The following is a 288,358-nucleotide window of genomic DNA, read 5'->3' on the forward strand; positions in this document are numbered from 1 at the left end:
CCTTTGCTTTGATAAATCATCCCGTTCCCCTGTTGACTGGCCTTTCAATCCGTACATAAAGAAGAGTCAATAAGGTTCATTCGTTTTGTTCTTTGAATCTCTTCAGAATAACACTGCTGAAAGAACTTTGAGAGAAACACTTCAAAGACATACATATCATTAAAAAATGCAAAGGTCTCTTAATAGTCTTTGATTAGTATGCTAAAGCTAATTTATTCTTTTTTCAGTTTATAGGAGTGGTGAAAATTATACTTGCTACTTGTTAAAACGTTATGCTTCTCAAGATGTTTTTCCTCACAAACTAAAACTGAGAAGAAAAACTAACTCTTGCCTAATGAAGTCAGTCATTTTCCATTGATGCAAATGCCAACTGAAGCTGGTAAAAGCTGGTAAAAGATATCTCTAGATACCATTTATAATGGTGGCAATCTAAACTCTGGCTTGTGCATCAGGTCAAAATTAAATTTTGTTTATACGTCTATCTTATTAACAGTTGGGTTTTTAACAAGTCACGAGGTCCTTGTGGCTTTGATCAGAGTTTAAATTTTCGTAAAATGTAACTCTAACATTGTTATAATGTGTACAGACCACCATCTGTACAGTACATGGTTTTGTGGCATTTACTGTGAGATTTTTTTGTTAATTTTTTCCTGGTCTTGCAGCTCTACTGATTTGTAGAAAAAACTATCGTGTGAAACAATGAAAGAGTAACATTGATTCATATCCTGTATAACGCAGGGCAGGCACATCACAGCCAACTGAGATGCAATAACGGAACAGATGGGAATTGCAGATAGGAAGCAAACAAATATGACCTGTACGGCAAAAGTAACAAAGAAAAGAACAGTGGTGCCAGAAGAAAGCACATTTGTGAATGTTTAATGTTCTGATGTGACCACGTGGCAGTATGCCTTCCTAGTGCTGCTGCTTTGTGATCAGAGATTACTTCTTTGTCACATTACCTCCCTTTCCTCTTGAGGCAGGGATGTTTGGCGGTCAAAATCATCAGCTGTGACATATGCTTTCCCTGCTTTGCAGCACACACAGATTTTTAATGGCTGCTGCTCAAGATACCAATGCTGTGAAAGTGTTGGCATTGAGTCCTGATCTCTATATATGATATCTCTATATATGATATCTACAGGCTCCCTGGACTCAGTGATTGAGTACCTGGTTTCTAGCAAAGGCGCAAAAATTGCCCAATCTTCGCCAGGTCTTCTTGACTCAGAGCTTACCAGTGCCAGTCCCAGAGGCATCCATCTGGACAAGAAACCATTAAAATCTGGACTCTGAATGTGAGAATCCTTGTAGTTCTCAAGCACAATGTTTTCCTCTCCTGTATTTCACTTTCAGCGGAATTCGTGTGGTGGACAGCTCAGGCCCCGGGCACTCCAGAGGATTATTGGGCTGGTTAACATAATATATAAATACCCTGACAATCACAAAGGGAGTCCCTGGTTTCAAGGAGCTGCAGCTTGTTTGGTATTGATGGTATACAGGGATTATGTGAAAGTGTGAGGATTTTGCATATTCAGTAATACTCATGTTAGTCAATAGCATCCCAAAGCCAGTCTAAATCTTGCCAGCTCAGTTTTTCACTACAAGATGTTGAGCCCAGCAGCTGGAGGCCAGACTGATTAGGATTTGCATGGAGGATGACTCTGGTATGTTTGAACATTGCTATATATTGCAATCACACTCCATTGACAAAAATCATTTTACCTTGCAGTTGTTGAATACTGCTGCCCTGATATGTTCATTTGTTTGTGGTGGACATAAATGATGTTGCTATTTTTATAATGATCAGGTCCTCTGGATAACTATTCAGTATGTGATGTAAAGATATAAGTTAACAACATCAGTAACTCATGCATATGCTCAATTCCCTGTTGTCTGGTCTCTCTCCATCTGCTGCTTGTTCCATGTTCTAGAGCAATCTGACTGGAAAACACTGCGCAACAATTCATGCTTTTCACTCCTAACTGGTTTACATGCCTGTGATGCCACCCTTTTCATAATATACATACATAATAGCCTGTCCTATCCTAGTGTGCCACATCACTTAATTTTGTTAATTTTAGTTGAAACATTGTCCTTTGCATTGGAACTCTTTAGACAGTTTTTTTCAGAGCAGTGTGCAGACAGCAACAAGTATGAGCTTTTTTGGAATTTGTTTCTTGGTTGCTGAAAAGGGCATAACCAGGGGCCTTTATTATGAAGCAAGTTCAATATACCCAGGATATCTTTTTGTTATCTTGTTCACTAAGCCTAAGTGAAGTTCAACACGTAGTCAATGCCAAACACAACACAGCAGCTACCAAAGGCAGGAAGGACAGGTATCAAAAAATGACAGACTGTTCAACTTATCCTACTGCTTCCATCATTAGGGCATGAGTAGATCTGAATATAATTACATTTGTGTACTCCATTAAAGTAATGCTGATGTATTATTATGACAATTTATATGATAGTTTCAGCCTTATGTTTTTCAGTTGCAACCCCAGTGGTGTCAAATGGACTAGGACGCAATTAAAAAAAATGAATCTAAAAACATTCAAAGTGGTAAGAAGGCTTTCTTATGTACTAGGTTTTAGTGCTTCAGTCAGTCTCTGTTGTAGTATGATAACGGTATACAGAAACACAATGCACAGTGAAATGACTCAGGTTATCTCTATCACCCACAGCATACATAAAAGTACCCCTGGCAAAGTAATGTCAGGCAATGCATACAACCCTGAAACCCAAGGTTAAACCTGAAGTTATCTCGCTAACCTTAAATCTTGCTTCGTAGTGCAGGCCATAGGGTACTTTCAGACTATTTTGGATTTTCTTGGCCAAGACCTGGGTGGGGTACCATAAGTTTATACTTGTGCTGATACAGTACCTTGGTTTTGGAACTGATATTAAAATGATATTTTGCTTGAGATGTTACTGTATGATATAAACATGTTTCTCTACAAAACCTTTTATTGCTTTCATTCATAACAAAAGAAAACAACATTTGCAAATGTTAAATGTTGTCTGAACACCAGCAGCCGTACAAGAACTTTGCTTTACATTTGGCAAACTGGATTTAAATCAAACTGATTAAAGAATAAGTAAAAAGTATTGAAGGTTAATGCCCAGCCCTACCTTAAACTGCAGTGCTGATTAAACATGATGCGTGATGCATCATAATTAACCTTCACATTCATTCTTATCACCAGAAAGGGTGACTCTGCAAAATGTTTCAATCGTGATTGGAATGCCTTATTTATGGTAGTGTATTTTAATTCTTTGATTTAATTCAATAAAGTGCTTTGCAGCTGGGGAGGTTATATCATTGTGCGTAATTGCAAGTTTGTGTTTGGATATACCTTTTTTTTTAAACATTAGATGTTATCCAGTGTAAGTTAAAGAACATTATTATCTACTGGCCTGACATGACTCAGTGACTTAATCCATTAATTATCTTTACATATGCTGGTTGTATATCCTCTTTTGGATATAGTACCTTTAATTAAACAAATGAACCCCTCAGTTGTAAATGTTGGCCTGAGTGCAAATGTGAGCTCAGTTTGCTTCAGTAACTGCCAGAATCCATTTCTTTCAAAGTTTGTAACACCCACTACTGTCCAGAGAAATCATCCGCTAACTCCAAACACTGTGGGACAGAAGAGCCAATCAAATAACAGCAGTAGTCTTATAGAATCGTTGAGAAGGCCAAAAATATAGATCACAAGATTCTATTTTATTTTTTCCACTGTATCATCGTTGTATACACATCATTTTAGTGATCCCATCTACCTTTAAAATGTGTCAAATACATGTCTAAAGCACTTTAACGCATCCCACACAGTGTGTGTGTGTGAGGTCAGAGGTGCATAAAAAGAGGACAGTTACTTATGCATCACAGTATGAGATCACGCTGAGCCATCCAAAACCATTTCAGTCAAATTCAACAGGAGTTTTCTGGGGTCAGCGATGACTGTGCTTTTGGACAGTTTGTTTCTTATCAAATGATGAAACACAGATAGAAAAATAAGCTGATGTGACAATAATATTTCAGCACATTTAGAAACTGAAGGCACATTTTCAGTGCAGTAGATGAAACCAAGTAAGTAAAAGCTACAATGCAATATAGCAAGAACTTTACATAATTATCTCACAAATGTCCACAAAATTACTTCATAATATCACACAGTTATTAGCTTCAGGGGGCATGAAGCATTTTCTTTAGCCTCTAGGCCTAGCAGAATATTAAATATCTACGGCTGAAAAGTCAATTGTTTTTGATCGAAAACACAGTTTGAATAAGTGGGATTTTTTTAATTGCAAGCTGCAGTTTTATTTATAACTTACATAAACAGTGTCTTAACAAGTTGTAGTTAAATCTTTTAGTCTGCGATCTGAAATTTTGACAACTGACAAATCCACTCAGCTGTAGCTATTTAACGCTGATTGTTTACTTTGGCTAAACAGAGCTCGACTGTACCATTTAAGCTCAACTAGAAATGGACATCCCACTCAGTGTAATTTTGAAAAAAGACACTCTCCTTTTTCTTTTTGCAGTTCTTAGTTCTGAGTGTTGCACTGATGTAATTATCCAGGTGATCGTCACGCATATATATCTTTCACGCATACAACACAGTACAGAAATGGTTCTGTATTTACTTTGATTGGTCTTTAATTTGTCTAGAGTAGCTCTGCTAATATGTTGTCATGTTTGCGTGTGTATTTCTGAATTTATTCACACAAAATTGCAAACATCTGTTTGTCAGAAGACAGATGATTCTCCTACTGCTGCCAGATTGCTACCGCCCACAAATTAGTCACTCATCTATGACTTGTTAAAATCCATTAACTCCATGAAAGAAGTTTGAAGCATGAGAGAAGCTTCTGAAAAACTGATCACTGGAGTACTTGTTAAGGAAAAAAAAGAAATTTCTACAGAGACACCAAAAAAGTACATATTCTTAATAGTCTCATGGCACATTGATAGCAGTGACCTAATTACTATAGACCTCATTAATACGCACTCTAACTGAATGGGATCTTAGCTCCGACTCAGTATTTTAATTAGTAATCTATTCAGTGAAGTCAGTCATGTTTTGCTGCTTGATTTTCCAATGTAATGTAATGTCAGCATGTGAATGTCTAAACTTAAAACAAATTTCAAAGGTAAAGACTAGCAAGTTTGTGCCCAGTAGCACATTAGTGGAGAATGATGTTGCCAAGTTGTAGCACAGAATTTCTCAGTGAAGGTTATTAATTAAGATGCACAGCTGTTCGTCTTGTCTTCTTCAAATGTACTTCATATATACATACATTAGTTATTACAGATGAATGCCGGAGATAGAATTTAAGAATTAATCAAAATACTTTTTTTTTTCTTTTCAAAAAAGAAGTAACAAATGAACCAGTGCACAGAGCTTGGTGCTCGTTGACATGCTCTTTTTAAGCACTTAATAACAAGTTAATGATAATGTTTCCAACCTAGAAACATGTATAATTTACAGGTTACATCATAAATGTACAGCAGTTATAGTGGGAATTCTAATTTTGTAGGTTTGCTTGCCCTGACTTAATCAAAACTATAATTATCAGTTCCCACTGCATTTAAAAAAAAAAAAAAAAAAAAAAAAAACACCACATTGCTGGAGGCCTGTTGCTACAGGTAGACCGTGAAATGGAGTACACAAAGTCCAGCTTGGATAATAGATGCACAAGTTTGAAAGATTATCTCTCACTGCATAGTGGGTTATAAAATGATGAGACAGAATTTTAGAGGATTGTACAACTTTGGCAAGTACATTTTAGCATGATGATCGTTTCATTCTGTCTAGACAACTGTGATGTTAAAGAGTAGAGTTACATGATTTATACATGAATGTGAAAATGTACCACCTTGCATGTTGTGGTAAAAGCAGGTCACCATTTGTTAACTTTAGGTGTATTTTTTTGTTTTGTTGTTTTTGTCTTGTTTTTTGTCAGAGCAATTTCAAGAATTTTCTCACTGATATTTTTATTCATATTTCTTACTGGTACTGATCCTCCTTGAGTGAAGTGCTTATTTCAGGAAATGCCTCTCAGCTTTTAATACATGGACATTTTAAAGGTTGTGTGTTTGTTTTCAGTGGGGAAAAATGTAGTTAGCCAGGCAAATATTTAAAACAAAATGTGAGACCAATGATTTCACATTAAATGCAACCTCAGCAGCACATAATCTACAGAGTAGATTCAATTGCTTTTAGCTAATTAAAGAAATTGATCATAACTGCTGGAAAACTTGGACTAGCAAGAGCAAATGCAATTTAAAAAGATGTTGAATCCTGAATGTATCAAAAAGTAATTATATTTTAATTATATATTGTATAATGAGGAACTAGTTGGTTCTCTATGTGGCTGACATATTTTGTGAAATGGTGTTTGGTGTTTCAAGCTGCAAAATGGCACTGAAATAGATGCAAACAATATTATTTGATACACAAAGCTGCTTGCACCTACAGTTGCAACATTTAATTGATTAGTTGACTGACAGAAAATTATCAATGTCAGTCAATTGGCTAGTTTTAGCCAAATTTTTAACATTTTTTCTCAAATAAGAGGATTGGATTGTTTTTCTTTGTCATACATGATAGTAAAATGGGTGGATTTTGGACTAATGGTTAGACAAAACAAGACATTTGAAGATGTCACCTTAATCTGTAGGAAATTGTAACATAATTGGCATTTTAATTGACAGGGAAAATAATCATTACTTGTAGGCCTACTTGCATCGCTCTCTGACACTCAAACTTTTTAAGATGTTATTTGGCACCTGAAATTCTCTTTTTTTTTCTTGGTGTTAGTGACACCTAGATCACTTATACCTAAAAACAGCTCTGGATAAATGTACACAATAACATAACAATCTCCTTCAGAACATTTCCTTTTAGAAACCTGTGTTGGCTGGATTTGTGGCAGGTGATCCATGCCACAGGGGGACCGATGCTCTTGGGGACATTCTTTGGCAGGAGGAGACAAGTTAGATTTTCTTGGCAGATTGGTTAAAGGAAAAGACGATTGGAGCTGCCACAGCTACATTGATGTGGAGAAGGAATCGATGGTCTGCTTTGATTGGACACTGAAGATAAACATCTCACATGCATCAGAGTCACTTAGGAATCTGCAGGAAAGGAATTCCATTAGGTTTTCTTTGCTCACAAAGCCTCACACCAGTGTGTCTTTCTTTTCCGAGTATTCGTGGGTTAGAGAAAAAAAATAATCATGCTCAAGTTACTCTTCAGGGTTATAGATGCACACAAAAAAGACAGTGATATCCAAGTCATTGAGAGTTTTCACTGAATAAATAGCTTTTATTCAAGCGTGAGTGACTTGCACGTCTCAGCAAAAGCCCTACATCCTGACGTAACCCTCACTTATTCAGATTCCTTCCTTTTCATTTGGTCAGCAGCGAGACATCCACTAGTTGATGGTGACTAGACTTTGTGACACTGAAAAACTGGCATATCGAGAGCAGTTTCTATGGGAACAACTTTCATGGCACTTCATGAGCTGAAAGATAATCTGTGGAAACAGAATCAAAATGTAAATCTTAGAAAGAAATTAATCAAATTTAAATCATATTTTCTGTACCGGGACCTTGCCCTATGCGCATGGCTGACCTGATAAATTGTGAAGCAACAGGTTTTGATTTGCATCCTTGATGAATAATTTTGTATGCCATTATGAGCTCCACACAGACAGGGAATTACATTCTGCAGAGATCTCAATGGCTGATGACATGTATAGAGGGCTGTTAATTATTTTGTAAATTGGCTCACTATTTACATGTAAATATGCACATTTCTAAGTGGCAATTGTAAAAGTGCATCTCTTAATGTGAGCTCATGCACAAAGGCTCATGATTAGATCATTGTTATAGATGTCATAGATGCCTTCTTAGAAGAGCCTTTTCACTTAATGTGTTGAGTGCTCTGTTTGCTGTTCTCTACAGCTTGAATATAAGCACAAACACCATTATGAGCTCATCTTATTTTCAGCATTGTGGGTAATGTGGGCACCAGCTGAGGCTTGTTTTCATGTTTTTTGACAGCGAGTGTATTTGTATTCAGCTCAAGGGCTTTATTTATGAATTTTGTTCTTTTTAGGTTTTTCTGCTCATTATTTCAGATTGGGAAACAGTGTTGAGATAATGGGGGAAAAAGACCATCTTGAAAGCAATTTCAAATGAAATGTCAGTCTGATCGGAAATGCAACCCTCTCTGTATTCTTAATCCATTAATGAGAAAATAAGTATTTTGTATTCGACTATTAATAATTTCACATTTAGACACTGAACAGAGCTCTATGATTATGTAATGTTTACATTTCTGTTTTCATTTCTGTTTATTTTTCAGCCAAACAAACAGAAATAAACAAGTTATGCGGAGGTGTGTTGTGCAGCTTTGGAGGAATATTTAAAACCCAATTTACAGTCAAAGCGCACATTCACATGTGTGTTAAAGCCATGATAACATTAATTATTCTGAGCATATGTGCTATAGATTGTTGCATTTAGCACAGAATCAAGAATAAATGGCAAGACATAAAAATTCTGCTATGTTTTCTATTTGTAGGGTATAAACTGAAGCACACCATGGAGTCAGTATAACAATAATGCAAAGAGAGAGGGGAACATCCAGGTAGGAAAAAATAAGGACCCCAGTCATAATAAGAGAGGAACTTTTCAGTATGTAAGCTGAAAGGTCCTGTCACTTGTATTCAGTTTTATGCTCTGTATTTTTTTCATGAAGCATTCAGACAAAGATTTCTGAACCAGGATGAAAACTGTTGATGGGGAGTGGGAGGAAGAGCCTGAGGCTGCTTCGTGGTGTGGATGCTGATGAACTGATGTAGTACTTTGCTAATGAGATCTAAGCTGTCTCCTTTGTCTGGCTTTGTCCATATGAAGGGACATCTGCTCTGCCGAGGGCACCATGCCAGCAGTCTCGCAGTGTACAAACTGGTCAGTAGGTGTGTATGTGTGAGAGAATATGAGGAAGATGACACAGACCTACAACGTTCTCACCTGACATCCTGCGTTTCTCTGCTTGAGCTGGAGGGAACAGAACTTGAGAAGGAGGTTGAAACTCGTAAAGATGCTGAGGGATTCAAGACCGTTTCAACACCTTTATAAATAGTGCAGGGGGGCCGGAGCACAGACGTTTGGCAGGTCGCCCTCGTCAGTGTGCTGTGACAGAACTCTCTGCAGGCTTTTTATGAACTATGTGCAATTACTTAATTAGTGAGTTCATTGAGTGTAGCATAACGGCATGCCAAATGACTTTTTTGGGGCCAAGCAAAGATCATTTAAAAATACCAGATTTAAGCTGTCAGGAGTCAAAAACCAGATTTACTTCTCTTGAACTTAAACTAGTTACATGTGGCTAAAAACTGTTGTAATAATTGTGACAAAAATACAGGCAGCGCAGTCTGCCAAAGCTGCAGTAATGCTAGGTGAGCAGGAACGATAAGATTAGAGAGAGCAGTTCTGTTCAGACAGGCAGAGCTTTGAGATGCTAACTGGATTTACAGTAGAGCCAAAGAACACCTGTAACCATGGTAACTGTACACATGGTTGCGACAGCTGTAGCCTCAAAATGCATTTAAGACAATTAAAAATGTCTGACAAAAATTATATTTATATTATTTTGATTAATCGCAATTTCCTTTTTTCAAATTGCTTGTTTTGTCTGACCAGCAGTCCAAAATCCAGAGAAATTACTGTCTATTTACAATTAAATACTTAGAAAATCTGCAAATATTCATATTTTAAAAAGAGTGAACCAGTAAATTTTAGCATCTTTGCCTAAAAATGACTCTAAAAACTAATCAGTTATCCCTGTTGCAGGTTTATTTTCAGCTAATGATTAATCTCTCGGTGACATGCATGTTCTACTGCTGACAGTTTCTCACTATTCCACTGATCAACAGTTGGTAGCAGTAATGTTGTAAGACAAATAGTAATACACCTGCAAATGTGTCCTCCTGTTTGGCAAACATGGACAAAAACAACTCTGCAAACAACATATGCAAATAACTTTTTTTTTAACATATATAAGACACTCGCATTCATTGCATTTTGTTGAGAATCATTGAATGAAAACTCATCTGTGTTTACTGACGTGATTATTACACAGAATCAAATAGTTTAACAAACATACATTTTTCAGCCTCCTCATTCATTTTTGATCAATTACAAGTGTGTTCTTGTCTTTGCGTGATCACAAAGGTTTTGCTTTGCTAACTGAGGAACCAAAGGCAGTTTCTTAATGGTGAATATCCTTGAATGAAAATTCTCACTGTGTGAGGCCTTACCAGAGATCCTGTTAGAGTATATTGTTATTGACTGTGGCCTGTGGAATGTTGGGCGGCTCCTCTTCAATGGCTGTGCAAATTTGCTGGATATCAGCAGGAATAGGAACACACTGTCCTACACACAGACCAGAGCATCCCAAACATGGTCAGTGGGTGACATGTCTGGCATTAACATGCTGCAACCTGAGGCCATGGTGGCGAATGAATGGCATGACAATTGGCCACAGGATCTCATGGCAGTATCTTTATGCATTCAAATTGCCATCAATAAAATGCAACCTGTCTTTGTTGAGTATAGCATATGCCTGCCCATACCATAACCCCACCACCACCACCATGTGGCACTCTATTCCCAACATTACGATGTTAGCAAACCACTTGACCACACAACACCATATATGCTATCTGCCATCTGCCTGGTACGGTGAAAACTGAGGTTCATCTGTGAAGTGGCTGACACCATCAAGGGTGAGCATTTGCCCACTCAAGTTGGTTACGTCAACAAACTGCAATCAGATCTGGTGAGGACGAGGGGACAGTTTGTGGTCTTTGGTCGTGAGGGCGGTTGGATGTACTGCAAAATTCTCAGGAACAACATTGGAGACGACTCATGGTAGTGAAATGAACATACATTTCAGCATGCCAATTGTACTTTCCTGAAAACACGCAACATCTGTGGGATTGTGTTGTGCAATAAAACTGCACATTGTAGAGCAGCTTTTTATTGTGACCGGCTCAAGAAACACCTGTGCAATAATCATGCTGCGTAATCAGCATCTTGATATGCCACACCTGCCAGGTGGATGGATTATCTTGGCAAAGACATGCTCACTAACACAGATTTAAACTAATTTGTGAGCAAAGTTTTAGAGGAAGAATCCTTTTACAAGTCTTAGATCTTTTATTTCAACCTGCAAAACATGGGAGCAAAAACAAAAGTGTTGCATTAATATTTTGGTTCATTATATACAAAAAAAGGGAAGATTTTTGAAAAAACAATTCTTTATTTTATTACGATAGAATATGTATAAATGGTAGGGTGAAATAAATTTTTCTTTTTTTGTCTTTGTTGCTTGTAGAAGTGAGTTTCAATTATTAAGCAGCCATTTAAACAAGCAAACTGACTTTGTGATGATAATCTTGGTTTGACCCTCGTAATTCGCCTTAAATCCTCTTTGAGTTCAATGACCAGAGCAGCTACTGAAGCTTGCAGCAGTTTAGTTCTGCCCTGCTGCCACAAGTTGCGTGCTGCTAAGGAACCGATGCCACTCGAAATTGAGGCACAACACTCCCCCACCCACTCCATCAGCGACAACACAAACACACGCACATACACACAGCTCTTCAACGCTGGTCTTCCTTGTAGAGTACAGGCTGACTCACCCAAACTGTCAGCATGAACTTCAAAAGCAGACGACTTGAACTGGGGACAGCAAGAGTGAAGGACTTCATGTGAAAGTTGTTGTGTGTATTCTGTGAGTGTGCGTGTGTTACATATGTCTTTGCTTGTCTTTGTAAGGGAAGGGTGAGTCCATGTCTGCGTTCTGTGATTTAACTCTCTCCAGAAGTACATTTTGGTTCCATTCTTCGAACAGACTGACCACATCTGACACACTTTTGACGTTAATATTCAAGCTACACAGTTGACTTCCTATGGCTGTTACTCATCCAGCATCTACAGACAACAGTTTGCACTACAGGGCCTAACAGCAAAACCCAGAGCGTACCAATTATTTGTTGAACTTCTATCTCCCAAACACAATTCATCAGATGGGATAAAGACGCTACCAGACAAATATTGTTTCTGACTTCATGTAATAAATATTTAGATTTTTTCCTGGCCTTGTCAAGTCCCATTTGGCACTATTTCTATCATGCTTTCTTTAAGAGGACTCTTAAAGCAAACATCAGCCCAAATGGGAGAGAGGCTTGTTTGATACTGATTCTCAAATCGTCTGCAGATGAAGCTGCACGTTGAGAAGATAATCAGACAGACTGACACTCAGAAACAAAGGGAGCAGCTGTTTCGCAATGATACAGTGTCCTTGATGAGCAAATTCTTGACTCTGTTTACAAGCACATGAGAAACCAGGCTAGTGGGGGTGGAGGAATGATTTAATCACGATATCAGAATACTTCTACTTGCTCTGCCTGAACTGTGGTATCTCTAAAACTTGCACTTAGAAGCTGCTCAGGTCTACCATATATTTGAACTGAGAATGGCATTATTTTAACTCTATTAGTGACTTTGCTGTATTTATTTATTTTTTTTATAATGGAGAATTTAGACTGATGCTGCAGTGACAGTGTATACATCTGGTGGAAACTATATTAAGTACACCTACACACATGAATTCTTCACCTGCAAAGCTTATGATTTTTGTGTATGATTAAAGTTGTAATTATAGTTGGTGATTTACTTGACTGCAGCTGTGGAAACTGATTTATTTATACTTGTAAAAGTTGTCATTTTCTGTTAGTGGGTGTTCAGAAAGAAAACAGTACTACAATTAAAAAAGAAAAAAATAAGATTAATACAGAATCTGTATTAGTGGGTGTTTCAGGTACTAGTGAGAAAGGACAATATGATCCAAGGAAGGAAGTCACATCTGTGGCACACATCTGTTAGTTTGAGGGCTTAATAGATGCCAAAGCACTGGACAGCAGTTTGTAATACAGAGACAGGATTTTACAACTCTGGAAAGTTATCATGGCAGCAATTATTTTATTGACCTAGTGAAGTATTGGTTAGTAAAATGGTTAGTACATGTACTCATATAGTCACAAGGTCCCTGGTTTGATTCCAGATGGGAACCTTTGCATACCCCCCTCTCACCCCATGCTTCCTGTCTGTCCTTGTTATTACTTTCAGTAAAGGCTAAAATCTGTCATAAGTAATCAAATGAAACAACATAAGTTTGTTTGCAGTTACAAAGTAATCTACCTGGAACTGGATGATGTTGCATTGCATTGGAGCTAAAGTTGACTTTAAATTTAAATTTAACTTCGGCTGATCCTACGTGCCCATTGAAATTGATGACCACTTTTTTCATGCTTTTTAATACTTTTTGTCTGAACCCAGCCTCACTGTCACTTTTCATTTTTTAATGGACAAGAATGCACAACTACGTGTAGTACTATTTTTTTAATCCCATTACACTGCTGCCACGGCAATCTCTGTCATGCACTTGAGCACTAAAACCCCAATACAGACCCGGTTAAGGATACACATGGCCAAGGTTTCTCCAGCAGAAAGCAGCTGTGTTAACCAGCATTTTTCCAAACCCTCACCCTCATAATCTTTCTTGTCATGCATGACATTTAAACATTTTACTGCAGAATGCTCACAATAAACTGATTACTGACATATAGATGCATGTAAACACACTTACTGTGATGAATATTCTTGAAAGTTGAGAACAGATGTTGAGCAAAAGCAGGAGGACAAATACACTGGATTCATACGTTATAAATAGAATATCTTTGACAGAAACATTAGTTAAAATGAGATGACTCAGCGTTTGACAAATGTCTCCTTGTGCGACATCATCAGTCACTGCACTTTTTGAGTGAATCATTCAGCAAAACAGTCCACATTTCAACTAGTCATTTAGTCTAATATTGAGTCCTACAGTCTTATCATCTTAAAACAACTCAGCCAGTGGAACATAATATCATTGTAACAGTTTCAAATACAAATACAATTGTATGGAGTTTTTAGAATCTAGGGTCATTCTTTTGATACCAGTGCAGACATTTTATTTATTTAACAGCCAGGCAATATTTTGTTTTATCGTTTGAGAAACACTGAAAAGGGAGACTGGAGATGACTTTGACAAGTGTTTTTTTTCCTGAAGTCTAGTCAGTGGTTGCATCTTTTTCTCCTCTGAGCTGTGGACGTCTGAGGCTGTTTACGTCTGTTTACTCTGTGCCCAGTGTGTTGGCTGCCTCTCAGTGAACAGCAGCTGGTTCATAAACCTGCACACAGCTGTGGAATTGCTGTCCAGGCTGATGTGAAACAGAAACAAATGTGTACAATATTTGACAGCCAACTGTGATTCAGTTAGCATAGCCTGAAAAATGTATTGTTTTAAAGTTTGAAACAAAAATAAGCTTACGTTTTTATTCTCGGTGCTGCCCAAGGTTGTGAAAGTTTATGATCTTGTGTAACATATCCTTAACAGTTTTCTCTCTGCTGTTCAGTATTAACATATCTGTCCATCTCATTCCACTTCTTTTTGCAGAGAAATTAAACAAGGTGTAAAATAAGCAACCTTAATTTTAGTTGCCACAGATTTATAAGTGGAAATGCCAACTCTGTCCTGTAAAATAAATGAATAAACAAATAAAAAGAAATATTTTCTGCAGTAGAGCTAGAAGTTAAACTTTGCATGGGAAGCACTGTCATCATCAGATCTTTCTGGATTAAACAAGCAAGTGGAACAAATTGGATTGGAGTGTCAACAGTATCAGGCAGTCCCCAAATACTTTTATCACAAAAAGCCACTGCACTTAGAGAAACTGAGATGACATTTGCTAGATTCACTTAGTTACCAGAAAAATAAAACAAAGTCTAGTCGACAAAGGGATAAGGACTTAAGTTTTTTTTTTTTTTCATAAATGATTGTCTATTTGACAAGTTTTTGTTATGTTTGAGTAAATCGTGCTTTTGAATGTGGATTTAGAGCAGCAGAAGATTAGTCAGTGTAACAAATTACAGAAAGCTTTTGACCTTACAAATTACTGAGAATAATTTATTCTGAACAAATTCCCATTAGGATTTAAGGGATTTATGGTATTTGGAGTTGAGTGTTTGTGCCTCTGACTCTCCACTTTGAGTGAAGAATGACTGTGTTGTAGCACACAGTTATCACCCCAATTTTCACCAGTGTTATTTTTCTAACTTAAATAAAGTGTACATCCAAAATTAAATTGAATAAATGGCTTTAATTTCCATTAATTTCTAATATAAATTCTGAGGATTACTCTAAAGCAATGGTAGTGAATTTAGTAAATGTTTAAGCCAAATGATCAAGTAAATACTTCTTGACATAACTGACACTCCGGTTCACTTGTCTCAAGAGTCCAGTTTCTGAAAATTCTTATTCTTAACCTCTTCTTTTTAAACATTTATAAATCTGCTGCTCAAAACTGATTTCCAGTTTCACTAAGTGCTTTACATCTCAAAAAGAGTTTGCAGCCATGGTGTGAGGCTGTATTTATCGGCTCTGCAGTGCTTTGACCTAAATGTTAACGTCAGCATGCTAATATGCCTGCAATGACAGTGCTAACATGGTGATGTTTATCAGATATAATGTTTAGCATGTTAGCCTGCTAACATTTGGCAATTAACACTAAACACAAAGTACAGCTGAGGCTGATGTAATTGTTTCAGTTTTGTAAGTATTTGATCATAAACCAAAATGTTTGACAAATATCTTTTTTCTCTTTTTTCTAGAGTAAAGTAAAATGGTTGTAAATAAAAAGTTATTTACAAGTCATACTTTGGGGCACATTAATATCTAAACAAAATCCTAACAGCCCATCCAGTTATTGTTGGTAACCTAAACTTCCAATCCATCTCGTAAACATGGAGATATTTTTCTGTATAAGTAAAAACCATCTAATGTTGGTGCTAGATGAAAAGTCAAGGGATTACCACAGTCAGTAGTCTTCATCCTCTGAGCACCATGAATGTCTGTACAAAAGTTCATGGCAATCCATCCAATAGTTGTTGAGACCAACAAACCGTCAGATATTGCCATCCCTAGTGCAGCTAAAAAGCATAAGAACACCTCTGTATCCATAGTTCCTGCTGTCTAGAGCAAAGATACATCCATTTTGTGGATTACATGTCATGTTCTCTTCATGTTGTTGGCAACCATCTCCAGTATAGTTCTGCTCATCTGAGAGCAGAATACAAACCTTTGAACATTTTGCTGGTGTTCGAAACAGTCAGTCCAAACAAATCAAACTCACAAAACCATATTTTCTCACGTACTGCCTGGATGCATCTTTATCTAAATCATGAACAATAATACACAGTTATAATAATATATATAAAATGTAACTTCAAATTCATACTCTAACTGCAGGCAGACCTGAAAATGTTAGGTTCAGGTTTACACTTGTTTGTCTATGTTTGTTACTCTCTGAAATGTGATAAATAACAACATAATGTGTGGCTGGATTTTTGACAAAAAATATCTGAAACAGATGGTCAAACTGGCTAGATTTTTGCAATTTTCAACTGGAAAATTGCTTTAATGTCTTCTTTTGTAACTGCTCTCTGTGCCATATTCATAATTCATTTCATAAATTCAGTGAAGATAGCAAGTTCAGAAAGATTGGGTAAACAGAAAGATAATGCAGTGTGGAGAGGCGGTAAGACAATGAGAAAGAGAGGCAGAGAGTAAACTGTCATTGGTCTCCGCATCCATTCTGTCTGGCAGAGCTGTATAAACATTGACTTTAAGAGTAAATTCACTGTTATTTATTTATTTTCAATTTTCTCTCCACTAGCATGACTGTGTCAAAAAGCTTTTTATTACATTATGCACAAAGTTAATATTTTCACCTGTGTTTGTCTATCAAAGCTTTATACCTGTTAGTTTCTATGTCTGAGAGAAAGCTTTTTAAAATCAAATGTAATCTCCATGGAATGTCAGCCAGTCGGTCAAAAGCATTTAAAATGAACTGGACAGATAATGTGAACTGTATTGGGATACTTTTCGTTTGGGCAAAGACACCACTGAGGTAAAAGTAATTTAATTTTTTTTTCTTTTTTTCTTCATATCTCAGTTACTTAATGACCAATTTACAGTGTTTAAGTTAAAAAAAGATAGTTGTAATAGAAGTAGTTTCAGGTAAAAAAAAAAAAAAAAAAAAAAAAAAAAAAGTTTTTTCAGTGTTTGATGATAAACAAGGCAAAAACGTGCCCAAACAAAAACAAATGGACAAAACAGGAGCAAACAAAGAATGCATCTTATCACTTTGACAACACATATATGGCATTTGGAAAACGAGCAAATTAAAGTCCACTTTCACCAATTTGACAACACGTGAACAAAACTGAGTTGCTACACAAAGAGCATCCGATTCTAAAAACTAATGAAGATAGTAGCATATAGTAGGTGCTTCTCCAGTAATAACTGAAACATGCAATCACATTGTTAAAATGGTCCACCTGTTGTACTGCTCATCACGCTATTTCATTCTCCTCTTGTATAACAGTTCAGATGATTTTCACAAGTTTTGTGGTATACTGTACCATATTTATCCTGCCTATTGTAGATATTTGCTTTTAACAGCTAGTAATTAAGTAAGTCTAACAGCCTTTTAGTTTTGTTGCATTTATGCTTGATGATTGTGTAAGTTCGCTGAATGGTTCTGCTCTAGAAGTTATACTTAGTGACCCAACATCAACTTAGTATGTAACAGGATGAGCTCACTACTTTGAAATGCATGTAGCCTGAGGCCGCAGTAAATGGGACACACAAAGGCCAGAGACTTGGCCCCAGTCTGTCCTTAGCACAGGTTCAAAGGAAACGGAAAACTAACCCAGACAGCCTTTTACAAAGAACTGGGACTTCTCATCAGCGCAGCAACCCTGTCTTGTTTCTGTAGCTCAAACCAACTCATTTATACATTTTTCTAAAGTGTGCTGCTGTTGTTGGGGAGAATACTCTCCTTAAAAAAGCACAAATATAAACCTTTTCTTGTCAAGCATGCTTTAGCTAGATAACAATAGGTTGGCTCTGGGTGCTTGAGAGGGTCCATATCTAAAAATGGCAGGTTGCGTCATTGAAATGCTCTATTGCAACAGAAAAGCAGTACAGACATGCAACAAACATCTGCAAACATTTTAGAATAAACTTGAAATCAAATCTTTCTTCAAATGGTGATCTGTCAACTACTTTAAAACTGACAAAAAATGAGTTGAGTTAATGCATGATGATGTTTGACAGGCCAAATGAAGACGCTCATGCACATGATCAGCCTTCAAAACACTGCATTTTCCAGCTGTCTAGTTAAAGTGAATATGCGCATGGAAATTGTCGTCTGGATACTCTAAATCCCCACAACAGAGCTAGACAACCAGTGCAACAGTGTGCAATAATGAATGCGCTGCCAGTGTACATCAGTGTTTTTGAATGGGTTTCCTGCGATTTTAGCGCCTCTTTATTTTTTTTCCCACCCTTTTTTCTCCATGCTTATTTTCACCAGCTGTGCTCACTGAAAAATTATGATATTAAAGAGTTACATATGGAAATATACACCAAAAATAATCCCTCGGTCTGACTGAAGGTGGAGATTAGGGCTGCAACTACCATTTATTTTAATCTACTAATTATTTGTTAAATGTAAGAAAATGTGAAAAGTTCCCACTATAATTTCAGAGATGTGATGTCTTTAGATTGTTTTGTCTGATAGTCAAAAAAATAAAAAAAACCCAAATATTCAATTAATGATATAAAACCAAGACAAATAGCAAATCTTCACATATCAGAACCTGCAGTCTGAGAATTAGTGATGGTTAATCAGTTGCCAAAATAGCTGCAGATAAATTTCCTATCAACTTAGCGACTAATAGGTCGCAGCTCTATCAGAGATTAAAATTCACTCTCCAACATGACAGCTGCAGCAGAATAGAGTCACTGATTGTAACAGTACAATATGGAAGACTGTGTGTGATGAATAATATTAAGACAGCAGAGTGATGGATCTCTGAGGTCTGTTTCTTTATTTTGACCAGATGGTTAAACAAGATGCCTCCCCAAAAAATCCCAAAATAAGCAACAGTCTCCATCACACACTTAGATATCCTCCAGTGTATTTTTATTATTTTATTGGATGTATCATTATTTATTTTTTTCACTTTTGGACAGTTATTTCTACTGCTTCCTCTCCACAAGAGACGGAGGCTTTAGAAATCTTATCATCATTAAACTGGCCAGCTACAGGAGCTGTAGTATGCAGGGACTTAGACTGTGTGGGTGCACAACAACCTGTTGGCAAACTGAGATTTCTCCCAAGCTTAGGAGGAAAAAAAAAAATCTCTAAATACAAACATTGAACACAAAACTAGCCAGAGAGAAAGAGGCATTTTAGGCATATTTGAAGAGACAGGAATAGTGATAGAGAAAACAGATGGAAAGAAATAGAGAAATATTGAGATTCTGCCGGCTCCCCGAGTTATGTCTGGTATTCAGTGAGAGAAAGAGCCTCTGCAGCGCAGGGCATAAAACTTTCATAGCTCTGTCGGGATGCTGTGTTTCTCCTGGATTATTTATCAAATAGTGAGAAGTTGTTTATCACGCAGCTAATACGGCTCTGCTCAGGTAGGAGCCCAGCAACTTCACATATATTGGGTCTCATAATAAATATTAATCTGTTTTCTAGCAACATGAAGGGAGAAAAATGGATGTGCCACATTCATTTGACCTAAGCGTAGATGCTACACAGCTCAACTACAGAGCTCTTCCTGTGATTGTGTTTGGAAAAACATATGTGGCATAAATGATTTAATGAGGATATTATTAAGGATGGATATAGTACAGTGTTGGTATTCACCTGAGCTGGAAGACAACAGTCGCTACAAAAAGAACTAAAGAATCAAGTAAAACAGTACATGGCTGCCAAAACAACAGACAGTCCCACAGAAACAAGAGACCTCCTGTTTTCAAAAGCATTTTCTGTTGAGGTAGGTCATCATTAATTGGCCCCTTTGAGCTCTTAGGGGATTGTTTTGGCTTCACAACAAAGTCGTTATCTCATCCTAATTAGTCCCATTATAAGCCATGCAAAGGTCACTGATGGCTGTATGATGTAGAGAGGGTGAGGTATCAGAGCCCCCTGCAGTACTGACCTACCATGGGCTGCTTTGCTATTTGGCATGCCATACACTACAAGAATAATAATACAATGTCATCAGTAATTTTGTTGGCTAAAAATATAACTGATAGCAGTTTGAACAAGTACTTGGCTTTTTGCTATAGTTCATAAACCCAATAATAAAACTACTGAAGGTAGTGGTTATACTACCTCATACTGAAATCTGTCGGTTGAAGTTGCAGCCTTTTAAAGCCGTAGACAACAGCCCCACGTAAGCAATTCATGAAAAAAAATACGAATAGTACCTCACAATAACAAGTCACATTGTGGTTGGTTCAGACAAGGACCTTGCCAATGCCCTGATCAACTTTAGCTGTAATCCTGTTGTATATGTACAAATATATATAAAACATATACTAAAACCCTTCACATAAGCTCATGTAAAATACAAAAGACAAAAGTGACAGCTAACTATAAAATCTGAACGGCATTCAGCACCTCCGTTCAACTGACTTCAACTAGTCTCCTGTTGACACAGCAGAGTAGTTTATGTAAAGAATAAGATTATTATTTCTCTATTATTTTATCAGCAAATCTCAAATTATTGATCATATCAACAAGTACACATCCTAATATACACATCCTCTGTAGTACAGATCTCAGTTTTAGTTTTAAAAGTATTAACGACAGTAATTGTGCTATATTTAATTATGCTCCGTGACCTCTGCCTGACATGAACCTATTAATTTGATTAATTAATAGTTTGGTTTATTGAACGACAGCAGTTAAAACACCCATGAGTTTAACAGAGTTTCAGATTGCTTCTCATGTTTGACCGACAGTCCAAAATACAAAGATATTCACTTAACTATAAGATTTTTGAAAAAAAATAAAAAAAAAAAAAAATCCTTAAAAATTGGAGGGGAAAAAAAACTTGAGATCTAATTATTTCATCCTCCATTTCAGAGTACAATGCCAATGTCATCAATATGTTGGCCACTGCAGCAGTGGCTGTAAATATGTTCTCAATCTGCTTCTCACTATCAACAGTAATCCAACATGAAAACAAATGTTTGATTTTGTTTATTTCATGAGAAATTTCTGTATTTTGATTTTTGTCCTTACTTTTCTTTGAGACATTGGAATCAAAATGTAACAACAGCTGCTGTTATTGCATGTATAGACTTGTAGAGAACAAGGATTTGAAACAAAGTTTTCATGGGCTTTTATTTGTTTTTGGAGAACAGAGGAAGTCTGTGAGGAATAATCTGCAGTATCTCAGGCTTTGGCTGCACAGACAGTACTTGTTAGCAGGATAAATTCATGTTAGTTTTGGTCTCTTTGGGGGATTTGTTCATAATAATTAAAGGATAGAAATGCATAGTGTACATCTGCTAATGCTGCTAATGCTGCTAATGCTGCTAAATACTGCGTACTGGCCAGTGGCTGCAGCTGCACTGCAAGCTCAAACACATAAACACCAACCTTCAACAATGCACATGATTTAAGTTGATTAATCGACAGTGGAATTTGAGTCTGCTGCATTGGTCAGCAAAATAAGTAATGTCATATGTACAGATAACCACAGTTCTGTCCCTTTATTCCCACTTGGGGAATATTTTTCTTACTCTTAGATGACTTTCTGACCAGGCTGGTGAAGCTGTTTTTATACCGAGACGTTATGCCAAAGTGAAATATATTTCCCTCAATAGCAAAGGGCAGTCTTCCGCATTTGAGAAAACACTTTTCACATTCTTTACTCAGTATTAATGGGAAGAAATAGTTTTTCAAAGTTTGGATATTTTTATGCAGGTAGTCAGATCAAAAAGCATTTACTGTGGGTGGACCACCAAATAGTTTAACAAGGAGTGAAAAATACATAATTTAACAGTAAAGCACTTATGCAGCTTTACCAATATGAAATAACATTGTGTAGCACCTGTACTCTCACAGCAGAGGCCCGTTTCCTTCATGAAAAATTCAACATTTTTTAAGCCACTTTGTTTCTTATTATAATGCTGGGAATGAAGTTTTATTTTTGACATTGTTTAAAGTTTGGCTTTCTTTTAGTTTCAAAGGTGCACAGCATAAATGTCCCTTATCTCCCACTTTAGTGCACAGTAAAGTTGTATTTTATCCTAATTTATTTTACCATTACTTTGCAGTTTGTTTTTGTCTTATGAAGGGAATGGTTGACTAATTAACTCTGCTCATGAACATTAGATGAATTACAATGCAATTTAATAGACATTCATGGTGCCCAGAGGGTGAATCCTACTTATTTTGGTGATCCCCTAACCCTCCCTCTAAGTGCCACTGTGTGGCCCATTGTGTGGTTGTGGGCACTTTGCCTCACACAACTTTTCTCAATATTAACTGTTTGGAATGATCTGGTTTTCTCCATTAATTGGTCATAATCTGATCTTCATCTAAGTCAAAAGTTCAAACAAACACAATGTGCTTAAGCTACTAACACAGAAACATTTTTAATCTTATCTCTTTATTGAACACATCCATTAAACATTCACATTGCTGGTGGAAAAAGTTGGTGTGCCCTTGAATTTGATAACTTGTCGAATCTCCTTTGGCAGCAATAACTCAAACAAGCTCTTCCAGTAGCTGTGGATCAATCCTGCGCAATGTTCAAGAGGAAATTTGGACCATTCTTCCAACAGAACTGCTTCAGCTCAGACATATTCTTAGAGTGTCTGGTGTGAATAGCTCTCTTGCACTCTAACCCAACAGATATGCTGTAGAATAAGTCTGGGCTCTGACTGGACCACTCCAAAAAGTGAATTTTCTTTGAAATAATTTTGTAGTAGATGTTCGGGGTCATTCTGCTGCATTACCAAACTTTTACCAAGTTTCAGTTGGTGGACAGCCACCTTAACATTATCCTGTAGAATACTTCCTGGCCCAGAGGCTGAAAATCATGATGCTCCTTCCACTGTACTTCACCCCTGAGCTGATGGGTTCATGTTGGCATGCAGTGCCCTTTTACACCTATGTAGTGCTGTGTGTTCTTCCCAAACAATTCAACCGTTGTTTCATCAGCCCACAAAACATTTTCCCAGTAGTATTGTGGAGTGCCATGCTTGAAAGAACAGCTTGCCTGCGTGCCTTGACACCAAGTACACAGTGATGTTTTTTTTGTGGAGAGCAGCAGCTTCCTCAGTGGTGTCCTGCTATGGACACCCTGCTCCATATACTGCGATGTATGGTAAACTCATGAAGAGAGATGTTAACCAGCTCCAGTGATTCCTTTAAGCCTTTAGCTGTTTTTGTTGGATTTTTTTTAACCTTAATGATCATTCATTGTTTTATGTTTTACTAAGTCCTAACTCCACTTAGATTTTGTTAATGTCATTAGCCAAGGGCTTTGCATACTTTCTCTGACCTACACTGTAATTGTTTGAATGAAATCAACACAGATAGGAACAACATAATTGTTTGTGTGTTAATAGTTAACATAGATTGTGTTTGTTAATGAATCTAACAGATTAACAGAAGTGCCTTACAAAGGTTCGAAGTAGTTCATTAGTACAAGAGAAGAAAGCTGTTTTTACTGCTGTTTATTAAAAAAAACAACAACATCTAAACGTCTAAAACAACTCAACAGTTTACAGCCTTGGAGGTTTGGAAGAATATTTTCCCCACAGATAACTGGCTAGATATAAAACTATAGTCACATTAAGATCTTTTTTAGTTTCATTCAGATTCTGCTAATTTTAGAGGAGGAGTGAAAGAAAAGAAGATGCAAGATTTTAGGAGCATATGAGTGTATGTAGATAACTTTGCATATATATGAAATATGAAGATTTTTTTTATCATAAGTTACTGTCAGGAGCATATTAAAAAATATATATAGATAAATAAAACAAACTTTTGCTTTTTTATAATGCACTGATGCACTGAGCTCTAAACAGCATATTGTGTGGTGTGTCCACAGGTCTTGCTGAATCATCTAACTTTATACATGTATATTTATAGTACTTAGTAACCAGGAATTTAATAATATCCAGTTATGCCCATCTAAGAAACTGTGTCCTGTTTATAGTTATGGCACAGTTAAGTGGTGGATTTCTTTATACAAGAAAGGAGGACTGGCTTTGGCTTTTTCTGTGGCTTATGTCACATTTGTAGGAAAACATTTGTACTAGTGGCCCATCGCTGGCACCAAGTGTAGGTACTGTGAGAATATACTGGATTTTGTCTGAGGAAAAAGGAAAAGTTTGACATCTTGGGAAATGCGGCCAAGACACAGTTTGGCACATAACCCTTCATCAAACTACAAACTGTAATTTTTACACTTTGTTTTTTGTATGTGTTAAACAAACATTATTCAGCATGATTGTTAGTTAGCTTTATAGGTGGTAAGCATCTTTTCTTGCATATTTCCAATCTTTATGCTACACTAAGTTAGATGGCTGCTGTGACTCGGCAAAGAAAGCAAATAAGCTTATTTTCCAAAATGTTGAACTGTACCTTTAAAAACATGCACTTGAGTAAATTTATGCCTCCTAATTAAAGCTTCCCATCTGCTATTCACATACTTTAAGGAGTGAATTATTGGATTGTCTATAGATGGCTTTGTAGGTAACAGATGGGCCTTAAAAAAATCTCTTCATTACCAAAGAGGTACTCTGTCATGAAAAAGGGCTGAGAGATCACATTTAAAATAATTTAAACTGCACAAAAGATCATGACGCATCTATTTATTATGGGCAATTCTGAACAATGTTATATAGAACTGTGCTATTTGGTCTCAGATAAAGAAAAGCTAAGAATTTACTCTTATGCAGTAGTACTAAATAGTACTAAGTATGTACTAAATATGGACACAATTCAAGTAAATGTCACTAAAATCTAAAGTTTTGAGGGCAAAAAAGGCGAAGAGCTTCCCTCTGGACACGAAGGCGAAAGCCCTGCGTGCAGTTTAAGGTATGATGGCTCAATGAATGGATAATAAGGCTGCAGAGGCAGTCTGGACAGACGGTCAGTGATCTCCCCGCAGGGAGAATAGAAGTTATTTTACAGCAGATTGCCTCACACTGCCCACACGAGCTAATTATACAGACTATTCATGCGAGTCATGTATGGCAGCATTGTATAATTACAAAGTCTCTGTTCCTGTGATAATGTGCAATGTGAAAAACTGATGGAGAATTTGGTTTTACATGTAATATGAGCCCATTACGTGATTTTCTTCCATGCCCATCGCGTTATCTGTATTTCTACATTACGATATTTTACTTACACATCTATTCACTTCATTTTGCATTACGCAGTGTTTAAAAATGGTCTTTTAAATGAACTCTTCAAAAATCTCTTCAGATGAAAGTAATCTCAGTAGCTCTAGATTTTTTTTTTTCAAAGCGTGCGAAGTGAGGCAGAGCTTCTGTGTGTGCTGTATCTGATGTGGAGGTGAAAAAGGCCATGTCATAAGATGAGTCTTGACATAGAGTGGTGGCAGTGGACTGTTTGTGTTAGGCAAAAACAGGAAGAACGTCCCTGACAGGACTCGGCTCTCAGAACAAGGTCAGTGGTTCCTTTGAGCGCAGCCATAGAGACTCTACAGCTCTGCTCAGCACCACGTCCAAGACTGGCAGGCAGGACCGCCAGACAGGAAAGGTGATGAGGGCAAATCAACAATCTCAACACATATATGAGCACAGACAGATCTCCTAGCTTGAGCATACTGAAGTGTGTGCACACACTCAGACTTTGAGGGAAGCAATTTTAAAGTCCTTACTATCTTTTTGAAGTTTTCAACTTAAGGAGGACAGTGCAGTCAAGTGGAGCCACCTTAGTTATTTGAAAACTTGGATGAACACTCTCCTGCCATCGCATGAGCCATGCCAGGTGCCGTACCAGTCAACACAGTTGACAGCGTGTGCAGTGAGATGTCCTTGTTTCTACAGTTTTTTTTTTTTTGTTTCCTTCTGGTAAAACACTTTGCCTTCACGTGAAAATAAGCAGACGGTAACTCAGTGTGTAGTAGGGGAGGCAGATGTCAGTCATCATCCTCATCAGACTAGCAGCAGGGGTCAGTGGCTGCAACGACCGTAATGAAAAATTTGTGAACAGAAATTCCATCCTGACAGATACATTTCTGACTCATGCTGTCATGGTACTTGTTTCCCTGATGATAGTTGTGAAAAGGTTTACTTCTTGAACTCGTGACAGTCTCTTCTCACCTTGCAGATGCAGCCTATTATCCTGACATGCTGGTGTTTTCCCAGCAAACACTTTCTCTCAAAACTTCATGTCAGAAAACAATAGTAAATTGTTATCTGCAGCAGTCACTGATAAGAGCATCAGCTTATTGTGTCTGTGTAGTGCAATTTATGTTGCACTAAGTATTATTTTCACTATTGATTGATCTGTTATTTTCTTACATGAAATGTTTAACAAAGTATAACAAAAGAGCTGTGTAAAATATCTGTCACAATATCCTGGATCACAAGGTGACATCAATACATGTCTTGTTCTGTCTAATGAACAGTCCAACATCAAAAAACATTGAATTTACTATAATGTTGGACCAAGAAAAGTAGGGAACTCTCTCAACTGAAATCATGGACCCATGAATTTTTGCTCAAAAGAAGATGCTGATTATTTTTTCCTCTTGATCACTGCAGCGTGACTAAGCACCTATTTCTTAAAATTCATGATATATCTTGAGAACCACCACAGTAGAACATAATTTCAACTGTACAGATTTGTTACTAATTGCTTCATTTTAAATTCATTTTTCAGCAGAAGATAATTGCATTTTTTTATATTTTGTTATAATACTATATTGTTGCCTTATATTTTCTACTTAGTTTTAAGCCAGATGAGTCAGCAGCTACACCCAATATCAGTAAAGCCCCTGAAGACCAGCCAAATTATTTTTCTGTTCCTTTATTCCTCTCTTTCTCTGTTCATTCTGAGTCCTTTGTGATCCGTGGGTGCAACATAACCTTATTGCAGCAAGCATTTAATTACGATTTGTTGTTCTCTTTAAGTGCTTTGAACAACATTATGTCTATAGACAGGGCTCCTACAGTTAACCTCAGTTATCAGAGAGGTAAGCCCATGTTGGACCTCTATGAGAGGAGAGGATTAAGTCTAGACACAATCAACAAAGACACACAGATGGTGAAGAGGCCTCACAGGATCTCCATGGGTTAGCTGAGGTAAATGAATTGCATTAATAAGTGTAGCCACTAGCCAGCATCTTAGGTTAGGGTTGGATGAGGCATCTGACAACAAAATGTATGTAAACTTTGTACTGGGCTTACAAAGTTCTAATAAAGCAATGCAAAAATAAAATGTGTGAAAGTCCAGCATGAAAAATCGTACTTCAGTAACAGTCACCAAATAAATCTGATGGGTCATGAGATGATTAATGGGAGAGGAAAAAAGAAAAACTGAAGTTCTTACAGTTTCCTACAATACTACCCCACTCCATAGTTTCTGAATTGAACACTAAAGATTAAATTACCATTTTTTTCTTATTGTTTCTGTGTTACAGTTATGGACGCAAACCTGAGGAGCAAGCAAACACGAGGCAAAGTGGTCTCTACGTTCCAAGTGGCCGTGCATAGGAGCCTCACCTGATGGGACTGTCACTCGCAACTATCATGGAACAGGGATTTGTGAGATAAAGGTATGTTACACTTCATTTTGAACAAGCTAAAAAACATGTTTGACTTATAAATTCATAATTACACTCTAATGCAAAGAGAGAGAGAGAGAGAGCATTCAAACAGTGGAAAGATATTGGCATGCGTACTCGTTTACATGGTTAGTTGATTTTTGTGGGTTTTTGTGGGTTCTCAGCTGACTTATGGAAATCCAGCCAGGCCTCTGTACGATCTGTGTGTCTTTGATGATTGTCTCTTGGCAGTGTTTTTCGGTCAGCTGCCTCTTGCATTTCCCTCTTTATTACTAATAATTTTTGATACTTGATAAATTGATTGATTTGAACAATCAAAAATGAGACAAACCACAGGCATTTTGACAGCTTGTGGTAGCGCTATGTCCTCCTCTTCTTGAGTTTGGTAGACTAGATGCCTCGCGGCACATTGCTGCCTCTCACAGGTTGTCATCAGATTGCAGTTCGGAGCGTTGCCATGACAAATTCAAGGACTGCTTTCACAGTTGTTAATGGTCTGTGGGATTCAGCAAGCTCTTCTTTGCGACAGTTTTTATGCCCAGGTTCTTGTATCCCAATGGGTACCCTCACATCAATGTCCCTCTGCAGCCTTTTGTGTCTGCCCTATCAGCTGCCTCATTCCCTTTTATCCCCACATGGTCTGGCACCCATAGAAACCTCACTGAGGCTCCAACCTGTTCAGTCCAGTGCCATCAGGTCTGAGGCTGAATCTGAACATATGACAACTCAGCTTCACCTCCTCAGTTCACTGTAATTCCCAAATTATAGTGATTCATTCTGTTGTAAAAACTGAAACCCTCACAGACATTTGTATTTTATAATTTTCAAATCTAGATCATAGAAGGCAAATCCAGCTTTTCCAGTTTTGGGGTCTTGCTCCATCTATATATACTTGGATATAATATTCTCATTCTTTAACATTTCCCTTACATTTCACTATACTGTGAACAAACATAACTCAGCACGGTAATGTGCAAGCAGGACATTGGGTGCAAACGACCTGGGCTGTGGCATAATGGCCACTGGTTGCTCCATTATCACAACATGCAACAGTGCGTTGCATTTCGCATGTTTTTTTGGCTGCACCAACACAGTCATCCCTCCCCACCTGCCCCACTAGCCGGCTCCCTGCAACTTCTCCTCTTCTCCAAAATGAAATTCAAGTTGTGGGGTGGACACAGTGGACATGATCCAGCGTGAATCACAGATGGTGCTTGGTGCACTTTCAGTTTCTGCCTGTTACAGGCGCAGTCTCATGACTTTTTGATCATAGCTTGTAAACCATGTTTTCTTGCAGTAAGCATGGTTCAAAAAATCTTCCAGCAACAGAAACTAATTAGGGAAATGGAGGGAAAATGTGACAAACTACTAATAATGCTTCCAAATGTTGGTTTAAAAAGAAAAAAAAAAAGTCAGGAAAAATAGTCTGTCTTTTTATTGCAAATGGTAATTTAAATATTTAGAATATCAACTAATCAATTCAGACCTTTTTTTTAAAATAAAGCATAAAAAACTGATATATGAAAAAATTAATGGACTAATTGCAGTGCTGGAAAGTGTGAGATACACATTTCAGGCTTTCATTTCCTTCCTTGTCTGTTCCAAAATACCATTTTAGGAGTGATCTCAGAGTCACAGACACACACTGACAGCATGACACTGATATTCTAAATATGTTTTCAAGCACACGTCTGTTTTTGTATTATACTTTTTATTTTTTTCATATGAAACAAATCAATTCTTCCAATGTCTTTGAAGTGTGAAATGTTTTTTTTTTATCATGAATTCTCACAGTACATTCATTTAATGTTAATCTGAAAGAAAACATCTTTGAACTTGGCACTTAGAAAACAACCACAAAGAATTGTCACCTTTATTCATTTAGAACAAAATTTACAAAGCCATTCAAACAGTCATTTTTTTAATACTTTTATGTTTTTTAAACTCAACTGTTGAGAATATTCAAAATACACTTTTTAATGTTGCTTCTCTCTCTCTTTGTACTTACAAATATGTACATTAAAGTCTCAGTGTCTTGTCATGTGTCATCCCACTGACTCTTCATCACTGGTAATAAAAATCCATTTTTTAGTGTTTTATTTATACCTCTTCACACTGTTAGCACTCTGTTCAGCTCTCCACTATTCTGTTTGAGCTTGAGTGTCTGTGAATGTTCAGCGTGCTCAGATGGATGTCCCGTGGCTGGGCTCGCTGGCTTCTGGGATGGGTCCTCCTGGCACTGGTTGGTAGGACATTGGCATGGGTGTCTTGACTGGACTCTGCCGGAAGAGCCCCCCGTTGGGTGCCCTGTGTTTGCAGCGGATAGAGGGCATGGTGGCACTGCTGAGGGGCAGGGGCAAGGTCCTGCCAGCGGCTGCGCCCAGTGTCCTTCCTGCCCCATGACCCTCCTGGAGGAAGGTGGTCACAGAGAGTGGCGGCGGCCCCCGATGGGCTGGGTAGTCTCGAACAGACAGGGCCTCCAGGGATTGGCTGGGCTGCATGCTGCCAATGTCCAGGGCAGAGATCTCGATAGACTGACCCGGCAGCTGCTTGTGAGCCAAGTCCTCGTCCAGGAGGCTGTTCAAACGCTGGTGGACCTGTTCCAGGTTCACCTCTTTGTCCTAAAGATAGAAAGAAAGGCCGAGCCACAGACAGTATGTGTGGAATAAAAGAAGCCATGAGAAAGGATGGTAGATAGAGGTTTTAATGGAAGGGAGAGCATTAATGGAATTAAGAACGAGATGGATAAAGAATAAAAGTGAAAATGAATATGCAGTGAAAGGGGTTAAGAGGTGAAAGGAAAGATTGGAATGGGGATAGAGAATGAAAGAAGATAGAAAAAGACAGGTTACAATGGTTATTTTATCATCACCATCATGACCATTTATCTTCAGAACGTGCAATGCTGTGTACTGTATAATTCAGCTGAGAGAAAGTCTGACACATATCTAGTAATGTTCATGTGAGTTTAAGGGATGCTGAAATAACACACTGACTTATTTCTGCTTCATTCAGGAAAACCTCGATATATAAATTAATAATGTACTAGATTTTTTTTTCAAGCAACTGACATAAAAAGAGACATTGCCTTTAAACACTAAATCTTAAATATGAGGTTGTAAAAAGGTAATGTCTCCACTTCTGAAATGAAGTTAAATGAAGATGTCTCTTCATGCATAAGTGTTAAAATTTTCTCCATAATTAGGTGACCACACATCTGCAGGAGGTGACTCTTGCATGAAGAGCATCAGCTGTTAACAAGACAGGCTCCAATGGACACACAAATCCAATGACTCAGACTTTGTGACAATAAAATTCAAATGAAGACAAAGTAGTTAATGTCAGTTAATTGAAGTAATCTGAATTATTCTTTTTTTTTTCCCCAACAGGCATCAATGAGGCACACAGATACGTGAGAGGAGAGGGAGAGGCCAAATGAAGAGCATCTGATTGTATATCAGACCCACATTTTCTGACAAATGTTACCATGCTCGCTTTTGGCTGCACCCTGCTCTCCACACAGCAATATTTTATCAACATGCACCGATTTAAGTCAAGGCACATTGAAGACAGAAAAAAAAAACGAAAAAGGACAAAACAGGAGAGACCATGGGGTGAGATGACAGATGAAGCAACTACAATCTACCCCTGCCCAGCCCCATGCCCCACCCCTTCGCCCTGACACAGCCAATGACCATCCAGCACGGTAAGCCAGGCCTCTCCTGACCTGTGTCAAGAGCCTTGGCCTCCTCCCAGTCTCTCTCTCTGTCTGGCCATATGTCCCGCCTCCCTTCTGCTGAAGTGCTTGTTATGTCATTATATGTCAATGGACCAGAAACCCTTTCCAGACCATAATCCTTAGTCACCTGGTAGAGATCATAGACAACAACGCATAACCAAAACGGTCCCCTGTGAATCCGGACATTGACATATAATTACAATTAGTTACTAGTTAGGCAATAAAAGGAATAGTTCAGCATTTTTGGAAAATACTCTTATTTGCTTTCTCACAGAGAATTAGAAGGAACATCTATACCACTTTCATGAGTATAAATGCATATTTCCCCTGTTTCCAGTCTTTATGTCGAGCTAAGCGAACTATCTCCTGGCTGTGGTTTCTCATTCAACAGACAGAAATTCGAGTGGTCTCAATCTTGTCATCGAACTCTCAACAAGAAAGCAAATAAGGATGTTTCCCAAAAAGTGATACTGTTCCTTTATATGGCTGATCTACTTACAATAGGATAACAGTAGGATTTTGTTTGAAATGGCTGTCATAATGTCCACATACTATATGGCTGTGCTGTCATGGTTTCACTTAAGCTTTTAAGCAATTAAGCAATTTAAAGTGACACTCCACCCACATCTTTTAAATATTAAACACTCAATACCTGCAGGCTTGAAAGGTAGGTGTAGAAAGTGAAACAGTGTGACAAACAGCAGCTGTGATCACCTTTGCTTCATGACTACTGAGCAGTCTCAAATAATTCTCAATTTTTAGATTAAACATACTGAGCAAAAGAAAAAAAAAATCAGTCTCAAATATTAGAAAATGGTGAAAATGGCAGTCAAAATGTCCCAGAGCCTAAGAGGATGACTTCAAATTGGCTTCTTTAGTCTGTCAAAAATGCTAAAGATATTCAAGTTGATGTAAAACTGGGAAAAGCATCACATTTGAGAAGCAGGAACCTGTTTGGCATTCACTCTTTATCAATGAGCAGACTAAGCTGTAGTGTTTTGACAAATTTCTGTTTAGCTTTTTTGTTTTGTAAACCTGCCACTGTTGAATTAAACAGTACAAACTATAACTATGACTCTTTCACAGTCGAATTTTGAGCCTGAAAAAGGTAAGTGTTTGATGCTCAAGAGAGGGTGGAAAATTGCTTAAAAGCATGTTTGCAAACGTAATTGCAATGAAGCACAGAACCACAATTATACTCAAACGACACATCTAGCATGTCTTGTGTTCTATAAATAATGAGACGTGATGTTTGTTGTGAATCTCACATGACAGCAATATGTGGTTATTATGAGAGCAGCTGTACACAAAGACTGAAATAGAAATCCGCAGCAGTAACTCAAACTCTTGTCTGCACCAAAAACCAGCATTGGTGGAGTTCGATTTACTGTGACTGTTTTTTTTTTTTTTTCAGGACAGGACTGGGTGTTAAATGGGTGTCCTAAGCTAGTGGTTCATATTGGATTGTTGGACTTTCAAGTCCAACAGGCAGGTCAAGGCTCAGATTTTTTTTTTACTATCTGCTGTTGCTCACACTTTAGTTTAGGGATCCATGTCAAGCCTTAGTTGTCTGGACGCCTCATGCAAAGGGGCTGCCCAGTCGACAGCAGCAAGATGAAGTCAGAGCTCTAAAGCATTAAGACTTGAATGGATTAGCTAAAGAGAGCTATTGTACAACTGAAGCACTTATCGACTCAGGAGTACAATTTCAGTATGTGGTTTTGAAATTGCAATTCAACATTATGTTTACTGTTATCATTCCAGCTGCGGTTCTCTCACATGAGCATCAGTGACTGTGATTGTTTCAGTAAGAGAGAGAATCACAGTAAGTGTGTTTGCGAGAGAAGCCTCAGAGAAGTCCCTAATAAAGCACCCCAACCTCTCTCCCAACATGAGAAGGAATGAGTAGATTGATCACATGATGTCTGGACTATCATCCAGGGCACACCTATTATAACTGGGTGTACTGCAGCTCTACTAAATCAGGGCTGGCGTCAGTGCCTGCTGGATCCATAAAGTAGAGTGTGGCAGTGGCATCTCTGGGCAGGACCGGGGGGCCCGGGGGTCTGGGTCTCGACCGGGGTCTTGGAGGGGCAGGGGGACCCGTGGTGGCCACCATGGCCCGGTTCTGGGTTAGCAGGCTTGGGCCTGGGCCCTGGCCCGACGAGTTGTCAGTGGTCACCTCTTTGGGCTGCTCTCTCCTGCAGTGGTTGCTGTTCCACCAGGTCTCCAGAGCAGCCACCAGGAGGGCCAGCAGCAGCCCGGCAGCCAGGATGCAGAATACGCCGGCAAAGCTGTGGAGGCGCAACGCCCGTCCCTCTGGCTGGGCGTCTGTGTGACTCTGCAGGTCACAGCGGCCTTTCTTTGGCCACCATTTCTGCTTCAGGATGTCGAGGTCACCTTTTTCCTGAAGCTCCAAAATCCTGTGGAGGAGAAAGACGTGAGTAGTTCTTTTACACACAGTGGTTGCACAATATCAAATGATAACACCACAGGACATTGAACAAAGCCATCAATAGCATTGATTCAGATTACGTTAAATGCCGGATAATCAAATTACAAAGAAAGTGGAGCAGAGAATGGAAAATTAAATAATTTTCATAGACAAACATGAAGGAAAATTGGAAAATCAATGTAAGATTGCTCTGGATTACTTTAATTACACAATAATACTGCGCAGATAATGACATAAAACTAATAAAAAACATAGTTAATGTACTGCATTAGCATTGATTGTAGCTCATTTAAGACCTTTAGTGGGTAAATGCTGTTAACCACTTCAGCTTGCATAGCAGCAGAGTGTAAGATGTGTCGCTGATGCAGAGTTGAAACAATTTATAAATGCTAACAAGAGCTAAAAGACCTGTTCTATGTAAACAAGGCAAAGAAAAACAATCACAACAAGATTAATTGGTTTCATATCAAACTGTATAAGCGTGGAAACACAAATGATCAAATACTACAGTCAGCCCATTAGTTGGTGTACAGAGAGCTGAGAGGAATGGATGGATGTTCTGGTGGAGAATGATGACGGCTGAGTACAAACAGAGGCGAGACAGTGAATCTGTCCCATCGGAGCGGTTAGCTTTCTGCACGATCATTATTCAACCTCCTCAACAGTGACTGGCACATTCATTCAGAGCAAAAAGCCACACGCAGGCGTATGTACACACAGCTGCCAAAGCTTTTGACATTAAATCATTTATACGCATTTACACTCATGAAACATCACAAACCCCAGACACCTTCAAATATACCAACATTTCTTTTCCTACAAGTGATGTATTTAAGATCTCTCACCAAAGCACAGGGTGTATTTTACAGATTGATCAATCCTCCAATTTCAGATGGTGTTTGTTCTGAATTTATATTTTACATGGAGGATAAAAAATTGTCTTCTGATTTGAAATTCACTAATACCACTCTTGTAAGACTATACTGAAACGATTTCTGTTTTGTGTCTGCTGAAAAACAGATGAACGAAAAACAATTGGCAAATAGTGTAGACTGAGAATATAAAATATGTGCTTCTCAGTTTCAACAAAGTAATTACTGAGATCTGGAAACACAATCAACTCGCTAAAAATAAGTCCAGCAAGGAAAAAAAAAAACAATGAGCATTCAGTCACACATTGTAAACAAACCTTCTGGTTAGTTAAACTTATTTTGAAGAGAATAGAGAGAAAATGGTAAAATTATTACCCAAACTGTTATTTGGAAACATCCATCACAGAGTAAAACCTTATTTTCTGGTTTGACTTTGACCTACTGTTCTTGCGCTAATTGTGTGCACTCACTGTTTACCTGTGTTACCTTCAGATAAAATGGTTTGATTATCTAACAACCTTTCTGATAATCAGGCTGCTTGTATTTTATGCCCAGTTGGACCTATTTCTAGCAATGTTGCTGTGTGTCCACATCTCAGTAATTATTTACTTTGTACAATGTTACCAGAACTAACAGAATTGATGCCTGGAGCTATGTTTTATATGCCTTAAATTTCCTTTCAAAAATTTACTGGTTAGTTGATACCAACACAAGGAAGTATCAGCTGGTACCATTACTCTTGTAGCTAATATGACATGCATGTGTATATATACATACTTCTGAGAGAAGAGGTCTCTGTAAGGACTGCCATGCTGCAGGGCCATGCCATAGCCTCTGGTGCTCATGCTGTTTCCTGCTACAGTCAGTGAGCAGTCGTCATCTGTCAGAGCTGCGTACTCCACCACCGCCATGTCCCACAGAAAGGCATATGACTCTCGCTTTACCTGGAGATTTTCCCATGATACAGACACAAAAAAACAGACATATGATAGCTACATGAAGACATGTTTGAAGCAGAGTGACAATAGGTTAGCTTTAAGAACAAATTTTGCCATCCAGACAAGCAGTAAGTCTTCACTATACTAACTAGGTACAGAACACAAAGAAAAACAAAACAATTCTGTTAAAGACACACACTGTGACCTTAAAGAAATATACAGGTAAAAATTCTGTTTCTCTGTTGTATGTATTTTTTTTCCCCATTGATTTTATGGTTAAATCTGCTCATTTGTTAACATCTCTCTGGACATATCCCACCCTAGCATCCTGTTGTAAGCATCTACAGTACATGTTGAATTACAGAGTGAAGACATCATCAGCATGCAATTTTTCTGTGACTATTATTCATCAGGTTTAGGAAAGGAATGACTTTTTTCCTTTGCATTTTTACACCTAGAACCCATGTGCCTGTGTTTCTGGGAGAGTGGCACAGACTTCCTATAGTGAAAGAGCAATGAGCGTAACAAACAAGGCTCAGTCAGCATGCAAGATATTTGCACAGAAATTAGTATAAACATTTTGACCACTCATTAAACATAAATGGCAAGCACAACATTAGATTCCTTTACAGACATGATGAAAATAGTTGAATCCCTGTGTTTTCTAGTGTTGCATTGCTCTGCATGTAGTATATTTTCAGAGGCACAATCAGGTGCTGTAGCCTCGAGTGTGTGACTGTGGAGAGTAACAGCTGAATATCTGTGTGAAATCCTTCTGGATTTTGTGTGTGTACACATACTTTGGCTTTTTTCTCCTCCACAGTAAGACTATGCTCTCAACAAATATAGCTAAGCAGCCTTTTCGCCTCACATCTCATTAGGACTACTAAGTCAGAATGGGCAACATGCTGTAGCGATAAAGAACAATGTAGTTACCCAATAACTGAATAAACACATTTGTTTACAGTTGAAACTGAGAGGTTTTCCACTGATGTATGCATACAGCTGCTCAAATAATAAAGAAAGCTTTTAAAAAGTATATGTCTAGCCTCTACTGTCATTTGTTTAATTATGGATTATTCTTCAATCTGCTCTCTCTACATTTGTCTGTGTAGTTGTGTGTGTGCTTGTGTTTGTTAGTATTTAAGGAAGATGAAGAGAAGAGAATGCATTAAAAGTTAATTTAGCAGCACACACTGAGTTTGTGAGGATAATTATAAACCCACAATTCACTAAATTGGAAAAATAATTTTACTTGCATGCCTCTGTCAGTCACTGAGGGAAATTACTGAACTAAGCGTTTGTTCCTACCTGGTTGTGTGACAGGAAAAGGCTACAGTTGATCATCATTAACACGGACCTTATATTTCATAGTATTTATTTCTCTCTGAGCTGAAGATATAATTATAATATACATATAATTCATTTAGAAGTATTTGCAGTTTCTGGAGGAAAAAGCTGTTTTTATGGAGCTGAAATGAAGTGATGTGCTAGTTACACAGTTAGTTAAATCTGACTAAATACAGAATAGGCTGTGTTAGCTAAATGTTGTAAAAGAATATATAATTTTGTTTTGTTTCCCTGACAATAGCTAATTGAAAAGAAGCCTACAGAAATCTATCCATCAGGTGACATGTGTGTAAAGGGCTCTAACAATTAATGAAGACCAAAATAAATACTCACCTTTTTGATTCCCTCTGATGGGCTGGACACAGAGTTATCAAAGCCATTGTTCTTGTTGATGGTCTTCCAGAGCTCAGCGAATGTGCTGTCCTGCTCCAGAGGGTTGGTGCCTTTAGGCCCGGAAATACTCGTACACAGCCGACTCCCTCACTGTCCCGTAAACCAGATCCACCTGTTTGGACAGGTCCTGGAACGACCTGCAGTGAGGATCACATTAACAAATTAGTTCACCAGATTTGACAGAAAACTGAAACAGGAGACATAACAAGAGATTCCAACAGAAAATGATTTTCTTTGACACAGCTTTTACAGGAGAACATTAATGTGATTGTCAGCAGGAAATATGACTATTGTGTATTTAAGTAAAGTGTAAATTTATACAGTTGTGAGCTAATAGTAAAGATGCAGGTTTAAGTGAATAATCCACTTTCTGTGTGTTTATAATAACTAATATATAAGTCTTATGTACACACTGTTATTTTCTTGCACGAAATCCTTTGTTAAACAATCTGTTTGAGGGTATATCAGACTCCAGTCTGTGTTTCATAAAATTTTACTTCCTGTGCCTTTAATTTTACAATATTATAATATGTTTTATGATACAATAAAGAGTGTGTTCACATGCATGGCCTGTTGTACACTCTTGCTGCCAACAAAGCTGCTATGCTTTCAATATGTCTATGAAAGAGCTTTTAAAATCACAACCGTGTCTTATTTCTCTACAAACATGATGCAAGAAATCACTGACTTTAGAAACACTCCTCTCCACTTTCATTCTTTACCCCATTTCAGCCCCTTGGCTTGTATCCTTCATATACAGATTTTTTTCCTCTGTTTAAAATTCAAGCTTTAACTCTCTCCTGGTTCATGCCATCCAATCAGTAAGCCTAAAACTACCACCTCCCTCTCTTATGCACATTGGAGCAAATCACTAATCAGTGAGCTCTTTATCAACCAAATTAGCTGCACCTGTAGTGTGCTGCCTGCTGCCTATGATGTCGATGCCAACACTTTCCTCGACCACCACTTTCCCCAGCATCATGACTGCAATCAAAATAATGATGACCAGGTTGGGAGGTTAATTTTCTGACTGATCCCTAACATTGGGCATTAACCCCTAATAGAGTTTGCACCAAACGCCAATCTACTTTTTATAAATAATACTTGATATCTGAAAACCAGTCTCTCCTGATTGAAATGCCTATTATGCAGATGCTGTGTGGGCAATAATAAATGAGGCTCCTTGCAGCAGCTGCATTTTATTGCCAATTTTGTACAGCATCATATTTGCTAAATGCCAATGTCCTTGTAATTAGAGTTTGCTTCCAATGTAATTTGAATGGCAGTCTACCCAGAAAATTACCTCCTTCCTCAACTTGTGGGTTGATATGTTTGACATGCTGCCCTGTGCATTGACTAAATTTCTTTACAAAATCAACACACAAGAGAGGCACCAGAATGTTTACATAACTGAGACTGTCTTGTCCCCAATTTCCTAAAAAGTGAGCAGATCGAATAGCTTATCTCAAGATGATGTAGTTGGGACTAATTCAACCATTTAATTAGAAGCCTATATGGTGTAGCAGTGGTTGTTGGAGGGAAAAAGCAAGCAAGACAGAAACAACTGATTAGATATTTCATGGTCTCCGGCTTATTCTGTCAGATTAAACTACAAGCTTTACTGCACCGAGTAAAATGTTCAGCTTTAACTGCTTACTTTTATGTAACTACACAAGCATTGTGACCTATAGTGCACTGTGGAAGCTATAGATTTGAGATAAATCAACACCATAAACATTTAGATGCATAAGCTGGAGTAAATGGAATAACTAAAAGAGGTGAAAAACCCTGTATTGTAAGAAAGAATATGAAATACAATAGGCAGATGGCACATTTTCACAAATCAAAGATACAATAATCACTCACAAATTATATTATCAGGCAATGAGTGTTTGAAGTAGACACTGTTTATGTATTAAGGACATCTGTCATGAGCTTTTCCTTGTTTGGCTTTTCTCTCCAAGCAATGCAACATACACTTTGATTCACGATCAATACAGAGAGGTCCAACCCAGCCCTCTGTTCATTAGCTATAATGGCTGAACAAAGATTGAAAGAAGCACACAGCACCAAGCACACACACAAACCACTTTTCTCTCTCTTTCTCTGTCAGTATCATGCACTAAAGATGTGCTACATTTAAGGAATAGTCTTCTCTTATGTGTGCATAATTTCCTCTAAGGTGTTCCAGTTGGAATCAAAGTCACTAAGATGCTGGCTGTGTAATTGGCCATGGTTATATTTAACCTTATAAATGTAAAGTTAAACGTAGCAGTGGCAATTAAAACAAAATTAAAAACAAAACTAAGAAAGTTCAATCAAAGCTTAATAAGTATTAATCCATGTGATATCTGATATGTGACACGTGAAGTTAAAGGAACTAATATCACTTCCTCTCTTTTTATTTCTCTCACTCTAAAGGAACAAATAGTTTTGCATCGCAGTGTGGTATGAAACTATTTCACCTCTGTGTCCCAAGGTGCAGGCATTTTGGAAAGGCTTATTTACAGAGTGTGTTCAAAGAAAATTTGTAAGATACAAATGTCGCTTAAGTAACCATTGTATGTCAAAGTTTATAATTGTTCCCATTAAGCCAAATTAACCTATCCTGCAGGAACACATTTAGAAACACACCCACACACAAGCAAACATGTAAGCACACATACTGAATGTGTGCACACATTCATACTATGAAAGCAATGTATATAATGTCTTTTGGCACTTAGCTGCTGCTCTTTGGCAGTATATCGCTGTGTTGAATAGACTTGGAGAAGCCAGAAAGTTGATTTCTCCAAGAACCATAAAACATTTTGACTTTTGATTTTTTACAACTGAAAGGAACTGGACTGCATCTCATCTATCAGATCTATCTGGTTTTAAAATTCAAGTCATATCTGATAGAAACTTTCCAAGGTTTGGACATTGGATTTATGCTGGAGGACAAACTGCTAATGCTTTTATGAGACACATTTCAAGATCATGGAAGAAATTTTCAGATTAACACATTTGGAGTCAGTAGGGCTTCGGTCACCAGGTTTAATTAAGACCTTGGTTATCATCTTGGTGTCATCTGCATAGACATAACATTTATAGATGATTGCCTGGTAGAGTACAAGGGTATGAAAATGGGGCAAGAAATAGAAAGAAGCTGATATTTAGCTATGAGTGAAAATAATGCAAAGGCAGTGAGTTGGCTCTCAATGAAATAAAGTCTGCGTGCCAAGTAAATCAGGTCTTTAAGGGCATAATTTGTGTTCATGGGTCTAGGGTTATAAAAACTAACCATTTATTCATTTAAAAAAGATTTAGGACAATTATGGGCTAATCCAGAGTTGTTTACCCTGTGATTTATGAAGTAAATTGCATCTCTGTTTTGGTTTTTTATAAACATTAATTTCACAATAGAAAATCAATCATTGGTGTGCCAGAGTGATGCACACTTTTATAATGGTTAATGGTAGGACCCAACTCACTGTGTTTTAAGTTTTACTGAAAAATCAAGGAGGCAGGTAAAGAACCACAAGCAAGCTTAAAAAGAATCGAGAGAAAAAAAAAAAAAAAAAAAAAACATCACTCCCCCACCCCCTCCACCCCAGACAGATGTGACTCTGAACAAACTAATTTAGTTTCAGTTTGTTAGGAAAATGTTATCAAATCCTTCCTTCAACCTGTCCTCAGTATGTCCATGCCATTTTTTCCCTGGTCTCTGTCTTATTTGAGAAGTTCAACTGGATATTTCTATGCCTATTAGCAAACCATAGCCAGGATCACAAAAGATGCACAAATGTGTTCACAGCAAGTTTTACATTTAGAATGGTATTTACTCACTCAGATTATGCAATTGGGAAATGGAGCAGCAGAGTTAATTTGAATACACTGCTGCTAAGTAAGACCTGATGCTGGGCAAATTTAGAAGTGTCTTATGTACAGAATGTCAGGAAAGCAATGAAATACAAAAGAAAGACTTTTTCCTGCCTAAGCTCAAAATGCTGGTTTAAGAAACCAATTAGGATTGCAATGATTTGTTCCCCTTCTTGTACCACAGAAAACTCTGTGTAGGCTATGAAAACAAATAAACTTTGTATTTCAAGGTAATTTAGTTCTGCACTCTTCTCACATTTTCCTCAAAACAAAAAGTGTTTACTTTGAAAGTTTATCACCTCCAGAAAATATTTATCTTTAAGCAATGTACATTACAGTATGTCTCAGGGATTACTGCTTAAAATATGTTCAGATTTTCTGCACAATTAATTTAGATTAGCCAGGAGATGAATCCCACACAGGGTATGTTAAGTTATATAAAGCCACAGACATGTTCAGCATGTATTTTGATTGTTCCAACTTAAAATTTAGACACTGTGTATTTTGCTATACCCTCTAACTCCTACTCCAGCCTAACTCCAATAATTTGTTGATCTCATTCCCTAAACTGGACCAAGTGTACTACAAGAGTGATGTAATGTTCCAGTAATTGCCAATCCAAACCTACACAAACACAAATGTACACACATAAGCAGACAAGATCTCCTCACAGGTGAGCTGCGTGCTGCTTAGCATTCGCTCCCTCTCCTCGCATGTCCACATGTGGCTATTTGTTCAACAGAAGACAGACCCAATGTAATCAAATGCCTCTCTGCCCATTCTTTGGGGAGAGTCAGCACACCAAATTGGATTCACTGACAAATAACATTTGGACGGAGGACAGGCTAGTTGTTAGGGAGCGGGTCAAAAATTACAGAAAAGCAGTCAGACCAAACACTGTAGTGCGGCTGATGAAAGATGCACACAGACAAACCCTTAGCCTGAGCTACAGCACTTGTTCCTGTGCTTAAAATATTGAAAATATACTGCATGCTACTTCAGGAAAACACTCCACACTGTGTACAGCATAACAACTGCCTTCATGTGTTTTCGCTAAATAAACACCTTACTATATTGCACCACGAGAGACACACATGCATACATTAAAAGTGGACCCACAAAATAATTACATGAAAACATGCAAAAGCTTTACATCAAAGTCTGTTTTCTGGTGTTGGGCAGTACAACTGTAGACATGAAAAAAGCTGTAGAAAACCTTTTGTGGCTCAAAATTTGATAAATTTCCTCAAGTTGCATCACTTGAGGCGGCATTGGTTTAGCTGAGGACTACAAGTCTGACTATAAACATAATCTGGGGGTGTAGAGTTAGAAAGAAGTGAGCACACCAGACCTCTGTAGCCCACTCCTCACGTCTACTTAAGGCTTGCCAAGGCTACATTAGCTGCTACTGGTATAATACAACCAAATCTCCTGAACTCTCCTGAGTTCAAACAAAAAAAAGTTAAAAGAAGGTATTGTGTCTTACCTGACAGCATTGTCCATGCGTGACACTGTGAGGTAGGCAGCCAGGTTTGCTGTGTAGGAAGAACACACAATGAGGGTGAAGAGCCACCAGCTGCCCATGACGATGCGCAGAGCCACTGATCCCAGGATAGAGTCGCTGCCTGTGGAGATGCAGATATAAACACATAGGTATAAAAACTGCACACAGAGGCACACACCAAACATCATCTTCACAATGTACTGTACAGCATCACATTACCCACCCCCACACAGGATCTTAGTGGAACTTAGTGTAAATACCAAAAAAAAAAACAATACAAACTGCCATCCCAGCAACACATTTTTTGGTGTGCAATACATGTGATGTAGAAGTGGGTTGTGGGTGAGTTGTAATGCTGCCAAAATGTGTAGGAATGGTTGATTATTATTATCAGGGTGTTGGGGTCAGCCTGATTTTATTGTTTCAATTAGCTATTATATTATGAGAAAGCCAAGAAAATAGAGGCTTTTTTTTTCTTAATACCTTATGTTCTGGGACTTTCCTGTATTTCAAAAAGGCTTTTCAGAGATTGGTGTCTGTTTCTATGAGAAAGAGACACCAACATTTTTTTGTGTCTGTCTGGTAAGCAAATTGATTATTCTGGTACAATATAGTCACCATTTATCATTAAAAGATACATGGCCGGTGTCATCCCCTCATGTTTATAACAATGACAATGTTTCCTTCACCTCTGCTTTTCTCTTGGATTGAACATTTGTCTTTGGAAATAAAATTATTAATAATTATTTAGTAATTATTCTAAAAAAAATTAAATGGAATGGTAAACATGGGTGAGTTAACTAGTAAAAAGTGATTCATTTAATCACACACCACTGGTGTTAAAGCTGCTACAAGTTGTAATTTCTCACTTAGGAGATAATACTCATATTTGCATGTAACACTGGAGCAGTCGACTGTATGCATATAATGATTTTGTGTAATTACAGTGCATTTTCATCACCAAGAGCTTAGTGTATTCAAAACCATCTACCCTGAAATGTTTCTTGCTCACATTTACATTTCTATTCTCTATACTTATCATCAATATTCATTCTTCCTCCATTTTTTAAATGTTCTTTCCTTCATATCTTTACTCCTTTGCTTCCCCTTGTTTTGTTTCAGGGGAAAAGACTGGTTCGTCACATTAGTTTTGTTATCTTCACTTTTTCTCTGTCATACTGGCTCTCTAGCCAAATATCCAAAAACAGCTTATGAGGTGCATGAGAAAAATGTCAGCACGCATTCTGATTTTGAAGAGTAAAGCCACAGAAATGTCATCTGAAAGATTCAGGAGTGTGAAATGTAATGAAAACATATTTGTCTGAAGGTGTCACAATCAACACAGCTGCACCCTCAGGACAGCATTGGAAAAAAAAAACTGAAGACCTTGTCAGATGCATAGCGCTCCAGTATCAGTCACTTTTATTACATATGGCTTTGACTGATTTCTTAAGGTCATCAAATGTGAAATGTGCATCTTGAAATTTTGCTGCAAAGATCCACTGTGGAGCAGTCCCTTTCATCTTTGGAATAAATTGATTAAACCTTCTAATCATAAGGAAAATGTTTTATTTTCAAAAGTTTTCCTAGACAGTTTCAGATTATGTGCTACCTCTCCCTGACCTCTGTATAGAACAAAAGAAGGGCAGTCCCTGTTTGACAAAGACAGTGAGGAAAGTTGGCAGCATCTGTGGGTGGATAGCTTCATCTGCACTGAACATACAACAAAACCCAGCCAAGTGTTGGCATATCATTATGAAATCATAGGGGGAATACGGTTGCCAAGTTTATGCTCGCCGACAATGGCGCACTATGCATCAGCAGTCAGATCCTATCAAAGTGACCTATGTCATCTCAAGAAAAAAATGCAATCCACTTGACTGGAACAAAAAGTGGCAACATTGGAACACAAGCCAGAGAAGAGGAGAAATGAGGAAAGGCAGAGAATAGACACAGAATTTAGCTTCTCTTGAAATATAGTGGGTGTTGGGTTAAAAAAGGCTCATGGGCAGTGTGCCAGACTTTGATAGATGCAGTTCAGGCTTTAACATCAGTTGCTGAAGTAGTCATTTATCCAAACCGGACATACCTGGATCTCCACCAGGCCTAAAGATGGGATGTTCTCCTTGACAAGGGCACCTTTAGAAAATGCTAGGGTGGGCGCTGTGCCTCAAACTGACTCACTACTGAATCAGCATTTGTTGTACCCTGACATCCACATGCACATTTTAATTGATTGGACTTGTTTTTATTTTAATCTTCTGTCCTTAATCCCTTGAAGTAGTTTTCACTGTTTTTATTTCTCTTGTGTTCTGTTTAGATTTGGGGTTTCCTATTTAAGAATTGGCTGGTGCTTGGTGATGTGCCATTGAAGGCCAAGTGCAGGCAGATTTTCATTCATTCAATAATGGTACTGACTATCAATTAAAACACACCTTCAAACAGAGAAGTGTTTACTAGAAAGTTTGTTTCTAGTACTAGATGTCTTGTCCATCCAGTATATGGTAGATACATAACTTATAAGGACATGACTGTCCTTGCATGTTGCTGTGGCCAGACTAAAACTATATCACCCACCTTGTTGCACAAAAGCACCATAGACAATCCAGATGGCACTTTGAAGTGAGGTGGAGACAGAAGGTGGCGGATGGCCTCCTGCACTGTTCTGGCAGCGCACTGCCTGGATACGTCTGAGCAGGAAGATCATGATGCCCACTACAGGGATGGCTGCGGCAATGCACGCCCACACTGCCAGGTCAAATGGTGCCAGTAAAGAGAAAATGTTGATCTTCTCCTCTGACTTGCGCATCAGGATTCCCACGGAATAGTCCAGATAGCGTTTGCTGAAATCTACCACACTCTCGCGCTCAGGGGTGATGGTGATGGCTGATATGGCCAAGTCAGCTCGCTGTGGATGGAGAGTCACATGTTCCCATTTTAGTAACTTAATAACATTTCTGGTTATATTGTTATAGTGACATATATAGGTTATAGTGACAGACAATGAAAGAGAATCTAGCATATTTGACATGAACTGGTTTATGTTTTCTCACCATTTAAGTGGCGAGGTTGGTTTGTGAGTCTGTGACAACATTATGAAAACTTGTGGCTGAATTCAAACACCCCCGAGAGAAATAAACTTAATTTTGAGGATTCTGACCTTTGGCCTTGTATCACCATCATGCTAACCCTCCAGTTTTCAAATGAGCTTCCAAAAAACACTATGCCTTTTTATTTTCTGTCTTTTGCTCTAGAAAAACACTATCTAAGTGTTTCTGACATATCTCCAAAGGTAATGGAAGGAAATTTGGTATACATATTTCAATACCATCAGAAAGAAACCTATTAGTTTTGATAACACAAGAAGTTCACATTTTCAACTATATCTCTCGACTCTGTGCACCTTCATGTTCTCAGCAGGAAGAAAACCATTTGATTTTCTAACATAATCATCTTTATTATTAGACCGTATTTTCTTTGCCTTACATAACTAGTCTATCATCTACCCAGTGCATTGTTGACTTTGAAGCTAATAACCAGGGAGATCATTAAGCTTTTGTGGAGGTTTGAAGTATTTTCTTGCTAACCTTGGCAGTAAGTCTGTATCATATTCACCCTGCATGATCTTGCCATTTTATACTAGAAAATATGGTAATCAAGCATCAATAAATGTAATGGTCCATCTGAAGTAACATAATGAATGTGTTTTATTTAGTGTCGAGTCAGTTTCTCCAGTTCTCCAGTTCCAAAAAAAAAAAAATAAAAAAAAAAAATCAGTAATCATACTGGGACACTTGTGTTTAAAACACATTGTTCACTCTGTCATTGTTAATTGACATAGCTCCATATGATAGACAATAGTATACAGATTGTAGGGTGTGAATGCATGTGACTTACAGTAATAAAAATCTTAAATTCTCAACAGAAACATTAATTTAATAGCCTTTATGATGTATGCTTTTGCATAAAGTATGTAATTCTGAATAGAAATTTCTATCATTTAATCAGCAGCTATGTAATGTAAAACATGTAAACCTCAACATTTATCATAAAGGAGCAAAAATCCCATTATCATTATCATCACCATAACGTCCTTTGTCAAGTTTTCCAACTTTATCAGTTTACAAAAAGGCAAAAAACTGAAATCAGACCTAATTCTATTAATCTGTGATGTCATCCACTGGAGAAAATGGCTTTGCAGACAGAAGCTGCTGGCCAGACAATGTTTTTCAGATCTTTTCCACTTTACTGACCCTTATAATTGGGCTCCCATTTCAAAACAAGAAAATGTGGCTTGACTCCCAGAAAGACGATTTGGAGTGAAATCTGGACACTGATTGAGAGAAAAAGAAAACGCACTTACCTTGCCAATGAGTTCTCCAATCATGCCATTCCAGGATCCATTAGGGAGTGCTGAGCCGTACTTCCCATCTCCGACTTGGTAGATGTCATACTTGAAGCCCAGTATCTTAGCAAGGGCATCCAAGACATCAATCGAGAAACCCTTGTACCTCTTGGGTTGGCCGAGAATATTTTCTGCCACCATCACAAAAGGTTCTTCCTGTTTGAATCAATATAGTACAACTGGTTAAAGGAGTTTTAGAGAAATGTGTCACTGACATAATGATAATGCTGAGAAACGTGAATGTGCACAAGATCTATCCTAAAAACTCAGGAAAAAGAGTAGAGTATGTGTGTATTTAATCACAGGACATGTCATTTATCAAGATGCACCATAATCTCCTTGGGGCCAGATTGGCGACTGAAGCGAGGACACATTCAGTCATCTTAAGAACTTTGGGGTGACACCTTTATGAAGAGCTTCGAAGGTGATCTAAGTTAAACTTCATCTTAATAAAATAGTTTCCTCAGCAACTGTTGACCTGTAACACATGGCGCCATGGCAACTGCTATGGTTCATCAACGTGGAAATTGCCATTTTAAATTTATTGCACTCAACCATGGTTCTACTTTATGGGTTGAAAGTGTCAGGGCAGAATTAAATGGGTGGAGGAGGAATAAAAAACAGCTGAAGAAGACAGGGAGAGAGGGACAGAGAAGAGAAGGGGGGTGTTAAAGTGGGCAGGGGGAAATGACTTGATTAAGTGACACTGCCAGGAGAGCTGAGCAGAACTTATGTGAATAAATATGGTGCAGGTAAATCATGTGTGAAAAAGGGGAAAAACAGAGAGAAGGGGGAGGAGAAGAGTGAGATGGAGAGGAGGAGTGAAGAGATTTTGCTGCTGGAATTGGTGAAGTTAGTTCAGGAAAAGCTGCTGCAATGTAGGATTGATTTTCTGATGATCTAGATCCAGAGGATAAGATTAAAAAGAGAACCTAATATTTCCTTTTACAAGAGATAAAATGTGAAATATGATCAAACAGTGTAACGTAAATTTTAAGAGGTACAATTCTCCATGATCCTGTGTTGTTCTTGTTCCACATCCACCTGACATAACAGCTCTCTGAACCTGACAGAACCTAGGATCTTCACTGGGCTTTAGTATAGTAGAAGAACAACAAGAAGAACCAGGTGTTTCTTTAAGACAGTACTATTAGAGACATGACTTTATTTATTGATTCCCATGTTTTTTTAAGTATACTTGATCGTATTTTAAGTAGAAGTTTCTCTGTTGCATATTGTGCTTGCTTTTACATGTTAATATGCTCTTACTGTTATCTGCAGGAAATGTTGAGTCATTAACAGCAGCTTATCATTGGAAAAAACAAGGCAAACTAATATTAATGACAGTGAACTGATCAGTGCGTGAAAAACGTCATAGTGGAGTCACAGTATTATGTTTGATTGTATTTCACAGAGAAACTGTGGCTTAATCCGTGGGTGTAAAGAACAACCTCATAAATGTGTTTGCCTCTATACTGTGGTGTTTGTTTTCTTACTCTGATATTTGCCTACGCAGGTCAAGTGCTAATAGATTCAGTGTACTCCCACAACTTACCAGTAGTGTTACAATCTTGAGCGTCACTCCCTGCATACCGCTCTCTATCCGATTCTCCTTTAGGCTACCATTCAAACCACGAGTGGAATCCCAAGATGCCAGCTAATAGGAGACAGAAATATCAGATGTATGAGATAAAGAACTATAAAAGGGGGAAAAAACAGTGAAGGACTTTGAGAGACAGAGGTTACAAACCGCTTCTTAATATGTATATCAAAAATAGAGATAAAGTCTAGGTCTAAATGAATATTGTGCAGCAGGATAACAACATTAGTGAGCCACAAGTGAAGTAATCATCCTATTTGACTCAGTTTATGGTGATAATCAGCACTGAGGGCCACTGTCTGCATTTGACAACATCTGAGCTGGTTTCCAACTCAGCAACCTCCAGCCATTAGTATGCCATTAAGACCCTCCATTCAGCCTCTGCCACTGAATGTTGCAAAGTACTTTGTGAGCACTTTACATTATCCTTTCCCTGTAATCATACAGATGGAGCTGGTGATGAGGATGATGAAGATGACAAAGAGATGGAAGAGAAATGGTTTTATTTTAAACATTTATGACTAAGAAAACGTCATGCTCATTATGTGAAAACTGTAAAATAAAACTTCATCTCACACAGAAAATGTAGATGTTACACATCAATTTGTTCCTAGACTCTAAACCACCCCTCATCTTTAAAACTCTCATTCCACATTGTTGACGTTTTGAGCTGTGTCTCAGGTTGCAAGCTGATGTTTGTTAAATTCTTAACCAGTGCTGCTAGCTGGACAAGGATTCTCAAGGATCTGACTCATCATTTGGAGTGGTCTTTGAGATTTGAGCTGACAGAACACGAATGGTGGCCCAAGGACAAACAAGAGGCCTTTCTGGTCTCAGCACACCTCAGTCTCCAGCACATGTGCCCCCATGGCAGAAGCCACATTCAGATACCTTTCCCACAGAAACAGATTGTAATCCACAACAAAACAGTAGGCTTTCGAAGGTATGCCATTTTGTAAAATTTCTCAATTTGAAATGTCCACATAATTTTATGCATATTTTGTTTTTGTTGTAGTCTTTCATTTTGGCTCATTGGGTCTTCTTAATCTCTTCTGATTAACATTTTATCACTTGCTACCTGTCATTTCTATTAGTTTCAGTTCACTAAATATAACACCATACATTTTAAAACACTCATTTATTAAATGCTTTTGAAGCTTTATGAGGCTATTTGTAAAAATGTTTTTTGTGTGAAACTCTCACACTGTATGTTATTGCTGTCATGCTGTCACAGCTTGAATTCAAACTGGTGCAGGAGAAATAGCACATTTCTCATTCTGGCACATTTACTGTACATCCTGCTGAATCCTAATAGGCAGCTTATATGACTCACTTTCATCAGTGAGGGGAGGTTTATACAAAATGCTGAAAGACTGCTGGCCCTCGAGAAGATGGCTCTGGACATTCCGTTCAATATTAAATAGAAAAAGGTACCAGAGATCAAAACCGTGAAGAGGAGCAGAGATATGTTTAAGTTTCAGTTTTCATCACAAGTCCTGCACTTAACTTTGAACTCTAGCTTCATGAAATATTGAGGATCCTTTACTCTTGATTGGACATAGGCAGTTGAGTTCAGGCCTGGAAATATCAGAAAAGAAAACTGAATGTATTGTCCTGATGTTTAAAACAACACCGCCCCCCCACCCCCACCCCCCAAAAAAAGTATTTTTATGTTCCATTTGGCTACAGTTGAGATTGATGAGAAACACAAAAGGAACAAGCATAAATCTCTGTCACTGACATCATTTGCAAAACCAAACTTGAAATTACAAATGATTATACAACAATTACTGCAGATACACGAGGCAGCAACGAAAGCTTTCAACTGTGAATGGAATAGAAGCTTGTGTGGCAATAAAAGAGGCTTGTAAATACTTAAGAATATTTCATTATCACTTAAATCCGTTGTTTTTCACAAACCAACTGCTGAGCATGTGATCCTCCAAATACTCAGTCTCAAGAGTTACTGCATCGCTATGTATAGCTTCACTGCAGACTGATGTGAATCGTGTTTATAACCTGCCAGCTTGTGTGGGTGTATATAAACAGTTTTCTCCCCATGCAGGATGTCACTCATGAAATGTGCCTCCTAAGGGTCTTTATGTAAGCACTGTTTGGATGTCAATGATATGGAGATCAGTTGTTCATGGGGCTGTTCATTGTAAAGATAATATAGATTTATGTAGTATGTATTTCCTTGCCTTTGTGCACCAAAAAGCAGAGCTGTTGCTGCACTGCACTTTGTTCAGAAAAATGCAAAATGAGGTTGTTGATATGATAAATCTTGAGTCCTGTGTGGTTAATGAGGGCAATTCTGTGGGCAAGTACTGCACAATCTAATTGTAATAGCTTGTCTATTTGTTCATCTGTGTATCCAGATTTTTGGGACTGTGTCCAGCCCGTGTGTTTGTGTGTGTGCTTGGGTGTGTTTGGGGCAAAATGTCAGTCTGCATTGCCTGCTTCACAGGGGGCTATTTTCCCCATGAGCAGGTTTGTCCTCAATAAAAAAACACTGAGCAATATCTGCTCTGTAAACTGAAGAACACTAAAGAGGAACTTCACAGAGCTTTGCACATCAACACGCCACTGCGAAGGTCACAAACAATATATACAGTAAAGTCATGCCACGTGCACTCAACTGGATACACTGTGGTTTTTGATTACCAGCTCTGAAAATGTCATTTGTGGATGAATAATTCCTGTAATATCAAATGTAAAGACATTAAAAAGGGAACTTCTGCTAACAAATAAGGGAAACATGCAATGTGAGGTTTTCAAGGACGTGACAGTGAAACAGGATACATGTATCTACTGAGAAAGGATGCATTATATAAAAATATGCTTAACGATACATGAAAGAAAAAGTGATTTTTGTTGCTTGATGCTAAATCTCTTCAAAAAAAGGCTTTTCTAGCTTCTTACCTGCTTCTTTTCTTTGAAGTGTCAGCCATTGAGGATTTAAGTTTTAGATAGTCTTCCTATAAATATGCATAGCAATCAGTCACCAAGAGTGTACCTACTGTAAGAGAGATCAAAACATTGTGTTGTTTCCTTCCATGTCTCCAATACAATGGAGAATATTGAGCTAATGAAATTTTGCAATATCCTGTTTAAAAAGTCACAACAATAACAGGCCTGCTATTCTGCTAATGGTTATGATGCTTTATACTTTAAAATAATCATCTGTAATGGGGCTTAGTAAATGCCAATGACCATTTGAAAACTACATAGGGATGGAGGGCAAATAGCTCTGGATTCATAGCGGCCCACAATGGTCTCAATTACAGTATCTCCCAAAAATCATACAGAGCACTCAAGAACAATTTAAACTGCATCATTACAGACATGGAACTAGTTTGACCTAGCTGCAGCTACTTTGCTTCTCCTTTTCCTTTGCTAGTTCAGTCCATCAGGTTCTTACATATTGACAAGCCCATCATGCTACCAAGCCTGTTATTGACTCACACAGCTTTGTGCCGTATTGTAACTGCCTGTCTTATTTACTGCTTACGTCTTGTGTCAAGTGTGTCTCTGCATGTGTCCCAGAACCCACTGTTTTTACTAAATGTGCTGTATACATTCCTTTAATAAATATGTATGTGTTGCTATACATCCATGCAATGATATTGTGTCTGTACAACCGCGTGCAGCACATGTTTATTTTTTATGTTGCACTTTGTGTCCTCAATCCCAGAGGAAAAGCCAGAAATTGTGCCAGCGGTGTTATCTCTGATCACCAGGAACACAGCGAAAAATAAGCTGGCTGTTTAAATTAGTCAAGACAGGAGACATCTTATCTGTCCTGATGTGCTAGAAATGAGCTGGGCAGACATGGCACTGGTCTATTTCTCTATCCTCTGTTAAGCAACATGAAGCAGGATTTACTTTATACCACTAAGTTAGTCACACTAGAAGAATAAAAACCTGAAGAATTTGGATGAAGAGGAAAAGAAATGAGCAAAAGGGAAAAGACACAAGCTTTTGCTTTTTTCCTGCGTTCCTTCATTCCTGCGTTTATTCATTGTACATGTATGTATCATTTTAAATACAGTGTGGTACTTTGAAGAAAAGACTAAGCTTGATATCTGTATCATTCGCCAGATCAGTGCGGTACACAACCAGGCAGAGTTATCCTCTATCCTCACGTCTGTTTTAGAGTAAGTTGTTGTGTTGCTTCCAAAAGGCTGCATGCATGAGATGAAGAAAGACATATTTCAACAAAAAAATATGTGTAGGCTCAATGCATACAGTGAAGGCTTCAAAAATACTGTTTTGCAATCTAAACATGAACATATGAAAGTGAGAAAGACTCAAACTCGCCAGCTCTTCATAAAAAAATTAATTACTGATTCATTTTCAACTCATCATATCCACTTATGAACTTGTGAAGTGAGAGCAACAAAGAGCAGATACTGTAGGTGATGGTGTGCATTTAAATGAACTCAGTGGCTGCAAGGTTGGTAAGGTTTGTTCAATATTGTTTTCATGATGGATTGGAGCACATGAGAGAGAATAAATTAAGGGATGTGGAGAAATATCATCCACTTTTCATCCAATTACTTGGGACTCTCAAAAGGATTTACTTTTGCCAGCATGGAAGTCGGAACAACCATAAGTAGGTATTGCCAGTTTAATGCTTTCCCTTTACTCTTGTGAGAAAAAGCAATTTGCACACATTTACAGTTCAACATATTAAAGTATTACCACGTTACAAAAATTCTAGTGTTGCTGTGTTGCTTTAGCGCTATGTGGCGAAATCACTTGACTGGTCTAATATTGTATTCTACACTTCTAATTTGGACATGGTTAAAGGAGCTTTAAGTAATTTGTTAATTTTGTTGATTGTGGACTGAGGATTTCAGTATCAACAGGTGTCTGGCACTGCTTACAGTGGCTTCTGATTTGATTATATAATATAAAAATCTAATTGGCACTTTAGAGATGGGTAATTATGTAATGGGGGGGAAACATCCAACAAAAATAATTAGAGTAAATTTTTAAATATCATTAAATTTGTAAAATACAGTAATTATCATGTTGCCATCTTGTTTTCTGTTTTGTTTCTGAAATGCTAGTTTCTGGTTCAAAGTGTTGGTCTTTATCGTCTTACAGGTGAAAATCCAGGCAGGTAGGGGAGTTTTCAAAACACTGCAGGGGCCAGAGAGTGAGTTTCTGAAAGCTAGACATCTCAGTACCTGACAAATTAATCATTGGATCAACAGCGCGATCAGCCCTCTGCAGATCTATTGTTGGCAAGAGAGAAGAGTCCTTTAGAGACTATTTGATGCCATCTCTGCTGCATGAGCCAGTGAGAAATAGGGTTGACGAGAAGAATGAATACATCAGCTATGAAAGACTGTGATTTTGTAAACAGCCCTACAAATAATGATGGCCAATAAGAAAATGCTGTCCCACCCAGCACTAGTTTCAAGAGTTGTGTCAATTGTGACCAAGTGTCAGCATACTTGGCTCTATTCCAGCACTGAACAACCAAATGTTTGGCTAGATTTGGCTAGGTTTTGGAGGGTATGGACTTTGTCTGATTTAGGATAAGAATTGGCTCCACTTGGGGAATCTTTTGACTAGTGCTGGAAACCAGAATTAGATGGTTGCACTTGCTCTGATTCTGGTGCATTATTCTATAAATCTGCCAGATTTAGGCTGCTGATGACAAAGCCATTTTGACTGCCTGGGAGGAAATGGAAAGATGAATAATGAGCAGCAAAAATCCCAGAGTCATTTAAATTTAAAACATTGTACTGGCAGGGCATGATTGCTGACTGAGTCACCACAACAGTAACAAAAATCCTTTCACTTTTAAATCTGAGGCTGTTTTTCCACTTCTTCTATTTCTTGGCCTAATGGCATAGTCACATGTCTCAGGCAACCATCCTATATATTATTTCCAGGACAGGCCAGGCTATTTAGAGATGCATATGGCATGTGAGTGGTACTGTTCGCTACATTTGATACCTTTACGAAAAAAAATATTTTGATGCACTTTGTGACCAGAAGATTGAATGAGGAGAATTTGGGGCTGCCCCCCCACAGAGACTTTTAACAATATAAGCAGACATACAGTATTAGGGTAATATTTTTTCACTGTAAAATAGTACAAGTGTCATAATACAATAATGTCAGCACTGTTACTGTGGACATGTTTAGTAGTAATTACTGCATGATGCATGCAAGATGCTTGGCAAGAGGAACAATTTCATTGAAATGAATTGAATTTTCTCTATGAAGAGCTTCATGTAAACTGGAAGTCATTAGCAATATCTGCTTAGAGACGAGCTGACACATCAATAAGAGCAAACTGGGAAACCAAAACAACAACAACAGCATCGATCACTCTGCAGCATTGGTGGATGGTGGAGAAAACTCACAGTAGCCATCCAGGAAATAGTATTTCAGTCTTCATTACAGTTTCTAACCAGAAAGACGCCTCATCTAAGAGCCATCAGGCTGGGGAGAAAATGGACTGAATGCAGATAAATGATGATGGAGAGGGAGGAAAGCAGGGCTGAAAAATGAGGAGAAAGATCTAGGGAAGAAGAGAAGAAGTGAGCAGAGAGAAGAGGATGGGAAGGATGGGTGATGAGATGAGAGGAAAAGATAAAAGAAAGAGGAGAGGAGAAAGACAAAATAAGGATGGCTCTGAGGGGTGGATGTGGGTAGAGGGGTGGAGCAGGACATGCATTCACAATTTGACTTCACTTGAAGAAACACACAGAAACATGACATTGGGGTACATGTCATGTACTACGACATGTAATGGTGCAGCATTTCTTGATAGTACACACCAGTCTGACACAACAAAGGGCAAAGAACATGCTGAATGTATAAATAAACATTCTATTATAGAGAAACGGGGAGGAGAGGTACATGAATTTCTGTGTTATTTCTCCCACTAAATGGTTCTGCCAAGTAGTGGGCAGACACACAGACAGACGTGCCAGGTAATGAACAACAGCAGTGAATACATTTGGCATCCCATTATCTGGCCTTGCTGTCCCCTTTTGCCTCTAATGATTTTGAGATACAAGCGCCCACATGTTAGTGCGATCCCTGGCCTCTGTTTGCCTGGCTGCATGCTGTTAGTGTCTCAGGTCCAAAACAGCGTGTACAATACATGTGTGTGTAAATGCACTGAGGGCCTCCACTGTTTGTGTGTACCATGCTGGGTATGTCTGACTCTGCTGGGGGATATGAATGTTTGTATGTTTGTGTGTGTGTGTGTGTGTGTGTGTGTGTGTGTGTGTGTGTGTGTGTGTGTGTAAACACATGACACTACTGTCCTCCTAGCTAATGCTAATGGCCACATTATGATGAATTGGCTTCATGATTTCAGTTAGGCTGAGTGGTGATTAAATCTTCATTACTGCTTCTGGTCAGTCCTGCTCTACATAGATTGCCAAGAAACTCAATTTCTCTTCATTCTGCAAGAAGTCCCTGACTGAATCAGGACATCCACAGCGACAAACAAATTACAGCTTGGAGAGGAGTACACAAATAATGCTCTCAATCTCTCACTTCAGCTCTACAACACTGAAAGATCAGACTGGTTTCTCAGCAAAGAGTTGACGGTCAGCTCATGCAGCCTGCTCATTATTAGTAAAACATGAAAAATGTCTGGGTGGAACTCATAACCACAGATAAACATGCAGATGCAAAGAGGAAGTAGTGTGTTTTATTTTTGCTATAACGAACCCTAATATAGAGATTCACAATGTTTGTGTGTACAGTTAGTAGAGAGAAGCACACATCTGATCTATCAGTGTCAGATGACATCTTACAAGCCAACACAAGTGAGGTGGTTAAATGAAAGATCAAAACAGAGAGATCTGGTTAATGAAGGAGCTCCAGTAGAGGGCACCCTCATACTTGACACCTCAGTGACAAATGCTACACCCTGTGACCACGGTTCTCAGGGATCAGAATACAACTGATTTTCTATTCTACCAGTGAGTTAATTGCATTCATCTGGTATTTAAGGGTGAAAAAAGAAAAAAAAACAGCTCAGGATTAAGACTGAGAACCAGGGATCTACAGAAAAATAGCACGAGGAAGAAACAATAAACAGTTTGAAGCCTTCTGTACAGTATTTGTCCCTATCACGCACTCCACTGGTCCCCTAGGATTTCTAAACTCTGATCCCCATGGACAGGTGTAATGCAGGTCTTTGTTCCTTCTTGCTAGTAAATGAGCCATAGCTGGTATGTACTATATCTATATGATAAAAGGGATGGGAAATGAACTATTAGAGAGGAACAAAAACCTGCAGGACACCAGTTCTCAAGGACTGGAATTGAGTACCTAAACTTGAGAGGTTTGCAGGAGGGCTTGAGATAATGAGAAACAACTTAATTTCACTTTTATTTCTTTCCTGATGTAGTGAGTGGTCACATCAAGACAATGTCTACAAAAAGCTATTTTCATCAGAGGTTTCACAGTACCTGCTGTTCAACACCTACAGGATGGACAGTTATGCAAGTCCATGCAAAGCTTCTAAAATGGGTTTCTATACAGATGCAATAACTGAGTGGTCTGTGGTCTAAGGCATATAATACATAAGTGGAACACAGTGACTGCACTGTGAAATGAGAAAATTGGGCACCCTGCTGCTGTGTAATACATTACACTAGTACATAGCAAATATGTGGTTATTATATCTGATAGGTATTACACATGACAGATCTACTAACCTATTGTATTTATAATATATAATACATTGGTATGTATGACAAACTGAAAGGAGAAAATAAAATGCTATTACAAAAAAAATAGATTCAAGCATAAATTATTGTATTGCTGTATTGTGTTCATCTGTATGCAACTCTATAAAACTTGTCCTAAAACATCAAACATAAAACATGGTAGTTAATGTCCCATGAGGTGTCCTTAATATAAAACACTCTGAACTCACCCGTTTCACATCTTTCCCAAATGTCTCGCTGTAGCTGGTTCCAAGAATCTCAAACTGAACATGAGAATTGGAGCCTTCAGCACGGAAGTCCATCAGTCCTGTCAATCCACTGATCCGACCCTGTCGCAACAACAAGCAGACAATGCTTACTGTCTGTTTCTATTTACTTTCTGTTTCTGATCTTTATGTGTAGGAAAGAAAAAACAAAGCCTGCAGGCATTAATTAGTACATACATCCTTTTCACATTATATTATTTATTATAATTTACAAATTAAGTGTTTGCATTGATTTAATTAACCTTCCTATAATGATTATTTATAAAGCCTAATATATATATATAAGTGTATTTCAACTAATAAACCGTGAGGTTAGGCTGGACTGCATTTTACTGGATTGTGACATTTTGCACCGTGTTTTCTCAATATAATCATCAATGACAGAATACAGCAGAAGCTATCATTCATGATTTCTTACAAAATAGCAAATGCGAAAGCAGCAGCTTTTTTAAGCAAGAAAAAAAAAAGGTCATTTCAAACTCAAGTACCTTTTGGATGGTGTCTAGCATAGACCATCCTCCATTCCATGGCTTGGTGGACTTCCTCATGCAGTTAAGGCTGGCCATACTGTGCCACTTCCTGTCCTCCAGTTTCCTATAGAAGGCGTTGGCCAGCATCAAAACACTATCATACAGGTAGAGGTTGGACACCTGTTGGCGGGAGGGGGGAGAGACAGACAGTTTTAAATAATGCATTCTTGGATTTTGTTGGTAGTTTGTGTTGTGCAATACCTAACACTATGAGAACACAGCTGTTGTTGAATACAACAGAGAAAACAAACTTTTTAGGGGTCAGAGAAATATTGCACAGTTCCATGGTGAAAGTAGTTACACAAAGGCAGTTGTCTTTCAGTCTGGTTTTAGTCTTTGAGGCTGGATGGTGAAAAAAAAAGTTCTCAGTAGGGAATAAAAGCTTGTCTCCTCACTTGAAGAGAGAAAGAATGGAAAGCATGGGGACAACTGGAGAGCAGTATTCTTTTGTCCAACACTGTCATGGCTGCCTTTTGGTGCTGAGATGAAAACCCATTTTTTTAAATAATTTTCTACAATAACAGTGAAGACTGACACATTGAAGTCAGCAGCAACTTTGCTCTGACTTTCCAAATGTGTTTGCACATGAGGTTGATGTGCTAAACAATCATGAGAGCGCACTGATGGTATGTGAAATGATATGCATGTTACAACACTGGCAAAAAGCAAAGATAATTATAGACGGCTGTGATGTGAGATAAAATCAAGAGCAAGAGAAAACAAAAATTGTTCCAATTCAATTGTTTCAATCATTGTCCTTCTAATGAATTTCAGAGCTGCCATCAGCTCAACTGTCTCCCTCCAACTGCAGTGCACCCTGTCAGGAATCATGTCTATTGCCTCCTGTCTTGGTGTGACAGTGGATCTGATGGGTCCTCTGGGTCAAATCAAGTCAAATCCTCCCACAGAAGAAGATCCATGGAAGCAATACTGGCTGCCACTCCAGGCAGTCAGTTCATGACATGTTTGGACTTCAGTCCACGCCTCTCAGTGGTAAGTCATCATGCAAGTCAAGTTCACTTGCCTCAAGGTCACTCACTCAGACGCTATGTTGAGGTGATTTCTGAGGTTACACCACAGCCGAGGGGTTGTGAGAAGGATTAGTGCAGGAAAGCGCTGCAATCTCCTCAGTGTTTAACTATTCTGATGAATGCTTTAACTGCCATTACCCGATATTTAACCCTCTTTCATGTGAATTATTGAGGACTGTGGGTGCACACACCACATGGTTTTGCCATCTGTCCGGAGTATGGATAAGAAGGAATGTGAACATTTCAATAGTGCTACAGGGAACACAGCCATTGCACTCCAGATGGATTGAGCAAAGAAAAAATGCAAGAGGTGTAAGGAGGCGCTCTTAACTCTTAACATAAAGTAATAAGTGGCAAGGTGAGAGAGGCCACTGCAAAGACCCAAAGAAGGGCATGATGTTCTGTTAGAGAGATAACAAAGCTGTGTTGGTGCTGAAGGGCATGTCTCTTTCATTGACCCTCATTGTGAATTTACCTTAGATTGAGTTTCTGGTTAACTAATCCTTAATACAAATCACAGATAACGCATAGCATACAGGGATTTCCACTTTGGAAGCCTTTATTAGGCAAACTTTTACTGACTTTAAAATAATTTTTACTCTGTTCTGCCATTTATTCCCTAGTCAGACTGAGCTGTAGTCATTTATATTCATGGGCATTCATGTCCCTCATAATTAGCTTATCGAGGAAGTTTATTCTATATTCAGTTGCATACATAATCAGTCAATATTTGTATTCATGTGTCACCCAGCAGATGTTCGTCTATAGGGTCTTGAATGCATACTGTTCATAACCCCTTTCAGCACTTGTACTGTACACAAAACAAAAACAGACCACACCATGTTTGTTTTATAGTTCTGTCCCTCTGGTTGATAACAAGTGTCCTGTCTGTCGGTTGCCGGAAACAGTGGATGAAACATGCTGGTTGTTTCTAAAGCACCAAGTCACAGTCCCATAAATACTTGGAGCAAAAGGGATAGAATATAAGAAAGAAAAAAAACACAACCTTGCCACTAGTCAAATACTCAATACAGCCTCATCCATCATACTGCGTCCATGTTGCGCATTCACCCTCCTTAAAGCTTAAAGCTCAGAATCTCCACTGAAAGTAGATTATTTTGGTGAATCTATGATTAAACATAACAGGCTTTTCCATAGACACTGGAGGCTTTGGAGTGATTTAAGAATTCTCTTTGGAAATTTTGACACTTTTTCCTGATTTTTGTCAAAAAAATAATGTCACCATTGGACTCCATTGTGAGTGACTGAATTCAACCTGATTACAGCAACAACACATGCCTTTCACAGCTGCCTTTCATGCCTACAGTGAGTGACTGTTTGGTGGAGTATTATTTCAAATTGTGATATACTTTGAATTACAAATCAAATATGGCACAGAAAGGTGGAACAAACATGTTTTTTTTAAAGTAGGGAAACTTCTAGTTTTTTTTTTTTGGGTTGGCTTGGGATGAAATGTAATGTGAAGTATTTAAGAAGTTATATTCATATCTGACAAATATCTTCCCACTGCAAAGGTATTTTTAGTGTCTTATAAGTACAGATATGCTGAGCACTTGTATATGCATGACATTGTAAATCACTAACATCTTTCAAAGGTGTTTGATCCTCTTCATTTGCGTGTCCACTTAAAGGACTGAGGGATTGAGAGAGGGATTTTTTTTTTTTACATTTTAGCTGTGTGTGTGTATGTGTGTGTTTTTAATGAATTACTACAATTACTTCAATGAAAATTATCTGGCGCACATATCCCATGATTGCCAATCACCATGAGTATTTTGTTGCGTATCTTCATTCAGTCCATTTAAAAGAATTCTTAAGATTTTCTATGAATAAACTAAGGGGACTGCGCAGCAATGAAGGACCAACACTTTAAGCAGCTTTTTACCTCCAGGGACTGCAGATAGCCTTCCTGGGGGTCACAGAGCAGGGAGGAGATGCGATGATTGTTCCTCATGCAGCGAACGTTGGTGTCTCTCCACAATGGGAAGATCTGACGAATGATGGTCATCCGCCCCAGAGAGCTGTGAACCAGCTCCATGATGTCGGCATCACTCACCTCCTGTGAATGAAGACGACAGGAGGAGTTTAGTTTAACAAGCTTTTGCCTTTATTCTCAGTATAAAGTGTAGACACACTTTTTCTTCTTTTTGTTTTTTATCAGACTGGGATTTTTGAGCAGTGAGGAATCGTGACACAAACCATGAATGTGCAGTTTTTGAGGAGCAGTTTTCTGAGTGGAAATTTGGATATGAAACTAAACCTCTGAGGGGTTTGCATTGGCTGTGCCAGCTTCTTTAGCAATTAAAATATCAGATGACACACTGGGGGGCTATGGAGCAATCAGTTAGGAGGAAAAGTGAGGTAAAGTGAGGATATTTCTAACAAGTAAAATGGGGTTAAATTGTGCTGTGTGCTCAACTTCACTTTATGAATCCTATTTTTATGTTGCAATTAAACCCAGTGTGCATTAACAGTAATCATCCAAAGCTTAATTCACATGATTTCTGTCCCAGCATTGGATTGTTTAATGACTTTAATCAACTACATTTTTACACCAAAAGACAAAAACAGAAAATAAATAACAATAATAAATTGTCATTTTTATATTTCAAATTTTAAGCTAGAATTTATCCTTAGAAACTTGTCTGTTTTGTTATTCATATTACATTGACAAATCAATGAACATTTCAAGTATATCCTTCAGTATAATAGTGCAGGTGACCCTTGGTCCTCTCAAGTGGGGCGATGCATGTGTGGAGGGTCACTGGAGATCTACCCTGTGAAGGGTCAGATCAATATTCATGAGACAGTGAGCTGGCTGCTGGTCTCCAGAGTAGGACGATGGTCAATGCAGAGGCAGACAGTGAGTCTCTTCGGAAACGTTGGGTTCATATACTATCTGACAATAAAGCTGTGAGGTTGCTATCAGGTCAAAACTTAAGCAGCTCTGGGCTGATATAATCCTTCACCACACACGCCTGAATCCATGCTCTCTATCTGTTTTCCTAATCAGACATTCTGATCTTTCCCTTTTTGCATCGACCTTTCTGTTGTTACTGCTGATCTCAGTGCTCTGTGGTCACTGCTAATTTCTCCTCTATGTGGCCTCTGTGCCTTTCTCCTTTAGTCCTAATGTGGTTTTCAGTCTTTTATTATCTTGCCATCATTCCTACTTAGTCTTTCTTTGTATGTTTACCTTATTTCAAGTCACCAGTCAATCTTGTTTTTTCCCCCACATTGTATGTCCAAAACAGGCTTTAACCCTCTTTGGTTTATCTGCCTTTTTCTCATGCACATTTCTCATGTCATATACTTTTCTTCTTCAGTTCATCTTCTTTATTGTGAGCAAACTGAATTGAAAAGACACATCCTTTTTTCAAGAGCCAGTATGCCCAGATCTTTCATCTATGTTCAATGTGAGAAAAACACTCCTCAGGTGATTCTGGCTCATCTAGCTTTATCCTCTGACTCTTTTTCTGACTTTTTGTAGTCAGTCAGGTGGAAAGGATGAATATTCATGAGTTGCCGTGACACATTAATCAGATGAATTATGCCGCATGGTTCACGGAGCCGAACCCTCACGTCCAAACTAATAACTTCCAGTGCCACCCAGCCCAAGTGTTCTGTCACCATCATGGATGACATTTGTGTCATAACCTGACCTAGCAGTGACACTGACCAATGGGACATGGCTGAGGAAATGCATGCCTTTTAACTTCTCTTTGAGGAGAAAGTACAGACCATTAAGTCACAATTTGGACACCACTATGATATATTTCATTTGCACAATAGACAAGCAAAAATGATCATTAGCTTGTTTATTAGTACAGAGAGAATAGAAGGCATTACTGTTCATCCATGTGGATTTTAAAAGCAATAGAGAAACATTATTAATGGAAATGTTGTACTGTATGTGATTATGATTGTAGGTCACATCACAATATTGTTACTAGTAAAGTATATAACACAACAAGCTGCTTTTAGAATCTACAGTTATCATGCAATCTGTTCAGGTGTTAAGCACCTTTGGAGGAAACCCACTCAAATTTCCGAAAAAGTGAATACAGCATGGCCATGTTTCAATGACAGCTGATGACCAAAATACATTAATCAAATCAAGTTCAGCTGACAGATAGGCTAAATTATCCTCTTTGTGCTGCTCAGTCAAATGTTATTAATCTTTCACTAGAAATAAATAAAAAATGTACCCATAATCACGACAGCGATTTAATTAGAAGGTTCTTTTTGAAGCTGCAGGCAACTAAATTGAGAAGTAATGCTGAGTCAGGGAAGAAGAACAAAGCACTGTGCCTGTGATGTTAATATGAGTTGTTCTCGCCTACAAACATGTTATATACATGTCTTTTTTATGTGCTTTCAGTGCATTGTTAAGAAAAAGATAATTACTTAGGCAGACAATAACCTCAAGATTACTTAATCACTTCACCTGTTGTCTGGCGATAGAACCAAATAACTGTTGTCCTATTGAGGGTAATGGATGGGATGCGCTGGAGGGGAAATCAAACATCGAATAACACAGAGCACAGTCTTTGCTGAATTGTGTCATCTGAGGTGTAATTTTCAGTGGATCAAGGCTTGTAAATTATGCCAAACTGAAGGGTTTCACAGGTAAATCAGTGCCATGTTCTGTTCAGACAGCTCTGTTGTGTTGAAAAATGATCATTAAGTGCTGCACACAGAATCTGCATATGATGAAGAGAGTAGATGATGAGGATATATTTACTTGTTTTTCACAGAGTGGGCACAAATATGCTGCATCATTCATATCAAAAATCATATAATACATTATGAGACACTGCTGCTATATTGTATATTAAACATTCAAAGTACAGCTATCACCTGGTACTATTACAGGTACCTATGCTAATGATGATGAAGCTAAGATTTTATTGGGCTTTGTTAATAATGCTCTCAGGCACTGCTAGTAAAATAAACTTGTGATTTTGTGATGTGATTTTGAAGCTCTACTGTGTTACTTCTCTGGGAGATCAAAGTATTTCCTTTCTAAAAAAAATGTATTAAATATAAAATGGTGGGCACATCACTGTCATATATGGACAAACCATAAGAGCACAGTGTTTGAATTTGAAACAGGCTGAAAATGCATTCACTAGTGGAACAAGAGGGTCACGTACCCATGGGAGTGACCAAGGTCATTTTTTTTGGTGAAAATAATTTATTAATACATTAAAACTGTTCCATTCAGCTATCTTTGTATATTTTCATGGACATAACAACTCCACAATTTAAAATATGTTAAGAAAAAGCAATAGTCCAGCTGCTCACAGTTCATGATTGCCTGAGAAAATAAAGAACTTAAATGAAACAAAAAAAAAAAAAAATTTAAAAATATGTTAAGAAAAAGCAATAGTCCAGCTGCTCACAGTTCAATGATTGCCTGAGAAAATAAAAGAACTTTAAATGAAACTGAAAACAAAAAAAACAAATGAACAGCATTTAATGAAATAACCCAATGCCTTTAAATGACTGTAACTGTAACCGCTGTAACATTTAGATAAGGTGGTTAGTGAAGGGAGTCGTCTGTCTGGGGGTCCTTTAGATTTATGACCATGGCGATGGACGTCTCCTGTGGTCACCATTTGTGGGTTAGTACATCATTTTTTGACATGTGAATTGGGTTTCTGGATGGATACTCTTCATTTTTAATGGAATAAAGGACCATAACAGCAAATCCAGGGTTTTCATAAATGAAATGTAGTACACTACCTCGAATAAGCAATAAGCTAACTGAAAAATTTCTTTATCTTGTATGTGGTCTCTTCAGTAATCCACCTTCCTGTCCTACAATCTGCTGCGGTGGAGGCTGCATGAGTAGAGTGGGGTCTGCGTCTCAGTTGCTTGATGGGCAGTTACCCAAGACATCAGTCATATCATGACTGTCCTCCTCGACTCTGTCTGTCACAGCAGGCACAGCCACCTAATCCATCAAACATTCTGAGGTGTCACCGTCCTGCTTTTGAAGGGGAAAAAAACAAAAAAAACAACAACAAATCCTCACAGGATGCGCAATCCATCTGCGTCCACTAGACAATGTCAGATGCAGACAACCTTCTGTGTGCTAGCAGCTGCAGCACCCTGGTTTGGTGGGTGGTTTAGGGAGACGCACGCCTGCCTGTCACCCCGGCATCCTTCTGCTCACATCAAGTTCTGCTGTGCTTCTTTACACTCCAATTTCAAAGCTCTTCTGCATTTTCTAAAGATTATTTTGGTCATTTATGTGTTGAATAAGTTTAATACCCTGAGGGCTCATGAACTGTGTGCCATTCAAACCCACTCTTTTGGTTTTAAAATGCACTAGTGTCAGTCTCAAACTAAAAATGTTTGCAAATGAAGAGAAGCTATGTTGAGAGAAAAGTTTACACTCAAACTTTATTTTAACATGGATTTTACACAGGACACATGTGGCACATTGTGCATTGCACATTGTGCAGTGTTAAGTGACATCACTTGAGTCATTTCAGCTTGAGCTTGGATTTGTAAATTTATGGTGTGGGGATGTCAAGTTTGGAAAAACATGGGCATATACCAGTCAGGGAAGGTCTAATGAAAAATTCTATTGAGCTGCATTATGGGAAAAAAATAAGGGACTTAAGGTCAGGATGTCTCAGTCTTTTCAATCTACTTCAATTTTCTTCCTTTTAATCTGTCTCTAGCAAGTCCCCCATGGAGTCTATCCATATGTGATTGACAACCTTTAACCTACTGATGTCTTGTTAAATCTTCAAGATACTGCATGAGGTAAGTGTAATCCTTAGGACACTCCTGAATAAAAAGTGTTATCAGGACGTAATATCAGTTTCATTTTTCCTTGTTTTTCTGTAAGCCCATTTATTGTTTTTCAACTTGTGATCATACTCACTCATCATCATCATTTTCTGTCTCCATCCATCTCTTTGTGTTCTCTTATCACCTTTCTGGCTTGACAACTACATTCATTGAGCCACATGTTGCTGCTGGTATCAGCTTAGCATAACTGCTTGTCGTGAGTGAAATGTGAGATCTCGCTTTCACCATGAGGGGTGTAAAGGCTGGCAGGAGCCTGGGGAGCTGATGGGGCGGGCGGATGGGCGAAAGAGAGCCTCAAGATCACCCGGTTAAAATGAACGTCGTAACTCAGTCATGATCAGGCAAGTGTATAGGAGCAACTGCCCGCAGGCATGCTGCAAATCTACAAATCCAACAATCTCATTCTAATAATCACTATGCTTATCTCTTTTCAAACGTATTTGAATGAATTACAAAACCTTGTGCGCACTCTCAGTGCCATCAGCAATGTTAGGAGCAGAAACCAAATCAGACTAGTGGGAACAAAGTAGATTTGCACCTTCCTTAAAATCTACTTCCCCTTTGGAGATAAGAAAGAAATGTAGATAAATCATTTCCAGTTAGATACATGCCTGAGTTCAATGTACATGGTAAATCTTATTGTTGGTAAAAGCATAAGAATTTACAAGGCTCTATGAGAAAACAGGATTTAAGAAGATGGTGGACCAGATTGGTGCTGTGAGATTTCATGTTATTTTCTTTTGTACATGAGAAGAGCCCTGGAGACCAATATCTGTGGTGACAAAAAATAGGTCGGCATGAGTTGTAATTGAACTTCCTTGTTAGCCCTTTCAACATGTCTGTGTTATTCTGGTGATTGTCAGCTTCATGGGCAGTTTATCTTGTATCATGAAATGAAAGGCTGAAATAGAGAGAGAGGGAAAAAATGGACAAACAAAAATTGCTGGGAGAGAGAAAAATGGGGATGAAATGATTACATATTTGACAGTGACAGACAGAAAGAGAATGGGGATATATTTCATAGTTCACAGATAAAAACTGGTGTATTCTTCCCCTTCAAATGTGTACCAGGGAGAGATAACTCCACAGTAATCCACATCACATCAACCATTAAGAGAGTGCCATAGACATTAACATGCCATCAGTTCATACTTTCCCAGAGTCTGACGCAATTAAAGCTAATGTCTTAGTGGAGCTCTGTGGTAATTGAATGAGAGGCATGCATGAGTTTGTATGTGAATACTGCTTCAAATTAAGCATTGCATTCTCTATCTTATCATCTTGTTTGACACACAAAAAAGGACTTTTTGGAGACATATCAGTAAAATATTATGACTTGTGTTGCCATAGGTAGAAAAAGTTTGAAAGAACTCAAGGTCTCATTAGCTGCAGAAAATCAATACTTCAGGTGTGTGTATACTGAAACGCATTGTGAAGATGATTTAAAAAACACATGATCGTTATTTTATGAAAACTCATTATAGTCTAAAATTAGGTGATTATGCTGCCAGATAGCAGACAGTTTTCAACATACTGAGCCTCATTAACTTCTGTAAATCAATATGTAAGCCACTGAAATATACTGAAATGCTGCATGGTGAATTCCTAACTAAAACGTAAATGACAACTATTTAGTATTTGTTGGTTAAAGTCTAATGTGTGCTTTGGCCAGTACGTGTCGTCAACCTCAGAATCAAGAGTAATTTTGACTGTAGAAAATTCTGCACTTCCCCCAGTAACACAGTATCTTAATAATTCTATGGGTGTTGCCTAAACAAAATAGCTATCTAGGGAACATTCATTGATCTTGCTCTATGGATCATGGATCAATATGCATCATGTTTTGGATGGTGAGCACAGGTTCAGATGTTCATATAAGTGAGGAGTTGATATTTCATTAAAGTACATGGACATTGATGTACTGTATGTGTGTGTGGTAGTTAGATTGCTTCTATTAGGCACAGCAATGTTAATATTCGAGGTGAATCAACTGGGAGCAACCTTTTATTCTTTCATCCACTGCTTTTAGTAGTGGGCCAATCCTATGACTCCCCCTTATCTCCAAATCACTTTGAATCAATGGAAATGCAGTGCTGATGCACTATAGCTAAAGACAGGGTCCACTGTTCTCTATTCAAAAAGTGCACCTGAATTTTGTGCTGTTACAGCCACTTTAGAAGACCATTTAGGTCAATGTCAGACATACAGAGTACTGGTACAGAGGAGGAAAAGACAAACTGACATCAAGAGTTAAAGGCAGGGCAATTATACAATATCAAATAAAGGTCCATTCCCTTAGGCAGCCAACATAAAATAAAAACAAATTATGTGCTACTAATCTAATTGAATATGAAAGTGTACAGAGTGACAGTCATAGGTTTTCATGTGTCTGTGCGTGTCTTGGCAGCATATGAGACTCTGTGTTGACAGAGGCAAACTAACAATGAGGTCTAAATTCACTCAGGTGCAAGGCGCATAAGTGTGTTTGTTTTTGGCCTCACCTCATTGGCATAGACCCAGTGACTGTCCTTGGATGCCAGGTTGGTTTCCACAGCCTGAAATGATAAATAAGAAGAGGAAGAAAGAGAAGACAAATTAGATCATTTCACCTTGTGAGTACTTCATTGAGCTCTTACAATAGTGCGTGTCAGTACTTAGGTACCTCTGGAGCTTGACTTGTAAATCAAGACATCCTAAAGCATGGAGAGGGTGAAGACAGAACAAAATTAAATAAAAATAATGCCTGGAGTATACTGCATTAACCAGCCATTATAAAAATAATGCTATGTTGAGCAAAAAAAATCTTTAATGGGTTGATCAAATGACATATAAGGTCTGAAGTGAGGTGTTAAGACTTTAAAACTGGCCAACAGTTTCTGCTATCATTGCTGTCAAAATTAGTTACCTTTTCTAAATTAAATAGGGTCACTAAATTTGTCTACTCTCTGTGACTTCATTTTTATATTATGTTATTAATAATATTTTAGTGGTCAAATATTAATGGCTCTCTTGTGAACATGTTGATTTTAGTCAGAAATTGAATGGAATCATCTGCATACAAGGGCACAACTCTTAGAGTAATGAAGTGAAGCTGCTTGAAGTAAGCATAAACTACAGAGAGAGCATTTTCCCAAAGAACATCACGTTTCTCTATTTCAATTCGAAAAATCAGGTTTCTCATGATGCTTAAGAATTCAACTACTGAAGTGTATGTGAATAATACTAAATGACCTAAAACCTCTCAGCACATGTGAAAATAACCCCAGTTGGAATTACCGTAAACCGTCCATCTCATTATTGAGTTCCTCCACCTGTCACACCACTGCACACATTTGACATCATGCTTAACATCTCTGCTGCAAATTGCTATCATTAGTATCTAAATGAATCCCTTGCACACTGATATACAACATATAACCAATGGAACCCTGCTGAGCTTTTTACTCAACAACACCATGCTCACCAATAATTGCCCGTGCACAGCACCAGAAACTAATCGATACTCTAACCTTGGAAGAGTCATGATTTGATTTTAATGCGCCTCTCATTTCCAGATTGTTCTCATCTAGTTGCATAAGAACCAATGCTAGAGCAATATTTACCACCATGGTTGCAATGCCACATACAGAAAATTAAAGAGCAAGGCCATATGCCTGCAAAATTCATCCTGAAATTAGGATTGATAGGCCAACATTATCAACGAATGCTATGAAAGACCAGACAGATGCTACGCTTAATGAGTATAGATTTATGTAGAACAAGAGCATGTCATGTTATGAGGACTGCCTTCACCAAAGAAAGTTGATCAGTGCTTCTGATCTGTTTAAAAGACAAAATGGTAAATTTCAGTCTTGCTTAAGGAGCATGTTGGTTACTGGGGAAACCGTTCAGCTGTCTTACGTCATATTTAGAAGGTTGGGTCAGTATGCAAAAAAACTATCACATTTAAAATTTATTGATAAAGAAACAACTCACATTTAGTATACAGTAAAGTACTTTTCCACTCTAATAATCAGAATGTACATGGTCCATATGATCCACTGAGCACACCAACCTACTAAAATGAAAAATGTAGTTTATGCTGTGATTCCATCAGGGATTGGGCCATTAACTGTATGCACTGACACTTAACATTGATATTTATGTAATATAGGCATCATACTGTAAATGACTTTCAAATATGTTTAAGGTAGGGAAGAAAGAAAATATTACACTACCGTGTTGCACAACCTTCAGGCACAACATAACACTTGAGGGCCCATGCATGTGGGTGTGTTTGTGTGTGTCTATTGTGCGTGCATGTGCATTTGTTTGCAGGTGTGGAAGAAAGCAAGATTTAGAGAAAAATGAAGACTAACGCTAAAGGTAGAGCCATAGGGACCACTTTAGGCAAAAGGAGAGCAAAAGAAAGGCAGAAGCAGACAGATCAAAGTCAACTGTAGTCTCCTCAGCTTGTGTACATGTAAGGGTTTAAAAAAAAAAACTCTGAACAGCATCATGTTAGTGAAATGAAAATGTTCTTAATAAATGCAATTAGATGGAAACATTATTTGCTCAATGTTTCACCACTTCAGTTGTAGTTTTCATTTTTTAATGCTCTGTGTAAAAAATGTAATTCTTTTACAGATGGTGCAAGGACGGTTTGCTTTGACAAGAGAAATAACTTGAAACATTCTTTCATCAGTTAAACAGGGCATGTGAAGCTATGAACTCACAGGCACAACAATTCACTGTAAACCTTGAAGTTTATATAATCTCCATGATGGAAAAATATCAGAAGAATATGTCCTCATGTGAGTAATCCATTAATTCAACTTATGATAATGTCTCTCTGGTCTGAAACGAAATCAATGAGAAGTATTGTCTGCCTTGAAGAGCAACCTTGACATTCAAGAGAGACGACAGCTCCTTGAACTGCATTCATTGTTCCAGACAAAATCTGTCAGATGCCATAATAATAAAAACAAAGTCAAGGACTGCAGTGTGGGTTAGTTAATGTGTACCAGCTGGGATGCAGTGTTTCGTTGAAGCCTTGGGCACAACAGAACCCACCACTTGAGAGGTTCAGCACCAGTTCACAGCACAACCAAACACTGACAACTTTAGACACTCTAGAGATAAAGCCTTGTTAAGCTAAATGCTGTTTGTGAGCTGCTGTTTAACCTTGCTGCTGTATGAATGTGACAAACACGTAATTGCTGATATACTGAAGTATTTGAGAGCTGCTATGATGGACTGAAAGCTCTGATGTATTTATAGGTGATCACCGTGAGGTAACTCGTTGTTAGTCATCTTGGCCATTTTCTCCAACATCAATTTAAGAAGGTAGAGGTGAGGATGATTACTGTTTTGAACTTCATGAGAATGTGACATATATACTGTACATAATGGAACACTAAACTTACACTTAACAATTATAGCTTGTTTTGTTTCATCTCTATAAGTGGCCCACACTTCATATATTTCTAGTTTCAAAATATGAAACAAGATTTTAATTGCAAAGAGCCTGGATACCTACTGCGCTTACAGTGCTTAAGGAAGTTGCTCTTTAGGATTCAAAACTTGCAGCTCTTAAACACAAAAGCCCTGTGTGGCTCAGTAACAATTCCTACATTATTTTACCTAATCAGCCCTTCCCTAATCGCACATAGTCCTATTTCAGTTGAACTAAGCAAGGGTTTTCCCCTTTGCTTCAAATTTATCACACCAAAGCCTAAAAATCCATCTGAGACCTTAAATGTTATCAACATCCAGGCAGAGTAATTTCGCCTTTGTGTGTTTTCTTTCTTTCCATTCATTACAGGAGATGATGTAACAGCAAAACTCTGGAGAGAAATGTGGTTTTGGAGAAGGAGGCATAGACAAAGAGTCTGGAGTGACATCTGAGGAATATTCTATGCTGTTGATACAGCCGCAGCCTGGCGACAGTAAGATCGCTAATCAGAGAGGCAAAGTACCTCAGGCATGTTCTTATACAGTAGCGATGCCACAAAGGCAGCCAGAGAATGCCAACTCCAATTTAAAACTGTGACAGCCGAGAAGGGATTGAGAGGAATTGTGGTTAGACGGATGTGAAAATAGGTGGGGGGAGGTTTGGGCAGGCCTCAGACGACTGGGGATGAATCTCCTGAATGTGAAAAGATAAAAGAGCTCAGTGTAAACTCATTCAGTACAATTATTTGTTACAGTACAAAATGGTGTTTTTAACATTTGAATGCAAAGCCAGTTTGGATTATACACTCAGTTGCCAGTTTATTAGGTACACCTAGATAAAACTGATGCAATGCGTTACAACATTCCTGCAATATGTCCTTAGATATAATGTTTAGTTTCTGGTGAAACTGTTTTAAGAGGTGTTGATTTAACTTTATGATCATTTTGGTGGCTGCAGTCTATGGTGTTGTTTAACTGTTTTGTGTTAAACTGAAATTTTTTTCTAGTATTTTGTCCACCCAATTTATTTCAATAAAGGTAATGAGGACAGGCTAAAAGGCATGGACACCTCTCTGCATCTACATAGCTATCCAAACCAGTTATTAAGACTTAATGTACAACAAACATAAATCTGGCATAAAATGATATAATTACAACCCACACACAATTGTAATACATTATCTGCTTTACTAGTCTACAAGATGTTCACCTTTAAACACAAGATGACAGCATGGAAACAACATGCATAAACATAGCTTTCCGTATTTAAGCATCTTCCACCCACTGTATCTTGAATATGCAGCAATTTTGCAGATTTACGAGACAGTTGAGAAATGGTTTGCCGCTCTCATTAAAGCAAAAATAATGAAAACATTGCTGATCATTAAAATAATTGTATTTGCTGTGATTAGAAACTAATCAGGAGCTTTAACTACATCAAAAGTGCCATCTATTTCATTAACCTGCAGCTCGTTTTTATTATAAAGCCATTGTAAAATTGCTTAAAGAGCTCTTGCTTAATCAGTGAGTGAATAAAACAGCAGTAAGAATACAAGTTAAGCCAAGCTGCTTGAATTGCTAATTACAATTATTGTTTATGATGATTACTGTAGCTGTTTGCTTCTATCGTTACATCACAACTATTGTATGAGTTCCAACTCTGATGTTTTTACTTAAACTGAACTAAAACTTGTCTCTGCAAATTTAGGATGAATCTAGCACCCCCCGCAAAAAAGATAAAATGCCTTGTTTATGGTGGACATTGTGTAATGATCACAGTTTTCTCATTTGCTCACATTACAGTGTACGGATCCTGCAAGTGAAGCAAATCCCCACCCTGCAGTTTAAAGTTTAGATAATGATCTAAATTCAATGTGTTTTCCAAACAAGGATCTATAGTATCACCATGTGGAAAGAGTCAACACCTCCCCTCCCAGCTGAAAAAAAATACAAATTTATTTGCCTACTCAGTCTGTTTGCTGCTGAAAGATAGCTGGTCACAATTTGGTTGTACAAGACAGTGCTTCTGATGGTTACAGTTTTTGATTGCCTTAAGATCATGAATGATATGCAAGATTTGGTCATTAAAAATGTATCACAAGTTTTATTCTATCAATCTTAGTCACTCAGTGTATCTATATGAATCTCTACCTATCTACCTACACATCTATCTGAATCTATATCTGCTACAGGTGAAAAGATTAATGGATCTTTAAACATTGACATACCTGCTAAAGGACACAACATTGTCACACAAAAAAGAAATGTCAGGCTACAATGTAAAATACTACCTGAAATCTTTACATTGAATTTTGCATTTGTATAATAAAATATGCTGGTGGCTCTTCAAACATCTAAACTTGGCTGGCTCCTCCTGGTACCTGAGGTCATATGCATGCTAATTTACAAAGTCATGTGCCCAAGTAGCATTGTTGAAAATACTAAATTCAGTGGGATGACACTGACCCTGGAACTCAAAACAATCATCAGAATTTCAGAGCTGAAACTGAACTGGCTTAAAAGTTAACTTGCATAACTGCCAGTGCTTACTATTGTTTGTCTAGAGGGGAATCACTTTCTGGGGAACTTCTGATTCAGTATCTAAATAACAATCAAGGAAATAACTGATTTATTGGAGTCAGGCATCAGATTGGTACACCACAGTGTATCGCATAGTTAGGTAGCTCATCTCCCTCCTTTTAGGGTTAGCAATTTTAGGGTTAGGACATCTATCCATCCATCCATCCATCAATCACATATAGTATAGTATGTTCATGCACTGATTGTAGTCAGTATTGTCTCTAAAATGCTCTCACAATGCAGTGGTGGCTTTGTTTACCCCCATCCCTCTCTCACACACACTATGCTCCCTTGCTTACTCTTGCCCAGTGTGCATGTTCAGTGACAAGAGATGTGTTCCTATTTGAGCCACCATAGTTTTGAGGTCAGGTCTGGGTGCATGGCAACCAAAGGCTTCTGTTAGCTTGAAGTGGGTGCCTTTCATGGAGTCTCAGTATTTGGTTATAATTTGAAGAGGGTGGAACAATGAAAAGGTTTTGGTCACTGTCACACCTTCTGTGTTCTTTCGGTGTAAGGATCTCACAAAGAAGCCAGGAAGGAGTAATGAGGTCTGTCATAAAAGATTCACAATAGTCCCTCTGAACCCAGCCTTGCCACTGTTGCTGTGGAAACACACTTTGAGACCACTTAATCTGCTCCATCGGCACAGTATGGAATACAAAGGTGCTGACTGCCCTCAGTATACCCTTAGACTGGTGCCGACATACAAGTAGGCCTATCTTTTAGGCAGATGCATAATATTGAAATTTAGTCCGTATATATATATATATATATATATATATATATATATATATATATATAAAGTCTGGATTCATCGCCAACATCTCACTATGGACTAATACTTGATGCTCAAAAGATAGAGTAACTGATGAAACCAGGAGAAATGTCAGTCGGGATACTGATCTGTAGTCCTTAGTGATAATCCAACACCTGAACAAATCTCTTCTGACCTGTCACTGTCAGTATTCAAGACCAGGTGGCCCTCCCAAGAAGAAGGCACACGTGTGATGCATTAAAAACAAATCATGACTCCCATCTGCCATGGCACTAAGGCTGCTAGCTTCTCTCTGCGTGCACTGTGCTTCCCACAGGCTTATGCTATAGCTATGAGTGGAATAACTAATGTTCCCACTAGGAGACTCAACAGTTGGCACATTAACCTCATTAAATGACCTAAAATTAGCTGAACCTTAGCACTGTACCCATGGCAGCAATACAGTGTTCCTATGTACTGTTTATTATATGTAAATGCACATTTAAGCAGCTATGTTCTGTAGTGATTAGAAATGGTTTTGTAATTGTACAATTTATTGAAAAATACCAAAAAAATAGCTTGAATCACAACTTTTGGGACAACATGTAAAATCCTTGAGTTTGGACAGAGATAGGCTGCAAACAAACATTTGGGCATAAATGATGAAAACACCAGTAATGAGCTATAGTCTTGGATTTATTAAGGTTTACCTAATTATCAAAACTATATTTGTGTTACCAAATTGCTTAAGCTAGAGGAGGGGCATCAATATCACTTTTTTTTCTGAAAGCAACTAGATGTCTTAGTAGCACATGCTACTATCATTTCTGTATTGTTGGAATTTCAAAGTATGAAGTGGCCACTCTTTAACTGTCCCTCTGCCATACTCCTGCTGCTGTATGTATTGTCAGCTGTGATGTTGTGAGGGGGATTTCTGACAGTCACTAACAGGATTAAAACTAGGTGTGACATTTTATGAATACCACAGCAGGCTGAAGAACCTCCCGAGCGCAGGCATTCAGTAAAGTTGTAAGAAACTTCAGGATGAGGGCTTTCAGGCGGTTGTTACTTTGTACAGCAGAATGGATATGGCCCTAGCATGTATTCAACCCACCACACTATAAACATTTTGAGACAGTCTTGTGATGAGAGGGGGCAGAATGAACAAATGAATTTGAACTGGATACTGGTTTCTCTGATGCCTTTAATAATTTCCTCTCTAAACCAATTCCATGAAAAATTCATATTATTCAAAGCTTTACCTTCTTTGCCTACATATCATAAGCCTACATGTGATTGTTATTATTACTCAAATTGTTTTTGCCTCTTTTGTATACTGCAGCCAACAACTGTCAAAATACAAGTCTTTAAGACTACAAGACATCAAATTGACAAAAACTTGTCATGCTCTTGTCACAGAAAACACAAAATGGATCTGCCTGACTTAAACACTATGATTAATGAAAAATCTCCTGTAAAGACAAATTGACTGAATGATAAGGATTTAGCCCATAGTTTATGTTCAAAATCAGACATTTTTGCCAGGTTGTCGCATTTACGAATAGCTACATTGCCAAGACAAAAATCATATATTCTAAAAAGAGTAAGTGTGTGACATTGTGAGCAAGCCTTACTTTGAACAAAATTTCAAACTTAGTTAGCATTTTAGCAAGACACCAAAACACACTTCTTAAACAATATATCTTAGCAGAAGATGGATTACTTTTTCTGCAGGGTGCCCTTGGGGAAGCACTGAACATAAACTAAACCCCTGCACCTGGGGGAAATTTATGTTGTGGATCTTTGATGATATTTGCAATTGAATTTTTACTGCACAGCTGATGGATGTAATAACCCAGGATAATTACCAGAGAAGAAACTGATTACCTCACCAAAACTTATTTTATTCATCTGTGACTACAGTTACAACACAAGGACAAGTAGATATATCGTCAATGTGCTGTGAAAAGTAACACACTGTAAGACACAACCCCATTTAGAATTTACATAAAACAAGGTGGATATTTTAACTCAGCGTGAAAAGAGAGGACAACACAACACGGAACATTTATTTTCCAGAAAACAAACCTGTAAGTATACGCTGCATGAGGACTGCATTTTTGGCAACATGCAGATATGAAACCTCCCTGACATATTTTTGTTAAAATTTTCATTGACTTTCCACATGACTGGAGCAGATCTTTGTTGCTCTTTGGCATTATTAGTCAAGAATGATCAAGACTGAAGAGATAGACACCACAAATCTAGGGAATGAACTGGCAGATAACCCAGAACAAGGATGCCCGGGCAAGACCTGTAAGTTCCAACACTCAAAATGAGGTTGACAAGCAAAATCCTATAAAATTGAAAATCTCTAATTCATGGGACTGGATCCAAGCAAAGACAATAGCTAAGCGAGAGAATAAATGCAACTGAATAATGCATGCCACCATTACCTAACATCAGTGGAGTGATTTCAGGTGAGGGAAATACAATGATTGTTTTCCATAAAAGCACTTCGTACCATTCAAAGGCCATTAGCTTCGAATAATGAATCACATAACTTTCCTTTCACACTGAACTTCACACCCGAAAAGCACATCTTAAGAGAGAGGTAAGTGATTTTTATTTGGAAACATATGAATAATTAAACTGTCCCTTTAGCCAGTGTTGCATTCAGGGGAGGATAGGAAGCTCTGTACAAAAAAGCAGCTCAAACAGAAATCTCTCCTCTTTTATTCAAACTTCTTAAAACAGTTCTGTGTAGTGGGTCTGCAGTAAATAGAAGCGAATGACACTTTGTTCCACATAAAAGCTGATTAGTTGGAAGCTTGCTCCATTTTGTATAGCCAAAAATAAACCGCTTTGATTACATGCTAAATCGTTGCACAAGGTTCCTTGTGAAGCATTACACTAGTTACAGAGCCCTCTCTCTCAAGACCACTATAATCACTACAACACTGTTCTTACAATACACCCACTCACAAGACCTTATATGACATTCATCTCAACATCCCTGCATGTATATGTCCCTACTCAACATCCTCTCATGTGGTGTGGACTTGTTCCTCAAATTGCCTCTGAGGAAGCACTGCATACCAGGTAAGAACACCCAGACACATTCACAGACAAAGAAAGACACACACTGCTGTAATCTCTGCTCGAGGGTACGTGATCATGCTCTCACACTGTTGAAACCGCCTCAAAGTCACTACCCACAGAAGGCTATCAGGAGAGGAGAATGAAAACAAAGGTGAAGTAAGAAACCTGGGAGGAAAAAAATCACAGGATACGATCAGAAGAATTGTGTCAGGCAAGATTCTATGGCATCCACATCTTCATCCACACCTCTTATTGTTGTTTAAGTACTTATATACTAATATTACTAAAACTTTTATTCAAACTTTTTTTTTTTTTAAATGCTGGGTGATCTGTCCACCTAATTACAGCAACATGCCTTAGGGATAGCACTGCAATTTCTTCAAAGGACAAAGTTGAAATGGTTCTAAAAACAGCGTTTTAAATGTGCAGTTGATATGCACGTTTTGGACACATAGATAAAAATAAATGGATTGTTTAGTAATATTTCTGGAATAATCAACTCCTCCCCAGTAACAGTTACTGTTAAAGTTACTATGCGTTATTACTGTTATATTACCTTCTCAGTGTACTGCTAATGCAATTGCTGATCTGACAATTCAGCCTTCATCAGAAATTGTCCTGAAGCATAGCTATAATTGTATTATTTACAGTCAGTGAACTTTTTATTAGGAATTCCTGAATTCCATGCAATTCAGTTCCAATCAGCCAGTCATGTGGTGGCAGATAGAAACATCTTGCTGATGAGAGAGGGGAGAGGAGAATGGGCAGACTGGCTGGAGTCGACAGAAAGGCTGCGGTAACTCAGATAACCACTTTACTACTCAAAATGCACAACACGTCAAACCCTGACGTGGATGGGCTACAACAGCAGAAGACCCCGCTGGGTTCCACTCCTGTCAGCCTGAGGCTCTGAGGCTGCAGTGGGCACAGGCACACCAAAACTGGAGAGCTGAAGACTGGAAAGAAAAAAAAAAAAAACTCAAAAAACACATAGCCTGGTCTGATGAATCTTGTTTTCTGCTGAGGCATGCAGATGGTAGGGTCAGAATCTGGCATCAACAACATGAATCCATGGACCCAACCTGCCCTGTCCAAGCTGGTGGTGGTGGTGATGGTGATGTAATGGTGTGGGGAATGTTTTCTTGGCACATTTTGGGCTGCTAAATACCAGTCAATCATTGTTTGAATGCCAAAGCCTATCTGAGTATTGTTGCTGACCATGTACATCACTTTATGGTCACAATTTACTATCTTCTAATGGCTAATTCCAGCATGATAATGCTCCATGTCATAAAGCAAAAGTTGTCTCAAACTGGTTTCATGAACATAACAATGGCTTCAGTGTACTTCAGTGGCCTCCACAGATCTGAATCAAAAGAAGACCTTTGGGATGTGGTAAAGCAGGAGATTGGCAGCATGAATTTCTTAGGTACAGTTAAGCAAGGCAGTTCTAGTAGTGCTCAGTGGCTGGTGGTATGAGATTGTAGGTGTACTGGACGGCTACCTGTTGTACTACAGTTGTGTGAGTAAGAGGCAAGGAGCTCCTGAAAAAGATCATTCAAGCTCAAACCTCATCTAAGTAAAGGTGGAAAAAAAAGCCAGATGTCCATTGAATAAAAGGTGCATTGAAACACTTTGATTTGTGACAGTCATTCTTCCAATATAAAAGCTCCCACTGCCTCTATTCTTCAGCAGAGTAAACAGGGATATTTTGAAGTGAAAAGCCTGAGAACACAGGCTGAGAGTAAAAAGAAAAGATAACAATATAAGATCAGAGCCCATAACAAATGACAAATAGGTACATCAGGTATTTGTTGTTAATGTTCTGTTTTCTCCTAAAAACCATCATAGATAGAGCTCTTTTATTAATTACTGCAGTGAGCCTGATGGGTCTGTATTGATGCTGCTTCCCTCTTATTTTGAGAAATCGAGGACTTCTTCATGCTACTGGGTATTACAGGTCAGAGTTAATAGACTTGCTCTATGCACCAAACTCCGCCTGATTAGGCACAAGTAAGCAAGATAAGTGGGTAGACAAATAAGAAATAGGGAAAGAGGGAGCATGAAAGGTAACTGTGGGAGGTTAGCTGGGCCAAAGATGAACATGAATCTCATCCTAATTATTTCTGCACAGGATGAGACATGTCTTCTCAGAACACCATGGGAAAGAAGAGGTGTTATGAAGAGTGGGAGTGTGAAAGTTTAAGTTTTGACAGAATGCTAATTCCAAACAGCACTGACAGCCAGGGAGGCTGCAGAGAAAAGGAGAGGAGGAGGTGGTGGCACTTTTCCAACTACATCTCCTAAGAATGTTGAGAGACATTGTTATGAGATATATTATTTGTCTTCTGAAATGTTTTTATTTGGTACCGTTTGCTTAATCGGCATTGTGTGTACAACAATGGGCTGAGGAGAGCATGTATACTGGTATGTATACTTGATCAGGGGCACAAGTAGTTTTATAGAGGCTTTATAGTCATTTAATTCTCAGTAAACACCACTCTGGAACAATTAGAGTCTGGATAGGCTGCAGTTGAACACACAATAAATTAGGCAAATGTGCTGTAAATAAAGCATTTATGCATGCTTTTTTGTGTTACCCCAAGACCACTGCGGTTGCATCAAAGATACAAAGAGAGTTTTTCTCTGAGCAGAGGTTTACGTTGCTTGGAAGGAATCTAATTTGCCAGCGTGCTCTGCTAGTGGCCTCAAGTAATAGTTACGCTGCTTTATAGCTGGCACAAGCTTTTCAATACACCTGAGAAGCACTTTAATTTAATCTGTCTCATCAAGATCAATAAATGTGTCTGAACTATGACTCTTTGGGACATATTGCCCATTAATAGGCCACAATGATTTTAGAGTGACCATTTTCTACAACCTCCTATACACAGTTTGGTGCTCTGGTATAGTGGAAATCAACTCTAATCAAGCCAGAGAGCCACAGCACTGCCAAAATGTGTGAAAGCGAAGCTCTTGCGTACATTAACAGAAGCCTAAAAGGCCATGATATGAAAATATATTTTTCACTAATGCAACCCTTTCCATACAGTGTGGAGCGAAATGCACATGCAGTGCTGTGAGGAAAGAAAAAAATATGGGAGGGTGGGTGGAGAGGGGTTCCCAAAGCTGAGGAGAAGGCGGAGTTGTGGGAGAGGATAGAGGGTGCATGATCAAAGCCTATATTTTGAAATCACTTACTTCTCCATTAGTTTGATTAATGGGGCCAGCCTCACAATCAGACAGAGGCAAGGGGCTTGAAAAATGATGCAATTACTGCTTTTTGAATAGAGGGCTGAAAAGGCCTGTTTGAAAGAAGGATCTGGAGGAGATTCTACAGGGCATCGTGGACAGCAGGCAACCTCCTCTTCATCCATCTATCCCCCCGCCACACACTCTGAAGCCTCATAGCACTACTATAACCCTTCCCCTCTGAGATGTCTCTCATCAGGCTTAGAGGCATGCTTCACTGGCCCTCTCTAAGCTGGGGGAGCATATTATAAATTGTGATTAATATGTATCTGCTCTATCTTTCAGTGTTAGTGCCGCATTGTGTTTTAATGCTCCACTCCATTCCCTCGATGTATTATTTCTTCATTTAATTTTGTTTTTGTTGGCAACGTGTATTTTAGCATTTATCCTAAAACAGTTCAAAAATGGTGCTCATCAAGCAATATGAAAAAAAAATCTCTAAACCTCTTGAGTGATCAGCTTTAATAGAAAAGTCTCAAGTGCCAGTTAAGATGCTTAATGAAACACCATGACAGTTATCTCTTCAGCTTTGAAATCATGTCCACTTTATTTGGGTAGAAATAATTACAAATAATGCACGCAGCAAAGGAAACTATGATATTCTCTTTTCATATGGTATCTACAGTGGGCTGGACCTGTGTTACATAAGATCAACAGAAGACAGGCTAAACTGTCTTAATAAACTGTGGGTGTTAAAGCCAGTGTAGGTTGTAAATTTAACAGAAAGGTACAAACCTGGTCAGTACAATGATTACTTGGACAGACTTTTCATCTGGACATGAACCTAGATGAACTTTACAATGGATATCACTGGGACAATAACAACCTCACTGTCCAGTTCTAGTTACTTTATGAGACACGGTGCGTGGGAGGCAGTCAACAGGACGCTAAGCAACAAATTGCCCAGTTAGATTCAAGTGTGCTAATGAGCTCCACCATTGAACTGCCAAGAGAATGTGAGGAGGAGATAAAGAATAAAATGAATAGAAGGAAAGAAAGAAAGACACACAAAGAAAGAAGACCACGTACGGAAGAATTCATACTTGTCAGCTGAATGCAGCAGGTACATGACAACTCTTCCAGAGAGCGTAAAGGGCAAAAAAAAACTACTTTTATTCTGCAGTTTTCTAAATGCCAGCCAGTACATGTAGTTTTGGATAATAACTACTTTTTGCCACCTCTCTGTTGTAACTATGATTGCATTTTGTGCTCTGTGGGGGTGTCCTGATTATGACTGTAATGAGACTGCAAATGTCTATTCTCCAGCAAGTCTCAGAGACCTCTGAACTCTTTGGTTTCTTTATCTGCTTGGGGGAAAAAAATCACAGCCTCAGTCACAATACCCATGGCCAAATATAGCACCAGAGAGACCTGTCCTGGTTATGCCAGTGTGTGAGCTTATGTACAAAAATGTTTATTAGGAGTTGAGGAACATGGAGATAGGAAAAAAGTGAGAACGCTTGAGGAAAACCTGTAGGGATCACCCTTGGGAGAAAACTCAACAAGAGTTTTTAGGGGCAGGTAGATAGAACCAAAAGCAAAACAAAGTTGATTCACAGTTTTATGTAATACATTTCTAACAAGGTCCAAATTTTAATTTGACAATTTTCTAAATATTTCTGCTCTAAACTATGTTTAAATTAAATACGAGATCACGGGTAAGTGTTGGCACAGTGAATCAAACAACATCCTTGGCAGAGTGTGAAATTGGAGCTCAAAATATGTCCCTCTGTGCTCATTTACACATTAGCATTTACAGTGATTCTCTCAAGAGTGCTCTTCGCGTTTGGATTTTTACACACCAAAATCAGTTAAGGATTTCATTCAACGCTCCCTATGCAAAGTAAATCCGCTAATGCAATTGTAGAAGCACTCACAGCCCCATGAAACTCCCACAGGCTTGTGGGATAAACTCTTCTCAGAACAGCAGGTTTCAGCTCTGAGGTGTTGATAACCTGTTTCACAAAGAATAGCTTCAATGAATAATAGGGACAGAATCCATAATATGCATAATTATGGATATGTGTGAATCTTTATTCTTTTGTGAGTTGTTGGAATTTAATTGTCAATTAGATGACCTGTTACTATACACTGCTCACTGTGAATTCTGTCTCTAGATGGACTAAATAAGAATCGCTTCGTGTTTATTTGTGAACTTCTCCATAACCAAAAAACCAGAGGCAAACAAACAAATGAGAAACAGCTGCAATGTAAAGCTGTTCTGGTAATTTCCCAGTGACATCAAACTGACTGATACATGAGAAACATACTGAAAAATACATATGTAAAATAATTTTTGGAAAATCTCACTTTTATGAACTGTATATTCTTCTGGGAGCAGATTATAGTCCCTTACTGAATAACGCCACCTGAATATCTTCAGCTTCAGTAGTCATGCATAATGCGATCATCTGCTGCTGGTTTATTGGAGGTTCCCAGCAACAGCCAGAAAAAGAAAAACAGGGATGCAGACATTGTCAATTATGCCCGAAAGTTATATAACACACTATCTATAGATATCATGCAGCCTGCTTACAAAATATTTTTAAAAGAAAGCTAAAAATGTATCTCTTCACTTTAGGCTATGACTATGACTTTCCTAATAAAGGCCTGAAATTCTTAATGCATCCCACTTCACACTTATGCACTGCTGCACGTCTTTCACTTCTTTTAAAAGATTTTATTTTACTTGATTCTATACATTCTATTTTTAAAACTTTAGTATCATTATTATTATTAGTAGTATTAAAAAGGAGATACAGTATATGGCCATATCTCTCAAATGTGGGTGTTAACACAGACCTGTGAATGAGACATCAAAGGAACTGCTGAATATGCATGTGCACATGTTGAACACTGACTCATACATATTTGTCTAAGAGCAAAATGAGGGAAGGAAATGTGAGCAAGTAAAACAGGTAAGGAAAGGCTAAAAGGACACCTGAACTTGCATTCAGGTATTTATATTCTTTCCACCGGGGCTGTGCTTTAATTGAACATTTTCTCCAGAGCTTTTGGACTGTGATAGGCTGTGTGCTGGGTACCAATACAGTACTTGTTTTCCAAGTGGTTGGCTTTGCAATTACCCTTATAACTCTTACTGTATTTGGAGTCTGCCACTTGGGAACTGGGCAATAATCCTGAGCCCACAGCAACAATTTCACAGAGACAGAACTTTCCGACAATATTGTAGGGTTTTGGTATAATTGCATCTCATATTTTGCTGCGGGGAGACAAATGTACAGGGTGATAAAGCTATTAACGTATACAGACAAAGTAACTGTGTTTTGCCTACTCCAATTTAACTATATGAACTACACAAGTGTTTCACAAAAACTTAGAACTGGTTCAAATTGCCTCTACACAAAAAGCAATAATTATTAGACATATTAGAGTTCACTTAACACGTTCTAACCAGCTGGACTTTGTGCTCCACTCCTACTGATGGCTGACTTACTGAAACAAAACGAAAACAACAGGCTTTGAGGGAGCAACTCTGCTGTTCTGCTTCTGATACTTAGCTACAACTCTAGAGGTCACCAGATAAATGAGATAGACTTTACCGGGTGCCTTTTATGAGATTAACCGTTTTCCCTCCTGAAGAAATAAAAACTGCCCAAGAGGTTTACTGTTTCAATAATGCTAAGCATGACTCATAATCACAAACATCAATCAAAGTTTATTACCCTCTGTCAAGACAAGAATGTGTTTTGGGTGCTGCCTCTGAAATACATAATCTGAGAGGGGTTTTTGTTCTAACACACCTGACTGTATTAAATATTTCCTTTTCTTTCTGAGCAGAGGCATAAAGGACAAGTTTAGAGTGATCACAGAGGCAAGGGAAGCTACTGACTCTGGGGAAGAAGTGCCAGTATTGTTGTTTTCATCACCTTCTTCCTCCTCCTCATCATCATGATGATTATCACCTTCAGTACTACCACCATCATCATCAGTAACACAATGCTCCAAGTTATTTACCCTTTGAAGGCCCTTTCTACATTTTAAAAAGTCCCCTGACATTGATTAATGTGAAGGGATGAGCCATCATCTCAAATACACCACAGTTTTAATTCTCCAGCATTACTTATGAAAAGGCAAATTATTTATGAAAAGCTCTTTAACTTCAGCAGATGATTCATACTGGTGCAAGTAATAACAATCCATCAAGTAAAGAGCTTGCCAACTGCCCCGGTTTCAATTTTAATACCAGAGTTTGGATATACAACTATTTCTCCTGATCACCCTGCTCTCCCATGAAATATGTACCTGAAGAGGTGGTTTTATTTAGTTTTTGCTTGAATTAAGTACTTTGCTACAAAATGCTGTGCTGTTGCAGGTAACCTATTGTACGCATAGGCAGACACATCCTGAATATTTCAAACTCACAGTCACAGAGTGTTCCTGAGTTTCTCACAAGCTCCTGGGAGGTACCATTAATTGATCATGGACAGAGAGGAGAGCCATCTATTATTTACCTGTCAAATTGTCGCATTTATTCATCATGCAAAACAATTAATGTTTTCTCTGTGTGCACTACAGTTTCTCCATGCTCCATGGTAATAAAACTCGGCTTATTATGGATAAAAATCACATGGAGTTGCTGAATTCAGTCACAGCCAACTAAATTGTTTTGCCTCAAGCCAGGGATGGGATTGGAAATTATTTGTTGGAGTATACAAAGGCTAATAAATGACACACAACAACACATCTGCTACTAATATTTGGCTCTATTATTATGTACTGTACAAGTTATAGTGACTATTTCCATGTTACTAAATTAATGCAGGAGGGGGAAAAAGATGGTCTTAACAGTGTATGAATCTATATCATAATGTATCTGTCTATAACACAGACAGAGAGATGACAGAACAAACAGAGAATATTAAAGAACTAAACAAGTTTGCAGAGTGAGAAATGGAGACATAGACAAAAGTATACAGTGCAATAAGAGAGGAGACAAAAGAGATGAGGGTTTGGGGGGGGTTGCAAGGGCAGAAAGATAAAGTGCCCATGTAGAGAGAAACATGAAACCATTAAGATGGGGAAAAATACAAAGAGGAAAAGAGGGAATGTCCTGTAACTGGGACAGAGGGGAAAAGAGAGACAAAGAGAGAGAGAAGAGGAGAGAACAGAGGGCAGAAGAGGATGAGATGTGGGACAATGATAGATCGTTTTCTGGCAGGCTCAATTTGTCATGCTGTTATTGGGAGGAAAATGGAATAGAGGAGCAGCAGTGAGGGTCAGAGGGAGAGGACAGGGGTCCAGAGGTGGGAGCGCTAAGCCAGGAGGGAGCAACGGCAGTGGACGGTAAGCGAGATAAACTCCACAGACCTCTTCACCTCTGGCCTTCAACAAATGATCACTGGAGTTACAGCGCTCTGATGACTCCATCCCACTAAACGGTGTCCTACTGTATACTGGTGGACTAGTTGCCATTTAAACGTGATTTTGGAATATGCATACTGTATGTGTGTGTGTGTATTTTTGACAATGTACTTTAATGGATGTGGGCAAATTTAAAGCTCAACCTGCAGTTTGCTGGTGTGTATCGGATTATGTATTTTGCTCATATTTGGTTATTTAAAGATACACTTGATTTATGAAAGGGGGAATCCGTGGATTTTATACATCATGTTCAGTTTACTAGTCACAGGGAGGAGCACTCAGTCTGTGAAAACAGTAGTATAATGTGCTCTGTGACTCTAGTGGAGCTTTGTAAAGTCTGAGAGAATAACCTTGATGATGTAACCAAAGTTGGGCTTCGAAAGCCAAATTTAGAACAGAGAGCCTTTGTTACAAACAGGGGATGTGGAGTTTGAAAGACATGGCCATTTATGAGACAGGGATAGTATAACAAAATATGCTGATAAGCTGAATTATTCTAAGTGTAGGATCCAGTCTGGCCCATGCTAAGACAAAGTCATGATGTCTTGACCTTTGCTGCACAGATTTTGAACATTATTTTTATAATCCATTTCTCAGAAGTCAACCCAACTTTATGGAGTTGCAATACCTAATTCCTAGAGTACCCCCTTCAAACAGCTGGTTTAATGTTTCAACACCAATTAGCACCCTTAAATCCCCAAATTTCTTCCTAGCTTACTGTTGACAGTTGCGTTTCAAGACATCAACATAGCCCACAGTTGAATTCTTATTTTGCAGTTTGAGTTTTTGGTTTGATTCCTCATACAGTATCCTGTGTGTGCACTACAGTTTTCAGCTCATTATAGAGAAAATTCTGGAAAATTTGGGGGCACTTTTGGGAACAACAAAAAAATCAGGGAGTGTTGCTTGTATTGGCATACATGCATTGCATTTGGAGTTTCTGGCTGAGGCTAATTTCTACTGTCCTTGGTCAGCTGACAAATAAAATATATTGCAGCTTTACATAGCCTGGGAATTAAATTCATATACTAAAAATATGCAAATAAAATAGTTAATACATATATAGAAATCCCATGATGTGAGAACTTAATAGTAAAACTTTATAAATAAATGTAGAACTGTTTTTTTTATTAACTGTTTTAGACTCTATATTTGAACACTGTATGAAAACTATCATGTTCTGAACCTAAAATATGCTGAAAATGTGTTTTAATTATAACTGGGGACATCTTCTCCATCAATCAAAGTGGATACTTTCTCTGAAGAATAATGCAGTAAACAAGATCAAATTCTCAGACTGTATCCACTGTCTGTTTATCCAGTACAGATTATCTTGATAAAAAATGGGTTCTCATAATGTGTCCTCTGTTTAAAACTTTACCTGCACTCCCCCGCTATGTACTGGCCATCTCTACCTTGTTGCTTTGTTTGTCACATCTAGAAATTCTTCCAGCATCCCCTTCCAAATGATGCTACTTGACCAGTAACACACTGTGGCCTTCATTTGTATTCTGCTTCCCAGTCTAATTAAATCTTCTGGGTGGCTGCAAGTGTGTTTTTCTATCATGTTTTTTTTTTTCTTCTTTTTTTTTTTTTTTTTTAAATCAGGCTGAGAAGTACTTTTGGAGCTTTTTAATTATACCTGGCCTCACTCATTAGCACTAAGGGAGGGGGTGTAGACAGAACTGGCAGTGATGGATTTAGGGAAGGAATGAGGGGTGAGGCAGTGAAGGCGTGCATGTATTTGAGCATCCTTCTGTGTGTGTGCATGAATGCAAAGGCTGTTGTTTGTGCCAGCACTATGCTCCCCTGCACCAACACCATGCTCTCCGTGTCAGGTTAATGAGTCATGCTGGGATAAACACTTCCAGGTCATGCCCGGCTTTATTTTGTCTGAGGGAGCGGTGAAGTCCAGGTGCCAAGACACAACTGTGCTGCATGCTGGAATATTTAGAAAAATGTGTGAGAGGAAAAAAAAAACAGACTAGGTAAAATGAGTGCAGCTACAAGGCTTTACTGATAATCATTATTTTTGATATTATATCATATCTTATTAAGTTGTGTGTCACCATAAAAGAAGAAATACTGTCAAAAAGTGGAGCAGCAATAAAAATGGGGGGGGAAATTGGAAAAAGTAAGCAAAAGAAAAAAGTACTGGGCACAGGAAATGAAGACAGTCTAGACACAGGGGATAATAGCTCTTACTGCTGAGAGGTGCTGCAGGTGGAAAGTGGTTTAGGATCTTTTCCACCATTTGATAACAAGTTAAAGTGCTGCAAATAATAAGAAGGAATAACATTTAGATTGAAATATGGCAGATAAGTCTAAATAACTAATTTTAAAATTCTGACACTTTTTGTATGCCTGCAGTCTATTATTTGGACACTTTTAAAAATCATACGTGCACCCTGTCATCATTACATTAAAATACTTCTTTTTCTTTCATAAAGTTCTCAACCTGTGACATTGTGACTTTGACAAAATCAACTGGAAGGACACAGAAATGTTGCAAAATGAAAGCTTAATGGCTTTCATGCAAGAAAGATGTGGGTAAAAGTGTGTGAGTCATGTATGTTTGTGTATGTGTACATGTGTGTGTGCGGTGCCCCACAAGCTGTCATGTCAATTGCACTGAGTTCCCCGAGCAAGGAAAGCCATCATCACTGTCTTTTTCCAAAGCACCCCATAATACCATGTCAACTCAGGCTGCTTTTAAATCACCGTCCACAAGCACTTGTGACAATAAGACAGAGGAGTCCTTGGCATCAAAACACAATTCCCAGCAAGGGTGAATGTGTTTATTACATCTCACACTCAAGTGTCATGGGGGTCCATTTTTAATCAGTGATTCATGTTCTCAAGCCTTCACAAGTGTATCTGTTTCCAACACCACAACCTCATATGCCATGCAGTCAAAAGGGTTCACAGACATGTTCTGGAAGCCCTTCAAGAGAGATTTGCTGAACTCTTGCTGACGTTATCCTGGGACAGGGCAAGCAAAATGATGCTTCTTGCCACAAGTTTGCTGAAAGAGTCCAGCTCCAGATATTTTGCTTAATTTGGCATTTATATCTCCTCCTTCCCTCTGAAATAAATATTTGGATGTTGAACAAAATGTTCCACTTGGCAGAGAAAAGAAGAAAATACAGTAATCCATTTTGAATCCTTTGGTAGTTCACGGGGAGCCCTGCTGAAACTAATGTCTGCTTTAAAAACGGTTCTCATTCAGGATGGAAAACCAAATATACAGTAAAAAGTAAAAAGTACAGTTTCATCATATAGTGACAGATTCATGATATCTGTGTTTCAATCTGGGGTTTTGTGACAAAGCTGAGGAATGATAATATTTACTCTCAAAGACAGGAGGTCTATAACACAGTATATCCCCCACTGTTGAGACAGCAGTCCTGACAATTTTTTATTCCTGCGTAAACAGAACTCAAAAATAAGCAGGACATTCTGCACCAAAACTGTCTGCAAATGTCACAGTCCATTATATGAAAGAATTTACCAGGAAAACATTGTCGAAATAGTGTAAAGAGTATGACTAATAACAGGGGTAATAATGAGGGTCCATTAGAAACACTTGAATGGCCTTCGCAAATTCAGATTACGATCATTCTGAGATTTTCTGGGCAATTTTGAAAATGTCACCAGATGATCTTGTAGTGAATTCTAAAGTAGACTTCTCATTCTGGTTTAAGGAGAGAGATGGTAACCAAGGTACAATATAGTCTACGCTGATTTGTTTTAGAAAAACAAACTGCACCTTCCTCCAGCTGTATTCATTTCACCTGTCACTGTGGCAGAAAGGTATGATAAACTTTTGAACATGTTTTCATCTTTCCCACATTAGATGTGCAACCTGGGAAGAATTCACACTTTCATAAGCTGCAGATTAAAATGTTTACAGCTGTCAAAATCCATTCCTTAATTAGTTCTGAACAAGAAAGTCATCTTTTCCCACCGGTTTTAAAATCCTCCTCTCTTTTGTGGGTACTGTCTGTTGGCTACCACACTCAGGTCCGATCTCTCAGCTCTCATCTCTTTTGTCTCTCTTCACTGCTATCTCTTCCATTAGATTCCACCCATTACTGTTTCATACAGAGGTGCTTTATAATGTTGGAGGAGCCCCTTCTAGCTCCCCATCTCTTTCTCATCTATGACCTTTCCTCCCTACATCCATCTCCCAATCCTCTGCTTCTTTATCTGCTTTTATATCCCTTTCAGTTGTGCTCTCTCTCTCTCTCTCTCTGTGTGTGTGTGTGTGTGTGTTCCTGTCTTCCTCTCTTTACCCTCCTGCCACCCTGTGCAGCATCTCTTTCTCCCCCTCGCTTTCCCTGGAAGCAGGCAGCAGTGCTTGTCACTCTTGTAGTTTGGTGTCGCCGCCGCACAGGAGGCAGGCCTCACCCAGCCTCTGCGCTCCATCTATCAACTGGCCTGCAGAGCTGGCACGCCAACTGACACCACCCATTCTGTTTCCCCTCACATCAACACCTTTAGGAGGACACCTTCCTGCAAGCATAGCAAGAGGAGATGAAACAGAGACTAAGGAAGTATTTCACTTACATTACAAAAGCTGATGCTGACTAAAATACCCCCAGGCCTATGAGACTTAATCCATAACTGTAACTTAAAAATGCTTGTATGCATGCATTACTAATAATAGTACACTCTAAATATATACTTGTATTATATATTTAATTTAATTTAATTTAATTTAGTCTTACCATTAAGACATACGATTCATTTTCAGAATTCACATTCAGTACAGGTATTCCAAATAGCTTAAAACGTTTTAATCAGCGTTGGTGAAAATGAAATACTATCTCCAAAAGCCAGAACCCAGAGAGCCAAAAATCTAATTTGGGATTCTCCAAGATATATAGCTCAGAGCTGCACCGATGACAATTAATTGGAGAGTGACTTTGGTAACTCATAAAACGTGTCAATTTTTTCTACCCAAATGTGCATCGTTTTATGTTAGTGATTTAGCAAATGCTCACTAATACAACCCAAGGACACAGGAATGGGACAGCTGAAAGCTTAAAATGCCACTTTATGGACGTCTAAAGGGCTCGCGTGACTCATGTGAAGTTCCCCTATCATGAAGGGAGCAGAGAGTAGTTGGGTGTCAGGAACGAGGCGGCACAGAAGCTGACAGAAGACGCTACATCCTCTCATGGCCAAAGTGAACAAGAGACGAGATGGCAACTGTCTGGACAGGGAGAAAACACGAGCTCTGAAATTTCAGCATAAAACCGCAGACACTGTCAGTGACATATGCATCTTGTGCAAAGTATGAGAAATGACTGTAGCCTGAGAGTAGACTGGAAAAGTGACAACTGACTTGTGACAGAATATGTTAGTCTGGGAAGCAGAGCATCATCAGAGTAGGGGAGAACAGAACAGAATATGTGACTTAGGATGACTTTTGGTAATACACGTATGTCCTTTATTACTGTTCAGGTGAATTAAGAAGTTGAATGAAAGTTATGAATATGGTCTAGCTATATTAGTCCTATGATGAGCTGTCTGCCTGACAAAGGTGACTCTTTTTCATCTGCCCAGTGCACTTTGGGAAATTTTTCCCTCTCAACCGTCTGACCTTGTAGAGAAATAAGTAGGCGTGGACAGATTACCAGAAATTGGAGATCTGCACGCACACATGTAAAAGACGCCCTGCACACACAGGAGCAAGATACCCAGACTGAAAGAGATGTGGCTGAGTCATCTGTGGTGGTTTTGTGTCTTTGTGGTCTTTTGCAGCTCTAAATCATTTTGTGTATATGTTTTTGCACCTCTTTTGATTGATTTGCATCTCTTTGCATTTATTTTGCATCTCTTTGTAGTTGTATCATGTCTCTCTGTAGTGGTTTTGTGTCTCTTTGTTGTTGTTTTATGTCTCTTCATTGTTGTTTTGTGTCAGCCTGTAGTCATTTTCCTCACTCTTTGTGCTTAGTTTGCATCTATTTGTAGTCATTTTGCATCTCTTTCTTGTTGTTTTTCATCTCTTTGCAGGTCGTTTTGTGTCTCTTTGTAGATTTGTTCAGTAATCCATCCACGTAAGTAAGTATCGAATATGAATAAGTGTAGAGTAGAACAAACAAAAAAAGAAAATAGTGGAGCTGAACAAACTATGAAATGCACAGCTGACAAATTCAGAAGAGAGCAGGAAACAGAGCAAGTCTCTGGTGAACAGCATCACTAACCTGCTACAGCAAATCGACCTCACATAATTTCAGTAACAATACTTAACACTGCCTTGATGCATTTTGTCATGCCTTGCACAAATCGTTTGAGACAACCAATACCATTAATCCCAGTAATTAACCACATTTATTAACATTGATATTATCATTAAGAAAAAAAAAATTGTCGTCTGTGATGAATTTTTGATCTGGCTTTCTGTCAACTTGTTGTCACCATGGCAACTTTACTTTTTTTATTTTTTCTTTTGTGCAGAAACAGTTCAGACTGTTCAGACTACTTAACTCCCCAAAGCATCATCATCATTCTCCATTCAGAAATTAGCATATTTACATTTTCTCCCCAGTATCTCTGGTGGGGGAGCAGGGACGCTCTGTGGCAACAGTAACCAAGGTATTAATAAAGCTTTGATGAATTAACAAATCTCCACCACTTCTAATGTATTAACATATTCACAGAAGCATTTGGGAGCTGTGTTGAATGTGAGGGTGTGCTTATTTCTTAGTCACCAAGATACCCCATGTTAATTGTACAAGGGATGATAAAGAATATAATTGATAAGATTAAATGCAATCTTATGAGAAGAAAAGATATCTACAGCAGTCTCTGTGTGTGTATGTGTGTGCATGTACTACGACTGGAGTACTGGAAAAGATCAAAGCAGTATGTCATTAATGAAACTTGAAAGGCTTGGTGTACTCACAACCTGTCACTGATTTATTTGTCTACAAGTACTTCACTCTTACACTAACAGTAGGGCATTTAAAAGAGGCTAATTGGAATGCATGCAAGATTTTGAGTTACTCTTTTGTGTGGTATATTATAGAAAGGTTAAATGAGTCCGTGCAGAACATTTGAGACATGCATTGATGAACAGAAGGCCATTGAAATTAAAACCTAAAGAAAAAGAACCATATCCAGAGTTTTCCCTTCCATTATAACATGCAACTTGTAAGCAAATGAACAGAAAACTATTCTGGGGAGAAATGATACTGTATTGAAATAAGGTTTTAAAAAGTGGGGGTCATCTTGTATGTGAGGATGAAACAATTACATGTTCATTACATCAGATAATCTTTCTGAGTGGGAAGAGTGTTGCATTATGGGTTGTTTGTAGCTTTAATGTGTCTAGGCTAGCAAGTGTTTTCAAGTCTTATAGTGAGTCCTTCAGAATTAAGTCAATTGTTTGCTTAGCACTATTTAACCTGAAGGAGATTATAAAGGCTGGTGTAACATGTTTTGCTGCCATAGAAGAAAAAAAAAAACCATGACAAAAAGAAGTCCTAGTATCTCCTGACATCTTTACTCTAGAAATGAACCAAGGAGAAAATCTGTCAAACAGCCAAGAATTACAGCTGTCATAGAGGATGTGCTCACAAAGACACTGTCAGAGAAAATGATTTTGAGAGAGGAATGAGACTGAGAGAGGAATCAGCTCACGACAGTAACTCCTTCAGCTCGCTTGCAGCTACACCCATTGAGAAAGTGACCTGCCTACAGATGTTTGACTGAGCAGAAATTTTGGTAAGTAGCCAAACGCTGTCAGATGTCTATAGATGTCTATGGATAATAAAATTGCAGTTCAAATCCATTCACTATAAGCCTTGTTTTACCAGTCGTATTCTGTCTGGCGCACAGTGTGATCCCTCACAAAAAACAAATTTTTCTCCATAATGCCTGAACGTACTGTGAAAAACAACAACTTGTGTTGTTTATAAATATTGTCAGTATATTATATAGTAAATAAGGGGACTAGAAATCTATTGTGGACAGGACTGCATTACATACAGCGCAGTCCTGCCACATGTCTCAGAAGGATTCTCTCTTATCCTCCAGTGGTCTTTAAATACGAGCTCCAAATGCAATAAAAAGACAAAATATGGACATATATTTTATATTCTTTTTGTAAAGCATTTCAATCCATCATCATGATGTTTTAGTTCCCTCCATCTATACTCTAGCAATGACTCATCTTCACTAAGTGAGATGGATAAGTATCCTTATTGTGGCTTATAGAAATGTCATATCTCAGACCTTAAGTTTAGTCTTTCTTTCATGAGAAGTGACATTAAAGGAAATGTGAAAAAGATTTTCCAACAAGAGAAAATGCCCTCAAAGTGCCCAGGAGAAATCAAAATGAAAAAAGACCAAAATCAAACATTGGGCTCAATAAATTGCTTCTTTAAAGCAGCAATTAAGAAGATGCAAGTAAAGCTTAAAAAGAGAAATGCTATGGCTGTTAACTCTAAATAGACATTTAAAATATTTTACATTACATTTATCATATGATAACCTATTTTGCAATTATCTGAACTGCCTTCTACCATATATATATATTCAAGTGGAATTTCTGTACAAATTCAGGCTCCTTCGGCTGATTTGAATAAAGTTAAATTTCTGAATATTACTTTCATCAAATGCTGACACATCACAGACACTTCACGGTGTTAATTATTATAATATAAAATTCTACATTCTGTATTGTGTTGTGAAAATCTTCAATATTTCATCACTGTTTCACTGTCCTTGCCATGAACTCCAGTGTGTTACGCTGATTTTAACTACTAAAATTATGATATGAAAGGAGCAAACAGAGGAAAAGGATAGTAACAGCTTCCAAGTCAGAACAGCATGAGCTAAGAGAGATGCAAATCCTCTGTGGCTCCACATAGTTGACTTTGACTTTGCTGAACTTTGCCTGGGGTTATATGCAATGCTGCTGATCAGAACAGTAAACAAACTCCCTTCACTAGCAGTGCAGTGAAGACTGAATGAATTACTGTAGAAAAAAAATTATACATTATATACATACACATTATATATATATATATATATATATATATGTGTGTGTGTGTGTGTGTGTGTGTGTGTGTGTGTGTGTGTGTAACATCTGATGCAGAATATTGGCACCTGAAATGTGGTTTTCTTTGGGCCAACTCAATATTGAAGGCAAAACACATCTCAGTCTGATCTCTGCCATCTGCTTTGGGTTTTGTCAGAACTCCACACGGGTGTAGGCAGGCAGTTGCATCTTGTTTCATCAGTTTTAACAAGGGAAGGGTCACTAGTGTGGAAGTGGCAAGTTTCCAATGAGAACTAAACAATTTATCTCCTTTTCCTAAATTATTTTGTCATGTTTTTCATTTACTACAGTTGAGACAATGAAATGTTTGATCAGATTAAGGGTGCCAGGAGATGTGTTTCTATACGTGTGTCATCATCTTTATTGAATAAACGCTTGTTTTCTGTCTGTCTTTGTGAGTGTCTGTCTGCCTGTGTTGCTGATCCTGAAGAAAAGTCTCAACAAGGTAGCCTACCTGGTGGATGAACACCTGTGCACCACGGGGGCTCATGAGCAGCACAGCCCGCCGTAAAGTGTCCCGATACCGGTTGAGCTCCTCAGTGCGCATGGTGTTGAAGAGGTCAGTAAAGACACGGCTGACATTGCGGTCCACCCTCTGCAAGGAAACATCCAGACCCAGCCGAGAAGCCTGGTCCATAAAGGTTTGCAAACCACGGATATCTGAAGGAGGAGAAACAAGGACAGGGAATTGGTGGCGGGAGGGAGTGAGGTGGGATGGAAGACACAAACAGACAGACGCAGAGTAAAAATAACACTTTAGGCAGGTGCTATGTTAGACAGAACTTAAATTTAAACAGAATTGCAGGTAAACAACCTGTACTTTCAACACCTGCACATGCACTCTGTATTTTCAGGCTTCATTCCAAGGGCTTCAAGGCAGGTTTCGTTCTTTGCTCCTGATCTAAAGCATGACAAAACACAACAAGCACTCCTGTCTCTCTGTTTCCTGGGGTTTACAGGATATGAAACTGCAGACAGGTGTTGCTGTCCCTGGAGATCCATGTGTGTGTGTGTTCGCTACAGAGGAAACCACTTAAAAGAAGCCTGCGCAGCACACACAAATCAAAGGTGATGTGCAGCAGAGGGCTCACAATGAGCACACCAATCCCAGCAGTGACAGGAGGAGCAGCAGCCCAGCATGTGCCAAGTCATGCCGCATTGTTGAAGAGAGGTTAGGCAAAATCACTAGGGCCAGACCTCTTTCTGCATCCATAATGGATGGGTGTGTGTGTGTGTGTGTGTGTTGTGTGGATGGGTTTTCCCCTGTTGCAATGCTGGAGATTTGATGAGTCATCGAGTGCTCTAGTGCTTTACCAAAGAGAAAAGACAATAGACAGAGGCAGAGAGAGGCTCGAACATACATATAGTTGCCACATAGTTTTTAGCTGCTCGGGGGCCAAAACTGGAAATCAGGCTAATAGGAAAGCTCTTAACCTGGTATGAGCACTGAAGCAACATATGGGTACATCGCCCCTGTTTCTATGACTACAACTTGGGGCAAACTGAAGTAGCAATATGACTAAGTGCCATCTGAAGCAAATCATAAAGAATTAGATGCGATATTCGATTTTTCCTGCCATTGTTGTATTACAATTTATTCCTCAGGTAATATAAATACACACAGTTGCCGCTGGATTCTCTTCAGAATAAAAATGTTCAAAGGGCAGAACAAAACATGAAATTAAATCATTCATCATTCTGAAGCGTCGCCAGACTCTTACTGCAACTCTCTCCTTTTCAGACACACACTCTCACATACCCCTTTATTTCTGTCTCTAAATTGAAATGGTTATCCTTGGTGATGTTACTTAGAATACAATGGACAAAAGCTCAGCCTCTGAGTAATCCCTCCTTTTGTTGGAGCACAAACACAATTTATAAGTTAATCACGGTTCTCCTCTGTCCCACGACTGGACCATTGCAATTAATTTTGGCTACAGTATTTTCTATATACAGCATTCAGCTGCAGTAACATTTGGGAATATTGACTCTACTAAACATAGAATCTGATTCAATATTTTTTCTGTTCCTCAGTGTGAGCTCTCTGTATTACACGGAACCCACAGAATTTAAAAGGGTAAATCTTCAGTAAATCTGTGGCATCTCTGCAAACAAATGACTAACTCTCACACAAAAATTAACAAGTTGTGGTGCTGAAGACTATTATTTTTAATCTCATCTAGTTCAGATTGGATCAACACAGCAAGAGATCTGGGGAACTGGCCAAAAAAGGCAAACAATTCTTAGCAGAAACATAATGTAGCTGTTGGATGAAAACCTTGTATCTCTCAAAAGGGAAATAGAGGAAATATACAACAAACAAACAAGACTTTTAAATCCCATGAAGATCCAAGGGAAAGCTACCATGCGATAACTACTCTAAGACTCCGATAGAAACACTGGACTTCAAAGCCGGCGTTCCAAACCCGTAGCAGGCTTTGCCACGGGGCAACCGTGTCAGCCATGGACAGGGCTGCAGAAAAGAGGATTAACGTGGAATTAAAGGTCTGATTTCTGGACATGTTTACCCAAGCGTCATTTCTGAACACAAATCTGCCTCTGAAAGTTTTAGATATCAAAACTTAACCCTTCTCTGAATGAGTATCCTGTTCACTCACTATTCTCTCATATGTCTTTCTGTCCCTTACCTATCTTCTGCTCAACAGTATGTATCTGTTTGAGAGGACAAGAAAGATAGATCAAGGGAGACTGAGAATACCCCATGAAGTTGCTCTTACATCCTTTTCTATCTTACTTGAGTTGTAACTAAAGTGGGACTCCCTCTCGGATTGGAGCAATGCAGAAATGAGCATATCATGATCAAAGGGCTCAGAGGTTTTTTACTGAGCTGTCAAGCTGTGTTGCAATCCAAGCGGAAAAGCCTGAGAAATGGCTACACTACCAGCCTGTGTTTACTCAAAATTGAGATGAGTCTGTTAAAGCAATTACTGTTATTCTTGCAACAATAACATCAGTTAATTATATGCAATACATTTTTTTTTTCATTTTGCCAATGTATCAGGCGTTGAGTGTGCTATGCACTTGCACAAGAGCAATTAGAGAAACACAGAGAGAAAGCAGAAAGAGAGGAATTACTGCTTCCGTTTCAATCCCCCACCCTTTTTACTGACAGCACATCTCTACTCTATGGTAAGTATTTTATGTGTAATTCTATTAAGCTCTGAATAAAAAGAAAACAAAATATATCAAAAATATCTTACAGCATGGTTATGAGATCCATACATTATATCCAGCAGAAAATCCGTCAGTCATGATCTCTGCTCTATCTTATATCCATTCAGTTGCAGATGAAGTGGGCCACATTCTTCTCTGTTGCTAATTTCTTTCCACCAAAAAATCCTAGTTTCTTTGTAAAAAGGAGATTTGTTCAAACTAATTTTTACTTGGACACTGGCCATATGCATCCAAAAGTTTGTTCCCCACTGCAAGAAGGCAGTGATAAATCCAATTAACACCAAATGAGGACCTTGTGGCAACAATGCAAAGCTTAGAAAATGTTTCTCGTAACAAAAGAGTTCAGAGGAAGGAGGTAAAGAGATAAATTAGTCAGTGCTTATGCTACCAGCCCCTCAAAGTAACAAAACAAAAGTTGAACAGTTGAACCACTGAGGGTTCCTGCTGGAAATAGTGTTTATAAAATTTAATTTTCAGTCGGATTTTTGCATTTTTGGTAATGTTTTTTGTTTGTTTGTTTGTTTGTTTTTTAACCCATTTTTATTAGCTAAAATAAACACCAGGTTTTAACTGAAAAATGCAAAAAACATAAGCTCTGTCCAAAAGTGACATAACATACTCTGGAAGCAGAGTAGCAGCATTTTAGAGGACATGAGAAAACATCTATGGGCTAAAGCAGAGAGAGAAAATGACTCATTCAATCAATGATCAGAGAATGCAAACATACAAATTTTTTTCTGTACATGTTGATCGCATTTAGTCGCTCTGATCTGTGAGCAAAACACAGGTTTGCTGCTTTGGTGCATGTAATAGGAATGTGTGCACATCCATGGTCTTTGTTAGCCTGTATGCATTTACATCATATATTAAGAACTGGGTTGTAGAGATAAATAAAACCAAACACCTTGCAGAAGAGAAACACAAGGTGAAGAAAAACTTATTATGTTTTTACACGTGTAACAATCCATGACAGTGTGTGAAAAATAGTCTGTCACAGCATTGATTGAACAGCTTCTAGTATTATGAAAGGCAGGTCCAGACTGGTAGGTCATTGGGACAGGGCCAGCTGATTGATGCCAACGGTCAGAGGTAAAATTCTAAATGAGACACATAAGTCAAAGGGGAAAAAAAGTAGCTACATTCACTCAGATCAGTACCTACAGTGCCCCTGCTTTTAACCCCAAAGAACCTCTTAAATAAAAAAAGACAATTCTAGAGTTCGGAGAGAGCATGTAAAGACGAGACATGCCCTCAATGGTGACCCCTCTAAATGCTGCAGAATTTACACTGGCAAATAAGGGACAAGGTCAGTGTTGAATAAAATAAACATGCTAGCTTGTAGCACATCAAGGTGAGCGCCATACTTGTCCAAGCTGATTACGAAAACAAGAAACAAAAAACCCTGTCTGGGTCTAACTGTATTATTTACACTGATTGAGTATTTTAATAGGAACACCCATACACCTGTTTATTTGTGCAAGAATCCAGTCAGCCAGTCATGTGGCAGCAGGACAATGCATACAACAATGCAGATAAAGGCCAAGAGCTTCAGTTGATGTTCACATCAAACATCAGAAACTGGAAAATATGTGATCTTAGTGACTTTGACTGCTTGATTGTTGGTGCCAGACGGGCTGGTTTGAGTATTTCTGAAACTGCTCACCTCCTGGGATGCACAGCATTCTCTAGAGAGTGGTGCAAGAAACAAAAAACATTCAGTGAGCTGCATTTCTGCGGATGAAAATGCCTTGTTGATGGGAGAGGTCAGAGAAGGGTGGGCAGACTGGTTGGAGCTGACAGAATGGCTGTGGTAACTCAGATAACCACTCTTTCCAACTGTGGTGAGGAGAGAGGCATCTCAGAATGCACAACACGTCCAACCTTGAGGCAGATGGACTGCAACAGCAAAAAACCAGGTTCCACTCCTGTCAGCCAAGAACAGAAATCTGAGGCTGCAGTGAGCACAGGCTCACCAAAACTGGACAGATGAAGACTGGAAAAACGTAGCCTGGTCTGATGAATCTGGATTTCTGCTGAGGAATGCAGATGGTAGGGTCAGAATCTGGTCCTCTATGGCCTTCCCAGTCAGCAGATCTGAATCTAATAGAACACCTTTGGGATGTGGTAGAACGGGAGATCTGTAGCATGAATGTGCAGCTGACAAGTCTGCAGACATTAAGTGATGCAGTGAGTGTATATTTTGGCTAAGTAGTGACAGTCACTGACCTTACCTGGAGTTTTTATTGAGGTAAAATTTCACTGTTGCACATCTTTACAAATAAGGATTTGTGTTTTTCTGCTTTAGGAAGAAGGGTAAATTATTTTCTGAACATTTACTATAATTTATATGAACATAAAATCACTACAAAGCCCCAAAGTTTTGTCCTCAGCATTGTTTGGAGATAGAAATCTATTATCATTTAACTGTAGTCCATTCACATAGCAAGTTTTAGAAAGCAGCTTTTTACTATTACACTTATGGTAGGCATGAATATATCCCATCACTTTTTCTTTTGTTGGTCAAAGACCATAAAAACTGAAGGAAAGCACTGTCAACAAAATGGTTCCAATATAAGCAGTCTGGCCCGAATGTGCAGAGCAGGCTGGGCTGAATTATTATCTCAGTCTGGGCCCGGTAAGTGGTCTCAAAGATACTGTACAGTGATTGCATATTTGGCTTGCAAGTTTTAGTATGAGAGGGGAATAAAATTAATTGCCCTACTCAAGTTTGGCTCGCATGCTTTTGGGATGATACAATACTGTGTGTTTAGAGGGAGGCCAGTTAGGCCAGAATGCAACAATTGGAATGATAAAAATGTAATAATAATAATAATAATTTAAAAAAGCAATAAACTAGAGTCAGGTATCAATAAAAACAGAAAAATTTGCCCTGCACAAGTCTGTGGGTTTAAAATGACAGGAAAGAATTACAGGATTTTTTTGTTTCTCTTTCTTTTTTTTAAAATGAGGTCAGGTTTAGGGTTGAAATAATCTGTTGATATTCAGAAAACTGCCCCAAGACATTTAGTTAAACTTCTATGTCTATGCAAATCAGGTCTTACCAATTATTTTTCTCTCTTAGAGAAAGGTAAAGTACTTCTGTGTGGTCATGCAGGATTTATTCCTTAATTTCTAACTGGTAGTCAAGCTTTGTTAGCAAGGAGAATAATGGTGCAACATCCATATACAATATCAGCTCATTTCCTATGTCCTATAATTTTCTACTATCACGGTGATTAACATTTTCTCAATGGTTCCCAGAACCAACAAAAAAACCTGTTCCGGAATCCTTGACTGGTGTGCATATAATGTATGTACTTCATGAAACAGCTGACAATATTTTTACCATTTCTTTCTCTATTTTACTTTGTCTTTAATCTTGTCTCTGTCTCTGTTCTTATGGAACCCAATTAACTGAAGGTCACCTGTATATGCACTCCCTGTGAAATCCCTGACAAATCAGTTGGCATTGTTACAGACCTTATGGCCTAAACGTAGCATTAACAGAGATGAAATAAAATAACACAATAAAAGGTGTATGAAAGCATATGTCCTGTACACAGGAGCATCCTTGCTGCTCTCAAAAGACTCGCCTCATTTTCTCAGAACTGTCACTTACCCCAGCCCTCACAATACATTATAGACTAGCTACCAACACTGCAGGAGATATCCTTTGTGTTTGTCTACGTTCAGACTCTGCCTGTGTTATAAATGCACTTTCTACATCAGGAACCACCCCCTACTTGGGACCAAAAGCAGCTTAATCAATCTCGCACCTAATCCCAGCCTAATTCTCTCCTCCTCTAACAGAGAGCCAGTCACTACAGGGAGGCCAGAGACAGATGTAGCTGTTCCACAGTCATTACTAAGGGCAGGTTAACTCAGACAGACCTGCCAAGGAGCCTACCGATGTTCAAGAAAATCGACCCTTCTTTAAGATTTCCTATAATCACGCCTCGGTCGCCTTTTATGCTTCCCTCGTTATGATAAAATGACAAGGCAATTTTACAGGAGCTTTTGTTTGCAGATGGTCTACCCACTGTTCATCCTCCCCCACAGAATCGATACCTGGCTTCCTTTTACATACACAGTATTGTGTGGTACAGTGTAAGCACACCTTCAACAGCATTTACAAAGACATAACATATTACAAACCTTTTAAACAAGAGTCATCCTAGCAGCTTTTCTGAAGCTGTAGCTGATTAGAATTCATCCTGAGGGGGACATGAAAATATGTACAAATTCTATAGCCATTCACAACTTGTTGAGATATTTGACTCTGAACCACAAATGTAAAGCTCATGGTGGTGCTAATGGAAAAGGTAAGGATTGCCAAAGTCATTAGGATTTATCCTCTGGGAACTATTAATGACCACCAAATTTCATGGCAATCCAACCAATTTCTGTGGAGATATTTCAGTCTGGACCAAAGGCCAACATTGCCATCCTTGGGGCTGTCATTAAAAATCATTTATGTTAGCAGTGCTAGAACAGAACAAATAATTCTGGTAAAAATTGGTTCAAACACAAGCTGATTGGTTTAGGGCTGAGTTTTAGTAAAATTTCAAATTCAGAGGTGACTCTCATCTCGTATTCAAGGTCTTTTCAGTAGCTTACAGTCTGGGCTGCACAGACAGCCATGTTGTGTTAGATTTAAAACCAAGCATGGCATGACTGACTTATTCAATTTGCCACCATTCTGCTGAAAGGCGCCTATTTAAAGACATGGTCTGTTTAAACAACAGGCAGAGAAGAGAGCATGAACCCAAGTTATGTCTGGTCATGGTCAAATGTGAAAAGAAATGGAATAAAACCACAATTTTTTGATTCAGCGCAGGAACTCAACCCACAACTAAGGATTCAGTCAATGTAATTTAAATGCAGCCAAAAGACAACAATGAACAGTTGTTTGCGCATCAAAGTTTCATTTGATTTCTGAGAACTCTGGTCGGTCTTCTGAAGAATGCCCACAATGCACAAGGGGCTCCACGGTCCTTGACGGCAAAGCGAGAGTTTGTTTTCAGTGGGAGATGTGAACTTTTATGGTCTTGACATGCTGGATCTATTTTGTCCTTTTCAAATAAAAAAGCTGAGGCATTAAACTACCCTTCAGCGCGGTCAGAGAGCAAATCAGCAACAGTGGGATTGTTTGAAAGAAGAAAAACTGTACTGGCAATGAAAAGAGAAAAAAAACTGTAACTGATGAGAAAGAAAGACAATGAAAGGAAGACAAAGAAAGAACAAAAGAAAGTAGAAAACAAGCAATTAAACATAAAGAAAAATGCTGAATCTTAGAAGGCTTAAAGGGTCTTTTGGTTAGCAATGTGCTGTTATAGGATTATCGTGTAATTTAGCTTTTTCTCATTTGCCTGAAGGCACAAAAGGCAAGAGCACATAAGGATGTTTTGCAGTTGTAATAAAATGTTGTCCTGCTCCCTATAGAGCTACGGTACCATAAGAATGTCATTTCTGTTACTTGTGAAAGAAATTATGGAACACGCTCTTTCACAACAGAGAATCAAATTATGTGCTGAAAATGTACAATGACAAATGGAACCAGAAGAGGTGAAGTTGTTTACATAATGTGCTTTTTATGCAGCTGATGCATTGGTGGAGACTGGAATGAATTGGCTTCCCTGACACACTTCATTACACAGAGCTACACTTTGCCCCTGAGGTCAGGGAAGCCAGCTGTTTAAGCTGTAATGAAACACAAAGCTCACCCTCCACCACCTGCAGAGCCTGGTGTTGCTCTCAAAATCCAAAAACTAAGGATTGAAGAAATATGATAGATCATAAAAATAATTGTCTAGATGAGTTTAATAAAGATAATGATGTTTTGGAAATGTCTTTGTGCATCGTGCTACAGTGCAACATCTGCTTTTACAGACTAATACAGCTTGAGCAAACTGATAACACAGTAACCCAGGAAAACATAGCCACACATCCGTCACACAAAGTTCACTCCCACTTCACATGTTCAATAAAGATGACCTTGGAATACGTATAATGCTGTTAAGTAATCCTTGAAAAAATGTCCTTTTTCAACATGTTCATTCAAACAGCCTGTTCATTTTGGTATGTGTGCTGAATATCTGATTTAAAAAAATATAACTGAACAATCTCTGAAAGGATCAGAAACTTGCACCTTTCTGCAGCCAGTTATATTTTACATTACACTAGATGGATACTATTTACACAGACTGAATGCTCTAATGCTCTTGAGCCTTGCCATAGTCACAGTCAATCAGCAAATCTGATTAAGACTAAAGAAAAAAGACATCCCTTGGCAATGCTGATTCTACAACCCAAGATATTATTATAAGTTCTATTTATTGGTTAAATAATATCTCACCGTCTGACTAACAGAGCATCAGCCAATGAGTCATGTGTTTTATTCCCACATGCTGCATATGTGAATCACAGCACTTGATCTCAGTGCATCATACAGCCATGCTCTTACAATGTTAAAAAAAAAAAAAAAAACATAATAACATAGTCATATCAACAGAATGATAATATATTAGAGGTACTGAAATAACAAGTTTTCTGCTCTGGTTGATAACTCAGGCTGACAGTTAAATATCCCATACTGTAGACTTCAAAGAATATAAATGATTTGCATGCCATCAAATGTTATCAAATTTGAGCTTGAGAGCTTGAGGTCTCTGTATTTTCAGTTGCACTGGTCCTACAAAGCAGCTTACTTTATCTTCATTTGTTTATTTGCTTAAAGCACTTGAACCGACTCACACAGTATGGTGGGCGATCAGCTCAGTACTTTTAGCCTTTCAACTTTCTGGATGAAACCTGTGCTGAAACGATCAGGCCATAAATAGATTAGTTAACAGAAAATTAATCTTCAACCATTTTTATGAGCAAATAATTGTTTGTCAATGTCAGATATTTCCTCTCATAACACTGGGACTGTTGGTTGTATTAAGTGAGTACTTAAAATACATCAAATAGGACTTAAGGAAATCTTGAGGGCTTTTTTTTTCCTATTGCCCACACAAGTGAGCATAAGAAAACAATCATCATATCAACTAATAATGGAAATAATCTTTAGTTTTGGTCCTGGCAAACCTTTAACGTTCTGCACTACAGTCATTGGAGATGGCTCAAGACTATGAAAAATATCACAAGAAGATCTTTCCTGGTGGAAGGGACGTCACTTTCTGCCCTTTTCATGCTAAACATAGAGCTGAAGAGAGAACACAGGAAGGCTTTGGCAAGATCACGCTGAGAACCTGATCTGAGCTCCCACACTGTGAGTAAAGTTACATAATTTAATTTCCCCTATTTGATTATCACTGATCTGACGTGTTGGAAGCATTTTGATGTTCAAAACCTCTCTATGCTTATGAATTTTTTTATGAATTTTTCTCTGTGATAGGAGATGATGGGAGACGCAGGACCAAAGATGAGTACACTGTAAAAATGTTACAGGAGTGGAATCAATCTTTTGTCATTAACTAAAAGTAAATGTTAAGTTCAGTAATTAAACTTAGAATGTCTAGTTTTTATTTTCAGACCACTTTCAAATCTAAATGTAGTGGCTGTAACTAGAAGTTTTTCATGTCAAATGAGGAAGTGCTGAGAAAATGTCAAAGGAGAGCAAATCTGTCTGTAATGACTGTAAGACTGTTGAATAAAATAATTAACTGTGTAGAGTTTCTAAACAGTTAGCAATGCAATTCACCTAGAAAATATGAATGGAGAAATACCTAATCTGGTATTTTTTGAGAGTATTTAGAAACAAAGAAAATCTGTAACAAATATTTCACTTTTTTATGTACCTGGAGCTATTGGTCTTGCACTCCAGAAATCCACAAATTGTTAACCACGTGATTATCCATTATTGATTTTCCTCAAAGTAGTTCACCTTGGGAAAATGCCTTTGTTTTTAACTGGCTAAGTAATTAAATGGACTTAAGAAACAATGCTTCCAGCTTTTCTGCTAACAAAAAAAGAGCAATGGACCAGATGTTGTCTATTTAAATACACAATTTTTCACTCTTTGTTCCCCAGGTTTTGATTAGGTTGCATGATAATGGACAAATAATATGTTGGAGTAAGAGACTAACATTTTCTATCTTAAATATAGCTCAACACAGTTTGGATGTGGTTCTGGGAACTAGCAGCAGATGCCAGGCAACATCACAGGTGTAGTGGTTAATATTGTAGCAGAAAATTAGCTGTTTTGTCCAAAACTGATTAACAAACATCTGGCAGTATTCTGAAGCCTGAAGTTTTTATAGCAACATTAAAGTAAACTCAAAGTGCTTTATATAATGCATAAAACTTAAAACAGGGAAAGGAGTAGAAGACACTTGAAGCACAAATTAAAACAATGTAAATAAGAACCTCTTAAAGATTATAGTTTTTTCTAAATCGTGTGTGGTCATCAATTTTCAAACTCTTTGTTATTGCTATTTATTTATTCATTCAATTTTAATCTGATGTTATCGTTTAGATGAATTGGGTACTTAAATTTGAACTATTTGTATGCTTCTGCCAGGAAAGTTTCCTCAACTTAGAGAGGGGAGCTTAACTTAATATGAGAAGATTCATTTTGTGTCAGAAGGCCCTTTATGACTACAGTCCTTTTATTTCTGTCCTTTAACAAGTCCATGTTCAAGTCTAACAATTCATACTGGAGTGTTTTTCCATTTCTTTTGATTAGACTTCTCCTGTAGACTGTGTGAATGTGCTCTCTCTGTACCCGACTGACATCTCCCTGCTGTTGACTCTATGACACGTTAAGGTTGAGAATCTTTATGATTCTTTAGGTGGATAGATTTTTGTTACTTGAGAAAATCCACATAATATTTTCCAATATCATCAACAATCAACCAGACTAAGTGAGCGCACCAGTGAGGGTGTTTTTGGTATCAACTAAAATATGTTGGTTAAATCAAGTCTCGGAAATTCCAAAAGCTAGAATCCAGTGTCAGATATTCAGTCTTTATTCTTTGATCAGGTCAATCAAAATCGTTGCAAATTCTGAAGTGTTTTTGTTTAGAAAATGTTCTTGTATTGCTGCTTGTGTTTTGACAACATCTATGAATTCAGAAATTTGGTGCCTTTTCTTGAATAAAAAAGTGGGTTTTGTAGAAAAACATGTTTATTTTTATTTGTAAATGTCGAGAATGAATATCCTTTTGGAAATTAATGTATTGCATCTCCACTAGCTTTGAAAATTTTCACACAATTACCCCCAGCAATCCGGGAAAGTAAATACAACTCATACAAATCAGCACAAGTTTGAGAAAATATACACTGACTACATTTATTATAGATAATGTGTTAAATTACTCATTATCTCACACACACACACACACAATCTGAGTAAAACTGAATGAACTCCTGCAGCTGTTTCACCCTACTCACATGTGTGAAGCATAAATTCAACATTCACTCAGTGCCAACCCAGATTTGCAGACAGTACTCTTCTCTCTAGGCGGTGGTGTGGGTCACTGCAGTACTGCTTCAAGGCAGGCACCATGGGTATTTTGACTGTTCTGTGATGAGGATCCTAATTAGCCGCTACATTCTTTAATTAAACAAGTGCAGAGTTAAACAGTGTAACACAAGCACAAATGTCAATGGTGCAGACTTTGTAGCACCTAATTTAGCAGAGTTACTAAAGGCTGTTTTGTGAGAACTAGTATTCCCATCCATTATTTCTCACCAATGCTGACTTTTTAAACTGATCCTTCATGCGTTGGACATGGGTTCACTCTTAACAGGACTTGCAATTGAAGGCCATAATGCACTGTGCTGGTGTGAGAAGTTATACATTAAGAGTTGCTGATAGGATATGATTCAGTGAACAGAACTGTGTTGCACTGGGGAAAAACAGCTTGGAAAATCCTTAAAATGCAGATGAATGAATAGATAACAAGACAGGCAGTCGGACAGTTTTCTAGTCAAAAAGGAAGATGAATAGATAGCAAGACAGTTAGTCAGACAAACACCTAGAGAGGAAAAAAAGAAAGATTTGGCAAGGTAGATAATAAGACAGACTGACAGACAGCTGTACATTCACATGGAGAATTTAAAAAAAAGTGGGTTGGAAGACTGTAATGGGGGTTGTGGGTAGCCGTATTCCCTTGAGGGCTTACTTTACTATACTCTATATCAACTGTAGCTTCCGATGTACTGAAAAAAGTAAAACAGATTTACACTCCCTCCTAGATTGCACTCTTCCAAGTAGTAAAAAGATTAGCCAGCAGTGGCAAAGTATCATCTGAAGAACGCCAATGCAGCAATATAGTCTATTCATCTTTCTGCCCTTGTACTACTTTGCCAGTCACTACCTCGATCCACAGTCCTTTGCCTCTGCCAAATGTGGGTCAAGAGAGGTCTAGTCCACAGGGGCATCATGGTGAGAAAAAATGAAACAGAAAAGGAGAACATCTGAGGATAAATAAAGTACTGCTGGGACACACCCTGATTCACTATAGTGCCACAAATGAGCCAATTAGGCTCAGACTTGTCTCTTCGTGAGGGTTCTACTGATGGTGAATGCAGCAAAGAGATCTTGTTTTTCCCTACAATTTCTACTAAACTTTGATTTATTTTTTAGCAGTGTGTATATACAGTATGTGTGTGTTTGTGTGTGTGAGTCTGCGTGGGAGTGGTGATGTTCTTTCATCTCAGTTCCAACTCAATGTATTCTTTTCAGCATATGAATTCCTGGTGTTAATATGGCTTTGCTTCAGTGGCAGCCTGATCTCACCATGACACTGGAGATAGTTTTGGCACATTTACATGTAAATGAAAGAGCTGAGATCATCTCACATACAAATGTCATGTTTATGGGACACATTTAGCCATCAGGTGCTCTCATTCGCCCTGACTCACCGTAGTCGCTCTCGTAAAAGATGATAAACTTCTGCCAGTGCAGCTCGGAGACGAGGGTGAGCAGGACATCATTGATTCGAACAGGTGGACGGGCAGCCAACGTGTAGCTCTCTCCGTCCGGGCTGGGGTTGAGCTGGCAGGCGGTGCGGGGTGAACCGTCCCCGTTTCTCTGAATGAAGAGATGGGGGATGTGCATTGCATCTGTCAAGGACTGCAGGGCACTTGCGGCTGCACAGCCCGTGGACGTGACCAGAGCGAGGATCCCCTGGTTCATCAGCTCGCATGCTGGATGGAAGAAAGAAAAAAAAGAGAGATAAAGTAGATGAAGGGAAAGGAGTAAAGGAAAGAATGCAGGTTTGGTAGGGAATGTGGGTGGTTACAAGAGGGAGGAAGATAGGAAGAGGGAGATAAGAATCAATGACACAGAAATATATAAAGGGATACAATAGCAAGACAGAAATGAGAAAAAAGCAAATATGTGGAGAAAAATGGGTTCAGGGAAAGGGAAAAGGAGGTAAAACATGGATAGAAATGCTTTAAAAGTCAATCCAAACTATAATCAATTCCAACAAGATTTTCATTTCAAAAATCATTTTTTCAGGTTTTAAGAGCTCTGCACATTATTCAAGAAAGTGTTCAACTGGGCTTAAGAATTCAAGATGGTTCTTTGTGTACACTACTTAGGATTACATCTGAGCTTCTGCAGTTGAGAACAGATCACGGAAAAGAGGGGCTTGGTGCATAAGTTGTATTATAATGTGAAGATGAGAGATTCAGTGGGGGGCATCCTCTAATCCTTGTCCCTAGACAAAAATGAGACAGCTGATTAAAGCAAAAACGCTTGCTAAAGGTAACAGTCACTTGAAAACAGCAGATGAATCAGAGTGCTGCAGGAGTCAGTGTGGTGCTTTGAAAAAATAAAAAAAAAAACACACAGAACAGAGGTAGCGACTGAGTGGGAGGGATGTGTCACAAATAAAAATCAAGAATATTCTAGCTGCATACAGAGGGTTAGATGATGATACCTCCCATGAGTCTAAACCAAATACCATCCCCCACACCCTTCACTCTTTCATGTACCCATGGTGGAAATCTGCAGAGCAGCACAGATTAAGACCGCAGACACATGCTTGTAGTGTCTGTGTTGGGTCTTAACGTTCCTACATTTTTATTTACACGTGTAATTTGAGCAAAATCTGTTTTAGATCCTCTTAAGGTAGGTCAGCATGTCTGATGAGACAAAATGCCAAATGTCTTTTAAAGATGAAAATGCCATCTTTGACGTTATTAATACATCTGACATTGATGTAAAAGGCTGTTCTGTCTAAGTGGTGGTAAATATTTAACGACAGTGGGAGGACTTGAGGTTCCAGTGATCTGGACTATGAGGCATTCATTATTTTGCCGTTCAAATGATCTGACAGTTGATCAGAAACCTAAAAAGATGACTCTTTTAACCACAATGACAATATCTATAGTGTATAATAAAGATAGCTGACTTTATACTATAGTATACGACATATTTTAACAAATTTATTTGCAGCATAATTTCCTAGTGCTATGGTAAAGTTAGGTGTAATGTAAAGGTGAAACAGTTCATAAGCTTTTTTTAAGACTTGGTTTTTAAGTGCTTTGAAACATTCATCTGCAGCAAAGAGATAGTAATCCTAATTTCACACTGATAGGTTTAACACACAGACTTAAACTAAATGGGCACCGAATCAGGAACGTTTCGCAAGATAGAGGATATATTTTGAACAAATATTGCTCTTTCTAAACCACAACTTCTCATGCTCTCTTCTCATGTTTCTTAAAGCAAAATACATAATTGCTGACCCTATCACTCTTGACCTAATATATTTGCATCCTCTCTTAGGTTACACAATGCAAGCCACAGAAATAGGCAATTTGCAGGAAAGAGAAAGTGATGTGAATCCAAATGCAAAACAGTTTAAATGAAGAATATCATATTCACGTTTAATTTTAAGCTCCATCTCTGTTGCGAGCTGCATAATCATCTATTACAAGGATGCGGGTCTGCAGTCTAATTTTGCATGTGACATGAGACCGGCTTCAACAAATGCTTCCTTTAAAATTCCAGTCACTATTTCTCACACAGCAGGGATCTTATAATTTCAGCATAAATAGCTGAGCATATTGTACAAAACAGCAATTAAATGTTCTCTTGCTGCATTTCATAATACCACCTAATTATATAATCTACTTCAGTGTCAATGCAGAATTTAGCACAAAGCGACAGCACTGCACTCAAAGACCATACTATATCATGGAAACCCTTGATACCCTTGAACATTATAAGAAGCACAAGGACATGTGCAGGTAAGATACCTTGAAGTTAAATCCAATGTGATACCAAAATAGGTGTGAGGGTGGATGTGAAGGGAAAAGGAGGGTGGATGTGAAGGGAAGGCATCAGGGATGAGGCAAAAGGTCTGAGAGGGAGGGAGTGAGAAAGGTGAGAAAAGTAAGGGCATGGGGGAGAGAGAGAGAGAGAGTTGTTCTATGAACGCAGGCATACTGGAAAAAGCTGGTATATGCACGTGTATGTGTGTCTGAGGATGTATGGCAGAGGGGGGAGGACTATTAATGTGACAAATGACGATTTCATCTGCTGACTGCAAGCACCGGACTACATTAAGGCACTGTAAATCATGAGTATAGGGGCAACTAAATAACATAGTGAGGAGCAGGGAAAGTAGGAATGTCAGACAGTTGAGGCAGAGGGAGATGCACTGTAGCTGTTCTAGTTGAAGCAGAAAAAGGAAGAAAGTGCATGAGGGAATGAGAAGCAATGAGGAAAAGAGTGCAAAGAGAAGGAGAGGGATTATTTGTAGCTTTTTACATGAATGCCCAAGAGTGCAAGAAAGACAACGTGCTTCTCCAAAGACAGAAGTGTGACCATTTGTGTGTGTGTGTGTGTGTGTGTGTGTGTGTGTGTGTGTGTGGTGTGTGTATGTATGTATGAGGGACAGAAAGGCAAGACTTATGTAGAGGCCAACGTGCAGTAGGGCACTTGGCAAATATTCTGTAGTGCAGCATCAAATGCTAATGTTCTGCTCAGTAGGAAGCCATGTGATTGGCAGAAATACAAATCCGGAGCATGCTTTAACACTGATACAATGTCTAAATGTGTCAGGTGGCAACAATAAACACTGTACTGTGCTATGCACTGAAAACAGAAACAGTCTGTTCCTTGGAGCTGGTTCCCTGTTAACAAGTTTTCTCATACGCAACCTCACTATAAACTTTGCAGGGCTGGGTTTAGTGTGATTGCTGCCTGATTTCAGTTTTAAAGATACTGTGTGATCTATTTTAAACAAATTACATTGGAGCTTAAACAAAGTCAATTAGTCTATCAACAGAAAATTAATCAGCAACACATTTGATAATTGATTAATCAGAAAATGGCAAAGATTCTTTGGCTTAAACTTCTAAAATGTGCAGATTTGGTGATTTTTTGTGTTTTATATTATTTTAAAAGGAATCATTTTGTGGTTTTGGACTATTCATAGGACTATTCATAGACTAAACACATAATTGAGGAATCGAAAAATAATTCAACAGATTAATCGATAATGAATATAATCAGTAGTTACAGTATTTGTACAGTTCTTAAAATATATTAGGATCAAATTGATTGTGAAAGGATTGTCTGTCTTTATTATGTACCTGTAGTGTTTTTCATCACATTTATTGTTTTTTCCTTGTTCCGTTGCAAGAAACTCCAAAATGTTTACCTTAATTTGTGCTGAGAGAAGAGTGGCCCATACAGAAGCTTCTTTTTTTTTCCTTTCTAAAATATGTAGCCCCTACTCCCCGTCTCTCAGCCACTTTTAGTAGACTGCGGCTTAAGTGCAACTGCAGCCATTTTGGCTTCCTAATGGACACCCCGGGCCTATTATACACCAGACAGTCCACTGACAGGAGGGAGGAGGGCTCCACAGTCATTGGCAAGGATGATAATGGTGGAATAATGACTCTTAAATGTTCTCCCTGAAGTGGACAGGGGCCATCACTCATTTCCTGCTAGCTATCTGACATCTAGTGTCAGCATGTAACAGCAGTCTTATAGATACACCTTACAGGAATAGCTTCCTTTTCCTTTTCTAAAACCACAGATTTATTATCTCTCTATCTATTTAAAATCAATAAATGTATAGGCTGTGTCTATGGAAATGGATCAATGGAAAGATTTTAATTGTCAACACATCTGCTGTAATTGAAAGGGGTTATAATGGGAAGATGCAAACAGCTGCTTTCTTTAGAAACAGATTTATAGAATCTATCAAACGCATTGTGGAAAAGCAGCCATTTTCCACTGAGTAATGCTATGGTTGATCTATGCTGAGATCAGTGGTGGTGAATTAATTTTGAAACATGTCTAATGAACAGAAACATCACTGAGATCATGCATTTTTGTTAATCAGTCAGCAAATTCAGTGGCCAAATCAGCAAAGGGGCTGGGAGAGTGTAAGCAGTGTTTTTCATGCCTCCATATTCATAACTCAAACCATTAGAAAGGACATCTGCCATGCAGATTAGGTCTGATCAACAAAAGCACACAGTATTTTTCCACACAAGTCGTCGCCTCATCAGACCAGCTCAATTATGCGTGTGTGGTGTGGGGGAAATTATCATCAAGACACCAGGCTGAAGGAAGACATCACAACATCTTGCCACACAATCTGTTTTTTCATGAAAAAGGGATGTCAACACTTTCTTGCCCTCATTTGACCAATGTAATATGAAGGAATAAGATGGACCACCACACCACTGTAGTAGTGAATGCTGCCCAAATTGGTCCTGTCTCTGTGATTTCACAGTCTAAATAAGACAGTCTCATTTGGTTTGCTCTGACTCAGAGCACAATCGGGGGATTCAAAAGAGGAGGAGGGTCACCACTGGGATAAATTCTACATCATTGTCAACAACACTCTACCTTGCAGTGACAAAAGTGTAACTCTGGTCTAATTGAGACAGTTTGCAATATGTAATGATGGGGATTACATATTGAGACAGTTTGCAATATGTAATGATGGGGATTTCTGTTAATCAGTGCAGTTTCAAAGGCAGACAAATCTTGATTATTATTATTTTTTTAGTCTGACTGTACACAATACTATTCAATCTAAATCTGGAATTATGAGATAAGGAAGATGTTAAACCTCATCTTGTAAATTAGAGGTGATCAAACAAAAGGGTGTGGGGAAACCAATCACTGATTCAATATCTGATTTTAATCTTTCCCTCAAAGGTACTATTGCAAAGTGAATATTGGATATACTGTTGAATATTACTTAAACATTTCCAATGTTGGCACCAAGAAAAAAATCTGCTGGATCATATTCCTCCTCTTTTCAGCACAAGGTGATGTGATCAAGATACCAAACTGCTAAAATAGTCATTGTTTTTCAGTACTCAGCAGGGAAAAAATGGCAGATAGTGCAGTTTTTTTAATATATCTGTTTTAGCTGGTGGAAAATTCATAAGAGCTTTAAATGATCCATATCATGCTCAGCTAAGAGGAGGCTGGACGTTGTGTCATTTCCTCATTGTGAATGGGCCCTTCCACTCTCCTTTTGGCAGCTTCCCACGACATAATAGCTCTTCACCACACCGACGAGAGAAACGGGAGAGATCAGTATTATACGGCAGCTGGACCGCAGCTTAGTTCAACATTTGAGAGTACAGCAACATTGCACCTCCAGTAAAAATGAATCGTCTCTCCATCGCTCTCTTTCATTCACTCCCTCAATCATGTCTTGCTCTCACCTTTTGGGAAGAATAACATCCTGTGGCCCTCTCCCCATGCCTGCACTCCTGCTGTCAGACTAAGATAAGGGTAAATATCCTTGTCAATACTATTGATGCTAAGACTGCCCATGTCATCTGAACTGTGATGGAGGATTTCACTGCTGTAAATTATACTTTCCAGACAACTGACAGATAGAAATAGACTGATTACAGTAGTTACTGTTTCTGCACAGGGAGTGGATGCAATAACAACAGGACCTATACAGTGCAGTGCAACCTAGTGCACTAGCCCAGCAGTAAATAAATAAGTACATATGTCAAGCTTGAATGTTCAATTTCTGTTTTGTCCACAGGGGTGGTCAGAACCACCTCACAATATATTGCAATTCAATACAACACCAACACAGCCTACAGTCTCCGAGGTTAGCTGGGTTGGTCAGTCTTCCAAAGTCTTGATAAAAAATGTAATCATATAAGCTACACAGAGGTTGTATTCAGTGCAGGTGTTTCAGATTAAAATGATATTACAGACCCTACTAGGCCAGTAACATCTTACTGGCTTGTTAAGATTCTGACCCGGTAATAGCAACAGCACTTGTTCAAGTCCAGCTGTGGACATTTGCAGGATGTTACACGCACACACACTGGATATATCCAACACAATCAAAATAATGATCATGATAGTAACACATCAGTATCTCTATTCAGCAATCTCAAGTCAAATCGATTTCCTCTCCTAGAGGAAGAACTCAAATCCAGTGCCTCTTGACTCTCAGCAAAGATACTTATTATTGACTTGAGCGCTTTATGAATTTCTGAGATAACAGACATGGCTCCAGCAAATTGTGAATAATCAACTGTGGTGGCGACAGTGTTGCAGAACAAATGTGAGGCAGAGTTTGTAGGTGTTTTAAACCATGCCGCACTAAATTGTGTTTTTTGTAACAGGTGCATTTTATTTTATCGGACCATTATGTGTCCATACAGGAGTATTCACCTGCACAACCAATTTCAAAACTAGGGTCTTTTTTTTAAACTCCTCTCTCAAATAATATACTGTAATAGCATAAATTCTCTCTACATGTATAAAAGAGCCCATTACAGACATTCATAATGTTATCTGACCTGCACCATGGACACAGTGGCCTTAGAAGCTCACAAAGGTACTGGCTGCTGCTTTGCTCTGTGTAAAATCTAATGAACCATTGTATACAACGGTCATATACAGTGAAAGCTTTGTAGCTTTCAAAAGCATAGACAGTGTTTTGTGGTTTTCCATCACTCTTTTTGTCTGAGGCGTTGTGTTATGGCTGCTGCTTTGTGTTCTTTGCTGCAGAAGGTGCAATCAATCAAAAAGAAATACATGATATATTGAACATCAAAATGGTTTGTGGATTGACGATGAGACCTAGTTGGTTCTGTAGTGCTTTCATGTCTCGTCTTTCTGGGCCCCTATGTTAAATATACTTTTGAGAACCGGTTCTTATTGTTTCTGACATCGGAGCTGACAAAAGAAGATAGCTGCTGTGCCCTGTGAAATTTATGCTTGGGGATATTTTTCGACTGCTGGTACCCGAGGGATGTGACAGAATAAAGGCCAGCGGTCTAAATCTCTGCAGCCTGGGAGAATAACATGACCTAATGCAACACAATCTACTCTTTATACAGTCAGTAAACAAGGTAAAAATAAATAAATAAATAAACAAACAAACAAACAAAAACATAAGAGAACTGTTGGCCTGTGGGAAGACACACCCAAAGCACGGAGAAAGTGCTGAGTCACTGACTGCTATTCTGACACTGAAATTGATGCCACCAGACAATGATATAAACAACAACACCAACATGTGATACAACTAACTGCCATGTCTTCTGGCATTATTTTCAACTGCTGAGCAATTGGTAGTGACTTAACACTTTTTCCCTGGAGCACTGAGATTTTGGTGTGCTTCACAGAGCAGACATGAGCAGAGAGTCTCAGCCTGTAACATAAAAAATTACAGTCTTACATGTAAGATCGTCCTCATGTCTCTGTTTAAACAAGAAGACAAATGTCACTCTGGAATAGCACTTTTATTAAGCCATTTCAATGAATTTCCACCACTCATATGTTTCCTTGTTATCCCTCCACTCCCTCTTTCCTTTTCTGGAGTGAATCCGACTCTGTGTCACTTGCTCTCTCATCAACTTAGCACAGCCACTGTTCCTTCCAGGGATAATTTGGTCAGTCTAATGTGCATAACATAGTCCTTTGCATATGCAATGATGTGTGTGTTTGTTTTTGTTTTTTCCTGTTCCTTTTTTTTTTCTTGAACGAGGCTGATTAGCCCTTTCACAACTGACAATCAACAGTGCCTGTTGGGAAAAATTGCTCCTTTGGCAGCATTATGCTGAGTGTTGAAACAGGTGACTATGATGCCTAGTTTTTATATGGCGTGTTTTGGTTTAGTGATGATTGATTTGGATGGTGTTATCGCGAGAGAGTGGCTAGAATTGTCACAGGATTATCATGACTCACTCACCACTGGGACAGGGACAGGCTGGGTGTTTGCTTGTCTGCTGGAATTAGGAAACATCTCACGCTCTCTCTTGGTAATGTGTCATTTGCTCTGATATCATCTCTTTCTTTGTCTCTCTTTGTCTGTAGTCTTCTGGTCTCTTTCTCTTTCTGCCTATCTACATATCTTAGTCTGTCTTTTCTTTCTCATCTGATCCCTCTGTGCTTGCCACTCACTTGTCCTCCTCATCTCAGTCTGTATGTTCCTTATCAAAACATGCCCTTGTCTTTCTTAGCCCATCTGCATCTCGAGCAATACCTCATAAAGGCAAGATAAATAATGAATTACCATGAGTTCAGTCAGGGATACGCTCTTCCTTTGTGCTACAGCTGTAGCATATGAGAACACAACATTGAAAGATTAGATAAAATAGCTTTAATGATCTTTTATAAAGTGTTGTTCCTTCCACAAGCTGATTTTGAAAAAACACACACACACACACACACACACACACACACACACACACAATTCAACAACAGTGGTCGAATCATCTGACAGCTCTGCAGAGGACTAATAATGAAACCAAGTCTCAGGAAAAAACAGGAAATCTAAAGGTTGCATAAAAAGTTATAAAAGAGCAAGCTTAGGCATTTTCTGTGAAAATCAGAGCCAAATGGAAATTGTAATATGGAGTCACTGTTAATTCCCAACTATCCTGCCCAGCCCTGACAGCACTAACATGTGGTTTATGTGATAGCAGTGCAAAGAGGTTGAGTTTGAGGCTCAGGAGTATAACCTCTTTAAGTGCCTGAGTGATTTATAGTTTTCCTGACATCTCACAGATACAGTTTTTAAGTTCTTTTGAAAAATCCTGAGTTCAGTTTAGGAGTTGACTCAATCTGTCTGTAGAAGCTAATGTTTTGGTAGCAATAGTGCACCTAGCAGCTGCTACACTGAGATGTGGGTTTTGCACATCTTTGGGAAGACGTGACTTACTGGTCTTGGGATGTAAAGAGGAGGCTGCCTCTAGCAGAGCGGGACCACTGGTTGTTGGTTTAAAGTGGATAGAAGGTAACACACTGCAAAGATTTACAACTCACTTGTACTTAAGTGAGAGAGTGTCACATGACAAATACTGGCCGGTGCAATTTGTCTTGCAATTGTTTGGGTTTATGTTTTGGCAGCAGTGTGCACAGTTACCATAGCAGCCTAAGGCCACGTTAATATCATAGACTGTATGAGTTTAGTCTACAATTTGCAAAAGAAATGTTAGATAATTTGAAGGCAGATGATGATATATTACGCTGGAACTTTGTTGAGAGGAGGAAAAGAGATATACAGCATAATACATCATGTTATGCTAAGCACAAGATAAAACCATACAGCACTACAAACAACGCCAACATAAAACAACAGGGACCAGGAATGTTGCTTGCTAGGCAGAAAAAGTAAAAGGGTGTCTGGTAATGTTTTAACAATCTGCACCACTGCGACTTTCTGTACATCAGTCACCCATCTCACAAGCAGCAGTTCAGTGGCTTTTCTGAAGTGACCAGGCTTCTCCCCTGCACTGCCAGACTGTGGCCTCACACACAAAAAAAAAAAAAAAAAAACCACAACGTGTGCGACACATACGACAGTCTTTGTATTTTTAATGTCCCATTGGCATGTTGGAGGACATTTTCTCCACTTAAGTTTAAATTTAAGCTTTAGCCACTTCACTGTAGAGGAACAGTGTCAGCTACTTAGAAAGCACCAGTGCTATCCTTCAGTGCAATTACATTGCATGCACTATTGCAGTGGCTTACAGGAGGCTAGCAATGGTCATTCACTGCATTACTGGAAATCAGCCTGTAGCCTAAACAGTATGTTGGCTGTAATACTACAAACACTAACCAGCCCCACTGAGGCTTATGTTGGCACACAAGATCACAGCCACCTGTTCCCACAGCTTGAACAAAGCCTGGCATGTTCATATGCAAGCTTGATAGCAGATACCTATTTTACAGAGTAACTCATTTAGATCCAACACTACCATTAACTGACTCATAGTGAGGAACAGCCTTCTTCAAAGTGTTACATCAGCTTGATAGGTTAAGATTATTGTGTTGCTGAGCTAAGCAATATGACCTGTGTAATGTAGCTTCTGACACTGGAGTTCAAGTGTTTAGATAAAGCATCCACATGTAACATGTAGATGTGCTCTGTTATTTCAGCCTCGCCAAGGTTAGAGACATTAGTTGTGTGTTCTCAAAGGAATTGTTTCAGCCTTACTGACAATCCCTTTGAGAACCATAGTCTGCAACTGTGCAGCCACAGTAACCTTACCATTTTAGTTTGCCAGCCCATGCAACTGAGTTGCTCTGGTTTTCAGAAAACCTAACAAATGTAAAATACTGAATAATACTGAATAATGTCTTATCTGTTGAGTAGGTTGGCATAAGGAACCACTTACCACCATAAGAAACAGCCAGTTATTTAAACACTTTAAATAACTGGCTAATTTACTCACAACACAAGACAATCAAAATTGTAAAACGAACCCTCTCTGATTGGTCAAAAAGAAAAAATAAATAAATAAAAAATATGTAAAAACAAGGTGGGCATATTTTACATCTTTAAAATATATCATCACCTTTAAATAAATATGCAGTAAATCTATAAAACAAAGAACCTGAGGAGGTGTCTTCATCCATCTGATTTGAAATGCACAGGCTATGATGCTGGCAGCTACTGTGACCAATGAGTGTGATTAAGTGTCAGCCTTTACAATATGAATCTGCTCAATTGATCATCATTTTTATTTTGTCTTAGTGAGTGCTGTAAACTCTGCAAGCAGTTGCCACATTTTAAAAGAGGTAAACCTTAATGAGATTTCAATTAACACTGGTATGGTCTTTAGATGAGGTAATGGTGTGGGCAAAAGTAAACAAACAGCAGTGAGGTGGATGGAGGACTATTTATTTAAGTAACTAATAAGTAATGTTTTTCTCTTAGGGGGGGTCAGCTTATACAACTCATTTGGAATAATTTAAGCGCACTGGCTAGTTAATCAATGATGCAAAGTTTTTCTCTCCCTCACTCTGGAAAGAATTGCAATCTGTATTCACTTACTGTTGTCAGTAATGGTTTTAATTCAAAGCACCAGAATCTTGCAGGTTTCAATAAATTTCTGTAATTTTCTGAAATTTACATGCAGTGGTTGTAGAAAAAAAAAAGATTTTATATAAGATCAACAGTCAGCAGCTTATCCATCATCTATTTAGTTTTCTCAGAGCATACTCTGTAATTAGGAATGCCTGTCTTTAACTTGTCAATAACCAGAATCTATCTTAAATGTGAAAAGTATTTATAAATCTAAATGGTTTTGTTGCAGTATTGTACAAGTAATTGAATTTTGTTCTGTAACACGATATGAAAGCAGATAATGTGCGGTTTTTCTTCTCACTGTTTAACAAACATTAGGCTTTTTATGGTAAAAGGCTGCTACGCTTTTACTGTCATCTTGCACATATTACTTTAACCCACTAAATAATGAGCCTGTGCTTTCATGAGCCATATCAACAGATAAAGCCCTAATAAATGAACACAATTTTGGTTGACAATTGAAAATGTATCATTTAGACCAATTCTCCATCACATAAAGGTGATTGTTCTTTCTTTTGAAGAAGAACTGACTTTTCCCAAGCGATCTGCTCCCCTCCTTAACGTTAGCGCTGTCCTGTTGAAAAACAAATTAGCTCATTATCCTTGGAAGGCTGGGCACATAGGAGCAGCATGCGTGACAAGCCAAGCCTTTGGATGTGCCAAGCTGAAAATGTCAACATACTACCTTGAGAGTGCACATTAAACTCAGACGGTAATGGCTGTCACAAGACAGATCCCCATTATCAAGTCCATTAAGGCACCACACTCCTTCCCAGAAAAAAAAGGAAAAAAAAAAAAAAACCCTAACAAGCAACAGGATTTTTAAGTCCGGAATGAGCATCTGTAGATAAATGCCAAGGTGACACACGTGCAACGTGTTGCCAGCAACACACAACACACTGGAGGAGATGTGAGCCAAAATATACTTTTGTAAATAGGTCTAGTGTACATCGGACTTCTTGATTGGTTAGAAGGGCAATTTTAGACAGGGACATCTCTGCACTGCTGCCAGACTGTTTGATGAGCCTGGGTCAGAGAAGCCTTTGACAGCATCGCTCCCCATTAAGATAAATTTTGGAGCATATTTCAATTAAAGCTTTTTGAAAAAATGTTGTTTTAACCGGTAATAGATCTAATCTTACTGGTAGGATCTGTGTCTTGAGCCTAATCTGCAAAAACTTCAAAGAAAGTAGATAAGCCTGCTAATTGAAGTATAGATGTTTTATCTAGCAAATGATTTATTTGCCAAAGGTCAACGAATTTGTTAGTTGTGCATTATTTTTTTGGTCATCATTTCACTAATGCCATGATGAAATTGGAACATTGCAGGCACCAAAACTAGTTAAAATCATGAAGAAAAGTTACCTTCAGAAATAGCCCAGGCAACTATTTGTTTGACTGCAGGAGTTCTTATTGTTTCACATTCTAAATAGCAAACCACTGATCATTTCATGAATTAGGATCCAATTTCCTCATCATCAGCCCTTCTCTTTGTACTGTTGTGTTCTGCGCTCTAGTTTTTATCAATTTCCTCTTTTGGGAGATGAGTAGTCAGCAGAGAAAGAACAAAATGTGGAAGAGAAGTCCCTCATGCATGAAATGAAAGAGAGCTTTGCCTTCCTGTAGGGGCTGACACTGACTTATCTATACAGGTAAAAGCCTGCATTCACTCCAGTCACTTATTGTATTTTGCCACTCCAGGTTAGATGGGCTTCCAAAACACAGATCTTCAACATTTGTCCTCTTCAACTTTACAAGGGTGTGCATACTGTCAAGTCTATAACATGTGGGTGGCTCCCTGGCAACCACTTGACAACCGTTTCCCTGGTAACAGGCCCATTCCTGATGATAACCATATCTGTACGCTCGTAGTTATGTGCGTTTGCCTGCATGTGTGCAGTGATGGGGGGTGGTAGCGGGGGTAGTACATTAACTTTAACAAAACCACAAAACACCAAGATCAATATTTCCATACTATTTTTTTATGTCATGAGCTGCACAAGAGAATTACGGGAACTGTTGTTCAATGCTGCACATGAGAAAGAGTTCAACTGCACTGAGATCTGATGATTGCAAAGCTTACACCATGCAAGTTTACATAATTTTAATACCTTTTATACTATAGGGTGACACATCTGCATTTGTTGCTTCTTCATTCATTAATTCATTCTTTTTTCTTTGACCTCCCAGTATGTACAGTTTCATTTGCTACAAAGGTTTTGATATCCTCTGCACTCGGCACATAGGGCAGAACATAGTGTCAAGCACTAGTTCGTAGTTGATATCTCAGTGTTATAAATGCAGTCCTTTGAACAGAGATGACTGATGAGCTCAAATGGGATCTCCATTCTGGAGCTTTATAAAATGGTATCATTCTTGAGCTTTGACAACAGATCAATAGGTCTGACAATATAACATATAAACTGACATTGCTTTTACTGCAGAACTTATTCTGTATTTACTCATTATATTTGGAAGGTTGTATATGTAGTAAATATTAACATTGACTCAGTTGAAAAGTGAATATGAACAGTAACTAAGTGTCAACGCTGGATAAGCTGTAAGAAAGCCATATTGCACTTATTATTTATGATATCAGTGTGCTTGGGTCCTGTTTGTCTTAGTCGCTGTTAAATCTTGTTATGGTGCCGCAACAGCAAAATAATCTCCAAGGGTATCAATAAAGTGCCATTTAATCCGAGATTAACCTTAAAGTACTACGTGTATCTCCAGGTATGGCTTAAAGGGAAACAATGCCACATATTTTTCAGCGTGCCAATTCAACATGCGGCACGGAAGACACACAGGCCAGGCCATCTGCTTGTAGATACTGAGGTAAATGTAAGCAGACAGAGAATCTAGTGGAAATATGATTTAGTTTATGTAGTCCCTAAGTAAGCTGTCATCCCCCATAATGCATGAAGGGAGCTGGCAAAAGTGGGTCTATTACCATGTTGATAACATCAATTTGAAGTGTCAGTATGGGGTGAGCTAATACCCAGTCCTGCAAGGCTGCTCGATCGTCTCCTCAGCCACAGGATTTCTGCTTTGATTAAAATCAGAAACGAGCTATTCTTCCATACACCGGTCATTACACTACCTCATACAGCAATTAGATTTCTTTAATACTCCCCCAGGTGCTGTGACTTTTGCGATATGAGACAAAGTGTTTGCTGGTAGAAATGTCACAAGTAGCGTTTCTGGTGGCTTAGTTCTGGTGACTGGTTTAAGGTTAGCAACCAACTGTAGCCATGATGGCTGCTTTAAAAGTGACATCTGATATTTACAATGATCTCTTAGTCTAAATTATATCTCTGTGACTCTGATGTGTTAAGCATGGTGTCCTGTCTGTAAAACCCATATGACCAGAGCTCCTAAAAAACTCTTAATAAGTTTGCAACTTCTTGGCTGCGACATGTACAATTTGATCATCTCACGCTTTGGCGCCCTCCAGTGGTGGAATAAAAAACACTGAGGCAGACAGCAATACATGCTGATAGTCCTCAAGGGACTCCTACAATATTGTCCATTAAGATGAGTGAGGAGAATGTAATGTTATGAGCTTACTATGAGCTGTTTAACTGCTAAATATATTACAAAGACATTTGCTAGCAGCAGACTGAGGGAGGCACCACTAGGACCAAAACCAGGGAAGAGCATATTTTATATTTCAATGTTAGGTGACCTTTGAGAGAAACTACTCCTGAAGATTCTTCAAATTTCCAATGCCATTTGATCAATCGTTTTTCCATGCACTAATACTTGGAGACTTCAGGTCTTTGAAAGTTCTAGATTTTGTATTTGTTCAGCACCTCCGAAATCCAGTTTCAAGTTGACATTGTTCCCATTTGGGAAGGCCATTGATGGGGAGACTACATGAGTCCACATTAGCATTAAACTCTCCCATTAACTCTTTGGGAAGACCTGTGGGGTTGACAGTGACAGGGACCATGGTACACAATGACACCCTGAGCAGAAAATAGGGGATAAGTCCTTCATTAAATGGTTAAGTTAGGAGAGGTTAACTGTCCAACATGAGCATTAAGGTGAACCCAGATAAACACTGAGGGGTATGTAATAGGGGCATATTGACATAGGTAACAATGTTGTACTGCTAAATTCTAATAACTGATAATTTATGTACCATGTTATGTTTGTAATAATCAGCTTGCTGCTCCCATGTAGTATAATTTTGTTCTGTATTTGGGATGAGACACAGGTGGCTTACTGCTGAATCACTCTCCTCTGTACTGTGCTCCAGTGATCACCAATCTAAATGACCCAACAGACCTGGGCTGCCATCTGTTTGAGGACTTCTGAAGTCTTGTCTCAGTCTCTCTGATCTCATAATGTTCTACGTGTGATGTTTCTAAACCCCAGTCCTTTTGTCTGTTTGCCTGTATCCCCAACTTTCCTCTGTCTCGTGTGCATTTCTCCCACTCATTTATTCCTGTTCCGATTTGATCTCTCTACTGCCGCATGTATTTGCCCTGCTTCAACAGTTTCTACCCACAATGCAATGTAGCAGATAAGTCATTGCTAATTAGCTCTGCAAACATACTTGTCTTCGAAAACTAGCAAAGCTTTTCACAGCTAAATGCTATCCACTGCTACATCTGCTGTCCCTCATATAGGGTCTGTATCACCTGCCAGCACACAACAGTATCATTATAGTGCTCAAGGTGCTAACTGAGAATTAATCAAGGTCTCTAGTCAGCCTCATGATTCTCTGCCTGCATATAATTAAATGTATGCAGACAGTACCAGAGAGACTCTCTAAATCTACATACGGAGAAGCACTGAGTAGCAGTGAATAATTCACTGTCCCTGCAGGAATCCACTCTTTTACATTTCTCAAGGCTTACCTTATTGGCCCCACTGTAAGACATACCTTTGAGACAAGCACCCCATTTGCATCAACTAATTTTGAATTAAGACTATTGATATACTATAAGATATGAGGCAATGAGTAAAGAAAGGTAAGCTGATATCACATCTTTTATATGAACACTGGAAAATAAAATTAAAACAAAACAAATACTATTACAAGCTAATTTGACTTTTAAATACAGTTATTTAAATAAAATACAGTAAGCATGAGTGTACCAGAAGATAAGGGGTATATCTCTCTTGGTTCTGTGTCCATTCAGACCTCCCACACACTCACTACTTCAGCTCTAACCAGACAGCTGTGTTTGCTTTGCAACTGTCTATCCTTTCTTTTATTCCTATCTTAACCTAATTTCTCAATGCCCCTCTCTCTCTCACTCTCTCTTGTAGTTCTACTGCTCACAACATCTCTTACTTATGCTCTCTTTGTCTATACTTAACTCTCTGGTCCTTGGCCTCATCTCCAACTCCATTTTGCTCCTTGGTTTTCTCTCTCTGTCTCTTTCTTTCTCTCGCTCTCTGTCTGTCTCTCTCTCTTTCTCTCCCTCTATCTCAAATGAAAGCAACAAGCAGGCGAGCACTCCATTTGGCTTTGTGGTTGTTTAGCCCTGAGGTCTAAGCGAGAGCAGAGTGAACCGAGCAGAGCAAGATCAGCTACACCTGTCCGTTTTCATGGGAGTTGACACCTCTTCAAGCTCTTGCTATGTATAATCAGATAAATAAAAACTACATTGTTAAAGGAATAGTTTGACATCTCAAGAAACAGATTCATACCACTCTCATGTCTGTCTCTCAAATGACAAGCAAGCTTAACATAGAGAATGGAGGCAGAGGGAACAGCTATCTTATGGAGCACTTTACGTCTTGTTTGTTAAATTTGTACCAAAATCAAAGTGTAAAATTGGTTTTAAGTTGTGTTTCATGGGAGGTTACCTGCAGGACAATTTCTTTGCCAGGTGAAGTGACTTCCTGGAGTCTCTGCTTCTGATGACAAAACTCCAGATTTATCCTTGGACAGATTGAAGTTAACTGTCTTTCAGTCTTTTTAGTCTTTACGCTAAACTAAGCTGAGCTATTCATAACCTGGCTTCACAACTGAAGGGCACATAATAGAGTGCTGTTGGTTTTCTCAACTACTACTACAACTCTAACTCTGCAGGAAGGCAAAGAAGTAAATTTCCCAAAATGTTAAATTATTAATTATTAGTTTGCATGTTCTCCCTGTGCCTGCATGGGTTCTCTCAGGGTACTCTAGGTTCCTACCACAGTCCTAAGACATGCAGGTTAGGTTAACTGGTGACTCTAAATTGCCCATAGGTGTGAATGTGAGTGTGAATGGTTGTTGTAACTATGTTGTCCCTGTTGCTTCCCAACACAATGTAACATTTGATATTGAAAATAAGATCTGATCCACAAATGTGTCATCCTTGCTGGTGAAGCTGCTTTGGCATGAATGACACTGCACTGTATATGCACATATGTATGCTTTCATAGAGAGGAACATTTTAGCACTGTCTTTAAATGGGCCCTATGTTGCTAATTGGCCAACCCTACACTCCTGCTCTACTAAGAACCTCCTGCAGGTAGTGTGCAGACCTTGACAAGGAACCTGCCTCTGCTACTTAAACCCTACAGTAAATGCCTTATTTTCCACATGGCAGTGTCAAACTCCCAACGGTATACTGTACTGCATCAGCAGGTAAGGCATTTCATCCATTCATTAAACTCTCAATAGACTTGAGTACGAAGAGTACAACCCCAGGGACTTAATTTTTTCCCACAATATCACCAGTGTAAAAAATTTAAGGTAATACTGCACAAATTTTATGAATAACTGATATTTCTCAGCTTTCAACTTGGCCACTGCTGCATTTGAAAAGGGATAAAACAATGCATTAGATCTTGATGCAATGGTGGGAGGTGACAGAGTGGGTTAGAAAGGGTCTGATGACACACCGAGCAAGATCTGGGCACTATCGGGAGCATTCATAGATGGAGAATGATTGACTAGACCTGTCAGCAATCACACCCAAACTGCCTGCTTCCATCCAGAGCCCTTCTTGCTGAGCACCTGATGGTGTCCCTCTCAACCATGACTGATGAGTGAAAATTAAAGCTCTCTTTGATGGAGGGACAGCTTTCTTATATCACCACTACAGGCCATCTGCTTAAAGGATAAAGAGTGAAAAGCCAGCTCTGAAGTTCTGATACCTGATGGCATTACCTGTCCAGAAAATTTAGAAGAAAAAATATAGCTAAATATCACTAAGAGAGATCTACCTTCTTGGGCCTATTATCCATTTAAAAGTTTATTGCATTTTATGTCTACCAATATTTATTTAACACATTTATTGTGTAGGAAATAAAAAACAAATTAAATGCTTTCCAGGATAACAATAGTGAATCACAAGCAAAATACAAACAAGCAACCCTCAGGCCCCATCCCTTTCTCTAACAGTCAAGTTATTTTTACCAGACTCTCCTGGGTTTTCACAAACATTTTAAAAGATCAGAATATTTTTTTTTAAATGAAAAGATAAAAAACAGAATATTTGTGCTCTTATAAAATGTTTGTGTATACACAGTGTAGTGCTCTGATCCGGCATCACCCACAATACCTCTAAATTTATTAAAGTGCAGACAAAAGTTATGTTTTTCACCCTGTGCCTGCTTCTTTTGTTTTCAAGCATTCAAGTCATGTTGCATCTTTTCTGCACTGCAACACGGAGGCCTTCTGAGATTTACGTTTAGGATTATTCCAATTCTCCCTCATCTGTTGCCTCGGGTTTCATTTTACATCTTCTTAAATCATATTTTGCCTACCTGTTCCAAACTGGTGATCGCTCTAGGCTTTCTTCTGATGGGCTCAGAATCAGATCTTTTGTCAAATGCCAGAGTGGTTAAAAAAAAAAAAAAAAAAAAAAAAAAAAAAGGAATGTCTAAATCCATATAAAAAAAATACTTTTGATTTGACGTGCTGTCAGGAAATACTCATGCATGTCTAGTCTTCATTTAATGGCACACATCAGCTGCCTTTATCGGGCTCATATCTGTTTCATTCACTGCCACTTCGGTTCATTCACTATCAGTGAGGAGATCAGGCGTTTAATGTGTGTAGAACTTGGCTATCTTATCCTGTTGAGTCCCATGGGCCTATTTGCTGGCTCATGCTGCCAGGAACTGGATCTGTCAAATGGCTGTCCCCGTAGGGTAATAGCAGAGCTCTGCATTTTGTTAAATCGATCCTGGGAGACGCATAAAGAAAGAACGAGAGTAAGAGAGCAAGGACGAGAGGGAGAGCAATAATACCACACCAGGAAGCTAGTTAGAGGGTGTTGCTGAGGAGCAAGCAGACAGGTTTGGGCTGACAGGCAGAGATAAAAAAAAAATAAGATGACGGATACTGGAAATGAGACTGAAGTAGCGAGGGAGATCTCCTTGTACAACAGATGGCTGGTAGGTGAAAGGAAAAGATGAAATGATGTGATGAAGGATGTGGGAAAAAAGAGAAATGGAATAAGCTGAATGTGAAAGAAAAATGAGGAGTGAGTGCTGCTTTTCTGAGCAGTGGTTGGGAAGACAGCAGCAGCCAGCCCATTAATATGAAGCATGTGTGATTTACCTCTGACCGACCCCTGACTCCTTTTCAACCCACACGTACAGACTACCAAGGAACATGCTAGCAATGGGAGGATGCTAATGCGTGCATGTGCAAGAGAGGGAGAAAAAAACCTAAGACTAAGCCATGGTAAAAGAGTTAGAGATGCAGAGGAGGAAGGAATGGACAGAAAACGTCTAGAAAACAAGAAAGACTCTGCAGAGGGGCGGCAGATGGAGGGGTGGGAGGTGACGAGAGAAAGATAGAGAGAACTGAAATCGTATGCATTTCTGCAGCCGGGCAGCCGGATGGCAGTCTGCACGGACGGCCATACATCCTCATTAGGGACCCTGCTGCTGCCCCAAACATACAGTACATCAGCAGAACTACACACAGGACGTTGGAAGGAGTCACTATGGCAGCCTATTTGCTGGCAGCCTAAGTGCATTGCAAGTGGGCAAAACACAAGAATAAATCTAAAAATAAAGCCGTGTCTGCCAGGATATGTTCAAACTAAAATAAAAAAATACACAGCTTCTTGGCCAACTCCTGTAATAATCTCAAAATGTAGAGAAGCAGAAGTGCTTAACATACAAGAGTACAACTTCACATGTCTTGCACACATTGCTCAAAAATCGGAAATGTCCAGATTTTGAGTCATAAATTATAATTTCATGACAGTTATAGGAAATGCCAATTCTATTTGCATAGAAAGGGGATTTTCTATCATAGACATCGTCCTCTCCTGTCTCCTTAACTCATTCACACACACACACACGAACCCACATAAATACACAAACACACACACAGGTGCACACAAACACACACAGAGGGCAGAAGTGCCTGACAGCAGGTTTGTGGTTACTCAAGTGATGGAAGACAGACCGGCGACCTGACAAGGACAGACAACGACATCTCTCTTCTTCCCTCTAGTCCCGAGGGCATTGATAAGAGCAGACATTTTAATTTGCTAGGTCAAAACAAATGCTTCAAGACTCTGCTGGCAAGCCCAGGAAAACCTAATGGGCTCTTGAGCACCGCACTGGCAGAAGGAACGCAGACACCCATTCATAGTACATCAATCTGCTGTAGTTTCTTATAGTCATCATTTTCTAATGGGTCCTGGGCCAAAAAACTTTAATGAACTAAAACAGAAAATGTACCATATAATTAGTGTATCACTATGATGTAGTGTGTACCATTTACAGGGGGCTGCTGTATTACACTCAGTGAAGATTAAGGATTAAAAGAATAGTTTAACGTTTTGGAAAATGCACTTATTTGCTCTCTTGCTGAGAGTAGATGAGAAGATCAATATCACTCTCATAGCTGTCCATTAAATATGAAGCTACAGCCAGGAGACAGTTAGCTTAGCTTAGCATAATGACTCACAGCAGGAGGAGAAAACTGGTCTGGCTCTATTTAAAGGTTAAAAAAAAAGCTAAACTGCACCTCTTAAATTCACTAACTGATGCACTATATCTTATTTTATCTCTCCAAAAACTGAAATCATGTTCCAACTTGCAACTCCACATAGAACAACTTGTCGATTTTACAATTTTGTATTTGCACCTTGACAACTGAATGGGGCAGATTAACTGTTTTCCCATTTCCTGTCTTTACTCAAAGCTACGATAACCATCTCCTTGCTCTAGCCTCTAGATCTTCTCAACTAACTCTCGGCAGAAAAGCAAATAAGTGTATTTGCAAAAATGTCTAACTAGTTCTTTAAATGCATGTCTATGCAAAAAAAAAAAAAAAAAAAAAACAGAAATACACATACAGTAGGTTACACAGTCAGTTGTCAGATTTGTAAAAGAGTACATATTTTTCATTTTAAGTGAGTGCTAACAAGAACATGAGAGTTATTCCCCGGTGCCACAATTATCCATGACTCAATATTGACGACTTGTGACAATCCATACACATTCATGCCCCACACACTCATGTGCCTGTTCATCCCTACATCCATATCCCTCACAATCCTCCCACCCAAACAACTGCATTACATAATTACACCAGTATAATAACCTGCCAATGTAAGCTTGAAAATTGATGATTTAAGTTAATGGTTAAATCTTAAGGTCATAGTTTGTGGCAGTGTTGCCCTGGACCAACTGTGAGGTAATCCTTATCCTTGTATGTAGAAGAGGAGACCGTCTAATGAAAATGTACATCAGCACCATGGGCCAGAAAATCAGCAAAGACTTCCAGACTTAGTTTTATTCTGTTCTGGCAATGTCCTTAAACAGCATGAAAGCAGCCATTGTGTCAATAAAAAGAGTCGTTACACACCACTATACAGTGATGCTCATAACAGCCACAGTAACTGGCTCATCACAAACAAATGGACCTAATTGATCCTCTGATATTTGAAAATCCTGTGTGATTAGGATAACAAGATGTAAACTATATTTACTAGAATGAGAAAAGCATGGCAATCAAACTCATAGTGTTCACCTACATGTGCTATCATCACAAAACTCCCCAGACCTACTATAGTAGCACCACCCGGTTAAACATGATGCACTGAAAAGATTAAAACTCCAAATACAATGTCACCTAAAATTTTTCATGTTGTCTTTTTAAAATACTACACTGAATCACACTTACCTCAGCTGAATAATATGTGTCCCCTGGTGATCTGAATAATCTCTTACAGAACACCTACAAAACTATTTTCGTACTGTCCGCCTGCTGGAAATGAGCAATGGCCCTTGTGTAAGCGATTCAGAAAGCCAAAATGTTCACCACAAATGCCCCTGCAGTGATCTCCCAAATGGTACTGTTCTAATACAAGTTTAAGTCTCATGAAAGTGTGTGTACACCCCTGGTCAGTATCACTAAAATTTTAAATGATTCAAAGCAGTACCACCTTACAATAATTGTATTATTTTTTAAAGATTAAACATAAGGGTATCTGTGTGTATAATATGTAGATGTAATAATATAAGTTGATAGTGTACTTAAAAACAAGCGAGAGCATCAGTAAGCTACTGAGCATAGACAGAAACACAGTTGCAGCAATGGTTGCGAGCTTTAAGAAGAGGCATACTACCAAAATTATTACTATTTATGCCACCTTGCATAAAAAAACAAAATAAAATGAATAGACAAACAAACAAACAGTTGGGTAAATGCCTCTGACTTAGCACAAGGATTATATTTCAAAATTTGTGTTTCACTGAATGCTCAGTGAGGGGGACAGTGCATGGTCAACCTCAAAAGACACTGTCCAAGAATAAAACTATTGCTCACAAAATGGCACAAAACTGCAAGATAAAACTTTGTCAAAGGACATGAAAATAGGCCTGATGAATACTGACAGCACATTCTTTGGTCAGATGAAACCAAAATAAATTAGTCCAGATCAGATGGGATCTAGGGTGTTTACCCTGGTGTCTGGTGTCTACCAGAGTGACTGCATAGTGCTGACAATGAAACATAGACATTTATAGATGGCACTATGAATGAAAGTTTGTATACCCAAATACTGAATGAAAAGATGGCTCCTCATCTTAAGAAGCTTGGCAGGAGAGGAATTTTCCAACATGTCAATGATCCCAAACACACTGTAAAACTTGAAACCTGACTTGAAACCAGTACAACACCCTTAGAGGATTTTAAAGTGAAAGATAGCGCAACAAAAGCCCTCCAGCAAATAGCAGCTGGAATAAAACCATTTGTGAAGACTGGCAGAAAGTCTCTCCACACATTTGTGGAAGACCAGTATCACCCATGCCCAGGAGGGTCAAATCTGTTGTCAAAAATAAGGTGGACATTATATATATATATATATATGTTCCAGTTGCTTCTTTAATATGGACCTTTCATTATATTTTATTTAGATTCATTTCAGATTTTCATATGAATTGGCTTCCTTCTTCTTAGGCTAGGCTATTAAATGGACAGAATTTGTAATTACATAACATTTTAGTGATACTGGCCTTGAGTGTACTCAGTTTCGTTGTATACTGCATGTAGGGATTAACTGAAACCTTGAGTTTTCACATTAAAATGCTGAAAATGTTCATACAGGAGCTTTGAAATATGTCCTTTAACAGCCAAAACCTGCTAAACCATGTGCTTTGTGACAGGAAATACACCGACTGGCAACTGTGATATGACGTTGTCTTCTTGATGACAAGTTCATTTATTTCAGAACTCATGCCAGAGTAACTGTGCCGTAAATAGCTTTTCACTTGATCAGAAGTGCTCAAACTTCCCAGAGTACACAACAGCAGTGGATTTCCGCATCATGCTGTCGGCAGGGTTCGCTCTCACTATGCCAAGTAAAAATATTTTCTCTGTGCACAGTATTTCGGTGGTGGCGGAGGGGGGTTGTGGTTATTACCCCTGAGTTGCTTCAACATATTTTCCAGCATGAGCAGACTCTGCACCACACAGTGCACAAGATGACAGAAAATGCTGGATGTAAAGTGAGTCGAGCACAAAAAAAAAATCTCTTTAATTCTCAGGTGGACATAAATTAAGCGGTAAAGGCAATATTAAACAAGGAAGCAAATCTGCAAACAACAAACAGAATCAACAAGGTGGTGTTAGAAAACCTGCTCACTGTTAACAAGAAATACAGAACACCATAAGCCAAACATAGGATTTGTCTGCAGGAAATCTGACTCACAAAGCTATTTTTCACTTTCATATTGAATTTTTTTTTTCTATACTACAATTCCAGAAAGATCAGCTCCACAGATGAGCTCACAGTCATTCTATAAAGAAATGTGAAAATAAGTTCCAGCAATACCGAAGAAGAAAGGGTAAATCAGATTGTAATGTACCACATGACCATTGAGACATCTGTAGATCTGCAGAGGGAGTTCTTGTTTTATTTCAAGATGATGTAAATATTTCGATGGAGTAAAGTAGGGCAGCAAGACGTCCTGATGTTGATTCAGAGGTATTAAGGAGTCAATATGGAGCATTCTTTGATGCCTGGCCTGGCTGGTGAGAATCTTCAGTAATGAGCAAGTTCAAGGTTTTTGGTTCTCTCATCACTGAGCTTTAAAAACCTTGCTTGGCTCAGGCTGACAAGTCATGGAGGTGCAGAGAAAGGTAAGATCTCAATGTGTCATTTTCAGAAATAAAAAGGAGAAAGACAGGAAAATCTGAACTGATAACACCCAAACACAAAGCCTCATCAAAGGATCAGTGTCAATAAAACCTGCAGAGGTTACTCTCTTTTATTCTTCTCTTTTTTACTTTTACTCCTTTTATTCTTTGTTTTCCCACATTTTCCACATATTTTTGCACCTATTTCTTGCAGATGACAAATGTCAGCAGCCTGGATTGTCACGTGAAATTTTAAAAAAAGTTTCTGAGCCATTTAAATTGTTTTGCAAATTGATCCTCATCAAACCCTCAAACAGCTAACAACCAGTGATCCCAGTCCAGCAGACATAACTCAGAGATAATGATGGAGCTAAGAACATTTTAATCATTTTCAAATCCATTTCAAGTGGTTTTAATTGACAGGGAGTTATTGACAGAACTGTTCAGTGACAAGCTCCATTATCTTAATGTGTATTATTCTCTTCAATAATTTCAGCTTGACACAAAATCTACTGCTTTAAGCCTGTGTGTGTGTGTGTTAGCGGTTTGGCTAGAGGGCAAATATCTAACTGAGCAGTGCCATGTTTATATTTGTTAGCTCGTTTGAGTATTTCAGTATGCACAGTATGCTTGCCCACATGTTTTGTGTACTGGTATGCTCTGTGTGCAAATATCTGTGTTTGATTCCTCTTGATCTTGCAAAATCTACATTTGATCCCTCACTCATGTTCATCCTTTCTGTAAAAGCTGGCATGTAAACGGAAAAGATAGGCATTTATACTTTTTGAATGCATGATCTCGCAAGATGTATGGATTAGTTTTATTTTGACAGTGAATAACTTTTTTCAGCAACTGTTTGTGGAGTTTCTGTTGGAAAGCAACAATCCCTCTGTAGTGATGGATGTGAGTAATGCAAAAACAAGCTCCACCTGTTCCATCAATCCATCCATCCACACACAGGGAGGTGGACAGATAAGCAACACAAAAGAAATGTTCACTTTCACCCTGATGGACTGGCAGCAGCAAGACCCACACCACTGTAATTCAGCTGGTGGTTACAGGATTGGACTGATGGCTGGCTGAGTGGACCAAGAAAATGAACCCATGTTCTCTTTAAGTAATCTCAAAGCAAAGCCAAGACTGTTGCCTGGAAGAAGCACTGGATACAAGCTCATTCAGAGGAGTTTACATACTGAATAGGAATTAACAAGGAAATAGCTCATTCACTTTGTGACATTTTACATCTTACATTCATGCATGACAAGATCTGTTAGATGTTCTGAATCACCTATTATCTGTTCAAGTGAAGAAAGATAACCAAGTTATATAATCTGAGTAAAGTAATGTGCCGGTGATGAAACAGCCTTGCCACTATACACAATGGAGGAGAGACCTGCCAATGTTTCTACATAATTCTGCACAAAATACAGATTTTATAAAGGCATAGTAGAAGTCATAAAATGATTATGACTTTCTAAAATTAGATTAGATTATGATGGCATTTACATATAATGTGACTGCATAAAACTATCACTTCATTCTGTGGGGAGACCTCCATCCTACTAGCACACAATGGCCTCCATAGAAAAGACTCCTTGGGAACATCAGTGTCAAACATAGAGGTAAAATTGGCAAAGGCTTGAACCCCTCCCCCCCAGCCTCCCCACACACACACACACACACACACACACACACACACACACACTCATGCAGTAACACACACAAGAAAAGCACACATATTCTCAAACGGATCAACACACAAATGGCTCCTTGTCCTGGAGTTGGGGAGAAGACCGAACCAGATATTGGCAATGACCACAGGCCTCGTTAACAAAGCCAAAACAAAATGCTGCACTAATCCCAATTAGGCTTCTGTAATGAGGGGAGCCTGCACACAAGGAGGAAGTGCCAGGACGCATCCCCAAAACTCAATTACACAGCCATCCAGGCAAGGAAAGCAATGACAGAGCCCAGTAATGTGTGTATATGTAAATTTTTGTGTGTGTGTGAATGCGTGCAAGTGCACAGATACGGCTCTAACTATAAAGCCACAACAGTGGACACAGAGTGGGGAAGCAAAGGGATTGTGTGGGTGCAGAAGGGGCTAACTCCAAAAGAACACACACTGAGCAAGGCTTAATTCAAAGTCAGTGTTGTTCTTTAAGAGAGCTAGAGACTTCACACATGAAGTGCCTTAGCAGCTGCAGGCGGAAGCCATTTGAAATAACCAACAAGTGAGAACAAACTTTGTTACTGAGCTGACACATGAGGTTATCTGACACACAGGAGTCAGCTGCAGGTCAGGTAAACAGTCACAACAACTTCTAAGAGAAAGTGTAAAAGTAGCAACAGTAACAAAAGTTTCAAAAATAAGAATTTCCTCCCCTTAATGTTAATAAGTGTGTATCAACAAGAGAAAAAGTAACAGCATCATCTTTTGCAGGAAGTGCCCACTCATATAATTAATATCAACAGGTTTGACTCAGAGAATTTGTGGAGTTTGAGTGAAAATACACCACCAGCAGACACTTTTCTCACAGACTCGGCTGTGTGCACTTGGAAATTAGATCTTTAAAAGTGCAGAAGCTGCTCTAATTGAAGCGCTACATTCTAATAATAATGTCAGAGGTATCTAAGTTGAGTTAATTAAAGCATTAAGGAAAAAATGTTACAGAAGCTGAAATGAGTATGAGAATGTCCCATTTGGCAAGATGGACTCAATAGGCTATTTTCTTTTTTCTCAAGCAGACTCATGGACATTCAGTAATTTCTGCATGCAGCAAGACTCAAAGTGTGGAAAGCCATTCACGCTTTCATTAGGCAGTGTTACTCTGGGACCAAGTTATTATGAATATTCTCTGGGCTATAAGAAGGCCCTAGCCAAGTAGAATGAAGTGAGGTTATTTCATTTCAATACAATTACAGTCTGATCAGATCACACAGTTACAGAATACCTGCGGGCAGGAGCCATATTCACATGCCATACTGATTTAGTAAAAGATTGAAATTGATTTCTCTACTCTTTTTGCACAAAGTTTGTGATTCTCTAAAGTTTTATGACTCCTGCGTGTCTCACTTTCTCTCTTTGGGTGTGTCTTGGTAGAAAATGTGCAACATTACGACCTGCTTATTATGCTTTAATATTTTTGTACTGACAATTGATAAAATGTTTCATTAAAATTATATCTCTTAAATTGTATAGGAGGGGATAATTTGTGGCCTAATACCTGTCAATTTGGCTTGAAGATGACAGGTAAAATGGCATATGGCATGGTGATTGCATTCTAACTCACCAGATTAATAGACCGTGACACGTGTGTGTATGAGTGTGTATAGGGGGGGAAGGAGGTAGGGTGCCTCCTGTAAAGGTCACTCAGTCCCCGATTAGACACATCAGCAGGCTATTAGCAGCAAGGGAACTGCCACTGTCTTTCTCCAATCAATGAAAAGGATGCCATGTAAAAGGACACCTACCACTTCTATGAGTCTATACCATTAAACCCCCCAACATCCACCACCACCATCCCTCCCTAACAAATGGGTCTGAGCGTCTTAGCAGTGAAGGAAATAACATTCAGAATACAGGAAGAATTAATCTCCAAGGTTTTATCAGAATATTGCAATTTACGAGATGGACAAAAAAAATATGTATAATGAATAAGATGTCTGGAGGTTGAATTGGATAATGGATTGGAATGCTATCACAGGGTATAAAAAGGTGGTGTTTGGAGGAAAATTCATACTTGGAAGTCAATTCTGTGCATGCACAAGTTTGTGAATGTGTGCCATTTTCCTCTTAATTCTCTTATCATTTAATGTTTTGGGCAAACTTAGCCCTGAATGTTCAAGCCTACTGCCACCATTGAAACACCTCAAGAATGCCTCACCTTCCAAATCCCTTCACACATGCATGCGCAGCCATAATTGAATTCCTCCTATTTTTCAGAGTAATCGGCATGAGGCCCTCACCTCTGGCTATTTTCATGTTCGTGTCGCTGCCATTCAAAGTTTGAATGACAATGGCATTCTGATGAGGTGCCTTTATGACTATCCCCATAACCAGCACCACACTCACATACATACACACACCCATGCATACATACACATGTTGAATTGCACTGCATTTCTTTCTAAGAGGACAAATCTTTTATCTGTCAACAATTCCTCTCATCTCTTGATGACTTCATTTGAATAATGCCCTCAAGGAGAGATAGTAGCAAGAACATTAAGAAATGTCCAATGTGTTAATGCATGTCGCCTTCAGGAGGCATTACAAGTCTCCCTCTCTTGTCAACACATATGTAAGACAAATGGATTAAGAGACCTGGGAATCTGTAATAGTAAATTGATAACTGAAATAATCTGGTGATCAGTCCACAAAGAAAGACATCCTTGGCTCCGGACGGACAAAACAGAAATGTAGTACAAAAGATGAGAGCGTTATCCTCTGCATATCCTCGAATGAGAGCCGTCCAGGAAATATTTGAGTAACACTAAAAACTAGACAGGCTGATTGGACTGGTGCACTTAACAGGGATTAATCCGAACAGGACTTAACAGGGATGGCATGGTTTTGTAACCTGGTATAAACTCAAGTATTTCTGTCATTTTCAATAGTAATTTCAACATTACACAATGAAAGAAAACCTCCAATAGACTGTCAAATATCAGACACTGTATTATCCCAAGATACCCCTCCACCAGCAGGATTACAGTAATTGAAAACAGCAAAAAGTGTGTTCGCATTTGCATCCATTTTTGTATGGCTAAAAAGGATTAGTGGTGAGGGTTTACAAACTATATTGCAAGAACTAATAGTATGATTAGAAATTTTTTTTTCTTGTTCACTGAACAGGTCAAGTGGGGACTAAACTAATGTAGGGAGTGTAGTAATAAAACCCCAGTCTTTTATCTTGTCCATTTCCTAATCCTTTCATTTACGTCACTCTAGCTTTGTTTCACATTTGCCTCTTTTTCTCATGGTACTCCTCCTGTGAGCCTCCATCCCGCTCTCTATCTGACCCTCACTGTGGGTCTTCCCATCTCTTTCTTACAGGGCCTAATTTCATCAGCATGGGAATGTGGGACACACAGACTCCTTTTCATCTCCACCTCGTAAAAATGTGCAACAAGGAGCTGGAAGCTGATAGCCAATCTAAGAACAACAGACAATTAATCTCCCCTTTTTCCATTTTCATCTCCACTCTCTCTTTCTCTACTCTCCTCCTCTTTCTCTCTGTCAACCCCCTGCACCTTCTACACCCAGTTATCCAGGCCAATAAGGAAACAGGAGCCTGGTGGTTATCTGCAATTCCAATTACAAAGACACAATAATTAGAAGAGAATCGGAGGTCTACCAGTCACAACAGACATCAAGTCGTTCCAATGACTCCATTTTAATTAGTCTCCAGCACTTGAAAAGAAGTGATTCATAAGCCTATTTTTCTGTCATTGAATTGAGAGAAATAAAAATCTGCCTTTTTCATTTTTTTATAAACTGCACAAACATGCTGACAGACTTCTATCATTGATACAAATCCTCTGCAACTGTCCTCTCAGACATAAAGTAAATCCACTGCCTCTGATGCTGAGGTTACCAGGGATAGACCCCTTCATTAATCCAAAGCTAATCAACACACTAAAATAAAAATCTAATTATTCTTACACATGTGGAGACTTTTGGCAAATACTTTTGAAATATGAGGTGGAAAACATGATAAATGAATGTATAATCCCTCGGGCTGTTCATGCTGGAAAGCATGTATTTTTATTACTTTCACTGCTCAATGATATTACCCTTGGAGCTTATTTTATGTTATGTTATTATCAAACTGAATGACTGGTCACATACACTCATTCTAGTCATGCACATCATTAGGAACACCATACTAATTATTGGCAGTTCTTCCCTTTGCTCTCAAAAAAGCCTCAGTTCAGCATCCTAAAAGTTGACAAGTAGGTGCATAAGTTGGAAAGACTCCAGGTCAAGTTGCATTTTGTGAGTCAACTCACGGCACTCTTTTATTTATTCATTTTTTTTAGCAACCTCACAGTACTCAGAGAAATGCAGCAAAAAAAGTGTGGCAGGCTACAAACTTTAAAAACAGAGTCTTCAGCTGTGAGGGAAGTAGAGACGGGTGATGGAATCAGAGGGTATGGCCTTGTTACACACAACAAGGCAACTAATCTCCTGGCCTTCTGTGTGTAATATTTTTGGCTCAACAGTCAGAAAGTTGATATGATATCTGACATAGACATCAGTAATCATTATTACAAAAGTTTAATATTCTAGGGGCCAGAGCAGTCATTAAAATTGCTGAATTGTACATCAGCAATCATTTGCAGCTGTCAGACTTTAAGTCTCCTCAACAATCAAACATTTAAATGGCTACACTCTGCAGCAAGCTTTGAGTCATCAGCATGAGTTTGATGTACTCTTTCCGAACTGACGAGTGACATTCAGCCTGCCTCAGCAGGAGAACTCAAACACCAAGGCGGCTGGACACTAAAATAAGTCCTTGTTTCTCCTCCAGTCTCAAAAACTATGAATATCGAGTCACTCTTAATTATGCATTTTGCTGGTTTGTCATCAACTTGCTACCAGCTGACTCCACCACTGGCTAGAAATCTGCATTATCTTGGCTTGTCCTATTATTTATGTCAAGGCTGAGAGGTGAAAACTAAGCCACGGATTTGAGTGCAAAAAAATGGAGTGTGTGTGAACTGCAGATCCTCTGTAAAAATGCCATGCTTATAGCTGAGCCAAGCTGGCTTAGTGCTTTCAACGGGTGATCGCATTTCTACTGTTTCCAAGGGAGGCCTCGGCATTAGAAAGTGCTTACTCACCACAGAGGAGACTGGACCGTGTTGTGACGCCAACACAGGGCTTGTCGAATTCAAAATTAACAGCCCCAGAGAAAAACTGTGCGTTTGTATAAACTGAGGCTATTCAAAATCAATTACCTGATGGATAATGGAAATAGAAACGCGGCTTCAGAAGTGACCTGCAAAAGGACACTATCCATCCTTGGTGTAGCTACTGTAAAGGTAAAGGTCAGAGTCAAATGGGAGGAGGATCGAAACAAACTACATCCATTACATATTGAGCAGACTACTATGTATCTTCTTATCAACCACAGCAGGACAGACAAGAAGAAGGGCAAACCTGCTGAAACCCATTATGGAGGGTACACTATCAATGTCACTTAACACTTTCTACTGAACCCTGCCCACTTTAGTGGGAGTGAATGATGGTTGAGCACTCAGCAATCTTAATTAGTAAAATATTAAAGGCCTCTCATAGGCACTTTAAGTTTGATTGATGGTATGGACCTGTCCTACCTATTGTGATGTCACAACAGTGACCTGCCCCCGTTGACCCACTGAGAGGAGAAATGAAGGGGATAATCAGATGGCCTGTGGTCAGATTTTAGAGATGACGCAAGATTGGTGAAGGGTTGTCTCATGACACTCCAACCAACAAGGAAGCATGAGACCATAATGTGGTATTATGTTGACCTCACTTTCAAAGATACAAAGGTGAGCAAGTGACATCAACTAATATCACCATGTTGTTTCACCTCTTTTATCTTTGTGGTAATATTATTACCTTTTGACCCCATTACCCTGTCCTGCATGGATAGACACATCTTTGTTTTTCCTCCCTCCGTTCAATCTCTATTTTTATTTCCGTCTCTCTTCCTTCCCTCTCTGTCTGCACTGAGTTGATGGGTTGACCTTGAGCTGATTGGGCAAGATTGATTGCTGCTCAGATGAAAGAAAAGGAAGAGACATAAAATGAAAGCAAGACCAGAGACCCAAGAATTAAAGTAGGAGGACACTTGACTGCCTGTACGCCCTCTTTCCATGCCTCTGAAGATGATGGCCACCTAGCCTGCTAGACAGTAGTAATTATTCCTTCTTTCAGTTTCTACTGAAGTACACAATGAGGTCTTTAAACTGACACCACCTATCCCACGTAACTCCTTGCAACTTCCAGACATCTTTACACAGCTGTATATTTATTTATATTTTTCTATCCCACTCCCCTTACCTGCTACATGTTAATAATGTTCCTCTCTAGATTATATCTCATTTATGTACAAAGATGAACACGGTCACAAGTGCACAAGCAAAACTAACTGTCTTTAGCTGCTGAATAACTGATATTTGCTCACTTAGTGAGTCCCCTTTAGTGGTGTGCCTGATTGATTGTGTGTGTCCTTTAAATGTGTCTATCAAAGACAAAAACAGCAGTGCTGCACTCCAAAGGATGCACCAACCATTGTCAGGTATTCTCTTTGCAGTGTCTTTCACTAACACTCTCTACTGGAAGAAGCACTACACTTGTGATAAGAGAATGTGCAGTAGTTGAGTGAGAAAAAACACCTGAGGCTTGTCTGTAATGTTTTATGGAAAATGCATAACTTCTGTGCTTTCACATCAGTGCTGCGCTCCTCCACACTGTTGAAGCTTTGAGCCAACTGAGGAGCCATTAGGGCTGTACTGTACTCTGAGACTGTGTTTACTGGGCAAACAGACAAAATATCACGTATCTCTGTTGACAAAGGGGAGAAAACCATTGTGTAACAGGACTGAGCAACACAAGAGCTGAATCCTGAATACAAACACTATTCAGAGAAAATCCCTATACAATAACGTAATCTAATACAACATCACCACAAACTATAGACTCAAATGTTACTATAGAACTGACCTGCAGGCCTGCCTCCCACATGTTACACTTATATGATAGTATTCCGTGCAACATATAGTGCAACATTCAGCCTCAGTGCAGAAAGTAAAGAGTATTCACATAGTGCAAATAAGGTCTTAGAGGTGATGGATTGTTGTGTAAACACTGGATGGCTGTTGGTTGTATAAACATTTGCCATTAACATTTCTTCTCAGTCATGTTCAAATCTCAGGTGAGTCACTATTATTTACTGATAGTTCACTGATGACATGAATATAGGTAAAGTCATTGTCACTTATAAATGACATTAAAATTCCCTGAGGAAGTAGTGTAGTTTGAGAGAAGGATTTGAGTTTTAGTAAGATTTCTTTTAAGAAAACTTGATGTGGATTCTGCATCTTAACATCAAAAGGATTCTCCTAATATTTTATTTCTACCTAATGTTAAATTCAATGTAGGTATCCCAGAAAAGCTACAGAAGTCATATCAATAACACTGTTTTCCAAAGCTGAAACAATTGCATTGAAAATAAAGATGTTTCTCAGGGCAGACAACAGCTACACTAACATCAAATAAAAAGGAGGATTTTTATAGTCCTCTCAGTAGTTGGAAAAAGGTGAGTTGGGTCTTAAAACTTTTATTTTCTTATTATAACAGCAGACCTTGGGCACTTCACCACTTTGAACACAGATGAATGTGTCCTTTATTTTGCCTGACAGACTCTTTCTCTGAGCACTACGTACTGCTTTGAGATAAGAATCAAAAAGGACTAGAAGACAAAAGCCTTTTACCAATGACCGTTACTTGAGAATATAAGATACTTTTATCCATAAAAATGAGAGAATTTTTCAATAATTAAGAATAATTTTTATGAATTATTCTTTCTTTACTGACATGGACAACCAAGCCACAGTAAAATGTTGAAAAGACAAAAGGAGAAAGAAAGGAACGAAAGAAAGCTTATAAAGTGTAATTTGACATTTGAAAGCAAAATGAAACTTTTTAAATTATGCTTGAATGAAAACACACACAAATTAAATGTGTACTGTTATTAAGGAAAGTTTATCTGAAGGGTTAAGGATGGGCCTGAAATGGGTTGGGGCACAAAGAAACTTTGTAGACACCAGTCTAACTCAGTGACAGCATAATGTACAGTTCCAGTCATCAGTCCCTTATATTCTTGGTCCTAATTTACAGAATTAGGGTGTCACTATTGTTAGAGTGTCATTATTGTACTGTCAAACCAATTAGCATAGAAAAAATGCAAATTTCCTAATGAAAATGTAAAATGGGAATTCCTTTCATACCTTAGCAGCAACTTGATCCACTCTAATTTAAGTCAAGTGTTGCTTCAATAATTCTGACAAATGCAATGGAAACTATGGCAACTAATTTATAATATGGAAATATTTTACACCACTAATACAAATAACTGCATGCAACACAGCTAGCGGATAAAGGCACAAACAATATGACCAACCAAGAGACACCCAGGATGGAACATTCATCATGTCCCTTTCCGTCCACCCCCAAGTTTCATGGTCTTCCTGTGTGATTGATAGTCAGCATAACTGTGACTAACACGTTGTCCGACTTAATTAGCAAAGATGAACAGCCGCGTGTTGAAGCAGTGTCAACCTTGTTTGTGAAAAAAAACCTGTGTGTGGAGGGCTGCCCACCAGAAGCAATGAAGAGTAAAACCGTAGCACCTTGCCAACACAGGTTAGTGTTCACTGCACAGTGTGAAAGACAAGGAAAAGTTAAGCTATTCTGTGCATTCAAACGGGAAAGAATTTCTTAATGTGCAAGTTTGTACTCAAGATCACTACAAATGGCAAAGTTACATCTTCAGTCACTTCACCCAACAGTCACCTTGATGTCTCACAATCCTCTTGTCTAGTTTTTTAATGTCACCGCACCCCAAGTTTTCCTCTAATCATTCTATTAAAAATTCAAAGAATGACCCAACGGGGGTCTGACCAAAGAATACCATCTCTTGATCTAATTTCTCACTTCTCCAAAAATCACACAGCATTACAAGCTCATAACTGTTTCAGAGTTGAAAAATTGAGCCATGGCTTCAGACTTAAATAATAATAATTCACTGCAGCACCATTGTGCTGTTGACCCATACAGTCAGAAATAGCAAACATTTTCACACCTAAGTGGCAGCAAAGTGGAATCACTTTTCAAACTGACCTTATGCACCCTCTGTTGAGCAGCCCACTCCAGTTAGAGAGAGAACTGCTACTACATATGTCAGTAAATCATCCTCACATTTGGAACAATCCAAATAATGCCCTGTGATGAACCAGTGGTCTGTCCACGTTGTTTTCTTTGTCCTGCCCAATGCATTCTGGGATAGGCTGTGCCTTCAATGTGAATGCCCCCATCCTCTGTTGTACTCTCCTGTGTTTCTGTGAACTTGCTGGTCATCCTGTAATTTGTCGTGGACTGTTGTGATGTCAGCACAGGTAGGTACTGCCATTCTCTTTTGTCTGGTTCAGCTAATTGTCTATGTCTGTTACAGACCACATCCTGTAACTGTGCAATGACTAAAATATCATCTGGATGGGTTCCATTATGAGGAACACAATGGATATTTTACACCCCACTACCCACTGTTAATTCTGTCCAAATCAAGCTTTACTGTAGTGGAAGGACTGCACAGGACTCTGGATTCCTGATACAACAGAGTGACTCAAAAAGAACCCTATGACTGATCCAACAAGAGCAACATCAACCTCGCTCAGAAACCTAGATGCAGGCAGGCATGCCCTTTGCATCTGGGTGAACCCTGTTGCTAAGCTGCACAGAGCACTTACTAAACAATGTGTTGCCAATTTTTTGTGGGTTCAAGACCTGTGTGAAGGTTAGGTAGAGGTAACAGCAGGGCAAGAGCACTGTGAACCCTGGCAATGGGAAATGACACAGTATTAGCTCTGGAACCTAGCTCTTTTATAAGATGCAGTGCTTCTACTTGCAAGTTGTAAAAAGTCAGTGAGAGGTGCCAGGCTCTTATGAAAATAAGATTTTCCACCTAGCTACTAAAAGCTGGAGTTTCTCACATTGAATGCTTAATAGAACTGCACATTACTTAGGTGAATAAACTTCACTTTACAGCCGTACAGAAAGCTACCACTGACAATCAACAGATAAATGATGCCTGGACAATGCAACCCCTGAGTATACATGACACAGTCAAACCTTAGGCCACAGACGATGATGATGACTGATTTTGAAATTGTTGTGTCAGTCCTGTGGTCACATCTTTAGCATATGCAAGTGGAAAGAAAGAGGCTGAGCTGTCAGCTGCTCCCAATCTGTTTGTGTTTGATGTAATTTATCAGGAAGTTTGGGTGATGAAGCTGCAAGGTATCATACTCAAAACTTTCACCATTGCAGCAGCAAGAATCTGTGTCCTTAAGGTGGTCAGTGCTTGTCATGGCATCAAATCAAAAACCTGCCGCTGGACACCATTAGTAAGAAAGACTGTCAAGTTGACAAGGGAGACTTTCTGAGCTTCACTGTCAGGGATATCTTAGCCAGTGGAGTTACCAGTGGCCTAGAAAAATAGTCTGAAAGTTAAAGAAAAAAGTATTCAGTGACTCAGCAGGGGAAGGCAGGGCACCACTCAGACTTCTCTCATTCAGGGGAAGGAAGGTAGTGCTGGAAGAATCAGGAGGGTGAGAGGCCATCTCCCTGACAGGTCACCATAGCAGTCAGGAAGTGACAAAGCACTAAGAATAGAGGAGAATGGGCCTGTGCATTTGGAAACTCTTGATATTGTTCTGCTGTTGTGACTGACACATCTCTTCAATGCCACTGCCCTCGAATAGCCCAACAGGGGTGGTGGTACCCATTTAAAAAAGATGAAGCTTCAGGGTGTGTTGAGGTCTCACACAATTCAGGCTCCTTGAGGAAAGCCAATGACAAGGTGCTGAAAAGGAGGCAACAGTTGACTGTCGCATTTCACATCCAGAGTAACAAAACACTGGGAGGAAGAAAAGTGACCAAGACTATCCAAAGTGAAGAAAAGATGTCTCCACCCCAACCAAAGACTGTTGTCTAAAGACATTGTCAGTAGTGGGAATAAGCAGTGGCAAAGTTCTAAAAATGTTTGAGGAGAAGGAAATTAATAACCTTACAAGAAATTGGTTGATGGTTTTCAGTCTCTGTGTTACTTTTGCCATCACTGATTATACTGAATTGTTTGAAGTGAAATCTTTGTTACTGTGAGACTGCGGTGAGAGAAAATTAGTAGACATGGGAATAATGCTGCAGTTATTTTCATCAATGTTTCAGCCTCAATAACAAAAATCACCCTCTACAAACTTGATTGATTGTTTCAGACTGATTGTTTTTCAAATGATAGATTTTCCCACCAGCATTCCCATACAGCAGTTATTCATGCTTTTCATTACACAAAAGAAGAAAAGCTTATGAGGACACAGAAAACACAGTTTAACTAATCTAAATGAGTCTGGATTAAAAAGATCAGAACAAAGTGAGCTGTGTGCAATGAGGGTAAAGTGATGCAGAAAATCTCCCATAAACATTGTCAACAACTTGAAAACAGCTCATATTGAGAAATGTGACACAAATTGAACTGCTGGACCTGCAGACCCATGATAAAGACATTTTAATTCACACAGGCAAGCAATCCTGCATATCTGGAAGGGAGGCTGAGTGAGCTTTAAGAAGAGTACTCTGTTTTCTTGTTTTATTGCCATAATCTACATGTCAGGCACATACTGCACATCAGAGAGAACCCCACAGCATTTCAAAGAATGAGCTGTATTGTTAGGCTCAGCCTCTCCGGATATCAAAGTACTCTTATGGAGGATGAGGGAAGTTGGCTTACATCAAAGTTACATGAGGTGGCATCAAGTGTTGAGAATCAAAAAAGTCACTGATGCAATCACTGATGGGGCGGGGGCAGCTAAAGACATCATGGACCTCACAAAAGTCACAGTCAGACTAGAACGTTCTCAGTCCTCAGTTCTCAGTCCTTAGTAACCCTGGGGGTGGGGTGTGGGGGAGTGGTGGAGGCTACAGCTCTCAAAAGGAACCTGTGCTTCACTCTAGCTCTATTATTATTATTATTATTATCAGTAGTAGTAGTGTTAGTAGTAGTAGCAGTAGATGTAGATTCATAGCAGAATTCTCTCTTTTTTTCTTTTTAACCACATGCAGAAGGCCCCTTTTGTTTTCTTTTGTTTTGTTTGTGTAAACAAGGCTAGTGGCCTGTCATTAATATGAGTTATCATCTGTGGCCCTTGGGAGCAGTGCTCCATGTTTGTGGCATCACACTGACATCTGGCAACTTAACTTTGCTCAGTTGACAGCATGTATTGTTAATGTGGTGATTTAGTTTGAGATACAAAAAAGGGCACTTTGATGTCAACACTCACAAAAGCACTGACAAAGGGATGACAACAAAAACAGCAATTACAGAGAAATGTGCTTAAAGCCACCAATTTACAGACATGATAGACAGTAAATAAACATACAGACCCAACAAAAACACAAATTTACTTCCACCAACCAACTACGCCAGCATGAATTTGGCTTTATTCTTAGCCCAGAGATAGTGAGCCACAAGGCAGGCAACTTGCACCTGCCAAACTCATTGCAGTCTGGTCCAGCAATGAGGCCTTTCTTATAAACAACGGTCTACCACCATTAACAAGATATCCAGCCAGGCAAAAAGGATAACAAGCTGCATGGCAGAAGACTGATCACACATACATCTTGTGTGTGAAAAGACCCTTACTTGCCTGGGTCAACAGCCATTTCTGTATTCTGCACCGTCTTTCAAAGCAAAAAGTTGTAAAATGAGTTGGTTACGTATTTTGTAAACAACACAAGCATAATGAGGAGCCACTGAAAAGTGAAAATGGTCTCTCCTGTTTGTGCGCGCACACACACACACACCTAGCTGTCAGTTGGGTCCAGCAAGCCTTGCAATGGCAGGGCCAGATCATACTGCGCTGATGGACCCTCTTACTTTTTAAATGAGATCAGGGCTCTCGCGTAGAGAGGGGCAGTGGTAGGCTGCTTTAAAAGCCGTCACCCTGGACTACCCAGCGGCTTGGGTAAACAAGAAAGCACACATCCACAGACTCATATATGTATACACACCAACAATAGCTAGCTGCCAGACACTCATTAAACCATCAACACCTCCTGAAGTCAACTCATCCGGTGGGTGAGATGGCAGCAAGCTAGCAACACCCCCTTCTCCATGCCTCATTTACCTCAACAGGACAGGTGTCAACCAGCAAAATAGGGCACCATGAATATTTACATGCAAGCTACTTCTGCAGCTAGGAACGTAGTCTGAATGATCATTAGTTTAGATTTATTTGCCTATATATTTCTCTATCTGTGTATAAAAAGATCCTTAATATTATAGAAAAAAAGTAATAATTAAATAAGTAATAATTAAAATGCCCTCTACAAAACATAAAAGAGCTCAACAGAATAACCTCTAAGAAGTACAATCTGGGCAAATGACAAGAGATAATAGGTAAACAGATAAAGATTTCTGTTTCATGAAAAATACACAATTCTCTGACCTAATAGCAACCCACACCAGAACAGATAATCCTCTTTTCCAATACCAATGGCTTTTTCTTCATTTATTTTTCTTTTCACTCTATTTGTTGTGTTCATAATTGAAAGAGGCCATTTTAAGATAAAGCGGAAATCCATTACGTGCTCTCACTCTCTCCTCTGACCTGTGAAAACAGTTTGGTTTTGTCTCATGAGGTGAGGGTGAAAAATTAATCATTAAAGCATCTGACAACCTCTGCCACAGGTGGCTGTCACACCAAGGAGCTGCAGTTAGACTTGGCCCAAACCCAAACCAGGGCAAAATAACTGGACAGACCTATGACTCCCTATGACCAAAGCACCGCAATAAGGCCACCAGAGGCTGCAGGCTCTGCAATCATATAATATGTCCTCCACAAAGCCAAACAGAAAACTCTGGGAAATATGCTGCTGTCTCCACAATACAAACTCAGAAGAGGTAAAATCTGATGCCAGCTCATGGATGGAAATGAAATCAGGATGTACAAATTAGGAATCAAACCTATGTAGCACTGAAGTGTGTAATAGAAATTATACTGAAAAGATAACATTGGTTATACCCTTGCAACATTTAGTAAACTTTTGTGGCAAAATAAAACTAAATAATGTATATTCTATATTCAAGCTGTTTATGGCCAATTCGATTTCTAATTTATTGTTATTGGATAAAATATTTTAATAACATTAAGTTTTACTCAGCACAGTTGGTGTTTTCATTAAATCTGACATTTAGAAAAACAGAAATTGAGAAATAAGGCAAGAGTGTGACAGAGAGAGTAAGAAACAGAGTGAGAGGTCAATTACATGCATGACATGCAGAATCAAAACGGCTCAATCTAAAATGCTTTTCCTCTGCTTCATTTCCCCCTAGATCTGTATAGATTGAGTGAACATATTGGTAGGTCATTGACTAACACATCTGTTTATATTAACATTTGCCAATATGTCAAAGCAACAACTGTGTAAATAACCATGGATGAGCTGTGAGCTTTCACACTCCAGTTAGGTAGTAGTAGAAGTTGACAGTGTGAGATATGTCAATCAAAGGTTTTTAGAGTCAGTGGTGGGTAAGTGGGTCTGCATATTTCTGGCATCTCAGTCCTTTTCATTACAAATCAAGGTGCATTAGGTCTTCAGTTATTTTGTGGAATAACAAGACGCTTGATCAGGAACCATTTTGTCTTTTGGTCCCTCTTCCTATCTTTCTTTTTTGCACTATGTTTTGATTTAGTAAATTAAAGGTCAGGAGCTTCAGCTAATGTTCACATTAAACATTAGAATGGAGGTAAAGAATATAGATTTTTTTGTGCCAAAAGGACTGATTCAGGTATTTCTGAAACTGCTCATCTCCTGGGACAAACAACAATCTCTAGAGTTTACTCAGAGTGGTGTGAGAAACTAAAATCATCCAGTAAGCAGCAGTTCTGCGGAAACACCTGGTTGGTGAGGGAGCTCAGAGGAGAATGGGCAGACTGACAGAAAGAGCTGACAGAAAAGCTGGACTAATTCATAAAACCACCTTGTACAACTGTGGTGACCAGAAAAGCATCTCAGAATGCCCAATACGTCCAACCTTAAGGCCTATGAGCCAGGAGCAGAAATCTGAGGCTGCATTGGGCTGAGGCTCACCGAAACTGGACAATGGACTGGAAAAAACGTAGCCTGGTCTGACGAATCTCAAGTTCTGCTGAGGCATGCAGATGTTAAGGTCAGCATGAATCCCAGGACCCAACCTGCCTTGTGTCAACAGTCAAGGCTGGTGGACTGCTTTCTTGGCACACTTTGGGCCCCAATCAATCACTGATTGATTGCCACAGCATATGTGGGTACTGTTGCTGACCATGTGCTTCCCTTTATAGTTACAGTTTACTCAAACCCAAACTGGATTCATGAACATGCTAGTGAGTTCAGCTTACTTCAGTGGCCTCCCCAGTCACCAAATCTGGATCTAACAGAACTAATTTAGAATGTGGTAGAAAGGAGGACTGGCAGCATCAATGTGCAACTAACAAATCTGAAGAAATTATGTGATGAAATGGATCTAGCCAATGTGTAAGGAAAGCAGTTTTTAAAAATTGCTATTTGAGACTGTAACTTTTGCCCAAGACAAAAAGGGAAAGGAAGTCACTCAGCACATATCACAAACTGTAACTGCAACCAATTAAAAAATAATAATATAAGGCAAAAATGAAAACACAAAAGCTATTTGCCATAGTTGAAAATGTTGTCCTTAGTCTGCTACTGAATGTTCAACAGGTTTTCCATTTGCACTCATCCTAACTGAAAATGCCACTTAGGGAATTAAAAGCAGAGCCAAATCACTCCTGTTTCACACCATTCAGGTATTTTTCACAAATCAGAATAAAAAGCATAAAAGCATCACAGTTTGTTGGCTGACTTTTTTTATGTACTGGCTGATTCAAAGAAACAGCAGGCGCCCACTCAACCTTTCATAAATGCCCTGCCACTGTTGCTTAAATACATCTCAGGCATCTCTCAGCGGTGGAGCGGTTGACGATGTGCAGAAAGTTATCATTCAGCTCTAAGATTAAGATTTAAGTTTGAATATAAGTTTAGAGAATGAGGTGGAAGGAGTTTGTGAAAGAGAGGGATCATGTTCTCACAACACTTGCTCTTATGAACAACCAGACATGCACAAGTTCATCACCAAGGTCTGAGTCTAAACTACTAACTACTGCTTCACAGTTCAGTGCCTCGGCCAACCAATCAAGTTGCAGTTTGCATCCATGGCTGTCTTGACTCATATAATATACTGCATGCAATGAAGACTTTTGTTCAAAATATAATTATAAAAGTATGGTATTACCATCACATTAATCAAACTCAAAAATTAAAATTGCTGTGGTCAGACCCTTTGTCTCCTCTTAGCAACAATTGAGAAATTTTAGACATGATTTCAATTTATCTCAGGTATTCTGAAAAGCAAGGTATTGTGGAGCCAAATAGTGAAAACTTTCATAAAATCATCCATGCTGACACAAAAACTGATTTCCATAATAATCCATGAGGCCCGAACAGCCAGGGCTATGTCTTCTTGCATGAGATTACTTATGATCTTAGCTAGCAGCCTTGCTTGGCATAATCCATGAACATGGAATTTCACCATAGTGTAGTTCTGGGTTTATATACAATGGGAAAACAAAGCAGTTAAGAGAATTTCTTCTTTCTTTTGCTCTGGATGTTGGTGTTGAACTGTTGAACTTGGTGTTGACAAAGTGTGCATTCAGCTTGTGTTTGTGGGTCTGTGCATGAGTGGATGTGTGTATGATTCTATTTGTGTTTGTGTGCATACTTATGTGTAAGTCTGTATGCACATGTATATGTATAAGAGAGATTGAGCAGAACAGAGAACATGGCTGCTCAAAGCCCCTTGAGCTCAGTCACAGAGACAGAATACTGATAGAGAAATCCACAGTCTTCACACTCCACTAGCTCCTATCTCTCCATTTGCCACCACCCCACCCACCCCCAAAACTCCCTCCACATCGTTGTCTTGCTCTGGACTCTAGACCTGATCTATCCTTTTCTATTTCAGACGTTCTCTATCATTTTTAGATTTGATTCATGCACACTCCAAGTGCTTAGCTCCCCCATTCCATGTTTCCCTCCCTGGTCAATACACCCCCACCTCCACCCCCCCAGTAAATAGTATTTTATCTAATCCCTCTGATTCTTCTACCCTCCATACTACCATGTCTGCCCCATCTCCGTCACTCACCTCATTTCCTTCCTACCCACTATCGCTAAATGCTTGTTAGCTTAAGCAAGACTCAGGAGTCCCTCTAGCTTTGCCGTCTCAATTAAGAGTCCACAGCTCATTCAGTGAGCCCTTAATCCATGGCGAGAAGAAACATGAACACTCTTCCCCCTGAATATGTTCCTCTTAATATGGGCTCAAACTTTGCCTCCACTGGGTGAATTGCTGCTGTGTGATCAAGTGAAAAACAGCAACTTCTTCACAAATTTGTGGAAAGAGTCTATGGATTAGTCTGTAGTCTATGCATCAGATAAGATATTCTGTGGACCTTATTTATTTATCTATTCATTTTTGCCTACTCATTTGGTTCTAACTGAACCACATGATGTGTACTCAAAAACCAAGAAAAGACAGACAGCTGCCTGCTTTACCACAGTGGGTAAACCCAAGGCAGCCATCCAACATTCACTCATGCTGGTGTGTTTCAAACCTCTATAAGGTACAGAGGCATCTGTTTTCCAATCCCCTCCTGGTCCCAAGGCTGTGCATCTCATTATAAACAGAGAAACAACCAACACTGCTTTTTAGCCATTCAAAAAATGTAATTATGTGCACATATGGGCAGAGCCTTGAGCCTCCCGGTGTCGTGGCTTAGTGTGGGATTATGACAAAGTGGGCCAATGTGATTCCATTCAGCATTCAAAGCCATATTAGCAGGGAAGACAACAGTGCTGTTGTGATGAGTGAGCGGATTTTTTCAGGCCAGCGGGAGGCAAAGGTCCAAAAGCATGTACTGTGATGTCTTCTTCTGCAGCAGGACTGGCAAACTGATGCTTTCTTTCAGACCAAGTACACTACATTTTTGTACTGAGAGTGTGAGTTTGTGTAGAAAGCATTAAAAACTTGTCTTACCTGGTGTAGAGGAATGGCAGCATTCATTTGGAACCAGGAGTGAAAGAGAAACAGATGGGAGAAGGAGAGAAAGAGAGAAAGATAGGGAGAGAAAACAGAGACACACAGTTAGTCATGCACGGTACCAAATCCATTTAGGAGTGAGTTAAAACCGTAATTGGCAAGGTGACATCTATCAATGTCATTGTTCCCACGTCCATATTTGAACAGTCATTAATCATAGAGTCTGGACTGATGTGGGCCATAATGGCACATGCTAGTCCCAGGCCTTGATTATAATTGGCATGGACACCTAGTTGGAACTCAAAAAACCTTAGAGTAATCTCATCCTGCCAGACAACTTTTGTGAAAACCTTTACTTAACCAATCACTTCAGGGCCAAGACTTTCCAAAGCTATAGCTGTGATTTTCATTTATGTTGGCTTAGAGGTAATTCTGTGTTTTCAGCTAAAACAAGAGTAATTCTTCCAGTGATTTCTGCACAAGTCTGTTGTACTTGCCATGTAACTTCCTTGCACAGAAAGGCCAGATGAATATTTCAGGATCGTAATTTCCTATTTACCATGCAAAGGACCTATGTTGAATATTGCATATTTACTCATAAAAGGGCCAAGAAACGTAAACCTCAGTGGTGTCTGCCCACGATTAGACAACTACTATTCAGCATAAATTTTACTAGGGCAGACAGTGGAGATATCCTTAAAGAAATCTGAATCCTATGAGCTAAAATGCTTGGGGCTTATTGTCTCGGAAAATTAACTTTATAGAATGATAAGCCAGGAGATTTACAGGGGCTTTTTAAACTGATTTTACACAGCCTTGCAGTTCTAATTTCAGATGGGAGCTGAGGAGCCTTTGTAATTTCAGGGCCAAGCTTTTAAAACATCAGAGCTTTAGAACAATTTTTGTCTGCTGTCCATACAGTATTTAAAACCTGTCTATGTGTATATGTGTGACAAACCTGTTATTGTACATGCCATCAACCAAATAAATTAATTATAATTACACAATTACTCCAAATATTCCACCTGAAGTACAATGAAGTGGGAAAAAATACCAGTTTTATTTGTTAAACAGTCTTTATCCACCTCTCCCACTCATCTACTATAAAAAGAACAAATGGCCAGTGAATTTCCTCTAGCCTTGTACACAATCAAGGATTATGACGACCAAGAAAAGCTTGTGTTGCATATGGAATTAGTTAAAAACTTTTCAAATTTAATTGTGGGCCATTTTTGTACTTAACTAACTATAACTGACATTATATTAGACTGAAGAAGTTTTCCGAATGATTTCGCTAGAAACACTGAAAATTATTTTGTGATGAGGCATATGGAAAACTACAACTAAAAATTAAAGCTGCAAGCAGCATTGAACAGGCCCTTGGACCCTGCACCTGTTGAGGGACCTGCGGCCGAGGTCGTACGACACAGTTCTGCAACTGAGTGACTGCCAGACACAGAAGGAATGAGTCAGAAGTCCCTTACTGCCCCCATCAGGTGGCACTATGACTATACCTGAATACTGGCATGTAGATGTGTTCAGGCCATGACACGCAGATTTAACAGAGCATGCGGGAGTTACAACAGCTTCCTGTTTAATGGCGAAGCATTGAAATTCGCCATGGCGACACAGCAAGGGCATCCCATGAAGACAGCAACCACCTACATTGGCATGTAGATGTGTTCAGGCCATGACACAGCCAAAACATCAAGTTTCATGCCCTTTCATGAAAATCAAAATTTTCACAATAAGACAACATTAAGTCCTTAAGGCTTTCCTGACCAAGTCTAAAGTGGATCACGTCAACCTACTAGTAACAGGACGTCAAAGTCTAAAACATGTAATTTCCTGTGTCCAGTAGGTAGCGATATAACTTTTTGTGAACATTGACATGTGGGTGTGTACATGTCGGGAGCCTTACATGTTACATCATGCCTCCGAATTTCGTTCACCTCGGACAAACTAAGCCAAATGGCAAAGGGGTTTTAAGTATGTCCAAGGGGGCGCTATGGAGCCATTTTATGGAGCCAATGAACGAGACCTCTATCAGATGTCAATTTTCGCCAGGTCTTGATTTATTGAATCTGCAGATACTGTGAACAGTTAGTGTAGCCTGGGCTGGAAGCCTGAGCTTGAGCGGTGAAACAAATGGGGAGTTGGAAGATTAGTAAAAATGCAGCAAACACAGAGTCAGATTTCTGTACAATGCATTAAAGCACAGTGTAAATTTGTGTTACAACTTTTCTACATAATGATCCCTCAAATTAATATGCATGAAGGTGAACGGAGGCCTTCACTGATTACTTACAAGTTTCTAGAGATGTCAGGTAAATGGTATTTAAACACCTGTTTAATAAATGACACGTAGGCTTGTGTCTTCAGGCACAGAATCCATCTGGAGTGAGGCACACATCACAGTAAATCTGACAGCCTCAGCTGGTAGAACCCCTGTTCACTATTTACAACAGGGATTTGCCTAACTTAAGAGTATACGTGTAAATAACAAACTCCTCTCATCCTAAGTGTAGCCTTTATTTTAAACATCAAGTGATGCATCTTACTCACCTCTGTTTTTCCGTCATACATTGTCTGCACTTTAATAAAAGGAATACACCAGAGTTTTTTGCCATATCTTAGTAGTAAGACGAATGAGTAGTACAAAAGCCTGTATCACAAAAGTACTAAAACAGAGCAATTATAAAAAATGACAGCACATCTCTCCTCTGTAACAACAGGTAACTACAAACAATGTGAAAGAAGGGAAATAGAGACATGTCTTCCAACAGTTTTGCATTATAATGCCAGTCACTCATTTATGGTATTTTTCCCATTTGGGCAGGTGGCATAGAGTAGGACTGTGTGAGCTTGGGGTTTGAGTGTTTTTGGTCAAAACAAAACAGTGACCTGAGAGCAGCTGAGAGTTGCAAAGAGCTGCTAAGTGAGGTACTGATTCTCAGTTGGATCAGTAGTATATGCAGCTCTTTCACATTACCATCAATGGAAAGATGAAAAATATCACCAATGCTCCTTTAAGCTACTGACTCTCTTTGAAGCTACTATATTAATGAGTGTGCTGTTAGTGTTGGGTGTGTTCATTGTAGACACTGGTGGAAAGTCAAATTTCCTTCTTTGGATGATAAAAAAATGGCCTTAACTGGATTCTTTCTCCTTTCTCTGTTTCTTTTTCATTCCTTCCCTCAGAGTGGTGATAAGATGCTCTGCCTATTTGCACCAGACTATTCTGTTTGCTCTTATCAGCAAGTCTGATCACCCTGCTTTTAAAATGGGAGGCCTGAGAGTAAATGCTCCTTGCTCTGTTCTCTCTTCACTTGCCCTGTCATTGCAGTGTTCAATTAGGCCCTGTGGGCCCCTGATCCAGCCCCTTTTAGCCTTCTCTCTAGGCCCTTCTAAACACCTTGACTGTGACCTTCCCTATTGGCTGTCTAGCCTGAGGAAATGAAGCAACACACACCCACACACACAGGTGCACATGCACGCACTTCTAAATGCATACCTGATTAATCACAATTACCATGCAATTATGTGCTAATAACCGGTGAGCATCTGTGTTTATGTGTGAGTGTAAGCTTATGCAGTGAGCTAGCTGTGTGTGGTTCCTAGTGCCTGTCAGCATTTCAGTCTGTTTGTGTTCTGTAACTGCTCCAACCTCTGAAACCCTCTCTGCAACCTTTCTCAGTGTGATCATTACTGCAAAAACCTCAATCGCTCTACACTGGTTTAAACAGGGCAGAGGCACTTGTCAAGATCTTTCAAAAAGCCCTGCAGAGTAAAGCAAACTTATCACACAACATAAGATGGCATGCACAATGTCCGATTTAGGTTGAAATCTGAAATACAGGGTAAATTAACTAAACATATTAACAGTCCTACATTATATGACTAAAGGCAATATAGTAAATGCTACATTTAAACCTTGTGAACCATATTTAGCAAAAATGTTCACACTGCTAGGATACTAGGCACACTATTTCTATTAGGACTGTGTATGGACACAGTAGTTTTTGGATAAAGCAAGTGATCATAGTCAGAATCAATCAATGCAGTGTGCTCATTTAAATGGATAGCACGGGGCCACGGGGGAGCAAAACATCACCCAAGGACAGCTATTATTAGATGTTTATAATTGTGGGCTGCTTGTTCATCTGTGGTGCCTCCTTCATCATAATCAAAGTGACACAAACTCAACAACACAGAAAAAAGGATACCTAAGCCTACAGTGACACTGCTACTTGACAATACTGTCTACACTGAATGCAGCCACACTCAAATAAAAAGGCGTATAATGGTACGTCGAAGTCAGAATATTTTCTCCTCTCTTGCCTTTCTCTACAGGTGCTAGCAGCAATAAAGCCACAAAATCCCCTCTAGACATCCACTAATTTAAGCCACAAGAGGATGGTCATGTATCATAGTTGATGGTGAGATGTGTGGGAAATGGATAAGATGCTGTTGAGCCAGAGCTGGTGGGGACACAATCACTGTGATGTAGCAGGATACTTTGTCCAGCTGATAGGATTTGTAGGTTTCAGAGGTAGGAGACATTTGTTGAGGGGTTAGAAAATACATTAAATAAGAATCATGGCAGACTGTACACTAATACAGTGCAGTCTGCAAGTATTAGGCTCTATTAATTTGGCTCTATGCTCCACATTTGATTTTTTAATGACCCCGCTGGGTATGGATAAAGTTATTGAATTTAACTGAAATTAAAAAATGAGTGTGAGGTTAAAGTGCTGACTTTCAGCTTAAGTCTTGAAGTAACTGGCATTCACAGGCACATATTGTTTGTACATGCTGTTTACTGTGTCCCACTAATCTGATGCTACAAAGAGTAAGAAACAATCTCAAGGTATCTGGGTTGTACAGATACAACGAAGGACTTCGTGGAGGTCATTTTCAGAGAAGATATGCAGAATTCTGTAAGCAGTAGCCAGGCTTTGGTAAATGTTTGCCTGCCTATCCTGGTTAGCATTTTAGTGGTTTAATTATGTTCCTTTTGCTCCTCTCAGTGAGATCCATACACCATACAGGCTAGCAGACTTGGCATTCAGGGGGGAAAAAGCATCAAGTCAAGATATTCAAAAGGCAAATCCAATCACAATGCCCCACAGCATTACTTCACATCACTAGCTGCCAGAAAAGCCTTGCAGGAAAATGCAATTTCAACTACGAAGTTGGGACACTGCCTGGGCACAAATGTCTTCAACAGGTCTGGAAACAAAAACAGTATTCTAGTAGAATGAGAAGGAAGTCAGTACAAATAGGAGCATGGATGTTCTATTTTGGAAGGTGAACTGTGAAACACAAATGCAAAGGGCAACCCATTTAAAATGTACTTAGTGTTAAGGTCAAAAGGGAAATACCACCTTCAAATATTCACAGGGACATGACACTTATTTCCCTAAACTGACTTTAAACTTTGCATCCAGGTACTTATTTTCTGCAAAGACAAAAAGAGCTAAAACATCAGCAATAATAATGGGTTTAAAATAAATATCAAAAATATAAATATAAACAGATATGGAGAGTATGTAGTGTATTCTAAACTGATACAAGTGCCATCAGAATCACTGGAATGTGCTTACGTGCATGCAGTCATCTGGTTGTTATGTGTAATCACCTGAAAAAGTTTTCAGATGATTGCAAGCAGGAAATTGTTGAAGGAAAACTGCAATGCTATTTTCATTTAATACACTTACATACAGATTTGTAATAAGTTCTTTCAAGAAATGACAGTGTGTGTGAATGTGTTTGTGAGTGTGTTTGATCTGAAGCAATACATTAAGGCAGCTGCGCATACCTCGTGTATAACTGTCAATCATCTTTCCATTGTCTTTCAGTTCCTTAAACTGCAGCCTACTGTGGACATGTATCAAGCAGGTCATTTTCTGCCTTATTACTGCTACGCAAAGGAGAGTCTAATAAATCCCCAGAAGAGTCTAACCTCATTAAGCTTTAAAAAAAAAAAAAAAGAGAAGGAGAAGAAGAAAGAGCAGACCAGTGGGATTCACACTGCATAGCCTATGGAGGGGACACTGCATTGTGCAATAATAATAATTATTGAATGCTTATTGTAGGAACAAGAATGGCATTATGAGAATAACAGAATCTGTCCTGAGTGTTTTTTTGCATTTAATGAATAGATTTACTGTCAACAACATGACTCACTGTTATTCATTTAGCCTTGTACTGGTCTATGACAGACAATGGGCACTTACTCATTAACGTAAAACAGCTCTGGGACTGATTAAATGTCAATATAAAATATTCTATGACAAATAATCATACTTACATAAAATATACAAATGGCAGTAGCAGACAAGACAAAATGTCAAGGACAAACAACCCTATCAAACCCACTTCTGTTGAGCATCCTCTAGTATGAATACTGTAATGAATTGAACTTCACTCATCTTTCACTCATCTGCAAGTGGTGCAACATGCAGAGTCTCAAAGAGAGAATTTCCCTCTGGTTCTGAGGAACTGAGAAGAAAGATTCACATGGAAACACTTGTTGATGTGACCTGACAATTTATAGCTGTGTCAGCAGGGGCTTCAGCTCTGTTCCTCACCGGCATGCTAAATGTTATTGAAGCTGCAAATCTATATAGGGCATGGGTGACAGCAGGGTAGCTGAGTTAAACATGACTGAAAGCTAACAAACTTTTACTATAGTGCAGTAGAAATGGGGGATTTTAGTGGTGCTGGAATTAGTTTTACAATCAAGAAAACTTCAGTAAGACCATTGTGAATGAATGATTATGGACTCTTGTCTCTATGGGGTGCCCAGAGTATTAATTGAGCATTTGGTAAAGATTAATCAAGAAGCACAATTACACCCTAGAGGAGTATTAGAGCAAGACTTATTCAATTACAGTAACAAGTCAGTCATTATTTGTAGACTTTGTCTTTCCCTATAGAAATTAACTATTTACAAATCACCCTAGCTCAAAGCTGCAGTTATTGGCTACATATACACGTGCACAGTGGTTTGATTCTGCAGTTCAGGCATTAGTCTGACAAAGCAGTTTAGACTCCCACAGCAGTGGAGGACACAGTGCAGGACTGTGATTACACTCACTGTGCTTCAGTGTGGTAAAATCTAAATGCTACATGTTATGAAAAAAGATTGTATCACTCAGGTCAAGTTTACTGCCTGTTTTATTATAGCTTCTGATGAGTGGAAGGTCATCTCTGTTGAGATCTCATAAATGAAAATGTGTTTGTTTTTTTTTCTATCTTGTGTTGAAAGCAATTTACAAGATATTTTCCAGATTTATTACTACATTCAAAGAGTGTGCTTGAGTGTTCTTTATTTTTGGTTTGCATTGTTTTTTTTTTTTTTTTTTGTTTGTTTGTTTTTGGTTGTATTTTTACTTTGCGTAGGTCATTGATTTCATGTGGGCATTGGTCATTGAGTCTGTGCCTTCCATTCTCCTTTTCATTTCCCTTTGAATAGTACCTTGTGTTTGAAGTGAATGAACCTGGCAATGATGGGTCAGGGTGATTTGTTCAAACATGATCCAAGACTGTGAATCGAGCTGGAAAATGATCTGGTTGACAGTGTCCAGTGGGAGTTTGAGTTAGCTTTTTATAAAGTCTTTGATCCATGTCTTGGGGCTGTCAGACTGGTGCTCAGGGACCAGATAAGATGAGACTGTCCTGTGGGCTTATTGTTTGAATGTCTAATATGGATCCTTTCATGGTTTTATTTGGCTCCAATGGAGTTGTTGGGCTTGAGCAGATTCCATTTTATTGTGCCAATTGACAAGAATTGATAAATGACTGACAAATGCCAGGGGTCTGACAATGTGGGTACACCATAAACTATTTGTGCCTGTAAATGATACCTTCTTTTATGTATGCTGGTCAGTGTGCAATTATATATTTGTGATCTCTTCCAGTATGTGTTCGTAATCTGTTCTGAGTGGTTGGCTAATTGTTCGGTCTTCAGATAATAGTATAGGGTCTCTAAATTAGAACATAGTACATTAGAACAAGTCATATCAAACTGGGAAAAATGCAAAAAAGTAAAATAATTGTACATGTATCTTGGCTGGAATGAATGCAATCAAACTACTTCATGTTACTATGATTATGCTTCTTCAGTTTTGAGGTTAATCACATTATCACAATCAGTGTGGTGGTTATGTGAGCTCTGCCCTACTCATATTAATACCTTAATCAAATTATGATTGAAATTATGATGTGAACAATGAGCAAACATGGCCACTGAAAGCATAACAAGATGAGATGATGTGTAGTGTATGTACAGCAGTCTACCAACGGTGCACTTTCTTCACTGTCAAGGTTGAGGAACAACATGAGTATGCATTTAACCTTTTCAAGCATTTGACAAAATGCAGTTAGAGGCAAACTAGCTCTTTTTAAATGATCGATCACCATAAAATGTGCCTTTAAAAGGGCAAGAGGCTAAAGTTACAAGTTGTTTTCTTACTGCCGCCACACACTCTGGCACATTAATGTCAACCCTACCATATGTCAACTTTTAAAGTGAACAATATTGTCTGAATTAGTATTTACTAAGAAGTATGAGAAGCTCCATTTACAATGTCTAAGTCACTCTGTACTCAATAATCTGGAGGAGGAAACAAGAGGTCATGCACTGAACCAAACATCTGGATACATGTAGTCAAAAGCAACGACTGGAAGGAATAAATGTGACAGAACATATAGCCGACATTTAAAATTTCACACAGCTCATTATTTTAAAGCTGGCTTGCCTCTTATGTTGCCAGCTTTAGTAATATTGCCGCTGTGTGCCAACAGCCATTTGAGATGCCAATAATGTTTAACACTACCACTGTCAAACTAGAGACCTCTGACTCTCAAAAAGCTGTTCCTTGCTCCAGGCAAGATCACAGCACTCACGAAGCCTACTCTTCACTTCTCCGTAACAACTGATGAACTCATTGTACAGAAAGTTCCCTTCAGTCCACTGTTATTTATTCAGTACTGTGACAAAACTGAATAACCTAATATGCATAATGCATGGGTGATTTCCTTTACCATTTGTTCTAAAGCAACTCCCAGCTGTGTGTGTGTGTGTATATATATATATATATATATATATATATAATTTTTTAAATAAAACACAGCTAAATATGAAATACCAGATCTACCTTTGAAAACATACTACACAGAAAGCAGTACTTTAGAATGTGCTAGTGTTTAATGGAGAGAGGTTGAGTCTGGTGGTAACTGTCTGTGCAGGTCAGGCTGAGGCTGTTCGAGTCACACTCTGCCTGAATGTTTCTGAGGAGATGGACACACGGACATCACATCTTTGTTTTTTTGTTTTTTTTTTAACCTGAGGAGCAACCTCAGCTGAAGCACTAGGACAGAAGCCAACACTCACTGCAGTCACTGTGCTGACTCAGCCCATACAGTACAAGCACATAGCCACTGTTGTCTGTTTCAAAAGTGTTGTGCCTGTGTTGCTGGGGGTTTTTGCATTGTGTTGTTTAATGATGCTGTTGTCATCACTGCGAATCAGGTCATCAAGCATAAGGGGAAACGCCCCAGACGCTGTGTTAAAATGCTAAAGATTCAGTAATAACAGCCACGAGGCAGTGCTTTGATCACATTTGCTAACTTCTGGTTAAAGCCCCAATAGGGCAATTGTAGTCGAACGAAGATTGAATTTGGAGTAAGCACAATAAAATCAATTGACCTGGCTAAGCGATCATTCAGCAGCTTCAGCATTTAAAGTCAGATATATATATATATATTCAGATAATATATATATATTATATATACTAATATAACTAATATAACAACTATTTTCTCAATTAATTCATTCATTATTTTGTCTATAAAATGTTAAAAAACTGTGGAAATCACAAAGCCCAAGGTGTCACCGTAAATTGTCTTGTTTTGTCCAGCCAACAGTCTAAAATCAAAACATTCAGTTTATTACAACATGAGACCAAGATAAGCAATTCAAATTTTAGGAATTATCAATGTTTTTGTTATTTGTGTTTGAAAAATGACTTAAAAAAATTAAAATAGTTGCAGATTAATTTTCTTTCTTTCAGCTAATCAGTTAATCAAATAATCATTGCAGCTCTGCTCATTAAATCTGAAACGTTGGACAAAGACTAAGTTTGAAACCCAGGACTTCATCAGTGTGAATGCTACCACTGAGCCACCTGGCTCAGCAAAACACATGTAAATCCTTTAAAAGACACACATCAAAGCAAACACCTCCACAATCCTCTCACTAACTATGATGTGCTTTTGAGATGCTGCTCCAGGTTATCAATAACTAGTAATACTGCTGTGATTATTCTCTTCAACAAAGACCTTGGTGGACAACAACAGCACTGTTCATCAGCTATTTAAACAGCCCTTCACTGCAGTGTCATGGGGTTGAATGTGTTTTTTTTTTTTTTTTATTTTACTGTAAATGGATTCTACACAGCAGGAGGCACAGTGTAAGGGAAAACTCTGTGAGTAGTGTGACAGGGAGGGCTGTTTTGAAGTTGGTTTTCTTGCTCTCATAATCCACCTACTCAAACCCCTCTGGAAGGAGGTAAAGCTCTGTGCTGAAGAAACACAGCTGTTTGAAGCCTGACAGCCAAAGAGAAACACCACAGTGCAAAGATGAGCATATTTGGAATACTAAAATTACATTTAAAATGGTGCATTTACTCTACCGCCTCAATGTCATTCACAATAATAGTCAAGTAAATAGTAGCAACCTGCATGACAGTTAAAGTTATAGTATATCCAAGTACAAATGAAGTAACCATGAATGTCACTCCAGTGTTGCACCCTGTGAAGTCTTCTCACTGTTCATCAGGAACAGATTCCCATGGGTTTACTATACAGTGTTTCATATATGCAGCTCTTCAAATAGCAATGGCTGATGAACAGAGTTAATTAGCAAGCGGCAGGATGGCTCTGGGGTTTATGTAATATTACACCCACTCCGTCAGGCCAGATTAGCCCATAACAGAGGGGAAAAGGGCATGAACAAGCAAATGAACAAGGGAAATAAAGGAACAGATTCCTTCCAGTTTGGCCGATTGCCAAGAATTGACATAGCCCATGTAGAAATCCTAGCAAACCTACTAGATTTAATTCTCATGAACATCTGTCTATACAGAATTTTTTTAAAAAAAGACTAATCTTTTGTACATGTGAGTGCTTTGCTGCAGTTCAGTACTGATTTGCTGCCTAAATGAATATATTCAGCAGCTACTTTTGAAACATCTGCAGGGCATTTAGCAATCACAGGGAGAACCATGACTTTAGACCTTGAGTTGAGCGCCACCCACTGTGATGGGGCATTAAAGAGGAACCTCAACCCTCGACTGACCCCATACACACAAGGGAGTCAGACTGACCTTGGAATACATATAAAACTCAAATGCATGCACACACACACTCATACAGGTAATGCAGATTCAGTGGCTCCATTCCAGTCAGTGAGCATGGCTCAGCAACGACATGCACCTTTATACTCTAAAGAGAGACTGCAAAGGAAGGATAAGAGGAAATGATGATTTGACCTTCAATGGACACTTACTAAGATAACTCAAAAGGAAAACTGTTTCTATTCTAGGCTGTCTCAGAGAAAGAAGTATAAAGCATCAACAGTGATAAAAACTGATGAGCAAAGACAAAAATCATTTCCCGTTATGTGTGGTAATGCAAAGTGTAAACACAAACAGCACCCATTATAATTGGAATGTGACCAGATGCAGCTTACATTGCAACTGACTCTCAACCAGGTGTAAATAAAATCTCCACTGTGCATTTGTATTTCCAAAAGCAATTAACTAATAACATCATGCACTGCAGGAAACATAGCAGCTGTAAAGCTGGCTAATACAAAGACTGCAAAAATGAGCTGTCACTGTTTGATGCTTCCTTGATGAGTTGTAAAACGATTACCCTTTTCATGTCAAATGAAAAACGCTGTAAATTCAGGCTCTTCAGTGTCATGTCTAATGACCACATGTTGTTGCTTAGAATACCATCTCCCTACTTTCAGCGTACTTTGTATTGTGTGTGCAAAAACATGATCTGATCACAGTGAGAACATGACAAGAATGTGCATAATACCAGATGTAACTATAATATTCATCATAAGATTTGTCATAATCATAGAACTGCATGTTACCAACAGGTTTAACTCTTAATTGTTAGACATATATACCAGAGTAAAAGATAACTTCACAGAAAATAATCAGCTGGAGAACAACTCATTATGATTACTGTACTGAGAGATCGATGTAAAGTCAAAAATAGGGAGAAACAACACTCAAGAGTCAAAATGCCAGTATAAATATGTTTGCATATTTATAATGTGTCTCTGAGATGACAAGATGGCTGTATCTGCACCGCCAGACAACTGTGAAATCTTTTTCAATTTCCATCTATTTTTCTGCCAGCTTTCTTTAGCTACTGACGCCTATGCCACAATGTCTTTTTTTCTCGTCATCCTTTATTTGGAGATCCTTGATCAAACAGGTTCTTTAATCAAAGTGTTATCGGACTGTTACTCAAGGGTTTGTGTCTCACCTGGGACAGGAATGGAGTTTCCCCAAGGCAGGTAAGGTCTTTGTGGGCTGTCCAGAGCAACCAGAGCCCACTGTGAACAAGCTGTGCAGTCCTTTCATGAAGTCTATCAAAAAATAGGTTGGAAAGCAAAATGACACTGCTTTTATGTGAGGCAAATGAAAACAAATGCAATTACGTTGCTTCAGATGTGCCTGGCAATGATGTTTTGTAAATCTGGCCATAAACCCATATACTGAGTTAAGCATTCAAAAGGACGTGAAGAGAGGTGAGAGGAGGTCTAGTGATAAGTGGTACCTGCTCCACATCATCTTCCCTGTGTCTGTCTCTTGCCTTTCTCAGTCTTTCTCCACTCAGGCATTTCTTCCTCACAGTTCACCACCTACTAAAGAAAAATGGGTGCAGGGACATAAATGGGACCCAGGTGCTCCTCATCGTTTTATAGACGTTTCACTTCACCTCTTCCCACCACTCAGCTCACTTGCGCCTGCTTCCCACATACTGATTGACAGCACATGCTGGAATGGTATGATACTGCCTGCTTGATAGCTTCATGATTCTCACACTTTTAATTCTATTATTTTTCTCCCTGACTTGTACAATAACTTAGACAAAGGAAGAAGGGTTAAAAACAACCTCATTTAAATAATCCTATAGTAGAGAAAGGACACATTTACATAACCACAAGCTGGATTCCACTCGAGGCACTGGATGCCGTGACTGCATCTTTGGATTTGTATCCATCTCTTAAAATGGGCTGTAGAAATCACACTCTTTTCTCGAAAATAAGTACCAGAAGTGAGTCTGCTTCCTTTAGAAATACAAGGATTCACTGTATCCTAAAATGATTCAAAGCATGGTGGCTTTAAGTAAAATTAAATCTTAAGTACATTCTATTATATTTCTATTACTGTTTGGATATGCCGACCCAATGTGTATCCTTCCTTACAGCAACATTCCTCTGCAAAGGCTTTTGACTTATGCTGCCTTCATGTGCAGAGCCCTCAGTATCACAGCCTGATCAAAGCAGTGACTAACCCTCAATGAGACAAGGCCGGAAGATCTCCAGATAGATGAATAGATTAGCATCATTAATGGCAGTGACACAGGGATTTAATTGTGGCTCTTGTATTCTGGCTAGCATGATCCCCAGGCTATCTCTCAGTGGTGAAGCGCAGCCGACTCCAGCAGTCACAAAAAGGCAGGGCTGAGTGATTGGCTGAGATGTTAATTTCATAGAGCTATATCCATGGCTACACTTCCATTTCATTTGGAGAGATTATGCTTGTTCATCTAGTTGCGTCCACTTGACAAGCAAGCTAATTATCAGTGGCTGGGACTTAACCAAAGATCGCCGGATTACTCATGCAGCAAAAAACTGAAGGAGCTTTGTTGTGTATCTTAAGAAGCAAAGAAAAAATAGGAGGTAAAGCACTGTGAACCAGAATGATGAATGATAATGGCTTCACTGGTATTTGGTACTGATGCTTGGAACAGTGTAAAACATGTCGCCAATTCTGAATAATGGTTATGATGGTATCACCTTGCCGAGAAAGTTACTTCTTATAGACTTAAAAAGACACATTGCAACGTTTAAATGTAGACCACAGACCACAGCTTGGCAAAGATAACAGTGTCTCTGCACTGTGCACATATAAATGAAATGAAACAACACTCTTAACTGAAAACCAAAATTACTTCATCATTTTCTCTAAACAGTGGTGTATCTTTGCTCAAATTTGAGTCAAGTGTGAGACAATCAAGGATTGGATGTCATGCGTAGAGGTGGCTCTGTTGGTTGAGTGACTTCTATTATGCCAAACAAACTTAATCGATGGCAGAGAAGTATCTCAGAGAATATGAAGGTTTATTCAATAATACTGAGTGCTATAAAACAAGATCACCAAATAAGCTTTGTGATAGAACTGTGGCTCTCATGACTGCTTCTACTTTAACCTCTTCCTTTCTTTCTTTTTCTTCACTGGACTATCAAATTCCCACAGATGTGAGAGCAGAAGATCAAGCAAAAGAAAGCATCAGAGATAAGAGGAGAAAATGCCACATGACAGCACAAGGGAGGCCTATTTAATTTGCCCGGACCAAAGCATGACCAAAGCTGGAGAACACTATGAATAAATAACATGCATTATTTCACATGGATCTGCTTTGACTTTCACTGTTTTTGTTAACTTTGTCATTTTCCTGCTCTCTCCATTCGCAGCGCCACGCCTGCACAAATGGGAGCCTCTGAAATGAGTCCAGAGTGCCGGCATGTTCCTCCTCCCCTTTGTCTGTGCTGTAAAGAATGTCCCCTCACTGCTGCTGTGTAAATGTCCCCTGCTCAGCTGATGGATCTCCGCAAGGTGGATTCAACAGCAGGGACTGATTGAATTTCCCACCATTAGATTAATCTCAAGCAGACACATGGAGCCACCTGCACTGACACATAAATATGCATGTATGCATCCACGAGTATGAACATAATCACATACACACAAATACATGTAAGCGAAAAGAAAAGAAAGATTAACAGATGCACTTATATACAGCACATGCACATAAATAGACTCATGTAATGTCTCAATCCAGGTGTTTTGTTTCATTGCCAGACTACATTGTAAGGTTCCTTTTGTATTAGCCAGTTTAAAAGACTGTCAATCATGTAGAATAAAGTACTACAAAACATTCTGCCCCGTCACTTGACCTTGGACACATTTGAGCTCACACAGTATGCAGTCCATGTACACGGTGAATATCCTACCTGAACAAAGAAAGCTCAGCAGCCACGCCTGAAATAATTTTAATAATAAAGTCTAATGCTAGACACTATTCATATTCAAACAATCCCCCTCTTCAAACCTAATTACCTATTTATTACGACCACAATGCAACAATATCACAATAAGACTTGACGGCTATGATTATTTCTCCTGGCGTAATTGTATTTTGCTCCTAATTATCACTTTTAATGTGAAAATGTCCACTTTTTCCATTAGAGCACACTGTTATGGTCCTCGGGTGGCAGTTAAGCTGCAAAACAAAACTTAAGATGGAGTGGTAGGCAATGTCTATGTGGAGACAATTATCTCCTTATATTCAATTCAAGCAGAGAGGATTTAGGTTTGATATTTCTGCAAGTCATGTTAGGAAAAATTACCATAATCATCTCATTTAAAATGATGTATTAGGTTTGTCAAGGCAACAGTATGCCTCTGCAAACTGTTTATGATGGATTTTTTAAAACACTGGGAGCCCATGACCTCTATTAAATAAAGCAAACTTGCAGAGACGGGAATAGCTGGTGGCAAATACATCAGTGACTTTAAAGTTAAAGGCATTAATAGCAATTAAAGAAGAGTAAATAATATTACACAGATGCTTATCTCTAGATTTCTGCTGCAGTCTGTAATTGTTGTGATATTACTAATACTGACTTTATGGTTAACTGAGCCATCATGCCAATTTAAACTGGAAATTATGAGTCATTATCATGGTAGGGTCAAATCAATTCAATTCAATTTTATTTAAACAGCACCAAATTGGGTTTGCTTTTGTTTTTACAGAATTATAGCAGTATGTCTCAGCTAAAAGTTCTAACATTATTCTTCATGATTATCATGGACTTTGAACCGTGACCTCAGTTTTTCAGGATGAATTTATCTTTTCTAATAATTGTGTCTGGGCTCTCAGTGCCACTGCTGCTGGACAGATGTTTGTAGATAGGTTTAAGATACTTAGGAAGACCTTATTTGTTCCTTGTACATATGTTTATGTTCCGGGGAAGGAGGAATGACTCTCTTTGGAACAGCTGGTTCCCCACACATCTGTTTGTGCTCAGACAAGGGTGTCATTTTCACAATCTTACTGACTGTCAAAGCACTCTTTGCAGTAGTTAGTTAAACTTTTTAAATTTTCAATGTGAAAGGTTGCTTGAATGTGTTAGTCTATGAGGTCTTTGGATATTTATGTCTTTATCATTTTATTTTTAAGTGTCATTTGGATCACATTTAAAAGCTTTACAGAAAATATGCTTTATAATGAAAATAAACAATCAGATTATTAAATTCGATTATGGCTACAAGTCACTTTCCAAGTTACTGTTAGTCTTTGCTTTGTGTTTGGCTACCATTAGGTAGATGTGAGGTATGATGAATTCTTCAATGATGAAAAGCTAGGTGTTAAAGTTAACCTGGACAACAGAAATCCAAAAGGAACTCTTTATTTCAAAAAGAAAAATCAAATCAGAGAACAGCTAGCTCTATGTTCTGATGATATTTAAGATTTGCTTATGAGCAATGCTGGAAAAGAAAAGCCTGATTTCTACAAGCACTCATAAAAATTATTATCATACTGTGTGCTGTTTACAAGCAACAGCTAATAAACAAGAACTATCCTTTTTCTGTTTGAGTGTGACCATTTGGGCTCCATAGTTTTAATTCAGGTTTAGTCAAAAGCTTAGAAGTAGATATAATTTATTCTAAACTACATACAGTGCCTGGTCCTTATTCATAGGAGGCTAGAACAGAGTAAAACAGCAGTAAAATGTAAGTACTTGGCAGTAATGTGGAGGCTTTAACATGGTAAGACAGATGGTCAGCAGTCAGTACATAGTACATAAAATTGCAGGGAAATATGTACAAAGATTAAAGATTTACAACCATGAATCCACCCACAGCTCATCACTCTTCCAGAGAAAGACTGAGACTAATTTCCCAAACATGCATGGGTATTAAAACCACCACCTTGTGTAGTAGGCATGAATTAAAATTAATATGTAGAAGTATCTGTCTGTAATCATTCAATTGAATTAGAATTTTATTCTCTCATCAACACAAAATTTTAGCCAATTGTGATTATCTACTGAAACATCATAATTAAAATATGGGACTGTAATGCAATTTTGGGTCAGGTTTTGTTTACTAAACCACACCATGCTCTCTCAGCACCCTGTTATATTACCTTGCAGCTACTTACCCCATAGTTTGGCGATAAATAATGCATTATATTGTGTTACTAAAAGTGAACTTATGTTATATCAAGATTTCTTAGATTAAGATTTGACGGTTTCTTTCAGGTTCTTTCAAGGTAAGACAGCTGTATCTCCACTGAGGATGACAAGAACAGAAAAATAATACAAACAATACTGTGGATAAACCTTAGTCTGAAAGCGATGGCCCAGTTTCATAAGTACGCAGGCTGGAGACAGATGAAATAAAAGCCTCGAGAATGCTTTTTTAATTTCCAAATAAATACTACTGAAATGGTCGAAACTTTATCATTCTGAAAATGTAACTGGTGCTTTCATGGAGTGAAAAACACAGTAGCTCACTAAAAACACAAGCAGGATTACATATAACATATGCAGATCATTTTTTCTTAGAAAACATCATCAGTAGCATGGCTTTCATTGCCACTAACGTGAACTTTAAACAATTTGACCTCCTCCTTACATTTAAAGCTCTTACGGCAATAGGTTCTTCTTACACTTCATCATTTATTAAAAAAAACTAGAGACCAGTGAGAAGGATTTTAACTCCTAACATATGACAGTGTGTTTTGTTAATGCCCTGCAATTATGAAACATGCTCCAATTATCTTCCAGGTCACCTTCACAGTTTGTAAGATTACTCTTTACTCACAGGTTGTTATGCCATTAAAAAATCCAAAAGTAGACATATTAACAGACTCGCAGCAATGTCTTAATGAGGTTCCTGCAGGCAGCCCTGACAGCCCTACTTGCACTGCTTGTTTATTCACGTCAAATGTCTGTTGTCAGCCATGTTTAACAGATAATTATTTGTTTATCTACTTATTTCTTATTTTACTATATAAATAGGCATGGCAATGATGACACAAGGAAAATCCGCGCAATAGTGCTGCAATAATATATTGTAAGAGAAATATATTAAACACACAAATAGCCACCTCTAACATTACCAACTTATTTTCATTAACATTCTATCATCTACTTGACCCCTAAGGTCATTTTGCCATAATGGAAGGTGGATTGTCTGATACATTCACTCAATGTATGATCAAAAGACGAATAACAGAGAAGCCCCTGACAGGATGCTAACTTTAGACTTCAGCATATGGTTAGCTACTCTATCCTGGAGCAGCTTTTATATTATAGAGGAATTACCCTCACAGGACAGATCATAATCATTGGCAGCCCAGCATCAACGTTAGGGTAATTTCTTCTCCGTTTCTCTACAGCTATACTGTAGGTGACGCAGCATTTTGGACACTGAGGTCATTGAGGTGCTGCTGTTTTCTGCCTTAACACCAGATGGCAAGCCCTGTCTCACCTCTTCCTTCTCCTCCATGCTCATTTTTCTCAGTTCTTCCATGGACGGTAGTCAATGCTATTCTTGCTGAGAGAGATATCGCCTACTGCCAAAGATGGCACAGCGAGGCCTCCCGTCAAGTCAAATAAATGCAGATGCATTTATGAGATGCAAGCTTCTGTTTACTGCAATAATTTCCCTCAGTGGGGGTTATCACTGCGAAGCATGAGAGATGAGATGTGTTAAACACATTTCATCTCTCATGCTTTCCCCCTTCCAACCTCCCTCAGCAAAACAGTGGCTAATTAGTTCTACCCAGTTTTGTACTAATTTACTGTAGTACATTTGTATCATCAAATCTCAAAAGGTGGTTAAAGATAAATGTGTCTATGCTATTGTTGTCCATTTGTGTGTGTTTATACTTGTCACTGTGTTCCACCTGATGAAGACATGTCTTGTCAGGATGAGGTATCCATGATAAGCAACTGTGAATCAAACTGTGAGCTGAATCACAGCACTGGAGAGAAAATGACAGAGAGAGACAGAGGGTGAAGGGGAGCGACAGAGAGACACTGAAAAGAGAGAGGGACACGAGAGAGGCTGAGCCTCTGGGCTGGGTAATTGTAATGGTGTGAAATGAATAAGGTCATTACTGTTAATGTCTTTCAGGGCATTAGAGTCTATTTGTTATGTCCTTTATACACCCAGGAAATGCCTGGATTATGACACAAAGGCTAGAGTATAATTTGCATTACTTGAATATATAACAGGCAGACATATTCACTTCCTATTTTATTGTCTTACTTTAACACTGATGAGGCAAAACCTTAGGACTACATGCTTGATATTCTGTTGGTCCTTCACATGGCAGCTCTCACCTGCTGAGACATGGACTACACAAGACCTCTGAAGGTGCCCTGTATCTGGCACCAAGACATTAGAGGCAGATCCTGTAATTCTTTAAGATGTGGAGCCACCACCGCTCAGACTTGTTCCAGCACCCCAACACTTTGGCCCTTGTCGAAGTCACTCAGATCTTTACATACGTCCACTTCTCTTGCATCCAACATGTTATCTATGTTATTCATGATGTTATTTGTGTCATCTGAGAGTGGTCATAATGTTTTGGCTCATAGGTGTACATGACTTTGCATGAAAGTTTTTATTCCATAAAATGTTCAAACAACTTTCTCCCATAAAATATCTAAAAATTTTATAGACCAATGGATTAATCAAGAAAATTAGCAGACTAATGGAAAATGAAAACTTTTAGTTAGTTGCAGCCCTAAATGCAAACATATTGACAAGGTTCTGTTCCTGTCATAGACTGTTGTCACGTGCATCTATGTGCCACTAATGACCCTTGACCTTGTTGGATGCCCCCAGGCCCTGGACAGTCCCATTTGTCTACTTGATGTGGCTGACAGTCTGTCTACCCAGCAGGTCCTCTCGGGCCTTACTTTCGGCCACTGACCCGCACTGATGAAAAACCAGGCCGTCTGTTAGCTTTCTCAAGCCAGGCTTGTTGGCACATGGTGCAACCCACTGCCACCCACAAACACACACTCATGAGCACACTTGTACACAAACAGAATACATGCAGGCACTTTAGCACTATTATTGGTGCATGTGCATGTGAGCAAATGCCGTACACATAGATGAGAGTACACACAAACACACACACAAACACAGTTGCCATCTTACCATGTCTCAGCTGGCACTGAGTGGCTGTACTAACACCATGACTCCTGCCATATGGCCAGTGACATACTGCTCTTCATTAGGGCTCAAAGCGACAGCCCTCTGGGGCTAAGCTGTAACTCACTGACACATCATGGGCAAAAAGGCTTCAGCCCAAATGGCCTAAATTACCTTATGAACATCCATTGTAATGCTTAGTCTCAAAAGCAAAGGCTTCAAATAAGTCTTCACAGATTTACCTACTACTAGACAACAGCCGATGTTTTCCACATGAAGGAAAAAATTCTATATTTAAAGACATAGTCTTTAAAGTAGCCACTTGTCACAGCAACCCTTAAAAACTAAATTAGAGGCACACTTAACACTGGTATTTACAGAGGGCATACACAATATCATGAAACTATTTTTCAACATAATGCAATCCAAAGCAGTATTTTTTAAAAAAGTACTACATTTGTTAAGTTAAATTTTATGTATCTGTGAAGATCACTGTTTTGTCAATGTCAGAGATATTTTTGGCACAGAGTATGAATTGTAGTGGTCAGAGTCTAACCACTGCCTTTATCAGATGATGTGCCATTATCACATACACAGCACACTTACTACATGCCTCCACTTTTTAAGATTACAACATTCATCAATAAAACCAAAGTCAGCAATGCCATCTACACTATCTCTGATGAATTCAGGCAGCTCTTGAATATAAATGCCTATTTTGTGGGCTAACAGGGACCACCAGGTCAGCTGATTTATTTGTATTATCAAAAAGGCAAGGCTTTGTTTTCACTACAATGAGGAAAAAATATGTACCTGCAAGTATAAGAGTAATGTTTGCAATTGCACATCATATCATTGTAAACAAATAACAGCTTCTTTTTCATCTCTACAGTTATACTCTGGTCTCTCTATTCTCCTCTCTGCCTACCTCACCTTGTATAAATACATTTTCTGTACAGGATGCCGGACATTTTTATTGTTCATTTCCAACATTATGTCCTTTTCTAACTGAGAGAGGAAGAAGATGTCTAGTGACTAAACTTATATTACAACAGGTTCAAGATACACTATTTTCAGAACTTGCTTGGACTTCTTTAATCTGGTCTTTCTGATGTTCAATCTATTGTCACTGGCTCTTCCTTCTTCTAAGTGTTTCTTTTTAAGGTATCTGTGGGAGACATTCCCTGTGAAAAAAAGGCAGGGTACTATTTTCCTTTAGCATTTTTTTATTTTTGTCTTAAATGTAGGTGTTTTAAGACAATTAAGGCTGTTACCAGGTAAGGATTGTACAAGGACTGTTTATAGGATTGACAAAAATAACTTTTTCTTGTGGAGCTATAACACCTGAAGCTCTACACCACACAACCTAGCTTAATTTGTTAATTCTTTGATGTCACATTGTTAGATTATGCCATTTGAAAACATACTGTACAATAGTTTCCACTGTCTGCACCATCAGATTGCTTTGACAGAAACTGATTACTCATGCTTCAACAGACTGCTCAGAACCACAGGGCATTGGCAGTGGTGAGAAAAGACTATCATTTAAAATTCTACTTGTACACCCTCCTCACTTTCACTTTAGATAACTGAGGTTTTGACTTTTAATAGCTTAAATTTTAACAATATCTTAACAGATTGCAGTGCTGTGTTGTGAACTTAGTCTTAAATTCCATGTTCTGTACCACTGAGAGGGGCTGCAACTTCAAATTATTTGCTATCTCAATTAATAAATGACTACTCTGCCAAATTGGTAGAAATTGGCCATCACAATTTCTTAGAGAGCAAGACATCTGCAGTATTGTAACTAATAATAAAAATAGAACATTTTTTTATTGATTTGCGTAGTCTGAATGTGCTTTGAAACCCAGTGTAACTAGTAACTAGTAACTAGTTAATCAAATAAAAAGGCATTTTTTCATCAGGTGTGAAAGGTATATATGAGATCAATGCTAAGGTCTTAAAAAAATGGCTGTTTATTGTGCGAAAGCTTTTTAACATTTAATTTCCTTATGTTTAAACATGCTAGAAGTCTAATTAACCCCATTCAAATGAGCCAGTCACAGATGAAAGTGCAAAAAGGTCTAGACCTTCTCACATTTCTTTTGTGATGCTGCAAAAATGGTTAGTTCATTTGCAGTGGAAATATGAAATAAAAGTCAGTATTTTTAAAATATTTGTGTATTAATTTTTGTTCTTGGATTGTGAATTCCAAGAAGATATGACACATGCAAACACATCCATACACATGTATTCATATATTATAACTGGCATGCTATTTTCCACTGCTCTCTGATAGGTTTCTGTGTCTAGAGGGCTCGTCAGATTAATAGAGCTAATGCATTCTGCCAACCATTTGGCTTTTTCTATTTGTCCCTAGTGCAAGTGTTTGAACAGCTACTATATTATACTGTATGATGAGGTCTCACTCTGAATAAAATAATGTAGAGACAGGTGTGGAAGGGGCCGGCTCCATAAAGATAAGAGAGTAGAATGCATGTGAGATGGATCGTGGAGGAAGCATAGAGGGGGCAGGAGCAACCTGTATCTAATTCCTATCTGCCCTGCAAACTTGCACAGATGATAACACGACTAGGGACCTCTATAAATACCCCTGTCATTGCAGCAACAAGAACAAGTGGTGAGAGATAAAAATACAGCAAAATTATGATTTGCACTATTATGACTTTTTTTTTCCTAAATCAAGATGTTTTGTTGTTCTGTAAGCCCAATGCCACTCCAATCAATTCAAAACAAGCATCTGTATTTGTTTGGTAACTAATGATGAACACAAGATCACTGTAATTGTGAACAACTCAAACTAAAACCATTCTGTTGTGAACTACAAATTCATTGTATTACATTGTCCACTGGTAATGAATTGTATTATGTGTAATATTTATGATTGTGTTTTCTTTGTGCATAATCATAACAGTGCTACTTATAAAAGCAGTGCTTTGTCATAATGTACACATGCACAAATAAATGATTGCAAATAAATATTTGTCCAGGCTTTCAGTTTATTGGCCTAACTGACCAATGGAGTGTGCAAATTATGGCTATATCAGCTGTTCCCATGGACTAACAGAATACATTATTGCCTAGAACCATCGAGTCATAGGTGGTAATTGTGTTTTAGATTAAAAGCTTAGTAGGCTGATTGTGGATGCTGGCTGAGTCAATCAGCAGGCTTGGTGAGAAGAGTGCACGTTGGACCCGCCGTGATGATTAACTACATGTTCCTGAATTTTATTTGTCATCAGGCATGGAGATTAAAAGCAGCGGTGGTCAGAGGAGAGAGGAAACTGCATTAAAGAGGAACACTGCGTGCTGCAGGGTATTTAAGTTCATCACAGGCCTGTTTGCTAGTGGATATATCTGCAAACCTAGAGTGCTTGGGAGGCTTTAACAGTGGAGGTGCACAGCAAAACATGTTAAACATCCAAAGTGTTCCTATTCGATTAAGCACTATCGTAAGTGACTCTTCATTCCCCAAAGATGCCTGGCTTGATAGGGACTCTTAGCAAGATCCCTTTGGACAGTACAGCTCTACCCTGACTCTAAGTCTCAGTTTCTTATGAAATGAGATAGCTGTGTCACACTGAGCAATCACACTGAGCTGTTGACATTTTGAGAAATCCCTACTGTGTCATCCCAGGTGAAAAATGATCTTCAGCTCAATAACAATCTATTATGGATGGGGCTTTGTGGAGACACTAAGTCCTCACAACAGGCTATCATCAAAAGGAGTAAAATTTACTGGTTCTCAACAGGTTTCTCCTTAGGTGATTATTTACAAAAAATATTTGCTAACAGAGTAACAAGTATAATATAATCACAACTAGAGCAAATCAGTTCATTGGATCAATTTCACAATGTACAAAACGTGCAATCACAGAGGAGCAACATGTAGCTGCCTTACAGTTTAATACTGGGAATATTTGAAGTCCCATGCTCCAAGTCCTCCCCTGCAATTTCTATAAGTCATAAACAAAAATTACCACATAGGGTGTGGCCACGTAGGCTGTTCGATACAAAGATTTGATAACTCACTCTTGTTTTTCAGATATAAAGTTAGCATCTTGGTCATAGCTCAGTTTTGAAATCCTATCACACCACAGAGTGTCTCTCCTGCTGGGCTGCTCACAGAGTTGTGGCAGGCACAGGCAGTTTGAACTCCCCATAACATCAGTAGTTTCTGTTTTAGCTGCAACAGGAACACAGCTCTGGGTATCACAGCTGAGGGTATCAGAGCAACCAACAGAAACGAGTCGTACTACCCTGCCTCGCGCTGTCCGGTGTCGCTCTGCCCTTTATTTCCATTACTCCTCTACTTCCATTGCAGTTAGTTTTGTGTTTTGGTCATTTTAAGACAAGACTTGTTTGTAAAGTTTACAGCCTGCCGCACTGTTGCTCCTGCATTGCTCTGTGTGTGTACTGCGAGGTGGCAACAAAAAGTACAAAAAGCTGTTGAATCACATTTTGTCAGAGTCAAATCAGGGTCTTCCCGATTAATGCATCAAGTCATTGCCTTTTGGGGGTGTGCCTTAATCACATAATTTATTGTATGAAGACATGTTTTGTATACACTAAGCTTTCGGGTATGTGAGCTTGATTTGTGTAGTGTATGTGATGCTTTTAAGATGTGCATATACATGTTGGCAATCCTCTTAAATATGTATACACTGACACAAACATGTAATTTTCTCCAGAAAATTGCATCAGTACCTATGATTCATCTTATCTTTCTCTCTTCTTTTTATGAAGTAAACACTACAATCATTATCTATTTCGTCTCACACAGAGACACTGACCTCTCTGCTTCCTGCTTGAGAGTATAATCTACACATACAGTTGGCTTGGCCTCTATAATCTCTCGCCTACTGTACCTCACCTGCCCTTCAACCTGTCTGAAACTCTCCCCGGCACTGGTAATCTTTTATATTCTGCCTCAGCACAAACAGAAGTGTGTAAACAACCTGCTGGATTCATTTCACAGGCACAAAAACATAATGCACACACCAACAATGAGCCAGATTTTGAATTCATCCTAATTGATTAATATTTACAGAAAGGGGCGTATGATACATATGTATATATAAGCACATATGTGCATGCACCATTTTATCAAAGTCTTTCAAGCAAGAGAAAATTGAAAAGAACAACTCTCACCATTAGATCGTGTCTTTGTAGCAATCTTTTGACAGATTTTCAATTCGTCTATCACACTCTGCTTCCTCAAGTTAATTTACACTCCAAACACAAACTACACTAAGGTTTCCGGCCACTACAAGAAGGTTAACAAGCAGGGAAGTTTAGGTCATGTAAGTGGTTGCAATGCTTTTGTACACAACCAGTCATGGCTTATTCAGCTAATGGTGTACAAGATGTTAACACTGGTCAGCAAAGCTCTGCTGCAGTGAGTGTCTGTCAACACTTGATTTGTGCAGCAATGACACACCTGTCTTGACTGGAAGTCTCACTGCTTCCCCACTGTGTGGTCAGCTGACTGCCACAAGTCTCTGCTATAATTAAAGTTCTATGTGTATTTTGCAGTAAAATTAATTAAGTAAAAATAATTAAGTCACTGCACTGCACTATACTGAATCTTTTGGCACTGGTTTTATCTTATGCATTTTGACTCTTAAGACACCACAACGTGGAGTCAACATGGAAAATTTACTGCCCATCAGTCTAGTAAACAAGCCCAAGCCACCATGCTGGGAAGCATTCACAGCCTTCAACATTTTATATTTAGATTATTTCATTTCTGTATTTGTTTTGTTTGTGTTTTCACTGTTAAGTTAGAAGCATGAGAAACCACAGGCTTTCTTTCCATTGACAGCACTGCCATTAAATGCATTTTAAATGAATTTCTCTGGAAGACAAACTAGACAGATATTTCAGGCATCTCAGGGGCAGTTTTTGGCGCGACTGAAGTTTACTATTTTTCGCCTCACCAAACGACCAAAGAAATGGAGTAAATGCTCCAGACTGTTTGCTGTAAACTGACCTTTAAAAAGTACTTGGCAAAGACAGTGAAGCCTGAGGCACAGGAGGATTCACCTAAAGCACACCTTATTTTTCTATCAGTGCATCATAAGAAGAATCACCTCATATTTACACAAGCAGGAAGGTTTATTATTCACAAGTGACATACATTCTATGTAGCTTAAAATATGGCATTTACATTATGAAACTGATGTGAGCTACTTTGCTCATTACTTAAGAAAAACCCCTTCATAACAAATTTCACACATGGTGTCCCCGCAGAGCAGTAACTGATCCTTTATAATTCACTTGTTTATGAGGCGGTGTAATCATTCCTAAAATAAGGACTGATCCACGAAATAGTGTGATAAACTGTTAAGTGAATACTCCTGTGTAATTGTTCATTAGATAAAGATAATGTTTTGCCCTGTTTTACAAATAACAGCCAGTGTGTCTTTCTCCAAATGAATCAAGTTTAAACCAACTATGTAATCTTTAAAGCAGCGCTAAGAGTAAAAGACCAACTGACCATTACCTTACATTAATCCCAAATGAGAGTTGACATTTGCAAGCAGGATAACTAGTGTAAGGGCTGCTACGGTTTCAAGGTTACAATAACTTTATCACATCTGTTGGCTACAATTCATTTATCTTTCCCACATTTCTTCTCAAACTTTCTCAAATGTACAGCAAACTCCCTCCTGCTTCACCATCCTGTCAAGTAGACTCAAAATATCTCTTCTCTCTCGCGCCCACATGGGCACCAATCATGAACCAACTCATTAGCAGAATTAGCTGCACCTGTAGCACACCTGGAGCTCCTGCCACTCATATCAACATCAGACCAACAACACAGTATTAGATATATACTGCATATGTTTCCTCAATAAAATGTGTTCGCTTGGTCAAAATATCATGTTAAAATCTAAAAAGTCACTTCCATAGAGGGAATGCGCCGACTGTCGGACACACAGTTTCCAACAATAAACCCATTATGCTACGGACACCACGACGGATGTCGCGTGAATACTAGCAGCAGCAAACTTTATGCACGAAACTCACCGTTCACTGCACCGTCCCATTGCTCCCCTTAGTTCCTGGTGTCCACGTAGAAACAGCAACAAAAATTATCCATTTTCTTGAGTTGGGAAACGTATTCCTGTGAATTTCGCCATCATATCCACGTTAACACGCCACTTTGGTGCAGTATTAACCTGCCGACGAATACGTTCCTAGCTCTCTGCAAAGTTTTCCTTACAGACGTCTGCTTGTCACTCTGTTACGTTGCGGGAGTGCTCGATCTGAGTAACTTGGCGTGCCCGCTGGGTGGTGCTTTAAACCATTATCAACCAGTGTTAAACACTTTTGCAAAAAAAAAAAAAAAAACATTACCAGTGTTTTATTTATCAGCTAACTTCATACAGTACAGTAAACAGAAAAAAAACCTAAGTCAAATTAATATTTGTTGACCACTTCTGCCTTTAAAATACCATTAAATCTCCCCAGTACACTTGCATACAGTTTCTCAAGGTAGGCTACTTGTAGGTAGTTCAAAGAAGGGCTGGCTGAAAGGAATGATCATTTTTTGTCTGTGAAATGCCAGAAAATTGTAAAACTGCTCATTATAATTTCCATATAATTCTACTGTAACTGTTACCTAGACACTGCTTGTCACCTACACCACTCACACTAATGCTTATGGAGAACTGAGTGAAAAATATAAATAAGATGAACCAACAACAATCTTAACAAAACTTGATTTCTATAAGTGAATAGAAGTAGAAAATTATTATGTTTTAACAGATATAAAACCTTGGATAACACAATGGCTGAAATCTGAAACACTGTCATTCCAGTGAGAGGTGTCTGCAAAACCATTGGTGTGCACGGACCATGCACGGACGAGCCCATGGCGCACAAGCGTGTTTGTATTTATGCAACTCCATTTCTATCTTTTATGTATGCTTGGTGCAGGTCTATGTGAGTATTTCCACTGTGATTGGAGGGGCACTGCGGCATTGTGAAAGCCCATCATTCTAGTTTTTCTTTTCTCCACCAGTCACATTTTCATATAAAGAGCTGACAGCCTATTGGACATCATTACAGCTATGCTTTCAGTGCCTTGTGGCACTGTGATGAATACCTCTTTTTGAGGTACAGCAATGTGAAAGTAAACAGTACCTACTGCTCCTTTACACCTGTCACACAGAAACACCTATCGCACACAAACAACCACACACACACACACACACACACACTGATACCCTGAAAAATAGACTTAATTCATACCTGTAGCTATTCAGACACATAGTATGATATTTCAAAAAAATGCAAATTTACTTTTTTCTCTCTCATCATCACACACGCATCCAAATGTAAATATTGTGATTGTGTTTGTTGCGTCTGAAGGTGAGGAGAGCTGGCGGGTGGGAGTGAGGCATGCATTTGCAGGAATGCTGCAGTAATGGAATCAAAGACTGATGAGTAGTGCATACCAGGCTATTTTACTCTGCCTGGCTCCAAAACAAAAAGCCACGATCCCCACTATCTTTCTTCCACTGGCCCTTCCAACCCATCTCACAACATATGTCCTTCTGCCCACTCCTCCACTGCCACCCCACCCCACCCTCCGAACTCTGAGTTAATCATTTAGAAATAATTAAATTCAATAAAGCGGAACAGATTAAATAAGAAACAACGATTGGGCGTTAAGGGGCAGGGTGTGGAGCAGAAGCTTCCTCCCCCACTGTACGGAACAGCAAATGATCTGCTAAAACAAAGATGGAGAGAGACACAGATGGACAGAAAGAGAGTGAGAGGAAGGAATGACTTACAAGAGTTTCAGGGAAAGATAGAGACAGCGGCTTCAAAAAGGTATGACAGAGGGTAAGGGAAAAAGCAAGGGAGTAAAAGGAGAGAGCAGAGGTGCTTGTGGATTGGTTAAATATTCATAAAGGCTGCATGGTGATGGGTGGTGACGTAGAGCAGCGAGGGAGATAGAGGAGACTGAGGAGAAGGAGGCAAATAATGAGCAGAGAGAAAGAGACACCCCCATGCTTTACGACACAGCTGGAGGCGCACAGGCAGTGAAAGCACAGACACAAACCCACAAATACAAATGTGCAATTACGGGGAAGCAAATATACATGGACGCACAGGAATGGCAGACTTCCACTTAGACACAGAAAATGATCTGTTTACTCTGAACATGTGCAACTTCCATCATGACTAAATTACTAGTATTTAAAGGCTGTGTTTCAATACTTTACTTAGTATCAACAAATTCCACAACAGATCAATACCAAAGATGTGTGAGACGTGTCTCAGTGCAGTCTATTCCTTTCCTGAGCCCACTGGTTCCTACTGAAGACGTAATTCTTTTTTTTTTTTTTTTTTTTTTTTTTTAAAAAGGCCACAGGTGTCCTTGTGGTTTCATTTTATAATGTTCAGCAATTTCATAAAAACAGGAGTAAATAGACCACTTGTTTGACATTATTTTCAGTCTCAAATAAATACACAGTTGGTAGAGCTAGTGAGGAGAGTGTATGTGGGATCGACTCAGAATAATACAGTTATGAAGAAACACATCAGCCAGTGCAACTGTGTGGCTCACTGATGCTACTGTTATGGTTTCTGGACAGCAGTGGAGCTCTAAGGCACGGAGGAATAAGCTTTGGATACACAGGTAATAAATGTTAGTACAATCAATTCAGCTCTGGTCTTTTCATGGGATTTGTTGACAACAAGAAAAATATAGAATATCAGCAGACTTATCCTTTAAGGCTGAAGTAAATTAGTTTAGTGCAGGTTTTCCACAAATTGGATTCCTATTGGCCAACGCCTCCCGAGAGAAAGCAGTACCAATATTGACCTTGGTAAGGCATTTCACGTTTTGGCTGTGGTTCACACCGCAGCATCTAACCGCTGCTTGATATTCAAGCATTCCTCCACACACACACACACACACACACACACACACACACACACACACACACACACACACACCTCACTTTCAAAGGAGATGATTTGTAAGTTGGACTGTAGTTCCAGTTGAAATCCCCCCTCTTGGCCTTGCAGTGGGGAAGAAGCTATTGACCGGGGTGCACTGGATTGGACATAAACACTGTATTAGTGTGATTGGTTGGACAGAGCTGATCCATGCTGGGGGCAGCCTGTCTGCCTGCCTGCTGCTGCTAACCAATCTCAGAGGGGAAATCGGAATTCAATTAGTCTGGCCGGAGGAGCTCTCTCTCTCTCTCTTTCCCTCTCTTATGTTTGTTATCTAGTCTCTTGGCCCTTCTCTAACTTGCTCTCTTGCTATCCTCCTTTTTCTCTTTCTGTTTTCCTCCTCTTTTCCTCTTTTCTCCCTATCTCAGTGAGAATTTCCTTATGACTGCTGCTGCTAACCGGACATAGAGTAGGGAGCGGAATTCAATTAGCCCAGCCTCAGGAGCACCCTCTTGTTTACTATTCATCCTTGCACTCTTGCACTTCATCTGATGGTCACTCTGAATCCCTCCTCTCTCTTTTCTCTCCTTCTTGCAGGTATCTCCTCTGCTCTCCTCCTGCCTGCTTCCAGCAGTGGTATAAATCCTTACTGATGGAGGGATAAGGCATGGGCAGAGAACAAAAAAAAAAAAAAAAAAAAAAAACAGAGGAGGAAGAAAGCTAAAGGGAGAAATGGAGAACGATAGCCATAAGAGGCAGTTGACATCCAGGGGGCTGTTAAAAAGAGAGAGCAAAGATAAAAGAGGCGGGAGATAGGCATAGATGGGCCTGTAAAGAGGAATGATGGGATAATGGAGTGAAAAAGTAGGAGGTATAAATAACTAGTTATGATGGCAGCAAGAGAAACTGAGAGTCACAAATGAGAGCTAGAGGGTGGTAGAGAAACGCAAGACAGAGAAAGTGGTGGACAAAGAAAATAGAATGAGACAATGAGACACAGGAGTTTCAAGATGTGCATATTAATATGTACAATGGAAACCAGAGAAATATAGAAAATGGAGAGACAAGATAGAAATACACAGAGAGTGCAAGGAGAAAATGTGGGAGGCTGATATGAAATGTATTCATCATGAATATCTCACTCCTGACGCGACAGATGTTCTGAAACCCAGTCAACACGTCCCTCTGCTCCCCACTCCCTACATCTCGCCCATTATCAAGCTCCTCTGCCTGTAAACCCACACATAGCCTGCATTATCACAGACTCATATGACACGGCAAGCCGCTCTTGTGCAAAGCGCAGGCTACTTTCAAATCTCCTCAAACAGTGGTAAATTCAAGTTGCACAGTTATTAGATGTCTCTTTTCCACCCGACCAGGGTGTTATCTGCCATCACCGCACACCCACCTGTGGAAATTTTTATTGCTCTGAGTCTTCAGTGGAGGGAAATGGCGAGAGTTGCCCGAAAAGCACTTCAGACTTTATTAATATTACTCCAGTGTGAGCTCCAGCACCTGCCAACGGCTTGCACTACGTTCATCCACAAATCCCAGGAGTAGCCTGTTTCCCTTTGATGAGCATCTACTCTCAGTACTTTCCTGGGTTTCAAAGTTGTGGAGGATGTAAAGTTTTCTATTACGCTCTACTCAAAAAGAGGGAGGTAGTGCTTCATCAAACAACAGCAGTGTTGAAAAGAGGTAGGCATGGAGGTAGATTTAAAGTGGAACAACATTTGATCGTACAATGTGATCACAAGTAGCAGCTACAATGCGTTACATTGGGCTTCACTAAAAGAAAAATATCAACTATTTTCTCTGACTCACTCGAGATTTTCAGAAAACCAAGACAGATGAGTGCTTTGTACAACAAGATCACAAATTAAGTCACGCTAACTTCTGTAAATTAGGCTCATTTCATGGATTAGAAAGACAGTTTAAATAAGGCTCATCTACATGTCATACCCCTGGAAACTTAACCCCCCCATTTTTCGCCTTAAGTCTGTGCACATACTGTTTGTGATTTTAAATGCACTGAGCACTTTAACTAAAATAATAAATAACATTAACCCAAGGCTACAGCATAATTTAAAATGTTACTAAAATGAGATGATAGCAAGGTACAACCACAAATATCTCTCATCACTCAAAGTAGTATAATGTAAGCCAACTGATAAAGAACTTTAGTCTCCAGAAAATGTTAATTATCTAATTATCTTGATCTGAAACACATTATCTGGCTGGGCTCTTATTTGATACAGCTTAATGTCATGTTGCATTTTATGCATGTATGTTAACTTCAGCACTTATGACACAGAGAAGATTCACATTACTTCACATGTACTCTGTAGCTGTGAACACTGTGGTTTTCCATGGTTTTCCATTTGTTAGGATCACTCATGACAAGCTTTTCATTGTAAACCCTGCTTTTCTGAACCTTCTTTATGAAACATCACCACTTAGACACAAACTTATAAAATGTGATTTCTATTACAAATATATTTTTTCGCTCACTGAACACGCTTGACAGACGCATTGTGGTAATGTAGATGAAACTGGACAGGAAGCAGTCTGTTCACCATTCCCACATGTTACTTTCATGACTGCATCCGCCGTTGTATTCATCTTTTTTGTATTACATGGGATGTAAAACCAGCACAACACCTGTGCTAATTTAAAAGGTATTGCTTTGAAGACACCCAGGGCAAGGACTTAGACAAAGCTGCTGATCCCACCGAGAGATAGCAGGGCGCGACTACTTTTGATTAGCATGCTGTATGGGGAAGATAAGGTGGCATGGAGGAGTGGTGGAAGACTGGGGAGTTAAAAGGGTTTTCAAGACCACTCGTTCTCAACATCTTTTTCTCTTTTGAAGGGAATTGCCTTGGAGCAAGCAAATACAATAAGCTGTATTTTCTTTCGGGGAGTGTGTGTGAGCATGTGCATGTGCATGTATACTCACCTGAAAGAATGCACAAGAAAGAGGGGGGAAAAGGTAAGCGGAAAAGTTGCACTGTGGACGTGTATTTGTGTCTATTTGAGAACTTTCTGAATCCCCAGAGGAGAAAAAAAAGTCTGTTTCTTATCTGTCCTTGTGTTTCAAGGGGGGGATGAAAGCAATCTTCAAATGGCATCTGCAGTCGGAGGAGCACTTGAACCCAATCAGCACCCGTCAGACCCAAATGGACCATGGGAGAGTTTCTGTGGTGGAGGAAGCTTAATGCCAATCACACCAAACACTCACATTCACGCACATCAATCAGGCTTTCTCATACGGTCTGGGGTAATAAAAGTGCTGAAAATTCGGCAGCGGTTGCACCTCTGGATGGATAAAAATCAAAACTCTCCAAAAGTTAATAGCAGACCTTTGCTGTGGCAACAAATGCAGCAAACCTGTGGTTATGGGGGTGACTCACACAGAAGGACAGCTTACAACAGCCTATGATGGGCTGTTAATTTGTTTCATCACTAAAAAGGATACTTGTTTCCCCTTTGTTCTCCCATGACTGCTGGTGGCAGACTTCACATCCTCCTTCGCCAACCCCTGTCTCCTCATTCAGCCATAAGGTTTTTCAAGCTTTCATTTCCCCTGAACTTCAGAGGCTGCAATGTCAAAACATCTCAGGCCACCAGGGCAGGTAGTGCTAAATGTCATTGGCAAGCGTCTGCTGAAACACATGCAGACTCTGTAAAGCTGGTGATAATGGACAAGGTTGGACTAATTAAAAATAATGAGCTTTCCATGTGCCAGCCATAAGCTTATGATATCATGCACTTTATCACAGAGTAACATAATGTCATTTTAGACGAATAAAGCTCCAACATTCACATCCATTGCATGGTTTGCCCTTCATTATCCACAGTGAAAGTGAGTAGAAGAGTAAAAGATGTTTTATGTTGTGCAGATTGTAAAGCCATTGTCCATAAATGAACTTGACTTAACGTGATTTACCTTTACAGTCACCTGGTCCACTAGAAAAGGAAATCTAAGGAAATCTCTACACTGTATCTTCAAACCAGTTCATTTACTTATTTGGCAAATTCCATTTCCTCCTGCAAAACAAATAATCAAAGTGTGAAATTTGTTGATTATTATATTTCTGTGTATATATAGTAAAGACAGCAGGAGGTGTATTGTATTTTAGAGCAGGACTACATGAAAAATACAATTTTACTCACCATTAGTAACCTGGAAACTCCATTATTCAGATCACATTTTCCATTCAGTCACGTAAAGCAGACGTTTTTTTGGAAAAGAAATGTAGAGATTGTTCTTGATACATAAAGCTCTTTATTCAAATGTGTGAGTGTTATGGATAGACATTGTGATGGTGGGAAATTTACCAGCAATATTGGCAGCGCAGGATTTTTTTTTTTCTAGTTAGAGAGAAAAAGAGGTGAGAGATAAGTGCAGCAGACAAGGAGGTCCACAAGAGAGTCAGAGAGTAGCAGGCAGATGATGAAGATGATGTTCTGATGATGATCTGTACATGTTTTATCAAAATAGTGAAATTTCTGGTGTATAGTGATTCGGCAGATCAAGTGCACTAAAAGTATGTGTTCCTTTATAATCACAGTTCTCTAAAAATCAGTTTTTAGTAAGATATTTTCATTCATTTACATAATTTTAACTATTAAATTAGTGCAGCTTCCTGTGTTCTCTCTCTGCTGCCACTGACACTTCAGTAAAATAAAGGTTAAACGTCCGTGTGCTGTTTTTGCCAGTTAGATCTGGCCTTTGCTAGTTGTGTGAAACAAGCCAGTACAATGCACAATCATTCACACGCTTCATATCTCCCTCTTGCAATTTGTGATCTCCTCTCGGGTGCACCTCAAGTAGGAAAAAGGGAACAAGTGGGTGTCCAAACAGCCAAAACTTTAAGTGACAAACAATAAAATAAAGGACATCTTTTTAGAGGATTGAGAGGTGAATTTTCTTAAGTAAGAGAAAGTAAAAGAAATTCTCTATAATATAATGGCCAGCATTACATTTAGTTTGTGAGATAAAAAACACCATCTGAGTCTTATGAATTATTAAAGAGATGAATTGTTAGGGTACACTTGGCGAAGAAAAGGGGATTATTGTGACCTCTTACATCCATTCTGTTTATCAGATGAGGTTGGGCTGCATGCCAGTGTCGGTGTGTGTTACAATGACAAACTCCACCTGTACCCACTTAAATCCGGCTTGGGTGGACATGGAGTGGTTTGTATGTGGTTTGGAGAGTTTTTTGCGTGGAAAGCAGGGAAAGGGCACTGCCATGGCCAAATGACGCTCTGTCACAGTGCCAGCCTGCAGTGCTATGCAGTTCAAAACCCTGATGCAGACAGGAAACTGCTCCGCTCTGCCTGCATTTATACTTTGTGGATCAGGGTACAAAAGGTGGCACTTAAGCCAACAAAACATTTAGACAGCATCAGTGGGTGGCACATCCCTGCTGTGTAACCACGGCAACATTTCATGTGGTGAGCACAGGCTGGTTTGTGGTACACAGTGAAGTTTCTTCAGACTCTGGTGTTGGCCTTTGTGCTTTCTTGGTGAAACACTTTTAGTTGTTTGAACTCTTGTGTCTCACTCTATACATGCAAATCCTGTATAAATGTGTGAGCTTATCGAGGCACATTGTAGGACAAAACTACCGCTGTGTGCGTGTGCTGTTTTCTTAGCACATGTTGCAAAGTTTATCTAATGCAACCTTGAAACAACTTTACATTGTTATGCTAATATATGCAAATAATATGCAAAATGATCTACACTTAAGTGGACATAATAGCATAATATACAATTTAAAAAATTATGTTTTGTAATTAGTTCTGTATTCAGTAAAACCGCAGTGATTAGTCTGGAGTAAAGAGAAGACCTTGGTTGTTTTATCATCACCAATAAGCAGAATAAAAGCTAAAATAAAAAAAGAAGAGAAAATAAAAGAACACAGAGAAAGGTGATCAGAACATTTTACAGCATCTGCACAAAATTCATGGAAAATGACAGCTGGTGTCTCTGAGCTAAATCGAGTGAGTATCAGTGTTGACTTTCTAAGATGAAAAAAAGCCAGATGAGTGATGCTAATGTGGGTCTTGAACTGCTGGTCTGTTGGCTTTTTTCTCCTTGTTAATTTTATCATTGTTAGCTGCAGTCGTCACTGGGAAGTTTCGTTTTTAATAATGTTTTGTTTTGTTCCACACTTTTTGGCACCACCTTTAGTGTAGGATGTTATGTTTTCTATTTTTTTATTTTCATTTTTCACTCTTCACAAGCTTCAATTTATAGCATAACAATTTAACAACATATCATTATAGAAAAATGAAAACGTTGTTTCTGGGAAATGCAGAACAACAAAAGCCATGACACTCATCACAATAACACAATAAGTCCCTACTGAGACAAAAAACAACACCAACTAATGAATCGAATTAATTGTATTTTTAAGATAACAAATGTTGCAAGAGGCTTGAGGAAAACAAGCACAGAGGACACGGTTAACCCTGTTAGCAAGTGAACTGGGCTCTATCAATTGAATATCTATGGAGAACCGCAGAGTGGAAACTGGCCAAAGCAGTGAACATGTCACAGTCCCTCACTTTCCAAAGTTTCCTTGCACTCAGTGTCTGAATGGTTACCAATAGCACCACTTTGTCAATGAGCAGAGGGTTAATCAGTCTATATACTGGAGGAAATGCAGTCCATGCCTATTATTGAATCATAGTCAAAATATAATCAGGATAACAAAGACAGGTAAGAGTTTGTATGACAAAATCATATAGTAAACTGAGCAACGTAGCGACAATATAAATTGGGGAAAGTAATAAACAAGTGATAATGCATTATAAATTCTGAGGAGTATCCCCAACACTGATCATTTATGCCATCTCTTAAATTATAGAAACAGCAGCTGTATTAATAGCATCAGGTGACCTTTGACCTTTTTGTAGAATCAGCAGATGAGAAGGAAATTAAAGGGATTTAACAGTTGAAAGCAGGAGGCTGTAACACACTGGAGGTTTGGATGTTTATGCTTTTGAGCGTGTGGGTGCATATGTTAATGTACAGTATGTGTCTATGCGTGCATGTAAGCGGTACAGAAATGAGAGGTGGAGGGGGAAGGGAAGTGTGTTTGTGTGTAGTCCTTTGAGATCTTAGCATCTGTGCCACAGTAATTATTAACAGATTAGCCCTGACAAAATCACCAGAGATAGGAAACAGATTCACAAAGTTGGATTACAGCGGCCTCTACATCTTTTGATCCTTTGTCTTTTTGTTTTTCTCTCTTCTTGCCAACATTACTGAGCATCTACACACACACACAAACACACACACACACAAAAACACACTTACACAAAACCCTCCAAACACACGCATGCAACCAAGTATGCACAAACACAAATTCGAAAAACACTGTTAGGCGAACAATTGGATATATACAATTCATGGTGACACAGAGTAGTGGAGTGACACAAGTGTATGTCGGCTCCAATCGAGAAGTATTTGCACGCTTTTCTCTTTTGTCATATTTTCCCCGGCGAAGTGTTTATCTCCATCGCTTCACACTTGCACAGGCTCATCTAAAGTGACTGGGAGTGAGCAACGCCCTTGGAGTTTAATGCCTCACATGTCTAACAAAGGCCTAAAAGCACAAAAGGGACTGCTAATTAAATATGGATGGAGCTAAACTTATGGCTTGGGACATTTTGCCAGCGGTGCCAGTGAGAGCATGGAACCACTTCTTTTGTTTGTCACCTTTTATTTATCTCACCTTATCTGATCTTATCTTATCCAAGGACTTTCTTGTTTATTGTCATTAAAGAAATGGTCTCTATCTATCGATCTATCTATCAGGGAAACTAACTAAACACATTTACTCAGTACTATATTTAACTCCAAATTTGATGCAGTTTCATTAAGTATTTCCATCTAAATCCTCCAAATATTTCATACTTCTTTTTCATCACATTTATCTTACAGATAAAAACTACTACTTTTGAGATTGTATATTTAAAAAAAAAAGTGTTTTTAAGGACTGAACTAATCAAGCCAACCTTTTTGGCTTACAAACAACAAACAAAAAAACAAACTGTCTAGAGGTTCATATGCCAGTGAGTTCCTTCAATGAAAAATTCTCCTTCTAAACTTCTCAGGTTTTTTTAATTGGATAAAAAAAGCTTTTGGTGCCTGAAGAGGTTAAATTATCCAATATTTACTAAAAAAAAAAAAAAAAGAGAGAGCAAAAATTAGAGAATAGTCCAAAAATGAATACAGATTATTGTAGCTGAATTTATTCACTTTTGCTATTTTCCTACCCCATTAACCATCTTAGGTCACCCAAATTTATACTGCAACCCTTTGGAAGGGGCCTGATGTTTCTGCAGAATGAGTACTTTTAATTTTGATACTTTAAGTTATTTTTTCTGATTATATTTCTATACTTTTCCTAAAGTGGCATTTAAAATGCAGGACTTGTAATGGACTTTTTGTACGTTGTTGTTTTGGCACTACGAGTAGTTCTTCCACTGGTCTTTAGGAATCCTTGTTATGTATACTTAGCTGTTGTCTTGGAGCTACAAGACGTATGCAGATGATATGTCACCCTGGACACCCTGAACACCCCCATGAGCTTTACTTGTTCTATGTTATTGCATATGAGCGCTATATGTTATTACTATATAGGCTCTTACACACCACCTCACCAGGACCAGTGCGAAACATAGTGAGGGCACCTTCTCTGGAGAGCTACAATAACACGCAGGCATGTCTAAGCAGATGGCAGTGATGATGTGTGGTATGGCCGAGTGCACTTGACTTACAATGTCAGATCAGCCACAGTGGGAAGAGGAATTTTCAAATTAAATGCGAACGGAAATAGATGGTTTAATTAAGGCCTCATTTTGGTGATGGAGAGGAATGGCAGTGTCAGTATATTGGAAGACATTTACTGCTTACAGAATAAGGTCAAAGACACAAAAAAAAAAAAAAAAAAAAAAAAAAAATCAGTGAACAGTTTCCTCCCAATTCAATAATAATTCCCTAACAAAGCCGCAGCTCCTAGAGGGGGAGAGTGAAATCTGGTATGAAAAGAGGAATATCTGGTAAAAGGCACCATGTGCTAATATCATGCTGTAAGGAAAAATGAGTTGGAAGATTATCTATTATCTAACCTCAGAAAGCTGAGCTGATATGAGATGAAAATAACAAGCAGGGGGACACTTCAGCAAAAAGAAGGAAATGGGATAAAAGAGTAATTTGAATTTTGTGGCATGGTGTCATTGTCATTTGCGTGTTACACAACCCTCACAGTCAAGCCAGCTTTCTGTCATATATTTGTGTACTGTGTGTGTGTGTTGTGTACCCATTTGCCTATGTATAGCAAACACTAACATATTCCCAGTTGCCTTTTCTTTCACCCTCAGCTTTCTACACGCCATGCAGATCACTTATGACAACCTACACACATTACATCACACACACAAAGTCTGGCGGAGAGACACACATGTGCACAGACACTAATTCGCACTTGCGCTGGGCACGGCTCATAAGGAACATCCATCAACGCTGAATACACACTTGTGAATCTAACGCTCAATAAAGCAAATATAAACCTCCAGTTCCCGTTATCTGTCTTCAGCAGGAGCCAAAGCTGTGACAGAAAGTGTGGAGAAGAGAAGAGAACAGAAGAGAAGAGAAGAGACGAGAAACAGAGAAGGAAAGAAAAATGGAAGAAATTAGAGAAAGGACAAGAAAGGATAAGGATACTCTGATGCAGCTCCATGCCAACTTTCCTATAGTTAGTGTGTATGAAAAAAGACCCCATTATAAGAACACCACACTCATACACTGACACTATACAACAAAATATCTCCTCTGTCATAATTCCATTTAAAGCCACATGCACAACAGACACCTCCATCCTCCTCTGACAGTTCATAGGAAAGAGGTGGTTCAGCAAACTGCATCAAGCAGATGCTGAGTCTTGTTATGGGTGAGCAATTGAATCCCACATTTCTCATGTCTCACTGGTTTTCTTCTCTTTCTCTTTATGTCTAGCTCTCATCATTTCATTTTGCATATCATCAGTGAGCTTTTTCTTTAGAGTCACTTTACAGACCTTATACAACATACATACATGGAAGACTGTGTGTGTGAGTGTCAGTGTATTTGCACTTATACTTTTTATACTTTAATGCAAATATGTGCTGCATATAACTAATGAATGTACAAGGCATGCACTCACCACTGGTTATGTGTACACCTGCACTCATTACTCATGAAAAACTGTCTATGTATGTAAGTGTGTAAGCCTACTGTACTGCACTTGGACTGTCATTGACTTACACTGATCATTTGTTTAAGTGACATATTGCTATGCTCAATGGCAAACATGTCAGAGGTGTGATAATGTATCACTGCCAAACAAATGTATAAAGGTGTCTCCAGACTGGATGTGAAGTGAACTGGGTGAGGTGGGGGGATTCCATATAAGGTCAATGCAAAAGGTACAAGTGGCTGCAAATTCAGATTGGGCAGTGCAAACTGGTGCAGATACAGATTTGTCCTAGTAGCAAATATCTAACTTGATAGCTCTGATATATCACAAAAAAGAAGAAAATTGAGTCCTTGTCAAGTTATGAGATCAGTTGGAGGCTAAGGCTGAGCTGTCGACACATGGAGACAAACTCCACACACACACACACACTCATAACATATAGGTACATAGGTAGATAGCTTACAGTTAAAGAACCCAGTCTGAGGTGATGAATGACTGGAGACTGTGATTTGATTTGATCAGTGGTCACTATAATTTGCATAACATCCACTACTATTCAAAAATAGTTTATTTTAATCAAAAAGGGGGATCATTACAACCTTAACCACAACCACCATGATTTTTGCCCAGCCATGTCGCTTTAACCACAGAAGCGGAAGCTCAAATGCTGTATTTGAGGATGGGGTCATTTTGGAAGGCACAACAAAAAACTATTTTACTGCCAAGACACAAGGATGTGCTGGTGTCGCCCTTTACACAGCTCGTATTGTACAAGAAGTCTGACTGAGGCAGATCAATCAGTAATGGCTTTGAGGGGCACACAGATGGTGCTGGGGTTCCTATCTACCACTGCCAAGACCTGGGGTCCTTCCCAGAAGCCCGCTGACTTCTATTGGTAGGTGGTGGGTCGCAGGAGGTGAGAAGAACACCACACCATGTGTTGTGGAGGTACAACATGTCTGTTATATCATACCACCTCAGGCTGACAGTAGGGTTAATCGTATGAGGACTGCAGAGCACAGGGACTCTGGCTTTTTAAACTGGCAGAAGAACTGGGGAAAAAATATCCAAAAATGGATGAGACGTGAACTGGGAGGGCACAGAGATGTATGGATCTGCCTGAGTTTTCCCAGCATGAGACACCTTGTGTGTGACTGATTCTTCCCTCCACACAGTAGTGTTTGTGGATCTTGGGGTTTAGGTATGGTAGTTGGTTAGGAGACACTTGGTCGTCCCTGCTCCCTCATGAGAAAGGTCAAGCTTGATTGAAATCAGCCAATAAGACCTTCACTGGGCCCCCGCGGCAGCCGACACACACCGCTGCATTTTCTCTAGCTAACCGCTTGACCATCACTGATTTCCCTTCTCGCTCCGCAGTCATTTATGACTCTGCCTTGTGTTATCATAGCCCCCAGGTGAGGCCATGCTTCCCTAGAAGGAAAGAGGAAGAGTTTGATAAGGGGGTGATGGAAGGAGAGAGATAGAGAGACAGAGAGAAGAAGAGAGAGATATGAAAGGATGAACTGATAATGGAAGTCAGGGTGGGATGTAAAGATATGAAATATGGGAGTCTATGGTGCCTAATGTCACTGATATCCCCCCCCCCCCCCCTCAGCCCTGCATTGCTGTACACAGAATAAATAGCTGATATTAGCAACATCCATGTGCAGTATAATTGACTGGCATTTTTTGCTCAGATGTAAGCACACAACAGGTTACAATGGCAATAGATTGTAATGTATTGAGGAAATGCAGTGTTCAAGATGCCGTGGAGCCGCTTTGAAGAATTAATTGGGTGTTTCTGTGGGAGGCACTGAAGCATGATGGTACATTATCAATAAGCATACTGCTGTCTGAGGGATGAAGATTTCCATCAAGCAGTGAGCATGGCTGCAGCTGTAACTAATGCTTCTGCATTTAAGTTAATCAGTTCCTGTGATGGTTCCTGTACAATAGCTGATTCTTTCTCATTTTACATTCACCACCTTCTTTCCAGAGTGTGTCAGATGTCCTGTACTTATATTAGCTGAAGTATCTCAACATATTCAGTGGAGCATCTGGGGATGAAAGGTGTTTTTGAGATAGCTGAGTTTTTGAGATTTCCTTGTTGGGGAGATTTATTGCACTTTGATTTCTACAGCCTACAGTGTTAGCTCTTGACCAAGAGAAGTCAGGGCTCACTTACACAAACTAGCTCTGACTATTCTTATTCTATGAATAAGCCCTGTGCTCTTTGCGAAAGGATGCACGCTAATATAGGTGACATTTGTTTAGGCATATTCAAACAATGACGGATACTTTATTGATCTAACATTTCAGATGGTGATACCGTTGACATGCATGAGGATTTCTATAAAAAATCTGTGAACAAGCTAAAAAAAATAGAGAGGAAAGAAAAGAGATAAAATACTTGTCTTTGTTGGGTTCCAGTTAAAGAAAATGTAAAGATGGTGGAGCAAACAGACATTAAAATACATTTATTTCACTGTGTGATCTGTGTTCTGATCTATTGTTTTGGCCTCCATTTTCCTGGGAGCTTATGTCAATGAAAAAGTACTGAGTTACTGTACATCATGTAGGTGGTGAGTGTTTCCAGGAACACAACTAGTCATCCTTACATCTATTTATATGTCCAATGGGAAACGATTAGTGGATACAGAACGTACTCAACATTTTTGCTTGTATCTTGTATTATGAGAGGGTGTCAATGAAAACAAGCTCCCAGCGAGATACATCTGTACGTTGAAAAGCTCTCTAAATGTAAATTTTGACATGAGATCTTATGTGATGTATTACATTGAGCTTTCCTATGCAAATTTGTCAAGCAATTTGTGTTCCACATCTCACTTTAGGAGCTTGGCCACATGTAGCAGCATGAGAGCCTTTTATTTAGACTGTCAATACATTCCATGCTGTAGCTTACCTTTCACAGATATGTGCAGAACCACCTGTAAGTGTAAGAATGACAAGGGATTCCCTGGATTATCCTGAATGATTTTGTTTGGTTACAGTCCCACATAAACAGTGTTTTAATGCAGACGCATCTCCCTTTTTTCTCCAGGGTGGGAGAATAAAAAGAAGTGGATATATTCCCCGCCCAGCCCATCACTGCCATCAGCATTCATAACCTCTGTGTCAGATCAGGCAAGGGCTTCTGTTTCGATTAAACTTTGCTCACACCGGGACGACATTTACGTGAGAGGACAGCTGATATTTTCACACTGTAATTACAGGCGTAGGTCAATGAAACGCAGAGGCAGCTGCTACACGCCCAGTTCTTACTGCTCTGGCAAATCAGTGCTGACCCAGCCAACAGAGCTGCATATAGATGCATATATTCAGTGAAGGAACAAAAGCAGAGCTACAGTTTATAATAAAACTGAGTACACCCCCGGTCAATATCACTAAAATGATAAATGATTCAAATTTATATCATTGTACAGTAATATTTTTAAGTTGCAGGTATTGAGTATTTAATCTTATATGTAATTAAATACAAACATTGAAAACACAAACACCAAAGTACAAACTCAACACTTCAGAAAGATAGGGAGAGGGTAGAGCCAGTAGGCTACTGAGCATAGGCTGATAGTTACACAACCTTACATTACAAACAGTCACTGATCAGACAGTGAGAAGCACACTGCATGAAGCAAATCATTGCTCGCAAAACAGCACAAAACTGCAAGATTAAACTTTGTGAAAAAACATGAAAAGATGCCTCATGATAGCACATTCTTTGGTTAGATGAACCAAAAAAAAAAAAAAAAACTTTTGATCTGATGGGGTACAGGATATTTTAAGTGCTCCTGGCCAAAACTATAACAGTGACTGCAGAGAGTTGGGGGTGTGTTGATCTGGGACTGCATCAGTGTAAAACATGCAGGGAAGATGACATTTATAGATGGTACTACGAATGAAAGTTTGTATATCCACATACTGAATGAAAAGCTGACTCCCAGTCTCAAGACAAGTTCATCAAACACCATGACCCGGCCAAGCATGTCCCCTGACCTGACTTGAAACCAGTACAACACCTTTGGATTTAAATTTAAAGTGGAAGGCAGAACATCCAGAACATCTCTCCACAGATTTGTGTCAGTATCATTCATGCCCAGAAGGATCAAATCTGTCATCAGAAATAAAACCGGAAATACAAAATATTAAGAAACATAAAAGAATGGAGCCTCATTAATGAGGGGTGTACTGACTTTTGTTGCAGTCGGTTCTTGTCTATGGACACTTCATTAGTTTAATTAGTCAAACATTTCTGTTTTTCAAATTAATTGGCTCCATTCTTCTCAGGCTTTGGGAGAAAACAAATATAATTGTATTAAAAGAATAGGATTTACGAAGGCTTTGAAAATGCATGTCTCAACACTATGAGGATAATCTTGACAATTCATTCTTATTTTTCTTCCAGAAAAGGAAGTAACATTGATTTAGTTAGTTTAATGTACAGTTTCATCTTCATTTTATAGACATTTGACTGATTTATGTCCTACAATTAGATACCTGTGTGTCAGAAGATGTATACATTTGGTTTCAATTTCAATTGCCTTGCTTTCCCTTTTTTTTTTTTTTTGGTTTGCTTTAAATAAAGATTATGATAAAAATTTGTCACTGTACATTCATTTTGTTTCTCTATAATGATTGCACACACACCCACACACACAGTACCCAACAGCTGAACCCTAAAAGCAATTACAGAAGCACTGGACCTGCTTACAAACAGCTCTAGACTAACACACTGCCAAATAGGTGGTACCCACTTTGTATGCAAAGCCACCTTGAGACAGGAGGTATCTGTAGGTGAGCCTCAACTCTGAAGACATTTGTAAGTGTCAGATCTGGAAACACAAGCACGTACAAACATGAGTAAACATGCTGATGATGTTATGTTGAATTTTAAACCTTTACTAAATGCCACCAATGCTGAATTGAGCTCCCACAAAATGAGGAATGATGTACTTTCTGGCACTAGATATTTTATTTTGACAATTCAGTAATTAAGGACAAAGCTAATATGAGCTACATATCTTCATTTTTATTATTATTTTGGCAACAAAAAGGCTGAATATTGTAGCTTTCAGCTCTCCTGCTCCATGATATGGTTTGTATACAAGAGTATGCTTTTTGCTGCTTATCTTCGATGGCACAGCACAGTGCCTGTGTCCAGCAGAGTCTTTTTGCAGTAGTCTCTCACCACTAGAGAAGTCGTATACTCACTTTTCTTTAAAAAAATAACTACAACCGGTGGCAAGTATAGATTAGTCTATTGGTCCATCTGTCCATCTGTATCGTTTGGTAATAAGCTCCACCTCAGATTGAGTAAAGTGAGGTTCTGTCGATTACAGAGGGAGGCTTGTGACCGATTTGTTAGCCTGTGTCATTAAAACCTCTCCCCTTTACTGATCGTATATATTGATCTTGAAGTCAAAGTATCAAATTACTAAAACAGAAATGCAGAAATGGTTGATTTTATGGAGCCAAGACAGATGCATCCTCTCAAGAATTACATGCTTGTTTTTCATTCATTAACCTTTAAAACCAAACTTTTAATTTATTTGCATATTATTGCCCTGTCATTTACTTAAGCTATTAGCTAAACCTTTCAGTTTAAAATGCCTAATTAATGTCCGCAAATCTGAGGTCTAGTTACAGATCACCTCCATTTTAATTAGGCTGTCTTTGTAAATACTGTATGAAATATTTGAGTCGTCTGATTGCTTAGTGTGTTTTTCATTTAACATTTTTTTTAAAAAAAGTAATTCTTTAAAATCATTTTTATTTTCATCATTCTAATGTAGTTGTGACTCAGCACAGCTGCCCACCTGCCTCCCACATCAGTCATACTAGACTGAATAAAAGAGAAGGTGATTGAACTTCTCTCTCTGCGCCTCTGTCTGAGGGAGCTCAGCTGGGTCTAGCTGTGCTGTTACCCGATACAGCTTAGCCCTCTCATCAGATGCAGGCTGGTGCGGGGAGAAACCATGTTGGGCTAAGGGAGGGATAACTAGAATCTCAATCGACTTCAAAGGGGAAACAAGTCTAGACTAACGCACTGCCAAATAGGTGGTAACCACTTTGCATGCAAAGCCACCTTGAGACAGGAGGTATCTGCAGGTGAGCCTCAACCTGATGAAAAAATTTGTGAGTGTCAAATCTGGAAACACAAGCACGTAAAACCCCATGAGTAAACATGCTGTTGATGCTACATTGAATTTTCAACCTTTTCTAAATGCCACCAATGCTGAATTAAGCTCCCATAAAATGAAGAATATTAAGCTGCACTAGATGCCCTCCTGGCAATGATCATGTCATGGTTTCAGGAATTGTGGTTTGGTGGTATTGACAGAGATGTTGATTTCTACTTCAGCATAAACAGGTCTAATTAACAGTTTATTCTCCGCTGTCTTACTAGGCAGTCATGAATCATTCACTGTGATCATCCATGTCCCCGACTCCCTTTACAGTCTTCCTCATTTGCTTTGGCACAAGCCTTGACTGAAAACCATGCTTCTCAAAACACTGAGAGGAATTCTCAAATCTGAGAAAATACAAACATCTTCAATCTAATAGACATTAGTGCACTAGAAAGACAAATATCAGATATGAAGTAGATGAAATATTGTAGCTAGACAGGAACATTTCTACAACATAACTGGCATGACTTTGTATTGTTGAGATGGTTATTGTTACTGTACAATATCATCTGTCATTTATTTGTATTCTACAGTACTGATACTGTAAGGTATTTACCTTGAATAGAGGTTAAAGGTTAACAGTTGTGATGGATACTGGTTGTAGAGGATATTCGACATAACTGTTACTAATCATAACTCTACATAGGAAATACAGAAAATAGGCAAACAAAAAGTAACTTCACTGTCACAGTTCCTTAGACATTTTAAAGCCTTGACTGAGGAGCTGTAGTGTGCAGACCTTCGTTTTTCTTTCTTCAAAGCCTTGACTTCAACAATGAGATTTCACTCTGTTAGCAATGAAGAGCTGGTTGAGGAATTGTCCTTTTGCAGCAAAAATGAAGTGCTGTTGTGCACAGTATAAAATGATGTGGTGTTTTGAGAACTGCAGCAGTGTTTCAGAAACTATGCTTAAGCAATTAAGAAAAACTGTAGCATTCCAACATGGCAATGAGCGCTCTCTGACTTGATGATATTCATGCTTGTGAAGCACTGGATTAGAAATGATCTGGATGCCCTGCCTTTCACCTTGTGCATAACTGCATGACTGCATAGACAGTTAGGGATTATCAGTGCACATGCAGCCGATACATGAATACAGTCAATGGACCGAAGCACATATGTTTAGTTATTTAAAGACATATCTTCACTAAACACAAGACATTTGTGGATGCCTGCAGAGCATGACAATGTCGGGGGCTGTTGTTTGAAGGGATGCCAGAGGGGCAGTGGGAATAAATGGTTTGCTGGGTTGAGGGTGGGGCATTAATTAGTATGCCTGTGGCTTTATGAGTAGAGGTGGACACCAATATACAACCACTACAGTTCTCCTACAGAAGCTAAATAAATAAATACTAGCAAATACATACAAATAAATACAGGCAGACTGTATATGTCATAATTAGGCATTGTGCTGTGTGTGTGTGTGTGTGTGTGTGATATGGAGTCTGGTTTAGGGTGCCTCAAAGAACCATCCAATAATGGTTCTTTGAGACACCCTTGGGGATGCTTTTGCAGAGATGGTTCTTTAAAGAACCACTTGCTAAAGGCTCTTTAAAGAAGCTCCAGAGGTGCTTCTGATTGAGCAGTTTTAACATTATCCACACGTCCATCCACCATCTCCACTCATCCTTCATTTCTCTACCAATTAACTATCTGTCTCCTGGGTTGATAGTTGACAAAGCAATGCATAGGGTCAAATGCTATTTCTCACTCTGTGTGTGTGTGTGTATGCATGCCAGGGGTATTTGTATATGTGTGCATGTTTGTTTGTTGAATGCTATCTACCTGTCAGCATCCCTGTTCCGGCTTCCATTTCCAAGTAACTGCTGGATGTGATCAATCCATGCCCCACACAGCAGCAGGAAATCTATAGAGAATAGACAGGCCTCTATCCAACCCTCCATATAATTGGCAGGTTAGAAGTTCATCCTGCCAGAGGGGCCTGCAAGGTAATGTGAAGCTGGCATACTTAAGATATGGACACCAAACATACTAAATCTCATGTCAATTTGATCGTGAGTGAAAGCAGTCTTAAAAGGCTAGATAATGTCCTTCCTTGGTGAGAGAACACCATTCATTTGTCCTGGTTTAGGCTGCCTTAGTACTCTTAGGGCAAAACTCCCTCAGGAACACTATATGGCACGTCCCATTCACTTTCTTTGACAGTGTTATAGGTAGGAAACACAGGGGCGTTGAGGAGGATGACAATTTCATTTTGGGTGGGTAATTTATCAGCGTGAAGGAGCCAGAGATTTGAGGTGTAATGATCTGATTCACTGGCCATCTTGAGAAAGGTCAGAACTAAGATAAATGTCATCTGCGGTGAATTCAAAGGAGTTGCCAAGACTTCAGGAATAAACACAAGACAGGTATTGACTTACGGTGTGTCAGGTTTTCAAAGGGCTGCCCCTTGCTTCTTTAGAACCACTTGCCATTGACAGATTATAATAAAGACATTCAAAATGCTGGCTTTTATTTCTCTGGCTGAGTTCAGTGCATAATGTCTGATAAAAATAACACTATACTGGCCAATGAAAAGAAATCAGAAGAGATAGGTTACATAAAATAGCAGCTGAGAATGCCAGCTACAGGTACCTATAGTATAAATAGTGCATCACATGATTTCCCTATGGAGTTTATCAACCTCAAAGCACTCTTTGTATGCTAAAGCACTGCATTAGAAGCACAGTGATTGATCTCAGCCCCCCACCCACACTGACAGTGGGTGATGCAGTACCTAAAGGCTTGATACTGTGCCAGGCAGAAGCAGACGGCTCAGGAGAAGTTGGTTGAAGGAAGGAAAAGATGGAGAGGAATGAGAGGAAGAGAGACAGAAACAGCGGTAGAGTAGATAGATAGATAGATAGATAGATAGATAGATAGATAGATAGATAGATAGATAGATAGATAGATAAGAGAACAGAATAAATACATAAATATAAAAACAAATAAATGACTTTTGCAATGAAAATAAACACTGACTGACAATGACTGGTTGATATATGTGCTTTAATTTAGTTTGCTAATCATTTTTAATAAATGTCTGCATGGTACTGGATGCTGTTAACTCATGACTCATTCTTTCCCCACTTAGTTACAATAGGATTCAACTGATGGATCATTCTTCCACTGGAGTGGCCATTACCATTTATGCTGGCATACCTATTAAGTGATGCATTGTTTGCATCTGCTTTAGCTTTATTTGTCCCTGGATGGTATTTTATTTTAGACAAAAGCGTGCAAGAGGAATGCAAAGCAATAGGCATAAGCAAAACAATATAAAACAATAAGCACACAACAAAACAATATGCAGTAAAACACTTGGATCCACATGGTTTATGACAGTGAAAATATCTGTAGGATCATAACCTTAAAGCTGGGATTCAATAACAGCTAAAAACATTTAAATGTAAGCACAACTCTTACAGATGGGAAATAGATAAAAGCAATGTAGACAAAAAGAAGACAATGCCCATTCTGTCATTGCCAACATAACCATTCATGACCATATCATCATCATCTCTGACATTTGGGACATAGTACAACCTCCTAAGTGTGTGTGTTTGTGTGTGTGTGAGAGAGAGTGCAGCAGAGAGAGAAAATGTTCCTGCCTCTATCACTCTGCATGAGAACATTTTTAATCCCATTTTGGCACTCTCCTTCAGAGATTTTGATCAGCACGACACAACTGCTTGTAACTTTCCTACTGGGAAAACAATTGGTGTAGCCCTTCTGGCCTTCTTTATAGTGCTCTAAAAAAAATTCTGTCACCTAACCATTTAATGAGACACTTATGGAACCTGTGTCCTGAATCAGCCTTGTGAAAAGGAAAATAGCTTGAGTTTGAGACACAAGTAACAAAAACTGGGTAAAGAATGTGATGTATCAATATCTCTGATATGTTATTCATGTGTTTACCCTAACCACAGATACATATCAGAGGTTGGAACACCAGACTTTAGAGGAGAAATGTTACATTAAAACAATGTTTTGCTTAAATGCATGAATAAAAAAGGAAATTTCACATAAAGGCCATGAACACTCATACTAAAGCCATAAAGGTGTTTACACTTATGACTTGGCTTAGAGTCCTTCTCAGGACTCTGACTGATTGACAGCTCTCTCACTCTCCTGTCAGCTTTGTTGCACCTGTCACAGCGGGACAAATTACACCTTTATCATTATAACTAATACACAGGATCAGGCGACCCCATGACTGTACAATAAATGTGACTTTGGAGCCAGGACACAGTTAACTTAACATAAAGACTAGAAACAGAGGGAAACAGCTAATCTGGCTCTGGCCAATGATAACAATATCCACCTACCAGAACCTCTAAAGCTCTTTAATTAACATTTCCATGTATAAAAACCCACTGAGCAAATAAGCCCTTTTCTTAAAATGTCCAACAGTTCTTTTAATGATGGCTACATACAGCACTACAAAGAACCTCTTATATTTATGTCAGGACTTCACTACATGACATCAGCCCAACAATGCCCTGTGCTTACGGTCTTGGAGCACTAGGAGTGAAAAAGAGCCTTTGCGCCGGTTTATCTTATATTGCGTAATATATCATAGTGAAAGATATTCGACGCAGCACCCAGGACGCCTCGTACCATCCTGACATGAAGACTAACATGTTAGAATTTTGTTTGCAACTTATCTACTGCCAGGTGGAATAGTGAAATCTATCCCTGGCACGTTTCTTTCTGAGCACCTCTGTACATCATAAAAGACTGTAAGCTAATATGCACTGTTTCATGTCTCTCCACCACTCACAGCATGAATTTCTGTCTCTATGATTGCCTAATCTGACACAGCTTCCACCTCGAAAGATAAGACTATTGTGTAGCGTAATCTTGGCATTACACACACGAAATCAACCTGTGCTCATCACACAATTATCCTGCCCATGTTAGAGTAAATATCTGCATCTCAGTCCCATTTGGTGTGTGTGAAAGTCCATATTCCTGCCTGTGCACCGCCAAGATTGGCTGTCAACAGGTTAATCCCAATAAATCCAGCCATCTAAATGATTAGGGGTCTCATGCAGCAAAGCGATCAATACAGAGATAAAGAGAGGGATGTGCCATGGCCAACCAGCTCCTCACATCTCTGCTTGCTACGTCACAGTGAGCTCCAGTGATTGTAGTGGAGCTGGGGGAGAAGTGGGCGAAGGGGACTGCGGCATTTTTTTAATTTCTGAAGAGCAAACACACACTGCCTTATCATTGTGTCAGGGGAGAGCCAATTCGTGATTCGCAGTCACAAGCTTTAAAGCGGTCAGTCCCTTATTTAGGAACTCATACACAGTCAAAGACACACAGCAGTTACACAGTGGACTGAATCAGATGTGTATCTCTCTCTCTCTCTCTCTCTCTCTCTCTCTCACACACACACACACACACACTGATCTATGCATGAATTTAAGTGAATTTAAGTGAATCTTAAATGCATATGCATATAAATGTGCAATTTTCATTACAATCCCTTACTATTATTCATGGCCTGTCTGTTAAGTATAACAGTAGTTTCCTTCATTTTAATTTGTGCATGTGCATATGAGATGTGTCATTAGCAAACTATTCTTTATTGTTATGGTATAAAATGCCATAAATATATTAACATAAATACGATAATGAAATCTCAGTAGATGGATGAACGCATGACCTTGAACGCTGTATAACATGGATTTAACTACAGCTTGACAGTTAGGTGCCACTGTATAACGTAATTGGTAGATCATCTGGTCATATTCTCTCTAAGCTGAACATAACATAGTTGGTAGTTAATTGGGCGAATGATAAAGTGATTATATGAACTTGCATACAGTACAAATATTTATTCATACATAATGTATATATATGTGTTTTTGTGTGTGGGTGTGTGAGAGAGAGCGAGGAAGAGCAAATGATGAGCTTTCCACCTAGTTTAATTGTTTCTATTTGTTGTGAGAAAGTCAACAGACACAGCTGGAAAGCCTCAAGACTCAGTGGAGTTTGAGCCAAGAATGAACCCTGGTCCATCGAAGTCAGTGACTGCACCCTACATAGACCATCACTCTCTAACCGGCACTGATAGTCAGAGCCACAGCATCAATAAATGGAATCAGTTCACCTCCAGCCTACATCTACCATCATGTCTTCAGATCCCATTTAAGTTCTAAAAATCCCCTCGAGTAACATTCTCAGCCTAAAGGGTGCCAAACAACTCCTACTGCCTAACCAGCAACCTTTTGCAACTTTCGCTCTCAGACCACTCTCAAGGAAGAACAAAGAGAATGCGAGTGGAGTGTGAGGCTAGATGTGTTTTTGAAGGTTTTCAGAAGAGATGGCGGGAAAGCCACAGGGCTAATCACAGGAGAGCAGAGGTGATAAGCCGGCTAATGGGTTTGACACTTCTGGTCGCGTAGCTGTGGTCCCTGCACTACAAATTCTTATCTCTTCAGGGCTTCTAAACCCACCTGCCACCTATGCATAAACCTAGCTTTTGCAAAGTCACAGTTTTTATGTCATACCCACAGTACTAGACTGACAACTCACAATATCCTAGTGCTTTCATGATAACCTCTGGAGTCTTAGACCACACCTTCACTTCCTCTTGGACAAATTTAACTCAGTATGTGAAATGTCTAATAAAGACAATGATTATTCCAAACTGCAATCAAAATGGATTGTGACCAGATTGCTGATTAGACATAGGTAGATAAATGGATTTAAAATTTCAACTTTTTCACAGATTTTATATGCAACAAAGTAAAATATTGACTTGTCAAGTGGACTGTATCTGGCATCAAAGACCATACTGATACAGATATATTTTTTTAACAGTTGATCAAACAACTCTTCCTCCTTTGACAAGATAACATTGTGCTAACTTTGCAATGCATAGATGAAAAAGCTTCATATAGCCTATTTATTTATTTATTTATTTATTTAATCAGCCTACATCAGTTATTATTTCAAGTACACTTAATGAACTGTCAAGCCAAGTGAGGTCTAGATCACATTTTGGCTTGATGAATGAGTCTGACAGATGACTGAGATATTCCAAATTCATCAGTGCTACAAACTGCATTTTTCCACACAGTCACAGTAATGGAGAGTTGTGCAAAATTGTCACCTCTGGTGTTTTTGTATTACTTTGAATTGTTGGTGAGCTGATCGAATCCTAATGAACTCACCAGTCATCAAAATATGCTTTTAAAAGTTCATTATAGCTGCATTTTCCCCAAAATGCTGATGCTATGAGGCACATTACTGGCAGAAGCAGATTGACTGTGGGTAGGTGAGTAAGGAGTTCTCTGTACTACTTTTAACTTCTCTCAGATTTGGGAGCTTCTTTTAGAGTCTTACAGTTAGCTGATAGACTTTATTTTAGATTTCTCTTAATCAGCATTAGATCTGCTTTTATGATGTTTTGTGAACACTGCCCTTCCCATTCAGGTATGTACCCACTTTGTAGCAGCAGCCCACTGCAGCCAAAACTGGTGAGAGTTTATGGCTCTATAGGAGTATATGCACTACTCCACAGGGCAATGAACTATGTCAGTTTCTGTGTTGAGAGTACAACATGAAATGTGTGAATGAAAATAGTAAGCTGTTATCTGAGCAACTAACCCTGGATCAAAAATAGAAGCCTGTTTCTTCTCAATAGGAAGAAGCGAGCTTTTGGGGAAGGGAGGAAGGAACTGAATAGCATAATTAATGCTGAGGAGAACACCCACTGTGAGAGGAATGAAGACAAAGTGCAGAAAAACAACATCCCTTTGGGGGTGGGCTGAAAACAGTGAGGTGGAATCAGAAAATTGCAAATGAGTGAAAAATCTATTTTCTGGCACAGGGACCCTCAGGTCACCTCCCAGTCTTACCACCTACCACCAGGCCACTCGCCCGAGTGCCCAACTCACCAGGGATCAAAGTCGTCCTCACTGCTTGAAACATGGTGATAATTATGTTTCTTGATCTCTCCACTGTTAACTCCACATTCTGTTTTGTTTTACTGTGCGATCGTGCCCTCGTGTGATCATACGCTCACCTCTACATTTATTAACTGCTCAGATGTTGCTTTCTATCCTTGTCTCCTCTGTTATGATAAAGGGCTATGCTGATTTAATGATAAATGATGAAAAAGAAGTGATTTTAAACACCAAATCTGATGGGTTGTGAGATGATTAATGTGGCAGGTAAGAAAAAAAAATCACTATTAGTTTTAGAACTTTCCTTAAATCCTTGCTCTAGTGTAATAATAGATAATTTTACCTCTTTTGGCCTCAAAAAGTTATTTAAATGAAACCATCTGGGAAGTTTAGAGAGGTAGATTACTCTTTGGTGGACCTGCTAAGCATTTTCCCCTTCATCAACCATTATAATGTCATTTTGTTACTTGAACCCTTTACCTACACCTTTTAACGAGACATTCATGCTTTTCTAGTTAACATACGTGGTGAGATGCTTATGAGGCAGGTCAGGAAGATAACTTGACTCTAAAGCTAGAATTAAACATGTTCTACTCACTACAACATTCAGTGCATCCAGAGCACCTTTTGCAATAGCACCGTTTTATTTAAGCACTCTTTAGCTTTGCCATGCATGCTGCTGCTGCACTACTCATTTGACAAGCACTGCTGGAGATGCTGCATAAAGACTTCCAACAGCCGCCCCAGCATCGACCTGTTTCCTATGAGTCCAGGTTTCCCTGGGGGCAAGTTATTATCGTTACTCCCCATTCGCTGCAGAGGTCGATGTATGGTCACAGGGTGTCACAGCCTAGATGCCAAATATCAACTCTGTAGGGCTGCAAACAATGATTATTCATTATAACTATTATTATTAATATTATGAGAAAACATTTGTCAATAAAGTGTCATAAAATAGTGAAAGTGCCCATCACAATAACCACTGGTCAAAAATGACATTTTCAAGTTACTTATTTTGTTTCGGCAAAAAGCTAAAAGTTTTTGCGTTACAATTATATAAAACACAGTTCAATTTGTTCCATTTTGCTTGATAAATTCCCTTGACAATTAATTTATTTGCAAAATTGTTGCCAATCATTTTATAGCACAACCACCTTCACATGAGCTGACTGAAATATTCTAGTGTTTAAATTCAGGGCAGCATGTTTGTAGCCTGTTTTGTTTTTATTTATCATTGTGCTGCAATGGCCAGATGTTCCACAGATGTTGAGAGTGCTTCACAGTATTTGCCTTATCTCATGTTACAGACTTATAGCCAAATGCTTTAGAAACTTGTTATGTGAACAGGATATCTGAATAAAGTGAAACTTAATAAATCCTTCAGGTTGGAGTGTTTGTTCACCCATCAGCTACAGCCTAGCTCTCGAAGAATTTGCAGAATTTTGGCGTGTTATTAAAGTATGCATTAGCAGAAGAGATGCAGATGTTCGCTAACATGAAGGCATAAATCAGGGCCCTCTGCATGAAGAGAGGTATCTTTACTCACTATGCCACTGCCTAGCCTCCAAAAAGCTGTTTAACAGAAGAGACTGGGAAGAATGGGGACAGTAGCAACTTCACCACCACCTGTTGTCTGATGACGTGGGAGAAGGGCCAAGGAGTAATTAGCAAGGCTGATCTTATGATTGCTGTGGGGCAAAGACGTAAGTGACCCCTTCTGACATGCTATATTTAATGGATTATACAAGCGTCTGCCCTCCCTGGGGGAAAGAAGACAGAGGACTTATTATGCAGTGCGCAACCTGGGAATACGTTCTGCTTTACTGTGCAATCATGCCTTCATCCTTCAAGGTGAGCTAATCTGAAAACACACACACACAAACATATGAACTTGAGCAGTGAGTCATAACACTGTCACATTTCTCCACATCCATTATAAAACAAAGGGAATCTTTGGGGTCTTGTTTCTATAAAACTTACATAAAAAGTCTGTGCCATAACAATTGTTTGATTCTTTCACAACATAGCATCTGAGAAAAACAGAGTGAACAACATGGCCGTGCTGACAGCTCCGTATGATCCATAAATATGTGAGTAAGAATGGATGTTTCCTTACGCTCTTGTTTGTCATTTCTTCTGTGCCTATTGTTTTGAAATTTTATGCCTGACACCCACTGAGCTGTATAACTTTCTGTCTGTGGCATGCCTCCAAGCCCTTCATTCAAAATCATCTATAAAAATTATTATTTATCTCAAAATTAATATTTTAGTTAATGGTGTCAAAATAATACTGATACACTATACTGTGTATGCGGAATAAAAGCAAAGATGCATATTGCAGTGACAGAGGTTGCGTGCTGTTCTTCTATGGTGAATATGCAACAATAAAGGAAACAAAGCCATCAGTAAGTGGTGGGAGATTTTCAGCGCTGTCAGCTTAAATGCAGGAATAAACAGTGGCGTTGTGCTTTTTAGGACCCCTCTACATCTGACCATGCCCTTGAAGAGCTCCTGTTGGAGCAAAGAGGAGTGCCCGAGAGAGGTCTAATCAGCCTGTGACAAATCAGCCTCTTCTCCAGCTTGTTTTTCATTTGGATAATGCAAGCCTCCTCTCCTAAGTGATAAAACAACCTCTGTGGAGTGGTCTTTACACAGCCAGATTAAATGTGATCACCTTGCCAACATACCCTGGAAGATTGCCATGATTAACAGGCAAAAGAGAATAATGATAATCATATGCAGGATAATAGCCCATACCAAATGGCTGCATGATCTGTACATAAATCACAACCCATTTCCCACCCTAAAGGACATGGTTTTACCCTTTGGCTGGATTTGCTTAAGAACAATCAGATTTTTTTTTACCTATATGTGACATAGATCTGATTATCTCATAACCAATGTCAAATAAAAAAATAAACACTCAAAATAAATCCTTTAAAAAATGTTGGGGGGTTGTTTTATTCTTTTTTCAGTGCAAATTCATTCCTTTTTTATTCTGTGTGATTATACACCTTCAAAGTCAGCTAAGGGGCTGCAAACTGGAACACACACGGCAAGGTTGAGACCTCATGAATGTTACAGTGAGGTTAATAACCCAGGGCAAATATTAGCTCAGCTTCAAACAACACAATAATGACTACATGAGAGGAGCTGAGTCTGAGGGTGAAGCCTTGTAAAACCGCTTTATGAAAACTTGTATATTATGTGCAATTTTTTAAAAGCGTGTAAACATGTGTAAAAGCATGTGTATTTAAGTCACTGTGCGTGTATGTGTCTTTTTCTGTGTGCCAAACATTTACAGAAGCTGGGGAGTGGTAAAGTGAACAGATTTGCTGGACATAAAATGTGTAGTTCTGGGTGTATATGTCAATTAATGAAGGCCTAATCGCATCAGAAAAGCTTATGGCACAACACCAGTACTTTATTCTCTTTTGTAAGCAGAGGGAGGTTTTAGCTATTTACACGGGCTGTATATCTGCAACAGACAGAACGAAAACTGGCAGCATCCCATGAATCGCAGGCAGTTCATGCACAGAGTAAAACAGTGTGAAATTAATTAGCATCAACTCAATTTGTGATCTATATGATACGGACCAAGCTAGCATCCAGGTAAGACCTCTGGCAGGCTTTAGCATTACCCATAACCCTCAGGGAAATTGACTCCAGAACTAATCCATATGGGGAGGGAGTTACATGATGAGAGAAAATGCAGAAACAGAGCACATTATTTGACAGGGAAAAAAGAACAGTGCAACAGAGACAGAGAGATATAAAAAAGTAATGAGAAAACAAGTGGAACTGGATCTTAACATTTAGTTTATAATGAGACTGCCTCTTGGGGCTAAACATGGGCAAAGGAAAAGAAAATGCAAAATAAACATGAACAAATCAGCAACAAGAAAAGTGAAGTGCTATTTCTCTCTGTTCTTGGCAGGGTCAGCAGTGTTCAGCAATGTAGACGGAGATCTGCAAATAAGCTTCAATTTTTGTTGCTTTTTTCCCTTTTTTGGCACAATTACCATGTTTGATGCAAAGGTCACATTCATCTTGTTGTTTGTAATGAAGCATATGAGGTAAATACCAAAGCTGTATCTCCATTGGCTAAAGCAGCCTCACTGTGAATTACTGTAAGTGGAGGAGCCTTTTTTTGGATTTATTTAGATCAGATTGAACTTTATTTGGCAAGTATGTTAACAAAGACAATGAATTTGCAGCAGGCCTCAATGTACTTCTACACTGCAGTTCCAAGAACAAGTATACAGGAAGAAATAAAACAACAAAGCTAGACCAAGATAAGCAAACAGCTACAATGTACTGGTAAAACTATATATTGTTTACTTCTGCCTGTTGTGTTGAATGTTTTGTGTAATAAAATACACTTGGAGGCCAGGAAGAAGAGGTGCTGCAGTTGTGGCAAAAGCTAATGGGGATCTAAACAAAGAACCTGATTGTAAACTGTATGTTTATACAAGGTTGTGGTATAGATTGCATTGTGTATACAGCAGAAGTGGTACAAGAATGTATTGCAAAGAAAAGTATATAGAGGTGGATTATGTACATTTACAGGTGGGTTTAAAGAATAAAGAATGAATACAGTGAACTGATGATAGTTCTGCTGACAGTATGCACACAATGATCATACTAGAGTTACAACTATGAAATTGCTGGGTGTCAATGATAATGATATAATGGCTGATGTTTTTAGATGAACACAATAGGACCAAAAGCTTAAAGACCAAAAGCCTTAATAAAGAAATCTTACCTGATGGTCTATGAACAGAAAAATTGTAACTACTGTAATTAAAGTTAAGTACAAGTGACCAAGAGCATGCAGGATTTCTGGCTCCTTCACAGGTTAGAGTTGAACAGTAAACCTTATTTTGAAAGATTACAGTAACAGCTGTAAGGCTTCATTTATTACTATTAAAGTAATAACATCATAAAATCATATCATAAAAAGCACTTAATTACAGGACAATGCTATCCAGTGGGAATGTTTTATACTATGTTACAGTGCCTGACATGTGCTGTAAAATCATGTTCATGACTATAATTTCATCCGGACACATCCTGTAGGGAACTTCAAAGGCTCTTTATTAATTGTGTGGCCTGAACTCTGGACTCCAATGATTTCTGCTGAGTGGATAGAAAGACATCCCTTCCTTTGATCATTACAGCTTTTAGGGGAGGGAGGTGAGGACATTTAGAAGCTCGATCCCTACAGGCAACTAAATGAGGGGAATCATCAATTTAGACAGCATAGTCAAACTATGTTGCTCACACTGCTGATCAAACTTAATCACAGGATCGTTACACTGCGAGCCTATGATGAGTCTAGAATTGACCACCACATCCTGATGAGGATGAGGCAAGCTCCAGGGAGAGATGAGCAGAACTTTATTCCCTATAGGCACCAAATCCCCTTGATGCTCCATTGGCCCTCTGTGTACAGAGACCTACGCCTTAACCTACTCTCTCTACAAAGAGCAAATGCACACATCATTAGACAGTCAGGGGTAGCCTCAAGGTCCAAGAAGTGAGCTCATAAGATGTAATCCTCAGGCAGAGAAAGTAGATGAAAGTGGATCTCTTTCACTCAGCAATGGCTGGTGATATGACTTTTAGCATTACAGTCTGGAAAGTGAACATTTTGTAAGCCAAGACTCTCAAGTAACTGTTGGGTCAGTATCATCTGACCCACACAGAAATATATTGTGACTGTGCTACAGTATAAAAAAGGATATATCAATATTTGAGCCCTACTGTCCAGCAGCATGAATGAATGTATCACTGTTGAAACACTGTTGAGAGTGAGAGCATGTTTGTTCAGCAAACTGTCAGAGGAAACTAGGACTGGAGTGTTGTCATTATCACAATATTAACAAAGATCACCAGCATCAATGTATGAGACTCATCTCCCAAGAAAAATAACAGCATCAGTAATGTCACTAAATGCCCAAAACAAGATTTATTTCCATTCAAGCTAACCATGACCTCAGAAATCTGTTACTGGTAGGCAGTATTGGAAATATGTGCTTAAAGGCCTAATGCTTTCATCTTTTTTTTCAAAATGTAACACACTGTATGACTCAGGTATGCTGACTGTGTGACTTTGGGCTTGCAGTAGACTGTATAAGAATATAGTCAGTAGAATTATTGGTTTACTGTGCAGATTTTTGAGTGCCTTTCAAAACTGCTATATACGATCATTCCAAAAAACAACAACTTGGGCATGATTAGGGAAAGATTATGGTTTGGGTACTTAGTTAGAGAGCCCATTGTCATGGTTAAGATCATAAGTACGTTGTTAGGGTTAAGGAGGACACTGACTGTTGGTGGGAAAGTAGAAGTGAACTGCACGAGTGAACCCATCCAACTACTCCACAGTCAAGTACAAATCACATCTTGCAGATGAGAAGAGTCACATCAAAAACTGCCAATATTCATCTGGAGCAGTTACGCACACTGTATTTTGTTTATTGTTTATGGCCAAATGTAGAAATCAAACTGATGTTCAAAGCAATGAACTGTGCTGCACTGCAATGCATGACATGAGACCAAACATTTCAGAATGTAAAAGAGAAACATTAATACCAAATTTTGTTACTTTTTGATTATCCAATTTATTTCCAGTGCAATGAGCCGGTAGCTCTAAGAGTTAGCAGTATGCTACAGAGAGTTAGCAGTACCCTCAGTTTTCTTAGAGCTCTTTGGGAAATAAATGATGTGGGAACACAGCCTGTCACACCATAAACATGATAATGTGGTCATATGTCTCCTTTCTACTACAGAGGGATGGGGAGGGGGGTGGTGGTGGCCTCGGGCAGTAGGAACAAACTAAATGAGCTTAGTTTGCAGCTACACCTTCAATCACACTAAACTAAATTTGAGGCTTAAATAACAGTGTGTTGGACATATAGAAAAAACGAAAACAGATTGTTCCTTTAAGTGATGGTGCAGTTTCTGTCACCTACCAAAAGAAGACAAATCCTAAAGAGCTTCCCTGGTTCTTTGTCTGCTTTTATAGAAAAGGTTGTGTCCCAATCTAATAAAACACTACTGCTTCACCATTGGGAGTAAAAGAATCAATACAGTAGTTAAATATGCTACTGTATCATCATCATAAGGCTAGGGATAACAAGGATAGCTGACTATGAATCATTAATTTGGACAACAGAAATTTGTGGAATCATGACAGATGATAAAAAGATAATATGATTCCCCTAAATCTCTATTAATGATAAAAAATAAATAAATTATTGTCCAGCCCTAATAGAAATGAATGTGCTCCAAAACTGAAAAACAAAGCACCATAATATAGAAGTTTATGTAAAATTGTGGCCTGTATCCAAAGCAAACATTGCACATTGAGCCATATTTCTCCCAGCAGCACATATATTGAGGACACTTTATATTTAACACACACCCCTCTTAAAATCGAGGTCTGTGGGTGGGTTATAATCAAACCCTGATCAATAATCAACACTAGCCAGCTTGTCCAGGGTCAGAGAGGAAACTCACACAACCCTGGTACCGTATTTTTGCTCTCCCTATTTCAAGCCTGGCATTGATCCTCACCAAAACCAGTGCCAGGTGTAATCCATTTCTGCTGAGACCAGCAGCTACAAAGTTTTTAAAGCCTTCCCCTTTTCAGGAACACAGTGGTAGGATAAACTCTGTTCATACTGCACATAAGAAGCAATAAAAGAAGCGGAGATAGGCTGCATTGGATTAGAAAGGCCACAGACAGCTGTGGAATGGGTTAGTTTAAAGGGATAGCAAAAGCTAAAATGGCTCTGAATGCACAGAAAATCGAGGATTGAAAGGCATTACAGGGCTATCGAGATTATTGATGACACATTCCAAGAGTCTTTCCCATTGAGACCTTGCACTCCGATAAAGGAACACATAATCAGAGATTTACACTGTTAAAGGCAAAATCCTAAAAGCTGCGAGCCCGTTTCCTCACTGAAGGGGGATGACACTGAGCCTCTGCAAAGCACTAATGCACACACCAACACACACAGCCAGACACATGTATTAATATTTGCAAACACATTAATGAACACAAAAAGCAGCACGATCCTGATCTGGCTCCTAACAAAAGCTGCTATTAGCCCTTTAACAATTGGATTCGATTCCAGGCAGGGATTTTCAACCTCAAAAAAAAAAAAAAAAAAAAAAAAAAAGAAGAAGAAAAAATAAATCCCTTCCAAATGTTCTCAAAATAGTGAGAGCAGCTTGTGTCAATGTTCTCTGAAGGTAGAGCAAATAGAGCCAAACAATAAACTATCGCAATTTGCCCTGAGAACTATTAAACATGGATAATGTGTGGAATTTGGAAAGGCTATTGGCTAGTGGGGTTAAGGTCAACTCTGATCCTGGTTAAATCACATTAATATTGTTCATATAAAACTCAGAAAAGCCTACCAGCAGTAAAAACAAATTCAGCTTAAGTACTTAATTCCACTTAACTAACCAGAAAACTAAAACAGATGTGTAGTCTCAATAGATCCCTCAAAACAAATGAAAAACACACACACACACACACACAAAGCAGCCAGCCCTTGAAATATTGAAAAGGAAAGACAGCACATAAACACACTGCAATGATTCCATCACCATTTATCCCAGGAGAAGCAACAAAAGCGAAGGAAATCCCAGCAGCTACAACCATGCTGCAACTTTGACTTTCAGGCTGATGTATTTTCCCTCCTCTGGGCTCAGTGGGGAAAGAACTGAATGTGGTCATTACCGTTCGCTTTCTTTTTCACAACACAGAAAGTAGCTGAATATTGCTGTCGCTAATCCTTGATACCATCTCTGTTTTATATATTTATCTACAGCATATCAGGCATTCATGAAAAGAAAGTGGCTCATTTGAGGCAAAGGAGGGCACTGCTCAGCACTCATCCGTTATGACAAACAGAATATGAATCCCTCTTGAGTTGGCTTCAGCATTTAAAAAAAGAAAAAAGAAAAAAGAAAAAGCTCCAAACATCCCCTTGACAGGCTGATTTTATCATGTGGTTATTGAGTTATCAAGACAAGACAAAAAAAGTATCTTAAATGAAAAAGCCATTCTCATGCTCCTGCATGTGCCTGTTTATCCCGCTAGCAAGTGCAACACATTTCTGTTTCTCCCTTGTCAACAGGTGGACAGAGAAAATTAGTGCTCTCGTGTAGGGAGCTGTTGCCATATCAACCAATGCACTGGATCAAGGCGTTAGGTTACAATCTCTAAGTGCAATCTGAAATAAGATACGTGGTGTGACACAGCAAACTCATATGTTGACTTTGTTATGAGGGTTTTATAGAATTAGATTCAAAAACATTCCTATGTAACGATAATGAACAAGCTAGTTTGTTGTACATCCACATTCACATCCTGTAAACATTAACACTTTCACACACACACACACACACTCAGTGAACTCTCAACAACCACATACAAGCCTCTGACAAAAGCACACATGCTGTTTGCGCCGGAATGAATGCGACTGTGTCCAGAGTTTCCATTTTTGCACTGCTGAAAGATGACTTTGTTATGGCACTGAGTGGGCATGTGGTGAGTCAGTGAGGGACAACTATTCAATGGGGAGATGCCTCATTTTTCTAGCCTCTCCTTCCTGGGTGTGCTGGCCTGCCAGGGCGTTGCTAGGAGGAAGCTGGCACTGCCAGAAATGATGACATTGCCTTGATAGACATCATCCTGCTGTCCAAGAGAAAAAAGGGAAAGATGGAGAGATGATCTGAAACGCTGCCACCTCCTCCTCCGCTGCTGCTCTTCCTCTCCTTCTCCCCTCGAGGCAATCTGCTTCTCTTCTCTTCCTACTCATCTCCTTTGTATATTTTCACAGCGCCTTTGAGACACCTTTTTTCTGTCATTATTCTTGTATGGGGAATATGAGCCTCTGCATACTGAAAGTTTTTGTTATGTTCCTGTGTGTGACCTCATGAAAATGTTGCTCTTCTACACGTTTCATTAATTTTTATTTCTGTTTTTGCCCAGGACACAATATTTGCTGCTGTGTGAGTGGTGAAGACACTGATAACTAAAGCCTTAAGTGGTTGAAAATCACTAGAGCCAATCTTATTTTTGCCCAAGGGAGGGTTGTTTGTTTTGCTGTGTGTGTGAGTGTGTGCCTTTGCCCATTTTCTACCTGGATGGAGTCTTAGACACCCTGTTACTAAGTGCACCTTACCTAAGGGCCAACCACATCATCGTTTGGAAGACAGTGGGTGGGTGGGTGCTTTTTCCCAGTGTGAAAATGTTCTTTTGCCTCTTTCTGAACTGAAGATGTGATCCAATCTGATTGCTTAAAGGCTGATTTATGCAAAAAAAAAAAAATAAATAAATAAATTTAAAAAAAATAGAAAATACTGAGGTATGATGCTTGGTACATTACTCCATACAGAGAATTGGAAAACTGTGGATATATACATGGAATCCATATAATGGATGAGAAAATGCATTATGTAATTCCCTTATGAGTATGAGAGTACAGGCATATGGTTAATATGTTTAAAGCCACTCAGCATGTGACTTCACAGCCTGAGCTCATGCAGTATATGAAATGTCTACTAACCCTGACCAGCCAATCACACCTGATGACTGACTTTCTTCTGTGGACATACTCAAAAAGACACTTGCTTTGCATTGTATCTTCTACAGAGTTTAGGCCAGCATTGGGTCAGGTATTTACCAATCTAGCAGGACCAGTCCTGACTGCAATCATGATCAATTTTAGTTTGATAGAGTGTGGGTAGAGACAATGAAATAGTTGACAAATTTATGATGTTGTTTTAGAAAGACAAATTTCTAAAAGCTTTGTATGAAAACCTCTGTCAGAGGGTCAATAACTATTTTTGTCATTATCTGCTTCCAAACAAAACTAAACATCCACAGCCATGCTAATGTCTCTGTGAGGCACAGGGACAATCCTAACATGCTGGTGTTAAGTGGGGCGTTATGTTAGCATGTTTACCATCTTAGTTTAGTGTTTAAGCATGCTGATATAATGCTAATTATCACTGAACACAAAGTACGACTGAGGCTGATGGCAATGTAATTCATTTTGCAGGTGTCATAAACAAAACAAACTGAAATGCTGACCTGTATGTGGGACTGGTAAGTCACTAGAGTTATTACAATTCATCCTGAGGGGGGCATGAATGACAAAATGTCATGATGATCCATCCAAAAGCTGTGAAGACATTTCACTTAAAACCACAAATGTCAACCCTGTGGTAGCATCAGAGTTAAGGTCAGGGGATCATGAATGTCATTATGATTCATCCTCTGGCGACCATACACATTTGTACAAAGTGTCAAGGCTAAAAACTAGTTCAATAAAAAAGCTGCTTCTCTTATTGACTCTCCGTCCTTGTGCATTGTGTCACACACACAGTTTGTGCTCATAACACAAAAGATGACCCCTGAAACCACCGCCACAGATTAAAGTTTTCACTTTTGCTCTAACTCTGTGTGTGTCTATCTGGACATCTATGCCTTTGGAGGCAATGCTTGTTGCAGCATGGCACCAAGCTGGAAGCATTACTGCTGGGAGTTGAACTTGGGTCACAGTAGTGGTGTCTGGGATTTTAAGCCACACAGTAACACACAAATACATTATGTCAACATTCAAGGTAAAGGTACACAAAGATGTACCAAACCTCCATGACAGGTATAAGACACTCAAACAAACAATCAATTACACCATAAATGTTTTGACATATACACTGTAATTATTTACACAGTGCTAATGGGCTTTTCATTCCTTTGCAAGAAAAGTAAACATGCAGTGATTGAAGTGACAGTGGAAAACTGTAGCTGTGAAATGCTCTGGTAACATGTTGTGTCTGAGGCAAACAAAATGACTGCATGTCTCCGAGTGACATGATAATGTGAGATGATGAACCTGCTTTGTCTCGTTCAAGTGAAATAATGAATCATTCAGGTTGCCTTGGGTTTGAAAAGGCTTTAAAATGCAAACAGTACACTGACGCTGCTCTCTTTATCACCTCTCTCTCTGAGTAAAGTGATCCTCCTTAACCCATTAAACCATCAAGCAGGCTAAGTAAAAAAAAAGTCAAAGGCGCAGTCAGAAGCCTTTGTGGCTGCTCACAACATCTTCCTCTATGCTGTGACCATGGCTCAAGCTTTGAAAAAAAAAAAAAAAAGATATTCAGATAGTGATACATATGTGAGCACCCTTTCCTTTCCACAAAGTACACTATTCTACCAATCAAAAATCTAGTTCGGCACAAAAACTGGCCAGATGAGGACACATCTTGAGTAACCAGCACTGAAACACTCACACGTGCCCTGATTAAAGGTAACATATTGTATATAGCTTATTTTTATTTAGCTAATTTTGATGTATTTGTTGACTTTCAGCCATAAAAGCAGTATTTCTGTATGGATGACAATTTTGGTGTGCTGGTCAGTCCACCACTTGGTCCAGACTGAAATATCTCAATATCTCATTTCAGTATTTAAACTATTAGATGGATTACCATAAAATTTGGTGCAGATATGCATGTTGCTCAGTGTGAATCCTAATTATTTTGATGATCCCCTGACATTTCCTCCACTGGCACAGTGGCTGGTGTTTCTAGTTTTAAGTGAAATGTCTCGACAAGTATTAGATGCATTGCTACAAAATAGCTACCTGTCAAGTCGCACATTTAAGTGACCATGATCACAGTTTAATGACATCAATGGCTATGAAACAACACTGTCAGACAACACAAAGGAAGAGTCTGTGTTGTACTGTGGAATGCCTTTATGGCTTCAGTTGACAGCAGTTGTGGCCATCACAGCTGCAGACTAGTAATTTGTAATATTCACATTTTTATAGTGTAATTCTTAACCCACCGTTAAGTATATGTGTGTCTGCCATACTTTTTGTTTGGAAGCCGCTGCTGTAGAGAAAGATGCTTGTCATTTATTGGACACTAACATCTCAGAAAGAGGGCTTTACAAATAACATCAAGCTGCGCTTCTTATTCTTGGTTTTGAATATATTGAACATGTGGTTTGGTGTTTCTGTTGAATGAGGCCATCTAATTAGAAGCTCTCTACACTGACATAACCAAGAAAAAAAAGAGGGATTTGATGAATTATGTGGCACAGGATTTCAAAAGCTTGTTTCTAATGATGATTAAAACTCAGAAATTACAACTTGCTTTGATATGACCTACAGAAGAGGCCTACACATCCCATGAGTTCTCCCAGAGTGATTTGCCTTGATGTAGCGATGGATTAGAAAACATGACAAATCCTGGCCTACTTAATACTGAAATACATAGTCAGCACATTTTTGAAACAATAACAATAACAAATCAATTATTTATCTGAGACTTGGCTCTTTGGTGTGCTTTCTCTCATCCATCCAATTAACTGCAGAAGTGTAATTCTCCATTTACAGGCAATAACATGTTAAACATCCCATGTAAAAGAGTAACAGCATTCTCTTAGCTGTGATGTGTTTGATTGAGTAGTGTTCAAAGGGAAAACAGTTGAATGAGCACAAGAAGCATAAATCAGCATATCAGTTAATAAAAGCAGAGTAGTCATGCAATGGCTTCTGTAGAATAAAGTAAAAGACTTCATTATCCAAACTGTTTGAAGTATATGTTTATATTAGAATGCATATTTGACCCAGTTTTCAGGGTTGCCTGCATATTTCTCCCTCTACACATTAGGCTTTCACTCATGAGGTTTAAGCTGGGTTTTGATTTCACTCAGAGAGAGCTTACACACTAGCTTAGCCTCATCTTTGGATAAAATCCATGTTGCCTGGGCATGGTAGAGGACCCATGGCAGTGAGAGAGAGACAGAGAGTCAGAGACTCAGCGAGGAAGACCGAGGAGGGATTCTTGTGACAGATGGTCCCACTCGGCGTCCGTGTCTGTGGGCAGTAATGCAAACAATGGCTCCCAAATACATTTTGGCATCTCTTCATCGGCGAGGCTAGTGAGCCGAGTCTGCAGTTTCAAATGACTTTCCCCCTCTTGTCTTCCATAAGGCCTGAGATTTCACGGCCTCTGCACCCCCCCACCCCATATCCCCCAGCATTATCATTCCCCCTGCCTTCCTCCATCTCCATCAGCCCCACTACACCCCTTCACTCTCAGTAAGACTCCTATCCCACCCCTCACCCCCCTTGCCTCTCTCCTCCCTCACCGAAAGGAGTGTGAAGTCGGAGATAGCCGCACAGCATTTCTTTGGCTGACTCCTGTTTAGCCTCTAATAGGATTTACTCGGGGGCTGATTTTCTGCTCCTTGTCTTCCACCCTGGAATGAAGTCTTCTTGCCGCCAATGGTGCAGGTGGTGTGTAGTAAATTATACACACTTCCCTCTGAGCAAGTCAGCATTAGAAGTGAGTGAACGAGGGAGTTGCACCCTCCTGTCTCCAAACTGTTACCATGACCAACACCACCTCTCACCAAACCACAGTGCCGCTTTTCAAAAGAATCCACGAGCACAAACCCGTGTCTAAAAAACCACCAGAAAAAAACACCAGAAATGCTGGCACACATCACAGCATACAACCGTGCACATAAAGGCAAATATTCATACCGCCAATGCACAAACAAACAAATCCTCTCACACCATTCATACACCCACTCTACCTCTACAGCCACCCACCCCCCCATCTCTGTCATCTCAGCATACTTTGGGCAGCTCAATAAAGTCAAAGCATAACAGAATGTACAAAGAGAAATGATGCCAGTAACATGTGGGACTGCAATGTATTACAACAGAAGGAGGCCGGGGGCCTCATCAGCATCAATCTGATTGGACAGAATATCTCCTCCAGGCCGGGCCTTCTCTCTCTCTCTCTGTGCCCCAGTCTCACTCAGTCTCTCTTGCTCTAACAGGTAGAGTAGTATTGATGGCCAATCCCCGGTGGTGGTTGGGGGCTGTTTAGGGTCGTGGCAAAGCACTAACATCTGTCACAGTGTTCTCCGCAGCTCGTTATAAATCTGTCACACCAGAGAAGACAGGAACATGAATAAGACATGGGGCTGGGAGACCTGTGATAGGGAAAACATATGTTGCATGTTCATGTGTATGTATAACAGGCAGCTCGATGAGTTATGTGTGGCATGCGTGCAGGTGTTCTGACAAATTCTTGCCTCTTTTAGGCATTCGTCATGCATCAGATGCTGCTGTCATATTGGAAAATCAATATAGGTGCTTAATGTCTTTCAAACAACGATTACAGAACCAGGCCAGGATAAATCTGGTCGCCTGCTAGTTTGATGTCATTGTCTGACAGTGCTAAACGACCCAAATAATATTCTCTGTTACCAAATTTAGGAATCCTGCATCCATGCTGCATCCCGGGAGGAACAAAGTCAAACATCAATCAAGATTTTGCCTGTTCAAAATATACCTGCTTTTCAAATGTATTTTTTCCTGCATTTGTCCTTCAGAGAGAGACAGCCACCATACCGCCTAGAAGCCATTAGTCAGCCTTACACACAATGACCCCACCGAACATCCTCAATCAAACATGCCAGTGTGAAAAGCGTTGAGAATACTTTGAAATCAGCCCTTAGCTGTCTGTCAGTGCGGCAGCATGGGGGAGTGTGATGAATACATAAATGCACAAAGATCCGATTTGACTGCCATTCTCTCTAATTAGCGCAATACATTAATTTAGTTTACACTGCAGACCAAACACAACTTCCTACTTTCCTGGAAAAAACAGCAGAAAATCTCTTGAAAGATTACAGCAGACAAAGCAGCTCATTGCTCTCTCTCTCTTTCCACTTATTTATTTATTTCTGCAAAGACTTCCATCCACGCTTCACAACAAGGCTGGTCCTGTTTCATCAAATTAAAAGATTACTACTTACTCTATGCTCGTGGTGACATTTAGCATGCTGACGATGATTCCTTTGAATATAGATCAGACGTGGCATTTAAGTGAATTGACGTTTTTCTTGAAGTTAATCAGCGGACCAAGCCTTCTGACTCCGAAGCCGAAATCACTTTCAAAGCCTTCACATTTTATAATTGGATACTTAGAAATGTCTCAGAGCTCCTTTCAAGAGAAGTCTGCAAAACTGCCAAAAGAGACATCTGGTACAGATGTTGAGACTATGTGACACAGAGGTATCCCACTACAGGAGAGGGAATACTGACCGGCTGTTCCTGTACAGCACAGAGGACAAAAGCTGTAGGCCTGCTAAGCAGATCCCAAATTTAACAGCTTTGACCTCTCTCTGTCTCCTTCCTTCTCTGTTCTACTTTCTGTCGCTGCTCCCTCTGTGGCATGAGCTGCTCAGCAGTTGCCAGACATTGCTGACTCTGGCTATTCATTCATAAAGAAAAGCTGGAGGAATACATATTCTGCTGTGTGTCTGTCAGCCCACTGTAGATTACAGGTCCCATAGGGTCTGCCCTATGCCATCCACACTGTATGGTGAGAATGACACAGGTATGGAAGGACAAGAGGTAGAGGTTTTGTACAATCCACAGAACAGCACTGTCAGTTACATAACAGGTGTAATGTCACTAAAAAATGACCTGTGTAATAAAAGAAACGGTATTTTGCCTCATGCAGGAGATAAAATGAGTTGTATAGAGACAAACAGAGGAAAGACTGAATGCAGTCACCAGGGAGTCAAACCATCACCACCTTTAACATACTGCAATAATATCCATAACACACTACAACAGGGCACTTGCATCGACACATCCAGTAAAGTGTCAACACATCCAAGCCCTCTGTTATACTGTTAATCACACATTGTTCATTGCAGTGATTTTGCACAGCAAATGCATAAACCATCCTCAGCTATGTAAAGTCCACAGAGACAAGCAGCAACGTGGGCATCTCTCACTGTGTTATCGTAAGCTGAAACCAGGCAGCACAGCACGAATTCAAGATACAACTTGTCAGGTCGGTATCAGGAGGCAAGACATCCATTTCAAGTGTGTGTGTGTTCATGTGTCACAGTATTCATAAATCATGTCCAAAATGTGAACAAAATATGATCTGCTTTATTTTTGATTTGGAAGATAGGACAAAGCATAAGCCAGAAGAGAACTGCTCAGTATTTGTATGTATAGCTTTGAATTGGTTGGCACTTTAAGATTTATTTGTATGTACTGGTTATTTCAGTGCTTCCAAAACGATTAGTCAAAATCGACATTATTAGCAGAAAGCTAATACAGAGCTAGATGTTAGCAGTAAATGATCGTAGAAAAATAAATCACAAATCACAAAACAGTAACAAAGTGCTAGTACAGATAATGCTGCAGTAAGGTAGGAGTAGATAAAAGATGCCTGTCAATCCTTGCCTGGACACAGATCTGACAAAATGGCAGCTGTAAGAATTTCAGTTAAGCTGCTATGGAACCATTGGCTCCAAATTAATTCTGCAGCATGACAATGACCCCAAACATACAGTCTGAGTCCTAAAAATCTTCACTGACAAAAACAACAAAGAGTTTTCCCCCACAGAGCCCTGACCTCAACATCATGGAGTCGATCTTGGATTAGGACACGAGACACGAGACAGATTGAATCCACAGGAAAGTTTTGGTAAGATGCTTCGAACAACTTACCTGCCAAGTACCTGCGCACAAGTGTACTGAGGAGAATTGGTGATATTTTAAACACAATGTGTGGTCACATCATATATTGATCTGACTTAGTTTTTTTTTTTGCTGCACTTTGTATGAAGTTAACTGATTCAGGGGATCATTTTTGAAGCATTCACTTTTAGGCTTCTTCACAGTACTGTATACTTTTTAACCATAGCATCATTTTTATTTTTTCAAACCAGCTGAAGCTAACCCCTTTAGTTTGGAGCCATTGTTATTTTGAAATGGCTTTAAAAAGTGCTACTCTACCTTTCAAATCAGAAGCCCTACAGGAATTAAATATTTTCTTTACCATTAACTGGACCACTCATGAACATCTTGTGCATTAATGTGCAAAGTCAGGTTAACCCTACATGGATGCTGCGTAGTGGGCCTCACATTGTAAGGGGATTAAATGGTAAAAGGTAGACCTCTGCTGCAACATCACTTAGCTGATTAAGGTACCAGCAGGCCTTTATACAGCCCATTGAGGAGCTTATGACGGATTAAAATAACCATTGGGTAATTAACAGGGGCCGGTAAAATAGCCTGATCATCCCCCCTCTATGTAGAGCTGGTAAAGAGACATAAAAACACAAACAAATCCATAACCAAGATTTATGCAGCATTATTAAATTCACAGGGACAATAATAGTGAAAGGGCAGCATTCCATCACGTTTAGAGCACGGCGAGTAATGAGTTGTCATAAGCAGAGAATCAGATGGAGGATATTACCCACACTTTCAATAGAACCATCATTTTGACTTTTGTCATTACAGACTGAGCAAAGGAAAAAGACAAAAAAAGAAAGAACTGCACTGCAAGTTCGTCCTTAAGTCCATTGACTTAAAGGGAGAGAAAGGGCAAAGAATTAAATCCTCCTTGACGTTACCTTGGCAGGGGTTAGATGGAAATGGAGGGTCACTCGTGGTGTGGTGTGTGAAGAGGACTCAATGGGACAGAACACTCAACAAATTACTGCACATTAGAGGTACAGAAAACTACTTCCTCTAACTGTGGCCAGATGGCTGTGTTTTCTACCTGCTTTGTTCCAAATCATCTGCAGAGTTTTGACAAAATAATATGGACACCTCATAGAAAAGTACTTTAAAATCCCTGCTATGAAGGAAGGTAGATTGGAAGCATATTAACATGAATTGTAAAGCCATATGTAATGGAAGTGTCTTTCTTAACATATTAGCATGCTGGCATTTACCTCAAAACACTGCTGTCCCTAAGTACAGCTCACAGACCTTGTAGCATGGATGCATTTTGGCCATGCACCATGCACCAGCAATGGCAATTTGATCTTGGCTCTCTTGTTGTCTTATGGTGCATTAGAGTCTCTTTTTATGAGGTGTTTACATTATTTGGTGTATCCTTTAAATGCTCTGATGGCAGGAGAAATCCCAAATGTTACACAAACACTACATGGTTCAGCCCCAATCCAATCACAATCCTTTCCGCTCACCTGTGCTGAGAGATGGAATAACTCAGTGCTGGTGCTATAGGGGGATCCTTACATTTGGTAATCTATCTGAAGAGATTGTGCTCATGTGCTCTGAGTAACTACAGCTGGAAAAAAAAATCCACCTTTCAGGCTAAACTTTTCTTGAAGTATGCATTGGATTTACATAATCACACAACAAGGTGGCAGCTTTGCCGTCCCCTTTCTGCCACTTCCTTTGAATAAAATGCAAGACAGAAAAGGTTATAGAGGCTTCATTTCTTTTGTAGATTTCAGTCCAAGAGAACAAATTTCTACTTTTAAATCAAGGTGGGAAGGAATTTTGGGGAGCAAATCTCAAGACGTGTGAGAAACCAGTTTAAATGGACATTCCTTTTCTTTCAACAGTTGCCACAACCTAAATCATTAAAGGTATTTATCAGATATATTGTATTCTTGAGACATTAAGCACTACATTGGCCAAAATGAAAAGTGTGTAGTGGTACCTTACTATATATGCTTCAACTTTAAGGTTTTTTGCGACTTTGCTAATGTTCACATCCTTATGGGACACAGACTGTCCCTGCTGAGTGATGACTGACTGTTACTAGATAAGTGTTAAAATTGATCAGAATGGCAGAACAAGAAGTTAAACTGTGCGTAGCCACGTTATGGGAGTCATCTCTACCTTCCCTTCCAGAGAATTATTTCTAATTTTAAAAGAATAGATTCTGCCCCTTTTATCATTCTTGCCAGTGCCTCATCTTGATCTCTATAAAGTGTAAGAAGTGAAGGGGAAACATAAAGCAGATATAAGGTGAGGCTGTTACACTTACAACATGTTTTGTTTTGTTTTGCTCTTGCGATTGTATCACAAGTTGATGGCATCTAAAAACCATAATTCTCCTGACAGGCATCAGTACGCTAGAGATAGATACTGTATTATTCTGAGTTTTCGCTCCCAGTGTTGAAATCGCCCTATTCAGTCTCTCCAGTTGCTCTAGCCTATAAATAGGACAGCATCTGCCAGTTGTGTGGTCAGGCGGTGTATCCAGCCAGCCTTCAGCTGTCATCTTTAAACGATAAGAGCGGGGGAGGACTGAATAGTTGAGTGTTTCTGTGTGCATGTTGTCTGTGTGACATCCTTGTTAATATATGTTCCGCCGGTGCAAGGACAAAGGAAGCCAAATAAGGACAAACATGACACTGCAACTACTCCACTCACTGGGCTGGCAAATTTTCCTCATCACCTCACTCCTATCTCAACTCTCCTCCCTGCACTTCTTATGTCCACTCATGTTTATTCAGGTCTCCATCATTATTCTCTTCTCTTTTTTTTTCAGTTTTTTCCCTTCACCTTTGCTGGTACTCGTGGTTATTCTTGTCCTCATTGCTCTCCTCACCCTTAATCTTTTCTACAGCCACTGTATCATCTCATTCTCATTCCCCTCACTTGCCCCCATACCCTCCATGCTTGTGCCCACCCTCTGCTCCCCCCCTCCCTGCTTGCCATCACATGGCAAGGTCCTGAGTGCCACTCACAGTGGGATGGCAGTGAACAAAAGAGCAAAGCAAAAGGTCAACTTATCCAAGTTGTCACTCAACACTCAACACCCTGCCTTGCGTCTGGTGCAGGAATCCGGGGGCCACCCATCGATCCTCATGTCATCGACTGCACATTATTCCCCTCTCTTCCAGAGCGGATGCCCCTATCATCCACATCTGAGAATATTCATTATCAGGAGCCTTAGCCATACACAATATTAAGCATGTTAAATTATAACCAATCAAGGTCAATGAAAGGCAGTTTAATTTGAGGAAATAAGCTCTGAATCATTTTCAGTGAGGAATAATAAGATATGCAGTGACAAATTCTCTTCACACCTTCCTTTTTTACAGCATCATCAACAACTTCTGTATGTCCTTAAGCTTTGTACATACATGCCAATGGGTTTTTTAAAGTATATTGTATGGGAGATTGTCACAAGAAGACAACTTTAAGATCATTAGTATGAGCTCAGTGCGTATATTGTGTAAGTCAAAAGTGGGCAAGTTTTAAACACCATCTTTCACTATACTACTCAACTAATTAGACTGCTGCACAAATGGCAAATGATTTGCTGGCAAGTCTGTTTAATTACTACACTTCTGCATCTCAAGCAACAGCGAATGATAAATTAGCCAAGTCACACATGTGTGTAATATCATTTTTATCTTATCTCTGCAGCATGCGTAGCCGGGATACCATTTCTGTGTACGTCAGTTCATTTGAAGAACCTGTCTGCTTCACATAAGCCTCGACAGGACTTAAGTTTACAAAAGCAATGTGAATTAGAAGGCTGGATATCAGTGACATTGCTAAGGACCACAGCTAAATGGTGCGGGATAATTATAGCAAAAGGCAGGACATATTATCATCTTTCTGTGCCTGTCAGGGGCACTATGAATAGCAATGAGTCATCAAGGCCTTTTGTGCAACTGGGGACAAAAGTACAGACTGGTAACTAAGTGCAGGGGACATAAACAGCCTTCAAAGGTCCCTAGGAACCTAATAAAGTCTTAATGATTCGTTTAAGCCGAATAATTTTTAATCGCTTTTGCAGTCAATACTGTATAGTTCCACCTTTCAGTGACTGGGAGAGATCACCTTGAGTAAAATTATTTCATTGCTAATTTCCTGTCTGTTTTGTGGAGGTGTGCACATTCTGGGCAATCGTGGGGAATCCAAATGAGGCAAGAAGATTGAGACAAAAAAAAAATCAAGGAAAACGCTGAAGGCTGATAAATGTGCATGAACAAGACAGTGGTGCTCATCCCTCAAAGAGACATAAAAGCCAGATTTCACTCTCTCTCCCTCTCACACACACACACATGCAATTCCATGAGTATTGGTGCTGGAATTACATTTGATCATCTTCACATTACTCTTAACATGTTATCCTTAGCTGCTGTGCTCTAACGCAATGCTTCCACCTAGCTTTACAACCATAGAAGACACCTTGATTTGCACAGGGCTTTGCAGGTGGTGACACACGTATACACACACATACACACACAGCCATTTTTCTCATTCACAGAGACACGCGGGTAGTCGTCATCGCCTGCTCCACGAGCCATCGTGCTGACTGATCAACATGTGAACGAACAGCAGCGGCTCAGGGCCCACAGAATCAGCTCAGTCAAGACTTTTCACGCATAGGACCTGTTGTCTGATCTTAGAGGCGATTGAGCGAAGAAGAAGACCGCCTTCCTGACGTACATGTCCCAAATAATCAAATAAAAAAAAACAGCATGGGCAGTTTATTACAGAAAATGATACACTGTGAGGGAAATTGCGCTTACCTTCCTGCACAGCCTGGAAGGGATTGTTAGGCTCGATAAGTTTCACAGAGTGGGTGATTTTCTCGCTCTGCAGAATGTCGTCGTTCAGACTCAGGTCTGAGATGGCAAGTTGGAAAATCTCGTCATCCCTCACAGCGTTTTCCTCGAATATGGCGCCTGTTGAATACAATGATCACAAGTTATTTGGAGAGTAAGAAGAATTTCGAGGGAGTGGAGTGTGATTGCACGGTAGAGTTGGGGGAGAGGTGAATGAGCTATACGGCTGACTATATGGAGGCCTTTAAAAAAAGTGATTGGCCTGTCACTGTGATGCATAATTCAACAATGGTACGTGATATTTAGACACCCTCCCCCCCCCCGCCCCCGTGGTTTCTTTAGCCTTGAAGCTGTGCAACATGAGCGTCTCCAGTGCGCCCTGAGAAGATTTCAGCACCATGGAGAGCAACAAGGCCACATGACATGAACACTGTGTTATTCGATGCACTAAGTAGCAAAAACTTACAAAATAAAAGTCAACCGGAGTCTGTTAGATCAATGGCACCCTGACCAATAAGCATTATAGGTCTGTGTGGAGCACACACACACACTTTCCTCCTCTGTTTACCAAAATGGCATCGGCTGCTGTTGAGCAACGCACATATTTCACGCGGACGGTAAGGGGGGGGGGTCAGAAAAAGAGAAGTACAATTTGGGTACCCAAACGTTATGCGCGGCATCAGCCAACAATATTATCTGGATGGAGTCCCACCGCTGTATTAAGCCAGTGACTGAGCACCTGCTGCTTGCCAGACTGTTGCAGTAAACTGTGGGCAGCAGCAGCAGCAGCAGCAGCAGCAGAGGAGCATCGAGACGAAATTTGCTCACAGTGACATTGACGTTTTTATCTGAGATTACAAAGCCAGTCATTATAAGAGGCTACGTGATTGCGTTCATGAGAAGGGACAACAAATCAAGGCGATTATTCAGCGTGTATGTGTGTGTGTGCTGGAGAGTGGTAGATCATGTATGTATTTGAAAACTATAAAAAGAAATGCAGTGATGAGGTTTCAGGACACACACACACACACACACACACACACACACACACACACACACACACACACAAATCAGAACCTCCAGACTGTCATGATGAGTTTAAAGCATCCTCCCACCCGATCTCTGAGAAAAGGGGGGGTGGGGGTGGGGGGCTCTTTTGGTTTGAAGTTTGAGTACAAAGAGGCTCTATGCGTTTTGCATCTCTAAAACGAAACTCCACTGACGTTCCCTCCTTCGTCTTGTAATTGACATTGCGGTCACGTTCCGGTGAAAGTTGAGGCTTGTCGGGTACAGATAAGAGGTAGCTCGGGTCTAAAAAAAGCCTTCTCCGTTTGGCTATCGGATCTTAATTTCATCTGAAACAGGCCTTCATGCTTTACTGTAATCCGTGGTTTGAATACAGAATTGGAATTTTACAGGGCCGATCAGTGGTGAGGTTTAGATCCGGATCCAACATGAATGCAGTCATCTGCCGTCGAAAAGTGAGCGCATGCAAAAATAGGCTGATAAATAACTAGTAGTGATGAGTAATAAGGAAATAGCTCTGGCGGTAAAGGTCAGGGGCATTGGCGTTTACAAAACAGCAACTTTTCAACTCGCTCGAGAGTCAAAGTGTTGCTTAAACACAGGATGCAAGCTGAATAGACTATTTATCCCGCCCTCTCACCAAAATCCTGTGATCAACGCAGTATGCGCTGGCTGAGCTTTATTCCCGCACGCCTTTGCCTTTACACCTGTCCAACCCAAACAGCATGTTGTTTTGTTTTTATGTTGTTATGTTTTTTTCGGACTGCTTACCGATATGTATGATGGAGTCCGCTTTGGCCGAATTGCATTGCAATATCCAGAGGGAAAGGCAGATCAGCAGCAACTCCATCTCGGGATTTCAGCAAGGCGGCTCATCCAAGCTCTGCTCGGCTGTCCTATACTGTCCAAATGGAGCACCCCAAGAAAAAAAAAAAGAAGAAGAAAGAAAGAAAAAAAAAAGATGATCAAAACCCAGTGAAAAACAGAACCGCGGTCCTCCTTCCTGGCAGACCAGACCCACATGAAAGCCAAGACCAGTTTCTCCCTTCTTTTTTCTCCTCAAATCAACAAAAACAAGGTGATCACAGGAAGGTGGGCTCAAAAAGACTAGAGGGAACCGACAGGGACTCGAGGTAAGACTGGTAGCCCGGTGAGAGAGACCGGCGTTACCTCTCTCACTCTCGCCTCTCTCCCTGCGCTCCGGCGTCTAAAGCATGGCAAGCAGTAAAAAAAAAAAAGGAAAAAATGCGGAGGAGGGACACCCCTCTAACTACACACGGAGAGACGCTCATATACACACTCCGAAACACGCACACACACACACACACACACACACACAGCCGCACTCTTCGGGTCCCGTCTCGATCACGTGACTGCAGAGACTTCACGACTCGGCTGCTGTCCCGATGAGCCGGGTAGAAATGATTTGGACTAGCCGGAGAAAGACGCTCGGAGAGCCGACAACTAAACACATGATTGGAGGTTACAACAGGGAAAGCGACCACAAAAAAACCTTATAACGTGTGTCTAGTACCGACAAGAGAGACAAACCGCTCACAAGCAAAAGCCAACAAATAAAACCGGCTCCGGTGGTGTTTACTTTCGGAGAAGTTGGCGTTTTCAGGGGGCGGGGGTGGGGTTGGGGGTGGGGGGGGGGATACGTTGTGAGACTGAGGCGCATTTCCAGCGCTACTTCGGTAGCGACGGACCGCAGCTGATGTGGCAGAGAGGAAGGATTTACACACCACGCTCCTCGGGCTGATGGATGAGGGACAGACGTGACAGAAGCCACAACCGTCTGACTGAACCGGAGAACAGCCTGGACGGAGTTAACGGGAGAGGAGGGGGGTGGGGGGGTGGGAGCATTTTTGCAGAGGAACAAAATAGCATTTGTCGTAGCTGCATGACTTTTTCGATTAACTGATTGTTGCTTCGGCAACAACTGACTCCCTCATTGTTGTTGTTGTTGTTGTTGTGTGTGTGTTTTTTTTAACCATCGCGGAATTATGGCATTGTGGGCTGTAATTTTAGGAACAGTTTCTTTTTTTGTGAATCAGACAACAGGGTGCCAGTAATTTTTATTGGGCACCAGTTACACGCCTCACAATTCTTGAGCGATTCCAGGCGTGTGCAGAGCTGTAAAGAAGAAAAAGGAGGAGGAGAAGTCGTGCAAAGAGACGGAGTTTCTAGATAGGCGTGATCTTACAATTAAAGGATATTTCTCGTGACTGCAATAAAAAACGGAAATATCTCTTAATTGTTTGGTTAAGTCTGTCAGAGGCGTGGAGCACAAACTTTCAGCACCAGCGGCAGTGGACAGCTCCCTCGCTGAAACGCATGAGAAAAAAAAGCACCTGTAGAGCAGAGCAGAGTCAACCATCTCACCGTCCTCTAAATGTCTTTTGTGTTTGTTTGTTTTGTTTCTTTCTCTACAGGTTTTTTTTAATATATAAATTTCGGTTGCAACCCACAACTACGGAAATAATGCTTTACCCACCCCTGCAGCCCATTTGGACAGAACTAAATAAATCCATCATCACTTTCATGTCAAAGTCGTGTTATTGTATACTGGTGATCGTCTGGTTATCATTGCAGCCGATGAACAAACATCAATGCTTCCAAAGTTGTTGTAAAATCACACACTGCCCCTGCTGGCCACCGGTAAATACTGCAGCTGTGGTTGCGCAAAAAACAAAACAAAGCAAACAAACAAAAAACATCTTTGTTATAACAATTCTTGTTGTGATGGTAAGCCAAAATGTACATTTACATAAAAATATGCTAAAAAGGTGAAGCTGAAAAGGGTTAGGGTTTATAACGCACTGCTTTTTAGAGCAAACTGTGTCCAAAACATGCAGATATCTAAAAGGTGGAACACAACAGTAGATATAGTATATATGTCTGGCTATTTGGTAAACGCCAGCCCACATATCAGTGCCATATATCACACCAACTAAGGAAAGGGACATACTAGAAGAATGAATTATTGCTCTTTGATCCCAATTACAGTTCCTGTAACACAGTAGATCAATCTAGACTCATTCTAACTGGATCAAAAGAGAAAGATTAACCTTGAGATTTGGGTTTTTTTTAATTTGACAGGCATCTAAAATACCATTAAAAAATTCATAATATCCCAGCAGAAGAATACATCTCTTAGATTTCATTGACCTATGAAGCAATATGTTGCTGAGATCTGGCACCTCACACAGGTCTTAAAACGGATTCATTCTTTGTGTTTTCTTGTGTTTATGACTGCATTGCCATGGATTAATACATGTTCTGCAAGTTCTGCAAAAATCTTCATATAAATAATAAATATCTATTCCACCTGATTATCATCTGTAAGCAGCAATGAAGCTGACCAATTCACAATTTTGACAAAACAAATAAGATATAGTATGTGACACCAATAACAAGGTCAGCGCTGTATGGTTCAGTATGTGAAATACATATTGCATCAAGTGACAGTTTTGCTTCTAGTTCACAGGTAAGTGGTGGTGTAACACACTAAAGTTCCATAGGGGGAACATGGAAGTATAAATGGTAATTCTTGCTGTCTTATGTTGGCCATTAGCATGTGTCAGACATGTTGAAAATAATATAGGCTCTTACTCTAATATTTATTCTCTGCATATAGAAAGGTATTTATGAGAAATGAATATCACTGTGTGTTTTGTGCTGTGAGAAGGCAAGTTCCATGCATTAGTAAGTAGATTTAATATGGTAGAGGGAATACCTTTCCATGGAAAGTAGGCCATCCAATGGATACACACCCATTTTTTGGGGGGGTTCTTTATACAGTTGATTCATACCTGCTCTATTTTTTGGTCCAGAAACATCTCCTAATGATTATTTCTAAATTTTAACAACCAAAGGCGTCTGTCATTGTTCTGTTCCTTCAGCCCCAGTCATGGAGTGCACCTCATGAACCTCCATGGGTGTCAGCGTAAGTTAGTCTCAAAAGAGCTGCGAACAGTCACCGAGACATTGGACGGATAGGTCATGCCTGCTCTCAGCAATGAAGGTGGAATTTCATTGTCACACAAAACCTGAGTCATAATGTTTATGGCTATGAGCAATGAAGTGAAAAGGAAAGACAGAGCTTCTTTTTTTCCCTCCTTCTTTTTGGAACAAGGCCAAAAAGTGAATTTAGATGAGGAGGAGCTGTCACGTGCAGAGGTATCAAAGCCGCAAAAAAAAAAAAAAAGAAAAAAGAAAGACAGAAAGAAAAAAACTGCAGCTAGTCATGAATAGATAAGTACCCCTGCTACACAGTGACTTCTTACTAATGGCCTATTCTTTGATAAACTCATTCTTCCTTCATCTCAAATAATGTGCTTTTCTAACCAAAAGCCTATAGGACAAGCCTCTGCATAATTAATTGTTTCTATAGAATACGTCTTTGTGTTCTGGGTCCTCAGTTCATTCTGATGAGTCCCATCTCTCAGTTTAATCTCAAATTATTTTCTAATGCATGGCTTGGGGCAGTGCACTGCTGCCTGTGAAATGATTGCTGTTTACAGTATTATACACATGCTTTCCACCTGTGTAGTTGGTCTCTGTCTTCACTGATTAGTTGTATTATCAGTGCAATTGTATATTCACTGCATCTGCTTTTGACTCCAAAAGGAGAGATCTGTTTTTTAGTGTTCTATTTAAGGACAGTATTTCATACACAGTAATGGGTAATTACTAACAGTAGTTATAGTGTTTGCCTGTATCGTTGCATATAAAACCATGATTGGAATAACTAGTGATGAGCCGTAGGATAAGAGTTAAATCACTTCATTAGCCTTTAGCTTAACATATCCATGGTCTAAGGAAAGAGCACGACAGAGCCAGCAGCGTGCAGTCAAATGTGCTTTAAGTCAACATAATTAGGCCAGTTACTGCAGTAGTTGTCTGGCATACATACACTACATTAAAGTTGCTTAATATTACCAATGAGAAATGCACTGAGAGCAGCACTGGTGTTACGCAACAAAAGAGGCATGTTAGCATATAGATAGTAGTTGGTTAGCTAAATTCAATGTAGAGTAGCAAGAGATGACACTTTAATATTATGAGTTGACTGAAGAGTCTGTCACTGCGCAGATGGCCCTGTCCATCACATTGTGGTCCTGGATATAGTTATATGAAGCCCCTGCAGCAATTTGGAGAAGGGTTAAATCTCAGACAAGTTGAAAATCCATTCATGTCAAGCAGAAATGTGCAGGGAATAGCAATAAGTGTCTGCAGCACTAGAGGTGAATAAGCAAGACTCTCTCTTCCAAATACACAGCCTGAGGTAACATTATAGATTAATCATGTTATGGGAGAATAAGCACAACCTCCATCACAAACTCTGAATTTCAATGAGTGAATTGTTGACTACACGCATCGTTATATATTTCAACATTACACCGTTCTGAACCTTGGTGAAATATGTACTGGGTAATAAATATATAAATGCTTACATATATGGAAAAATGTACCAGTGGACTGAAAGCTCTGAAACAGTGGGAAATGTAGGTCTATCTGTGTCACCCTGGAGCAAAGAACTTTGACAGCTGCCAGAGAGGAGGTTTTACAAGTTTGCCAGCCGGAGACATAATCCTGGATTCAGTCTTATTCAGGTATGCAACCTTGAAACATAGTCTTGCCCATGAGTTGCAGGCTTGTTATGATATGGTGCTGCTTCTGTAATGCAGTAGCTCAAAACAAAATCAAGACCAGTTTTACATGTTGTCCTATAGTTTACATTAGTTTACAAAAGACTTCTTTTTTATTGTATCCAAACCTGTTCACATCTCATACAATATACATTTATTTCATATCACACTCTATTCTATTCCCACAACGAATAAATGTGAAAAAAAAAGAGTTTTGAAAACAAAACATATGCACTACGTGGCCCACAGAATAGATTGGTTTTATAATCAACTGTGGTTTGAAAAATTGTTCTAGCTGAATTCATTGTTGTTGTCTTTTTCCTTTTTTGCCCCTGATCCCTAACCCTGTGCCTCATCATCATGTCCAACTGGGAGTGGATTGCGGTTATAAGAGTAAATAAGACGGGTGGGCACAGATGTGGTCAGTGTTTTCTGTTTTCACTATCCATAATTCATTGTTTACACTAGTCTGTGGAGGTAAAATTCATTAAACGGATGGTATGTTTAGCTGCCTGCCTGTCCTTCTGCCTGTTTATCTGTCTGATTAAATATCTCACTAAACTGAAAAAACAAACAATCGAACAAACAAACAAAACCTCCTGCAGTTCCAAGAATCTGAAAGTTCCTGTTAGTTTAAATAATAGCATTCATCTGGAAAATCTGCACATGAATTCCTAATGAAATTAAAAAAAACTTGTTGTTGTAGCCAACACAGCCTCCTTATTATCCAGAATTAGCAGGATCTGCAGAACACTAATTTTGCCTGCAGAGATGTTTACAATTTATACACCTAATAGCGACTGTTCAGCCATTTGTTTGGGGTGCCCTGAGCAGAGCTATTGAATCCAGCGCCTGTGTCAGCTACATTTCACTCCAGCTGTGCCTGCAAGACAGTCATTAGTGGATGAGGTCGTTTAAAGGGGAGCCAATTAGCAGAAACACACTTAGAAATCTACCTGCAAAGACATATAAGCTTTGCAAATGAGCGCAACAACAAAAACCCTTTGAGTATTTTAGTTTTTAAGAACAGGTCAATGTGATTCATTATTGAATTTGGCATTAAAGAAAAACCACCAAAGGTAAGGAGAGAACTCAAACAGTGGTGAGACACAGAGAGGCCTTGTCTTAAATGTATGAAGCTCTACTACTGCCTGGTAAACATCTATTCATATCCATTCTGAAGCTCAAGATCACAGAAAAAAAGAAAAAGAAAAATCACACAATTATATTTGCAGACAAACACTTATGAAAGTTCTTCATTTCTGTGGCCATTATGCAAAACAAAATAATCTAAAGGCAATGTTCAAATTGCTTTTGCAACAGCAGGCTGTGGTCCAGCAGTTGTACATATAAAAAAACATTTTTCACTGTTCACTATATTGCAGTTAACTCCACTGTGATATTTTTAAGCTGAAGGGGTGAGCTCCATAGATGATAGCCTGTACTTGTGGTCATTATCATTGTGTGCAAAACATTATTTACTACACAATATTATAGTGCAGAAGGAAGAAAGGCAGGCAGACAGAACAGCTCAACAACAGCAAGCTCACAGTTTTTAATCTTTTTATAATGAAGTCAAGGTTTCAGCACTCTAGAAAGTTGGCCCTGTGTAGTGAACTAACAGAGTGTCTCTCGGTCTCTCTGCTGTTGTCCTCTCTCCCTTTTACTTTCTCTCATGCTGTCCCAATCTCACTCTTTCACTTTCCTGTCCTCTCACTGCCACCTTCACAGACGTGCTTGAAAGATCTTTCTCTCTCCCTCATACTGTGTGTAAGAGGAAGAGATGACAAGAGTCTTAGTATTCAGCTCAGTTCCTGCTCCTTTTAACTCTATGGGGTTCCTCCCTTCTCTCTGGCCCCCAAAGCCCACATTTAAGAAGTTAAAGCCTTGGGCCTAATGACAAAATCTAACACAATAAGTGTTACTGATATGAAACCAAATTGGATTTCCTTGTAGTGGCTCCAAATGTATACTTCCCACTCTACTGCTTGTGAAGCTCATCCCAAAACTGAGTTACCGGAGTTCCTATGCAGAAATGTCCCCCCTGCAGCTGGTTACCGCTCACAGCCAAGATTTATTAACATCCTGGTAAATCTGTCAGGTCCATATAGAAAATGTGCAGGAATATGCCTCATTTCCTTATTTAAAAGCAGATAGTATAAAAAAAATCTCTGCAGTTATATTACTGGCTTCCATTTGGGTAATTATCCTTCAAATTTGGGGTAAATGACAGAGTATCCTGGTGGCATCTGATTAATTAGAATGGGATTTAATAGACCAAGCCAGGCTGTATTGGATTAATTAATTGGCAGATGATATAGTCGAGTGTTGCAGGCCTATTACGTTAACTGTCACAGTGCATTTGATGACAAGGCGCCAAGCGATCCATTCAATGACACAAACATGATTGGAGTAGGATATTATCCCGCTTAGGGAGGCCTTAGATCATTTTAAATACACAGTGCTAAGACTTAACAGTAATGACAAAGTCATGAATAGTCCGATAAATGTACATTACTTGACGCAGCTGTCATTCAGAATGAAAAGGGCTCCCCTGCAGATAGGGAGTGACTGTTCACTCAGAGGAGACAGGTGCAGTATAGCAGCAATGCACTCCTCTCTGTCATTTGCATACAATTATCTTCTGTGAATATGAGCACCAGTGAATGAAAGAATGAGGGCACTGGCAGGTAGAGCTGGTTTGGCCATGATCAATTTAAATGGACATAGCAGCAATTTAGTAATGCACCTCCACCTTCCATAATGTTGGAGGTGCTTGCAAACATTGATTAAAAAAAAAAGAATCATCAAAATCGAAGCAGCCAAGATATTTCGACCCCAACAAGTCCTCCAAGTTAAACAACTGCCCTCCAGAATGGCACACTGTCTGCAAGTATTTTCTGATCTGCCGACCCTATCCACAAGACAACGTAGTTTGTCAGTGCCTTTGTCAGCCTCAGAAAAATAAAAGCATTAAAACATTAAAACCCTTAATATTTTTCTCAGCAAACATGGCAGCGGTAGCCTGCTCCTGTAAATTCCTCCTGTGCAACACCAGGAGAATTTGGCCCTTCCTCTCCATGGAGACGGCCCAGGTGCTCATCCAGATGCTTGTCTTCTCCTGCTTCGTCAACTGCAACTCCCTCCTGGTCACTGCCCCTGCTACCAAACCTCTGCAGGTAGTCCAGAATAAATTTGCATGTCTGGTGTTGAAACCCAAGTTTTCCCCCCATCATTCCCCTCCTCTACTTACTATGCTGGCTCCATGTCACTGGTGCTGGCCTGCAGGGCGGTGAAGAGAAAGGCTCCTCTCTACCCTCAAGCCGTGATCATGCCCTATACTCCCGCCCAACCACAGCAACTCCTCTGCCTCTGGGTGACTGACTACACTGTCGCTCTGCGGATTCTGTGGTCGCTCATCTCAGTCCAGAATGTAATTTGTTCTGACCTTGCAGTAGTGGAATGAAGTCCTCATTGACAGCAGAATCAGTGCCAATCTCCCACAGCAGGGGAAAAACCCAGACAACACCTAGACACCCCATGCCAGCACTTACATATGATGATATTATATCAAAATCTAAAAAAAAAAAAAGCTATAGTCAGAACAGATGTAAAGGGGAGATTTCAGAGAAAACATAAAATCTGTATCACATTACTGGTATTATTAGCAATAATATAAATCTACTTATTTACGCCTTCCTATGAGACAGTGATGTGTGTGCAGAAGAGCAGAGATATGTGTATGATTGTGCATGTATTGTTGTTACTAAAGCAGCTTTGTGTGTGTGTGTGACCGCAGGTGTCTAGTGTTTTTCGGCCTGCCCCAGGCTTTTTGTGGCTTTTGTCTCCATGTCTACCTTAGCTGCAGGCAACTTACGCCTTGCTGACAGATGATAACTGCATTAATTCACAAATGACTGTGACAGGGGGAACTGTGTGTGTGTGTATGGTGGTGCGTGTGTTTGTGTGTCTGTGTGTGCATTTTTCATTTACACTTGCCTAGGGGGAATATTTGAATCTAAAAAGCTTCTTTATTGTTGATTAAATTTATTTAAAACGTGGTTTAACTGGAGTGCTGTGACAACTGTTTGATCACCACTCTGAGGAAATACTTTGGTCAGATCTGAGTATTCAGTTTAAGCCACGTGGTGGCACATAATCAATAGCATAAATGGGGTTTCAATTTACTTTCAAATGGTGAATTAGCCTAAGCCTAACCCAAAGGCTCTTGAAAGAACTGACTGAAATATTTATTCTTGACATTTCGACATAACCTCTACATTGTAACCATTCATCTATAAATTCAAACTAAGAAAAAAAACCCCATCTTATTATATGCAGTTAGGATTCGTGAGCAAAATATCTCAGTGAGGCAGCGTTATTTCATTATTTAGCAGTTTGAGGAAAGCAGTGTGTATGTGTGGATGTTGCTAAGCAGCAAGAGAAATGGTCCACAGGGTCTACCTTTCCCAACACCTTTGCCAAGCTTTAACCCTTTCTCATCGAGGTATGAGAGCCTCTACCTGCATTTCTGTTAGGGATGGTAATAGATTCTGTGTGTGTTTGTATATATGTGTGTGGGAGAGAGAAAAAGGAAGAGACAGAGAGAGGGTAGAGGGTTGCAGCATCTTTAACCAGCTCAGTGCTGAGCTGCTGTCATGTTTCAGTGCTTTAACGCCTCTGAGTTTATTCTCAAAAACTGATGGACCCCAGCTGTTTACGATTTTGCTTGTGTGTGTGCACATGTGAGAGAAGAAGGCACCAGTCTGAACCCTGGCAGTTTCATATGCACATAACACACACACACACACACAACACACACACACACACACACATACACATACACATACACATACACTCTCTCTAGGCAGTGGTCGTCGCCTGGTGGCTGAATCACAACTATACTCTGCTGAGGCCGATAATACAAACATAATACAAACAGGTGAATCGCTGGCAGAATCTTGAGCGTGCAGACACACACACACCTTGTTCTATTTAATTGGTACACTGAGGGATAAAGGTGGTTTGATGACACCTGCATGTAGATAAGTTGCTTATTAGCATTGCATACGGAAACCTTTTGACTCCAATCTCAGTAATTTTTCATGTTGCTGTTGAAAGATGATAACCAGCAGCTCCTCAGTAGGGAAGAGTATTAAACAATGAAAAGTGAGCAGCACTTAAAATGAACAAAAGCCTCTCAAATTATATCAAATAAACTCAGTAATGACTGTCAAACTACACCTGAAAAATTCTTCTTCCATCCTGAAGATTCAACATTTAATATCAAGGTTTCCACAAACATCTTAGACCAAACACAGCTTGACTGGTATGTAATCTATACATACACGAAGGAAAATGTAGAATGTATGTTGTGCCATTATTTCAACTTTAAAATGTTGTCTGCGTTCATTAAATTTAAATCTAATTAAAGCAGATATTGCAAAAGCTTACCCATCCAGTATATTTTGAGTTGCATTTTAACTGTGTCCCCTCTCTGGTGGGAGGTGCTGTGGAAGTATTTGGTGCCAGGACCGTTGCTACGAGCTACAGGTCTGGATGAGAGTTAGCACTTCCAATTCTGAGGCTGTGGTTCCCTGCCAGAAAACAATGGATTGTTCCCTCAAAGTTGGGAGTGAGTTTCTGCCCTAAGCAAAGGAGTTCAAGTATGTATCCCAGAGTCTTGCTCACAAGTGGGGGGGGTGGGGGTGTAAAATGAAACGTGAGGTTGGTCTGGTGCACCATCAGAAAGGAATGTTGGCATTGTTCCAGGCCATTGTGGTGAAGAGGGCGTTGAGCCTGATGGCAAATCTCTCAATTTACCAGTAATTCCATGTTCCAAACCTTGCCTATGGCCCCTTGCTTTGGACAGTGACCAAATGAAAGAGATTTTGGATACCAGTGGCCAAAATGAGCTTCCTCTGAGGAATGCCTGGGCTCACTCTGAGAGTAAGGGGTAGCTCAGACAACTGGAGGGAGCTTTGGACTACATTTCTTAACCTGCTGCCAGAAAATGGATAGATGAATGGATTGTAAAAGCTGGACATGACATCTGTATGGTAACTTTTAACTACAAAGACTTCTCAAGATATTACCCATTATCTAAGGCTTCATGTTTAGATAAATATGTATTGTGTGAGCCTTGTAACTGACAAAAAGTCAAAATACCCCAGTCAAGGCAAGATGGCCTGAAAAACATCTGATGAATAATGTATGGTGTGCTGAAGAGTTGTTCTGATGTGTTTTAATTTTGATGGACTTGCACTGAAGCTCACACTTGTCTGTTCCTCACTGTCTGTGTGTTGCCAAAGTAAAAAGGGGCAAAAAAAGTTGCCAAATACCTCAACCTGAAAACCCCAAAACACCTCTAAACTTGTGGTTAGAACTTGGAAACATAAAGATGCCACTTAAAATGTGAAATGTAAAGAAGCTTGTCAAAAAAATCTTAAAATGAATAAACTTGTTAAGCTCAAAATATGTCTGAAGTCTATTTGCACCCTGGATTGATTCCTCAAAACAGCTGGTGTGCATCATTGCGCCGAATAATTTACAGCTAGATCGAAGGCTGATTGTGCTTCTTTTGTCTGATCTCTGAAGACAAAAAAAAAAAAAAAAAAAAAAAAAAATACCCATTGAGCCACCAAAACAGCAAAGAAAAAGGAACAACTCCTGCCAGTCACTACCCTGCTGTGAGAAAAGCTGTTAAGTCTCACTGGGAAAGAAAAAAAATGTTTGAAGAGGTCCAAAAGTACAGATTACTAACAAGACCGCAAGTTCATTTTCTGTAAATGTTTGATTTGTTGTCGATGTAGGTGTGACAAGGGTTGGTTTTAGCGTGTATGTGTATACAAGTGTGTGGGTGGGAAGTGCGTTTGCTTTCAACCAATGCCCCCCCCACCTCCTATGGACATAGTGCAAATTAGAGGTGACATTTCAAAAGACGTCATGTTCCATGTTCAGACAGCTGCTGTGAGGTGGCCAAAATGAGCTTGGCAAGAGAATGGCACTAAAGCAATTAGCATGTCCACTACACTCTCACATGCTGCATATTTAAACTTGCATGAAAGTATGATACTTAATTAAGAAGCAAATCTCTGGGCAGTATTACTGACTTTTTCATCTAGATTTTAAACTTGTGTGGGATGAGATCAGTTTCAAGCACAGCAATCTCAAACAGAATCTAATATAAAAGATATCCTTTGTGCCATTATCTCAAATAAGTGACATTTTTAGCATTGAATTATTCACTGATGAACTGTGCAACGAGTTCATATAATAATAAATACTACTTTCTCCATGACTAAAATGCTAAGAAACCTCTGCCTTGACAGTTCTTAGTACATGTCCTACTTACACACATTGAAAATGTAGAAATCCAGTACTAGATGTTTTCTAAGATTTCCTTTAAAAGCAAAATATAGCAGCATCAAGATGCCACCACATATAACAGATGTTTTGTAAAACAGTGGCCACAACACATGCAATCCAGCAGCCCATTACAAAGAGGATAAAGAGGAAGCGAAAGAGAGGAGTTTCTCCATGCAGTGATGAGGCTGGTGAGAGCCAGAGACTGACTGTGGAGGTGTTTGACGAACCAGTGGTGAAATTACTAGTGCTCCCTCCCTCCTATTCCACTCTTCCCTCCAGCACAGCACAACTACCATCGCCACCTCCAGACCTGGCAATTGAGGAAGAAGTCACGGAACGGTTGTGTGTGTGTGATTTTGTTACTTGCAGGGTCTGACAGCTTTGTGGGGACCAAACTGCTGGACCACACAAATTTAAATTACTGTTTTAGGCTTCAGATTAGAGTTAGGGTTAGGGTTAGGGTTGGGCATTCAGTTGCAATGCTATCAGGTTGGACTAGGGGGCCTGGGAATGTATTATGTCAGTGATGAGTCCCCACAAAGATAGGTGTACACTGATGTGTGTATGTGTGTGTGTCTATGTGCGTGTGTGTATCTTTCTGACAGCCAGTGCTTTCTTGTGGGCATGCACGTCTGCATGCTTGTCTGCAGGAGAGTTTCATTATCCAGTTGCTGATCCCCTACAGTAGCCAGATAGCCTGATCTCTGCATCAGTCTCTCAGACTCTTAAGGGGCACAGCTAAGAGATTCTTCATATGGCACTGAGCTCAGGCAATCAGAACAGGGATATCCATCAAAGAGCTGGCCACACAGTCGTGTGCAGCTCACTGAGCCGATTTTGAGCCTCATAATACTTTCCAAATCATCACTCCATTAGTCGAGAAAGAGGTAAATGGGGAGAGTGGGGAGAAGGATGCAGCGGCAAGTGTGAGGAGGAGGGAGAAGAAGTGACAAACAAGACAAAGCTCATTGATTTTTCCTTTCGAAGTGATCATTCAGTGCAGCCAAGCGTGTTTGGTGTTTTTAGAGCTCTTGAATGACGGGACATTAGAGGGAAGACCCTGAGGGCTGGTGTCTAACAGACTAGCCTGAAACAAAAAAGTCAATTATGCTCAGAAAATTTCCAGCAACATGTTTGAGAAATAGATGAAAAGCATTCACAGAGGTTTTTAAAAGTCTTTAAAAAGTGACATGTTGCAAGTACAGCTACCCTTATTAATTGCAAGCGTCACTACTCAGTGACAAAACCAAGACACCAAGTAGCAACACATTACCCGTGACAGATGCTTTCTTTACAACATTCCCATCACTGGCCAATAACCATTTACAAGCTAGTTTGGCATTTTATGATCTCCCTTTATTTAGATACATTAAATCATTACATTCAATATTCCATACTTCATAAATCTTAAGAAATTACAGTGTTGACGAGGTCATTGTACTACTTGAGATGCTAACCCCAAGATCATTCCAACTGGAAGTTTAATATGGAGTCACGATGGCAGGGAGATCACTAAGCAGATTATACATAACGTCTGTTAAGTTTTACAGACGTTTAAAATCCACGGTTTCAGCATTTACCAGAGTTATACCACATTAAGATAAGTCCAGTCACTGCAGATAGATACAATGTGTGCTGCATTTGCAATTTTCCAAAGGGAGATTTTGCTCTGTGTGGCTAATTAGAAAAAAAAAAACCCCTATAGAAATGACAACATAAAGTGCTGTCAGACCATATGATTAACACTATATCCATTTAAAATCCAACTTCCCTTGTCAAGGCCACCCTGGCAGTAACAAATTGGGTACCAGGTGTCTTGTGGGCAGCAGACAGAACATGGAGGAGATAAGCACAGCCTCGCCTTGCTGCCAAAGGACACGGCAGATTATGAAAGAACTCATGCATATTCTGCCAACCCTATTGCTGTCTCCATCCTCAGAGGAGACAGCTACTGTACACTGACTTTCTCTGGAAGACTCCAGGCCACAACGCATCCTGACCATCACCACCACCACCACCACCAACCCCCCACTACCCCTGATATGTAGTCATAAAATAGGATTTCATGGCTTTAGGGGTTATATAGAGGGCTAGTCATTTTTCTGCCAGTGTCAGCCACATTATGCACATGCACACACTCATGCACAAATGCATGAATTTGCACACAAATAACCATATGGAATGTCCATAACCTCATTAACATGCCTGTCTGCATTAATATATACACACACACATACATGTCTTATGTGCAACTAGTAGATAATTTCCACAACATTACCCACTGTTAATCCTTGTATAATTATACTTGCAGACCCTTCTTTGGGAACCAGCAAACTTGAAATGTTTCATAAATAACATTAATGTTAAACTGTTGCTAGTCTCTGCATGTGTTAGAAATGATTTTGTCTTTGAATTTTTTGATTGCTTCTGACACAGTTACTTAGAGACACTCTGATATTTGACCTTCAGAAGCCTGATCAAATGTTGATGGTGGATACTCCTTTCTGACTTTTGAGAAGCTCTCAAGAACAGTTGCACCCATGCAATGAGTGTAATATTATCTTAATATTACATTGGTAATATTAGGCATCCACTACTTAGTTCTCTTTAAATTCCTCCCACACAATAGTTCTGTTGCTCAGTAATTGCTGATAAAAATATGCATAACCTTTAGTATCTAATGAGTTATGGACTCAGAGTTTGTTTTAGAAATTAGGGACTTTTAGGGTTAACAGAATAATGAAACTAAGCACACACACACACACACAACATCCACCATCTGCCACAGCCTTGATACTAACTCGATATTTATGAAGTTAACCTTTTCATCCTAATTGGGTTGCAAGTTGCACTTTTTTCAATAACTGCAGCTTTATGACCTGTCTAATGGAACAGACTACCTCCGCTTGTCCTGCAGCAATCACTTTTAATGTAGAAGCAAAATAACTCATACACATGAATCTACATTGATATTTCATATCAATGTTCACCACTAAATGTCCTGCAGTGTTTGTTCAGTGTCTCGCAAGAATAGGTAATACACGCGTTGACGATGCTGTGTGTGTAGGAAAATGTAAAGTACTTTCTCACTGCATTGTTGGTATGCTTTCATATAAACCTGTAGTCACCTGAAACTAGCGACTTTCATAAGCAGCATAATCTGTCATTTGTAATATATCCTTTAATTTATTATTCATCTTTTAACACAATGTTTGAAATTTTTAAATAAATCCTATCTTTGGTAGAGGGATTCATAGTATTCAGCGGCTGGAAAGTGTTATTATGATAAACTGTTTAATCAAGTAAATATTATTTCTTCCTCAACTCTTATTGCTTTCATTTTCCTGTTGAGAGCAGTTGATGAAGTAATGATTTTTGTGTGTCTAAAACTCTTAGATATACATAAGAAATGTCAGACATATAACAAATGTCAGCAGGTAATTTAAGCATATGCAGACTTGCTCATTTGTATCACTTTTGATCTGACCATCATCAGTAGAAAGAAATGTGCTGATGTTCACTTTTAATATTTTTAACCTTGACCTGCATATCAACCACAGCTGTATTATCAAAATGTGTTTAAAGTAACATCAGGTGATAGAGAAGCAAAAGTATTCTGTATTTATTAACAGATGAACAAATGCCTCGCACACAAGTTTTCTTGAATGGATCAAGATTAGTTTACAACTTTAAAATGATATGGACTTTCTTCATGAGTTATACCCAAGGAAGTGGGAGTGTGAGAGAAAGGGGAAAAGAGAAAATGAGTTTTCAAAATGCACTTTGAATATCAACCAATGAGCACCAGCTGTGTGAAGCTGTGTTCGCTATGCCTACTTGTCGAGGTCCTTAAAATAAACATGAAGGTGGGGAATTAAAATTGATGGAGTAATGCCACATAACAGTGATGAAGTCAAAGCAACATGACTAGCTGGAGTGAGAGGAGAGGAGGATGGGTGCTCATCTGTGAAGTCAACGGCTACGCATCAGTCATTCATTCACATTGTGACCGCGGCCTGCGTCTTACTGCGGGGCATGACACAGAGGCAGTGAGAAATGCGAGGTCAGTGGATTCTACAGGGGCAGTGAGAAGAGAGGTCATGCAAGAGTAAAGATGACAGCAGTCATTTATGGTGACAGGTTGCGGGGGAAAACATCTCCCTAGGACTTACATAACTTGCTCTGTATTCTGAAAACGCAGAAAATTGTGTCTGCTAGCTTAAGTGATGGAAAACAACCTTTGAACATGCTGGAAATACTGTACAAGCGTCACGCTGGGAAAACAGAAGCAACAGAGGTTGTATGGGCCTGACAAGTAAGTCCCTTCAGAGCCTCCATGTTTCTAAAATGTCTCTGCAGAGAACAGGGATTCAACTGATCCTGCGCAGTTCATGACATGCTTGCCTGAATATCAAACTTGTAGCAAAATGTGAAGTCAGTGGATAAAATGAGTGGTGTTTTCATTTCGCTTTCACCATCTGCGGCTCAATATGCGACTTGGGAGTGGAGATTAAAGACTATGAACCGAGTGCATCAGGAAACCTGTCATTGAATCATAGGGGAGAAATAAGATCTGCTTTTCACTGGGGGGACATTTTCACAGCCAAGCTAAGCTTCAGCTCACTCTCCCTTCCTCTGAGATCACTACAAATATGTAAAAATATAACCTTGATATATAAAAGCAATAAAACCTCAAATAAAAATGGATACTTGCAGCAGGTAAATGATGAGACCTTTGCAGGCTAATCATCAGTGGCACTGCATGATTCTGAAGAAGCACGGTCATCAGCGTCATGTGTACATATTGTAGTAACTTGCACTGCACATTTGTGTCATCTACTCTTAAAGGTTCAGTTTCCCAGTTGGCAAATGTCCATTGTGCTCAGGTGTCCTTGAGCGAAGCAGTGAATCTCTCCAGACTGCTGCTGTTCTGTCGCTAACCCTGAGCTCTGACCTGCCAGGGGAGCTAAAACAAAAAGAATATCTCAGTGGAGAAATCAATAATGTATTATACACATACTGTATAGCCTACGGTATTTAACTATTCTTCAGTGAGTCCAGTGTCTCAGTTGGAATGTCATGTTGTGAGAACAGACAGAGTACATCTGGTTATATTAGATGTTTTTCTTACTATCAACAAATTCCATGAAGAAACCAAAACCAACACTAAATTGATCCTGACACTATTGTTGTCCATAAACAAATAAACACATCGTTGCACTGGGTGACATGTGCACTGCAGTTTATTTTAGTTGAATCCAACGTACGCCATCCTGCTGCCATAATACACCAAATGTGAATTAATCCATTGGTAAAAATAGTTCCCAACAAATGCACTACTTACTCTTGTTTGAGTAAGGTTTGCTAAAAACAACAGTGGCCAGGTATATTACGAAATTATGATTATTTACTTAACATTAAAATATCAAACTAAATTGTTGCAACCCGTTTCTAAGATTTGCACATTGTTGGCTTTAGTCAACGAAACAGGAAACTGAGATCTCTGGAGCTGCAAACATGAAGCCAACAAGTCTTTATTGCAATTAAATGTCCTGGTATCTCTGTAAGATTCACAAGTACAGTTGCTGTATATGAATCAGTGGTTCTGGAGTGAGTGCAGAACTAAATATGAATGAATCTTCATGTGGGAAAAGAATAAACAAGCAACAGCGTTTTTTACACCAGCAAGTATATTCTCAATTGATAGAACTTTGTGTCTTTTTAAGCCTAAAAATTCCTGCAGTTTGGGGAAAGTTTAACTTGCGTCATTCATGAAGATGTTATTTAAATACATAATATTCTGTTGGTGATTTTCCCAAACATTGTTAATGGTTCATTAAAAGTATAAAGTTTTGGATGGTTTCTGCTTTCAAAGGGCAGTGTGACAGAAAAAGTTTGACAACCACTGAAGTGGCTGTTGAAAAAATCCCTCCAGAAATTATCGTCAGATGCCACACTTTAGTGAGTTTAATCTGCTTTTACATTTTTCAATTTATTTCCCTGTTATGTGCATAAATACAGGCTGAGCTGTCTTAACTTGTAGCACCACCTGGGGAAAGGAGAAAAAAAAAATCGCACTGTAACCTCAGTCCAGTCAAAATACAGTTTTGATATTTTGTTCTAAGGCCCATTAAAAATATGCCTCCCCCTCTTCTCAGCGTTTTAACCTCATTCAAGTTCAGACAGAGACTCAACTGAGGACAACCACACTGTGGGATCTGTATGTATACGTGTGTGTGCATGTGTGTGTGTGTCTGAGTGTTTGAGCCCTGCTATCTCTTCTGTGCAGCCCTGCACCCTAGGCTTCGGCTGAGTTGACAGACTTGCACTACCACCCGCCCGAATGCCACCAACAGTGCGCCCCTCTTGGCTCCAGTGGTGGCGTATCTGCGTGCAGAAGTGTGCGACTGTGTGTTTGGACATTTGTGTACGCATGTATGTGTCAAATAAGAGATATATGAGAATTTGACATTTAGTCAGTGTGATTCAAATAATGTAGAGTGATGAAATGCTACTACTGTTGGTCTTTGAGGCAGAAGCTTAAGGCTGAAAATGTTGAGAATGAGTGAATTCATTCAACACAGTGGGAGTCACATCGTCACAAGGGCACCATCATGTCAACACCTGAGTTAGGACAGCTTACTTTCTTAGAGGAAGAGGAATCCAATGGTCACTAGCTAGGGTGGCTGCTAATATCACAATCCCTGTGCTGCTTGAGAGACTCAGATCATCTGTCCATCTATTATATATATAAGTGCTCACAGAGCTGGAGCCTATCCCAGAACACACTGGGTAAGAGAGCATAACCAGGTCTTTCACAGGGCTCACACATAAACAGACAACCATTCACACCTACAGGCATTTTTTGGTCACCAGTTGACCCAAACTGCTTGCCTTTAGACTGTGGGAAACTGGAGTACCACAGAGAGAATATGAAAACACTATACATAATGGCCCCAACTAACTGGTGGATTTGAACCCAGGACCTTCTTGATGAAAGGCAACAGAGATAACCAGTTAAGGACAAAAAAAAATATTTGGTGTGTTGCTTGTAGTGTTAGCTGCCAGTGAGTCCAGTTTAGAAAAACTTACCATATCAGCACACAAAACAGGTTAGACTGAAACCTCCACACTTATAAAGAGAGGGAAGACGAAGTTCAGAGACCAGGGAGAGCAGAAACACAGAGTGAACACCGGTGTGGTCTTGCCAAGATGAAAATCTCTTAAGAAGGCAAAGAGCTTTGGAGCGAAGATGCCTCAGGTTTCAGTCAGAGACAATTCTGCACTTAATGGTGGACAAGGCTCCGGTCTTTGAGAAGGCTCTTAAAGAATATGAATGGCAATGAGGTTTTGGCTGGGAGAGCTAATCTCCCCCTAAAAGAGTAATGCAATTTGACCACTGACAGTTCAGTTGAGGTTTCGGGTGCTTTATGCTAATAGTGGCAAATGTAGCCTTGAGCCACTAGCCTCAAGCAGAAATGAGGAGCAGGTCTCGTAAGCACACTTTTTAACAACTAAACACCCCCAGATTTTTTTCATTTTCAAACTTGTAGTCTGTAGCCTTAACCAAGGTAGATTCTTTTGATGCAGCTCTCTAAGGAGCCATGAAACACTTTGTGCATTTTGTGGTAGCACTCCCAAAGATTTGTAAACATACTTTGGTGTAAAATCTGTGGAGCTCAACTTGAAAACACATGAATATTTGATCTTCGTTAAGTCAACAATACCAAAAAGCTCAGCACACAAGAAGGAGGTTGGGGTGATGAAACGAGCTGCAGCGGCAAACGGCTTTAGTATTGAGATATCAGCAGAGTAGGTGGCGAGAAATCTCAGGTTATAAAGGTTTCCTGGTGCATGTGTATGAATATGGTTGAATTTTGGTAGTCAGCTGTTAGCCAAGCAGCTTGTGAATGAGCCGCTGATATGCCTTTTTGCACTTTTTGCAGACATTTAGACATGTCATGGTAGGAAAAGTGCAGCTGTGCTTGGCTGAGTTTTGTTCAAGAGTCAACATGCACAATACCAAGATACTGAACCTGAAGTTAAATATAATTCAGCAATCATTTATTTGAGTGTGTACATCCTGTGCTTTTACAAAAAAAAAGGTGGTGGAGGTTGAATGAAGCAGCTGATGCTAATCATCTGATGCAAGCATGACCAGTGCATGACCAACACAATGCTCAGTTTTCAGCTCCGTGCTAGTGCAAGGAATAATGTGCCTGTTGTGTGGTGAGGTTGAAAGTAAGACGTAAGGCATGTGGTTGAGCATGTAGTGTGTCAAGGGGGCAGTAGGTTTCAACAGAAGTACTTGTCAGATTGCCAATTAGCTTCAGAACACCCCCTACCCTCCTCCATCAACACCTTAACAACTTGTGAAAGCTGTGGCTCAGGGGGTTGAGCAGGTCACTGGTTCAATCCCCAGTTCCTCTAGTCTATGTGCCAAAGTATTCTTGGGCAAGATACTGAACCCCAAATTGCCCCTGATGGCATGACCATCAGTGTGTGTGTGCGTGTGTGTTTATGTGCGAGTATACTGTATGCATAGCCACATGTATGAGCCCTCATGGATACTGATGAACCTCACTGTCTTTGCCAGGGCAGAGGAGACTGAACCTGCCGCAGGAAGAGGTATGGGTTCAGGAAGGTGTTGGCCTTCAATAATGTTATCATCACCTTTGAAAAAGGACCCCAAGACATTTACTAATGCATTTACTAGCACATGCAAATCAGCTACCCTATGGGTTAGTTGGTTATCTAGTTTTAATACCTGCATAAACCCTTATACTGCTGCATGAATTATCAATGGGTGCATTAATTTATGATGTCTGTAAGTGTGAAAATTCTCACCTCCCCACCCACATAGTCAAGAAATTTCACACCTCTCTCTAATTTACCCAGGCATTATTGGCTGCCATTCAGTCACTGTAGTGAAGAGACATTCTCCCTGCTACAACACTCAATTACACACAAAAACATGTGGTGTTTGTTAGGTTTGCATCACCCAGGCAATCATGTCAAAGCCGGCAGACTGACAGTCTTACCGTGTTTATTAAGGGACTCTTTTCACATGAGAAGTCATTACCGCAGAGGGGAACAAATAACCTGTCGAAAGGATTACAGGTTTCACATGTAATTTTAGCACTGCATTTGCCTCACTACAAATTAATGATTTGCAAAATCAAACATTCCAGGATTCACTGGTAATGCCTGGAGATATTAAGTATATAAACAGGCATAAACAAGTTTTACAACCTTAAACCCCAATAAACATATAAGCTCCTGTGACAGAAATAGGAAATAAACTTTTGTCTCCTGTTGACTGGTTGATGTTTTTAAGTTCTGCAGTCAAAGCAAATGTAGTGAATATTATGTGTTCCCTCATCCCATTTTCATGAGGCAGATCAAAATGCGATCAAACAGTCTGCAATAAACTCTGAACCTTTGAAGAAAGGTCCTTCATGGGAGAAGAAGAATATATATATATAGAGAGAGTATGTGTGTGTGTGTGAGAGAGAGTGTGTGTGTGAGAGAGAGAGAGAGATATGAAAAGGAGAGTGAGAGAACTGTTCTTCTTAAAAGTGATGCCCGAGGCTTTTTATACTACAAAGTCTATCCTCAAATCAAATATGATGGGTTAGGTCTTCATCAGCCGGAGAAATCGTGCTCACAACACTCCTACAAGAGATAATAAGCTATATTTGTGCAGACATTCTCAGAATTTCACCTATGTAGCTGCTTGTACATACAGTACTTACACAAGTAACAAATAATTAAAGTCCTTAAAAGACACTTGACACTGCTTTAATAATAAAACAGTAAAACATTTTTTTTCTTTAAATCAGTTATATGAACCATTTTTGAGAGTCTCTGAGCTGTTTTGACTTAACATGCAGACCTTTAAAGCTGAATTAATTGGTTTGCTGGCCACATAGGTACAGCAGAAAAATCTCAAAACACAACACTGACACATTATCACCTTAAGCAAACATTTGCATCTCCAGCAGATACAGAGCAGCAGTCTTCATATAGGAGTCATGCTTCTGGCCACCTGAAGACTTTAAGCCCAATATTTATTTTTCTTTTAGCTCATTTTGGTTATCCTCCAACACCTGAGAGAAATAGCACTCTCTTTCACTGCCAAATGCATCATTATATACACCAGCTAGTCTCAAATACCACTTCCCTATTCTCAGTGCATGTTCTACCTGCACTGGTCACATTCATATGGACCCTTGCCACCCTGGTTCTCATGGATAATGGAAACTCCGGTCTACAGTGCAGTTTCAAACCTGAGAATTACACTAAAGTATCATTTACCAGATTAGACCACCTCTGTCCATCTACATGCTTGGTCAATTAAATGACATTTAAATGTTGGTATCATTTAAGTCATTTACACTCCTGCTGGCAATGCCAGTTCAGCAAAGCAAGGGAGTGCTGGATTCTTGTCCAACCCTGGTCAAAAGAAGGGTCAGGAAGGAGGGTCAGCTGACATGGGCTGACTCATTGAGATAGACCCCTGACGTGGGCTGGTGCAGCTGGAAATGAGGTTGATGACAGCAGAGCTGTGGGCCAGAATACTAATACAACCAAATGATTAAAAGGTTCCACAGAGCTGTGTGGAACTGAGCTGGGAGAGTTTTTTCTACAGGTTTATCACTATCTATCTACTCTTTGTTGACGTAAAAATAGCCGATTAGTGTAGCTTTAAGGAACTGAGAAAGAACTGAATGGATGGGCCAGTTTTGAGATGTGAATTGCTTTTTCAGTTTTTAGGCATTAGTGTGGACACAGCCTAAGAGCGAGGTCCTAGGAGCTTATGGAGCCTCTGCAGGCACCCAAAAAGCAAGGACACAAACTAGCTGTGGCATCATCAAAAGACACTACTATTTTTATAAAAATGGTAAGCTGTTTTTCAAGCAATCTCTTTAACATAAAAAAAAGAATCCATTCCAGAGCTGGAGAGGAATTGAAATCAGAAAAAAAGAGCTGAAAACAAGCCATTAAAAAGAGAAAATACTGACTGGGAGAGAACAAACAAATTGTACAAGATAAGAAAGATCTCCAGGAGGAAGCAAGCTGGTCAAATGGGGAATTTAGACATTGTGTTTGTTAGAGATTTAACATGGGGACTCCATCTGTCACCTTGTCATATTCAGTCCTCACCTCAGCCCAGGCTTCATATCCTTCCATCATCCATCCACACCCACAATCTTAGTCTTAAGTGCTGACAGGTCTGGATTTCCTGACACCCACCTGCTCTGTGCATTATCTCTATTTTCCTACAGTGCTACAAAGAAGCATTTGTTTTAAAAAAAATAAATAAATAAATAAAAATAACTGCATATTTTCTAGTTTTCAGCATTTGTTCTGCCAGGTTATTTTAAAACTGATAATATCCTGTAATATTGTAATTATGTCAGTGACAACACAGAAATCCTCTATAACTCCACTGTGCACTTTCTGAACAGAACCAAATGGCAAACATAGTGGAGCATTTAGCAGCTAAAGACCTGGATATAAGAGAATAAATAGCAGACCTAAACATTCACTAGGTGGCCAGAAACAAGACTCCAGATGAATGATAATGTTGCTCTATAACTGCCATATGAGTGTATAAGCAACTGTCTGTCAGCTTAGAATATGATGTGTCAATGTTGTGTTCACAAGTTGTTTCAGTTGCCCCAAACTAGGCAAAATAAATAAATAAAAATCTATTATTGCTGGTTTGTATGATGCTTAGTACAGGTTCAAAACATGAACATGAAGTAATTTCATCCACTTGTCATTATTTTATCTCCTTGATCACCAGATACTCTCCCATTCACATAACAAACCTATAATAAAGACTACTTTCATTGCTGCGAACACAGAGCTAGCAGCTGCTGGCTGAAAACACACCACCCACACCTCTAGCCTTCACCCAGATGTTATTTTATTAAGCTGATTCATGGGCTAATATTTAACCTTCTCCATATGTATTATACAGTACAACAGGCATTTGAACCTGTATTTCAAATAGTTATGATGGCATTTGTACAGAAATTTTTACTACCAGCAGAATCCTGCACAGTGTCACATGGCTTAGACAAAGAAGCTGCAGTATGGGTTTATTTGGGAAAACAGCTTTCCGACCATGTGTAGTTACACCAAGCCCAGGCTGTTCTGACCTTCATTTTTTTCCTTTCAAGTGGAGGTCTATACTGAGTGGTCATAAACAGTCTCCACGACAACCTCCACAGTGATGAAGAAGAGAGAGAGAGAGAGAGAGTGCACCAAATTACTGACGCATGTATTCAAACAGGGCTGGTATAATCTGAGAACATTGGGATTAATTACAGCCACAAATGCTGTTACTCGCTGGACCTAATTCATATTCAGACCAGATGAACAGGGTGCATTTTAAGTTTAAGTATTTTTCTCTTGCTAACCGGACTGATGCCCATATGATGGCGAAATAAAGAAAAGCTATTAGGAGAAGCAGATCCCAGAGGCTCATTAAATGACCTGGTGTAAGCTCAACTACAGGGCAGCATTCAAGTCAAGCCATGTGACTGGACCCATGTGTTCTGCATTTAAAAGACTGTCACACACTAGTATAAATGCATAGTTAAACATTTTAGGTTACTTCGCAGCTGCACCACATAAAGACTAATATCCTATTGATTTTCTGTCAGGCTTGATATGTAGTCTACAATAAAAATCATTGCATTGAGACAATGAAATCTTGTGCAGTGTGTAATACAAGGGTCATTATAGTATTGACACATCAATTTTTTCAAATATAAAACACAAACGAAATGAGTTTTCCACAAAAAATAATTGAAAACCACGTTAGTGTATGTTTCAAGATCATGTGTGTGACCTATGAACAGATGAAGTAGTAGGTTTATAGATCTTGGTCTTTCTGTCTTTCTGTCTTTCTATCTTTCTGTCTTTCTGTCTCTCTGTGTGTGTGAGAGAGTATCTTCAATTCAGATCTATTTTCAGTTTGAGCTTTAACTCATCTAAGTAGACCAAATATCATCTCTACTACACTTTACTGCTTGAAAAGAAGTGTAAAAATAGCTAAGCCAACTGACTGACACCATAATCAGAGTACTATTAATAGATCACTGATAATAATCTATTAATACATCATGTCTACAACGCCACGCAGAATGTATCGCTTGTACTTTGAATTGTGTAGAAAACTAGGGCTAGAAAAGTTACATGTTTTGAGATGTCAGTTTAGATAAGGCTATGATCCAGAAAGGTATCCTTATAAAGAACCAACATAGTATGCCACTCTTTTTCTTTCCTGTAACAGTGTAGCTTATGGCTCATCTGAAACACTCATCTGTCAAGAAAGCTCCTTGCTGGACAATTAATATTTTTTTCACTTGCTGCTAGCCAATGGTAAGGGAAGAGATGAAAAGAAATTATTCTCTGTCAGGGCTAGTACAGCAGGATTATTATGATATAAGGAGACCAATGGTAATAACCATCTACTGGTGACTGTCACTGACCCAAATTATCACAGATATATCGATGTCCCCTGGAAATTAAATTCATAGTAATAATTTGTGGAGTCATGATTCTGGCCACCTAGTAAATGTGAGTCCAATATTCAGTCTCTTTTAGCTCTATGTTTGGTCTCTGGTAAAATATCTAGCAGTTTAGTGTCTATATGCTGCACTGTCTTCACAAGTTAGTTACTGGCTGTGTCTGTTTGCTATTTGCTGCTGAGCAGGTAGTGTACAGTGGGATTTTAGAGCATTTCCACAGAAAACAGCACAGTCTCCTGCACCCAACAGTGAAGTTGAGAGCAGGACAACTGAGCAAGAGACTCATATCAAACTGTCATTTAATACATTGTAAATATTAAAAAAAATATCCATTTTACTTTCAACTCAGGAAAATAAAGTGGTTTTGGTTTAATGCTAATATTCCTGTCCTATCTCGTACATCAAGTGACTTTAAACCAAAACCCTAACCTTGTGTGCAATAAGTGCCTAAACTGCAATCTGGATGGCATTACATTTATCTCAAAATGTATTTACTGTTGCGATCTGGTAGTATGTAAGTGTACTGTCATTTCTAAAACTGTAAAATATCTGTATCCAGTATTGGTCAGGTTTTACCAGTATCCACACAATAGTGAGTTAAAATCTAAATCTATTCTAGCAGGGCAGAAAAAAACAAAACAAAACAAAAAAACCCCACACTATTTAAATATGCTATTTAAAAAGGAATTTGCTGTAGTGCAACACTAAATGTTTTGATGAGAAAATAGCATTTATTGAAATAATTGATTCTTGATCTGAGCACCAGTTTAATCCAGAAAGCACTATCCATCTCTGCCAGATGCACACTGCCACAGGGAAAGCAGTGTAGAGGAGTCTAATGATGGGTGCCAGAGTATGCATATGCTCCCCTTTTCGTACGCCTGATATAGAGCCTAAAGCGAGACCTGGCTCAGACGATGCCTCCCAAGAGGCCAGCCAGAGTTATTGAGCTAATCCTGCTCATGTAATATATATCTGCTTTGGTGATATTTATTACTACTATAACTAAAGAAAGGAGTTAAAGTCAATAACCTTCATTTCCCCCCTTTGTCCAACAAAGAGAGCCCATTAGCTGTTCTACTCTGTGATGTGCTTACAGTATATTTTGCAGGATCGGACATCATTGTTTAGTTGCTAGTTAGTTCATTTAGTCACATTATTGTGAACAGCAGCCTTGGAGTAATATACTGTACATTGCCACTAAGTCAGTATCTATGAGTCTTTCAGGGCAAAATAAAAGAGTTGGTTGAAAAGTGTAGCCTACAGTGTAGAAATACATGATTTCCTCTGTGCTTGGGGTGTTTCTTTAAATTGTTAAAGCCTCTATTGACTGAATTTTAAAATTCTGGTTTGAAAAGACCTTGCATGTTATCATGCTAGCAGGTCTATGTCCCAACATACAATACAATTTGTATTGAAACAGGCTGTTGGAGCATAACACAGTCAGGGAAGTTTCTCTGCTCGATTTGAGTTCAAATTATGCTTGAAAACAGTCTCAGTTTATCTTAGCTGAACCCAAAGAGCTGAGTGTGAGATGTCTTAAAGATGCCTGCTGTTACTGATGCACTTTGTTTTTACAAGTGTGTGCATGTAGACAATGGCTGTGACACCAGCATCATTGTACACATGCTTGTGTACTTTGTATCTGGAGAATTAAAAAGTGCACTCGGGGGCAGATTAGTGCCTAATTATCCCTGTCAAAAACAAAATATCTTCATTGTAAACTTACACTTTTGCACAATGTAAACAGAAACCATAGCTCCTCAAAAATTACCACCATTGCTATGGTGATTCAGAACTGTTGCTGACCTCTCACAGACATAAGTAGTATTAATTTCTGAGGACCTGCAAAACCAACGCTGCCTAGGAACGAAGGGTATGCTGGGTAGCCATGATGCACAAAGAAGAATGCACAACTGAAAGATAGATGATTCACCCCTTTGATTCAAGAAACAACTCTGGCATTTCCTCTGTTGTCTCTGGCCTTTCTGCTGTCATCCTCAGGCTAGACTTTACATTTTCCCCCCCTAGTGGTAACGATATTACAGTAACATATTGTCCATCCTTCATCCTTGTATTCTGATGCGTTATGAACATTACAGCCGCAGGAAGCTGCTAGTTTGGCTACATACTCTTTAATCTTGTTCTCATCCATCCTCCAGATATTCCAACATCGTCTAATTTGGTTGTGTGCACCTTCTTTTATACATCTCTCCATATCACCCTTAAAATAGATATAAATGAAAATAACCAAGCATTGCCACTGTGTTTAATGGCAGGTTAAACAAGTGGGAGTGTGAAGATATAAGTACAGGTAGCTGGAAGTGTGAGAAGAATAAGCTTGCGACTATGATGGCCTGTTCCTTCCTGTCATCACTCACTGCACCCTGCTGCCTTTGGCCTTTTAAGCTGCTGCTTTGAAACCAGAGCCATACTGTCACAACTTATCTCCATTCCAAGATGCATTTGTTTGCATATACACGTGTGTGCATATGGGGCACTACGTGCATAACACATAGCGTATGCTTGTGTGCTGTCTGTCTGCCTGAATGCATGTGTATATGTTAATAACTTATGCATTCACGTGATGTATGGTTTTAGTGAGAGCTGATAGAGTAGTGGGATTAAACCAGTTAAGTGAGGCTGGAACAGTAGGTGGAATTGAAATATCCAGGGGACTTCCTCACAATTTTCTGGGGACAGTTCTATGTGGAGAATGCCAGTGGGAGAAATAACTGCATCTATCACTTTAAACAGGGTCCTGAGTTTCTTTCCATTATTGTTGATGATTTTGGAATAATAATAATCAGAATGGTAGTAGTAATAGTAATAATGGTTATGCTCAAGGAGGCATGGCTGTGCATTATGTTTAAGCATTCTAGTTTTAAAAGGGGCAATAGAGTCCAGGATAAACAGACGGTTACTGTTAAAACTGTTGATCATGTCATTGATGTTACAATGCTGCTCAGAGGGATAGGAGTGAAAAGAGGCTACAAGGGGATCAGTAAATGTACTAGCAAATCTGGGGTAAAAATACAGATCTAATAGGAAAACAGGATGGGGAAGTGGAGCATAGCTTTGTCGTCTGTGCATAAATGTGCAAGTACATCAGGTGAATCTTTTTGCATGTACAACTGTATATCTACTCTGTGTATCAGTTTTTTCTGGTGTGAGAGAGTATGTATTGAAAATATCCCTCACAGGCCAGAGTGAAATGTAGTAAGTCATTCAGTCACTTCACCAGATTAAGTATGATAGTAGAGAGAAAAGTTGTAGTAATCACCTCCCTTTATGTTTGCATAGAAGACCATTTCCAGTGGCAACTTATTGCTTTAAAGAAGTACATGATACTTTATTTGCATACCCAGTACATAACACCCTGCTTGCTAAAGCATATAAATGCCATAAAGATCATTCATTATATATATATATATGTCATGTAGATTTCCCAAATGGGCTAGACAGTGCAAAAGCAAAAACAGATTAACAACACAATAAAATAGATTTACCTTGACTTATATAGCAAGTGTCCTTGTGTAGACATGTAGAGTGTGCATGTGTGTGTGTTCTTTTACTCCTATCTTTATGAGAACCAGAGGTCCACACAACAACAATTCAGTGAGGAAAACCCTCCAAACTGAGAACATTTGTGTCGATCTGTTTTCACAGGTTAATTCTGAATTATTTAGGGGTTTATTGTTTGGATTTAGGATGTTTAAATTTGGCTCAGGCTTAGGTTTAAGTGTAAGATTAGGTGATAAAATTAGGCTCTGCTGTAGGCTTTTGGGTCAGAGGTTATCCAAAAGCTTAAAGGTTAGCATTGGCTGCAGTGTTTGTGGTTAGAAAATTAGGATTTGACTGTAAAAAATTTTAAAAATGGTCCCCATAAAGGTAGAAAAAACATGTTAACACAGATTGGGTTGGGGGTGTTTCAGTGGGTGGGTACATTTCGATGTTCTAAAACATCTTCAGTCCATATGTTCTGATGTATGTGTCAGCCTCAATGGATTTATATAGTGTTTGCATGGAGTTAATGCATGCTACATGCATGTGGGGGATTCATATAGTGCATTGAAGTGCTGCTATGTGTCAGAGGAATAAAACACAATTAGTAGTTTATCAAAAAGCCCATAATGGTGTAGAGGAATACACCAAGGAGTATGGGAGTGTATATGATGGCCACAGTATTTCAGACTATAATCAAATAAGTAGAGAGGTGACTGACAGTATTTCCACTCTGCATCATCCGTATCAAGATACTGCCCTTATCTCAATTAAGCCATATTTTCTTCCTGTTGTATCTTCACAGTCTGGTGTCACATGGGACTGAAGTTGTGTAGTAATCTTTTTTCTTTTAATCAGACTGCAAGTCACCTCATTGCCCTCAGATGTGGCCTGGATGTTGATGAGGTTAAAACTGTCTAACAGTTTTGGTGCTCTTTGTCTCTGTCTCACCCCCAAGGCCAGTCATTATGCCCATTTTGTCGCCTGTCTTCTCTAGTGTGCTGCCTTGCCGAGTCCCAGTAGCAAATTGCTTAAAAACACCAAAGAAATAGGACAGGAGGAGAGGGAGTCTGTGGCCTGAAGTACTCTATTCAGGGTTATGATAACACTACATGGGGTTATTATTAACATCATCATCACTCCTGGTTAGAAATGAGATCTTCAAAGAGCGAGACAAGAGGATTTGACAAAAGAGGTGCCAGGGGACAAAGATCTGCACTGAATAAAACAGTGACGGCTTTGCTGAGTGTGTGTGTGCATGTGTGTGTGTGTGTGTGTGTGTGTGTGTGTGTGTGTGTGTGTGTGTGTAGGAAAGGTTGTGGGGATCTATGTCTAACAATATTCCTCACTACAAGATGCTCAGCAGGGTGTGAGAGAGAGACTCTGGGGGCAACTCAGAAGAATGTGTTACAGTTACCCATGTTGGTGCAGTGGTAGCACTGTTGCATGGATAATATTAAAGTCCCACAGTTACTAACTAGTCTCAGAGGTGCAGCAGAATGGTGTGGAAAGTTAAAGGCCATTGCAGAGTCATGTCAGTGCAGTAAGGAATCCGGGCAATGTTGTAACCTTGAAAGCGACTGGGTATACACATGGTCCCTGCCAGGTGCTAAAAAGTTTTGGAGGCCCTCTTGTGTCTTCACTACAATATTGCAGTGACACACAACGTAAAAAGACTTAGAGTCTATTTTGGAATTTGATTATAAACCAAAAAACAATCAAATAAAAAGTGAAAAATTGACCTGATGATAGCGCTAGACCTGGGTGTTTACATCAACAATAAACTGGACTGGTCTCACAACACCAACGCCCTGTACAAGAAGGGCCAGAGTCTTCTCCACCTGTTGAGAAGACTGAGGTCCTTCGGAGTGTGCAGGTCACTGCTAAGGACCTTTTATGACTCTGTGGTGGCCTCTGCCATCTTTTATGCAGTGGAGACAGGAAGAGACTGAGTAAGCTGGTCAGATGTGCCAGCTCTGTCCTAGACTGCTCTCTGGACTCCAGTGAGGAGTTGGTTGAGAGGAAGATGTTGGCCAAGCTGACGTCTATCATGGACAACCCCTCCCACTCCCTGCATGAGACTTTGGGAGACCTGAGTAGCTCCTTCAGTAACAGACTGCTGCATCCACAGTGCAAGAAAGAGCACTACCACAGGTCATTTATTCTAGCAGCCATCAGGCTGTACAACACCAGTCTGACCCAACAATAAACCTGCACTCTGGACTCCACTTTCTGGTCACTTTATGTACACATACTTCTTTTGTCACTCTTGTCTCTTGCTGCTGTAGCATGTAAATTTCCCACAAGTGGAATAAATAAATGAAGTCTATCTTATCTTATCTTATCTTAGACGAAAAGTCAGGGTATCGCTAAAGTTATCAGGATTAGTCAATTAGCCAATCGAACTCTTAAACAGTATGTTTAGATATTTCACTGGATAAATGAAAACTTCATCCAATAGTTGTTGAGATATTAGATATTAGATATTAGTTTAGAGGTAAATGTTAGGGGATCACCAAAGTCAGTAGATTTAATTCTACTGTACAAAATTTGTGCCAGTAGATCCAAGTACATACTTCACAGGATGAATGATGTTTTGACACATTCTTAAAATCTATCTGTATGTAATTGTTTGCTTATTAAAAATGCACTTACAAAAACATTATCAGTCAAAATATTTGAGGTTTTATTTTAATGAGCTTTATTTCTGCTACATTTCTCTTTTTTGACACCTTATCTCCCAGCAGTCCTACTTTCATGTGTTGATGAGCTTCATTACTTCTTATTTTCACTTTGTGAAAATAGAAGTTTCTACCCTCTGATCTCCAACATGAGACTATTTTTGTTTTTGATTTGACATTTCACGAAGCAAATTTACAAGCAGCAGTTTGCTACATAACTTGCATAACAGCTTTGGACTACATTTTTTTTCAATAATTTGTGAACATGAATGACTTTTTTTATTCAAGTTCACTTTGTTATTCAAGTCTAATTTCTTAGTAGCACACTGCTGCACAGCTGTTTCAGAATCAGAATTGCATTGAATCAGAGTTGCAGTGCTCCAATTCACATATACAATAAGAATAAATAAAATAAAGTAATAAAATAACAATAATATAAACCCAAATCCTAAACTATAAAGATATATAGAAATGTAAAAATATACCCCATTAATATTTACATTTATGTTTACATCATGTGAATCCTTACCTGATACAAGTGTTTCTGAATAAGATACACATTAAAATCTTAAAGTATGGCCTCTAAACAACAGTCTCTACTAAAGTTTTATTATGATTGACCTTCAGCAAAATGTAAAAATTGTAAAGTTTCTTTTATAATTAAATTGTTTCAATAGTTGCTATAATAGATTATGAATATTTTGAATTCATTTAGTCATCATATATTTCCGGTGCCGACAGTGGTATAATTGAATTAGCATGGGCAAACTCTCATATTAAAATGCACAACCACGCTGTTCTTATTTACATAATTAGAATATGCAAGCAAAGTCCTCATCTGATCTTTCTGTAACTGCATTAGTGAGCTGCTACAAATGTTTGATTAGGATATTGGAGTCCACTATCAAACACACAAGGAGGATTTGAGGGAGCTTATCCAACTGCTCAATGGAAAAGTTACAAATACTCATTCACCTTTGAGGTCGAACAACTGTGACAGTGTTTGTAATGGCACACCTGCAAACAAACAGAAAGAGGCAAAGTGGATCACAGGGTGACCTAATGCAGTGATTTCTAACTCAGGGTTATGTGTACACCACAGGATACTTTTGCAGTTGCCAGGGGAGACCTGGAAAGATTGTTCAACTAATTTGAGGGACTAAAAATTATGATTCAAATCATGACTCACCTCCTACAAACTTGTCTGTCATTAGAGTGCAAACAATTAGCCATTTGAAATAAAATGAATCTGCAACTACTTTGATAATTAATTAATTGTTTCAATAATCTTTCAAGTTTCTATAATGTGAGGATTTGTTGCTTTTCTTTTATAGTGAACTGGTTATTTGGGGGATTTGGATTGTTTTGGAGTAATTGTGACTTATTTTCATAGAAAAACTGATCAATTCAAGAAAACAGTCGTAGCAGTAGATTAATTGATCATTAAAATCATTTTTAATTCACAGCAGTAAAATATTTCATGTTCTCTGCTAAAATATCCAATCTTGCCCTGCCATATCCACTTTTAGTTGCTACCATATTATTAAACTGTTTTATGCTTGGGCACAGAAAAAAGTCCACTGTGAAGGTCAGACTGACTGCAGAAAAATAGTTCGCAAGCAAGCTGAGAGGTTGAAATAGACTGGTAATGCATGGATAAATGTTTGAAACCACCAGTTGCTACTCAAGCAAGGGAATGCAAACCTGATCAAATCAAATTATTTGACAGTGCTTGGCAACCACTGACCTCATGAGTGAAGAAATTTAAAAAGCCAGAAATCAACAAGCTGAAGTGTTTGGGAAACTGAGCTGTAGGAATGATCCTCTGAAGCCTATTGGTCCCTGACCTTCCCATGGAGGTGGGCACAAGTGAAAAAAGGACTCTCCCTTTAGGGTGTCAACACATGATAGTAGAAATACACACCGTCCCCATGTTATGTGTGTACATGTGCTTTATGTTGGAGCATGCATCAGTCTCATGACATCCGTTTCATTGCCCTGCCTGCAAGGGAGAGTCCTGAGGGGGATCGGTTTCATCACAATCCACATGCACCTTCCTCACCTCCACTCACTTGATCTGGGACACAGATGCCTGAGATCTGGTTTTGAAAAAGAGGAGGAAAAATGGAGAGAATCAAACTCTTTTTGTCTTGCGTCCTTTTGTCTGCCTCTGATTTGTGTGAATTACATTTAAAAAGAGACAGATTTATATTTAGTCATGCAATGTGCTAGGATCCTATCAGGACTCATCCCTGCATGCTTTGTTAATACAGATTCTGGCTCCACTGTAAGTGCATGCCTGGGGATTGCTTTCTAGATTTGGTTTGGCCCTCACCTAATCTTCTCTGCACTGTTTCTTCCCATCTCATCATTCTTGCTCTATTTCTCTTCATCTCTCTCTTCCTTTCTGTCTATCTCCCCATCTCTCTGACTGGACTTTCTCTCTTGTTTTGTGTGTGTGTGTGTGTGCGTGCTCCTCAGAAACAGCCAGCGGAGGAGGAGTGTAGCAGGACTGTATGATTATTCATCCAGTGAAAGGCAGGAAGCTTTTCCCACTCACTCACTCACTCAGCTCACAGCCAGTTTGCCTATCTGTGATTAAATTCATCAACACCCTCCCCTTCTTCCACACACACAGACACATGATTCTCTCCAGAGTTGCCATCAGAGGTCTGTCTCTCTGTTAGAGATAGCTTCACAAACTGAAACTTCCTTTCACACAAAGTTCAGTGAAAGTCTACACTTTGCCCGTGTAAGCATATATTCCCTCACGTCTTCCACTGGAAGAACAGAAGTTGTAGCTTTGTGCTTTGACCATAAACATCACTTGAATTAGGAAAATGCATTTTTTTCTCTCTCTCTTTATGCAAACTTGCAGACTATGTTACCCAATAGGCTATTACAAACCAAATTGATATTATGCAAATACGGACGGAAAATGAGCGCAAGGGATGAGAGTGGTACTACTGGGACGGTCCAAGGCTGCCAGCAGTATGAATTAATTGTGTCCTGGCATGTGGGGCCGGAGGAAGCAACAGCAGAAGGGGGGGGTTTATCCCTCTCGGTGCGGCCTGGAGCTCTGCTGGAGTTTTAGATCTGGTGATTAGGCTGTGAGGTCGAGCTACTCAGCGGAAATCTCCTCTGAATTCTGAGGAAGCGCTGAAGGCATGTTCTTCACTGCATCAGAACAGGAGGAAAAAACATTTAAAAAAAAAATTAAGATGCAGGCTCAGATACTGCTGGCCGACTTCAAGGTCCTTTGATTTGAATCCAGCCTCTCATTGTGAAACTTCTGATTGAACCATTTACGACCGGGCGGATGCCTTTTGCACAGGTTTAATAGTTTTCTTGCCTTGAGTCAGCTTTGTCTCTGCTTGTTTACATTTCACCTTCTTTTTAGCGCCTTGAACGTCGCTATTCAGTTCTGCATTGTTAGATTAATTTGTGTAATATAAAAAAGCAAGCACAGTGGAGTACTCCGATTTGTAATTACTCACAATCACAATCTACATGAAAATAACTGGCTGATATGCAGATTCCCTAGATACACATACTGCAAGGGGAAAAATGCCCAAGGCTGTATTTCCACCTAAGGCACTGCATTATTCATGAGATAGTCTGCTGTGGGTTTTGGTGAACAGCATAAAACACCCTCCCCATCCCTGATAGACAAGGTATAAATCTGATATGATACACCTATCCCTTAGGTCTGACTGCCCTCTCTGTAAAGAAATCATGCTCCGCTTTTTCAACCAGTGTTACAGGCAGGTAGTCATGGGTGAAAGCAAGTCCTGTGCAAATGTTCATGCATTAACATATAGATACTGAAATCAGTAAAATACTTGTGCAACATGACAATATAGCCCACTGTGTTGACAAGCCATAGAAAATATACAGGCTGTATAAAATTAGATACATTCAGGGATGTATAAGAAACAACAAGATCTTTTTCATAAATTCTACCCTCTATAATGCACACATTCTTTTCCCTTTCAGTCAGAATAGCCGTTTTTATATTGACATGATAAATGGCAACTGGATTGTGAGAGAGAAGCAATGTGTATTGACAGGGAACAATCTGAAAAGATCTATATACTACTATCCACCAAACTCAATGCCAGTGCTCTAAATAGAGATGTGAAAGAAGGGATGTCTCTCATACATCCAGAATAAATCACATAGCCATGTTTGCGAGAGCCTCTACAAAAAAGCAAATATTCCACATGCCACTTCAAGGAGCACCACACGACCAGTACTAGAGACATTTTAATATATTGTGACAGATACTGTGTTATTGATATTGTGTTTATTATTGCTGAGACATCTGGAGCGTTAGTGTGCCACTTCGGGAGAAACTTTCAAACCCTCTCAATACCTCTTCTTGTATTTTTCATATGATTACTGTCACTCTTTGTGTATACAAAAAAGTGCAATACCACAAATGCCTTTGAGCAAAGACTGTATGAAAGTGCACACCATCATCCCTCTGTACAGTTATTCGTTCCCCTTCACACACTTACATGGCATACAAAAATTTTGTCTCAAGCCCAACCTGGCCTTACAACTCCATTTGTACGTCCATTGAAGCTACAAAGCCTACGCATATAGTGGCAACAGAGATACTGTTGTAAGGACTGCAATGCCTGTGATTGGTCAGCTTGTGTTTTCTCCCACAAGTTTGTGATGCTAGTAGAGACTGTTGAGTGTGACGAGAACATGAAGCGGGCATCTTCTCCTTTTCAGTAACACACATCTATCAAAGCCACCACCACTGCAAACCTTCTGCTCACCACGATTACTGTTCTCTATCACAGTGAATTAAAGAACATGAGTACAGGCAACTGCACAGAACAATCTCATACTCAGTAATGAAGCAAGGCGAAGCTTCCCGCTGTTACTTGTATCACAAAAAGAATGATGGAATCCAAACACAGTGAGTGTGGGGAATATAATTAAAGCACAATACTCCCTGATCACATTGGATACATCTGTCTAGTATTATGACAGTGATATAAACAAGTGAAATCCAATGCTAAACTTTACATCACGTTATGGTGCGACTCCCACCTTGTAATGAACATAAGTCTTGCTTCAAATGATGAATTGATGGTGGATAGACAGAAAATTGTCACCCCTTTAGATAACTGACCTGTCATTTATCAAGCAACAATTCCAAACATTTACATTTATGGTTTGATGCTTTTCAGAAAATATCATTGTAAAATGAATATCTCTGATTTTTAGACTGTTGGCCAGACAAGATATATAATTCAAAGGGGTCACTTTGGGAAAATGTTCCTTGGGCAAGAAGTAAATTATAAGAAAAAACAAAACAAAAACGGAATTATACTTAAATAACTTTTATTATAGGCTATCATAGGTTGTTTTTGCAGTAATTACCTTGTACTTGGCACAGTCTATCTGTGCATTCTTCCTCATCACTCCCTATCATGCCGCCCAACAACAATAATCTTATTTTTGATCAAAATAGGTTATCAGTGGAGGGGTAACCGAACCTCACCACCTTTAAGAATTCAACAGGACATGTGTATGTACATATGTAAGGACGCTACCTAAGTGTTGATCTGACCTCTGACTGTATTTTGTAAATTCAGTAAGATCCTACAGTGAGACACAGACCCACTAAAGGTTTCCATTTTGTTTGTTCCCCAGTCTTCCTCACAACAACACCATCAGCAACACTACCAATAAAAAACTAGCCCACAGTACAAAAGTTTATGTAGCCCCATCTCAAGTACTTGATAACTATTTTTCTCTGTTTCCAGAGAGAAGGTTGGGACACATGGGCACAGACACAGACACAGTTTGTTTCCTGTGTAAAACCAATAGTCAGTGTTGTTCCTTTTATCATTGACCGCTGCAGAGCCAAGTGCTTACTTTAACCCAAACCATAATCTTTCCCTAAATCTAAATTAATCAGACTGTGATCATTCCACAACCTTAACCATGTATTTATAATTGTCATCATTATACTTTGTCATCATCACGACTAAGGTACAACACCTGCCACTGGCTATGCTCCTACAGGTCGTATTATTGTTACCATGACGACAAAAGTCTGGTACGCCTGCTGCTGGTACTCTCCTAAGGGTCATATCTGAGGGGAGAGACAAATTACCTACAGCATATGGTTGTTTGGGTTGGACAACTTGTGTTACAGCATGTGGGGCTACCATCTGATTCTTTTCAATGCAGTAAATGTGTCTTTTCTTCATGCCTGTGCCATACATGTAGCCACTGTTCAATCCCCTCACATCACTGGATCTATTTTCAGGTATGACAGGCATGCTAGAAGACATTCATGACATGAAAATTAGCTGCTTTTAATCCATCATTTCCTTCGAGGTTCTGCTTCTGAAGCAGTTCCTGTAAAGTGCCTCCAGCACAGCAGTTAAGCCCTTCGCTGGGAATTCTTTAATTGCATCACTCGGCAATCATGACACACTCTGATCCCCTCGGGAAGATGAGTGTTTCTTTCCATTTGTGTCAATCAAATTTGCTGTGCTTAACCTCTGTCACCTGTCACTCATCTGATTAAACACCAGAGGTAATGAGGAATGCCGACAGGGGAACTCATGCTGGGTGCCACGAGCCAGCTGTAACAATTTTCAATAAAAATGTATTATTATTTTCTGCAGTCTCATTGCAGTAAGTTTGTGTTTTACCATGGCAAAGTGATATGTGATCATTTGAAAACATATCCATATGTACATCAATCAAAACAACTTTTTGAGGTTTGCATCTAATGTGAGCGCTCAGTTAACTTGACTTGTTTATTTTATTATACAGGTTGTAAAGCACTTTGAACTGCCACACTGTATGAAACACCTTGTCTTGCCTTGAAACCAGACAAACAGTGCTGTGTAAACCCCACAGCAAGTCTTTGATGCTCAACTTACAAACCGACATGGACTAAAAGTGAGAAAAAAGAAAAGAAAAAAGAAAAAAAAGTTTTGTACTTGGACAAGTAGTCCTTAAAGTGCCCGGAAACAATGGAAATTTGCACATCCTCAGTTCCATGAATGTGCATAAGAACTGTTGTTTCCAAGGTAAAGAATGAAGTTTGAACCTCAACCACTGAAATACAGTATGTATCAAAATGAAAATAACCCTCTCAGGAAGAAGAAAGTCAGCCAATATAACTAGTATATTCCACTGGCCTTGAACAAAACGAAAACCATTGTAAATTGCCTCACACAGACATATAAATCAATTCAATAAATATTAAGCACGCATTGCAAAAGTCTTCATATCTAATGCATTTCTTACTGGAAATAACTTACATTGTTCAACTTCCTACTAAAATTCCCGCCTTTCTAAGAAGTGAGTTCAAAATAATGAGTCTCTCTCCACGTTTGGAAGCATCCAAACTCCTCTGCCATTCTCAAATTTGCTAACTCCAGTGTCTGTCCCCCCAGCACTGATCTGTCTTCACCTACTTTCAGCAACTGTTGCTAGGTAACAGTTCACACATGCATGTGCATATTAAGTTATATATTAAAACAACAGTCAACGGTCAATGAAATGGCAATCAAATTAAGCATCATGGAACAGTACTATTGAAATTCTATATGTAAGGCAAATCTTTTCACTAGCTCAGTATTTAATACAATAAGAAAAAAACTGTATTACATTACTCTGCTTTATTAGTAGTAGTAAGAAAGAGTAATTTAATCACACTAACTTGTTATTTAGTAAGGAATTAGACATATTAAGCCTCAGTCTTCAGGCTGATCAGTCTCCTGTTTGCCTTACATGACCCAGAAACCCATGACTGAACTGCTCACAGTAAATATTCTGCTTTGTAACCAAAACCTACAGGGGATTTCTAATTAGGTAAGGAAACAGCACAACACTGCGAGTAGAAGACGGGATGAGACAGAGGATAGTGGAGGAAGTGTGGAGGATGGGGCTGATTGGGGAATGAAGAGAGAGGAAGTAAATAACAGGAGAGAGGTGGGAAGACGGGGGAGACGGAAGCGAAAAACAGCGGAAGATGACAGGAAGACTGGGAACTTATCAATTAATTATAACTCAACGGCAGCTAGAGACAGTCATAGGAATAGTGTGCAGCGAAGGAGTCACGGTGATATGAGAAGAAGTAGAGTAGGGAAGATACACGGAAAGAGTAAAGAAGTATGCGGAGATTTGCACAGAAGAAATAGAGAAATCTGCACATAAAAAGACCAACAATGAAACTGGATTGAGGGAATGATGGAGGGGAATAACAGCCCCCACACAGGCTTCTTAAGCATGATTGGTGAAGGCAGCAGGGCCACGTTCCAGCCACCTTGTGCCTACATACCTGCCTGTCAACCTGCCAGCTCTGCATATCCCACGGATGATGTTCCAGAGGGGCCAGGCTCCGTGCCGACACATTCCAACACAGGGGCCCTTTGAGTAGGCATGAGACGGCGGTTATGTGGCCAGGGACCAGTCTGGGTCAGCCAGCACTGCGGAGCTAATACGTGCCTAGACTTTTACCACAAAGCCCCCGCAGGCCCCACAGTCAATGAGCCCAGAGATTGCTGTGCCTCTTTCACTTTGGGAGCTCGGGATCTGAGAGTGAGAGTGGATAGGGCGAAGCCACGGTGCCTTGGAATGAGAAGTAAAACAAACAGACGTTTTAGTGGAGGATACGGCTGGCTACTTCTTCATCTTGCTAGCCCCTGATGTGTATTCAGCATCAGCAGCAACACAGCGCAGTTTGTGAATGGCAAACTGTATCCTCTCTCCTGTCAGGCGTGGCTAAAAATGTTTTTTAAATACAGTATGAAGCTGAAATGAGGCTGTTTCAACAGGATTTCTCTGTTTGTACCTATTTGCAATTCACACAGGCAGCGAAGGCCTTCACCAAATCATACTTGCAAATGATGCATGGGAGTGTTGGTAAGTGGGTTCACAGGGATGTTGGGGGATAAGCTAGAGACCACCTAGCAAACCAAATCAAAACCAGTGTTTAAGGAAATACCCCACTGAGAAAAAAAACACTGCAGAGTGAGCCTAGTCAAGGCAGTTAAGACACTCTGTTTGAAGCCAGCAACACTGTAGTGGTAGTGCTGTCCAAGTGACAGATATAGATGTATAACATTTTGACAGTTTGAATCTCGCTCTGAACAGTGGGCAGAGTGCCTGCATGAAACAGCCCCAGAATAAAAACAGAGAGCCAAAGTCCCGCCCTCCATCCTCAGCCAGATATTGTAGATGATACCCCCCATCCCCCTTTGCATTAAGGCTTTTTTAAAGATAAGAAACACTTTGAATAAAACAAATTAAGCACACATACCACATTTCATGTCATTTAAAGCCAGCAAACATCCATGGTATGACCATGCAGGTGTTTTCACTTAACCTGAGCAGCAGGCAGCCGAACACCTGTGTGAATGAAAGAAGTTTAAATGTACTGGCAAAACTGAGTAAAAACACAGGGAATAATTTCACTTAACCTGAGCAGATGTCTAATCAGCTAGGATAAATGAAAACACCAGTGTGCAAAGTGCAAAACAATAAAATTGAAAGAGGTACTTTAGTCTAAGTAATGCAAATTCACTCAAGCCTTTTGTCTTGTAAAAATTAAACAGGTTGTTTAAAAAATCCTCACCTTTGTATGGCTTGTCCAGATTTGCTTGTGGAGTGTGACTGGTGTTAGTCACCCTTAATCTTGAACTTTAGTAACATACAAACAGTTCTTAGAAACAGCCTGTTGTGGGTGCACAGCCTTATGAAATTTGCTTAACATTTCTATGGTTAAGACATAGTAAAGAAGTATCTTTCCTCTGTGGCTCATTAACTGCAGCAAACACATTGTTAACTTATTTGCTGACCTAGCCACACTGAGGCAGACAACCCATAATACAACACTCTTAAAGTGACAGGTGCAGTATGTAATGAGGTCATGGTATCTTGAGAGCTGGTGCACACTGGGGCTCCAGATAATAATAATCCAGATTATATTTATTTTTATCTGTAAAATTGGCTGATTATCTTTTTGATCAGGCAATAGTGGGAAAAGTCAGCTTGATATGTCAAGTTGATACCTTCTGATGTTTCGCCTTTTCCAACCAACAGACATGAAAGTCATTCAGTTTAAAAAATATTTTTATATATAAAAATATTAGGAAAGAAAGCTTCAATAATACTGAGCAATGAAAGTGGAACAGAAGTAGCAGGTGGGCAATCTATAGTGCCGGTCTATTTAATAATGTAAATATATTTTAAGACATTAATACATTTTTTCACCTTTTCAACTTTTGGTGATCTTTATTGTTCCACTGCGACATTAGCAGGACAGATGAACCTCTAAATTATCTATGTGTAGGGGTACATCCAGCAGTGAGGTAAGTGCTTGTGTTTAACTATGCACTGATTCATGGCTCCCACTGGCTCAAAGCATCCAACATATCCAGGTCAATTTCATGATAGATTCATCAGAGTTGAGTTGGTGTGTTTGATTGAACATCCTAAAGCTTCTTGATCACCGCACGGCCCCTGAAAGCTGATTCTCCACTCCGACATAGAGTATGTTGCCCCCCCACCCGTCTCTTGCTCTCTCTCTCTTCAATCAAATCCCAGTTTACTGCAGGGTGGAACTTATCATCACTGCTTCTGAAGCACAAACATGAAAGCTGATTTTTTTTCCCTTTTTTTTTCATTAGTGGTGGCCACTGGATTTTTTTTTTCTTTTTTCTACGATTACAATATATTTCAAAGACTCCGAGATTATTTTACATTATTTTGGTATTGTTGCTCAGTGGCTTCAGGTGAGGCGCAGACTCACTGAGTAGTGGTGTGATCAGCATGCTGAGTGAAAGCACACCAATAAAGCAGGAGGAGACAGAAAGCAAGCAAGACGGTGGGATGAAAAGAAAATTAATGAGAGGTTTAAAATTAAATCATAAACATGAGAGAAGAAAAGGCACGTAGCCAAAAATAACAACCACACAGTCAAATCCAACAATCCATCTTGATAGCGAGCTTGTTAGTATTGAACTCTACAAGAGAGGTTTGGCAACACTTTACAACAAAGTATACAAAATTCTGAGCTGTCACACCAATGAAAAACCGAGAACTAATATGTTCATTTTGGGAGCATGATGACTGCTGAGGGGTCACAGACGTGCTTAGTAATGGTGAGGTAACCATAAAGTAATGGTGCATTCCTGAAAAACTCAGGATGATGCATTACTTTATTTGAGGAGATACGAAAATAGAAACTAAATGTGCGCAATAAGGAAGTCATGATTGATTATTCATTACGTGCCATTTAGCAGCTGATTCAGAGCTAATTAGAGATGATTAATTAGGAAAGCAGTCAATGTGCAGATTCATGAAAATTTAGGAATTAGAAATTGGTCCATTAACACAATCTGCTCTTAAGTGTCTTATTGCTATCTACTTTATGGGTCTTGATCATAGGCTGTATTGATTCAGGAACTAGCAGTCTTTATCGCCGATGGTTGAGATGACAAATTGAGACCTCAAAGCAATATTCAGTAAGCAATTTTAACCATGGATCAAATTTGTAAAGAGAAACATGCTGCCTTGAGCCAAACAACACAAACTTAAGAGACTAGCTGATGAACACAGTGGAGCTTTTACAGAGGTAGAAATTTTTCTCTTAGGGGTTAGAGGAGACAAAAACATGACTCCAAACGAATGCTAGTGCTGCTCCATGTCTGCTGGATGTGTAAAGAAGCCAACTTTTTGCTTGTTAACATGTTTGACATTTTGACTTTACACAGTGATAATATGTCAGTGTTGTGTGTACAGCTTGTTCTGCTGATCCAAGTGGTCAAAAAATACAAAATAAAAAAATTAAAAAATAAACTGGTAGTGCCTTAAGTTAAAATGAGGGTTAGTTTAATACAAAAGACAGACCCAAGCTGGATTTAAACACATTTGTATTGTGCCATGTGTCAATGTGTCCAACACTGGATTACACTGCCAGATTGTTCAGTAAATGTCTGCTGTATCAGTTTGGTTATTTCATCCATTCATCCCTGTATGGAGTGATGGAGGGCTGGAACCTAATCTTCACTCACACTGGGTGAGAAGCAGGTGTCGTGGTTATACCATACAGGGTTCTCCTCAGACAGGTCGCTGGTCTATTACAAGACTGATACAGACAGAGAAGCAGTTACATTCATTCAGTCACATTCCTACCTACAGGTGATTTTAGAGTTACCTGTTCACTTGTCCTTGGACTGTGAGTAGAAACTGGAGCACCAAGAGGAAACCAGTGCAGATGTTGAAGTTATTCCTCCTTTTTTTCCTAAAAGAAATTTCCAGTGTCATCCCCCAGTTTTGTCATGGCAAAAGCTTCAGCATTGTAACTTTTTTCCCATTCCTATCAGCCTCTAACATTTCCTTTCATTTCAGACCTCGCCATTCCCTGCCTTTCCCAAAGTATTCCTCAGCCATATCACTCACAGATTCCCTACCTGCCTGCACACCTGCTCCCAATTCCCTCACCAACTCTAGAGCACATATTCCTTCCCACAAACCCTAGTCTGTTGCCACACTGTCTATTTTGCTACTCTAGCCATAGTGGTCCAGCTTCTTTTCTTATTTGTTTACCTGTCCTTTATGGATTTATCTGCCTTTGTTGACTGTCTGTCTGATGTTGAACTTTGATTTGATTTTCAGCCAAACAAACCTCATTTTATTCCTACCTGCTCTGCTCCTGAGTGTTGCTTTTGAGTCCAAGCACCCTTTAGGAAAAACATTACAAATTCAAGTAACACTTGCACTGCACACCGACGAATTCTTCCACTATACCCTGATGGATCAACACTGCAATGAGTCAGGTCAACAGGTTTAAATGGTATATTGTTGCCAAAACTATAAACTTCAGTCTGCTTGCTGTTCCCCCCAATCACTTTTGTGTTACAGCACCTCACAGCATCACATCCTGAAAAACACCTTTAAAGAAAAATGTGTTTCTCTAAGAGGAAATGTTTATGCATTCTGCTCCATTAAGAATGCATGGAGGCCTATTGATTAAGGCTGGCCTCCAGATTGGTTTTGTATGGAAGAGTTCTGAACACCTTGAAAAGCTTTGCATTATTGTAAATCTTGATTATTCCATCAGTCCATCAGTACTCACATTTGAGTTAAGTAAATCTGATCTAATTATTTTTTAATTCACAGGGATGATTATGACATTCCTGAGGCAACCTTAATGAAATTAGCTGTTTGATTAGTGATTTCACGCAGTGTAGTGTACATTCTCATTTCTGTCTCATTTAAAACGCTAATTAATCGACTGCTGCACCGAACTGGAGGACTCATGCATAACCTCCCCAGGTGTTAGCCCCATATTTAAAATCCAAATCAGTTTTTGCCCTTCACGCCATGACAAAACCCTTGAAATTTGATTTGCAGGGCTCACAGCACCATCAACGTTGGTCAACGGCATTGCTGTCATTATCTCTGTCACTAAACCCTCGTCACAGAGTGAGTCTATGCACAGTGCGCAGTCATCATCACTGCACCCCAACAGGCCCGAAATTAGATGCAGCATCCCAGCAGGGGGACCAGGCTGGTGATCCCCAGAGGCACGTGGTCCCTTGGCTAATTGCGGAGCTGAAGCTGTGATGGAGAGGGTAATTAAAAGAGAGGAGAGCATTAATAGTACATGAGACAATGTGTGTGTGGAGAGGAGGCTTAAAGGATGGCAGAGGGAATAACGTCGATCTGGGTCTCATGTATAACATGTTAGTCCTCTCTGTCCAGCTGCATCTGACTGTAAGAAGCACATTCACAAAACCATTCATAAACCACACACGTGAACAACAGGTCAGAGGGGTCAGTCAGAGAAACATGCAGGAGGATTCATCTTACATTAACACCCTCCACTTGCTGCTCCCACACAAAGACCTGCATATGAAATAAAAGTAAACACATAGATGACAGGTGACAAAAGCTGCTCACATCAGCAGGGAGACATGCATACACCACAGGCAATAATGTACGTGTATGCGCAAAAGCAGACATTTTCTCTACAGAGTATGTTACATTCATTCTTGATTCAGAAGCCTATGGCAATACTCTTCTGTCTGTGTGCTGTCAGAGTCTGAGCAAGAACAGAATATGAGAAAAGAGATTGGAAGCACTGCGGACAGTCTGATTGTGAGAATGAATAAGAATAGGTGAGGGAGTCAGAAACAGAAAAGCAGAGGTACAGAGACAGAAGAAAGTTATGAGGTTAAAGAAATGTATATGCATTATTCCCCCAGTGCGTAATTTGTTCTTTGGGACAGAATTATTATTATTTTTTTTTTTTTTGGTTCAGGCGTGGCTCTGCCCGGACCGGTGAGGATAATCAGAGCAGAGATGCAGAAACTCTAAGTGAACTTTGCAAAGTCTACCAGGCTCACTCAATACAAGCAGGGGCTTAGGGAGAGCAATGGAGGCACACATTGTTGTTCTGGATTTACCATGCAAATGTTTTTAGTCACGCATGGATTAAGAACAACAAAGCCACTTTAACACCAGCAACCTCAGTTTAAAACGTTTTCATGCCCAGCAGACTCACCTCGACTTTTAAAAAGGTTCAGCAAAGTGGGTGTCAGCAATGATTATGTTGCCCTGTGTTGATCAATAATGGAAACACTCTGAGGATAGATGGATAGGGCTACCTTTACAAACAGAGCAGACTTCCTCCTGGTGGATATTCATTCTGTGAAAGGAATAAATGAGTTGTAGTTACATATTCAAGTTTGTCTCCGCGCTAATGACCTCCTGACTTATTGAGAGTAATGTTTTTTCTGATGGTTTTATCCATGATCGGGATGTAAAATAGCCCAGCTTGTCATTCTTCTTGCCCCATGAGGTCGTAAGGCTCAAACACAGTTCATATCAATTATTACATTTGATGCAAAAGTTCATGATCCCTGGAGGTGTCATCTGTATGGAGTGACAGTAACAGTGGAGCAGAGCAAGTTAATATTTTCCATGTTAATTTCTTGCTTGAAGGCGAATAGAAACTCTTCACTAAGCTTAACTGGTGGGCATGTCCACTGTGCCAGGCCTCTTATTAGTGTACATTTGTTAAAGAACACATTAAAAGTATATAAATGTGTTAGCAATAACATTTATGTATTGCAGTTTCAAAATATGACACTGCTGCAGTTGTATGGTTGGTTGTTCATCACTCTGTACTTGTGAAATGCACAGCAGCGACCAAAAACAAATGTGCCTCAGCCCTCAGCATTTGTCACCTTTTCAAAGAGCATTTGTTTCTTTGCTGCTGCTGCGCATTATAAAAACAATGTGATATGTTTTGAGAGCGTGGACACTTCATCTTTCAAGTTTTTTTAGTTCATCGGTTCGTAAAGGTCACTTCTAAACTATTGGTTTGGAAAGATCATTTTTAGTGTGGCTCTAAGGATAGCAATGTCGGTCTGTCAGTCTGTCCACCATTTTGGTCCAGACAAGAAATATTTCAACAACTACTGATGGATTGCCATGAAATGTTGTACAGAAATTCATCATTCCTTGTCAGTGTCTTCCAAAGACTTTGATCCCCTTGTCACTATGAAGTCCGTGTTTGTGGATTTGAGTGAACTGAATAACTTGAGGATGGATTTCTATGAAATTTGGTTTCTACATTCACATCCCCCTAAGGAGGAATTGCTATAACTTTTCCTCTAGCACCTTCAAGTCACATTTTCAATTTGTCCAATACTTTGATTTATGACCAAATACCTGTAAAATGAATGACATTCCCTGCAGTCTCAGTTGTACTTTGCGTTTAAGTGTTAGCTTACCAACATGTTAATCAAAGATGGCAGGAATGGTAAACATTATACATGCTACATTGTGAGCATGGTAGCATACCAAACTTTGCATTTAGCTCATAGGTATGTACAGCCTCACAGAGCTGTGAGCTTGGTGGTAGACCCTTGGGTCAAGCCAGTTTTATTTATACAACGTCAAATCAAAACAGAACTTATCAGGCAGTTTTCCTATAGAGCAGGTCTCAACCATACTCTTTATAATATTATTTACAGAGACTCAACAATTCTCACCTTGAGCAAACACTTGGCAACAGAGACAGTGAAGAACTCCTTTAAACAGGTTTTTATACCCTGAGCAGGACCAGGTTCTAGGTGGGCGGCTGTCTGCCTTGACTGCATATTTTCAGTATGCCTGTGTATTTTACGTCTCCTGTGGGCCAGAAGTTGCAAGCAAATTGTTAGTCCTCCATCTACTGTACTATGCGGTACAAACATTGAAAAAAAAAAAAAAAGTCCACTCTTGGTTGCCGTTAAAGCCGGTGTCTGTTTTTGGTCAACATATATTTATCTGTATGGTGGAGTATCAAAAGAACACAAAAACCGGCACATTTACCACGGTTGGATTTTCCATTTATATTTGATAACATGCTTATGATGCCAATAAAGTATGGTCAGAACAGTCAACAAAGTGGAAATAACAACTTTCACACCATGTTTGTATTTTCACTCATTGAAAATGACAGGCTTCTCCACAATGATACACAACAGCTCTTCCATTTTTGGTGTGGTGCAAACATTATTTCAATTATCTCTCCCCACTGCAGAGGATGACAGTGTGCAGAGAGTACCACATGCCACAAATTTGTGACACTCAGTATATTTTGGGATGTACTTTACTTTTTTCCCCGCTTTCCCTAAAAATGTCTTGTCTACATTTACTTCAGACAGTGTTTTCCCACATTTCCTAGAATGACTTTCAACAACTTGTAGGGGGAAAAAAGTGTGAAATGGTTGAGTTTAGCTGTGAATTTAGCTGCAAGAGAACCACTGATACTGACAGGTATAGCGATGGTATAATGAGACCAAGACAGTGACAGTTTTTTTCCTATCAAAAAAAAGAAAAGAAAAAAAAGTGTGACTCATTTTAGTCAACCACCGCATGTCTTTTCAATTGCATCATGGTCTATTAAAGGTGCTGCTGCTTGTGGGGAAACTGGCATCTCTGCTTCTGTTATGATCTATTATACAGTCTGTGTTTATGATAGATTTGTCCCCGCATGATTGCTGACTGTTGGTGCAAACTGTTGAGTCTAAAAAGAAAATTGTGTTTGAATAACCCTAAAACCTTATGATTATGTTTCTTTAGATGACTGAAAATGCTTTGTTGCTGGTGCTATGGCTGCAAACAAAATCAGGTTAAAACATAATAAAGATGGACTCAGAATTGCAAACAAGTGGCAAATAGTTCTGTTGTAACGCCATCATGAATAGTTTCTGTAAGTAAACATTTTGTGCCAATTGTTTTGCTATTTCCTACTCCTGAACTGTGTTTATGCTCAACAGTTTCAGCGTCAAGGTGATTATCTTGAGATGTGGGCAGATTTTCTGGTTTATATTTATAATACTACCATGGCTTTTTGAAGGAGGAGGACTGCACACAGACTTGTTCTTTTCTTCTTCTTTATTCAAGGAGCATAATGTTGAATCAAAGCCTGTGTCACCTTTAACCTTCATCAAAGGCCAAGCAGGAGTAATAAGCAGAAAACCACTTCATGTATGATGTTTTCAAACATCAAACATAAGCATCCTGTAAGATAATTAAATTATCATCTGCATTGTTATCCTCAGTATGGCACCATCTTCTGGTCAAACAAAGTGGTTACTGACAAAGCGTCTTCTGATGAGGGGGTAAGCCAATATGTTGGGCTTTGATTCAATATTATGCTTTTTGAATAAAGAGGAAGAAAAGATTGCGCCTGTCTGCGGTCCCCCTCCTTCAAATTGACCAGAGTTCCAAGCCTACCAGCAGAAATCTGATGGGGTTGAGATGCGTACTCACTTGATGCTACAATAGCTTAAAATTCTAAATAATTGGGTGTTAAAATATAGCTCTACACAAAATCAGCCATGTATTATTTCATGAATTGAGGATATTCATGATTTTGTCTCTTGGTACCTGTAAATATTACATCACATATTAAAATTTGGAATCTTTCATTTGTAGGCGTGAGGAAAGTCAGTCATGTTTGCAAATTTGAATTATAGCTGCCAACAGTCATAAAATAAGCATGAGTCATTCTTATTTGTAATGAATCTGTGCTGTAATTTTGATGGTGAAGGAGCTCTCTCCAGCAAACATTGAATTTCAAATTTCCTCATAATGTGCCCCTGACCATGCAGCGAAGACTGGAAAATTTGTTACCTTAAGATGCAGAAGGTAACAATGCTGAACCGAGAGTAGAACATGCCTAGAGGCTATTCATCTCTTCCCCATTCAGGCTCTGGTGAACACACACATATTTTACTTTATACAAGTTTGTGTGTGTTGTTACTGTACGATATGCACAGCACGAGTTTGTGCTAATTAAAAAAACATTGCGCCTTCTCCCTGGAATCCTTATTATACACCTGAAAGACATTTGGATTTTGATGATGAATGCGAAGAGATAAAAGTTGTTTCCCGGACTCCGAAATGGAGCAATAAGGACTTTGGTTAGAAATACTCACACACTGTAGAAATCAGAGCAAGTTCTAGTTTTTCATGCAGCTAGAAGTTGTAATCAGTAAGGCTAGAAGCAAAAGACTACACTTGGGAGATACTGGCCTGCAAGATTGCCTCGCTCTAAACTGTTAACACTCTCACAGGGAATTAACTGCTTGTGTGCAAGTGTCACCAGCTTAAAGGAAAATCCAAAATCCAAAACAGGGTCCTGAAAGAAAAAGTTTCTCTGAGTAAAAGCTCTTAGCAGGTTAGTTCAGTTTAGTGTGTTAGGAAAATCCTAAGCAGTCCAGCAGTGAATCCATTTAGGCAAAGTAAAATGCAAAACATATTCCACTTAACGACAGAGGAGACAAAACTCTCAGATCAGTGCTTTCTTTTGTTAAAAGCATAACCACAAACTTTTCCTCACCTCAGGGGGCTAAACAGTTTTTATTTTATTTTTTAACAATGACAAAGTTTCACAGGTCTTTTCTTCCTTATTTTCCACCTTATTGTTGTTCTTCTACCTTTGTACAAGAACAGATGTATCTCAGGAGTATTGCTGTCTTCCTATATTTCCAAGGGAGAGGCTTACCTATTATACATAACTAGTAAATCACAATAAAATACTGGCAACCATCCATTGTATTCTTTCAGTGTAATGCATTTGCAATGCATTTACCATTAATCCATCTTCATCCATGTAACTATTTCCAAACACACACTTTATTTTAACCCACTTTGTTCAGCATTTTTAAGTGGTATATAAAACAGTTTATAAAACACTGTAACACAATATAATGCAAACATACAGAAAAAGATCAATTTAAAGGTGCTACGTGTATATTTTTGCAATTGCTACATTACTAACGTTAGCATTAACAGCTATTTATTTACCAGTCTAGAAGAAATGTTGTGAGTTCAGCATCAAACTTCATTTTCTTACTTGCCAAGAGCTGTGTCCAGCAGCGGAAACAACGTGAATGTTAATTCTTGTTTTGCCGCCAAACTTGGTTTCTTACTGGGACTGGGTAGTGGTGGTAATAATGGTTTCTAGCCAAGAGCTTCAGCCATTGTTGCGTTCACAAGAGAGGAGGTCAGAATACGCCCTACAGGGGTACATCTTCATCTTCTCATGTTGGAGAGCAGATTTAACACTATGGTGACTCACTATTGCAAAGTGGTATTACAGGACATTTCTGAATGGTTTACACTAGCATTCTTACCTGTAGCACCACCAAGTGCTATAATCAATGTGTTTTTATGAACAATAAATCACATAATGTGAACCTAACTTGAATTATCACCCAGCTTTGCAGTTTCTATATGAGACATCCCAGCATCTTTCAACTTATTGTTTAATTGTCCAGCTGACAACTTTACTGTATTGGTTCACTCTCACCTCTCTCAGCAGCCTTACAATAAATGCAATAAAAGCCAACAGTACACTACCTGCTAAGCACCAAAAGGCAGACAGATAAAGTTAGTGACTGTGCTGTGAATACCAGTGGAGGATTCACCAGCTAAAGAGACAGATATTTCCCTCTGGAGTTAGTGGGGACCAAAAAAAGCTAACAGAGATTGAATATTGTTGCAATATGTGAAATTAGGAAACCACTCCATATCAAGGTGTAAGTATGTTATTATTGTGGTAACAGCTTGTTCTGCTGACAGAAAAAAAAATCATTTAATGGCAGTTGAAATGTTAATTAACACATTTGTTAATAACCTAGAAACATGTATCAAAAAAAAAAAAAAAACTCTTTAAGGCCCAATCCCCCAGGCCAGATATTTCCTTTATACATTTTCATTAAAAGGATTCAGCAAATCTTCCAAAAATTCTTATTCCCTCTGCAGAATATAGTACAAACCGCTTTAGTATCCCAGGAGTGAAGTGTTCACAAAATTGTCTCTATGTGATAATTTCAACAAAATCTGCAGCCTACGTTTCACAGCGCACATAACTGCGTTTCCCCATCATGTGGCAACTCACACTTTCTGCTGCTGTTTTCCGAGCTGCTGTTAAACAGTCAAATGTGTGAATATAACCCAACAATACTCCATCCTACTTTAGAGGATGGTGTGAAGTTCTGCTTTATTACACCTCTCCCCGCATGAAGCCCAGGTTCTCTAGGGCTCTTAAGTCAGACCTTGCAAAGCACCGTTTAGCCACCTTCCCTATGATGCTGGATGTTTTACTTGAAGAGGATCTTGGCATGTTCTCCCCAGTGCGCCTCTGTGTTCTCCTCCAGGCGCTACAGCCTCACAGGGCACCCTGCCACAGGAGAGGATTAATATTAATTCCTTCCAAATTACTCACAGATTCAATTATACAAGATAATGCAAAACCCTTTCAGGTCTGTTTTACTTCCTACACACACACACACACACACACAAAAATCAGCCAATTGGAGCAGCATTGTCTAACACAGCTATTTTTTTCTTCTACTTATGTGCACCTTTAGTAAGCAGGCTTTCTCTCTATGGTGGGATATCTGGGTGTAAGGGTAATGACATGTGGGAGATATTGCCACTGCTAATGTATAATACAACTAAAACTTTGCCATCAAATGCAGTTTCAGTATTGAAAGCCCTTTTCGCCTCGTCATCTCTTAGCACTTTTTTTAAGCACATTGAAAGTTTTGCCTAGCTGAACGCTGGCCTCGGGGGAAGTATCACAGGGACCATTAGATTGGAAAAAAAGGAGTTCGTCATACTCTGTTTAGAGGCTTGTGCTGCTGATGTTTTGGTTCGCTTTTCAGAAGTCACAGGGGTCTCTAGTAGTTGGGCTGGCATGCCCTCAAATGCTACACACTGGCAGTTAATCACATAGATCTCCAGCAACAAAACCAGCCCGGCCAAGTGAGAAATAAATAGGAAAGAACATGACAGAGAAAAGTGGGGGAGAGACAGACAGTTAGACAGAGAGAGAGAGAGAGAGAGAGAGACTAGAATGGAACACAGTGAAGAATAAGGTAAAGGAAAGAGAAAAAAAAACATGATTACTGCAGACAGATAGAGGTAAGAAGACATTATCTGATTTCTGACAATTAATAACTCATTAGTTAAAATGCGGGTCTGTGGCAAGTAGTCAGTGGCAACACAATAAAAACCTATTAATCGTGCTGTTGGCGCTGAATTGGCCCCTTGGATAGACACCAGAATTTAGACCAACTCCTTCCCCACAAACTATCAGGAAAAACAAAAGACATTCCCTCTATCTCTCCGCCAAACATAGCTACGCTGTCATTGCCATAGGTAGCTGAAATGACGGGCAAGAGACAGACATCTGTGGTACAAATATACCTTTTGAATAAACTGTGCAAATTTCCTGTCCATTGGCAACAAAGTTGACTAAATTAATATTTAGGCTGGCTAGCATGTCAGCAATTAGCTCGCCAGCTACAGCAGTTCATCAACAAGCCCCATGATATGCTGCTATGTCGCCAGGCTTTGAGAACCAAATATTCTGGGGAATGAATTTCGCTCTCTGGTGTGTCCATGTTTTTAGTCAGTTCACGGGGAGGGCTACACAGCCTGTGGAAAACAGTTGTGTAATGTCTTCTGTGGCTCTAGAGGAGATTTGTCAAGTGAGAATTTCTTTCAGGATATTTTTTCATGATATCTTGGCCTCAGTTGCATCGATTTTTTACTATTCCTTAAAAAAAATGTGTCTCCTGTGAGTCCCTCAACTTACAGAAGCGCGTTGCTATATCACTGCAGTACCTCTTTAAAAAAAAAAAGATAGCTCCTGTAGACAGAAATAATCTTCCACTGAAGAAAACTTGGAACTGTGCTGTACACTATTATCTACTATCTACTGTGAAAATAAATGTGTTACAGTGGTTAAACATGGCAGGATAAATTATAAGTGCAGGCAGCCAGGCACCTTGGAGGGCTAGGGAT

General features: G+C 39.2%; 1 protein-coding gene and 1 long non-coding RNA gene across 2 annotated transcripts; one reads left to right on the forward strand and one right to left on the reverse strand.

Moving 5' to 3' along the window:
• Nucleotides 1–29,382: 29,382 nt before the first annotated feature.
• grid1a (glutamate receptor, ionotropic, delta 1a) lies at nucleotides 29,383–234,558 on the reverse strand. The gene is given in 17 exon segments (XM_018696973.2): nucleotides 29,383–30,459; nucleotides 33,760–34,000; nucleotides 35,682–35,848; nucleotides 37,526–37,639; nucleotides 37,641–37,722; nucleotides 42,933–43,071; nucleotides 45,528–45,858; nucleotides 47,314–47,511; nucleotides 48,911–49,012; nucleotides 57,882–58,001; nucleotides 58,427–58,588; nucleotides 61,406–61,579; nucleotides 68,850–68,903; nucleotides 96,382–96,587; nucleotides 109,992–110,276; nucleotides 232,175–232,330; nucleotides 234,008–234,558. Coding segments are annotated over 17 exon segments (3,048 nt in total). The 5' UTR covers nucleotides 234,087–234,558; the 3' UTR covers nucleotides 29,383–30,021.
• Nucleotides 211,344–213,019, forward strand: LOC108897380 (uncharacterized). The gene is made up of 3 exons (XR_001963281.2): nucleotides 211,344–211,623; nucleotides 211,800–211,862; nucleotides 212,248–213,019. It is a non-coding gene; the product is annotated as an uncharacterized LOC108897380 (long non-coding RNA).
• Nucleotides 234,559–288,358: the final 53,800 nt, after the last annotated feature.

Source organism: Lates calcarifer, linkage group LG16_LG22 (genome assembly GCF_001640805.2).
Source record: "Lates calcarifer isolate ASB-BC8 linkage group LG16_LG22, TLL_Latcal_v3, whole genome shotgun sequence".
NCBI classification, from domain to species: Eukaryota; Metazoa; Chordata; class Actinopteri; family Centropomidae; genus Lates; species Lates calcarifer.